This window comes from Cyprinodon tularosa, unplaced genomic scaffold (assembly GCF_016077235.1).
Source record: "Cyprinodon tularosa strain WSP-4 unplaced genomic scaffold, ASM1607723v1 ctg232, whole genome shotgun sequence".
NCBI lineage: Eukaryota > Metazoa > Chordata > Actinopteri > Cyprinodontiformes > Cyprinodontidae > Cyprinodon > Cyprinodon tularosa.
Window position 1 is genome coordinate 875,859 of NW_024038870.1, and position 288,358 is coordinate 1,164,216.

General features: G+C 39.2%; 11 protein-coding genes and 2 pseudogenes across 19 annotated transcripts; 10 read left to right on the forward strand and 3 right to left on the reverse strand.

Annotated features, from left to right (window-relative positions):
* The first annotated feature begins 1,287 nt into the window (after window positions 1–1,287).
* Window positions 1,288–16,975, forward strand: prmt7 (protein arginine methyltransferase 7). 2 transcript variants are annotated; one of them, XM_038286924.1, is made up of 17 exons: window positions 1,288–1,531; window positions 2,367–2,403; window positions 2,682–2,831; window positions 4,139–4,247; window positions 4,883–4,995; window positions 7,667–7,896; window positions 8,334–8,514; window positions 9,191–9,318; window positions 9,401–9,539; window positions 9,615–9,698; window positions 9,779–9,826; window positions 11,811–11,900; window positions 13,389–13,553; window positions 15,487–15,561; window positions 15,806–15,966; window positions 16,244–16,340; window positions 16,481–16,975. In XM_038286924.1, the coding sequence occupies exons 1-17, from the start codon at window positions 1,437–1,439 to the stop codon at window positions 16,637–16,639; spliced, it is 2,061 nt and encodes a 686-aa protein (XP_038142852.1). In that variant the 5' UTR covers window positions 1,288–1,436; the 3' UTR covers window positions 16,640–16,975. The 2 variants fall into 2 exon arrangements, with proteins under 2 accessions (XP_038142852.1, XP_038142853.1); XM_038286925.1 differs by having other exon boundaries at window positions 13,392–13,553.
* A 1,719-nt stretch (window positions 16,976–18,694) lies between these two features.
* Window positions 18,695–28,776, reverse strand: ciapin1 (cytokine induced apoptosis inhibitor 1). 2 transcript variants are annotated; one of them, XM_038286928.1, is made up of 9 exons: window positions 28,684–28,776; window positions 26,928–27,090; window positions 26,558–26,701; window positions 25,518–25,597; window positions 25,055–25,217; window positions 23,556–23,626; window positions 20,921–21,042; window positions 19,369–19,450; window positions 18,695–19,279 (listed from the first exon to the last, which is right to left on the reverse strand). In XM_038286928.1, the coding sequence occupies exons 2-9, from the start codon at window positions 27,082–27,084 to the stop codon at window positions 19,169–19,171; spliced, it is 930 nt and encodes a 309-aa protein (XP_038142856.1). In that variant the 5' UTR covers window positions 27,085–27,090; window positions 28,684–28,776; the 3' UTR covers window positions 18,695–19,168. The 2 variants fall into 2 exon arrangements, with proteins under 2 accessions (XP_038142856.1, XP_038142855.1); XM_038286927.1 differs by having other exon boundaries at window positions 23,556–23,629.
* A 194-nt stretch (window positions 28,777–28,970) lies between these two features.
* Window positions 28,971–38,898, forward strand: coq9 (coenzyme Q9 homolog (S. cerevisiae)). Of its 2 annotated transcripts, none has more exons than XM_038286952.1 (9): window positions 28,971–29,075; window positions 31,590–31,803; window positions 31,883–32,006; window positions 33,084–33,226; window positions 35,162–35,246; window positions 35,319–35,525; window positions 35,733–35,888; window positions 36,017–36,070; window positions 38,538–38,898. In XM_038286952.1, exons 1-9 carry the CDS (start codon window positions 29,018–29,020, stop codon window positions 38,571–38,573), a joined length of 1,077 nt encoding a protein of 358 aa, XP_038142880.1. In that variant the 5' UTR covers window positions 28,971–29,017; the 3' UTR covers window positions 38,574–38,898. The 2 variants fall into 2 exon arrangements, with proteins under 2 accessions (XP_038142880.1, XP_038142881.1); XM_038286953.1 differs by having other exon boundaries at window positions 35,319–35,423.
* Window positions 38,899–39,321: 423 nt separating this feature from the next.
* On the forward strand, window positions 39,322–47,757 carry polr2c (RNA polymerase II subunit C). The gene is made up of 9 exons (XM_038286896.1): window positions 39,322–39,498; window positions 40,880–40,929; window positions 42,729–42,797; window positions 42,889–42,941; window positions 43,302–43,430; window positions 43,501–43,552; window positions 43,663–43,831; window positions 43,906–43,980; window positions 47,298–47,757. The coding sequence occupies exons 1-9, from the start codon at window positions 39,413–39,415 to the stop codon at window positions 47,440–47,442; spliced, it is 828 nt and encodes a 275-aa protein (XP_038142824.1). The 5' UTR covers window positions 39,322–39,412; the 3' UTR covers window positions 47,443–47,757.
* Window positions 47,758–50,973: 3,216 nt separating this feature from the next.
* Window positions 50,974–131,649, forward strand: wwp2 (WW domain containing E3 ubiquitin protein ligase 2). Of its 4 annotated transcripts, none has more exons than XM_038286919.1 (24): window positions 50,974–51,065; window positions 56,867–56,948; window positions 69,464–69,620; window positions 69,887–70,008; window positions 73,756–73,893; window positions 85,143–85,221; window positions 89,149–89,306; window positions 89,455–89,695; window positions 91,152–91,241; window positions 104,260–104,434; window positions 112,613–112,667; window positions 115,152–115,233; window positions 116,776–116,904; window positions 117,920–117,998; window positions 118,837–118,908; window positions 119,752–119,840; window positions 122,959–123,118; window positions 125,631–125,764; window positions 127,620–127,760; window positions 127,857–127,977; window positions 129,072–129,176; window positions 129,298–129,394; window positions 129,953–130,025; window positions 131,044–131,649. In XM_038286919.1, the coding sequence occupies exons 2-24, from the start codon at window positions 56,879–56,881 to the stop codon at window positions 131,141–131,143; spliced, it is 2,667 nt and encodes an 888-aa protein (XP_038142847.1). In that variant the 5' UTR covers window positions 50,974–51,065; window positions 56,867–56,878; the 3' UTR covers window positions 131,144–131,649. The 4 variants fall into 4 exon arrangements, with proteins under 4 accessions (XP_038142847.1, XP_038142849.1, XP_038142848.1 ...); XM_038286920.1 differs by lacking the exon at window positions 50,974–51,065 and adding an exon at window positions 52,884–53,105; XM_038286921.1 differs by lacking the exon at window positions 116,776–116,904.
* Window positions 131,650–137,335: 5,686 nt separating this feature from the next.
* On the forward strand, window positions 137,336–150,738 carry adat1 (adenosine deaminase tRNA specific 1). The gene is made up of 9 exons (XM_038286893.1): window positions 137,336–137,608; window positions 139,915–139,983; window positions 140,073–140,127; window positions 140,203–140,333; window positions 143,087–143,690; window positions 145,617–145,762; window positions 146,453–146,552; window positions 146,633–146,719; window positions 150,078–150,738. Exons 1-9 carry the CDS (start codon window positions 137,467–137,469, stop codon window positions 150,208–150,210), a joined length of 1,467 nt encoding a protein of 488 aa, XP_038142821.1. The 5' UTR covers window positions 137,336–137,466; the 3' UTR covers window positions 150,211–150,738.
* Window positions 150,739–152,789: 2,051 nt separating this feature from the next.
* On the reverse strand, window positions 152,790–166,812 carry gabarapl2 (GABA(A) receptor-associated protein like 2). 2 transcript variants are annotated; one of them, XM_038286895.1, is made up of 5 exons: window positions 166,608–166,812; window positions 163,141–163,196; window positions 158,636–158,808; window positions 157,634–157,717; window positions 152,790–153,008 (listed from the first exon to the last, which is right to left on the reverse strand). In XM_038286895.1, exons 1-5 carry the CDS (start codon window positions 166,639–166,641, stop codon window positions 153,005–153,007), a joined length of 351 nt encoding a protein of 116 aa, XP_038142823.1. In that variant the 5' UTR covers window positions 166,642–166,812; the 3' UTR covers window positions 152,790–153,004. The 2 variants fall into 2 exon arrangements, with proteins under 2 accessions (XP_038142823.1, XP_038142822.1); XM_038286894.1 differs by lacking the exon at window positions 152,790–153,008 and having other exon boundaries at window positions 154,431–157,717.
* A 565-nt stretch (window positions 166,813–167,377) lies between these two features.
* tmem231 (transmembrane protein 231) lies at window positions 167,378–176,813 on the forward strand. The gene is made up of 7 exons (XM_038286902.1): window positions 167,378–167,749; window positions 168,281–168,447; window positions 171,578–171,706; window positions 171,916–172,059; window positions 172,993–173,074; window positions 173,165–173,270; window positions 175,769–176,813. The coding sequence occupies exons 1-7, from the start codon at window positions 167,611–167,613 to the stop codon at window positions 175,929–175,931; spliced, it is 930 nt and encodes a 309-aa protein (XP_038142830.1). The 5' UTR covers window positions 167,378–167,610; the 3' UTR covers window positions 175,932–176,813.
* A 4,871-nt stretch (window positions 176,814–181,684) lies between these two features.
* On the forward strand, window positions 181,685–185,245 carry LOC119784708. 2 transcript variants are annotated; one of them, XM_038286904.1, is made up of 2 exons: window positions 181,685–184,496; window positions 184,542–185,245. In XM_038286904.1, exons 1-2 carry the CDS (start codon window positions 183,059–183,061, stop codon window positions 184,751–184,753), a joined length of 1,650 nt encoding a protein of 549 aa, XP_038142832.1. In that variant the 5' UTR covers window positions 181,685–183,058; the 3' UTR covers window positions 184,754–185,245. The 2 variants fall into 2 exon arrangements, with proteins under 2 accessions (XP_038142832.1, XP_038142831.1); XM_038286903.1 differs by having other exon boundaries at window positions 181,685–182,604; window positions 182,780–185,245.
* A 2,524-nt stretch (window positions 185,246–187,769) lies between these two features.
* On the forward strand, window positions 187,770–212,934 carry LOC119784709 (carbohydrate sulfotransferase 6-like). The gene is made up of 2 exons (XM_038286905.1): window positions 187,770–188,034; window positions 211,643–212,934. Exon 2 carries the CDS (start codon window positions 211,700–211,702, stop codon window positions 212,897–212,899), a length of 1,200 nt encoding a protein of 399 aa, XP_038142833.1. The 5' UTR covers window positions 187,770–188,034; window positions 211,643–211,699; the 3' UTR covers window positions 212,900–212,934.
* Window positions 212,935–221,329: 8,395 nt separating this feature from the next.
* LOC119784716 (carbohydrate sulfotransferase 5-like) lies at window positions 221,330–232,438 on the forward strand. Its single transcript, XM_038286913.1, is given in 3 exon segments — window positions 221,330–221,427; window positions 228,764–229,720; window positions 229,723–232,438. Coding segments are annotated over 2 exon segments (1,206 nt in total). The 5' UTR covers window positions 221,330–221,427; window positions 228,764–228,942; the 3' UTR covers window positions 230,151–232,438.
* A 21,136-nt stretch (window positions 232,439–253,574) lies between these two features.
* LOC119784717 lies at window positions 253,575–268,274 on the forward strand (annotated as a pseudogene).
* Window positions 268,275–282,169: 13,895 nt separating this feature from the next.
* Window positions 282,170–286,978, reverse strand: LOC119784714 (annotated as a pseudogene).
* Between the last annotated feature and the right edge of the window lie 1,380 nt (window positions 286,979–288,358).

The window sequence follows — 288,358 nt, forward strand, 5'->3', positions numbered from 1 at the left end:
CAGCTGTAAAAGGCGGCCCCGTCCAGGAAACACACAGCCAGGCAGACGAGCTCCAAGGCAGCTCCCATGCCAGAGGACGAAGAGAGCACATCCACTCAGTCACCGTCAGAGAAACAGGACCACACTGGAAAACCGGCCGATCTCCAACATCTATAAACAAGGGTGTTGATGGAAGCAGCACAGCTGATGTTTCTTTCCAGGATGACGTCACAGCCAAACAGGAACAGACGAGGCAAAGCTACTCTGAGGAAAAGCAGAGAGAGCAGAAGGTTAGAGATTGAACTAACAGATTCTGCAGAATAGGAGAATAATAATAACAATAACCTGTTTTTACTGGTTATTGAACAGATATTACAATATTTTCGATTATATTTGAAGATTTACATACCCAGCGGTATATTTCTGGTTACCGTAGTATATTAGCCCACATTATCACATAATATAAATGCATTTAAGTAGGTTTATTTTGCATCAGGTAACATTTGGCGTCACATGTATTTTTTTTAACAAGTGTGAAAACGAATCTCTGCTGCAAACCAAGAGGTGGATCAGTGTACCCAAATAAAACGATACTTTATTCTATGTTTACTCCAGGGGAAAAAAAATGTTGGTAAAAAGACCATCTAAGTAATAAGTAACATATCTACTTGCTGTTCATCTTCATAATTTGTTAGAAGTTTTAGAAAAAAATACCTTTTTCTAACACCAAAAAAAAAAAAAAAAAAATAAAATCCCTGATCTCAAGGATGTTGCAAGGTAGGATTTATTTTCCAGTTTCATGGTAGTGATTAAATTTTTTTTTCCATTTGGTATTTCTAGCTTATTTTTAAAATGAATACATTATTAACACATTTAATTCGTTTTTTTATATTTTTAAGGTAGTTTTACGAAAAATTATTGTTTATTTATTTGTCTATGTATTTATGTTTCCCCTATTATTTCAGGATATTTCTATTTCAAATAAATACTTTATTTTATTTATTTATTTATTTATTTTACAAATTTTACATTTTAAATAAATATATAATGTATTTGTTTATTTATGTTTCCTATTTTAATTTACTTTTTTTATTTTTCGTTGTTCACTGTTTTATTTTAGAACATTATTTTAATAAAATTATTAAAATGAATAAATTATTCATTCTTTTTGCGCAAATAAACTATACACAATTATACTTTTGCAGATCTAAATACATTGGCCAACCGCCAATAAACTCAAGAAGAAGAATTTTGGCGACGTTAAAAACAAACGCTGCTTGACGTTATTCTTTGGTCATGTGACCAAAATAGATCATGACGTTTCATGCCAATATGGCGGCGCTCATGTGAGCAACGCTGGGTTAATTGTCTTGACAAGCTTTAGCTTTGTGGTGAATAATCCGTTAAAATCAGCTTTTCTTCTATGTCAAGCGCCGCGAACAAGAGTTGCGGAAGACATGAAGCCCTTTTGTGGCAGAGCGAACCCGACCACCGGAGCTCTGGACTGGGTGGAGGAGAGCGAGGAGTATGATTACCACCAGGAGATAGCCAGGTGGGTCCGAGCCGACCAGGAGGGAGGCTGACGGGAGGAAAACAGTAGCGAAGGGTCGCTGCGTGCAGTTCTGTGGTCTGACAATACACTGGTTTAAAAGCTTGGATATGGATAAAAAAAATCTATTTCTGATTTGAAAAAAAAAGCATCTCAGGATATATTTTTATTGTCTGATTTATTAAAAAAATATAAAAGTAAGAAAATAAAGTTTAAAGCTGTTATGTTAATGCCGAAGTTTAACCCATCAACTGCAAGTAAAATTAAAGCTTCCAGCAGGTCATTTTGTTAAAAATAGAAAAAAGAAACTTAATTAAACCGGAATAAAAAAGAATTACGAGAGTAAACCATAATATGTTCTATGATGCGAGTAGAGGTGAAAGCAGCATTATCATCCGCAGTATTTGATATGTAAGGGTATATATCTCTAGGTGGATGTAGGGATATATATTTAGGTATAAGTTTGTCTAAAAAGTAGACATTTTCAATTAGAAAATTGATTAAACCTAATTTCAGTGTATGTACAGACCCCTTAGATGTATGTGTCCAAACCGATTCATGTATGTTTTATTGTGGATAGAAATAGCATTGACCAAGAGAGTGAAATACAGCTAATTTTATTTTTTTATGATGCCTAATAGTATGGGTCCATTTGAGAGCATAGAAGTTTCTTAATTCTGCTTTCCTAACATGCCATCCTCTGCCCTTGAGATTTTTTAAAATATGTCTGTGAAGTTTTATTCTTCTTTCATGTTTGATTTTTCTTTTTATTAAATTGAAATGTGCTCCTTGAACTAACAGGAAATTTAATGTGATGGTGTTTCTGTTGCTGTTTCAGGTCATGTTATGCCGACATGCTGCACGATCACGACAGGGTGAGAACTGCACGAACATCTCTGCTCCCCAGCTGCATTCAACCATCATAAATTCATTCATTTTAGGCATAAATGGTTTTCACAATAGACATAAATTGATTCTCCTTATGCCTCATTATTGTCATCCATTAGAACTCATCAACGACTGACTGTATTACTGCCCAGCAATTTACAACCAAAACTCAGTGTTTTATATAATTAAAAAAGGGTATTAACATCTTATATCTAGCTTTGTTAATGTTTGAACAGTTTATTTGAATATTTTTACTCTCTTTTAGAACAAAAAGTACTATGAGGGCATCCGGGCTGCTGTTTCCAGAATAAAGGCTAGAGGTGAAAGAGTGGTCGTCCTGGACATCGGGACTGGAACGGGCCTCCTGTCCATGATGGCCGTCACCGCTGGAGCCGACTTCTGTTATGCTGTGGAGGTGCAGGAATATTGTCCGTTTGTCCTCTAACATTTCATTAAAACAGCAGAATTTTATAGATGATTCTAGAGTTCAAAAATCAACAAACAATTCCTTTGTGATCAATGTGGTAGGAAAAAAATTAATATCACGATATATTTGGGCTATAATAACGATACAAGATATGTATCACCATATGTTTTAATTTCCTTCAAAAACAATGGAGTGCATAAAAATGCACTGATATACTCATTCAAACTTTTGGTTTCAAATTTAAAACATTTTATTTTAACCAGTTCAAATCTTTTCTGCCACATTATGTCTTCGGGTCTCAGTATTAGTCCTTTAACAAGATCCCAGCACCAAAGAGGAAACAAGGCAAACACACAATACTAAATACAATGTAAAATAAAAAAGGGCTCTTTTGTGTTTAATAAAAAAATCAACTTCAAACTATTTGCATTGATCTTTATGGGCTGGGAATTTCAAAGAAGCGCAAAAAGTTGTAAAAGTGAGATCATTGGCAAGTTTAGAAAACGCCTGCAAAACCTCTGAACAAGACCACATCACATCACAGGTATTAGAGCATCTAAAAAACATTTAAAATAACATAATAAATAGCGTCTATGATTTCCCTCCATCTCGTTATTTTGCTCTCGTATGGGATCGCTTTTTCAAAGGACAAGGCCAACGTCATCGGCTTCACAGTTGATTTATTTAATGTTTTAAATAAAGTGGTGTACGGGCAGATGCTGACATGCAGGGTTTACAACATTCTTCATTTTGCAGCGGATAACTTTTTAGGTGGTGGAATAAATTTGTTCTCCTACCTTTTACGTCTTACAAATGACGGCCTTTTGTTCGACGTCCTCGGCGTGAAATCCAAACCACTGCCATATATCGCTTTTCTGAAACACAACACCTGCTCTCACCATATTTCGTTTGCCGTTTGCTGCAGTGTGCAAGAAAATAATCCTATTTGGAGTAGGGTTTTATGATGCGTTCTAACTGTGTGAAAAAAATGAAATTCAGTGAAACAGATGCAGAAGGCTTAATGTTGTATTGGGAATTTTTACTTAAATGTTTGCAATAGACTTATTCTAACTATTGTTTAGCTTACACACCGCTGGACTGCATCACTTTGTTTACGAGGATAATTTACTTAAGGATGTTTGTTGAATCTGGTGTAGTGCATTCGTATCAGCCCATGGTAGATGAAGAATATGTTGCTGTTCAGCACTTGATCAGGTGTCAACAAGAACCTCAGAGTGCTTGGCAAATAATTTTTTTATGTGTAAATCGGTTCATTAAAGGTGGATTTTCTGCAGGTCTTTAAGCCCATGGCAGAAGCGGCTCAGTGCATCGTGAAGAAAAACAACTTCTCTGACAAGATCAAGATTATCAACAAACACTCATCGGATGTGACAGTGGGACCAGGTCAGAGAGAAGACAGTCATCCGAAATTCTAAAACAAACCTGTCAAATCTGCATGTTGTTCATCAGCCTCTGATTTTTAACCGGGATGGATTTTCATATTTTGAATTAAAACCTTTCATGTTGTTGAATGTGATAGGAAGGACCAGCATTGAAGTTAGTACTTTAATTGATTTAAAAAACAGAGCAGTACAACTAGTTTTCTCATACATTTACAGTTAAAGTTTTTTCTCAGACTATGTTGCATCATCTAACTCATTTATGATAAGTTAAACTGACAAAGACTGTATATATGGGTCTCCATTTAATAATAATATTTGTTTACTAGTTTAGTTATATTTATATTATTGCTGTTTTATTTCATTATATTATTATTTCTCTCTCAAGTCTTAACAGAGCTGAGCTCTGGTTGATTTGTTTTCTTTGACTGTATTTTTCTTCATCTGATCAAAGATAAAAAGCTAAAGCAGAAAGTATATCCACAACGTCTAAATGTTTTTTCAAAGCTGTTTCTTAGATAAGAAAGTTTTTTCATTAGACGAGTTAATCTTTCACCTGGAGATGACATTTCAGTTACTAGGTGTAGCTAGTCTTGCTGAATTCATTTAGTAAATGTTATATTTGCTTTTTTTTTATAGAGGGAGACATGCATGAGAAGGCCAACCTGCTGATCACTGAGCTGTTCGACACGGAGCTCATTGGGGAGGGAGCTCTACCCAGCTATGAGCATGCTCACCAAAATCTAGTCATGGTTTGCTTTTTAGATTTCATTTGCTGTTTTTTTCTCATAACTGTTTATTTTTAAGATAGAAGAGCTGAGAGCACAGTCGGTGCATTTAGGCTTTACTCTCTCACAAATACCCTGTACTAGGAAGGAATCTGACCACTAACTGTGAATCTTCCTCTCCAAGTGATGAGGACATCTTCTTCAGTGCCATCTCTGATTTTATGATTATAATCTAAAGCAGGGTTGCTCAAGCCCAGTCCTCAAGAGCTACCATCCTTTAACTTTTAGATCCATCTCCTCTCTAGCACACCTGAATCTAAAGCCTTAATCCCCTCTGGTAACGAGCCACTCAATTAATTCAGGTGTGTTAAAAATGGTTGCATCAAAAAGTTGCAGGATAGCAGCTCTTGAGGACTGGACTTGAGCACCCCTCATATAAAGCATATCAGAGGGGGCTGCTCTAAAAGTCACATTTAAACTTAGTTAATGCGGGCAGCTAGCTACAAGCTAAACTCCTCCCAGCCAGTAAGGGGCGCACTCGTTCTAACTGGCCCTGATTCCCTACTGTTTGCTAGACAGTTGCCTGTGTCACTACCCAATAAATACCATCGTCTCATTTGCACATGCGCCACCAGATATTTATCCAGTTCGCCATTTGTATTTTAATTATGGTACTAAAAGTATGTCAGTTTAGCATGCTTACTATTTTTGAGGAGGGAAAAATGTAATTTAGGTATGTTTTTACAAACTCAAATCCAGGGCGACCCAGCTATATATCTGGTTGCACTTTTGCAAATGAGCTGAAGTTACGGATCGTGCTTAGGTGACGGATCGGGTAGAGACTATAGACGTATATATCAGAGTAGACCCCGCATTGACTGACGCGGCGCCGTCTTGGGGAGGTCGCCCTGCTCCCCTTAAAGGAATAGTACACCCAAAACATGATTAGCCTTCATTTTCTACTCACCCCCATGCTGAACAACACTCTGGAGTACTTTTTTGATATCTCAAATGCATCTGGAGATCTGGGAGGCTTCTTGCTGTCTGCTGACATTCAAATAATGGAGGTCTATGGCGCCCGAGACAGAAAGGTCCATAAAAGTCCACAAAAACGTGTCAATATTCCTCCATACTGCTCGTCCAATGTGTTCCAAGTGTCCTGAGTGGGTAGCATCCAGAATTTACTCGAAACGAAGTCATTTAGAATGTTTTTAGAGCATAAACAGTAGTGTATAGGATTTCCTAATAGCGCCCCCATGCGCGCTCACGATTCTACGGAAGCCGGCAGACCAAACCGGAAGAAAGTGCGCATTCAGCGTCTGGTCTGCCGATAATGCAAGCTTAGAAGAAGAAATGTGCTGTTTACCTGTGCAAAGAAAGAAACAACGAAAGAAAAATGTCTGAGGACTTCAGTGTTGAGGAAGAGCATGAGTTCTTTGCCGAGCTGAATGCGCTGGTTTGGTCTGCCGGCTTCCGTAGAATCGTGAGCGCGCATGGGGGCGCTATTAGGAAATCCTATACACTACTGTTTAGGCTCTAAAACGTTCTAAATGACTTCGTTTCGAGTAAATTCTGGATGCTACCCACTCAGGACACTTGGAATACATTGGACGAGCAGTATGGAGGAATATTGACAAGTTTTTGTGGACTTTTGTGGACCTTTCTGTCTCGGGCGCCATAGACCTCCATTATTTGAATGTCAGCAGACAGCAAGAAGCCTCCCAGATCTCCAGATGCATTTGAGATATCAAAAAAGTACTCCAGAGTGTTGTTCAGCATGGGGGTGAGTAGAAAATGAAGGCTAATCATGTTTTGGGTGTACTATTCCTTTAACCTGCTGGTTTAAGCAGAACCGAAGAAGGATGCCTCTGCACTGTGTGGTGTATTCTAGTTTGAATTGACAGATTGTTGGCATCAGGGCTTAAGGAATAATTTTGTGAAGAAATCAGAGACATTAATAAATTAACAGCATGGTGTTACAGCAGGAAAATAGTACAGCAAAAGAGGTCACACAAAGGTCGACCCTTAAAAGTGTATGAAAATAAAAGAATAAGTGATAGTTAAAAAAATATAAAAAAAATTAAATAATACTGTACTGAACAGTGTTTTTACAAACATAGATATCGAAGAACATATAATCAATATACAGCTGTGGACATTTTTACAGCATTTTTACAGTAAATTTATATCTATATAGAAAGATATAGAGTTGTTGAATGGATGTTTTTTTTAACAAAATAATTTATTAAAATATTAAAGTTCATAACAAAGTAATTTGTTATGATGAATAAGTAGCTCTGACCTTTAAAACAGTTTCAATAAAATCGTTAAATACTTTCATTGATACACTTGATGAGCATTTTCATTTTAAATAAATCTCAAACAATTTCTAAAAGTCTTCTCTTTTTTTTTTTTTTATTATGTTTGCAATTATACATTTGGGCCCATAGTTATACACACCTGGCAATTTTTGACTTAAAGTTACTTTTATTTAAGCATAAAGTTTTCTGTTGCTTTTAAATAACACTGGCATCTCCAAGGAAACCTTAAGCTGATGTATAAGTGGAACTTTTTTGCAGACCTTAATAATTTTAACTTTTATTTGCATGTGAATAAAAAGTGCCATGTCCAGAGATATTTATAAACCTTTCAAAAATCGTTTATCAAGCCTTTATCGGCTGTCACTGATTTGCAGGCAGGCTGTGAGGCGGTGCCTCACCGGGCCACCGTCTATGCCCAGCTGGTGGAGTCAGAGCTGCTATGGAGCTGGGCCCAGCTGCAGCCCGTGGAGGTAGAGGGGCTCGGTCTGGTCCCACCGCCCGCCGTGGGCCGTTGTGCTGGTGCTCACTCGGTTTGTGACATCCAGCTGAGCCAGGTCTCCCCCTCCAGCTTTACCCCGCTGAGTCCTCTCTGCACCATGTTCAGGTAAAATAAGATGAACAGGTACTTTTACTTTTTATTTCTAGCATTTTATTGTCATTACACTGTCACAAGTACAGAGCAACAAAGTGAACTCTCTGCCTTTAACCCATCTCCTTGGGGAGCAGTGGGCTGCCATTGTGCGGCACTCAAGGAGCAGAGTGGGTTAAGGATCTTGCTCTGGGACCCAGAGTAGCTGCCTGTGGGAGTGTCGCTCGAACTCAGCACCTCAGGATTCCAAGCGCAATGCCCTAACCACTAGGCCGCCACTCACCAAAGCAAGCATTAGCATGAAGGGTCTTGCCTTAGAGCCCACACTGGCAGCTCATTCCACCCAGCTTGGATACGAACCCAGGCTTCCTGTTTGCAGGATGGGTGACTTACCGCTTGAGCTTTTCTCTAAGGGGTTTCCTGGTTCTCACTCCTGTCTGCTTCCTTCACAGTGTGGATTTCAGCAGACCAGTCAGCAGTACCTTCCAGTCCCACTCCACCAGGTTTGTGGTTCAGACTGGTGGGCGGGCTCAGGTGGTGCTGTCCTGGTGGGACCTGGAAATGGATCGCAGTGGAACCATTGTGTGCAGCATGGCTCCTAGCTGGATGTACCCACAGCCAGCGATGGCCCCTGTGAGTAACTTATCTGTTTTTCAGGAAGCAGAAGATTTCACTGATGGAACAGCAGAAAGTTCAAGGTTTTTGCACTGAATTGGGCTGAGTTCTGCTTCTGATGGTCTATGCCAGGCGTCTAAAACCTGTGGCTCTGTAGCAACTTGTGGATCTTTGGAACCTCTACAATGGCTATTAATAGTGGTTAAAATGATATAAAGAAATATGGAATCTACTAAAATAACAATCCTGGAAGCTTTAGCGGTTTTTATAAGAATATTTGAATTGAATTTTCAAAACAGAATGACTTTAAAAGAACCAAAAATATGTTTTTATAGCTATTTTCCTTTTATTTAACTGGGAAATTATGGTTTATTTTCGATTTTTTTTTTATTTATTTTTTTATACATCAAATAATCCTATAGGAAAAAAAAAAATCCTTGCTTCATCTTTTTGAATCGTTTTTTTTTTTCTAATTTCAAAAGCTAAAAAAATACAAAAAAAACATACCGGTATGTTGTTTAAGATAGCAACAGATTTCTTATGGCAGATATTTAACAAAAATAATAGATTTTGTTTAATTAAAAAGCAATATTATATTTTGTGGGTCTAGATAATTTTAACTTGGCCTGACTGAGATAAAATGGCTGAAGGTTGCAGACCTCTGGTCCCTGCTGATCACAGCTGTGTGTTACAGTGGCGGGATCACTGGATGCAGAGTGTTTACTTCCTGCCAGAGGAAAGCCGGGTGACGGAGCAGGAGGAGCTCAGTCTGACGGTCTGCCATGACGACTACAGTCTGTGGTACAGCCTCCAGTCCCACAGGTCAGTTTGGAAAAGTTCTTTTTGTCTTCAGCGCTATAGAGGCCGCTCTGGCGGCAGATGTTTTACTAATTGATTGTTTTAGCCTCCAGGACGCCCCGGCTAAGGCCCCTCCGTCTCGGCCGTGTTGCACATGTCAGGCTCACCTGGTTTGGACTCGGTCCCGTTTCGGCGAACTCAACGACAGACGGCGTACCGGAAGCTACATCGCAGCTCTTCGGAGCGTACGTGAATCTTATCTTCATCACTGTGTGTGCATGGCTGTGGTTACTGCTTTTAATTAGCACTGATACGTCCAGGTCCTGAGCGAGGACAGTGTGTGTCTCTCTGTCAGCGATGGAAGTCTGCTTCCTGTCTTCGCTCACATGCTGGGAGCCAAGAAGGTAAGCTAGCTGTGCAAACCCACTCCAACATCCCTGCTCGGATTCTTTTACTGACGTTTGTGCTCCTGTTTTTGACTCAGGTTTTCAGTTTGGAGAACTCCAGAATGTCCAGACAAGTTATTGAGGAGGTAAAGCAAGGAACGGTGAACCCATAACATCTCCACTAATCTCCATTAATATTCTGACTGCATATCTGCTGAACATATGCAGTTAGAGTTCACCCAGCTGGCATTGAAAAGCACAAACCTCCCAGAAATTCAGAGTGAGCATTTAACCCAAGAGTTATGTTGTAAACTGTGGGTGGATGCGCAAAGATAAGCCATGCTTCCACAGGGAAAACATACACAGGAAAACTGTGCAAAATTCATTTAGAAAAAAAACAGGGCACAAATAAAACCCAGTGCACATAAAACACAGGTATTCTCCACAAATAGCCTTTTTATCATGCTTAAAAACATATCTTATCGCTCCATCATTTCAGGCCAAAGTTATTTATAGCCACTGTGGAGGGCCTTATGAGCCAGACGTGACTCTGAATGTGTTGCTTCAGAAGAAATCCTCTTGCTGACTGTTTGACACAGAGGAAACCATCTGGCCAGAGACGGAGAGGTCAGAGCTGTTTATATAGCTCTAATTCACAACACATGTCGTCTCAAGGCACTTCACAGAGACAATTCAACCAGATCATGCAGTCAAATTGATTCAAAGTTTTCTATCATCGACTCAAAGGCAATCCCTCACACCGAGCATGCTTGTAGCGACAGTGGAGAGGAAATATTCCCTTTTTAAATTGTAAATGGCCTGTATTTATATAGCGCTTTTTCAAGTCAGGACACTTGACCAAAGCGCTTTACACTACATTCAGTTCACACACTGATGGTGGCAAGCCACACTGTAGCCACAGCTGCCCTGGGGCTCACTGACAGAAGCGAGGCTGCCGTACACTCTTGTACACGCGTGAAGTCTCTTGCCCAAGGACACAACGAGACTGAAAGCTGGAGCCGAGGCTTGAACCGTCAATCCTTCTATTTCACAGCAAACTCCTATACCCAACGACACTGTCACCCCAGTGTGTAAAACAGGAAGAAACCTCCAGCAGAACCAGACTCAATGTGAGCGGCCATCTGCCAAGGTCCACTGGGGTTCAAGGAGACAGAAGCAGACATAGAAAAAGAAGCAGAGATACAAAAGGCAGCCAGCTCCACAGACAACCAGTCCAGGAAACACACACCCAGGCAGACGAGCGCCGAGTCAGCACCTGTTTCAGAGGATGAAGAGAGCACATACAGTTAGTCACAGTGAGAGAAACAGGACTACACTGAAAAACAGGCTGATCTCCAACATCTATAAACAAAGGTGTTGATGGCAGCAGCACAGCTGATATTTCTCTCGAGGATGATGTCACAGCCAATCAAGACCAGACCAGATGAAGCTACTATGAAAAAAAAAGCAGAGAGCATAACATTAGAGATTGAACTAACAAATACTGCAGAATGATGAAAAAGGGTCCCTAAATCCTCCAACACTCTAAGCCTATAGCAGCATAACTACAGAGATAGCCTGAGCCACTCTAACTATAAGCTTTATAAAAATTGAAAGCTTTAAGCCTTGCCTTAAAAGTAGACAGGGTGTCTGCCTCAGACTGGAAAACTGGTCGTTTTTTTTACAGGTTCTGTCTCATGCTAACCCCTGTTTAAGGCCGTTTCTCATCCAAAGAAGTGGGCTTGATCGCAATTCCGCCAGAATTGTTATACACTGCCACAAAAAAAGCAGGATTAAAATGCTCTTCAAGGACAATCCGAGCTTTTGTGGGAATTATTAGTGTATTTCCAGCTGGATGGGTTCTGCTGTGCAAAAAGGAAAAGGTAATCTTAAAGATCAAAAGCACCTTAAAGATCAGAACACTAGAATATTTGTGCTATGACAAATTACTTTACAGCAAGAAACCAACAGGCTACCTTCAACTCAGCACTAAAGTAAAGATTTAGATTTTAAGATTCAGTATATTTTTCATGCTTTCACTTGACCTGAAGTCAGCCCCAATCCCAGGTTTGATGCATACTAGGTAGGAAATTGGAGAAATCAAAGCCATTAGTGTGTTTTTCTCTGCAGGTGTTGGAAGCCAACTCTGTAAAAGGAGGAGTTGAACTGCTGGAGATCCGACCCGAGCAGCTCACCAGTCAGGATCTGAGAGGAGAACAGGTACCGCCTTCATGGTTACTGTCTGCCTGAAAAAGCAGAGATGTTACATATTTAACACAGGATTAGCTTCACAGAAGCACCTGAGCTTAATGATGAGGATTTAACTTTCAACCATTAAACCATTTAAAAACAAAGCAAAATAAGAAAAATTAAAAGAAAAATTTGATTTAAAAGATTCAGTAGAAAAACAATAAACCAACAATGTAGTATTATGTGTTTTGTTGAAGTTTTTGAAGTTTTGATTAAAAATCTCAAATGTTTGTCACAGTTTTTAACCTGATAAATTTGTATTTCCTTTAGTTCCTGCTGGTTTTAGAGCTGCTGGGACCTGCAGAACTTTATCAAAAACTGCCATCCACTAAGAAAAACCCGATTGTTGTTTTCTGTTTGCATGTTTTCTGTCCTTTTTGAAACAAACTTGAAAACAATAACTTTTTGAATATTTTCGGAAAAGGTCTCTTTACAAGTTCACCCATTTAGGCCTAAAACGCCTGGAAAAAACACCTTAAAAACCTATGGCCGATTTTAAAAAATACCCCTAAAACCTGAAGTTTTTCTGTAAATTCAGCAACTGTGTCAACGCCTTAATTATTGATATCTCAGCTTCTGTAGCAGATAGAACTCAAAATATATTTTATCTTTGAAATTCTTCCAAAAAAAAAATGTGAAAAGCAGTAATCAAAAAAAAAAAAATTCAACCTTTTATTTTTTCCATATGTGATCATGTCTTCATTGAGAATGTGCAATATAAAACGTTTTCAAAATAAAGAACAAACATTACATAAATAACTATCTGATGATTACTTATTAACAGTATTATTATGCATAATAATGCATATGTCTGTGTTATAAATTGCATACAACTTACCTCCAGATGGCCACAAATCTGTCCCGGGACATATTTTGGCGGAACTGCGTCCTGAAGAGAGGTTTACTCTGTCGCCAATAATCTCTTCGTACTGGCAACACAAGAAGTCCTATGCCCATACACAGCCCAATAAATGTCTTCATCTCCGTCACAGTCACGGGTGACCACTTTGCCATCTTTGCTCTTGTTGGAGTTTGGTTTGTTTGGTCACTGTACCTATTCGTCTCGGTAACTAGATGCATCCAAAGTTCTTCATTAAAAATATGCTCAAATGCCTGCAGCGGTGTGGCGTCTGCAGGCAAATCAACTTTCACTCCAGGTGTGCGGTTGAAAACACTCTGTGCATTGCGGTGGTAGTTCGATTGGTTCAGCGCGTTCAAAGTCATCATTTCATCTATACCGTCATCAAAGCCGACACACTCCTCAAAATCACTGCCTTCCGACAACTCTTCTCTGTCAAACTCCTCCATGTTTGCTTGAAAAAAACTTCTTTCTTCTTGCTTGACTTATATGCTCTCCCGGCGTCAATGGTAGAATGACGCAACAGCACCCCCGGCTTGAATGGTAGAAATGCGGTAATGCTTTCCCGGCCTAAATGGGTTAATGACAGATTTGTTCAGCAGATTTCGGTCCTGATGGGCGAGCCGTACTTCAGCACCAGTCTCCTGCCGTGGCACTCCTTGTTCTTCTGGTACTGTCGGACCGCTTTGGCGGGCATCCTGCGGCCCAGCGCCACCATCCTGCCCAGCTCTGCCTCACTGCATATGATGGCTGTGGAGTTCCAGGTCAGATATTCAGACCAAACCTTTTTTAAAATGCTTAAATTGAGAACTCTCCTCTCACAGCTTTCATAATCCTGACCGCTTTCTCAATCCTCCTCTGCTAAACCGGCCACAGACTTATGTTTAATTCAAACACTAGCTACGTTTACATTCCCAAAATGTTCCAGTTGGACAGAAATGTATTCAGGTAAAAATGTAATAATAATAATCTGAATCCAAGTTTAAATGCACACTCAGGTCAGCTTGCCTCATTTAGAATGACGTGATCCTGTCAAGTATTTACAAGCGTGTTGATCGGATGGTTGGTCCCTGTCCATAAAACTCCTGTCACACCTTGCCGATTTGGCCAGCATATGCCTGACGTCCCAGAATCTCCTAAAACGCTGGCATACACTGAACTTTTAAAGGAATAGTACACCCAAAACATGATTAGCCTTCATTTTCTACTCACCCCCATGCTGAACAACACTCTGGAGTACTTTTTTGATATCTCAAATGCATCTGGAGATCTGGGAGGCTTCTTGCTGTCTGCTGACATTCAAATAATGGAGGTCTATGGCGCCCGAGGCAGAAAGGTCCATAAAAGTCCACAAAAAACGTGTCAATATTCCTCCATACTGCTCGTCCAATGTAGAGTGCGCATTCAGCGTCTGCTCTTCCAATAATGCAAGCGTAGAAGAAGAAATGTGCCGTTTACCTGTGCAAAGAAAGAAACAACGAAAGAAAAATGTCTGAGGACTTCAGTGTTGAGGAAGAGCATGAGTTCTTTGCCGAGCTGAATGCGCACTTTCATCTGGTTTGGTCTGCCGGCTTCCGTAGCGTCAGGAACGTGCATGTGCGCGCTTTCAGGAAATCCTATACACTACTGTTTATGCTCTAAAAACATTCTAAATGACTTTGTTTCGAGTAAATTCTGGATGCTACCCACTCAGGAAACTTGGAATACATTGGACGAGCAGTATGGAGGAAGATTGACACGTTTTTTGTGGACTTTTATGGACCTTTCTGTCTCGGGCACCATAGACCTCCATTATTTGAATGTCAGCAGACGGCAAGAAGCCTCCCAGATCTCCAGATGCATTTGAGATATCAAAAAAGTACTCCAGAGTGTTGTTCAGCATGGGGGTGAGTAGAAAATGAAGGCTAATCATGTTTTGGGTGTACTATTCCTTTAATGTCACTTTCAATTCAGTGTAACATCCATTAGTTTGTTGGTCATGGGCGTGAATGCAGGGAGGATCCATCACACTCATCTTCTCGCTCACCCTATGATGGGGATGAAGTCTGGAGGAGAACTACGGTTTGCTCCTGTGAACGCTGCCAGTATACAGTAGCTGTAAGTTAGAATCACGTTCAGCGGTCGTCTGGAAAACGTCAAATACGTTGAAATGCATTGGAGATAAGTTATGCACAAGCTACTCATATGTTTTGGATAAGCTAGACGCCAGGACTTATGAGTAACTTACACTTAACGTATGTCAGCGATCAAATAACTTACCTGTAATCTAGGCTCCATGTATGGCATACGCGACATACGTGGGGAAATGACGTACTTGCCGTATGTCGACGTGCTTCAGCTTGCTCATCACTTATACAAATCTGACCCATAACTTATAACGTATGCCAGCGTTTTTGCCGGATTTTTCGTACATCAGGCATACGCTGGCTAAATCGTGAAGGTGTGACAGGGGCTTAAGCTGTCCATAATGATTTAAACTATGTCAACGTTTTGTAAATAAATCATAAATCACAATTCTAGAAAATGCAAACACTAATTGAAGGATTTTTATCCTCTATAATTTAAATACTGTCATTTTGACCTGATGTATAATTTTACTTTAAAAACATTTATTATTTTCCTGCTGAAAAAAAACATTTAAATCAGATCGTTCAAGATTTCCAAATAACCCTTAATGGCCTGTTCCTTTCCTGTTAGGATTTGTGGAGGATAAGAGCACCGTGTGGAACATGTGAAGGCTTTGATGTCTCACCCATGGATGAAATGATCCAGGTAAAGTTTAAAATCTGATTCAGCCTAAAACTAAACTGTTTAGTTAATCTTAGGCCGTTAATTCTTAAAAATTAACATTTTAGTAGTTTGAAAACTGGCCAATCTCTTCAGGTTTAATGTAACTAATTGGTTTTGGGCTTCTCAAACAAGATTTAAAAAAGGATGACTACACCTCCCAAAGCTAAGCTCAGTCCCAGAAGGTGGATTCAGGTTCTGTGTGCCTGAAAGGTTTGTGTTTCCACAGCGGTCTCTGGATTTCCGTGAGTCCCGTGAAGCTGAGCCCCACCCCCTGTGGGAGTACCCATGTCGAGCTCTAACTCAGTCCACTGCTGTCATGACCTTTGATTTCACCCAGTGTGTCCCTAAACAGCCAATCAGCAGCCAGGGATCGCTGCCTCTTATAAGGTAGAATCACCTTCATTACAACGCAGAAATGTTTCTGTAGTTATTCTATATATTTTTTTTATTTCAACAAATTTATTTTTTATATTCTTTATGAATAGCTCTCTAATAACAGACTAAAAGGGCCTCATCTATAATGTAATTAAAGAGCTCAGTGTTGCTGTATCATTTAAAATGCTTATTTTGTTGCTTAATTACGTCAGATTTTAGAGCTTGTGTTTTTAGGTGTTTAAGAGGCACTAACTGTTTTTAAAATAAAAATAAAAAAAATGTGTCTTAGGAGTGGGCGATGTCACGGTGTTGCCTTATGGATGGAATACCAGCTGACTGATGATGTCATAGTCAGCGGGGGTCTAACTCAGCCAATCAATGAGCAGGTGAGTTTACTTCTGGCTCCTCTGACATGCGTGCAGCTAATTAAGAGGTTTTGTAACCTTGAAGTGTTTTGTTAATGTATCCACTTCAATAGATTTCCTCTGTTTTAGATTTTAAACATTGAATTTTGTCTTTGCTGCAGGGCACCTGTGAGTGGAGTCGACACAGGAGGCAGGGGGTTTATTTCCTGAGGTCAGCGTGGGACAGTTCGGGTGACGGCAGGGCTGCAGTGTCCTACAGCTTCACGTTTGAGCCCAGCTTAGGAGACATTAAGATGGACTTCAGCATCATAACTCAGTGATGCGACTCCAAGGTTTTATCACTACTCTGTGTTAAAGCATATTTAACAGTGTGTTTCCTATTGCTATAATGACTGAAGTTACCGTTTGCCTTTTTAATGATACATCAGTATCTGAGGAGCTCTCAGGGCCTAACAGGCTTTGGTGTTTCCACAACTAAAGTCTTAAATTATCCTATATTAACAGACCAACTGTTGAACAAACCCAAATGTCTTGTTTTTGTTTTTTATATTTTTTTGGATTGCTGTTGCTTTGTGTTTGTAGTTGAGGGCAGGCATGGACCTGTCAGAAGAAGAGTTAAAAGTTTGTATCACAAAATAAAACCAAACTACCATCTTTGTCGTCTGAGGGACTGTTTTTCTTATAAAACATGTTTCAAAATTGTAACCATCTTAGAAAACCTGACAGCTGAACACATCATGTACAGGTGCTGGTCATAAAATTAGAATATCATGAAAAAGTAGATTGATTTCAGTAATTCCATTTAAAAAGTGAAACTTGTATATTATATTCATACATTACATACAAACTCATATATTTCAGATGTTTATTTTGTTTAATTTTGATGATTACAAATGACAACAAATGAAAATCTCAAATTCATCATATCAGAAAATTAGAATATTGTGAAAAGGTTCAAAATTGATGGCCCCTGGTGCCACACTCTAATCAGCTAATTAACTCAAACCACCTGCAAAAGCCTTTAAATGGTCTTTCAGTCTAGTTCTATAGGCTACACAATCATGGGGAAGACTGCTGACTTGACAGTTGTCCAAAAGACGACCATCGACACCTTGCACAAGGAGGGCAAGACACAAAAGGTCATCGCTAAAGAGGCTGGCTGTTCACAGAGCTCAGTGTCCAAGCACATTAATAGAGAGGCGAAGGGAAGGAAAAGATGTGGTCGAAAAAAGTGTACAAGCAAGAGAGATAACCGCACCCTGGAGAGGATTGTGAAACAAAACCCATTCAAAAATGTGGGGGAGATTCACAAAGAGTGGACTGCAGCTGGAGTGAGTGCTTCAAGAACCACCACACCCAGACGTATGAAAGACATGGGTTTCTGCTGTCGCATTCCTTGTGTCAAGCCACTCTTGAACCACAGACAGCGTCAGAAGCGTCTTGCCTGGGCTAAAGAGAAACAGGACTGGACTGCTGGTGAGTGGTCCAAAGTCATGTTCTCTGATGAAAGTAAATTTTGCATTTCCTTTGGAAATCAAGGTCCCAGAGTCTGGAGGAAAAGAAGAGAGGCACTTCATCCACGTTGCTTGAAGTCCAGTGTAAAGTTTCCACAGTCAGTGATGGTTTGGGGTGCCACGTCATCTGCTGGTGTTGGTCCATTGTGTTTTCTGAGGTCCAGGGTCAACGCAGCCACATACCAGGAAGTTTTAGAGCACTTCATGCTTCCTGCAGCTGACCAACTTTTTGGAGATGCAGATTTCATTTTCCAACAGGACTTGGCACCTGCACACAGTGCCAAAGCTACCAGTACCTGGTTGAAGGACCATGGTATCCCTGTTCTTAATTGGCCAGCAAACTCTCCTGACCTTAACCCCATAGAAAATCTATGGGGTATTGTGAAGAAGAAGATGCAATACACCAGACCCAACAATTCAGAAGAGCTAAAAGCCACTATTAGAGCAACCTGGGCTATCATAACACCTGAGCAGTGCCACAGACTGATCGACTCCATGCCACGCCGCATTGCTGCAGTAATACAGGCCAAAGGAGGCCCAACTAAATACTGAGTGCTGTACATGCTCATACTTTTCATGTTCATACTTTTCAGTTGGCCAACATTTCTATAAATCCTTTGTTTTTATTGGTCTTCAGTAATATTCTAATTTTCTGATATGATGAATTTGAGATTTTCATTTGTTGTCATTTGTAATCATCAAAATTAAACAAAATAAACATCTGAAATATATGAGTTTGTATGTAATGTATGAATATAATATACAAGTTTCACTTTTTAAATGGAATTACTGAAATCAATCTACTTTTTCATGATATTCTAATTTTATGACCAGCACCTGTAAATGAAATGAAAACATCACTTTACTTTTAAACTTTTCACCTTAGTTTATTTGTATTAAATGATGACTTCATTAACATAAATACGCTTCAGTTGACCAGTTTCAATGCAGCTTTCTGTCCCATTTTTAATAATTGGTTACAATAATGAAACGTGACTGAAAACAAAAACCCACACCTAAATCCGATGGTTTCGTCACTGTATCATCTGAACATATGCTAGTTATCACTTGCATGAATCCATTTGACAAATGAAAAATCCGGTATCCTCTGATGCTGCAGGTATCAAATCACAGTGAGCAACAAATATCGAAACGTTCTCCTTTAACTTCAATCTTCATTCCTGCTTTTTAATAAATGTGAATTCTCCTGTGCAGTTGTCCAGATATTTTATTGGGATCCATATCAGCAGTTATGCATGCTGAAAACCTCAGAGGGTGAATGGAGAACAAAGGAATGTTAAAGTCCTGAAGCCTGAGCTGCAGAATCTTTCAGCTTCAAGCGTCAGTCAGCGTGTTGTTGTCAAGGACTATCTTCTCTCCTGGTTTGAACGCTGGCATTCCCAGGTACGGGCAGCTGGCACAGCGGAAGGCATCCCCAAGGTAACACTGAACACACAAAATAACACAATCTTTGTGAAAGATGATAAAAAAAATCTTTCACAGGAAAACGGGAGGATTGAAGCCAATTTACTCACACTTCCACATGCAGATTTTGGAAGGTTGGATTTCTGTTTTTCTTTATTCTCCTGATCCAGTTCTTCGGCAAGCCCACATGTGCTGCACAGTGACAGTAGAGAATAAGTTATATTATTATTACAAGTCTAGAAAGATTGCACAATTATATCAGATGAAGAAACGTTTGGACCTTAACTCAGACATGGGACACGTTTAGGTTTCGAACAGAAATGTCAAATACTCTTTGTGTGTAAATTGGTGTTTGTTAACTAGTCTCTTTTGTGTGTATTTTGTTCATTCATTTGTTGTTGTTGTTTATTCTTACTTGTAAAAAAAAAAAAAAAAAAAAGGTCTGAAATAAATTCCTATTCATTTATTCACTCACTCTACCGAGTAATATCTCAGCTCTGTCGCAATCTTGCCAAATGCTTCAAATAGAAACAGTATTATTTTGTGACCTCAACATCTCAGCATCAGGTTCACTTCAGATCACTGCATTCTGAAAATTAAATAAAACTTTATTTATATCCATTTATTCCCAAAGTTAAATTCAACAGCAGAGCAAAGGCCGGGTTATACTCCTGCAGCAGTGTGTTGCAATGAGCTTGTCCCAGATATTTTTTTATTTATGCCCAATATTGAAGGGTGGTCTGTGCTATGTTTATTCTACACCACAACGCAAGAGGGAAAATCACGAACTAGCTGTGGGTCTCGATACGGCCGAGGCTGTAAGGAAGTGGGGGCAAGTTTGTGCGACAACGGAGGGACATGAGGGCGAAAAAGAGCGGGGATCCAGGTGGAAAAAAGGTCCAAGCGTTCTCACCCACAAGTCATTTTCTGCAATGGCAGTCATACAAACAAAACAAGCCGGTAAGGTACCAAACAGGAAATACGCATAGTGTAGAGTGGTTGTAGATTTGACCAATCAGAGGCCTCCTGTCTGCAGCACCGTCTGCGGTCACCTACAATTTCGGAGTGTCTGCGGAAAGGCAGGGGAACCTTTGCGTTCACTGCGACACAGACGAACTGGTTTCTGAGCATAAATCAGTCTTAAGGCAGGCATGTTTGTAGAGATTAAAACACAATTAAATCACCATTTTACATTACTAAAAGGCTGAAATAGAAGAAAATATTTCATCCAACTGGAGGATCAGCCAGTTAGGCTGCTCTGCTTCCACCTTTCAGTGTTAGCTGCTCCTGTTTTTGTTTTGTCGTATCATTTCATCAAACGCCTAACAGCATTCGCTAAATTGGATAAAAGTTTCAACCCTTTGTACCAGATTCTTGAGGTATTCAGAGCATTAACTGACAGGTGATTTCACCAATTCTGTTATTTTAAAGCAGGCATCCCTAAAGTTGGTACTCGAGGACGCTGTCCTGCAGGTTTTAGAGGTATCCCTGCTCCAACACAGCTGATTTACACCAAGAGTTGATTAACAGTCTTTTGCTGAACTGCAATCACCAGAATCATACTAAAGCAAGAGAAACCGCTAAAATCTGCAGGACAGCGGCCATCGAGGACCGACTTCAGGGATGCCTGTTTTAAAGTGTTCCTCTGTGTTGTGAACATACCAGTTCTTGCAAGCTTTTTTCTTCTTGCTGGCTCCTTCTCCACAGCTTGTTGCTTTAAGAGAAGCTGGGTCTGGCTTCTTTAGGTCATCTTCATCAAGCAGAGCATCAGAGTCCAACAGATCCTGGAATAATGACGATATTAGTAAAGGCTATTTGTGAGAAAACTAGTGATGTGTTAGTAAAAATAAACTTCATATTTTCCACTCCACTCTCCAGTTTGAACTTTTTATTAGAAGGAAGAGTCCCTCCTGATTCAATCACATGGAGTTAAGACTTCCTTGGAACAGGTTGGATTTTAAAATTAAATGGAGATTCTGAACAGAGCTTACATCAATAACAATTAACACCAAAACTCGTCTTTAAAGTCTTGGATAACAAGCCTGTGGTCTCATTTCTTTATTATAATATAAGCCTTTCACGTCTGTTACTACATCATATCAAAGTTTAGTAATTGTGTTCAACTGACCAATTCATTTTTTCTTCAAATTGGATCCGATTCCATTACTTGAATTTTGATGTCTGCAGATCTTTTCCAATAACATACCTAAGAATAATTTAATGTCATCACTACGAGTAACTACAAAACGTATGAATTTACACTTGTTCTTAGTATGAAGATAAGAAAAGGAAGCCATAAAAACAGAAAACGATGTTAACAGGGAAAAAAAAAACACCCTGAAAGCAGCTGTGAGTGTTAAAACTAGTGTTGCGCCGATGCCATTTTTTGGCCCCGATACCGATACCCGATACCTGGGTGTGCAGTATCGGCCGATACCGATACCATAATAATGTAAAATAATTGCCATTATGGCTTTGTCAAGCTGCTGCCTACCTTTGTGAAGCAGGAAAAAAATCTAATACAAAGTGAAACCAGTAGAACTTTTTATTGCCTACCTGGAATGGGTGACAATAGTTGAATAAACTTATGGCTCTCAAAATGGTATCGGTGCCCTATTTGTTGGTACTCGCCGATACCGATACCACCATTTTAGGGCAGTATCGGGGCCCCGTCCGATACTGGTATCGGTGCAACACTAGTTAAAACTGGCTGTATTTATTAAATAAAATAAAGACACCCATGAAGGGGTAAACCTCTCAGTTATTCAAGAGACTTTTTAAAAAGTCTGTCAGGATTAGGGGTGAGTATTGGCATGGGTGTTGCGATACGATGCTTGTCACGATACTCTGGTCACGATACGATATTATCACTTTATTGCATTATATCATATATTGCGATTTTTTTTCCTGCTATCAAAATTAAATGCATAGATAAAAAAGCAACCTCTTTAGATGTTCATCAGATGATATTGATGGTTGAGTTATTTTGTTATCCATGTTGTTTGGGGTTTAAGTGCGTCCATGTCTTCCACTGTGAACGCCTCAACAATAAATAATATGCTTCACCGCACAGCAAAAGGGTGCCACAGCGCCATCTGCCAGAGTGGAGGAACAAAGGTAGCCCATTTTCCCTCAGTTTTAGGTAAAAAAATTTTCCTTTAAAAAAATCGATACTAGGAACTAAAAGATCGATATCATATCAGGCAGCCAAAAATCGCGATATATTGCCAAAATGATTTTTTTCCCACACCCCTAGTCAGGATCAATTTTTTTTTTTAGCTTTTACCCATGTTATAATGGTAATAGGTCAAAATCTGGTACAAAGTAGTGTTTCGCTTGATTCATGAATCCAAGTAATCATCAAGAATTGTGCTGTCTGAGCAGCAGCCCCTCCCTGACAGATGGAGAATATCTTTAAGTGCGCCCCCTCCAGGAAACACCTGCTTTAACCGCGCCATACCGCCACTATAAGCAAACACCCACTTTCTCCCATCATGGAGGGATTCTGTGAGGCAGAGCGCCACGACTCTGGCTCTGAGTAAAGACTAAGTGGCTCTTTTAGCAGCTGATATGGCGACTTTTAAATAGTTGAAATCAGTTTTCTCTGGTCTCAGCCTCGTTCAGCCTTCACAAATGGTGTGATACGGAACCATTTTGAAATTGGAGGCACCCAGATAGAGCAGTTGCTTCACTTTGACGGTAACTTAATTTAAATTCATTATCGAAACAGACTGAATACATCTGTCCCTACCGATCGGCCCTATTTTCACAGTAAGCCAATCCAGAAATGTCTTTAGTTTAGATATGGATGTTCATATGGGATTGTTGTGTCTCTGTTCTGGTTCACCATTTTCTGCTTGTAAACAACAAAATAAGTCTGAAACTGAAGTCCACAGACATAGTAACTTAATTTTCTTTTTGAGAGCAACAAGTCCAGGCTGTTAATTACAATACTGGATTTTCTGAGGATATTTCAGTGTTTATATAGGCAGGTTTTTCTCTTCTTAGCTCTGCAGCTGAAATTTACAGCCACAAATCAGTATAACTACCATTAATTTGTTGTAAATCATGAACACCAATTAATTATGTGTAGGGCTAAACCTGAGTGCTACACATTATTAATCTGCCAGGTTAGCGTTAAATCTCCTGAGAAACAAAACTTAACTCTAAGATCCTATAAAATCTAAATAAAATAAACACCCAGAGACGTCCTCATTTTCAGCTCTGTTAAATTAAACCAGCTAAAATCAGAATTATCAAAAATCTAAATCCTTTTTTATCATGAAAGTGAACTCACCACATCATCATCGATGTCGTTGGCTGAAAGCATCCACATTTTCTTTGTGCTGGGATCCAATGCAGGTTTCTCTGCTTAAAAAAAACAAAAAACAAAAAAAAAAACAGCTGATTATTATAGATATTAGCTAAAATTAAACTGTTTTCGATATAAAAAGAACCAAAAGAGTAAAATATGGTTAAAAAAGTATTCACAGATCTGTAATATGTGAGATGGGAAAAACCTAACATTCTTTATTTCACACTGCAGGTCTTGCTGCTTAATTTAGAGTTTTTTTTCTCACTGCCATGCACATGTGATCACTGTCAGCAGGGCCGTCACTGAAACTGTGCGTTGAATTCAACTGTCAATAGAAATGCCCAATAAAGCTTTATTGAAAAAAAAAAATAAATTTCTTTGTAGTGAATGCTGGTGTCTCCATGGTAAACTTAAGCAACAGCATCATGATCACATCACTAACAAAGAAAGAAGACAAACAGCACAACTATTACCAACAGGGGTTTGCAAAGCTATTAGTGATGCTGCTGCTGTTGTTCTGTCAGTTGAGCATACCCGGTCAGACCAGCATACGAAAAATAAACTTTAAACTACCTCAACGGGCGTGTAGTCATTGAGTCATGTACAAAAAAACTATTTAATGACCTACTTTTTGGTGTGTTTTGAAGCATATGGCAATCTGACCATAAGTAGATTTTTTTTGTACATGACTTAAGGGATAGACGCCCGTTGAGGTAGTTTAAAGTCTGTTTTTCGTACAAAACTAAAGGGATAAATGCAAATTTGAATTCTTGCACATGTATATTGACTATGAGTATGCTGGTCTGGACTGATATGCTCATCTGACAGAATACTGTCACCGTGGATGTGTAGCAGGAAATCTGAATGAGGGGAAAGTTGGATAAAACATAGTATGACCGTTCAAACTACAGATGCTTTAAAATGTATCTATCATTAAGTTCTACGTATGATAGTGGCTCAAATTGGATAAAAAAACTTTTTTGGGAGGATGAAAATCTGAGAAATGAGTCATTCAAACAACAATGAAAAAGTGGGAAATTAGTAGTTATGGGTAAAAAGATCAGATTTAGGTTAATTTGCCTGCAGTGTTAGTGTAAACAAAGTGCTGCGATTTCTGATAGGGTCGCCATTTTTTTACCTTGTTTAGTTATTTAATTCTTAAATAAAATCAAATGGATATTAAAATTAACAAATGTAAGTCAGGCTGCCGTCTTATATGACCAATTTAGTTTATAATGCAGGTTAAGGACACAACATTCGTTTAATCTTTTTATTTCAATTTAATTACCATTGGCTATACGATTATGGATAAACAAATTATAATCAGAGGGATTAATCAATTAGTAAGATAATTATTACTATAAAAGGATTTATGACATCTAAGAGTGAAGACAACAAAATGTAAAATTAAATCCAAGTTGTGAACCAAATCAGCAGACAAGCAATCTGGAACCATCCAACAGTTTGATCTGTAAACTTACCAGGCGTCTTTTTTCCAAAGGACAGTTTTATCTGGCTGGACGATCCCACCTCATAGTTTGGTTTGGAGGCAGATATGCGCACTCTAGACAGAGTGTTTCCTTGGTAACCAGTGCTTCCTTTGACGGAGTTCAGTGCCTCAGGACTAAGTTCTGTTTTACTTATCTGAATGAATAGAGAACAGAAGGATCAGCCGATTTTAGGGGGAACTTTTTTCAGCACATTTTTTTTTTTTTACCAGTTTTATTAATAATATAAAAACAGCAAAAGTGCAAAGAGAGAGATCATGCAAAATTTAATAAGTATTCAGACACTCATGGTAGAAGTTTCCCAAATTACTATTTTTACCCACAGCTTGATATTCTGATTTAAACTGTTTTTTTAGTACTGATTGTTTCATTTGACTGATAATTCTCCCAATAAACTGACCCTTGCTTTTCAGCAGGAATCCCCCCAGTGACTCACCTCTGTCACTGACATAAAGCCAGACAACTTCAGAGCGGACACGAGTTTCTCTGCAGTCCTGATACTTTCTGCTTCTTTGCCTGTAAAACAGCAGAATTAAGTCAGATTCAAACACATCAAGATAACTTTACAAGCTCAGGTTTTTGAGCAGGTCTGTATCTGTGTTTAACAACGCCATGCTGTACTTTTAGTTTTCAAACATAAAGTTGACATTAAAGGATTCATTTCTGAGAAAAGAGAGTAAAACTGTTAATGTGACATAGTCCAGATGTATACCGTGTAAAATTAAATTGAAATACCAGTATCCATCTGGAAAGCTGCCTGTTAAATGCGTTGGCATTTTAAAAAAAATGACGCATTAAAAAAATCCCCATCAGCATCAAACATGTTCAGTTTCTGCCCAAATATTTTCTTTTTGTTGTAGATTTTTTTAACAGGGATAACTAGGATCATACAAAACTGCCCTTTTAAGAACTTTGTTCTCTAATCTCAAACTCGGCATCTTTTCATCCATTCCTGCAATAAGAAGTTTCTTTTGACTGGATATGATTAAACTTTTAAGCTCCTCGGTATAAAATAAATATTTTGATGGAGATGAGGAATCTGCTTTCTGGTCTGTTGAAGTACCAATAGTTTGCATCCAATCTTTTAAATGAACGGTGTTAGTTTTTAGGAATATATAAGAATTATGCTATGATTTCTAGTTACCGGTCTGTCGTAAACCTTCTTTTTCCTGTTTGGTGTGATTGCAATTGCGGATCTTGACCTGCCTGAACCAGAGCGGAACAAAAAATAGCTCTGCTCCGTATTTTGACGGTGACGGATGGAGAAGACGTACGTGGACGGTGATGTATGGAGGAGTAGCGGTTTATGTGGAACAGCTCTCATTGATTAACATGACAGACAAATATTCTGCACAACGTATGTGAGCGGGGCGGAGCGCTGACAGAGTATTTGGAATCTGGGGGTTAGGCAGCTGCCACAGCAGCCCAAACCCTGATGCTACTGAAAAACCATCTGAAAGCAATGATTTGTCTTACTTGCAACTGGTTCATCCAGAACCAACTTCCCACCAGGTTTCAGCACTTTGACCATTTCAGCTAAGCAGTCTGAACTGTGGATGGAGGAGCTGTCGGTCAGAAGAGACGACAGCACCCAGTCAAAGGAAGAAGCTGTGTGGGAGGCTGTGACAAAGACAGGAAATAGAGAAACTACTGTAAGACTATTAATGCTTAATATATGTCAGTTCCTTACTTAAAATTCTAAATAACTGCAGGATAAATGTTACTTTAAAAACTTACCATTAACTCTATATGTTGTGAAATTAAGAATCATTTTAAGTAACATTAAAATCTGTGTTTCACCAACTAAATTAGATTGTTTGATTAAGTCGGAGGGAATTGAACTCACAAAGTGACAGCCTCTCCATGTTCTCCACAGACACTTTTCCGTCAGCGCCCACAGCTGCCCCCAGTTCCTCAGCATATTGTTTCAAGGCTTCCGGTGTCGACGGCTGAGCCCACACCAGCAACACTCTTTCTCCTGCTTTGATGCCAAGGTCTGCCATGATTTCCTGGTAAAAAGATTAGGGAAAGTTGTTTCCATTTTAAAATCAATTGAGAAGTTGACTGCTCATTAAATCAGTGCAATGGAAACAAAAAGCAATTAGGGTAAATTCCAGAAAACAATCATTACATTTAGGGCTTAATCTAAACAAGCACCAGATTGGGTTTTATTTGAAAAAAAGAAACATCACTGCTGGTGGTCCTGAGGTCTTTTATTCTTTCCAGCTGCACTTTTAATTATAACGTTCAGGCAACAGAGAAAATTGCAGCCAGTATTTATATAGCAGCAACGCAAATGCTGGGAGAGTTAAATAACAGCTTACTGTCCTGATCCTCAGTCTGTCAACAAAGCAATTCAACGTCACCCATCAATTTTACATCACACAGGTCTTTAGGTTCAGACCAAACTCCCATGGAGAAAAACGACAAGGGCTTCCCATAATATCAGATAATTGAATCAGTTTAAACATATTTTCTATCTCTCTGCTTCTCGAACTTTGGTCAGAAGATTTTCAGTGACCCTTCAAAAAAAAAGACCAGATCTAAATCAGAATCTTATTTGGCTCTGGATTCATTTTCAGATTTCTGAGCATCAATCTGATAAAAACCCTTTGTCCTATTTTTGTTTAAGAAAGTACATTTTCTAATTACATAAAAAAGCTGAAGTGTGTACATTTTTTTAAACTGCTCTCAGCTTGCATATTTAACATAAAAATTTACTTTGGAAACTCTGCAGTCCTCTTTCTAAAAGTAGTGAAATATATTTCTTAAAGTACATATAAAAGTAGATTAAATTTTTCTTCCCCACACCTATTCAGATCATAATAACGCTGACGAAAAAAACAGTTTTTAACACTATAGAAATCCTTATGTGTCTTTATATTTTCCCAATATTAATAAATAATATTAGTTATTTACTTCTTCATTACCGGTAATGTTTAAACAATTCACTCCTACTGCTAAGTATTTAGTCTAATTCCATACAATTTATCAGCAACCTTAGTACGAGTAGACAGACGATAGTAAAAACACTTAGGCCTATAAGAAAAAAAACAAATACTGTAAAGTAAAAAAAAAAAAAACAGAATATTGATGTAAGAGGGGTATCTAAGAAAAAAAAGTCCAGTTAAATACAGTGGATATGGAGGTCCAATTAGAAACAAATGCATCGGTTTAAATAATGTCTCAATATTATCAAGTTATATAAACCCTTAACCTTAAAGCCTTAATTTAATCCAGACTTGTATACGTCTGATCTTCATCGACCTTCGCTGACAGACTATCTAAAATGTTCTGTTAAACTATATGCTATGAAACAAATCTATTACTTAAAGATCAGAGTATATGGAAAATGGGTTTAGTACCAATAATGATAAAACTAACTTATCAAAAGTAAGAAATCTTCGTCACAGTGACGCAGTTTGTAACCGTTAGTGACACTTTTTAGGGTTTAACGCGCTATTCACGCACTAAGAGGCTGGTTCTACGTTATAAACCGGAAAAAAATTAATTAGCTTTTTAATTACAGATGAAAAATCCCACTAAGTACTATAATTACCACACTAAAAAATAAAATAAAATGATTTTCCTCAATGACTCACCTGCTCTCCTGACTGCAGTTACAAAAAATGTCGCTTGAGCAAACCGATAATAAGTGTTTCCTGTCTTAAATTTTCAAAACACATGTATTTTTAAAAGGTCTCTTTTGTAGTATTTAATGTAAGTAAAGAGATTGTAGTCTTATATGATTAATATTTAATTAAAAGTTATCTATTGCGCAAAATAGCTTCTAATATGAAGCAGATTGTGAAATATTGGTTTAAATTATTTAGTTTATTTGTGGTCTAGTTTTATTTTGAAAACCCAACTTCCGTTTTATGATCGCTGTCGCGGTAAAATGACGTAGCTGTGAACCTCCCAGTTGTGCAGCTTGTTATGGCGGCGCTTCTGAGAGGACTGCGGGCTGGAAGGCTCCTCCGCGGGCTGTCCGGCGGTAAGACAGGCTTAGTGCTTCCCTCTCGCTTTGATTCAACGCTGAACAGCCGACAGAACAAAAACACACCTACATATCTCAATGTTTTAGTTTGATATTTGGGGAATAAACCAGAGCTGACGTTAGCTACCCGAAGGTGATCATGAAGGACAGTAAACAACTTACATTACGGGTCTCAAACTACCAGTAGTTTTATTGGAGCATAAAAGTTGTATTTAAATCAATAAAATCAACCATATGTCATTGTTTTATTGAATTAGTCTCTATAGTTTCTGCAAGCAGGATTATATAAGCCGGCTATTTATAGCTACGTTTACTTTATTTGTTTTTACTTCTGAACAAGATCTGCTCAGCATGGAGTCAAAGATATAAACATTAATATATAGGTATTCATAATTGAGTTCAGTTCGGTCTATTTGTTTAGCTTAAGTTTAAAACAATAGGGGACCATGCGGAAATGTAAATAAACCTACAGTGTCTATCTTAAATATTTACCCCCTTGGATGTTTCACCATTTTATTGCTTTCATAAAACAGTCATGAAATTTAAATTTGGCTTCTTTTTTTTTTCCACACAATTTTTTTATTTTTTATTTTTTTACAAAAATACAACTTTTATTTGATTTATGTAAACTAATTTCAATGAATAAACAATTCTGTAAAGAAATATAATTGTTTAAATAATTATTAACCCCCTTCTAAAGTGAATGGTCTAATTCCTTTTTTCCCCAGTCTTTTATTGTCATTACATTGTAACAAGTACAGAGCAAAGAGATTAAGTCTCTGTATTTAACCCATACCCTTGGCAGAGGTGTCAAGTAACAAAGTACAAATACTTGGTTAGTGTACTTAAGTACACTTTTTAGGTATCTATACTTTACTCCATTACTTATTTTTTCCCCTGCTTCTGATTTCTAATCATTACATTTTCATACAAGTATCTGTATTTTCTATTCCTTACATTTTTAAAACAAATGTTACTTGTTACTCTTGGCTTCGGTTTAATGTTTATAAAGACACTGGAAAAAAATCGAAATCTAGATAAGTAATTTTATCTTAAAATAAGTGCATTTGTTCTTGGATTGAGGAGGTAAAAGACACATTTTGCTAATGGAACAAGACAATTTACATTTAAAATAAGAAAACACAATTGCATTGTCTATTTCTTATTTTAGGAGTACAAATACTCATTCCATTGGCAAACTATCTCATTTACCTACTCAAATTAAGGGTAAATACACTTAATATCAGACATTTTTACTTATTTATAAACATACAAACATAATTACACCATGTTTGTAATTATTTGTATTTACTGTTTTTCCAGTGTATTTATTTACGCCATCCAATGCAGATCATTTGCGACATCCACTTCTAGTGAAAACTAGTGTAATTGGATGAGTCATATAACGCAAACACTCATTGGTTAGCTAAAGGAAATCATCAGAAGCAAGCAGGTGTTCTTCAAACTGCAAACGTGAATTGTCTATGCCATGCTACAATGCTGGATTCAGAAATAGATAATGAAAGATCTGAAAGGTCAGACACAGGTGAGAGCGTGTCGGGAGATGGAGACCAACAAGACCTCCCTCATCTTTGGTCCTATCTCAAAGAATTTTACAAAATAGTCGAAAAATTGACCTTTCAATTCATATAGTGACATCTGGCTGTTTTGTTTTTTTGTTTTTTTTTCTTTTAGTCGTTTTTGGAGCTCATATTTTTTCACTTTCCTTAGGTCAAGTTGATGCTTCAACTTTTACCAGAGTGTTTTTAAACTGCACTTTCTATTCTTCTACTTAAGTAAAAAATGTGTGTACTTTTGACACCACTTCCCCTTGTGGAGCAGTTGACTGCCATTGTGCGGGGCCCGGGGAGCAGTGTGGGGTAAAGGGTCTTTGCTCAGGGACCCAGAGTGGCAGTCTGTGGGAATGGGACTTGAACTCAGAACCTCTGGATTTCAAGCGTAATGCTTGGGGTGGTGGGGGGGTCTGAAGTGATCGAGAGATATAAATCACTTTACTTTAGGGGTCCGGCTGAGGCTCATCCACATAGACTCAATATTGCTAAATGCTTTTTTTTGTTGACTTGAAGGGGATGAATACTTATGGAAACAATAATTTTTCTTTCTATACTTTTGTTTCATTGACATAACTTTGCGGGAATTTGTTTTGACTTTTACATTAAGGAGTTTTTTGGTGTTATTAACTGAACAGCATGTTACTATATTAAAAAGACATATTGTAAAATAGTCTGTCTACTTTTTTTTGAAAGGAAGGCAGACATTATGCCCAGCAATAAAAGAAAATGTTATGAATCTTCTACCTGAATTCACCCTACATTAATAATAAACACTGGCCCCAGTTCTTTGCGGCAAATTTTCATGTCATATTTGAAGGTTGTCTGCATGTCATCTTCTCTGATGTTTTAAGTGTTGAACCAGAAGGGATCATATGCCTTAAACAATCTTCTACCCATTCACTTTCTGTTATCACTTGATGTTCTCTCCCTCCTTCAGTGGTCACTGCTCCAACATCAACAGTCCCTCAGTGCCGCAGCCTGAGACGAGGCTTCCACCGCGCAGCACTCAGGCTGCAGGACGAGTCCAAATCTGATAAAAGCTCCTCATCTTCCTCATCATCCACCTCCACCCACCGGGAGCAGTACCAGGCTCACTCAGCTGAACAGGATACAGAAGCAGCTTCCCAGCAGGATTCTGATCCAAACAGCAGGTCAGTTGTTACACCCACAGAATAGTTTTTTTTTTTTTTTTGTGTCCAACATGCACTTTTGCTCTGTGTTTACACAAAGTGAGCAGGATCAGGATGAGGAGTATGAAACGGAAGAACAGCTGCAGGCTCGCATTCTGACGGCGGCTCTGGAGTTTGTCCAATTACACGGCTGGTCCATGGAAGCCATCGCTGCTGGTGCTGAAGTGAGATTAAAACAAATACTAAAATGTTTTTGTTAAGTGCCCTACTAAGTGATTTTAACCTTTTATTGACATTTCTACAAGTTAAAAGCTGTCCAGTCTTTCTTTATTGTTATATTTAATATAACCAGTTCAGCTTAAGACCATTAGAGTAAAATTTTTTTAATTTAAGTGGATGCAGATTAACCCCGAAATCCCACATCCTCCCTAACCGCCCCGCTCAGTTCCAGACGCGAAGGCTGTAACCTTTGCTTTGGGCAGGTGCACAAAGCACAGGTTACAGCCTTCGCGGTTCCTCCCATCTTGCTCCGCTCCGACTTCCCTGGAGCTCAAGGAGAGCATGCGCAATATAATTATTAATTAATTTCACAGGAGGAAAATATGCGGAAGTTAACTCTTAATTTAATATGACATAATCAAAATTCACCATCAGCATCAATCACACAAGCAGTTTGCCCAATCATTTTCCTTCATTGTGGGTCTTTCTAATAGGAAAAATAATACAAAATTGGTTTGTTCTCTACTTCCAAACTCAGCATCTCTTCATCCAATCCTGCGATAAAAAGTTTGTTTTGAAGTTGTGAGAGGTGCTCTTGGAAGTTGTTGTGGCTGGATTTGATGAAACCTTTAAGCCTATCAGTACTAAATCATTTTTTTTGAACGAGATGAGAAATTTGCTTCCGGGTATGTTGAAGTACCAATAGTTTGCATCCAATAATTTAATGAAACGGTCTTAGTTTTGGGGAATATATACGAATTGCTCTAATTAGTAGGTACCGATCTGTCGTAACCATATTTTAATTTAACAAACTGGATCTTTTTGACATTCTTTTTCCTGTTTGGTGCAACTGAAATTGCGGATCTTGACCTGGTGAAGGACAGAGAAGATGTATGTAGACGGTGACGTGCGGAGGAATAGTGGTGGATGTGTTCTCATTTATGAACATGACTGCACATAGTCCTCCACACGACGTACTTGAGCAGAGCGGTCACAGAGGATGTGAAATCTGGGGTTTAGTGTTAGCATGGGCTTCAGAATATCTTTAGAGTCAACTAATGTTTATGTTGTGCTGCTGCCAGTCTCTGGGTTTGTCCTCTGCTTCAACTGGGATGTTCTACAATGGAGCCGGAGACCTGGTCCTACATTTCATCTCCCAGTGCAACGCCAAGCTGACAGAAATCCTGGCTGAACAACATAATCAGGTCCAGTTGGGCCAGGCAGAGTATGTATTTTATGGATGTTTTCCATAGACATCAGATTTATGTCTAAGTGCTCAATGTTTGTAAATGAAATTAATGAGGACAGACTGGAGTTCCTTACTAAAATAATTAAATACCTGTTTTTATGTGTAAAGATAAAAAAGAAACCTATGGGGATTCTCTTTTTTTAATTTTTGAGAAAGGGTAAAAGCAAGCTATAACAAAGTAAGGAAAATTTCCCGATAAATCAGCAACTGTAGGATGGGAGGAATTAAAAGCTTTCGGAATATAGAAATATGTAAAGAAAATCAGTATTATTGGCTCAGGCGATCTGCTTACATGTGGCAGAGTTGAAGTGGTAACATGATGCAGTAAAATTAATCTTTTCTCTGCTTCTCCTAATGGTGGATCCTAAAGGCTGAGCTTCAGCCGCGCTTTAAGCTCCTGAACAGGCCTGCACAGCTGGAGTAAGAACCAGGCATTTATGCTTAATGTAGATGCTAGAACAGTATTCTCTGAAGATACAGGGTGCCTTACACTAGTAATGGCAAAATGAAAGCTTCTAACCCAATGTTTTGCCTAAAGGATCATTACTTGATGCTTCATCTGCTGCAGCAATGTTACTATGACAGCCTTCATATTGACAGATCTCCAGCTTAGATAAACCGGCCCATAAGCCTGATGCTGCAGACACCGCTGCCCCTCATACCCTTTTCAGCAGTGCAGCATAAAAATCAGCTGCAATAGATTACATATTACATAAAAATAAACTACAAAAATGTCGTTTAAATCATAAAATTAAAACTTCGCAAGTGTTATTATTTTAATTCTGTTTTTTATATGTGTGACAGAATTTAACAGCTATCAATTTATCTGTAAGATGGAGCTTAAGCCGACTGAATCTACTTGCTAAGGATGAGTTTGAATGTGGTTGTTTATTCTGACCGTAGCCTAAACTGGTTATAGGAAGGAGGGAACACTTCTACAACCTCATTATTTAACTTTTTTCCCTCTGAAGCTTTTAGCTTATTTTCCAATTGAGTCCTATTAAATGTAGAAAAATATCTCAGTGTTTTATTTGTCCACTCAAATATTCAAGACTTTTAACTAGGTTATATATAATCCTCCACTTTAATATTCCTCTAGAATAGAATAGACTTCAACTTTATTGTCAATAAACTTTCGCTGTCACATACAAGATATAAATGGTTATTTACATGTGCACAGAGACTATGTATGTGTATGCTATAAATGGTATATAAACAGAGAGGAGGCTATTAAATAAATAAATGTGGAAGCTATATACACATTATACAGGAAAGTTATACAGTCCCTATATTTGGTTTCAGGAGTGTGACAGCTGTGGGGAAGAAGCTGTTCAGGTGCCTGGTGGTTCTAGTCCGTAGGCTTCTGTATCGCCTCCCAGAGGGCAGGAGTGAGAAGAGTATGCTCTTAAAAGAGAAAATCAGGGGCTACTCTCTAATCTTAGAGGGAAACAGCACACGTGGAAGAAGGTTCAGGAGAGGTTGGCAGAAATGGCACTGTATTTCAGTTTTTTAAAAATTACTTTGATCCACACTGCAAAATACAATGGCGACAGCATCATGTGAGGATTAGTCAGGTTTGATGGGAAGAGCAATGCAGCTGAAAACCTTTTATAGGCTGTAGCAGACTGAGTAGAGGTTCACCTCCAGCAAGATGATCACAAGCATACAGACAGAGCTATGAAGGAGGGACCCTATCAGAGCCAGGGCCCTTAAATCTAGTTTATAACTCTTGTTAAGACTTAAATTAATCTTTAGACACCGATCATCCTGTGCTGTTTTGTATAAAGTGGGCAAATATTGGAGAGCTGAAAAAATTAGGTTTGCGATTTGATTGGGAGATAGTGTATTTGAATAAATATTTCTAAGTGCCTTTAAATAAACTAACAGAGCTGAACTCTTTGTGCGTGGCAGACGAAAGAAGACTGCTGACTTCCTAAGAGATGCAGTAGAGACCAGGCTGCGGATGTACATCCCCTACATCGAAACCTGGCCACAGGTAAACAGAAAACTGACTCTGGAGGCACTGCAGAAACGGCAAACTCTACATCTCCTTCTGTTGTGAACTCAGGCCATGAGCATCCTGCTCCTTCCTCACAACATCCCCGACAGCCTGAAGCATCTCTCCACCATGGTGGACGACATCTGGTACTACGCCGGGGACCGATCAACAGACGTGAGTGGATCTTCTCACCCTCGATCCCCCTTTTCTGCTGCTCATACCTTCCTGTCCCCTTTTCATCACCATCCTCACCATATCCGGCCTGCTACCTCTCAGGTTATCCCACCCATCACCTTTCATATCTATTTGCTCCTTTTTTCCCTTTTAATTTGTCAAACTTGCTCTCCTGCACATTATTTTTTATTCCATGCATGTATTTTCTTGATAAACAATGCATTTTAGATTCATATGTGACAGTAAAGTGCCCTTTGTCTTCAACAAAATATAAAAGCTAACTCTGTGTCTGTCGGTTGTTATTTGAAGATGAACTGGTACACAAAGCGGGCGGTGCTGACTGGTCTCTACAACACGACAGAGCTGGTGATGCTGCAGGATTCCTCTCCGGACTTCCAGGACACCTGGACCTTCCTTGATAACCGCATTCAGGATGTAGTCAACATGGCCACCACAGCAAAGCAGGTGCAGAGGAGTTGGAACAAAAACAAATGTGATAAAATATGTAATAACCAGCTGGTTTATCTACTAAAGTAGAAAGTGGAAAAAAAAAAAAAAAAGAATCATTGTTAGAATTTCTTCTTTCTCTTTAGATGCAGTCAACTGGGGAAGCCGTAGCACAGGGGCTAATGGGAGCTGCAGTTACGGTGAGTTAAAAACCTTACCTGTCATAGCATCGGATACATCCATCAGACTTTATCACTACTTGATCGGAAGTACGATCGGTATATCAGCTTACTTGCGCATGTGCAACCAGATATTAATCCGGGTCTCCATACATGATGTACCATATTTTCCGTACTGTAGAGCGCACCTCACTAAAAAACTGGAAATGTACATACATATGCCGCAACAGGCTATAAGCCGCTGATATCAACTGAACTGTCCCCCCACCAAACCTGTAGGAGGAGCTCTATATATAGACCCTGGATTAGGGATAAAGAAGAATGCTATAACCTATTAGCTTGTTAGCTCGCAGCAGTAGCAGCTTCTACTGAAACATGGGTCTTCATTGGCTCTTTATTTCAGCTCTGCAGGAGCTGAGCCCAGTCTCTTCATTGGTTCAGCAAATAAATGGCAATACGTGTGAATTGGGGACATTTGTTCTCCATTGTGCCTGCTGCTAACATGTTCTTATGCTAAATCTCTATATTCCCCTATGCAACTTTTCCTCCTTTTGGCAACTTCTTCTTTTTGACCATTGAGCCGACGTAACAAGTACATTTCTCCACTATAAGTTGATAAAGTCAATCAGTAAATCAATCAAATGAAAATTAGCCCCTTTTTCTTTAATTTCCAACACTGACTTACTTAAACAACATCCTATAGAAACGAGGAATGATTTTATGAGAGAATTGGATGTGTTTTACATTCTCTCCATTAAATTGTCTGATCATCATCAGACATGCTCAGAGCAGTCTGGTAAACTCTATTTACAATGTTTATCTGTATTTTAGTTGTGTCTTTTCTAAGATTATGCGCTATATACTATAAAAGTGCCACGAGATGCAAACATCAAACTTCAAATTACTACTATTAGTGTTGCACTGATACCGATACCAGTATTGGACAGGGCCCTGATACTGAACAAATGATGGTATCAATATCTGTGAGTACTGTCAAATACGGCACCGATACCATTTTGAGATCCAAAAGTTTATTCAACTATTGTCCCCCATTCCAGGTAGGCAATAAAAAGTTCTTCTGGATTCACTTTGTATGAGTCTTTTTCCTGCTTCACAAAAGTAGGCAGCACATGACAAAGCCATGATGGCAATTATTTTACATCCCAGTAGTATGCAGTTCTTCATGTATACACACACACACATCAGTTTTAAACAGATAGTATCAGTATGGTATCAGTATCGGCCCATACTGCACAGCCAGGTATCGGGGCCAAAAAATGGCATCGGCCCAACACTAACTACAATGTTTTACAGATTCACAGCTGGTAAAAGTAGCTGCTGGAGGTGGGGTAGGATTGCATTTCTGGGACAGATCAGGGACAGATGACTGCTAAAACAGAGAGATGTAAACACATTTATTCTCTCAGAAAAATCATCATTAACCTTTCACAAATTGTACTTTGTTATGCCTTTTATAATTAGGGAGAGGAAAATTTATTTTTTTGACCGATAGTGACGTGAATGTCTTATGATTGTACAAACGAGCTCCAGATTGGACTGGTATGAATCACAGCAAAGAAGTAGTGAAAGAAATCACTAAAAGGAATCTTTCACATTTGTCATTGTTGCTTTCATCAGTAGCTTAGAAGGCCAGTGGCAGTCATGGTCATGATACTGGTCATAGGAGTGGAAGGGAGGAGGTGATGGAAGAATTAGAACAGTTAATCAGGAACCTCTAAAACATAATAGTGGCAGCTAGAGTCCAGTTTGCAGGGTTAAGCCAGCCGTAGGTCTTTGCTACTTCCAACACAGAATTATATATTTATCTCTAAAGGTTATAGTACAAAATTTGGCTTTTTTCTATAATATAAAACAGGCCAAAAATGATGAATTTGTGATTTAGCTTGTATTTTAGGATATAGTTTTGGTTTTATTCGTAAATATTTACTATGGTTTTTATAATAAGTTTAGTAAACTGAAAATAGTTTTATTAAATGCACACATTGAGTTTAAGCTACTAAAAATGTTGTTATACTGCAGATAAATTATTTGTGTTAAAATTAGGTTCAATTTGAATCTACAGTGAGATGGGTAAAAGGTCTCTCCCAACCAAGCTCTGGGATGGGATTAACAGCTAAAACGCCTAGACAGTAAAGTGCTAGAGATTAAGAAAAGGGTGAAAACAAAGACAGAAAAAAAAGACAAATGGAGAGTAAAAATACATGAAATACAGCAGAGAGATGATGAATAAGGATCTTTTTAGTTTAATTTTTCATTTTCAAACATGTTTTATCCACACTAATTATTTGATATAAAGTTGATCAAGTTTTGTGTTGGATTATATTTAATTCTTCAGTTATTCTGTTATTTTTGACAGTTTGCTTTAGCCTAGGACACATTAAAGTATGTTAATCAGTTTTTAATAATGATACATAATCTGACCTTGAAGATTTGTACTAAAATAAATATTTTTTTGTTTGTTTTTCAGCTGAAGAACCTCACAGGACTGAACCAAAGGCGATGATATGAACACCTGAGGCACACAGTGCCCGACCAGCCGGATGATCTCATGGACTGAAGATGCCGTATGCTTTTGGAGGCTGGGGCGTCTGCTGTTACTTATTCAGTTGTATGGCGCTGAAGGAATTTAGTTTTAGTCTTTAACAACACAGAAACATCCCGTTTGTCGATCCCGTTTGTCGAGGACACCCTGTATCTTTCTGTTCATCTGCAGAATAAGGGGATATTCTTTCTTTAAGTTTTTTTTTCAAGTTTTTCTATGTATTCAAGAACAGTTTCAATTTGGTCTGTGAGCCCTAAGCCAAATAAAGTGGTGTATATACAATCTATTTCTGCTGTTGGTTTTCTTGTATCAAAAAGAATTTTCTTCAATTCAGTTTTATGGGGTTTTTTTTGTAAATGCAAGTTCACCAGTTAAAATCAAGGCAGGTTAGTGGCTGAATTCAAGGCATTTCACCAGGTATACATAATATCCATGTATGTTATGAGGTTGCAAAGAAAAGGTGAAAATGAGAGTTTTCCCTTTTTAGCAATAAGAGAGTGAAAAAATAAATAATTGTCTTTTTTTTAATTATAAAATAAATTTGGATCATATAAAGTGCTTTACTTTGAAAAATCCCCAACGACTGCTAAACCCGGTTGTGAATGCGGAAGTCCCGCCTCCAAACTGGCTTTCCAACCAATCACTGCTCGACTTTTCAATTCCAACCAATCACTGCTCGTCTTGTCAATTTCTAGCCAATAAAATCTCAGTAAATATATCCGTGAAGGCCTCCGATCCGTAGCAGCGGTGTGGTTAAGAAAGACAATTCTCGCGTTTTTTAGGCTAAATAACCTTTAATAATGCCGTATGCCAACCAGCCGACGGTTAAAATAACAGAACTGACGGACGAAAATGTCAAGTTTGTTATAGAAAACACGGATTTGGCGTGAGTATTTATGCACAGTTTACTTACTAAATAGTTTATATTGAGAACATGCTAGCCATTACCTTCCTGCACCTTAAAACAATTACGAGGCAAAACAAAAAGGAAAAGGGTGCTATTTGGCTTCAAATACTGGTTAAATTCAGCTCAATTTAGTAAGCAGTATTCGATGCGGTTTTACATTTTTGCTTATATTAGCATAAATATATTTCGTTATGAACAGCATGGTTTTTAGTGAAAAACAAAACAAACTTGTGCTAAATAAGCCCAATGAACCACAAGTCTTCTGAAGGAATGTACTTCTGCTTGACCACATTACCCAGCCTAAATAAAAACACACTATACAACACGAGCTTCTCATGTCAGCTGGCAGGCACAGTGTTGGAAGGGTGATGCTTTAGGCTATTGAAGCTACATGAGTTCACAGTAACCGCATCTTTATACTGAGGTAAAACAGATTCTGTTGTGAGATGATCAGTCCGATCTTGAAACGAAATTGGACAATGACAGAAACACTTTCTCAAATACAGCAGCAAGTTTAGAAGAAATGCTGTGAAAGATTATGATCTGTGGTCCATTTAAAGTTCAGATGATTGTAATGCTCTGGGAGGTAAACAGAGCTGTGCAAATGACTTAAACTGTGCATAAATGATGTTTGAGACAATACAGTCGGACCAAACAGCTGAGAATCCATTCACTCCTATTGTTTAATATTGAACATGTGACACTGGATGCATTAAGATAACTCTGATGAAGATCAGGTCTTTTTTTATGAAGTCCTGATATTGAAGTGGTCTCCTTTTTTTTCTCCCTTTAACTGTGGCTACATTTCCATTACTTCTTAGTAATAGTAATAATGTTACGCCCCCAAGGTCTAAGGGTTCTGGAGAGGTAACATAAAAATGTGTCCAGAGAAAATAAGTGGAATGTAAAATTATTTATTACAAAAGATGGTTTCACAGACCCAAAACACAATACAACTTAACCCAATTAAAACAAAAGAAAAGGGCGAACAAATTCAAGAATGGTTAAGTGAAAATAGAATTACAAAATGTCCAAACCAGTCAGTCTAAATTTAACTCAAAACAACCCAAAGGGAGCACCAAACCTAAATTCTAGCTTGAACAAAGACAGATTCAGAAAAATATACAACAAGCTAGGTTGGGCTATTTAACCGCCAGGAGTTCCCGATTCCCCACATCATATTGGCGCTCAGCCTGTGACAATGAAGTGAATCTGACCATCTGAGGTCCTCTGGCTCAGTACCGCACCTACCCCAGTGCTAGAGGCACCAACCTCCACAATGAATAAAAGGGAGAACAGTCATGTTTCTGAATCATTTATTGCTGCAGTGCTTCTAAAATATCTTTTCGTTTGTTTTCAGGGTTGCAAACTCTCTCCGCCGTGTCTTCATGTCAGAGGTTCCCACAATAGGTAGAGTATAACTCATTTTAGTCCATATACAGGTACTGGTCATAAAATTAGAATATCATGAAAAAGTAGATTGATTTCAGTAATTCCATTTAAAAAGTGAAACTTGTATATTATATTCATACATTACATACAAACTCATATATTTCAGATGTTTATTTTGTTTAATTTTGATGATTACAAATGACAACAAATGAAAATCTCAAATTCATCATATCAGAAAATTAGAATATTGTGAAAAGGTTCAAAATTGATGGCCCCTGGTGCCACACTCTAATCAGCTAATTAACTCAAACCACCTGCAAAAGCCTTTAAATGGTCTTTCAGTCTAGTTCTATAGGCTACACAATCATGGGGAAGACTGCTGACTTGACAGTTGTCCAAAAGACGACCATCGACACCTTGCACAAGGAGGGCAAGACACAAAAGGTCATCGCTAAAGAGGCTGGCTGTTCACAGAGCTCAGTGTCCAAGCACATTAATAGAGAGGCGAAGGGAAGGAAAAGATGTGGTCGAAAAAAGTGTACAAGCAAGAGAGATAACCGCACCCTGGAGAGGATTGTGAAACAAAACCCCTTCAAAAATGTGGGGGAGATTCACAAAGAGTGGACTGCAGCTGGAGTGAGTGCTTCAAGAACCACCACACACAGACGTATGAAAGACATGGGTTTCTGCTGTCGCATTCCTTGTGTCAAGCCACTCTTGAACCACAGACAGCGTCAGAAGCGTCTTGCCTGGGCTAAAGAGAAACAGGACTGGACTGCTGGTGAGTGGTCCAAAGTCATCTTCTCTGATGAAAGTAAATTTTGCATTTCCTTTGGAAATCAAGGTCCCAGAGTCTGGAGGAAAAGAAGAGAGGCACTTCATCCACGTTGCTTGAAGTCCAGTGTAAAGTTTCCACAGTCAGTGATGGTTTGGGGTGCCATGTCATCTGCTGGTGTTGGTCCATTGTGTTTTCTGAGGTCCAGGGTCAACGCAGCCACATACCAGGAAGTTTTAGAGCACTTCATGCTTCCTGCAGCTGACCAACTTTTTGGAGATGCAGATTTCATTTTCCAACAGGACTTGGCACCTGCACACAGTGCCAAAGCTACCAGTACCTGGTTGAAGGACCATGGTATCCCTGTTCTTAATTGGCCAGCAAACTCTCCTGACCTTAACCCCATAGAAAATCTATGGGGCCACGCCGCATTGCTGCAGTAATACAGGCCAAAGGAGGCCCAACTAAATACTGAGTGCTGTACATGCTCATACTTTTCATGTTCATACTTTTCAGTTGGCCAACATTTCTATAAATCCTTTGTTTTTATTGGTCTTCAGTAATATTCTAATTTTCTGATATGATGAATTTGAGATTTTCATTTGTTGTCATTTGTAATCATCAAAATTAAACAAAATAAACATCTGAAATATATGAGTTTGTATGTAATGTATGAATATAATATACAAGTTTCACTTTTTAAATGGAATTACTGAAATCAATCTACTTTTTCATGATATTCTAATTTTATGACCAGCACCTGTACATTTATCTAGCATACTTTTTTTGCTGCAGATCTTTTCTTGAAAAAGATAAAGACGATTTGAATGCAAAGAAAAAATCTGCTTTATTATTGTGTGAATTTAAGCTTTCACCCTGCGGCAACTTATTCGACAGAGATTATCGCAAGCCTTTTGAAGTCGTAGGATAAATAAAGTTTGGTGAAAAGTAATTTATCAAAAGGGATTTGTAGCTCCAGCATCGCTTTACCTTTGAAAATCCCTCAAAGGGTCAATTTAAAGTTGCAACGCTGCATTTTCAGCCATCGACTGGATCCAAATCGATGCCAATTCATCCGTGCTGCACGATGAGTTCATCGCACACAGAGTCGGTACGCATCTCCTGTTGATTGCAGTGCAAATCGGCCATTTTATGAGCAGTGAGACCTGAATGCTAATCTGCTTGCTTTCCTGTCTCACCAGGCCTCATTCCCCTCACCAGCGACGACATAGTGGATAAAATGCAGTATTCAAGGGTGAGTCGGTCGTTGCATCAGGAATTCCTGTAGCTCAAAGCAGTTCTTGGGATAGTTTGGGGGAAAACATCCCTCAGAGTGTTGCTGAACCCCTAAAAGACAGAAAAACTTTAACAAGAGCTGACTGTAGTTAGATCACCCTACAAGTTCAGTCCTCAGACTGACAAGAAAAAAGATTAATTCTCTTTTAATTAATTCTCTTCTTTTTTTTGTGCTTAAATAAAGAAGTTGTATTTCTAATACCTCAACACAAATAAATAAAAACAGAAATACAGAAAATGGTAGCATACCATATCAGTATATAAAGAGTTGGAGGTTTGTAGTGGAAGCAGATGTTCATGTCGCTGCCTGCTCCTGCAGGACTGCACCTGTGATGACTTCTGTCCAGAGTGCTCTGTGGAGCTGACTTTGGACGTGCGATGCACAGAGGACCAAACGCGTCACGTCACCTCCCGCGATCTGCTCTCCAACAACCCCAGAGTCATCCCTGTGAGTCTTTGTTCAGGCGCTGCTGTAGGCTGTGGAGCAGAGAAGGAATCTGATGGTGTTTGTATTCCAGGTCACCTCCAGAAGCAGAGACAACGATCCAAACGACTACGTTGAGCAGGATGGTAACCGTCTTATAAGGCAGTTTAAACTTTTTTAAGCGATTTCTTCTGTTTTTAATTTAAATCCTGGGTGCTTTTTCCACTTCCTCTCCTGAAATTTCCAAACTCCACAGACATTTTGCTTGTGAAGCTACGTAAAGGTCAAGAGCTGCGGCTCAGAGCGTACGCCAAGAAGGGCTTTGGTAAGGAGCACGCCAAGTGGAACCCGACTGCGGGGGTGTCCTTCGAGTATGACCCGGACAACGCGCTGCGGCACACAGTATATCCACGCCCCGAGGAGTGGTATGTGTTTCAGTACAGCTCCCCTTAAAGTAGGATTGTCGATTAGTTGATGGATGGTGTCATTCTTTTCTCAGGCCAAAGAGCGAGTACTCTGAGATTGAGGAGGATGAAGTTCAGGCCCCTTATGACCCAAACGGCAAGCCAGAAAGGTGAGAAAATCCTCTTCTTAAACATTTTAGGACCTAGAACCAAAGTTTATATAGTTTTAGATTAGATTGTATTAGTTTTTCTTTTAGTTTTAGTGTTTTATTCTGGAGCAAGACCGAAAGATAAATAATTAAATGATGGAAATGAAATCCCAGATAAGGACAGATCTGTACAAATGACATGATTGCTGTAAATGCCATCTGGTGGTATAATGTGGTACAGCGAAAAAAGGCAGAAACGGTAATCAGAAACTTCATCTATATATAATGCATTATGATAAAGACACAAAGGAAAACTAAGCACTGTCTTTGAGAGGAGGATCAGAGTTGGGACTCTAATGTCGGTCGAAATGGTTTGGTGCTGAACAAGTGCTTTGACGGAGGCTGGGTAATTGGATGGAACAAAGTGGCAAGTGAGGTGGATGAGGAAGGCGGTTTCAAATAAGAAAGAGAGATGGAGGAGGTAAAGGGGGTGAAAGGTGGTTTGAGAATCAAGGAAATACACAGGAATTAGACAAAAGCAGTTCAGATGAAGAAAGAGCTGCGCAAAGGATGGTTGTCAAAGAGGAAATAAAAATAATACTTAGATTCAGTGCTGAAGATGAACAGAGTCATTTGAGCCCCATTTTGATTTCAAGAGAAATAAATAAGAAAATTGGGGAAGTTGAGTTAGTGAAGAAATTGAGAGATGGAAACTTGCTGGTAATTTGCAATGAGGAGTAAAAAATCAAAGCATTGGATGTTGAACACTTAGGGGGAAAAAGGGTCATTAATCAAAATGCGGATAAGAACACAGAATGGAGGAGCGCAGGGAAGAAGCTGAAGAAAGGTGCTGCCACTGTGGAGGCCAGCACAGAGTTAACTATGGAGGATATGAGGGGAGAAAGAAAGCATTGCAGAGACTACACGTTAAAACAACAAAAAATATAAGCTATGCTGAGGCAGTGAAGAGAGTTCAATAACAAAGGAAAGAAGAAATGAATGAAGCTCAGAATCTGGTAAAAAAAAAGAAAAGAAGCAAAATAAAGTAGAAAGAGAACATCATTATATAGAAACTAATTTTATTAATAGAATATCTCATTAACTGCACAGACCAAGCCTAGCATAAAACAGAAAATCAGAATCATTGCCAGATAACCTGAAAGGATTTTGGAGCTCTAAGAAGTTTGTTGGGAAAGAATTGTTACACGGTTGGAGATGGAGGGAAGAACAGGAGCATCTGGAGCATAAAAGTTGAATATATTATTAATAATAAAAAGTAATTATATTAGATAAAGATATAGGATATTGGGTTGTTATATTATGGATATAAAGTAAAGTAGATACATTTATTGGTTAGAATACTGTCATTTTGTTCCACTATACATATTGGTAGGTGGCGCTATTGCCCTTTCAAACTGTTTGCCAACCACCATTAACGTTCACAAAAGAAGGAAAACTTCACATTCTTTTTGAAAATGTAGTCTTAATTGGTTTTGTAAACTCTCTTTCTATGGTTTGTTAGTTTTTTTTGTTTTTATTTTTATTTCATTTAATGTTTTCTTTATTCATAAATATATCTTCATTATTGCGAGGTGCTACGTTAAGCTGGCAGATTCGCTAACATGGGCAACAGTTCCATTAATTCATAAATCCTGTGTCATTTCAAGTTTAGCTGTCAGAAGATATCGGCTACAACACGCCTGTTGTTCACTAAAAGCAACACTAACATACAAATCTTAGCGCTTATTTTTGCTTTTATTTTGAAATATTTACCCAAAACTACCATCTGTGCACCTGTCTTAGTATTTCAAGTCCATACAGTGCAAGTGCCGCTTGCACTGTATGGACTTGTATGGACTGTTATGATCCAACTGTTGCTGTCTAACCAATGGGAAAGCTGCTTACATTAACAGAAGCTATGATTTGTTTAATTGTGTGTTCACTGTGCTTAAGGACCAGAAGAGTCAGGGAAAAGGTGAACGGTTAATGCCAAAAGAAAATGCTATTTCAAAAAGGATTTGAAAATAAAAAAGAAAATGGAATAACAATTTTAAATGTGTTATTAGTAAGATATTTAGTAACAGATTTATGAATTTGGTATTTAGATCATCATTTAGAGATAGGATTTAAATTCCAGTATTTAATAACAGATTATTAAATACAATTTACAATTCCACTTTAATAATACAAGTAAGAGGCATTGTGCAAGCCTCCATACTGTGCGCATAACCCATGTACGGAGGCCCTAGTCCTCAATGTGGCCGAACCGGGATCGAATCCAACCTGTGGTCCTTTGCCCCCTTCTCTCGAAACCCCCTTTCCTGTCAGCCCACCGTACAAAAAGCGAGCCACTAGTGCTGTAAAAAGAGAGAAAAAAGAAATTTATTTTAAAATGTGCAATTGCATGATTTAAATGTTAAATTCGAAATGGCTGTTTTTGTTATTCAGTGACTTTCTAGGTCCTCCATAGAAACCTTTCACTCAATTAATCCCAAAATTGACTAATTTCTTGTAAAACCTGCTTCCATTTTTATTAGAAGCGTCTATTTTATTATCCTTTAGATTTTAGTTGACTGTTTTAATTGTCTCTATTGTTGGTACGTTTTTTTTTTTCCATAACAGATCCCTCCTATAACAGGGTTTCCGCGGGTCATTAAAAATCATTAAAAGTCATTAAAATATTTTTTAAATTAAGGCCTTAATTGGCATTAAAATTCATTGACTATGTTTATTGTTGCATTTAAAATGCTTTAAATATTTTTTTTGTAAAAACTATTTGGTCAGACAAATTACATCACAATATATTTGCGTGGAACTGCTTCCGGTTGATCGCAAAGACGTATGTTCGGAAAAGAAGCTTGAGTCGGAGAAATAGCTAGAGAATGGGGAAGAATACCAATTTCAACAAAAGTGGTTGGAAAACGAGGAATTCAGGGCTTGGCTGCAGCCTGTCGACGGGTACCTGTTGGTGGCATTAAAATTATTTCTAAGAGCATTAAAAGAGCATTAAAAAGCATTAAATTAGAGTTATTCATTCCTGTATAAACCCTGTATAAATGAAATTGTTGATCTTGATGCGACAACCTGTATAGCTAAAGGTTTAATAAAAAACTGCTATAGGTCTGCTAAATGTTTTAAAACACTGAGTGTGATGTGTCAAGTACGTACTTGCAGAGAAATATGAGGGGGGGAATGTTGATTAAAATTAATCAGGACTACAAAAGTTTCAGTATCAAAACAATGAAATGACAATTGTCATTTGTAAGTGCTAGATGGGACTTTATTACCAGCAGCCAAAAGGCTTGAATGCAGCTCATGTGTGATGCGACTCTGTCTAGGTTTTACTTCAACGTAGAGTCCTGCGGCTCCCTCCGGCCGGAGACCATCGTTCTGTCAGCGTTGGCCGTCCTGAAGAGAAAACTGAGCGACCTGCAGACACAGCTGAGCCACGAGATCCAGAGCGACGTCCTCACCATCAACTAAAGGCTGCAGCATAAGCTGCATTAATGCTTTGATGTCACCTAGAAATCAACATTAAACCGCATCCTCTCTGCAGATTCAACCCTGGTCTGTGGGATCAGATTATCAGGAAATGAAGTGTTTATATGAGGAGTGGAGTTTTAGCAGCACTGACTGGAACAGAAGCTGTTTTTGAAAAATGTGACTTAAGGTCATCGTTTCAGAGGAGCTTCTCTGTATTGACACAAAGTGTGATTTGTTGCTTTAAGGGTAACTTTTCTGTGTGTTAGATAAATATATTTGTTATCTCTTTTTTTAAAATAAATCAGTTTTGTTGTATTTTGTATGGTTTTTTTTTCAACCCTTCTTTTTTAAAGAAGTAGCTTCGCTTTCTTACACTTGTTTCTTACAAAGGCTTGTAAAAACAACTTTAAAAGAAAATAACTTATTTTTACAACTGATGTTATACAGCAGTTTTATGAAATACATTTGTTGTATTCAGAATAAATAACAGTGTCTGGTCATGAAATTAAAATTGGGTTTATTGAAAGAAAATAAAAATCACAAATCGTTAGGATTACCGTTTTCTCCAAAGCTGTTTTTCTTAAGAGCAAAAAAAAAAATTATTAAAATTAAAAATATTTCACGTATTTTCATTGTTTTAAGTTGGATGAGACACTGAAAATTATACAGAAAAATTATTATTGGTCAAATTTAATTACAGTTAAATTTATTTTTGTATGCAATAGATGTTCTTGTGCTCTGAGAATGCAAGCAGTGCGCTGCTTGGAAAGAACGCTGCTAAGAAGTTTATTTTTTTTTTATGAACTACAGGTGCTGGTCATAAAATTAGAATATCATGAAAAAGTAGATTGATTTCAGTAATTCCATTTAAAAAGTGAAACTTGTATATTATATTCATACATTACATACAAACTCATATATTTCAGATGTTTATTTTGTTTAATTTTGATGATTACAAATGACAACAAATGAAAATCTCAAATTCATCATATCAGAAAATTAGAATATTACTGAAGACCAATAAAAACAAAGGATTTATAGAAATGTTGGCCAACTGAAAAGTATGAACATGAAAAGTATGAGTATGTACAGCACTCAGTATTTAGTTGGGCCTCCTTTGGCCTGTATTACTGCAGCAATGCGGCGTGGCATGGAGTCGATCAGTCTGTGGCACTGCTCAGGTGTTATGATAGCCCAGGTTGCTCTAATAGTGGCTTTTAGCTCTTCTGAATTGTTGGGTCTGGTGTATTGCATCTTCTTCTTCACAATACCCCATAGATTTTCTATGGGGTTAAGGTCAGGAGAGTTTGCTGGCCAATTAAGAACAGGGATACCATGGTCCTTCAACCAGGTACTGGTAGCTTTGGCACTGTGTGCAGGTGCCAAGTCCTGTTGGAAAATGAAATCTGCATCTCCAAAAAGTTGGTCAGCTGCAGGAAGCATGAAGTGCTCTAAAACTTCCTGGTATGTGGCTGCGTTGACCCTGGACCTCAGAAAACACAATGGACCAACACCAGCAGATGACATGGCACCCCAAACCATCACTGACTGTGGAAACTTTACACTGGACTTCAAGCAACGTGGATGAAGTGCCTCTCTTCTTTTCCTCCAGACTCTGTGACCTTGATTTCCAAAGGAAATGCAAAATTTACTTTCATCAGAGAACATGACTTTGGACCACTCACCAGCAGTCCAGTCCTGTTTCTCTTTAGCCCAGGCAAGACGCTTCTGACGCTGTCTGTGGTTCAAGAGTGGCTTGACACAAGGAATGCGACAGCAGAAACCCATGTCTTTCATACGTCTGTGTGTGGTGGTTCTTGAAGCACTCACTCCAGCTGCAGTCCACTCTTTGTGAATCTCCTCCACATTTTTGAATGGGTTTTGTTTCACAATCCTCTCCAGGGTGCGGTTATCTCTCTTGCTTGTACACTTTTTTTCGACCACATCTTTTCCTTCCCTTCGCCTCTCTATTAATGTGCTTGGACACTGAGCTCTGTGAACAGCCAGCCTCTTTAGCGATGACCTTTTGTGTCTTGCCCTCCTTGTGCAAGGTGTCGATGGTCGTCTTTTGGACAACTGTCAAGTCAGCAGTCTTCCCCATGATTGTGTAGCCTATAGAACTAGACTGAAAGACCATTTAAAGGCTTTTGCAGGTGGTTTGAGTTAATTAGCTGATTAGAGTGTGGCACCAGGGGCCATCAATTTTGAACCTTTTCACAATATTCTAATTTTCTGATATGATGAATTTGAGATTTTCATTTGTTGTCATTTGTAATCATCAAAATTAAACAAAATAAACATCTGAAATATATGAGTTTGTATGTAATGTATGAATATAATATACAAGTTTCACTTTTTAAATGGAATTACTGAAATCAATCTACTTTTTCATGATATTCTAATTTTATGACCAGCACCTGTATTTAAACAAAATACAAACAAGTAAGGCAATAGTGACAATACCATTCTGTAGAAGGCATAGTAGAGGCAGATCTTAAAATGGAAATACAAAGTAACTGATAAGGAAAAAAAAAGAATGATAATGAAACTATTAACATGTTATGATTTATGTACATAGGTGGGCAATCCCATTAGTTTTGCAGTCAGGTATTCCTATGATTCAATACATTTAAGAGATTTCAAATAAAACTGTAATTCAAATTAAAAAAAATTCAAAGACGGGATGATCTCAACACTTTTTGTTTATGAATAAAACATTTTGCTAAACACAAAGTTAGGTTATAACAGAGTTCTATTGTTTTGTTTTTTAATAGTATCCCAAAAGTTACCATATCACTAGAGATAGATTCAGGAAGTGCAATCTTTCTAAGCAATTCCAAAATGTTTTGGTTTGATTGCCTCCATAGAAGAAATGGTCATTCGTTTCTACACCACTTTCATATTAAGACGAAGTAGTCATAGTTATTTTGAGGGGAAAATTGCATTTAAAATTTTAAAGTGTGTTTCTTTAGCTTTTGGTTGTATGGGGAGTTTTGAATAAACTCTAATAAGTTTTTTTTTATTTGTAAAGAATTTCTTTTATTTTTTAAATTATAACCATCATATGCAACAGACATGGTATCGGCATCAGATGTATATAAACCTAAAAAGCCCACCCAGCTTGCTTCCATATTTACAGAAAGGACAAATAGAACATAAGCAGCAAAAACAACAACAACAGAAAAACATACACACACATTAGGGGCGTCTCATCAGTTCTAAATTGTTTATCATATAAAGTTCTGCATCTTGTTCTTTGACCATGAATTTGAGATATGAAGAGGTGGCAGAGTTCCTTGTGAAAAGTGGTGAAAGATGGTTTGACTTTAAGAAAAGGACATTTGTTTGTGAAAAACTTGCCCATGATGATTATTGCATTTAGTAGTCTTTCAATTTAATTTATTTTCTCAGCTTCAAAAATAATGTCTCTCTTAGAGAATTCAGGTAAGTTTGGAATTTGGAAACCTTTGCAATAATTTGTTCGTTTTCTCTGTTTTCTCATCACCACGGACATCCCACAATCCTTTGCGCAATTACAACAAGGTTGCGTTGGTCACGTGGTTTTGTTGCTGAGACGGAAATGAAAGTTCACTAACGACAACGGCAGAGCACAGCTGAAAAGGGTATGTTAATTATCACAACATTGCTTCAATTTCCGGCTTGTCAATCCGCTGCTCGTCTGTTGAAGCGAGATACGCAGCTGTTAGTGCGGGTTCGCCCCCCCCTCTGGTACATAAAACTAGATCTGCTGGGGTGTCCTTTGTGAAATCCAGCTACGAAGCAGTTAGCAGTTAGCCTCCTTAACATCAAGTTTGCGAAACTTCAGTCTGTCGGACCGGATGTATCAAAAATTACCCTTCAAATTTAAGGATGTATATATATTGTGATTAATATGCTTGTAATGATTGTGTTTATCGATTATTCGAACTTAGGGTAACATTCTCTGCTATTTTTTCTCTCTGTGAGAGTTTAATGAATACGGAAGAGTATTAGGGCCACTGGAAAAAGAAAGTTATTTGATTTTTAAATTTTATTTCAGTGGGGGGAAAAAGTCAGAATTACGACCTTAATCTCAGAATTTTGACCCTACTCTCAGAATTCCGACCTTACACTCAGAATCCTGACCTTAAACTCAGAATTCCGACCTTAATCTCAGAATTCTGACTTTAACATCAGAATCCTGACCTTAAACTCAGAATTCCCACCTTAGTCTCAGAATTCTGACTTAATCTCAGAATCCTGACCTTAACCTCTTGGACACTAGGCCTGTTTTCGAGAAATATGCTTGAAAATAAACCAAAATGAATTGAATATATCTCAAGAACTACAGAGTTTATTTTAATTGTTTTGGTATCAAAATAAAGGCAAGACCCCAGATAATATGTTATAGGTCTAAAAACCATCTTGGGGTGAGTGCTGGGGACCCAAATTTGGGTCCTCATGTTATGAAAAGGTTAAACTCAGAATTCCAACCTTAATCTCAGAATTTTGACCTTAAACTCAGAATTCCGACCTTAATCTTAGAATTTTGACCTTTCTCTCAGAGTTCCCACCTTCCTCTCAGAATTCTGACTTTAATCTCAGAATTCTGACTTTAATCTCAGAATTTTTTATCTTAATGTAGATGGTCACCATGAAGGAAGAGATGTGGGAGCACTCAGCTTAACTGACATGGTGTGAGTTGTTTGAGAGGGCCAGTGACACATTGGTGGAAATGATGGAATTAGGCGACTTTGTACATGCCTGAGGGTTCCCCAGTGATGCTATTTCATTAATGGAAGAGCAGAAGGTCATTAAAAAATAGAGCTAATCTCTAAAACAGACATGGCTATGGCTTGATGCTAACATGTTTGTTAGCTGTCAGAATTCAGCCAGATAAAGGCAGAATTCTGAAATTAAAGTCAGAATTCTGCAAGTAAGGTCAGAATTCTGACTTTTTTCCCATATTCAACTGAAATAATATTTAAAAATCAGTTACCTTTTTTATTTTTTAAGTGGCCTTAATCCTCTTCTGTAAATGAACACTTTAACTTTTTTGTGAGAAAATATGGGTACTGCATTGCTCATATTTCACTAATGATTTACTGGGACATCATCTTTATTTTTAAAACTTCTTTTATAATCCTTTAGTACAGTTAAGGTTTCTCTCAATCAAGAGGATTTGTTTAAAAAATGGGGTTTCCTTCACTGTACTTATTCCAAACTATAATCCAATTTTTATTCCTGTTTTTAATCAACATTTTCAATATTTCATCACGGAATTTTTCCTTAGTTATTTAGTGATACACGAACTGGTTTGACTCTATTTACTTTACAAACAGACCTCGTTATGATCCTGGTTCGTAGATGGAGGTTTTACTTTCGTGTCTTATTTTGAAAATACGCGCCGGAAGCTGTTACGGTTTCCTTGTGTTCTTTATGTGAGCGAGCCTCAATCATCTTCCGTGTTTGTGTTTTGTACACCGCTGCCATGGGTATTTAATAGGCTGACCATAAATATGTTTATCACCAACAAATAGTCAGCAGTTAGGTTAAGCTAAAATGGCTCCGGAGCCGTTAGGTTAACATTATTATTCTGGTCAGTCGGGTTTACAAGGTGATGTTGTCCTCTTTTGTTGCGATAAATCCCATCGGATCATCTGCGTCTTTAACCCCAACATAAGGTTTGCTTGTTCTTGTTTTCCTGTTGTTAAATGACCCAGTTATTTGCTTGTTTTACTACCAGAAATCATCAAGCTTTGCAGATATAGTGTTCTGTGGTTTCAGGCTGGGATGCCAGCTGCAGTCACCTTGGAGCAGCAGCAGATTACTGAACTGGACTAAACTAAACTCACTCTCTGGCTTATTTCCAACATGACACATACATTCAGTTTTGACTCTGAGTAAAAAAAACTGGATAATAACTCTTTATAGCTGTATTTAAAACAATAGGAAGGAAAACTCTTGCCTATGACACAGTCTACATTGTAAATTAAAAAGTAAGGCCATGACAGCTTAATAACAAAGATACTGATCATTATTTTAAGCTATATCACCACACTGACTTCACTAGGATTTATTTTTCATAATAATAAATTGCTTTTTTTTAATCCAATATTCAGATTGGACTGAAAATTAAACTGATTTAGAACAGTGTTTGCAGATAAATAAATAAAAAATGTTTTTACTAAAGCTGATGAAAGTTCGACGCAGTTTTACTACAAATAAAGTAGAATCTTTAAAATTATAAAGAAACGGCAGGTATGACTAAAACAAAAATATTACAGCATATCTTCACTAAACATTCAATTCAGATTCAAGTTTCCAATCCTGCCATTATTGGGTTTTATGGCTGTTACAGATTAAGGTTTATCCTTGTTCTGTCATGGTCTATATTTGATTTAATTAGGGCAGTGTTAAAGGGAGCTACTGTAACACAGCTCAGCCGCTTTAGAATATTCTACTATAATTTAAAACAATGACTAAACTGTTCATAGGTTTTATTTTGAATCTGTTTTCAGCACCTTTGCGATGAGCTCATTATCTGTTATTATTACCAAGACCTCTCAGTGTATCCCGCATTATGTTAATAAAACTATACTGATTTTGCAAAACAGCCAACATGAGCTATTCTAGGATGGTCCATGGATAGAACTGGACAAAGACAATCCTGATAATGGAGAACTGAGAACAAATTACACAGAATAATGTGGTTAAACAACCTGATAGAGCCAAGTTATGATGCATTCGCTGGTTAGAGAAAAAAAGTATATTTTTAGTTTTTAACTAAAAAATCAGGGCTGGATAAGCGGAAGATTGGCTGGGCGAGGTCATTAGCCAGTTCCTTGTTAAAACTAATTTAATGACTTCATAAAAAAAAAAGAATTTCCAGTTATACCTGACTCATCTGAATGGCACAAGCAATAAGGTTGGAAAGCATTTGATGTTTCAGTTTTAAAGACTTTAATCAATTTTATGAATATAGCGTTTATCCTGATATATGCCAGAGATGTGTGGATAAACAATTAGTCTCAGTATAAAGTCATCTCAGGGTCTCCTGCCAAGAAATTCAAAGCCCTCAAGACAAATTTTATGCTTGAGCCTTAAAAAGCTTTTAGATTCAGATTTTATTTATTATTTTATTATTTGCTAAACCTGATTAGTTCTGCAACTGAAAAGAGTCGTAGTCAAAGTTGACATTCAGTTTCTGAGTTACAGTCAGAAACCTGTTAAAATGGTGACATTTTGATTTATCTCCAGGTTTACAGCCAGTCACACATTGATGCAACTGAAAGCGTTTTTAGGCCTGGACAATTTTATGACAACATACATTTTCAAACAATTTTTGAACCTTTCCCTGTCTGCAGTAATTGTGATTGAGGCTGGATTCCTCCCTCCTGGTCTGCTGGACCACAAAGCCTGGCAGGTGAATTTCACCTTTAGGGTCTATGAGGATCTAAATGAGTGTTTTAGTTCCCAGATTCTGTATCCTTTGAGACGATCGAGGCCAGGAAGACTCTATGCAGCTGACCAACATCATTTAAAGGCTGAACTCATCCAAGCAGACCTTACTTATTGTGATATTGTACTTATTTATGTTGGAATAATAATAAGGATTGGATCTTGTAATATATACGTTAAGGCCTTGACCTGCTGCTAATTTCTATATGGTTTTGAATCAGATCTATTCTGCTCTGGCTTTCCAGAGTGGGAAAATTTGCTGCTTGTGTCTGAAATAATCACCCAGTAATGCTGGAAACCATTTGTTTCACTTGCATAAAGCGGTGATAGAATTGCAAAGTTGAATGAGGCATAAAAATGGGTTTTTTTGGTTGTTGTTGAGGCTGTTGTTTTGTTGTCGAGGTTGTTTTGAAATCCGGCTCTTAAGACAAGCTGCAGTCCAGGATTAGTAAGCAACACCCAGAGGAGTGATTTCTACACAGACTTCACCTTTACCTTTCCCTTTGAGCTGGTAGATCGGGGTCAAAGGGCTGAGATCTTCAGCGATTGCACTGCTGTTTTACGTTGCAGTTTTCTTTTCATGAAATGCTGCAGAGCTTATATCTGACTTTGCTGAAGGTGAAGCTGCTGGTTCTCTCAGCCTCTGAGTAGAATACACCTCTGCGGTGGGTGACATTAGTATATTGCTGCTCAGCAGCACTATACTAATTTCTTAACAGTGGTTTTAATGTAGTGATATCCACTTCATTTAAAAGGTTTTCTATATTATGCTGCATAATAAAAATGTATCTTTGCAGCTCTCTCCAGAGGAAAGCGCAGCCCCAGAAGCAAATAGAACAAGATCCAGATAATGCAATTTGAAAAGAAGGCAATTTGGAAAACTCATTCTGAAAAATAGAAAGGTCAACATTTTAAAAAGAAAAAAAAAATACTTTTGAAATATGTGAGAAAACAGCTAATTTACTCTTAAACCTTTTTTTTTATTTTTTATTTATAGCTTTCCAAAGTAATTTCTGGATAGCATTTCTTTCAGATTTTCACTTACAGAAAGTGTTTTTGATTTTAAAACATAATGGAAGAAAGTTCATCCCATATCTGTTAGTTATTGCTGTAACACTGTACACAAAAAGCAACACTTGGAGCTGCAGCGAATATTTGAAAATATTTGAAAAATTTTGGGCTACCATCCATGCATTCAGATGCTCAGTACCTGATAGCAGGTGTTTAATGCTGAAAACTAATGTTGTTGAGATGGAAATAATGAATTATATGAAGTACATGGAGTAATTTGAGCCCATATTTTGTTGCTTACTCCACAAGAGCAGCTGCCAAACTTGTAAACAAAACACACTTACAAAAGAGAACACAACAGCAACACAAGGGCAGAGGTGACATCTTTAATTGATAAGGAGGAGGAGAGCAAAATAATTTTTACACATCCTACAGATTTAGATTCTCTGGTTGCCTCAGACAGCGGATCCAACCCAGCAACGCTCATCCAAATCCTCACACAGCCGTTCTCAGACATACTGGGGGAAAAAAGCTCTGCCAAGATTAGAGATCTATTGATGTGCATATGCATGTGTGGATATATGCTGGATGGTACCATTTTATGAAAACAGAGGGGTGGAGTTTGTTTCTGTTTGTGTTCTGGTTCTTTTTGGTGTATTTGTTTGCAGTTATTTATTTATTTTTTGTCTTAAAGTATTAAATAGAATATCATAAAAAAAGAAAGGATGTGTTTCGTACCAAGAAAAAACAAACTTTGGGAAAAGTGTAAAGCTTGTCAAAAAATCTAAATGCAAAATGATTTATTAACATGCAAAACATTCATATTTAACAGCAGGCTAATTACAGAGCAGACTCTAATATAATTGACAAATGTGTCTCTGAGGCTGTTTGACGATGTTATGGAAACTCCCCCACGATGAAGATGGGGACGATTTATTCAATATTGTTTGTTTTTTTTGCGGTTGTGTTTCAGAGCTGTGATGTCATGGCAGCTGCCAGCGTGACCAGACCTGGCAGTGCCCAGACCACCGAAAAGTCTCAGCTAACCCTGAAAGGTAATAATCTAATAAGACTGTATGGAAAACGCCGCTCTAGTGATTCATGTTTTTATCTATTCAATGCGCACAAAGTATATAAATGAATGGCATCCAGATGATGAACCAAAGCTACTTTTACAGCGAACCAACCAGTCTGACAATAAGGACATCTGTTTGTAGCTAGACATGCTTGGCTGTCAGTGACCTAGACTCTGGGGGTTAATGCTGCTGTTGCCTAAAATGAGTTACTGGAAATAAACGGTAATCCAGCATCTATAATCACATCTTCACCTTCTATGCACAGCATAGAAGTTGACGACGCTTCCCCTGCATGCAGCGTGACTAAATGGAAGCTATTTAGGTTAAACAGGAAGATAATTCAGGGTTTCTATTTACAAACAGAAGTTTATTCAGCCTCAGTGGCCTTTTCCGAACCTAAATCCCTCAACTGCTTTATACTTAGAACAGATACTATGAAGTTGACTTTATAGTGAACTCAGAAAACTGACCATTAGGACAGACTGCTTCTCACTCCTTGTCGGTCATGTGACTCTGCACTGTGCCTGCGCCATCTTTTTTATTAGTCGCCGCTCTGATAGCAAATCCCATAATGCTTTGCGAGGACAGCTCTCCTCGCAAAGCATGGGGTATATATAGGGGATATATCTGCTCGTATAGTGAACAAGAATGATCTACTTTTCAAGGTGCATTGTGGGAAATTTCAAGTCCACTACTTCTTCATCCACTAGACGTTCGTAAATTTATCTAAAATGGCGTAACCACTATATAGGTTTCTGTTATAGCCTCTGTTCGATTTATGGGCTGCATCCTCCAAGGACGCGGTCTACCTAGACTGGATCCTTCGAAGTCCGTGACAATAAGGAGACCGGAAGAGTTTTGGCTGTGAATTCGAACAGGTCTACCCATCGGCGGGTTTTACCGCCGTAGGCTGTGTTGCTTAGCAACCGTGTCAGTTGACACACAAAGCAGGAAAAGAATGAATATCGAAGTTTTCAAAACTGTTTGTTTATTTATTTCTTTTTTATTGAGTGGAATAAAGGTGCCAACCACTGGGAGCAGGGAAAAATCAAATCAAATGTAATGATAGAAACCTTAGTCTGTTAAATAACCTGCTGCTGTCATTCTGCACATCTCTGATGTTGCTGCTATTTTCAAATATCCATTACTGTAAAAATGTCCATAGCTGCATATTGGTTATTTATTCTCCAGGTGCACAGTATTTATATTGTTAAAACACTTTATAGTATTTTATGGTTTATATTTTAACTCTTCCCTATTATATTATTCTTATACATTTTTCTAAGGTCCACATTTGTGTGACCATTTTCAGTAATCTTTCTGTGCTATAAATTTGCCCATTGTTGGACAATAAAGGGATTTTCTATTCTATAAAAGGGGTAGAAATATATAAGCAAATCTAAACAATGTATATAAAAAATATAGCTGCAAAATCTCTAATATTCAACAAAAAAATTCTTAGTGAAGAATATTGTGCAAAACAGCAATAAAAAGATTAAAATCCTATCAGATTTATAGTCCCCACCCTGCAGATATATAAGAATCTGTCCTTAAATTACAGCCAAAATTATTTACACAGTAACAGATTAAAACCTTTAGATAAACCAAACATTACCGCCACATCTGACTCTATAACCATTAAAACAACAATTTTCATTCATTTCAGACGGAACTATTCACACACTTGTATTATATTAAACTGAACTTCCAATTTTCACCACTGCTCGGCACCAAGTAACCTTTCCTCTGATCACGGAGCAGCCGCCTTGCTTGGTCTCGCAATGAATCCTGGGTTAACCAAGAATAGCGAGGATACATCGGACCCATCCTTCAAAAAGGGCAAACAGAAGGGCGCATTTTAAGGACGCATAACGAGGACTCTTGGAATCCGACCAGACCTCGGCGCCGCGCTATGACGTCATTGTCCTTCCAGTCTGGCCTTCTAAAGAATTGTCCCATGAATTCGAACAGAGCAATAGTATGCCTCTGCTTTGGAATTACTTCTCTTGCAAATGCCAGTGAGGCTCCAACTTTTAGTGGACGAGGGTAACATTACAACTGTGAAATAAATTCCTTCCTAGCAGATGTTATCAATGAATTGGACAGCACAAAGTTCTGGATACACTCTTAAAGCCATCCTTGATGATAAATGTCCCTCTTCGATGAAGGTCTGTTCTTAAAAGAAATTGCAATGAAGACCTGGTGACCCTAAAAATCCCACTTTTTATTAGTTTTGTTTCGATTGACCTTCAAAATTGGGTAATTATATTTACACAAGTAAATTTAACCAAAAATCATGATTTTTGATACAAAGTTTCTGTGCTAGGATGAGGTGGCTTTTCGGCCATATCCGAATTGGTGTTTCAAACTAAAAACTACGGTTGAAATTCTTTTTGATTTTTTTATTTAACAACCGGATGTTACTACTGTGGAAAAAGATGAAGAGGAAGACAGGAAATAATAGGAGGAGGATGTTTCTTAGTAAGTCATCACATGAACCAACATTTGTGCATTATTTACGCATCTGTAAAGGAAACAGACTGTAGGAAAACAAACTGTTTTCCTACCACAGACTTTTTCATCCATGCTTTAAGGAAAGATTGCAAGATTGACCTATAAGAAATTATCTTTAGACTCTTTGCTTTTTTTAATGACTAATAAAAAGTTCCTGAAAACTCAACTCTGCTTAAACGAGTTAACTGCTCGTTAAAAAGTGCATCATTTAAAGGTAGTGTGGATGCCAGTGGCAGTGGAGGACGCCGTGTCTGCCTGCCAGGAAACTTGGTGTTCACTCCTTTTCCACCTGCCAAATTGTTCAGAGAGAGAGAGTTGGTGCTGTTTGGCAGAAAAGGTGTAGCTCACCCATGGCTTTTTCAAGTTTCTAAAAAAATAAACTGAAGTGTCAGAAGAAATCTGAGGTGTTTTTCTTTAGAAAGACAGGTGTGCTGGATCTGAAATAGAAAAATCATCGTTTTTAAAGTTGTACACATCGAAAACGGCTACTTTCTAGTAGTGTTAGCATTATGTTAGCACCACATGCTGCTTATCAATTGACATCCACAATATCTATTTCATTGCACATATATAAACAGTAACTTAAACTTGGTCTGTAGGTATGATCATTAGGAAAAAATCACATCACAATGATAATTAATCTTTATTACAGGCTGGGTTATTTTCTAGATAGTTATTAACCACGGATAGGGGAAATTTACCTGCTCTGTAGCAAAGGTAAAAAATATATAAAATAGTATAAAAAAAACATAAAATTAGATTGAAAAATAAATTAAAAAGTCAGTCCTTCAAGAGGCATTAAACTGTCTCATGGTGGCCGGGAAAAAAGATCTTATGCAGAGAAAATAATTATGAAGCTGAAATAAAGTACAGAATAAGAAAAGAGATTAGGAGAAATAATAATTCATAAAATAAAAATTGAGCTTAAACTGAGTTAAAGTGAAATACATTGTAATTAAAAGCTATTTTAGGTGAGGTTTAAATTGAATATTTTGGTTATTTAGATATTTTTTTATACTGGTTTAGAAAAGCGGATGGATTGGTAGTTGAGTTGAACGCTCGTATCGTTTTTAATTTGTTGAAGGTATTTTAAGGAAAAGTTGCCAAACTGTCCAGATATTCTAACATGTTTTGTTTTTCCACTAAATAATGTAAATTAAAGGGTGCATTGTGTGAGATCCTGCTGCTGCAAACATGTCCATTTATCTCAGGCTTTTTCCATCTTTTTACCGGGAATAATGTTATATCATTATGTTTTAAGTGCAATGCAGATGTTTGGAAGGTAATTCCAAGGTACAGTTAATTCCAATTCTTTAAAATAAACCCGATGCATGAGGAAAGAGTTGTGCTGCCAGCTCTTTGGTCATGGGAAAGTGTGTTTAAAGAGGCTTCATTTGTTTTATTAGATATAAGCTAAATGGACCTTTTTCAGCTGAAGGTGACTGAAAAAAAGCAGAAACGAAAGTTACTACCGTAACTACGGTTCTATGAATCCCGGATGACCGCCAGAGGCGGTGCTTCAAGCACTGAATGATCATTCTTGCGCATGCGCAGGTCGAGTATTAATGACAACAAAGTCAGCTGTGACCTGCCGGGGACCCACGTGACTCTATATAGTCACGTGGCACCCGGCAATCAATCCCTCAATCTTCTCGCGAAAGCAGAGATTCCGAGGGACCAAGCACTCTGGCGGTCATCCGGGATTCATAGAACCGTAGTTACGGTAGTAACTTTCGTTCTATTTCATCCCTACTGACCGCCAGAGGCGGTGCTTCAAGCACTGGATGACTCATATCAACAAGGTCACGAGGAATCAGCAACATTCAAGGAACAACGACTACACCACCCACCTAATGTGATGTAGAGGCATGCTGCTCGAGGATTCCCTGAAGCGGATGGGGCGCAGCCACATTCACCCTGTAGAACCGAGTAAAGGTACTAGGTGACTTCCAGGAGGCCGCACGACATATAACATCCAATGGCACCCCAGTCATAGCAGCAAACGATGTCGACATGCCCCTTGTAGAGTGGCATTTCACTCCCGCCGGCAGTGGCCGGTCCTGCAAGGCATAAGCCTTGGAGATCAAATCCACAACCCAGTGTGCAAGTCGCTGCTTAAGTGCCTGACCTTTCCGTGAGCCAGCGTAGCAAACAAAAAGGCTATTTGTCTTTCGGAAGGATGCCGTGGCATTGATGTATGTCTCAAGGGCACGGACAGGACACAGTGGTTCAGAGGGACTTCCGGAGTCAAACCGGGCAAGATGGAGAGGCTGGGTGCTGCCTGCTGGCAGTGATACCTTAGGAATAAATGCTACATCAGCCCACAGTGTAACGCCTGAGCCATCAGGATTCCACCGGCAGCAGGGTTCGGCTATCGAGAGAGCCTGTAACTCCCCTACACGTTTTGCGGAAACCATAGCTAAAAGGAACGCAGTCTTCAGTGAGAGCCATTTGAGGTCCGCCGACGCCAGGGGCTCAAATGGGAGGGACCGAAGAGCCTCAAGCACAAGAGAAAGGTCCCACGCCGGTGCCACAGGGCGGTTGGGTGGGTGCAAACGCCGAGCACCTCTTAAAAACAGTACAACATCCTTGTCTCGGCCCACAGAACAACCATTCAGCCCAACATGCCAACAGGAAATGGCAGCCACATACACCTTTAAGGTAGATGGGGACCGTCCTTGATCCAGCAATGCCTGCAGGAAGGTCAGTATGTCAGAAACTGAGCACTGCACCGGGTCCTGCCCTCTATCACGGCACCAGGTCGCAAAGACCGTCCACTTGTTAGCATAGACAGCTCGCGTGGACGGCGCCCATGCATTAGCCATTGTATGCCCTATGGACCCAGTGTATCTTGAGAAGGTGGACCCCGGCCTTGCAGGGGCCAAATCCAGAGCTGGAGCCGGTCCGGTTCGGGGTGCAAGATCTGACCCCCCATCTGGGAAAGAAGGTCTCTCCTGGAGGGGAGACGCATTGGCGAGCCGGAGCTGAGCTCGCACAGTAGAGGAAACCAAGTCCTCGCAGGCCAGTAGGGGGCCACCAGCAGGACCCTGTGCCCCTCCTGACGTACCCTGAGGAGAGTCTGAAAAAGTAGGCTGAATGGCGGAAAGGCATAAAGGAGGGTCCTGGGCCAGTCGTGTGCCAGAGCATCGTGGCCCAGAGGGCTGCTGTTGTCCAACGAGAACCAAAGGGGACAGTGAAATGCGTCCCTTGAGGCAAAGAGGTCCACGTCCGCCCTGCCAAAGACCTTCCAGATGCACTCCACCACCTCTTGGTGAAGCTTCCACTCCCCTGGAAGCGGCTTCTGACGGGATAGAAAATCTGCTGGCACGTTCTCCGGCCCTGGGATGTAGGCTGCTCTGAGGCTGGCTATGCGTGGAGCTGCCCAGTTCAGAAGCCGTTGAGTCAAGCACAACAGTTTCCTTGACCTCGTGCCCCCCTGGTGGTTGATGTGAAAGACCACTGTGGTGTTGTCTGACCTCACCAGCACGTGCTTCCCCCGCAAGCCTGGAAGAAAGCTCTGAAGAGCCAGAAGCACAGCCTGTAACTCCAGGACATTGATGTGTTCCCTGCCCTGCCGCTGGGACCATGTCCCCTGTGCCATTTGACCCCGCCAGGTTGCACCCCAGCCCGTGGAGGATGCATCTGTAAACACAACTTCCCGACGACACGGGAGGGAACCGAGCGGGACCCCTGTGGTCATAAACAACCTCACCCTCCATTGGGACAGAGACTGAAGACACTGAGGCCCCACCCGAAGTCTTCGGAGACGATGAGTGTTCCGTGTGGGATCCAGATTCAAGCTGTTCAACCACATCTGGAGGGGCCGCAATGACAGCAGCCCAAAGGGGACTACGGCGGACGCAGCTGTAAGCATGCCCAAGAGTCGAAGATACCGCACAAGAGGCAGCGCCATGCCGCGCCCGAATTCCGGGAGCACGCTCAATATACTGTCCACCCGCTGGGGTGACGGGCAAGCAGTCATTGAGATGGAATCCATGGCAATGCCCAGGAAGACAGTCTCCTGTGAGGGGGTCAGACTGCTTTTCTCCATGTTCACCTGCAAGCCCAAGCATCCCACATGATGGAGCACTAACCGAGTATCTCGAACCGCCTGGTCCCACGTCGCGGCACAAATGAGCCAGTCGTCCAGATATGGGAGGATCCTCAATCCCTGTGCCTGCAGAGGAGAGAGGGCCGCTGCAACACATCGGGTGAACACCCTGGGGGACAGTGAAAGTCCGAACGGGAGGACCCTGAACTGGAAATGCCTCCCTTGAAAAGCAAAACGAAGAAACCGCCAATGGGGCGGAGCGATCGGAACGTGAAAATAAGCATCCCTGAGATCTATGGAAGTGAACCAATCGCCCGGGGAAATCGCCTGCAACACTTCCTTGGTGGTCAGCATATGAAAGGGCATGGCCTTCAAGTACACATTCAGGCCTCTGAGGTCCAAGACTGGACGCAGGCCCCCGGTCTTCTTCGGAACCAGAAAATACGTGGAATAAAAGCCCCCTGGATCCAGCAGGGGGTCCACAGGCACTATAGCACCCTTGGCCAGCAAGGTGCAGATTTCTTGGTTCAGTGCCTGTGCCTTCACCGGGTCGTGGATCACAGTCATCCTGACCCGGCCAGGGATAGGTGGCCGGCGGCGGAATTGAAGACGGTACCCCCGGGACAGGGTGGACAACACCCACAAGTCCGGGGTGTGGGCAGCCCAGAAGCTGAGCTGTCCCGGGGAAAAATAACCGACCGCCGGCCCTAAGGCATCATCTGCGGGTCCCCCGGCCCTTTGAAGGCCCGGGAGGACGCCGGCCAGACTGCGCGGCTCGAAAGGGATGAAAGGACCTCGTCCCAGCCTGGTCTCGAGCTCTGTTCCTCCGATCTAGAGCAGGTCCCCGGACCGATCTCTGACCTGGTAACAGACCCTGGGGCTCAGTGGGAGAAGGAGAAGGCACTAAGGACCTCCGTGAAGGACCCGCAGCTGCCCAGGTGCTTACTGGCTGGCGATCACGTCTGTGAAGCCCTGCCAGCTGTTGCCTCGTTCTAGAGGCCTGAGCCGTACGGTCCAAGGCGTCCAGTGCCGCTGAACCAAAAAGCTCCCCCGGGACCACAGGCAGGGCCCGGAGGGTCCTCCTACAAGGCTCAGTTAGTGGTGACTGCGCCAACCAGACCTGGCGGCGAGCATGAACCAGTGTGGAGAGTGTGCGTCCAAGTTCCCTCGTCATAAGAGCAAAGGCCTGCAGAGATGCATCAACCAGGCCTTGCGTGGCATGATCCAGCGGAACAGATTCCAAGGAGGAAGACAGGGCCAGCATAAGATGGGAGAGAGAGTTCCCAATCCGGCCCATGCGGGCCCCAGAGTCATAGGCCTTACAGAGAAGGTCGTCGGTAATACGGCACTGAGGACGCGGACAACGGGCATTGGGCCGCAAGGCCTCATCAGGCGGGATTATAAGAGAGGCAATGCCCGGTTCCACCGCTGGCATCTGCCCCAAGCCAACCTTGGGTGCCTCCTGCATAGCTGCCAGGACCCTGCCATCCGTCGTCAGACGTGAAAACGCCTTGGTGTCTGACCAGCAAGCATGCAGTTCCCGCACATACTCCGCCGAGGGAGGAACCACAAAGGCAGTCTCTGACCTACTGCGCCTAAAGAAGGCGCTGGAAGCCGCAGGCTGGGCCTGAGGAACACTAATCTGTAAACGGGCAAGAGCCGTTCGAATAGCGGATGTCACAGACTCCCCCGTATCCTCCTGGGAGGCAATGGAGTCCGACCCAGAGGCCCCGGAGCCCAGCTCCGGAAGGTCCTCACAGAAATGGGTGCCAGAGGCCGCCACAGAAACAGCATCGTCGTCATTGACTGACGTTTCATCCTGCTCGGTAGGGAGAGCCGTGCCGCGATCACCAGCAATCTGAAAGGACTGGAGGAGGGCTTTCATTTGGGCCAGCTCAGTAGTGAGATGATCCACTCTGGTGGACAACCTCCCTGCATCGGTCCGTCTAGCACGCTTCGTCGGTACCGAAGGTGCAGCCACAGTAGATCGTTTGCACACCGCTTTCTCCATCGGCAAACGAGCACGCGGCGAAGCGCTCGCCCAGTCGGTAGGCTGCTCCAGTGCAGCCAACCGATCCAGTCTGACCGACCGGGGCATGACGCGACAGTTGGGGCAAGCGTCATCTGACAGCGCCTCCCGGAGATGTTCCACACCGAGGCAGGAGGGACACAAGTCATGCCCGTCATCCGGCTGAAGTGGAGCCAGACAGGTCGAGCAACATAAATTATCCAGCATCATACTGCTGAAAGGCGTGATCAGCCTGCTACCAAGGACAAGTCAACACGAGCAGGAAACGCTACTGGCGACTCGTTGTAGGAAAACCCCCGCAGAGATTCCAAACTCAGCGTGAGCAGAAACGCCACTAGCAAATCGATTATTAACTAAAGATGAACTCAGCACGAGCAGAGACGCCACTGGTGAGTTTAGGCAAACAAACTATAGAAGAACCCAACGCGAGCAGAAACGCTACTGGTGGGCTTAGGCAAACAAACTGAAAACAACTCAGCGCGAGCAGAAACGCCACTGGTGAGTGTAGATAAACAAACTATAGAAGAACCCAACGCGGGCAGAAACGCTACTGGTGGGCTTAGGCAAACAAACTGAAAACAACTCAGCGCGAGCAGAAACGCCACTGGTGAGTGTAGATAAACAAACTATAGAAGAACCCAACGCGAGCAGAAACGCTACTGGTGGGCTTAGGCAAACAAACTGAAAACAACTCAGCGCGAGCAGAAACGCTACCGTGAGTCAAAAGAGCCACAAAATTAACGTGGCAAATCAAAGCGAACAGTAAACTACTGCTGAGAAAAGAACGAAAACTTACCAGTCACCGCAGATCTGGTAAGGTGAAAGCAGCTTGTGCAGCCCCTGGAGGGCGAGACTTACCCGCAGCTCCGACCAAACCCGGTCACGGGGCTACCAGCAACAAGCAGCCAGGAAACTAGTGGTATACACAGAAGCAACCAGCTTCACACGACCACACTCCGGTACTCAACACACCTGCGCGCGAGAAGAACAAAAGGGATTGATTGCCGGGTGCCACGTGACTATATAGAGTCACGTGGGTCCCCGGCAGGTCACAGCTGACTTTGTTGTCATTAATACTCGACCTGCGCATGCGCAAGAATGATCATTCAGTGCTTGAAGCACCACCTCTGGCGGTCAGTAGGGATGAAATAGAACTCCACATAATGAAGACTTTTTAAAAAGGTTCTTTTGTATATGAAATGTTTACATTTGGTTTTAACTAAAAAAGATAAATAAATTAATAATTATTTTTTTTTTATTTAGTTGCAAAGTGTTTCTTCACCCCAGCATCTTACAGCCAGAGTGGTCGGTGAATCTCTGCAGAATTAAAACCTGCTTTTCAAAAACAAAAAGCAGTTTATTTGCTCGACACATTCATTTTTTTGTAGTTGATTGTATGCACAGAGGGCTGACCAGTGGAACAGAGGGTAGCACTGCTGCCTTGTAGCAAGAAGGTTCCGGGTTTGATTCCCATCTGCATGGAGTTTGTACGTTACCCCTGTGCATGTGTGGGTTCTCTCCAGGTACTCTGGCATCCTCCCACAGTCCAAAAACATCACTGTTAGGTTAATTGGCTTCTCTAAATGCTCCTTAGGTGTGAGGGAATGGTTGTTTGTCTCTGTGTTGCCCTGCGATGGACTGGTGACCTGTCCAGAGTGTACCCCGCCTTTTGCCCCTTAGACAGCTGGAGATAGGCTTGGGATAAGCGTATCAAAAAATGGATGGATGCATGTATGCCATCCATCTTTTGAAAACCAAAAGCTGACTTTCGCTTACTTAATGTTCAAATATTAAACTTTAGGTATGAGGTTCATAAACATTTTGAATGGAGTAAGCCCTCTGCAGCTGTTTAGTAATTAAAACGATCCTGGTATATGCTTAGATTTAGCTAAAGATGCTTCAGCGCAGACTCTCAGCCAGTAATTACCTACAGTTTACCTTCGGTGGAGCTGCTCTATTGAAAGAGGAGCGTTAATTGTTTCTTTTTTCTCCAACTTCCTCCTTCATTACTGTTTTCCACAGTGAGTCATATTTTGTTTTGCCAGAGCTCAGGCATTATCAACATGTCTCAGCCAGAGTAGATCTGCTCACCTCTCGTCTGTGATTATTTATTTGTCATGAGCCGTTTGCAGGTTTCTCAGCATTCTGGCCTGTTGGGGTAAAACGCTTCTGAACTTGTAGGACTGAAGCAAGCCCTGACAAGACTCTCAGAACATGTAATAAAATTCAAACCATCACCAGAGCTCTCTGTATCTCTGAAAATTTGTTAAATTCACAGAATGCACAAAGTGTTAAAATCAAAACATATCAACTACGATTTTGTTGGAGAGAGAGGATTAATAGAAGTTCTTGGTATTTATTTCGGTTTGTGTTCGTCATCTGAGAACATTGTGATCATTGCATTACTTCCTCAAGATGCCACAGATTGCTGCAGAGACCTGTTAATCTTGGTCAGGTTTGTGACGACAGAGACACGCCTGAACACAGGTCAGAAACCTTTACAACCAGAAGAGGCGTTTTACTGTTCAGTCCCTCTAAATAAAATGAGTTTGGAGCCACAAATGTAGCATGATTGATTGAAACAACTTATTTTTATTATATATATGCTGTAGATTTGTTACTGTTACTACGCAATTTTTGTTTTTGTGGGGTTTTAGACTTAGATTTATTTTGTCATTTTGTTTACAAAAGTGTAAACAAAAAGACATTTTATTTTGAACAGCTCTCTAGACAATTTCATTTTTTTAAAGTGCAGCCTTGATGAGATAAGTAGAAGTGATTAATAAACAAAAAAACCTTTGTTATATTAAGTCACTATATCTAGTTATGGAGTGCGCCTCATTCATTTAACTTTAATAGATATGTTTTTATTGGGCAGTTTTATTAAAAATTAAGACAAAAAGACAGATCTTTTACAACCCAGTGACAAAAAAAGAATTTTCCTCAAAGTATGTTGTTCTTTGTGGAAATATTGTGCAAAATTATCTGTTTAACTTGCTTACTTTAAATATTGTTTAATTCTTAAGCATTTCTGGTCAGTTATTTACAGACCCAGTAAAGGTTGCAAAGGTTACAGACCCCTGATCTAGAACCAAAGGTTGGTAGTACAACTACTTACATTTACTCAGTTATATTTACTTGAGTAACTTTTTTTAACCAACTGTACCTTCATGAGAAGTTGTGCTGATCCTTTTTTTTGGCCACTAGAGGGCAATGTTTGTATTCTGGCATGTCCTTCCAGCTCATTCTGCATCTGATGTGCCACACAGTTCATAAGTAAATTATTGGAAGTAGTTCAAGTAAAGATCTTAAAGCATTTTTTAGTTTCATATATGACCTTATTGGGTTTTTTGATTTGAATGTAAAGCAATTTCTTTATTAAAAAGGAAAGACAAGCAATTTATGATTTAAAAACAAAATTCATGTTAAAAATGCATTTTTAAGATGCTCATGTATTTACTATGGAATTATGATTAAGCTTTTAACTTTTTTTACAGTCTTGAAATCAAAGAATAAAATCTCAGTTCTGTGAAAGGTTCTATTTCTTGAGATTGTGGCATCTTTTATCCTTAAACATACATTTAGGGCCGGACGATTGATGGAAGGAAGCTGGAATGTTTGCAGCAAACAGGCTCTTACTAATTCCATTGAAAAAAGTTTTGCAAGTCAAATCTTTCATTGAAAAGCCTCTACCTTTATACGGGAAAGTAACCGAACCAAACCGTGCTCAGAAAAACAGCAACAATTACATTTTTAAAGAACTGGTTAAGCTGTGCTAAATTTGTGGTATTTTTTTAATAATGCATTTTGTGAAAACCTTTAAATTAAATAAGAAAAGGGATCTTCTCTCTTTAGATGGTGTTCTCCTTTGCAGCTTAAACGTTGTTTGTTTGTACGCAGTGGTGTCAGCAAAGCCCCAGTCTCCAAAGCTGCCGAACCGTCACTCTCGGCTCAGCTCCTTCGTCGAGGTGACTGCCGACGGGCTGACCAGTGAAACCAAAAAAACAGGCAAACGCACCGGGCACCTGGAGCTGCAGTGGAATGAAGACCTCACCCTGTGAGACAAACCCTCATAGATTCACACTGATTTTATCAAAGCCAGAATTTTCTTCTTCATAATGCATTGCAAGCTTTATGCACTCTTCATGGAAGAATTTTTTTTTTTAACTTTAAATAAAATCTCCTTTTTTGTGCGTAAACTGAACTTTCTTCAGCTCAATTAAAGAGTTGATATGAACTTGTACTTGATGTCATTTTAGAAATCAGATAAACTGTAAATGGTCTAAGTGTTATCACCTTGACACGTTGTCCTGTGTGCTGCAGTAATGTGACGCCTGAAAGCCATCTGGATCTGAAGCTGTGGAGCTGCCATACCTTAAGAAAGGAGCTTCTGGGCAGCGCTACCATAGACCTTCTGGATACACTGCGCACACATGATGGCAAAAGTAAGAACATGCAGAAAAAAAAGCATTCTGTATAGTTTCGGTCAAATATACCCTCCCTTCATTTCTGCATTACCTACCTTGTACTTACATTTGAGTTTTCAGGGTTTAATGAATTAGCAAATACTGATCCGATTTTAATTCATTGCAAACATAGAATACAGATATTGAGGAGTGTAACGAGATAAAGAAAAAACAACAACATGGAGAACACATTTTATTCATAAAAATCTTCTTCTGGCTACATCTGCTACCCTGGAGAAAAAACATCTTAACTGAAGCTTCATAAAAGCTTTACTCCAACATCGCAATCCTTTGGTTTAATCATTTTGGCTTCAATAAAACCAAACGTGAGCAGATATATCATTGACACAGAGCAAAGTGACGGTTGAGGCCTCCCAGAGGGGCACGAGATACAAATAGAGGAGTCATGAGCTGGTTTTCACGATCATTGATATGTGATCCCTGAGATAAACGGAGGGCCAAAATATAAGATTAAATATATAAATGTGACTGTCTCTTAAAATGAATAAATTCACCATGGAATGAATAGATCTAACATGGATTATTTGTCTAATGCATGACTCAAATATCAGTTGTAAAATGGACACATTAAATTATCCAAAATGCTTTTAAAATGATAATTATATAATAAAAAGTCATTAAAAAATTAGAAATAAATATAATTAATTCATTTTATATGTGTAAATAAATGTGGGGTCAAGTAATTGTATGCATTTTAAGGTGGGAATTAAAGTTCTGTTGCATGTCTATGGATAAATATTTATATTTTTACATCAGTATTGTTTACATCAATACTTTGTCAATTGTTAATTCTTTGGCCTTAATCTGCTACTTAATCTGATCCAAGATGAAATAGGGGGAAAGTTTAAAAATCTTTATTTACCAGGTTAAAAACTCATCGGAATAAAATCTCTCTTTCAAGAGTGACCTGCGTGACAGCACATCATACATACAATAAGTACCGGTAATAAAAATAGTGCCTTTTACAGGATCTGAAGAAACCATAACGTTAGCATTTTCGTTCTTTTTATTGCCGGATAAAGCACAATAAAAAACAGTTTACAATAGTAAACTGGTTTCAGGATGAAGTCGAAAGTAATTTAAGATCTGGGGACACGCTACGGGTTATTTTTAGATCATTGAACTGTCAACCAAAGATGTTCTGGCATTTATTTTTAAAAAGTCAACTTGTGAGTGGAAAGTAAAAAGTAACCCCCAATCTACCCGTCATCCAGCTCAGCTGTGTTGCTAAGCCTAGAGGAGCTCTAAGTAGCGTAAGCAGATTGTTCCATTAAAGCCAGTGATAAACGTCAGACCAAAACAGCTCATCCAATGATTTTTACAAAAGTTCAAATGACTGTTTTCCTTTGATAAATACACTCAGTGCAGAAAATATATAATTATTGCTTATTTAATATTAAATTGATAAGTTTGGATTACCTAAGTTAAAGCAGAACTGTGCAACTATGAACCCAAATATTAGCTTTATTAAATATTAGACGGTTTTTATGGTCAGTACACACCACACTTGTCACTGAATGAGTCATGTGAGCCAGATTTGTGGTTCTCTGATGGAGAATATAATCTAGAGGGATGGATATGGCCTTAAATTAAGGAGGAACTCCATAACTTCTCAATCTGCTGGTCCAAAGTTGTCTGCAGTTAGTTTTCAAATCACAGAGGGAGGCTGGTTTATTTTGTTGCCATTTGTTTTCAAGGGCATTATCTGGAATTTACAAGTATAGCGCCCCTAGTGGTGAAAGTTGCACAGTGGTTCTTTAAAGGAAATGTCCGGTCAGCAAGGAATAACCAATGGGTCATCATCTATACCTAAAACTAAGACGATTGCGGTGATTAAATTAATTTAGCATTAATCAGTAAAAAAATACAAACAATATTTTTCATAGCGATCACAGAGCCTGGGAACGGCCATTTTTGCCCAAATATAGTAACACCTCCCTCCTGACATCTTCCGGCAGTGACTTCATGGTGCGGTAAGCCCAGTGCCATTCTTCCTGCTTTACAAGCAACATCAATGGGAACTACTTGACTAACCTGCAATCAAAACCATCATTTAAGATTTTTAGAGGACTTCACCACTGAAATTCACGAGAGCTATAGTTAAACCGACAATGCCCACGTGCATGGCAGTTGGATGTTGTAATACATCAGGTAAAAGTGTGGGGGGGGATGAAGTTATTTCACCTTTTCAATTCATGATCCACCACGGGTTCGTCGTTGGATTGCCAACTTCAAGAGGGAGGATTTACCATTGAATTTCTGGCCAGAGAAAAAACAAGTCATTAATCCATTAATCTCTAATTAATCTAATCTCTTCACTGGTTGTCACGCATTGGGACTTACTCAACAGCCGATACCGCACTGTGACGTCACAAACTGGCAGGTGGCAGTAGTGTTCTATGACAAACATGGATGTCTCCAGTAAAGCACATTCAAATGAAAATTACTCTTAATCTCTTAATTAAAACACTTATTTATTGAACAGTATGTAATAATCTCAAACTCAAAGTACTTTCAGAAGCTTATATTCTGAATGTGACCGGATGTTTAATAAACATTACCCAGATATCAATCTTCCGTATGCAACTAATAATTGCCATATTTATAAACATGCTCTTGAACTGTTCGGGTTTCGAAGTAAAATTGGTGATTTATTTTGAAAATCCGGAGGCTGGGATTTTTCCATTTCCTGTTGAAGCAATGTGATTGCTGTATTGACTGCTGCATTGGGAGACGAATCAAATTAGAAAGTTGCCATACAGAGGCTGTGTATATGCTCTCATTTAGTATAATGGCTGCAGAATTACTGCAGAGATCACAGCTGAGCGGAGCACAGCCTCAAGCTGTGTAAATTGGGGATAACTCACCTTGTCACTGCAGCATATTTTAGATCTAACGGCTTTCATTCCAACACTCAGACACAGTGAGTGTGGATGTCGTACAGAACCGAATACTTAGCTAAATACACCTTTTTTTCATCACATGAAACTCAGGTTAAACCAGAAAAATAAGAAACCATTTTGGAGCATCTTTAACCTTTGTAAATTTAGCTGATTTGATTTCAGTAAAAGACTTGAGTAACATTTGACTCTAATCCTTAAAAGTTTGCATTTGATACTTTTGTTTATTATCTTGGAGGGTTTTAACCTTCTTAACCCAACATGTTTAATCAGTCTCCCTTTGTCCAGTTGTTTGATGCAGTCCCTCATAAAAAGAGTGTTACAGGAGGTCTGTTCTGACCCTGATGTTTAAACAGCTACTCACTCTTTCACTTTGGGTTGTATAACTTTCCTCCTGCTGAAATGAGGCACTGTGGTGCTTTAACAAAGATGGATTCTCACTTGTTTGCTTAATTGGCTCCAGGTGATGTTTTTTTTTTCTATTTCCTCTGGGAATGTAGTTCACCTTGCCCAGCTGTTACTGCAGAGCTCTGCAGCTGGAACCAGCCTAGGCTGAGGTGGCCTCACAAGCATAATGTTAACTGCTGTTAAAGGCAGTAATTATCTATCTGTATGCATACACTCCACCTCCATGAAAGGAGACAATGCCTCAAGCCTGAGTGAGTTCTCTGTGTTTTCCCATTTTAAAGCAGCAACGAGGGATGTCCTATTCCACCCTTCCACCTCCTCTCACTTTATACCACCTTTTTTCCCTCTTTTACCGCAACTCTCTCCTCTTCTAATCGCTCATCCTTTCTTCCTATAGTGGAGAACGTCCAGCTGAGTCTGGTGCTGCAGACGGAGAACAAAGGCTCGGTTGTGGCAGGAGGGGAGCTCAACGTCTGTCTGGACGGCATGGTTGTTGATCTGGGCTCTCTGCCCAATGGCAGCACAGCGGCAGACAGTAAGCCCTGCATTTTAACACACACCCACACACACTCCCCCAGCCTCATTTAGTTAGGAAGGTGTGGGTAGGGACAGGAATGAAAGGAGGAACACCACAGACATGTAGCTCAGGCTGGTTATCATCATGTTTTATGTATTTTAGTGAATAAGTTTGGGATAAAAAAAAACACACATTTAATGAATGAATTCAGATAACTAATGTTTTAGATTTCGAAGACCAAGGAAATTCCTACGATACAGCTGCCACTCTTTTATATGAACTGGTGCTCTGTTTACCCACATTCAAGCAGCTTGATTCAGCAGAATAGACCAAAGCTATGAAACCATTTCTCCTCTTCCTAATTGATCCCTTCCTCTTTTTCTTAACATTTAGCAATTCTGCATCAGAAACCACACAAACCTGTAGTAAATATAAATGTTAAGACTCTGGTATCTGTTTTACCACCTTTCCCCATACTTTAGTCAATTTTTGACTAAAAAAACTGATGTTTAAGCATTTTGTACGAAATCCGGGTCCTCGATAACAGATCAAGATCCTGGATTGAAACGATTGAAATGAGCTTTCTCCAGCGGGTGGCTGGGCTCTCCCTCAGAGATGGGGCAGGAGCTCAGTCACCAGTGAGAGACTCATAGAGCTGCCTCTCCTCCACATCCAGAGGAGTCAGCTGAGGTGGCTCAGGTGACTTTATCAGATGCCCCCATGACGCCTCCCTTTGGAGGTGTTCCAGGATCGTCCCACCAGGAGGAGGCCAAGGGGACGACCCAGGACACAATGGAGGGAAACTGTTTCTCAGGTGGACTGGGAGACAGTCCAGGGTCGTCAGGAATCTAAAAACACCTCCTCCACCAGTGCGAGTATTTGTCAGACTTTTAAATCATTGAATACTATAAAGCACTGTGTGAAAGGCTAAATGTATAGTGGAGAATGTTCTTATTCTGGGTGGATAATCAAAATAAGTGGTCCTCCTAATTGTCAATCATTCCGTAGATATGTTTACATAAGGCTGTCCCCATTTTCACTTACCGATAATGAGTGACAAAAATTGCAGATCTTCTCTTGTAAAGTAAGCTTGTATGAGCGATTCAAACAGCAACATTTAAACAGAGCGTGCACGAAGAGAAATGGGCTTGTGCACGCTCTCGCATGCGTTTAATAGACGGTCATTCTCGGGAGCAGGTACAGGGTTGTGCATGTGCTTTTTTTTAAGTGAAGAGGGCGGGTCTTTTCAAAAAATGTGAGAAAATCCTCCACTATACCTTTAAGTGTGATTAAAAATCTTCAAAAATGCTAAATGTTTTAATTCAACTTAACTGGAGATATTTCTTATCTCTATATGCAGGTCATATAAGTGTCCTATATAGAAATGGTTATTTTTCTAGTGTCAAACAGCAACATTTACCTAAGGAAGGCTGCATTATTAGGCTACATCCTTCAACAAATCTGCCTTTGTCATGAATTTTATTCATTTTAGTCTATGTCTCCTTAATCTGTTCGGTGGAACATGAAGTAGTAGTATTTATAGTAGTGATATTCGTTTAAAAGGCTTTCAGACACCCGTTTAAAGGGATACGTATATGCAATAGGGTATGCAGCTTTCATTTTCTTTGAAAATCAAATTTTCTTTCATGCTCTTTCAAATATATATATTTTTAAACGAAGTTAGATTTCCTGAAGTTTTAATCTCAAAAAAGGTGTCACCCACGCTTGTCTCTCATAGCATCTCTGGTCTGAAAAATTCATGTTTGACTGGATGTTTTATGTTTAACCTCTAGACAGAACAGCACAGTCCTGGTTATTGTGTCCTGTTTGTAATTTTGTTGAACCTTGTAAAATTTACGTAGTCGACATAAGTAGACGGTTTGCTTGCAGAGACTTAGTCTGCAGCTTAAGTTTCTCCGCTGCAGACTCACACCTGCCAACAGTTAAGGTTGGCCTATATGTGTGTTTATCCATTTCAGCAAAGCCTGGGTTTTAGTGAAGAGTTTGGTTGAAGTTTAAATTGCATGTCAGGAGTTCTTCTGCTGTGCCAACAACAACATGTCAAGTATACTGTTAGACCTAAAGGAACTTGATACCGACAGAATATACTGACTGTGTTCAGCAGCAGTATTTCTTCCACAGAGCTTTAAGATCAGCCTGAGAGAACACTTGATCTCCACATTAATGTGCTCTTCCTGCACCAATTGCTCCTAGGAGGAGAGTTTTCAAAGGCCTCACATTCAATCAACAGCATTTTCCCCTTCCAGGTACTGCACTAACATTTTACCTTCCTCTCTGGTTTTGGAAGCAGACTAAGAGTCTTTTTTTTTTTTTACTAATACGCTGTTCTCTAACCGCTCCCTCTACCTCAGCCAAGTCCATGCAGCACACACAGCTTTTTATTTAGCGGTACACAGAGACCGCAGTGTGTCCTGCTAAATGAACACAGGAACAGCAGTCAGGGTCTGCCATGAACACATGAACGTGTCTCCTTGTGAGTGTTTAGTTGTGAGGTTAAATGAAGCAAACCTGTGCATTTTTGTTTGTGTTTGCTCGCTGCTGCACCACAGGGGCGGCGAGGTGGGAAAAAAAATCTAAAAACATCGGATACAGAGGCTTTTATTGAGGTTTTATGGATGCGTTAAGGAATAAATTGGGAAAGGATCATCATGTGGCAGTTTTTGATGTCAAGTTTTTGTACTGGAGATGGCAACCATGTGGAATTTAGTTCTGCTAGCTAAAATAGAGAAGGTGTTCTGAGGTCAGTGAAACTAAAAGTTTAAGGAAAAAAGCTACGGTTTTTAATCTTTCCCAGATTTCAGAAGTGGAGGGCAATACGTTCTCTGTTGTTACTCCTTGTGTTGTGCTATTAAATAAAAGCAAGACATTTCTCACTGAAATCCCAATGATTTATTTGCTCTCTAAGCTTTACAAACTCCCAGACAAACAATCCACAAATCTGGTTTGCAAAATTGACTTTAGGAGCACCGCCATTACTATTCCCATGCATGCCTTTTGCTGTCAAAGTCAAATCAACAGTGGGTCTTGGTAACCTCGGAGAGATGTTGTCTGGTTTTTTGGTTGTTGTTTTTTTTTGGATTACGGGATTCTGCTGAATGAAATGTGGTCAGTGTAAGTCCAAGTCAGAAACGACGGTTCTCAACGCGTAAAAAGGTTGGCTGCTCCCCGCTGGTCTGAGCTCAGTGTCCACCTCAGTCAGAGCTGTTTAGTGTTTCTATAGTGGTCTTGTAGATAACTAGCGTATGTGAGCGTTATAGGGTCCTTGGATTTGATAAACAGTTAAACAACTGAACCTCTCTTCTGACGTTCAGACTCATGCTTTTCTGTTGAATTTTGTGATTAAAAGAGTAAATAAAATTATTCTCACTATTCTTTCATTAGCTGTATGTTCCTATCACTTTCTGCACACTTTAGAACCTCACTCACTAAATTAATCACAACCCTGGAAGATTTTAATTTCAAATATCTGTTTCTGATCAGAACAGAAAATGAAATACATTTTAATTAAAAATAAGAAATACTCCTTTTACTAATGTATGGAGAATAATTTTATTTGCCATTACAGTGATTAACCCTGTCCTGTAATTGCAGATAAGCAGAGGGTTTCTATTATTTTTGAGAAAATAATTTTGGTGATAAACTTCAAGTCTTTGAGGCTGGAAGGCTCTTTGCCATAACCCTAGATGTTGTCTTCCTCTACAGATTCCCTCTGAGGACTCAGTCTGGGCCATTCCAACGGACATTTTGGTTTTAGACAGAAATTGAACTATGGCTCTAAATCAGTAAATTTTTTATTTTTTTTTTTACTTACTTTGTATTATTTGTTTGCATCAGGGGGAGAATAAGGCCTTTCAGTAGGTTGGATAAATTGCTGGCATGTTGGACAGAGAGCATCCATGACCTGTAACCTAGGTGACCTGAACTCAAGGGATGGATGGATTGTTGTCTTTTGATGTTTTTGCAGCAGAAAACCTTGTTAAAGTGCTAACACTAACGTTAGTTCATGTTTTGTCAGATCTGTTTTTTTGTTGAAGAGTAAAAAGAAACATCTCTGAGCAATTTCAGCTCTTTATGTTTAAAGCAAGGCCATTATTTAAACCTAATCAGATACTTTAAAGCAAATCTGTCTCTAGATCAGCCTTATTCATCCATCTTCAGGTTTAATTCTCAAATGCCAAACTTTTTTTTTCTTTAAAAAAGGAAACCCTGACCCCTGAAGTAAGGAAACTCCCATTGTAAGAAGCTGTCAGAAAGAAGTTCAGCAAAGCTGCGGCTGTGGTTCCAGCGTGTGTGCAGGTCAAAGGTTACCATTTAATGAACAAAACCCTCCCTTTTTCCAGTTTCCTTTTTACGTCCTGTTATTTGGAGTCCCTCCACAGGCATAATCACAGACATCAGGAGCGCCTTTGTCTAATTTGTTTCTGAGAATTGCGTAATTGAACCTTATTGCTTGCAGCTCTGAAGCACAATTGCCTCCTGTGATCCTGAAGCTTTGTGCAGGGGGATGGAGTGGGTTCTTTCCCCGACTTGCAGGGTTGGGGATGACAGAGGTCATGAATACATGTGTGTGTGTTTGTGTGTACCTATGGTGGTGTGATGGTTTTAGTGCAAACAAAGAGATTAGGAGTTATGGTTATGTCTATGCTTTAAGATTTTGTAGATTCAGACATGAAAATGCATTGCGTTTACTGAGGTGTGTTTGTGTTTCTGACCTATGGGGCCGGGGCGAATATAAGTTTATAAAGGTAGGAGTGTGTTGCCTTCTGCTGGCGTGAAGGCGCTCTGTGTTCCTGCTTTGAACGTTGCTCTGTTGGTTACCAAATGTTCCTTATTTTTTTTGTGGCAGCGTCTCTGAGGCACACCAACGAACGTATGCACGTGGCGGCCCTTCTAAACAAATGCCTACATTCAAAGATGGTGAGAAACAGAATCCAGAGCAGAGAGTTTAAAAGCTCCGGAAATATTGGCTAACTTTGTGAATGCATGACTGTCACTTATTCAGACCTCCTTTTCCACAGAACTTAGGCACAGGCAGACTATGAGTAACAGTAATTATCCTCCCCTATATTGCATCAAGCTCTTTGACTCAGTATGATAAACCTCCCAGTAATTTACATATAGATGAGTGGATAAAAAGAAAGGTTGTGTAAAAAAGTTCTTGAAAGTTTTTTTTTTTTTTTTTATCTGGTATTGACCCTCATAACCAGTACTTTTACATAGTAGACACCTGTGGGCAATGGGTTTTAATTCCTCTTAATTTTTTTTTTTTTTTCTACCTGGATCATTGAGATCCGTCTAATCAAAATCAACATACAACAAACAGACAAACAAAGAAAACGAATTTAATATAGTTCTGTTGATCATTAAAAGGTCATGCTGTTTCACTTAGCTTGATTTTTATTTTGTATTTGTATATTTAATATGTGGTTCTTGGTAAAGTGACTTTGGAAAAGTATCTTTATTGGTTATAAGTTGCCTATAATGTAAATGACTTGCTACAAAACAATAGAGCAGGGCATCTGTAGTGGTTTATAATTGCAGCTAAAGCTCCATACAAAGTGACACAATGGTAACGGCTGCATGAAAAAGCCTTTCTGGAATTATTTCCAAAAAAACTTCAACCCTGAAGTATGAGTTTATATTATGTTATATATAGATTTAAACACATCTTGGTTACATTTTCTTTGCCTCTCCTTTTCTATTGGAAAATAATAGAGCGTCTAGAGGATCAGTGATTAGGAATCTCTGTTATGTTTTTCTCAAAGGGCCCTGGGAACTTAAGCTTACTATATGGAAAACCTAATATGGAAAATCTACTAAAAAAGCTTTAAATAAAAAATGAAAGTACTGCACTTATATTTATAAAAGGAGAAGGCTACGAGTAAAAGTCCTTCTAGCCAGTAGGTGGCACACTAATGCTTGCCTGCTCTCGTTCTATTCTTCCATTATACTATTTGCCAGCGCTTTGCCAGCTCCATCAATGCTAACCCTACTTACCAATAGCAAACGTTTAATTTGCATGTCCAGAAGTGGCAACGAAGACTTCTGACTCCCTGCGCCTCTTCAAACCAACGCTGCATAACTTTTCTTACTTCATAAAATATTTTCAGAACTTTTGTTATACGTCGACTTACAACTAGTTGAATGACACCTCTGTGTTGGCCTAAAAGGATCTGTATCGCTTTCACCGGCACTAGGCAACTTTGAGGAGGGTAGTACCCTGCCACACAAAACTACAAATGTGCAGACTGCTTTACAGCATATGTAAAGAATCCCCACTTTTCTCATTCGCTGTAAAAACTGAAGTCGATGCAACAAAATTTCCCTTAGAGGCTATTTCATGCAGCGGTTCCCTGTTTATTCGTTCAAATTGTGCTGGGTTGATATCCAGGCAATGCTGCACTTTCCTGTTGGCCTCTATACTTTTGTTTAGTGGGAAATTAGAAAACATCCATCTTCTCCGCTTAGTCCTTGCAGCCCATTAGAAAACATAGCATTATATTGATCTGTTTCAAGGTACTTGTGAGTACATCAGTTGCTGACTAGTCTGATGAGTTGGTTGGCGGTGCAGGAATACAGTGCAAAACCAAGGTTAAATGTTTCTTATTTTCAACATCGTCATATGACATTTTCACCATTCATAAACTCATCGCTATTCATCTTCATCACAAAGCCACTGGAAAAAGAAAAGTAATTCTGTCCAACTGTAGGCGATCGGGAGATCAGGATTTGACCACACTATGAGCTGGTCCTCATGGGAAATGCTCTTCCTTCAGGAAACGATACAGCTTTTGTTTTCTGGGGGAGCCAAAATTGACCAAAACTGAAACTTCTTTAGCACTGCTTTAAGTGGACATCCTCTCTTAAAAACTTGACCGATGTTCACCTTCTTTTTGCGTCATTTTGGTCTGCTTACAAAATGAAAATAATAACAAAAAGATCAAAATAAAATATTCATTTACAATGTAAGTTTCAATAAAATTAGAAAATATTGTCTGCACCACTCGATATGTCCCTCTGACCAATGCATGTCCCTCTGACCAAAGCATGTCTCTCTGACCAAAGCATGTCCCTCTGACCAAATGAAGTCCGTCTGACCAAAGGATGTCCGTCTGACCAAAATATGTCCGTCTGACCAAAGGAAATCCCACTGACCAAAGGATGTCCCTCTGACCAAATGATATGCCTCTGACCAAAGGATGTCCCTCTGACCAAATTATATGCCACTGACATCATCAAATGATGTCCCTCTGACCAAATGATATGCCACAGACCAAATGATGTCCCTCTGACCTAAGGATGTCCCCCTGACCAAATGATATGCCACTGACCAAATGATGTCCCTCTGACCAAATGATGTCCCACTGATCAAAGCATGTCCCACTGACCAATGATCTCCCACTGAACAAAGGATGTCCTTCTGACCTAACCATGTCCCACTGACCAAATGATCTTCACCTGAACAAAGGATGTCCCACTGAACAAAGCATCTCCCACTGACCAAATGATGTCCCATTGACCAAATCATATTCCGCTGACCAAAGCATCTCCCACTGACCAAATGATGTCCAATTGACCAAATCATATTCCGCTGACCAAAGGATATCCAGCTGACCAAAGGGTGTCCAAACATGATCTAAAATCCTGTTAAGATTTTATTAGTTCTAAAAACCATTCTTATGAAATAGACATTTCTACTGATTGACAAACAAAGGCCTATCGGATAGTTGTTTTTGCCTGTCTCATTTAAGTAGCTTCAAGTTATACACATATGTGTTTCATATTATACATTTGATTATATAGTGTATTTATATTGCACAAGGAAGAAAGACAGACAGGGGTGTTAAAATGTGGGACAGAACTACTACTCAGTGCTGTCCTAGGTGGTGAAGAAGGACGATGAAGGGCATATGAGGGCGGGGGCCTGGGGTTTAAACTGAGTCCAACAGTCTCATAGCATAAGGAATAAAGGTGTGGAGGATGCTTGCCGTCTTGCTCCACAGACCGTGTAGTTTCTTCCCTGACCTAAGAGGGAAAACGGTTCATGGTTCTGTTGGAGATGTTATTAATGAGCCTCTGGTCATGTAGCATCTGTTTTTCTGCCTCTTATTTGATCAGCAATGACCTGTATACATTTAAATTTACAAATCTTTATTATTTAGAGTGTTAATTTCGTTCAGCAGATAAGCCAAATGTACTAAGAGAGAAAGTATACCAAAATTACTCGGGTTTTGGTGGACTGAGTGTTTTAACAGAGTGTTAAAACATTGCTAGCCCAGATGAAACAGATGCACCAGAAAAAATTGTAAGGTGTGTTAAATTCTGTTATTTTATGGGTATATTCAAGTTTGTTTTTATTATTATTATTCATTCCATCATTATATCTCTACAGATATATTTTTGTATATGTTTTTGGAGAAGTGCAGTTCAGATCTGTCATCATATATTATATAGTAATACATGTTATTCCACAATGAAATCCTAAACTGCACAATTAAAGATTTGTTTTCTTTGCCTCAAGTAAAAAAATAAATACAAAGTTTAATTGTGCCTTTTGCAAAAACTTTACTCAGAAATTAACTTCTATTTACTGTTAGAACTTCCCCTCTGTTCAAGGAGTTTGGTTTTTGGGATCTTTCTGCACTTAAAAACTCTTTAGCTTTTCTAAAGACTCACAGCAGACTAGAAATAAGACCCATGCCACTCTGTGGGGGTGGGGGGGCTGCTCTGTTAGCAGGCTATGACACAATGGTTTCTCCTCAAGACCACTGTTTATTTTTCTGTATGTCCGAAGGGGCTGCACACAAGAAGCTCTTTCATTGCCACAAAACAGAACTGTGTTTCTCTGCGGTCTGTAAGAGCTTAGCTGTTTGCCGTACTTTATATAGCAGGACGTACTGTAGGCGTGCAAACAGGGGCAGCGTTTGAGGCGCTCGTGCCTCCAGTGTGTCATTTGAAGACGGTGGATGTGTGTGCGCAAAGGAGAAAGTGAGTGTTAATGAAAAGCATGTTACAGCCCCGTGGTTTTCAATCACAGTTGGGAACGCAATTCTCACATTCCCTCACACCACCAAAACCACACATGACTATGCTCAGATCAGCGCAGACTGCATGGCACACACGGGGATGAGTGGTCCATGTCAAATCACTAACTTCTCTTCTACTGCCGCATGTCCAAGAGCTGCATTGATTTCATTAATGGGTCTTAGCCTCTCTAAAATGAATGTCTTATGCTTTAGAGCTGAAAGGAGGAGTGTCTGCCTCTGTAATGTTCAAAGAGGCAATAAATCACCTAATGCTAGATTTAAACATCAGAATTTCTTTCTGGTAGCCTCTGCCAGTGTTGTTAGACAGCTTTATTTATTAGGATTTTTCTTTCCTACATTTGAAGTGAATTAGAATAGATGTTTAGATAGATAAGCACCACATCTACAAAGGAGAAATGGCAGGCATTGATGGAGAAGAGGGTGCTAATTAGATTGCCTGTAAGGTGTGTTAGAATATAAATATGCTTGATGTCTGTTTAAGATTAAATTTAATCTCTGTAGATCAGAATTTAAAGTTTGGTGGCTCATGTCTGCAATTTTGAGCTCACAATGTTTTTCTTGAATTCCTTTCAAATTTTTTATTATTTGGAATTTAAAATTGAAATTGCCTGAAGTTTTGGTGCTCCAAGGGCCACTAGGAGGTTGGATAATTACTTGTGGAATTACTTAGGAAGTATCTCATGGTTTGACGAACTGAATGAATCTTCATTGGAGTCTGCGAAGCATAGCATGAGCTGCATTGAGTCACATTTGCATTTATTCTGGAGCATTGTTGCATCTTTCCGCTTTTAATGGCGTCTAGAAGCTGTGGTACGCTTGTTGAGCAATTTTCCAAGATGTAACTATGGTCACATGGTGATCTAAACAGTTGTTAAAATTGCTGTTGTGTACAGAGATTCTTGAACGTTATTGACCTAAAATACATCTTCTTTTTCTACACAATAAAAACTGAAAGCAGCTGCACAATGCTGTGCTGGGGTTTTAGCATTAAGCTATGATAGGATAGCATCTGTAAATCTCGTTAACTATTTCCAGTGAAGAGTTTTAAGCCCGTCATTTTCCAAAGAGTCTGAGAACAAAGGGCTGAAATCATAAAACAGAGAAACTTTGCTGTAATATGTTCAGCTGTCCTGGGGGTTGCTAAAGTGCAACAAATAACAAAAACTTAAGAGCCAACATGGCTTTGTGGAATATTTGTTTAAATAAACTTTTTTTATGTTGTTGTGTTCAACTTACACCTCTAGGAGAGCTCAGATTCTGGACAAGGCTAGCGACAGGGAGTCTTGAGTGGACCATGTATTGGACCTTTACTATCAATGCAGCTGCTTATAGATGTGGCTGAAAGGTCTGCAGTGCCTTTGGTAGTGGTAACCGCCAAACCTGGTGGTGGATGCTAACAATAAAGGATACAATCAAGCTGAAGAAGGAGTCCTATCTAGCCTGATTGGCTTGTTAGACTCCTGAGGCACCTAGCAGGTATCATTGTCCGTACGGTCACAGAGGCAGATGCCTAAGAGAAGTTAAGAGAGTCCATGTAGAAAGAGTATTGGTTAGCCTCAAAGCGATTCTGGCAATTAATCAGTCACCCCCGGAGGCTGTTTTTAGTGGGGAGTTTAGTGGGGAGCTGCTGTCCTTTACTGAAAACATTGCCAGACCATAGACGGAATATTTTGAAGATCTGAATATCTTAGGTGTCTGGATGTTGTACGGATGTTGAAGCCGGAGGGGGTCCACAGTAGTATTGGATCAGTATTTGATCTTTTGGTGTCTGATTGGATCTGAAAAACATGGATCAGTTCATCTAATTTCAAATTGAGTTGTTGTGAATCTTTGATAAGAATGAAAAAGCTCTGGTAAATGCTGGTTAAAGGGAAAATCTATTTAACCAGTATTAATCTAATTACAATTTACATAACCTACTTAATTATCCATTTCTTTTTCTATGCAACTCAGAACCAGATAAGGACTAACTTAGTCTCCAGTTCATCTGTTGCTACTCAGCTTTTGAACATGTTTTTGGTTGTTAGCAAACAGTAGCTTTACATTGTTCATTAATTTTGACAAAAAACAGTAATATCCACTTAAAAGAATTCAAGCTTGCTTTTCTTTTTTTTTTCTCTCTACAGGACTAACACACACTGACTGACTGGAAAATAACTGTGTTGGAACCATAATGATGTGTTGCTGTTTGTCTTGCAGAGATCCTTCAGCCTGACAGAGCCAACCTGAGGAGGACACAGAGTGAGGGGACGCCCACTTCAGTCAGCTCAAACAGCAGGTCAGAACAAACATAAAAACACAGGATCATAGCGCTGCATCCAGCTTAACAGAACTGGCTACAGCAGTGTTTGAAATTTAAAATCTTCATGGAGACACTAACAAATAGCAGGTAGATTAGTTGATATATTAGGAAGAAAAAACATACCGATAGTTTCACATATTCATTTATTTAATTTTGCTTTGTCCATCTGTGGCCATGTTGCACTTGATATTGTTTGGCCTGGGGCATTTTGGACAATACATTATCGACCAATCTATGAAAAATTGTTCACACACTAGTTTTTAGGGGCATGTGTACTTTGCTGGTGAAGATTCTCAGTCATCCAGGTCATAGTCATTCCAAAAAAGTAAAAAAACAAAAAACAACTATCATCTCAATCCTCATCCCCATGCACGGGACCTAATTATCTCACCTGGTCAGCCAGGGCAATAATGCCCGAAACACCCCCTTTCTAGAGGCATGGGACAGTATCTGGTTCTGCAGACTAACAGCGACCTCAACGACTCCCCATTACAATTTTTTTTGGTTCAATTTGCATGTTTTCTAAGCCATTACAAAGCTTTTGTTTGTGCCACTCTATAAACCTGAACTCAAACCCTACTCCAGTCATTTTGATTTGAAAAAGCTTCCTGGATTGGAAGCGAAACGTCTTCAAACTTGAAAAACAAAGTCCAGTGGTTTGTTATTTAACTTTTGCTAACTTTGTTGGAATGCATGTGTAAAGTCATCTACAAGAGGGGACAGAGTAGACTGTACTTAAGGAGGCGCAAGTCCTTCAGTTTTTATAGCAAGATGCTACATATCTTCGATACATCTGTTGTTAAGCGTGTGATCTCTTCTGCCATTTTTTGCTGGGGTAGCAGCATCTGAGCAAGTAACTTAAGGAAGCTTAAAAGCTGATAAAAAAGAATTCCTTATGAAATGAAGAACATAATGGAGAACAGTGAGCATCTCTTTAGTCAGAGGCTTCTCCAAACTCATAAGACACGCCGCTATAGGAGATCCTTCCTGTTTAAAGCCATCAGTATCTATAACAATTTTTTTTTTTTTACTACCGTAAGTCTTGCAACTTTTAATTTCCCTTTGGGGTTATTAAAGTGTTTTACGTGTGTGTGAAAGTCATTTGAGTTGTCAGTATAGAGCAGAGAACTACTCAGTATACGTCAGTTCACCATTCGGCCGTATACCATATAGCATGAAATTATGCTTCCGTTATAAAAGATAAAACACCTTGCGCTTTTATTTTTATCCATTAATACTTAAATGTTTAATTGATTAAATAAAAAATAAGTTTTATTTTTGTTTAGAGATCAGTAACTTTGCATTTTTTATACTACACAAAGAATAAATAGTAACAAGGCTTAAGATTTGTTTCAGTCTGCATCTGAATCCATGGCTCATGCAAAAATCTATCAGCTTGTTAATTTTGCAAACCTTAGATAGACCCGTATATCAGCCGGCTGATATTTTGGACTGATAGAAATGTTTTTTTCTTGTAATGGTAGTGAAACATGCATGAGCTCAATGATTCATTAGTGCATTCAGCAGTCATGTGGTGGAGGGGAATTGCATGCATTGCTGTTCCCTCCATTTGATTTTCATTGTTAATGTTTTGTTTGGTTTGTCAGTAAATGTTTCTTTTCTTTATTTCAACTTGTGTAGTGTCTGTTATCATTGTAAATGCGGGTACATCGTAGGAAATAGAGACGGTCAACTCATTGCAGAAATACCACATTTTCACCATGATGTCTTTGCTATAAGCAACAACAATCTTTTTATTTCTTTGTGTGTCTTGTTGACCTTCAGTCAAAGCCAACAGCTTTAATAATCAGCTTCAGCTGAAAAGGCTCATCAACACTTAATAAAGATATAAGACAACCACTCATATTGATCCGTCTAAATTTTAAACCAGATATGAGCCCATCTCATAATGATCTCACATAAGTTCACCTTTCATTAACAAACCTGATTAATACAGCCAGTTTTCATTTTTTGTAATCATTCATTAAAAACAGATTTGTGTTGGCTGCCAAACATGACGAAAAATATATACTTTTCTAATATTAAGTATTATAAAACGCATCTAATATCGCCCTTACAATAGAAGGTTGTCATGGTAAAGTTCACATCACAGGAAAAAAGACACATTCTCATTGAAGATTTAAGGAGATATCTATAATATTAATTTTTGGTATCATTTATTTTAATACTTACTGGACAATTTTGAAATAGAAATAGTATCGGCCTCTGCAGATGGCCGCTCACACTGAGCCTGGTTCTTCTAGAGGTTTCTTCCTGTTAAAAGGGAGTTTTTCCTCTCCACTATCGCTACAAGCATGCTTAGTGTGAGGGATTGCCTTCTAATCAATAAGTTGATGCAATCAACTGGTTTTCCTTAGATAGAAAACTTTGAATCAACTTGACTGTGTGAACTGGTGAATTATAAAGTGCTTGGAAATGACGTGTGTTGTGAATTGGTGCTATATAAATACACTGAATTGAACCCATCCCCTTGGGAAGCAGTGTGGGTTTAAGGGTTTTGCTCAGAGACCCAGAGTGGAGGCTGTGGGGATCGAACCGGGTACTTGCAACCTTCTCAGAGCACAAGCACACTGCTCTAACCTCTAGGCCAACACTCCATCTAAGTGTGATTTTTAAATGTTTGTTAAATGTCTTATATGATTTTAAATAAATGAAATTACAAACAAAATATGTGGACAAAAAAAGCAGTAGAATCTAGTTGAAATGGTATGTTTAAAAATCACTTGGAGACGTGAGGGTTTTGGGTTTTATCATTATAATATAACAAGACACCAAGGAGAGACCATAAATCATAGTCAGTTTTATGACTATAAAATAGGGCAAAAGGAGAAAAAAAAAGGTTTTCTGGGATCAGAATCCATAAATGTTCCCAATATTGCTGGTTTCAAATCCCTGCAGACCTCGTGGTTAGATAATAAGAATAATAGCAAAATAATAATAAAGCTGTGAAACCGTTTTCTTAAATAAAGTTTGCAAAGTGCTTATATATATATATATATATATATATATATATATATATATATATATATATATATATATATATATATATATATATATATATAAATAAAAAAAATCCGGACACCAAATCATAACAGTTTTTTCAAATAAATGGAGGAAAGAATGGGACTGAATAAATGGGTTTGGTGCCAGTTTGGTCGACTGGAGCATGATGCAGCGTGCCAGCATCTTATTCCCCTCTGGCTGTGGGTTCAGTTGCGGCTCTCATCGGCTGCGATAGTACCCGGGATAATAAATAGCAGGCAGGCTGCAGTTTTTTCAAAGCTTTGCGGCGAGATTGAGAGAGGTTTGATGGTGTTTCCTTCCAAACATCGTGTGGGGCCATTAGGCACAGTTCAGCCAAGAGCTCAGACCACGGCTCCATGGAGGAGCAGTCAGCGTCTTTCTACATTCACAGCTGCATGTTTCCCCCAAAACAAGCTAAAATCCCCACTCCAAAATGAAATTTTGAAAATGGGTTTCCCTTCTTCCATCTTTTTTCGCCTTTGTTTGTTGATGTATAGCAACTGATGAAGTAGTGATTATGATTTTCTGTATCTCTCCCCAAATTTAACCTCAGTTTTCTTCCATCCAGGATAGTGAAGAGAAACATGTTTGTTGATCATATGAAAGAAATGCAAAGAGAAATTTAGCTCTAGAAAAAATATCTAGAAAGGTAATCTGCACCTCATTGGGTGTTTGTGTGTGTTGATTCAGCTGTGACTGAAGCTGCACCTGTGCCAGATCTAAATCAGGAAAAAACAATAGGTGAGATGGGAAAACACAGAGGCAGGGTTTAATGTTACATTTATTTATTGTCTTTTTTGTGTTAATCGCCATCATTTCCATTTCATCTTCTAATCTGCTTTCTCCCGCTGTTTGCAGGAGCAACAGACGCTCAGTGGGAGGTCCGCAGGGGGAGTCCCCCGGCAGCTCCAGGGAGAGGTCTCTGCCTAACGGGGAGCTGACCGAGGAGCAGAATCATGACCCATCTGATCACCAACAGCCATCAAAGAACAATGGGAGCCCTCATAACAGTGCAGGTGAATGTTTGCTTTAATTGCTGATTTTGCTGACAGTAAATGTTAGATTGGAATTTTATTTTTTAGTATTAATTATATTATCCAGCAGTAAAAACCAGTTGTCCTTGGAAACCTGCCATGATCTTCTGTCCTCCATATCTTTCAACAGACAAAGTTGATTTGACATCCAACGGGTTGGACAGCATCCTTGGTGTCGTGGTCCCTCAGGCACCTCCTCCATCCTCTCCATCAGGCCAATCCCTAGCTCCAAGCAGCAGCAGTAGCCCCTGTCCAGGCCAGACCGCCGGGGGTCTGGCCGCCCCGTCAGAACCTGATCCCACCATCTCCTCCAACACAGAGCAGGCCAACAGCAACACAACCGAGTCGACCACAGACTCACTCCCGGCGGGGTAAGAACCAGCACATCCTCATTACTCTTGGGTCAGCAGCAAAAACAAACGTCACAGTAGAAACAGGGTTCTGGAAGATTCTGGAATTAAAATATTTTTCAGGTCTTGATAAAGAAAATAAAAATACAGACCTCCGGAGAGGTCTGCCCAGATTTTAAACCACAGAGGGAGGTTGGTTCATTTTGCAATGTATCACCCCAGTGGCTTAAAGTTACACAATGTTGTTTTATGTATTTTGAAGGTACAAATAAAAGTTTTGCTTTAAAACAGAAGATTCTACAACCTGCCATTAATTAGTGATCATCAGTATTAATTAAATACTCAAAAAAGTACTGAAAATTCATGAGCATGAATTTAGAAAAGTAAATAAAAAAATGTGTGTGCCATAAATCAGTGGCTTCTCAAATAATGCAGTGAACCATTTGGACGTTTGAAGGATTGATTGATTCATTTTATCAAGAAAGTATAAGCAGACATACCCCATTTGAAATCTGCCCACTCACCCATAAAGTGAATCACAGGGAATTTAGCTTTACATCAAAGGGAATTATGTCATGTCCAAATATAAAGTTATCGGGTGAAATGGATTGTTTTAAAATAAGTTGATTTAATTTCTATTCAAACTTATTACCATACCAGTATACCCCCTAACTTGTTTAATTTGTGAAAATGCTATAAACAATACTATTACTAATACTAAACTATACGGTTTTTTGTGTGTTTTTTTTTTTTTCAATTTTCTACCCTTTGTTTTCATGTTTCTTTCAATAAAAATTTACAAGAGTAGGCTGCTTTTACCAGCATGTCTTTATCCATATAATATATATATTTTTTTATCTTTTATTAATAATAATTTATAAAAAAATGTTTTATAAATTATAATAATTTTTTCACATACATTTCCAGACATAAAACCATTAGGTTTTTTTGTCTTCTTTTTTACATGGCTGTACATGAAATTGTCGTTTTTATTAAAGCTGGCATTTCACCTGATAACTCTGTTACTTCAGATTTCCGGCTAAATGCAAAACAGTAAACCTGTAATTAATGCAAATACAGGAACTCATCGAAAAACAACTTTAATCATCTATTTCCTCTCTGTAACCTCAAATCATCTCATATTGGGATATCAGCAGGAATCATAGTTATCGCAATACAGAAAATACTAGTGTAGAAGCCTTAGCTGATGGGATGGATTTAGTAAACTCAGTGATTAGAGGTAACTAGGACAGATTTAGAGGCATGAAGTCTTGGTTCCTCTAAATGTATCAATGCTGCTCTCTGTCGCTGCAAATGTACCATCGTTAGCTAACGAGCAGCTACTGAGGGACACTCCCTATCCTCTCAAAATAACATTCAGATGCATTTGGGGAAAAATCCTACCAAATACCTCCTTTATGTTTGTTTTCTGCGTCGGAGTAAATGTGTATTTTTGTGTGTTTGTCTGTCCGTGCAGCTGGGAGCAGCGGGTTTTACCTCACGGCAGGGTGTATTACGTCGACCACAACACCAAAACCACAACTTGGGAGAGACCACTGCCAGCAGGGTACGGCTGTTCCTTCTTTATACCTGTTTTTTTCCTGTTGGCAGACCAGGTGTCTTACGCCCTTCGAGGGTGGAAAAGACTGAGCAACACAGGTTAACGCTAGGCTTTAAAAATCAGTCAGTCGTGTCTTTTATGTTGTTCCAGATTCAGGAAGTTGTCGCCTCAGCAGGGTTAAGAAAAACAGATGAGATTTCCAAGAAGTTCAGAGCTAATATTTACCTGTTTATGGAGATTCATTAGATTTGCTTTGGAAAGTAGATGCATCTCCCCAGAAAAGAAGTTCTGGGTAAAATGTAGGGGTTTGGCCTGGTTAGTTTACTTTAGCTGGTTTGTTCAACAGTGAGGTTAATTATAGATCCCACACAGGGGAAATGTTTAATGCAATAGTTTACTGATGGTGCCTTCATTACAGTTTGCCATCTAGGAGCTAAAGAAGTTTGCATGAATAATCCATCCTTTTATCTATCTGCCCCTTCATCCAAATATCCTTTCTTTTATTCACTGAATCTGAATCTCCATCTGTCCTGTTGTTTATCTGTCTTTTTTTCTAACTATAAAGCTTTTTTAAGTTTGGGGTTTTAAAAAATGCAAATGTTAGCAGTAAAATCCATCCATCAGTCTATTTATCTATCCCACTTTTCATCTCTCTAGTCAGTTCTTATGTCTTATTTTAGGTGGAACTTGATCAAATGTCTGCAGGAAAGCGCTCCGGACATTTGTGTTTATGCTTCTAAAACTGCAATATAAACAAACTGAGATGACCGAGGAACTGGTTCTGGTGAAAAAAGGAGTTTAGACTCAAAATAAATGTACATAAACTTTCAATGTTTATCTCTATAGACCCAGAGGGGTGCCAAACTAAGAAATGCCTACGGGTTTTTGCAAAGAATTAGTCACTCATGATGTATAAAGGATGGATATAGCCACTGTACATTTTTACCAGTTGCTTTACACATTGGCTTCTCAAGGCTTATAGTTCATTTTTAGTATTTCAAATTTGCCAGCATTGGTTTCTTGTGTCAGATGTCAAAATTGAAAGATCACTGTGTTGGCAGTAAATCATATATATATGCACAATAAAATGAGATGCAACCCTTAGAGTAAACAGAGGGTATGTTGGCGTATGATTTTGTGTTTAAATATTACATCTCAACCATTATGCTTAACTTGGACACGTTTTCCTTTTTATAGACACCCCGTCCTTTAAAGCATTTTAACAACATTGGAGTTATTAATAAAGACATGTTACCATCCAGAAAAGCTATTTAAACTTGCATGGACCAATGCAACGGTGAATAAATAGATGTTATTCTTAGAAGTACAGAGATGGAAAAAAGTTAAATGGAAAGCTGCTTAATAGAAACCAGAGGTGGACTGGAAACCCTCGACTTTGGGTCCTGTTTAGGATTATTATTTGTGTTTGGAAAACAACATTTACCGAATGTTAAAAAGAGAAATTAAGAGGTAAAAGATTGAAAAAAAAATTTAGTGGAAGGGGGGACAAATCACCCTTTGTTTTAAAGTGGAAATAAATTCATTCTGATCTTTTTGCGTTTTATCTTCAAAACTGAGTCAGAAGTCAGTTAACCTGACAACAGCCAGATGCATGTCTCACTCCGCCTAGCTCCTCTCACATACATCTGGGACATCGCTCATTGAAAGTGATTTCCCCAACCGAATTTATGGTCTGTCCAATCAGGACGCAGGGCGGGTGTGTCCTGGAGTGGAGAAGCGACCGTGAGATTCCAACAACAATGGCGGCTCGCATTGAGGAAGCAAGCGTTAGCATTGATGCTGCTATTTCTTCTGTGTTGTCCAATCTATCTGATATTGTTTCATCAAAAGAACATCAGAGAATGGCTTTGAAGGCTTTTGTTGGTGGAAACGATGTTTTCGCCCTTCTCCCGACCGGATTTGGCAAGAGCTTGATCTACCAAATGGCTCCTCCTCTCACAGCGTCACGGGTTAGCTTCGGTGTGAGTGGTTGAAATAGCACGTCAATAATGATGACAGACAAGTGGCTTATCCAATCATATGCAAGGAGTTTTGATAAGGCCCAGCCTTCAGTAAAGGCAATTCCTATGGCGGGTTCCCAGATGTATGTGAGTGGAGCTGGGCGGAGCGAGACATGCATCTGGCTGTTGTCAGGTTAATGACCTGTGTCATAATTCAGTCAAAAAATCTAAAAAAATCATGATATTAAAAATAGGGGTGTGAGTAATAATCATTTTGGCGATATATCGTGATATTCGGCTGCCCAATATAATATCGATCTTTCACTTCTTAGTATCGATTTAAAAAAAAAAAAAGTTACATAAAACATTGATGGGAAAATGGGCTACCTCTGCACCACCACTCTGGCAGAAAGCGCTGTGGAGCCCTTTAACTGTGCGTGCAGGACCAAATCTGTATTTGAGGCAGTCACAGTGGAAGAAAACCCCAAACAACATGGATAATAGTACCTAATCAATATTTTCTGATGAAAATATACAGCACTTGCTGTTTTATCTAATCATTTGATTTTGATAGCTGGGGAAAATATTGCAATATATAGTGATACTGCAATATCGTGATAATATCGTATCGTGACCCAAGTATCGCGACATGTATCGAATCCCAACACTCATGCCAATACTCACCTCTAATTAAAAATGTGAAGAACATTAAAGGGGTCATAGTAGGGCTGGACGATATAGAAAAAAAGCTTATCAATTAAAAAAAATGCATATTGATCGATATCGATAATTATTGAAAAGATTTGAAACCATATTTTATGTGCAGCTCTGCCTGGACTTTTTATGATATTGCTTAATGATTTAACTTTAATAAGGAACACAAACACAGACTTCCAATTAAACTTCCAATTATTTAACCAACTTTCTTAACCATAACAGAATTGTTTTAAAGAAAAATAACTTAAGAGACCTGAGTTATGATATTAAATACTGACAAAGAATAAAGTGACCAGAAAAGTGACCAAAATAAATATAACAAATACATAAATAGAATACCCTATTTGGGTGGGAATAGTACACCACCAGCTTGTGGTAATTTAAAGATTGTAGGACTAGGCTACCATGTAAACAAACTCCACTCAACAAGGACAAAAACCCAAATCAACTCACCCTTTAGCCTAGCATTTCTGTGGGGTATTTTTTCTCACCCCTATTCTTCTAGAGGTGCTGCTGGCACCTCTTTTATGGTTCAGCTTAGTTTCCTGCTTTAACCTGAGTTATTAATTTGAAGTTGCTGGCCCCTCAGCATTTTTCTCTCAATTGTTAGAACTACGTGGGAAACTGCCCAGAACTGAATATATATATAAATATATATAATATAAATTTTTTTTCCCCCGAAATTCCGCGGAGGACGATGCAGGTGCACACTGGGGCCTACACAGCTCGTACTCCTGCGGATGTGAGCGGCTGACATGATAAAAAAAAAGTTGGTTGTGTTGTCAGACTTTGTTTTCACTGGTTCCCTACACATTTTACAGATGACTGTGGCTTGTTTTTTGTCCGACTTGCCATGACCGTGATACTGTCAAACTGGTGAACTACAAAAACCCTTCTTTGGAACAATTTCCTCCGCCTCTCCTTGCTGCGACATCTTCATGTGCTCTGTGTTGTGGTTTGACAGGGTGGGTCTTTATGATGGCGTTCCTGGGTCCGCGATTGCGATTGGTTGGGAGAAAGTAGTGACTAGCATAAACCTACATGATAGGCTACAATGAGAAGGAAGGAAAACTGTGTTTCTTTATCGAACTTTTATCAACCCTCTTTTTTTCTATTGCGCCACACGTCTATCGATCGATATATATCGTTATTGAATTATCGCCCAGCCCTAGGTCATAGAATGATTATATAAACACTGTAGCATTAGTTGGGCTGAAAATGGCATATTTGCTGTTCTATGCGCCATAATTCAAGCCTGGTTAAAAGCCCCAGAATGAAACAACAGGTTTTCTTCCTTTTATGGTATGCTCATGAATATTTAGATGAGCTGTGCGCTGATTGGTTGGTTTACAATGAGCAAAGCTGCTGAGCAAAGACGCATCATAGCAACAAGCACTCACTCAATGAAACATCAAATTGTTGATATGGTAGAGTGACCAGACGGCCTCTTTTTCTTGGACATGACCTACTTTTCATACCTAAAAGAAAGTCCTGGGGGAATATAAAAATCGTTCAGGATTTTAGTCGACTACAGTGCAGCAGAACCGAGTTGTGAACTCCGGGGCTGGACCAGGAACCCCGGATGGACGGGGGCAGCAGCCAGGGGGGCGACCGAATCCGACCCAGTGATGGTAGCCTGGACACAGGCGCCCCCATGCCACAGGGGGCCCCCAAGGAGATGTCGATGGAGTTTGAACTTCTCTGTACGTCCATTTCACCCACTGAACTATCGTTATTCATATATGACATGTAAACTCTGTTTTGCATTCTATGACCTCTTTAAAGAAACTGGCACATGGAGCTCAACTAGGGATGCAAATTACAGATTAATAAATTAATCTAAGGTTGATTAATATTATTGATGGACTAATTATATTAATAAGCGGCTTTTTAAAACAACAACTAATGTATTCTCTTGTATCAAGAGGATCTTTCCGTAACATGAAGGGGCAAATATAAAATATTTACAATATGCTAAATAAAAACAGTACATCATTAAATTTTAGCTATTTGCTATGCCAGATATATTAAATGCTTACTGAAAACACAGTAAAATTTTATGTTACACGTTATTAATAAATGTATAAAATATAATAAAAGAGGCTGCTGAATAAAAAAGATAAACAATATTAAAACATGATTTCCGACATACAAAATCTACCATTTGGTGCTGGAGGAGATGTACTGTTAGCATAGCTTTTAGACATGTGGCTCTACTTTGTCTCAGAGGATTATTAAAACTTAGCTGTATGAAATGCATTGGTTTACAAAATCCTCTCCCATCTACCATGATAAATTCTAAAATTGTTTTTTCCTATCATGTTGCAAATATTTTTTTGTAATGCCCTCCAATTTTCTGTTGGAACAGAGCTGCATTAAGGTCATTTTGCATCCTCGTCGCCATTGAACATGTAATTAATACCAGCCTGGATTCTGAATTGTTGACTCTTTATCTTCTCTAGCAAATAATAGTAAGGCTTTTCTTAAAAACAAAAAACAAAAAAAAACAGATGCCCTCTAGTGGATGGATTTAACATTACAACTACAAAAGAAAATGCTTTTGAGCTAAGGTCAATAATCAGATGAAACTAATTCTACTCTAATTTACAATCAATGGCGGTCAATATTTTTTTTTATCCCCATCAGGTCTACCTCTGTTTGGTTTGACCATCTGTTATTCTACCCCTGCATTTAAAAATAAATGACAAATGATAACATAGATATCACACTGTTTGAGGGGCTCAAAATCAGATAATCTAACCATGACATTTGTTAACATGCGCAAGTTGTCACTTTTCGCTAAACCAACAAGAGAAGTAATTTCTTTGAAGAAAGAAAAAAGAAAAAGACAATCTGAAGTGTTATGGTTCTGAATGTTAGTGCCCAAAATGGACCAGCAGCAGGTTTTGAAAGTGGTTGAGGTGTCAGTACTCTACATAGTTAAACCACAGGTTTTACATGGCACCAGTCCAGTTGTTTCCCCTCGGATAATAATTTTTTCCAGTAAAGATTGAAACGCTGCACATTAACGTACGACATGCATGATTAGTCAGGGCAATTCCCGCAATGAGAATGAGAGCAACTACAAATATGTACCATGAAGATTTTCAGACTGAGACTGAGCTTATATCAACTCCTTTCTTTCAAAGAACAATTTAATTTCAATGGAGCCGAATCCAATCACAATCTTATTTAATTCCGATCAACAGTTTGTTCTGAATACTCTTGCCCATGTAAATATATCTATTGATATTGATGCAGTGTGTTTAACTGAAGCATACAAGCACCGTCATCAGTGTGGTCGGGTTTTGGTCAAAACTATCAGTATATTGTAGAAGATCTTTGTTGGCTACAGCAGTTCTTGTTTATATTTTTGCTTTTTTGCAGCATAACCTTGAATTATCATGCGATCCAGTATAAGTGTGTGCTTACCCTGCCATCCTCTCTCCGCTCCCGTTTTAATCAGCTTTTCTTGTCAGAGATCAACTGTTTTCATGACATTTTTACGGGGCTCTTTTTTATTTATTGATTTTCACAGTGTGTGTGACTGAGCTACAGAGAGAAAAAGAGTCTGTTTTAAGTAAAGGTCACCCCCCCTCCTCCTCCTCCATTCCAAACTTCTGCCCCCCACGTCAGTTTTTCCATGCGAGGAACAAGACTTTTGGGGCCCAGAGAACAAAAGTCCTTTCTTAGAGCCACATGTACCTCCATGCGCTGCTGTGCTGGCTGCCTTGGCCTGTCAGAGGATCAATTAGCAGGCTAATAGTGGGCCAGCGCTCCAGATGTACGCACAGGGAACTGTTTAGAGGCTGAGGGAAGGCAGATTGGGGGTAGCTGAGCAGTCGGAGGCTGGAAGCAGAAATAATGAAAGCCATCCGAAGCTAGACTGGGGAGAGTTTATGAGTCACACTGTTTTTATCAAATATTCTGTTGAGTTTTGAAGCCAGCATTGCATCACAAACACTGCAACCTTTGTTTTTTTGCGTTGCGTCTTGTTCTCTACTTCCTAAACAAAGTTAAAGTCAGGTTTACACAGAGTTATCTTTGCACGGTGCCAGCATTGCAGCTTTATCATGTATCGGATTTAAGATAAAGAAAGAAAACCCTGAAACTGCACTTTGTGGTTCAAAACATCTACAACTGGCTTTTTAACTAAACATTTTTTTAGTTTCAAGCAACAAAAATGAAGTCTAGAGACCAAACACTTCTGCCAAATCAAAGTAAAGCAGCGACTTCTGCTTCCAAGGATAAATGAGCGCAGTGAAGAAAAAGCTATTGCATGTGTACAATGCAATCAAAGCTGTGATCAGTAATCAAGGCTGCAGTTTTAATGTGGCTGCATTTTTGTACAACAGTCCTTGCTATCACAAAAAATGGTGCCGGAAGAGCAAACTCATGTTCTGGTAATCAGTGCTGTCACGACTCAGTCTCTAACTTTTCAGTACTAGCTTAATTTCAGCCTTTTCTGTGGTCCACAGTGTCTTTCTCCCCAAAACAATCCAATTTGCAGTATAGTTATTCACTTTATCTGGCATAAACTTGTGTGTTATGTCGCCCTTTAATCAGTGTAGTCATACCTGTTACTGCTTACTGATGATAAAAATAGCTTTTTTGTTTAACTTCATATAAAATTAAATCTATAAAAACAAACAATTAGGAAAAAATTATAAAAAACATGGCATATCGAAGACTATCGCACAAAATTGGTTAGAGGAAAACAGCGATTTTATTTGGAAAACAAGGGAAAAGAAGCGCACCCTTTCTGTGGCAGATGTTCTGTTGGCCAGTCTAAGAGCAAAAAAATATCCACTAGCAGAGCTAACGGGTTTGCGAGCGTGTCGCTGACTCAAGCAGAGATTGGTTTGCGTGCGAGAATAAGTAAACAAGAGGAGAAAATATCTGTTCAAGAAGCATGTGATCTGAGAACAGAAAAAAAGATTTAATGGTGAAGAGAATGAATTTGAGAGAAAGCTGAAATTTTGAGTCCCAAGTAGAGGAAATCCTGCTCCCACAAAGAAAATGGCTGTGTCCGAACGTCCGTCCTAACCCCTAAATCCCTCAATCACTATATAGAGTGGGGACTATATGGTTGACTTTATAGTGAACTCGGTTAACAGACCTTTGGTACAGATGATAACTACCTTACTCCCTGTTGCTCACGTAACTCCATCTCCCCACACAGGGCCTGTGCCATCTTTGCTATCACCGCTGTCAGGTAGCGGCTGGGTCCGCTGTGACAGTAAATCCCATAATACTTTGAGAGGAGAGCTCTCAGCGCAAAGCATTCTGGGATATATCTGCTCGTCTAGTGACCATGGATGATCACTACTTTTCAAGGTGCATTGTGGGATATTTCGAGTCCACTACTTTTTGATCTACTAGACATTCATACACTCATCTAACATGGCTTAACCACTATCTAGTGCCCTTAAAGTGACTAGGGCGAACATTCGGACACAGCCAATGTGTGCTCTTGGTTATTAGCAGTAAAAATCCTCCATACAACTAGGAAAAAATTGGTCAGAGAGCAAAGCTTATAATTAAATGTTTAATGGTTAAAAGATTTAAAAATAAAAAAATTGTTGTATGTATAAATAGTTTTGACATAAAAACACTGCTTTTATGCAGAGAATGGTTGACTTTTTTATACTTTTCAAACATAAAAGTATAATGACTAAATTAATTCAAAATGCATGTATTGTTGTAGTTTTAATGTAATTTTCACCTTTTTCGTAAAATGTTCATTTGCATTTAAGTTTTTCTATTTTGTCTGATTTATATGTTCTTTCTTTCTTGGGCTTAATCTACTTCAAAGCTTAAAACACAAATAAAATCATAGCTGGTAATGAAGAACTGATGAGTAATGAATGGTCCACCCAAAACAGGATTATGGATATACTCCAGGCAGGGTTTGGTTTTGCTAGAACTGGTACAAAGAGACATAATCAGATAAATAACTATGTAGAAACTCAACTAACCACTGTGGGTTTGAAGGGATTTTCCCTGTCTCCAGTAAATGAGTAGCTACTGTTGATAATACCAGAAAAAGGACGGGTACTGCTGTTTATATGGCATAGCGGTCGACCAAATAACTCTATTTGTAATCATTTTAACTGCTGAAGGCTCTTTGGCAACATCTTACAGCTAACCACCCGTGAGGGCACTGCTAAGAATTGTTCTGAAATTAAATCTTTAAAATCTCACCTTAAGCTACTTGCTTAAATTAATTTATATTTATATATATATCATATTCCATGATCTTCTTCACCTTATGGAGAATTCTTCTTTGTGAAATCATTTCCAGAAGTTCTAGAGGAGATTCTAGGAAAGATCTGGCCTACTTTTTCAGGTTGTTGAGCTTTTTTAATATAGTTGCTCTGATACTGTTACCCCAGCAGATGATTGAGGAAGAGATCATACTCTTCACAACAGACATAGAAGATATGTAGCATCTTTCAGGTTCCCGCAGATCCTTAAAAAGTGTTAAAATTCTGAATTCTTCAATATAAAACTAAGCCTTAATTGGTATTGAAATGTCTTAAATCAGTCTTTCATAGGTCTTAAATTGTTACCACGGCATAAATAGGATTGTATTTTTGTAATTGTACTTTTTTACATTTACAGAACAGCTCACTGTAACCATTATTAGTTCTGTCCCGATAGCGGAATCAATAGAAACAATGTTGTGGCCGTACCTTTGGATGATGGGGAAGTGTAAATTCATTGAGAATTGGTTATATCCAGCCAAGAGTTTTCTGGCTAAGACCAGTAGCAGGGATTGTAAGTTTTGTTGCTTTAAAAAATTGATACATAATTTTTCTTCTATCAAATTAATTTTGTAACATATTTTTAAAACTTCGAACAGTTTCTACTTTTAGCATAGTTATAAATAGGGGTGTAAATCACATCCATCATGGTGATTCGATTCAGTATTGATTTCCTGACCCAACGATTCGATTATTTTCGATACTCAAGAATACACCACGATACGTTTCTATTCGATTAATTGTTTTCTTTTTTTTTCTTTTTTTTACACCTAGACAATGTTTCAAATTTGAAATAAATCATTGAAAGCGGTAATATCGTTAGCCATTTTTTTGAGAAACAACAGCAAATAACAGAAGTAGAAAAGTTGCACTCCACCTATTCCTATTAAAACCTCATTCACTGAAAAATATTAATGCCTCTGCGTTATAGATTCTGAAAGGCCTTGCATCAAAAAATATTGCAAAACATCAGTGCAATGAGTGCAATTCAATACCTCAGCTCCAGACGTCCCCGCCCCCTCCACAGACGCTTCACTGCACCTCTCACAAATTGTAGCTGACCGCAAACAGTGCCGCAGACAGGAGGCCGGCTTGTTTTGTTTTTATGACCGAAATTGTGGAAAACAACTCCTGAAGTTTGACCCGCTAGAAGAGTGAGGTGCGCTGGGACCCTTTTTCCACCTGGATCTCCGCCCTTTTTGGCCCTCATGTCCCTCTGTCATCGAACTAAACTCGCCCCCACTTCCTCACCACCTCGGCCGTATCTAGACCCACAGCGTATAGCATAGGCCACGCTTCAATACTGGGCATAAATCAAAAATGTCTGTGTCAAGCTTACTGCAACACACTGCTGTAAGAGTATAACCAGGAAGCGAGGTAGGAGGGCAAAATAGGTTTAGGGCCACCACAGCACGGGAGGGAGAATTGCGTACAGGAGCAAATGGATATAAATATACCAGAGGGAAAGAAAGCATGAATCGATACTCTTGCGGACGTATCGATGCATCAGATCGTCGGCTGTTGCATCGATGCATCGATACAAAACGATTATTATTTACACCCCTAGTTATAAAAGATAAAATGCCCTAAACCATAAAGGTCGATGCAATATTTAAGGATGAACCGAAATCAATCTGTGTGTTGGCGTGTGTTCGCATTACGTAGTTTTAGCTGTGGGACGCCATGCAAGCTAAAAGTGAGGGAGTTCATGCTCAGATAGGGTCCAGTGCTGTGCTTTTCCTAACACGCACTCAGCTGTATGCACCCAGTTTATCTTTTGTGGTTATAAGACCTAAAGAAATGTAGGTGACAGTGAAACACCCATCTTGTTCCACAAGGGAATTTATTTGTTTTTGCACTTGAGTTTTGGAAGTGTGTTGGAAGTCCAGTCAGTGTTTCCGCAATCAAAAGGAAGTCGATTCTTATTTCTCTTCCAAATTCTGTGGCGCTTTGGTCAGAGATATGAGAATAGCAGCAGACATGCAGTCAGTCCTTTTCCTGGCATGAGGTTCATTCCTGTGTCCTTTATAAGACTGTCCTTTGTGTGTGCATGTGTTTGTGTTTCTGTGGGTTGCTACTATCTCCGCTCCTGTCCAGACCTCCTGCCCCAAGGGAGAACTTGAATATACATTCACCTCTGAGTAATGCCATTGGCAATCATTTGGCAAACACACACTGTTGTGTCATGCAAACTTTTTATCAACAAGAAACCTTTGCTTCATTGTTTTCGCTCATTTTCATAATCGGAAGCAGGCCTTTGCTGGATGTTCTACATTTATTATGGCAATTTCATAATAAGTATATTTGCTTCTTGATAAAAGAAAATTAAACTTCAAGAAAAGACAACTGGCAAAAACGGCAGAGCTCAGAATAAATAAAAACCAAAGAATACTTCCCCATCATGATCACACATTTAAAATTAAAATCTGATTTCATTTGCTGTAAGCCAGAAGTTTACAGAAATAATCCATTGAAACTAATTCCTTCATCTGCAATGATAAACGTTCAGCTTATTGAATGGAATGACTGAAATAGTTAACACAGAAACTACATAAAAAACTGATCAGAAACAGAAAATGTTGTCCATTTCCCATTTGTCCTTTATTAGGCTGTGTTTAAAAAAAATTTTTTTCTTACTAAATTCTGATATTAATTGCTAATCATCACCTCAAAAAAACGAAAATTGATTCGGGCTTCTTACCAGCGCGCTGGTCCTATTCAGTTCATATCAGCGCAACCACTGACTACACTAAAATTTGTCAAAGTCTAATAAGCTCAGTTTTAACGAGTTTAACGTAGGGGTGGGCAGTTCCAGTTCCTGAGAGCTGGTATCCTGCAACTTTTGCATCCATCCTTGGTCCAACACACCTGAATCAAATGGTTGAGTTGCCTCCTCAGTATGCAGTCAGTCCTCCAGAGTACTCTCATTCATCTAATTACTTGATTCTGATGTGTTGAACCAAGCCACATATAAAAGTTACAGGATACAAGCCCTAAGGAACTGGAATGCCTCCCCTGGTGTAACGTCATGGCTGGGTTTTCACATTTCTACTTTATACATGAGCCGCATCATTTTTAAAAGATATAAATATAAAAAATATATCCGTGGATGTCTGGGGGACAGTGATTTGCCTACATGTTATGAATGCTGGCGTACCATAAATAATACATTATGAACAGTTTAGTTTGAGCCTTCAAGTTGTTGCCCATAGGAAGACGTTACTTGGATATAACCGATAACGGAATATCTTCAGAACGGCTCCAAATGACACAAAACTAATATTGGTGAGTAGAACATGATGTAATAACGTAAAATCAAGGGCCCAATGTAAAAAAAAAAAAAAAAAACGGCTTTTCCTTTAAAGGAGAGGGCTTAATTGACAAAGAGGCAAAAATAAGAAAGATATGGGTGCAAGAGAGGATTAAAAAATAAAAATTTGCTTCCCCCAGTGAGAACCCTGCGATTAGAACAATATCCATTTCACAATGTTTCAGCAGTGATTTACTACCATTGCTTTATTCATTTGCTGATAAATGTTAATGTAACACCAGTATCAATGCCAGAGATCCAATCTGAGATCAGACCAGATTCAAAAGAATCTCTTCTAGATCTTTAGAATCAGAATTTAATCTATTCTTGGCATTTGAATCGACACCAAACCCAATTCTTTCTAATATAGTTTGTCTTAGAAATGGACACAGAGGCAATAACCTTTGCATAAAGATTACTTTAACTATTGCTTTTTTGTGAATAGACAGCAGAAATACATTTTTGGGTATTTTTTCATAAGGTAATCTATAAAGGTCTGCTTTCACTATTTTAAAAGCATGTTCTCTCCTTCTCTTTCAGATGGTATCTTTGGATTTGTTTTTTCTCTTTCTCAGCCATCGTTCGCTCATCGCCTCCTTTTACTATTTTCCTTCCTTTTCTTGTCTTTGTTTCTTTTCCCTCGCCTTTAGAAACGCTGAGCAACATTCTGAAACATCCATCCACTCTCAACTTGTCAAACAAAAATGTTTTTGAAAGCTGCAGTCTGTCTCAACCCTACTTTGTCATTTCCCACTTATTTCCGCTTTAAGCTGGGAGAAACGAGTGGACCAGAGAGGCAGGTTCTACTATGTGGACCACAACACCAGAACCACCACATGGCAGAGGCCCACGGCCGAGTCTGTACGCAACTACCAGCAGTGGCAGAGCCAGCGCAGCCAGCTGCAGGGCGCCATGCACCAGTTCAGCCAGCGCTTCCTTTACCAGGTACCCACAACCCTTACTGGTTCACACACCAGGATTGCAAATGTTTTGTCTCTCCTAATTAAAGGCACTTGTTTTTGTTTTTACTTTAAGATGCATTTAGCTGCTTTTCTTAGAGTTCAAACCTCAACCCCTTGGTTTCCAAGATTAAAAAACCTATATCCTCTAAAAGTCCTGGAATTTAAATAGCGGGGAATTTTTGTAAGTGGGAACGTTGATTCCCAGGTACAGAATTTTGTTTTTCTCTTATCTAATAGGCCACAGAAAATGTATCTAAACAAAGTTATACAGAAAACTGACCTACAGTACACCTCCAATTCAGCAGGTGGCAGTAATAAGGAACTTAGGCCCAAAAAACAAGGCAAACAAAAAACCAAAAACAAACAGAGCCCAAATGCATAAGGATGTGATGCAGATAAATATGTATTTTTTGGTGAAAAATTACTAAGGCAATTATTTTTGGAAGTTGATGATATATTTGTATTTTCACTTGGTCACAGTAAAGATTTGCTGCACAGTTAAGCCCTGTATTTGATACACTGCTGGTTGTGGCGAGAACCTTTATGGGAATATTTAAGCAGAATCAGTTTAAGTTCGGCCCTTAGGTCTGTTTCATTGCGAAGCAACCAAGCTCAGCCTGCCGCCAGAGTTCAAAAACCTTATTGGTTATAACAGCAGAGCTTCTTCATGCGCCATCAGTTAAACCGTTAAAATGGATAGATGCTCCAATTAAATCCACCCCACCCTTTTGCTTTTGTGTTTTGCTTTTATAAAACTTTTGGTCCTTTTTTTCATATCTTTATATTTTCTAGTATCTCTTTGGTCTTGGTTTCCATGTACTTCTGGGTGTGGGCTTTTTTGCAGCCCAGATTTTGTTTGTGAATGGAAGTACAAGAATAGAATAGAATAGATAGAATAGATTTACTTTATTTATCCCAAGCTGGGAAATTGTAGTGTAGCAGCAGCTTTACACATAGTGACAGTCACAACACAATAAGGTAAAGAAAAAGTAAAAAAATCACATAACATCCACACGTATTTACATTATAAAAGTACAGTGAACAGTCCTAAGGTGCAGTGAACAAATTATAAATAATGTATTAAAAACATGAAGTGCAGTACAGTACAGTGCTGGTTACTATATGCTGAAACAAGAGGTTATTTTTTATTGTACAGAAGTAGATTTCTAAAGTGCATTTCCAAAACACTTAAAGTTTTCAATGGATTTTATTGAGGTTTTATCAGCAGACCAACATCTAAGTTTGATGGACATTTTGTTAGCCATCAAGATAAGTGTCCCACTGACGTGTTGAAAGTGTAGGGGTGGGCAGAAAATATAGTGTTTACTTATGTGCATAAGGAGTAAGAGGAGAAATAATTGGATACACACTGAAAATGCAGTCAAAAAAACTGAATTTTTTTTATTAAATTTTTTTATGATCGAATTAGTCATAAATACAATAATCCAGTTTTGCACTTTGGGTCATTTGGATTAATTGTTCGAAATAGACCTCTTCAATAAAAAAGGGGTCATAGTTTCATGTTAATTACTAGAGATCTGAAATTTTACACAGTTGTTGTTCACAATATGAGAAAGTGTAGAGAGTTGGGAGAGGTCAACTGTAAATTACCCAAGATATAGAATATTAAGAACTGCATTTTATTTATGCAAGAGAGAAAAATATCCTTTTGGACATGTGTGAAGCTATATAGCTCAGGTCGAGTTAAACTTACAGAGGTTGTACACATCTTCAGAAACTAGAAGATCTTAACTTTCAAATGAAACACAACATGCAGAGATTTATTTTATTGTGCTGGCCAATGGCATTTGTGTATGCAATTCGTTTGTGCGAAAGCTATAAAAAGGGGTTAATGGCAAGAAACCTCCAGCAGAACCAGCTCAGTGTCGCCATCCTTCTGAGTATAGAAACAGGACTGAGAAACAGGCACAACTTACACTGCAAGAAAAGAAATTTAAATAAGTCAGCTTTTATTGAAAGATTCCGTAAAAATTCAAAAAATATCCACTGGACTTGGGTTTCCAAGATTTGAAGACATTTCAAGAGGTGGCGAAACGTCTTCAAATCTTTGAAACCAAGTCCAGTGGATATTTTTTTAACTTTTACGGAATGACTATGACTTGGATGACTGAGAATCTTCATCAGTTTATTGAAAGATGTGTATCTTTTCTTTAGTTGGAGAGGTAAGATAGTTTGCCAATAGAAAAAGATTGTGTTCATTTAAAATAGAAAATAAAACCACTCCATTTTCTTATTTCATGCAACTACACTTTTTTAATTATGTTTAGATCAGTTGTAGTCCATCTGTAATTAAAGTTGTTGAAAGCAGTTGCCCAGCTAATATTTCCCTCCAGGATGATGTCACAGCTAAACAGATTTAGCTATCATTAGAAAAAGCAGAAAGAACAAAAAATTGACAAATTATGCAGAATTGGGTAATAGAAATAGAATGGAGCATCAGGTGTATAAGTAGTCCTCATGCCCTCCAGCAGCCTAAGGCTATAGTAGCATAGCTATAGAGGTCGCACAGAATAACATGAGTCACTAAAGCTTATTCAAAAACGTGCGTTTTAAGCCTAGTCTTAAAATCAGGATAAGCAAATCAAAGTCGATGCCAATATATAACGCAGATTTTATTTTTGGGGGGATGGAATCAACTTCTCTTCGGCTGTTCTTTCCTTCCCTCATTCCCTCCCTCCTTTACCCAGTGTGTGTGAGAAAAGCCAAGAGGCAGGTCTTGTTGATAGTACACTGCTATGTCTTGGAATGCCCAAACTGCTGATAGCGCTGACTATTTATGGCCCTAGTGTATGTGAACAAGGAAACTGCTCACAAAAGGGCTCATAGCTTAACTGTGAACACAGCCACACAATCTGCTGTCAGGCTGGAGCTCTCAGCCCCCCCGCCCAGCTTTCACTGCTTTTTCTACTGGTTAGAAGGACAGTCTTCAAAAAAGCAATCATTTAGCATTTTTGGTTTTATAGAAATAAACGAAGATAACCTGATTAGCTATAGAATATTGTAACTCGATTCTATTTCTAAATTCTAGGATCATGTGCTCCTTCAGCTTCGGTGTGAGTTGGAGTTCATTTGTTCACAGGATTGTAATGTTGAGCTCAGGTGCAACATTTTTCTGTGCTGCACATGACAACTAAAGAGGGTCAAATGGCCTTTCTTCTTAATTCAACGATGGTGCTCTAAGGGGCATGCACATTTTCACACAACTATATGGACACACTGTGCAAAGGTTTGTCTGCACAAACCAATCAGCTCAAGAACTAAAGCAGCTTTTCATTTACACTACTCTGCAAAAGTGCCGGGGTCTTTTTAATCTTTATATTTGCTTCCAAGAGGTCAGACTTTGTCATCAGAATTTTAAAGCTGACCTACTCAGTAGTTCCTCAGACTTTCTGGAAGTCTTGCAGGAATTTTCAATGGACTTAATAGTCCAGTTCCTGACCATTTTTATAGATAGTTTCGTCTGGCTCCTGCTTACCCTCCTGACCCCATTACAGAAACATAATCGGCTCTAATTATTTTCAGCGTGTTTATAAAAAAAATAGCATTTTTCATCCAATTATTGTGATTTTAGCATAAACAAAAGCTAAAATAAAAGCTTTTTGGCTTACAATGTTGCATGCAGAGCATCCCTCAGACCCTCTATTAGAACATTACTTTGTTCTTCTCTTGTCACATTTCCTTAATTTTGTTAACATAAAACCCAATACGGTAAACTGTGTATTCAATAATATACATGATCAAATAAAAACTGTGAAGATGCTTTTAAAGCCTAAGGAAAATCTAATTAATTACAAACCAGCTGTTATTTTTATTTAAATCATTCTATAAGTAAATATTGGGGTTTTTAGCTGTCAATTAAACGTTAGATTAAACTCTCCAGTGTTTTTATTTGTTTGTTTGTTTGTTTTTTGGCTGTTTTTCCGACGAGCAAAAGACGTAGTCATGAAAGCAATCGCAACCTGAATCAGCAGTAAAAACATGAGCTGCTGTTGCATCCATCCATGCAAATATAGAAGTACAGGCGAGTGTTTGCAGAGTAATTGAAGCTTGTTAGAGGGGCGGCCTCGTGGTCATTAACTGCTGTTTCCAGCTCACCCCCGTCCCTGCCCCTCTGCCAGCCGTCTCTCTCTCGTTACTTACAGCTGTAACCCTCCTCATCGTTCTATGGCTTTTATCAAACTCATTTTTGTGTCCATAATTTTCATTCTCTGCGTCTACACATCTTTTTTATTTGGCCTCATTTGAGACATGTTTCATCTTCCCTTGATTTGCTTCTGTCAGACCAGTCTCCTTCCTACCAGTGGCCCCCTCCTCCCCTCCTTCAGTTATAACCTCCAGTCCCTTTTTCTTAGAACAAGGCTCCTTAACAGCGACACCTGAATCAACCCTGTGTTTTATCACTCACAGCACAGAAAACTAACACACTGCCCCTACTAACACTTTAACTTATGTTTACACACGAACCGTCAGCACTCATATTCCCATAGACGACATTTTTACCATGAAAGGACAAAGAACAGAACAGGTTTAAGCTGCTCTATTTAACCTAGTTCGTACAGACGTGGACTTTTAATTTTATTTGTATTATTATTGGGCTAAAAAACTGTTTTAAACATGTATCTTATCATTTTTTGAAACAGAAATACAAATAAATAATGAATCCCAATTTTTTTTGGGGGGGGGGGGTAAAAACAATTTAAACATGACATGCTACCTTTCTGGATAGAAATGAAAAAAGGTTTTTATTTTTCTGTTAATTGGACTAAATTGAATCTTGGAGGTAAGGGAATTCCATTTTGTGAAACATTTAACACTTCTTTTCATAGTTTGTAATAAAAAAAAAATAATGAAAATTTCATGTGGAAAACCAAAGGCTTGTGTGTTGCACTCTTTTTGAAAAAAAAAAAAAAAAAAACACTGGGAAATCTCCAGTGTCTTTTCAAATAAAACAGAATCATCTCTGTTTTGTTTTGACACTACTTGCTGTTGCTTTTCTCTTTGTTTTTATTCTTGGTGTTGATATAACTTGTAGCTGCAATTAGAGCTAATCAATTCTACCAAAAATCAAAATACAGATTTTTTTTCTTTAAATTAAAATTGTGATTTCATTTTGATTTTCTTTTTTACTGACCTTATACATGTCCATGTTTCACTCCAGATTTTCGTTTTTTTCCATCATCTCAATGCTTGCTTGACCTATTTTCACACGACTGTTACTGTTGTATAAGTGTTTATTTCAACTCGCAGGCATGAATCTCCACACTAAATTTGACCCTGATTTCCTGTCGTGTGACAGGAAACCCTCTATAAGTGTATTACTGCCACCTAAAGGATTGGAGTGACAATGTCAAAATTTATCTAACGTCACCAAAATTGAGTGTCTGTGTCTGTGCAGAGACACATTACAATAGTTGTTATATTGCAAATGTGGTTAATTGTCCAGCCCTATTTGCGATAAAGCATATTTCTGTTTTGATACAGAAAGTTGAAAATAAGGATTTCAGTTTTTAAGTTTCTTTATTTCTGACTGATCTACTAAATGTTTGAGCTGTTTCCAGAGATCCAATCTTTAACAGTCTGAAGTTGTATTGATGGTTTACAAACTCTGAATAATCATAGGAAATCAAATGTAGGAGATATTTTTGCTGTTTTATCATCTAATGGGATAGATATCAGAATTTTAAAAAATGCATCCTTGTTAAAATTCTGATATCCATCTTTCAGTCTTTCAGTTTAGTCTTCCACTAATCAATCTTTTCAGCCATTCGTTTGTCCATGCATCCATCATAATCAGTATAATTAACTAATCTTTTCAATTTTATTATATGTATCTATTACAATTATTATTTATGCTAATTGCTATTAAATTAAGTCATTTAATGCCTTATATAGCGCTTCAACTACATTTTATACCATAATTAACAATAAAATAGCTGTCAGTTCAGGTATAATGATGATTGTCTTTCTACTGAACCTCATCTACCTATATTTCTTATGTTTTCTTAAAGTATTTCTGTATTTTATTTCTAGGTGTTTATATTTTTTGTATCCAAATAGACTGGATTGCAGTTTGTTTGTCTTTTTGGCTGCTCTAATATTCGGTTTGCCACAGGAAATCTTAACAGGTGTTTTTTCAAGTTGATGAGCCATATTGCAATCAGCGACTTCCAGCTACTTCATGACGACCCATTTCCAGTGATTAACGTTATTATTCAGTCAGCCAATTAACCGATCCTTTCATTGGTCAGTTAATCTATCAGTCAATCTGTCCATCCATCAGTTTCACAGTTTATCCATCCATCCGTCTGTCAGTCAATCCATAGCTGCTGTTCATTTAATCGTTAAGTTTCACTACTGCAGATTTTTCCACCATGAACTTTATTAAAATAGTTAAAACAGGACTAAAGCTGAAATCTTGGACGGAAAACTGAGTGTGGAAAGAAGAAAATATTGAAAATGAAAATTTGAAGGAGCTGTTCTTTTTTTTTTTTTTTTTGCTACATCTAATGGTTCCTCAGATGAACTCTGTGACTTTTTGTCACAGGAGAAAAACTCCTTGCTGTACGGGCAAATTAAAAATATTTTTTCCTTATGAGTCCAAAACTTCAAAGTAAAATTTCACCTGCTGTGTCTTTAGTTCTTCCTCTGCCCATAACACCCAATCCTTATTTCACAGGTTTGTGCTTAAAAGATCCTTTTTTTCTCATTTTCCCAGCTTCCTTTTCTTTTGCTCCCGCCAGCTTTGCTCTGTCTGGAAGCCACAGAGGAGCTGAATGGTCAGAGTCAGGATGAAGTCATCATGTCTTTATATCATTATATTCTCCTTTTACCTTTTTTAGTCACAGAAAACCCAAACGGGTGGGGCTCGGGGCATAGATTGGCTGTCGATGGGAGCGAAACACACACACACCCTTTAACCCTGTTTTTTGCCCAGGCTCGGTCCTTACGCAGGCCCAGTCCTTTCCATCCAGACTCCCTCAGAGTTTCCATGACAGAGCCGCTTTTAAAGAAGTGCTGCTCAGAAGTGACGTTGGCATTAGATGGATAACACTCCACTCTATGTCCTGTCAGGAAAGCATCAGGATGTCAGAGGGGCCTTTGAAGCAGCACCAAGTTTCTTTTGGAGAGATTCTGGGTTAGCTTGCATTTCTCGTCTCCAAAGATAAATCTGAAGCTGCTAAAATTTATGATTTATAATTTGTCTGAATAGACAATTAAGTTCCCTGTAGTGGCATGCGGTCTGAGTTTGTAACATCAACTTGAAAAATGACAAACAAGCGAACGTTTGAGCTAGTTTCCCAGTTGAATTAATATATTCCTGTGTGGGTTTATCCTTATATGAAAGCATACACATTGACTGAGTCTTAGTCACTTACAAATTTTCCACTTTTTTTTTTACTTACTCACCTTTTTTTTTTTTTAAATGTGTGTGCGTATAGTGCAGGCTGTGTAAACCCCACAGTGGTTTCCAAGCCCACGGTGAATAAAGGTGCCTTTTGTGAGAGTTATGGTGGGTGGGGCTGGAGAGGAGGTGGGGTATCCAGTCTGGAACAAGCATGAATGTTCCCTCAGTTCACTCAGACATCACACTTCCCTGCCTAGTTTCACAGCAGCGTTAGAAGAGGGCAGGAGAAAGGAGGAGGCGGAGGAGGGTCTGAGGGTGGGGTTGGGAGGGGTGCCTCGTGGTGGTGGATGAGGATGAGGAGGGGTGTATTTGAGGAGGTGAGCGGGAAGCTGAGGGGAGGTGGGGCTTGCATCCAGCCAGTGAGCTCATTGGAACAGCGTTGTTGTTTTATCCTCCTACCGAGCGTGTAGCTTTAGGAAAGCATCGGAGCCGCAGGCCGGTCAGCTCCCTCAGTCGCCCTTCTCTGCTGCTGCAGAGCGGAACCCCCCCACCACTGCCCGCCAGCCCCTGTTTGTCTTAAATACTCCATATCAGGAGGAAACATCTGCTTTTGGGAGAACGTAGGTTGCTTTCTCCATAATCTTTCAGTATCTTTTAAATATTTTATTTTTTTTTTGCATCAGGAAACTAGAAAAGCCGACAGTCTTGCAAGGCGAACGCTGAGAAGAACGTAACGTGTGAGAGAAGAGAGACGGGTTCATGTCCTAACCGGATTTGTTTTTTGTCTCCCTGCAGCCGTCCGGCGCTCCAGTGGAAAATGACCCCCTGGGCCCGCTGCCTCCTGGATGGGGTAAGTTTGCCCAACATGCTGCTTGTTCTCCTGCTCTCTACATCTTTATCTGCATAGACACCACAGAATATATTCAGACTGCTTCTTCAGTCTTATGAAAAAAGTACAATTAATGTTTTAAATTATCCTAGTTTGGATATTATTTTTAATCAAGAATAAAAATGCTCCTGAGTTTATTCCTGATTCCATTGACTGTTGATTATTGTATTATATCGAAAGTCGTTTGACAAATTAAAATGGGCCTTTTTCTCCCAACTAATTTACTTAAAATATGTGCAAAGTTATTTAAAACATGGAGAGGGACCAATTTCACTCTTTTATTTTTGGCGTTAGAAATATTTCAATGTTAGAACTGTTGAAATATTCCCTCATCACCACTAGATAAGAAGATTGACCTTTCACTATCTTTTTAAATTGTTTTAAAAAATGGGCAAATTAAGTCTTAACAATGGGACCTTTGCAGGCGTAAATGGTTCTTTGAATGTCAAATTAGGTTGGATCTTATCTTTCATGCATTAAAATTCTGCTCCACAATGTTTTATTTCCCAATTCAAATGGACCTTTGCTTGCCTTTTACATCCCCATCTGATCCAGATCTTAGAAACTGGACTCAAAGTGACCAAGACATGATGATGTGTGAAAAGAGGAAGAAAAGTGATCAAATCATCAGTTTTAAATTTACAATGTCATGATTTCTCTACATTGTGCAAATAGATTTTTTTTTCCTGAGGTTTTATAAAATGAAAAACAAGCTATAGTGATCTGGCTTGTTCAGAAGTCAACAGGTCAAAATGTCTTTTTATTGCTAATTAATAGTTTTGAGATGTGACTTTATTTGGCACTTTCAGCTGTAAAGCAAAGGTTTGGTTAAGAGCAGCAGGAAATCATGACGCTGCAGTAAAGATACTGAAATGACCCAAAAAATTGGCTTCTTTTTTCTTTTATTTCACCAACATCCTAAAGCTGTTTCTGAACTTTAGGACATAAATCACTAGCATATCAGGTACAGGCATAAAGAAAATTATAAATCAATACAAACTCATCATAAGTTAGCCAATTTTTTTAATTCTTACTGTGTCCCACTGAATCTATCCTCTCAGCAGATTAGCACATATTAACATCACCATATTTTTTACAGAGTGTATGGCACAGCTATACTAAATATATATATATATTTTTTTTTTTGTTAAAAGCATTTTTAATTAGTTTTGGGTCTTCACGGATTAACTTAATTACATCCCTGCTGTTTATTGTGCTGACGAACATAATTCATCGTCATTAATTCCTATTTTTCTCCTTCTTTTGTATCCTCATATTGTCTCTGTCTGTGATTATTGACATCAGGGTCTTGGTCTCTCAGATGTGTGTTGGCTGTGGCAAAGTTTTATTTCTAATTCATTATATCCCAGCAGTATTTTGCGGCTGTGGTTCCATAAATGGCGCTGCTTTTTTAGCCCTTTTTTAGTGGTATTAGGCCTTTTATGAAACAGCAAAAAGAATTGGGATTATCCTCCTGTTTGCAGATCACCCGTTAATCTGCAGATTTGTGTCTCCAGTCGTTCTGATATCTTCTCTTTTTTAAGGAAAATATGGATTAATTCTGCACTGGTTTCTATTTGTTGCTCCCCTCGTTTATCACTGTAAGAACTCCCTTTACTCTGAAGTCCACAAATTACAGGGAGCGCGTTATTGATGGGACCCTTCATCATCCGACATTTTCCCGACGGGGTAATGTAACAGGATCCACGCAGGATCCCGTCACACACGTTCAATCAGAAACGACCTCCGCTGGCAGCTCCCGTTCCGCCAACGCTTTCACAGCCGCGTCCTCTCCAGAAAGGCTCCCTCTCTGCCCATGATGCCTTTTCAACATGTTGCGGTACATCTAGACTAAAACCTCAATTATATCATTGGCTCAGCTTCGCCTCTCTGGCGCGCTTTTTTTTTTTCTTTGGACTTCTGTGGTCTCTTCCCTCCAATTTTTCTTCTTCTTTTGTTTGAGGCTCAGAAAGGATGGGAGAAATGATTGAAGGATGAAGAGGAAAAAGTCAAGCTCTGACTGGATAGTAAAGGGGGTGGAGAGAGAAAGCAAGTAGGAGCTGCAATGTGAGCACTACTGTTTCTGGGCCCTCCACTCAATCCTGCTAATGAGAAAAAGATGTCAGAGCAACGGAGGGAGGAGGATGGGGCACCAGCTAAACTTTTGTGGTGCCGTTTGATAGAAAAAAAAAAATCAGCTTTATGAAGAGTTTACATCTAAAAACTTAATTTGCTCCCAGAACCTCACACAGTTTCCCTCAGATCAAGTCGTGGTGAAACACCACACAGACCTGCAGGTTTTTACCCACGGTGGGGAAAATGTTCTTATCCTCCTCAGCTCAGCAGATGATCCCTCTCATTCCTCCAATCCTCCTATCCTCTTTCAACAGTTATAATATCTCTAATAATTCCAACATGCCGCTTCTGTCCTCTTTGTTTTCGCAGAGAAGCGTCAGGACAATGGCCGAGTGTACTTCGTCAACCACAACACGAGGACCACTCAGTGGGACGATCCTCGGACCCAAGGGTGAGACCAGGACCCAGGAGCAAATCTAACCTGTGTGTTTGTCTGAGCATGTGTCTGCCTGCTTGTGGGTGGCGCCTTGCTTTGGCTGTTTGCTCATACAGAACAATATAACCATCAAAACGCTGCATGACAGCAGACCTGCTCATCCAAACGTGTGTCCAGAGATCAGGATGGCACCATGAGAAGATTATTTAATTCATTCAACACGTTACGAGTCTTTGTAAAAGTGTTAGATAAAACTACAGACGGTCATAAATGTTGACTGGGACATTTTAAGACCCTAAAACGACAAAAAAAATTAGGCCTTTTTTTTTTTTTTTTTTATACGTTTCTTTCATTCTCATGTCACTCATAAATCTAGTTCAGGAAATTTGCTATCTTGGATCACTTAATGCTAATAACCATACAGTATATAGAGAAAAAACACAACAAAAATAGTTTCTTAATCCTTCCGAGTCAGTGTGCATTATTTAGAAATAAAGCAATTACTGTTTTCATTTATAGAGTTGGATAGAGAGTTTTTTGGATGGAGAGTTTTGAATCAAATAATTTCCTTTTTTCATCCCTTGTCTTCCAAATTGTGAGGAAAAGCTAAGAGAAACAAGGTGCTAAGGTGCCAGAATTTCCCAAAACCTTTTTATTTCCCAAAACCAAATGAATAAATGATCCACTATGGCTGACAGTGCCTCCCTCCTGCTGATCTGGGGACCAAGATCCTCAGCCATTTATTAAAGATGTTTCATATGTGTCAGGGCAGCTTTAATTACGCAACATGTAGCTTTCATTTAAACTTAAAATGTATGATATATAATACTTAGGATGTGTGAATCCTCTGATCTGTATATTGTTACATAAACTCTGTTGAACTTAAATTACCAGAGCCTGTTACTCCTTTTTTCCGATTAAAGTCAACAGGCAATATGAATGTAGAGTCAGAAACGTTTATCAGACATTTGTCTCAAAGCTGTAGTTTATATTTAAGGGTTTATTCAGAAGGTAGTGTCCCTCACCAGGACTGATAGGCTACTTCCTTCAGGGGAAACTAGTGGAAAGAAGTCAACTTACCTGGTTCTTGTTAAAAAGTCCCGCAGAGGAAAAGTATCTAATAATAGGTTTTATGTTATAAATGAAGTATGAATGAAGCAATGAAATGAAGTCCTGCTTCCCTGCAGCGCAGACATGATCAGGATCAACTTAAAAATGTAAATTAGAAATTTGTAAAAAAAAAAACTATTATTTGGATTTCTATTGATTAGATATGGACTTTTCAGGGTTGCAGTAAGCGCCGATCTACCATATATATTGTTTACATTTATTTTAGGTTTCTAATTCCTCTAAATAAATGTACTCAACATCAATTATCTCTTTCTTAATTGTTCAGTCAGGTTTTTGCTATTGCAAAATATTTTTTTATTGACTTTTTTGCCTTTTTAGAAGGTGCGTTTTGTTTGATTAAGCTAGTTGGTTAGGAAGCTACACCCCCCCTTGGTAGGGCACCCCCTCCCTCTTGGGACCGTGCTCACTGCCCTCTCCCTGTTGCAGGATGATCAAGGAGCACCCCCTGCCCCCTGGCTGGGAGATGAAGTACACCGCAGAGGGAGTACGTTATTTTGTGGACCACAACTCTCGCACCACCACCTTTAAAGACCCCAGACCCGGGTTTGAGTCAGGGTAAATATGGTCTCTCCCCCTCAGACCTGCCACAAGCTGAGGCAGAGAGTCTTTTTAAAGAACCAGTCATTCAAACCAACGATTTAAATGCTTTTTGTTTTCAAACACAGCGATGTCACCTTGGTTTGGCAAATCTGTTCATTTAAACAACATAATTGTTTGCTGAAAACTTTAACCACATGACAGGATAAAATATTTCTAAATACAAACTACATCTGATTCTTTGTTTTGGTTTTTATCAGCATGTTTTCTTGACACCATTCCTTTCAGTTCTAACATTCCTTTAGCTGTAGATGTCTAATTAACACACTCATTCCTTCTAAGCTTGTTTTACGTCTTCCTCGCAGCAGTTTGAAAACTCGGACTGCAGCTGTGCAGCAGCAGATTCACCGCAGACTGCCCTGGCATCTGTGTGGGTGTTTTGCGCTTTTCTGTGTTTGCATATGTGGCCGCCGCTGTATACGGCGCGTGTTTGTGGAGAAAGCTGCATGAATCTGCTCCTCCTGGTGATGTTTGCTCTTATTTTTAGTCCGTCAGCCTTTGAGCGTTCCAGAGACACATTTATTGATTGTTTTTCCTCTGGGTCCTGCTGCAGCGTGGGTCCGCGGACAGTCGCTGCGGTCTCCATTTCCGAAGCCAAACTGAGAAGTGCCTGGCAGCTTAGCAAGCCCCACACATTTCTTCTCATCCTCCTCCCATCCTTCAAATCTTTTTTGCTTTCTTTCTCTCTACATCTCAGTCTCTTTTTTTTTTGCTGCTGCTGACGAAGCACAAATCCAGCGTGTGAGTAGAGAGCTGGTGGTGCTTAGACTAACACAGCTGCAGCCCTAAGCTCACCTTTGTCTTCCAAACACAGACGTTGATCTACAGCAAAATGGAGGCTGTATAAAAATGACCTGCTGTCTGGGACATCAGAGTTTCTTAATTATTAATTTATTATTATTATTATTATTGACTTTTCTTGCAACATTATAAACAAAACACAAATTTTGTTCTGTTTTCATTCTGTGCTCAGGTCACGGCAGGGAGGCTCGCCTGGAGCTTATGATCGGAGCTTCAGATGGAAATACAGCCAGTTCCGCTTCCTGTGTCATGTAAGTGTTAGATGGAGGCTGAAGGTACATAAAACCTTCAGCTTTATCCGCTCATATCTCCTTAGATCCATTAAACCCTCCAGTGGAGCCCATGTTCTCCAGCTTTAGATGTCTCTATCATTTAACACACCCTGCTCTAATATATTGGTTTATTTTCAGAGCTCTGTAGAGCTTTGCTGCTGCTAGTGAGGCAGTTCATCCATTTGATTCAGGTGTGTTGTGCAAGGGATACATATAAGAGCCGTTGGACACCTGTTGAGTTTGAGACACTATCTAAAAGAAAGAAAACTATCTACTGAATCTTCCAGAGGCCTCTATGCAGCCTGCGAGTGATTCGAGTAATTACAGGTCTGAAGAAGTAGGGAGAAATCGGAACAAAGATTCAAATCCATCCATCCAGTTAATTCACGGCAACACTTGCTGGTTTAACGTTTCAATTGGCTAAAAAAACCAACACATTATCTGTTCCACAAAAATTATATCATGGTCTGTGTGAATACTTGATTCTGATTAGCTGCAGAGGGTCCCATATAAAGTGTTTTACGCTAGCTCAAACTCTATTTAGTAATGGTAAGACTGTAAAAAAAAAAACTGAGGGATTTTATAGTTTACCTGTAGCTTCAGAGCTTGTTACCTTGGCAACATGACCAAAGACAGATATTTAATGGTCGACTGAGCCTCTTCTTGTGAAAAACTTGTGTGACCGTGGTATGAACAGGATAACCAAGATAGTGAAGAATAAGTGTGACAATAATGTGTGTGTATATTCATTATTTAGAACCTGATCAAATTCAAAAAACAAATGTCCTTATATTCCTGATGTTTGTCGTCTCTGCAGTCCAACGCTTTGCCCAGCCACGTGAAGATCTCCGTATCCAGGCAAACTCTGTTTGAAGATTCGTTTCAGCAGGTCAGACCCTCTCGCCATTCACACCTATTTGCTTTTTCAGAATAAATCTTATTCAGATCTCATGAGAAATGAAGAATCAGAAAAAGAACGCATCAATTTCTTAGATTTTCCAAACTGAAGGGATGCAGTCTTAAACTGATTTTAAAACCCTTCAATCCAACCTCCACATACAAATTACTACGAATGAAACTTATCGATGAAACTTATTCTACTTTGTGAAAAATGAGTGATTAGACAGAAGCCAGGTTAATCTTTGCTTCTTCCTTTGATTTGAAAGGGAGCTTCTGCTGATTAAAAGTGTTTTATCAGTAGAAAACACCAAATGTAGGGAGTTTTGTGGCTTGATTGCACAGGATCAGCAAGAAAATGCACCAGCAATGGCATGAGGAGAGGGAGCTGTTTGTGCCCACCGATCTGGAAAAGTTTATCAGGCATTTTTAACAGTTTGAAGTGGGAACCATTACTATTAAGGCAGAACCTTTAACACAACTATTGGTATTCTTAGTTCAACAGAAAATGAGAGAGCTCAAAGTCAGGCTCTACAGGCCTTAGCAGAATGTTAGATGTAAGTTTATGACTAAACATGTGGCAAAGAAAAACTTTTTTATTGGAAGTTTCTAGAAGTTTTATAACATGTTATGTTAAACATTATGTTAAATCAACAAAACTAAATCTGAGCAAAAAGAGACCCGATCAGAGATGTTTGGACACTTTTGTTTTGTTTGTTTTTCTCAGTGGATTCTACAAATTCAAAGCTTTTAACTCACCTTAGTCTCCAGCTCTGGGATAAAAATGAGCTCAATGTGAACTTTTGCTAGTAGTTAATAAATTATTCTTCATCAGATTATGAACGTGAAGCCGTATGACCTCCGGCGCCGGCTCTACATCATCATGAGAGGAGAGGAGGGTCTGGATTACGGCGGCGTCGCCAGGTGAGGCCGAAACCTCGGCTCCAGCTTCCTGTTGTTGTCTGTTTGGTGCATCTGTTTGTCCTCAGGCTTCTTAATCAACCTGTTCTTTTTTTTTTATGCATTATTAATGTCTCCGATGGAGTTTCTTTTTATTTCTAACTGTTCCCACTGTTTTACAATCTGATCCAATAACGATCACAGATGATTTTAACAGATCTGTTAACAAAATGAGTCACAACAGATTCTCCAAACATCCCAAATCAGGGATCTGAATCACTCGTCTCATGTATATGTCCCTTTACTCCCTCTAGAAGTTCTGGGCCCAACTGTTTTTGTTCTGGAATAATAAAGGAGTTTAAAATGTAAAGGATTTAGAATTTAAAAAGCTGATTGAATTCAAAATTATGTTTAATCCATAAAATCTATATGAGTGTTTGGTTTTTCCCTCATTTCCTCTGAAATCCATCAGTCACCTCTTTCTGCATTTCTTGAATAGAGTTACAAGGGATGTTGACATTTTACTGCACCCTCATTCACCATCAGATACATCCGTAAATATATCTGTTTGTATTTTTGCCATGGTAGGACAAAGCTTTTGATTGCTGATTTAAACCGTGTTTCCTATAAAACTGCTGTCCTGTGTAAGTGTGATACAGTGTGATACAGTTGATGTTTAGGTTAAGGACAGTAAACTTGGAAAGAACTGACCAGGCGTGGCTGGGTTGTTGTATATGTGACACTGTATGGCACGGTGGTGGAGGAGTGATGTTTGTTCAAGAGATGATCATGATCTTTTTTTTTTGTTATAAACAACTAAGGATAATTCATTGAATGGTTGCCTCCAAATTTAAATCTATATTTAATCCCATTAGTTTATTAACTATATTTGATTCATGAAAACTGACATAGAGACATAATAGTTTCATTCCAAATTCCATTTGTCCTGAAGAGCTTTTCTAACATTATCAGTTCAAAACATCCTCCTCCAACATGTCTGTCCTCCCCTCGCCACCCCCCACCTCCCTCTGCTGTCCTCCAAGCCTCTGTATTTGTTGGTATTTTTTCTGTTTTCATTGTATTTAATTAATTTTGTTCTGTTGGCTTCGCATTCTGTCTCTGTCTCCGGTGTCACGTCAGTGGTTTTACCCTATGGTAGGTGACATCATGCTGTTCTACCACAGGGTAGAACCACGGACGGGATGTTGGGAGGTGTCTGCGTCCGTCAGTCAGTCCATCCGTCCCTCAGTTCATACGCCTTCTCCTGATGTGTGCTTAACCGGGTGAACCATGGGAGCACTTGGTGCCGCCGCTGGTGGAGGGCGTTCATTTTCTCTAACATGCATCCTTCCTCATCTGCCTGTGTTTTTTTGTTTTTTTTATTCCAACATGTTTGGTGTTGAGTGTTCTGTCACAAATCACATGATCGTTTTTTTTTTATTTTTTATATATGTTCTAACAGCAGAGTAAATTTGTCTCTAATTGCTCAAAATTCAATTGCTGTTAGAATAAATCAAGAAACAATGATTTTATGTTTTCTTTGCCTTAAAGGGACATAGTCACATTATCTGCCAATGTAAAAAAAAAAAAACATTTTATATTGTTAACATAAGGAAATATACACCAAGTGTTCATCCTAATGTTTAGATCTGGGCCTAAATTGAATTTAAGCAAGGACACATTGAGCATACTGAAACAGATGTGCTGCCATCTGCTGGTAGCTCAGCAGAACTACCAGAAAGTGAGATTGCGGCAATTCAGTTGCATGATATTCTAGTCAAACCTCCTCAGAGCATCAAGGAGGAAGACAATCCCTGTTCCTAACAATCCCAAAGAGGGACACAGCATCACAGTAAAAAATATATCTCAATCAAAGAAAAATCTGAGCAGCTTTAGTTTCTCTTCAGTGAAAGCTAATGTTGAGTCTTCTTCTTCTTGGGTTTTATTAAACTGGATCTTGGACTTCATTTCAATATTTTCACACTTCCCTGTGAGGTGCTAACCGGCTTAGCCACATTAGGCTACGTCCTTGATTAGCCACTGCACACATGAGCAGTATCCATATCCCTTCACGTCGTGTTTTTATAATAAATATACACAAAAGGGCTTTATTTACATTGAGCAAAAAAGAAGCGTAAAACATAAAAAGAAATGTCATCAGAACAGTGGAATCTTTTAGAAAAACATCCTATGCAACTAATGGTGTATAAATTTAAAAATGCAATATCTAACATGACTATCCACCTTATAAGCAATGAATGTCTAGAGTAACTGCTATTATGAGATGTTCTCAAACTATCTATTCCTATAGTTATAATCCTGTTTGTATCATTGATACATTTGTTTTTTTATTTGAAGTGATGCACCAATTCTGCATGAGACCAGTGTTTGGTTTTCTGTGAGGTCCAGCCAGTCGAATTTAACTGTTTACAAATAATTATTATAGTTTTGTATTATTTTAAGAACTTAAACTTAAAAAGGCAAAAAAGAGGAAGATTTGCTCCCCCCCCCCATCATACATCATCTTATGAAGGACAGTCGGACTCCACAGAAACGTATCGGTGGAAGTCCTTACATTTTATGAATAAAAAACAAAAATGGCACCAATTTTTGTTTTTTGGTATTGGTAAGGTAAATGAGGAAAAATCAGCACATGACTTGAGCATCTCATTTTATTTTTTGTTATTTTTATTTCATTGAACAAATAGTCTTTTGGTCTAAATAAAACAAAGTGAGCAGATTAAACCTTTGCTGTTGGGGTTCAGTTGTTTGCAGTGAAACTGGAAGCCCGACCATCAGGTGTTAACCAGTTTATCCAGTTGTTTTAATTCCTTTTAATTCTATTTAATCTCAGGCAGGGTTTCTCTTTATGATGTTCAGTCTTCGTTTCTAAACAGTGTTGCATTGAAAGGAGTCACAAGCAGAAATTCTCAAACAGAAAAAGCTAATTTTCTTAGTTTTTATCTGCTTTTTTTTTTTTTTTTTTTTTTTTTACTGTTCTGGGTTGGTTTAAATCTGGTGTTCTGATGTTTGATTTCTGAGTGGCTTGATTTCTCTGTGATACATTTAGCTTGGAACAAAACAATGTTGTCACGTTAAACCCCTGACCTGCTTTAATGCCCACTGTCCTCTCGTTCTGCAGGGAGTGGTTCTTCCTGCTGTCCCATGAAGTCCTCAACCCCATGTACTGCCTGTTTGAATACGCAGGGAAGAACAACTACTGCCTCCAGATAAACCCAGCCTCCTCCATCAACCCCGACCACCTCACGTACTTCCGCTTCATCGGTCGCTTCATCGCCATGGTAAGCATTGCCTCAGGGTAATAAGCCGAATGTCTTCAACTTTAGTGGCTTATAAATATTCTTGCAACCGTTTTTGCACCTTTGTTCTCGAGTTTTAGTACCGTTAAGAACTAAAGAGAGACGTTATCAGCCACACACTTCCAAACGTAAGCCCCGCCCCTAAACGCACTCCCATTCATTCATTGTGTTGCTGTAGGATTTAAGCATCGTTTACACTACCCCTCTGAAACTGATCTGTGCCGAGTTCGGACCGAGCTTGGACAAACAATAGTCTATTCAGGGCTTACAAATGCAGGAAACAACGATAGGAGTTCAGGTTCATCACACTGCTAAGCAGAATCGTCACTGGAAATCCAGTGGCACTGTAGCGAAGCTAGTATTTTTATGAATGTCTGAAATTTCATCATTACAGAGGCTGGATATAAGGAGATGAAGCAGCCTGCTCATGCGCTCTTTATCTGTGAACTGAACCACGCCGAGCCCAACTTAAGCGTGATTCAATTGTGTCTGTCACAGTCCGGCTCAGTTTTACGTGCTGTTTACACTCAACAGTTATCTCTGTGAGCGTGCTCGGCACAGTTTCAAAAAGGTCATTTAAATGGGGCTTTAGACACATTTTCTTTACTTCTTGAACTTGTTTTGATTTGGGCTCGTCTGCCGAGACAAACAGAACCCCCCCCTGCACCACATTATGCTCCTGACCGACCCCGCCCACAGGGCATTAGGAACACAATTGGTCCATCCTAAAACTGTCCCCATAAAAGTCAGGAGCTTGAAAATGTGTCGGTAAGCTGAAGCATTAAGGGTTCCTCCCTATTTAAGCATCTAAGGGGCCCCATAAGGTTTGAAGGTCTGTAGCTGCTGCGTCTGCAGACAGTTTACTCCGTTGCACCGCAGCATCTTTGTGTTTTTGCAAAACCTACCACTATATGACTGAGTGGCTGCTCGCCTCCGCTTTATAACACCATTTAGCAGAGAGGAAGGTGGTACGCTTGATCCCAGCAGACTTATAGTCTCTGAGCTCCTCACATCAATCTGTTAGGTTTCAGATGTTTGTAGAAGCTGCTTCCCTCAGAGCTGGGTTTTATACAGCTGTGGTCATGAAAGTGATTAAAACACCTGGACTTAATGGTTTGGATGAGGGAACCGATACTTATGGCAGTATAATGCATCTGCAATAAATAGCTTCATTAAGAAAATCGCTGCGTGGGGGCACAATAGACGGGGTCTCCTTTAAATCCGTTGCACCCTAAGAGTTCACCCAATTATTCTGCTCCTAGGTTTGAACATGTGAAGCACAGTTTGTGGTTTTTAAATGCTTCAGTTGATTTGTGAAAACAAACCCAGCAAAGCTGACTGGTCTCATGTATCGTGTCGTCACAGCCCTGGTTTTAACATCTCCTCAGTCCAGTGGTCTTCAGCTTTCACAGCCTACAGTCAAATTTGAGGGTTTCTCTTTTTGGGACGCACTCCAAACGCCTAAGACTCCCAAAGCCTCCACCCTCCCCGCCAGCTCTCGCCCACACCATGAGCTCACTGCTCAAACCAGCCTCCACCCGCCACCAGCTGCCTATATTTAGTGCTAGAAATTCACTTTGCTTTCTCCCAAAGGCCCTTTTTCACCATCTACCTAACTGATGGCGTCCTCCCTTTTATTTTGTAAGTTTCCACAGCTACCCTCTGTGTGAAATCCCTCCGCTGCGAGACAAGCGGATGCCAGGTCCGCCCAGAGAGACGGAGCAGACTGGGACTGAGTCAGTCCTTGGACGTCTGTGTTGTTGTTGGCACGTCGAGGCTCTCAACCCTCTGCAGTTTCTCTGACATTACGCAGCTCTGTCTGGATGATTTTCTGCAAACACACACCCCTAAACAAGATTAGGATAGGTTTAACGCTCTTTAGGTTCTCTTATTTACATCCAAGTCCAGGAAAATTATACGTTTTACTTTTTTTTCTTTTTTTTTCCTAACCAAAAAAAGTCAGAATAAAGCAGGAGTTTAACGTTTTCTGCTTGGGTCAGACACACTTTATGCAAACGATTTGAATAAATGGCTGCTCTGATTATAGAAATAAAAGAGCCATTAATGCTTCCTGTAAAAAGATGAATTAATACGTTGGCTGTTTAACGGCTTCTGACACCCAACAGCCCCCCTTCCTCCCTCCCCCCCGTGAGTCACCGGCAAAAACACTTAACACTTACTGTAAAAACTTGTGTCCATGAAATAACCATGAATTATCCCAGAACAGTGAGAGGGCATAGATGTCGTCATCTTCTGCCTTGTTTTCATTCATGTTGCTGTGTAACATGAAGCTGTTAAAATCATTGGGTTAATGTTGCTTGTTTTTTGGGGGATATTTTTTTACACAATTAAAAGCTTCATTGGTGACACAACAACTCAAACCCAACGTATCACCTGGTTCTTTGAGTTGCAGACAAATTGTAATGTTTTTATTTGAGCCGTGATCTGCAGGCGACCTTATTCCGGTATATAATCTAACATGTCCTCCCTGCAGGCTCTGTACCATGGAAAGTTTATCGACACCGGCTTCACGCTGCCGTTCTACAAGCGCATGCTGGACAAGAAGCCAACTCTGAAAGACCTGGAGTCCATTGATCCTGAGTTTTATAACTCCATCATGTGGGTTAAGTAAGTAAAGCAACAATAAGTCATTTCTTGTTCAGTTTTATCCTTTGAACAGAAGAAAATCAGGATGTTATTCCAAATGAAAAAGTCTATCCTGCAGGATTTTGCAGGATAGACTTGCAGGAAAATAAAGATTTCATCTTAAATCTGCAGCCAATTAAAGCTTCATTGTGCATAATGCTGCTGTAGAGGACCTAATATTATAAAACAGTAATGGTAATTAAGGACTAATAATGTTATAAAGGGGGAAATTAATATAGTAGGACTTGTATTTATAGCTAAAGATGTTTTTTATTTTTATATTGTAATTGTAGACGTTTAGCTTTCGAGTAGCTCCTGCTGCTGGATCTATTCTTTAAACCAAACTTTTTTTCTTTTTTTTTGTTTCGGGTGTTTTATATCAAATTCCGCATAAATATTTTTTAGGTTTTTTTGAAATTTATTTTGGAAAAAAACACTTAGATTAATCCAAAGTATTAGTTGTGTCAAATACATATGATATCTCCTGGTTCCTTCTATGATTTCTCAACACTTGAATTAGAGATCCGCTATATAAAGTTGACTTTTTTAAGATGTTTGTGGTGTTTATTGTCTTAATAATAAAAGTGACAGTAAGAAATTAAAGACATTTTTTCACTCTAAGAGCTTCACAAATATCACTTCATGAATTAAACTATTATTATTATTGATTATTAAATCATTAATTTCTATTCATTATTATAATTAACCAAGCTGTACCATTAAACAGCCCATAATAATATTTCACTATATATTAAAATATATTTGGTTAAAAAGCAAAAAGGAGAAACTGTTTTAAAGGTTTGCACATTTTTTCAAAATTTTTAGAAGAGTTCAAATCATGCCTGTTTTGCCCCGCCCACAAATAAATTGGGCGGGGCAAAAGAGTACCTAAAAAGACAGAGTTATTTTTACGTTCTCTATGGTTTCTATATTTGTTGTAGAAAAAAAAACACAACTGTAAATTTCTTTAGCTTGGGATTATACATTTAGATTTATATTCACCAAATATTCAAAACTTTTATTCCCTTAGCCCTTTAAACCTGGATAAACTTCCAACAGGTTAAAACCTTAAAACACTGAGTTAAAACTTCGTAGACGTTCCGCTTCGTTTTCTGGGCTAACACTGACCCTACCGACTCTGTTGCACCTGATTGCTCTGCCTTTTATAACTGCTTTTTTTGAGGAATACACACAACAAATATTATATATGCCTTTTAAAGTTGTTCATGTGCAGCATCACCTCTTCATGATGGAGTGCTGGTTGTTGCACTGCAAAATGTATATCTAAGCAAGTCAATTTTTCTTGGATTATAACATTATAAAATCATGTTTGAAATGGAAAATGCCAATTCCAAAGTTCTTCTTATTTTCCTACACAATTTAAGGACAAAAACTCCTATTTTAATAAATTATTATTTTTTTTTAACCACTTTTTTGCAGTGTACAACTGTCACTATTACAGTCTGTTCAAACTGCCATTGGGTTTGATTTAATGTAGTACTGGAAAGATAAAGAAATCTCCATGGTTTCCTACGTGTTAACGCTCGTATTATTTGTTATTCATAAATCACAGCTGCTATGACTAAATGCCATGTTATCTGGGATTTAGTGCATTTAAAGGTGTTGAAACATTTTATGCTTAGATTGTGAACAAATTACTTAGTCTTACATAATAAAGAGCTGCTGCATTCAAAGATTGTGATGACGATCCATTTAATGGTTTAGCTCTAATAACATATAGTCACTGTTTATCATAAACAAATAAATTTCTTTACATTTTTTGTTTTGATTTTCTCTTTTTAAGCTATAATAAGTTTGTTTCTTTTTTTTTTTCTAGGGATAACAACTTGCAAGAATGTGGCGTTGAGCTGTATTTTGCACAGGACATGGAAATCCTGGGGAAGGTTTCCAGTCACCCGCTGAAGGAGGGCGGAGAGGACGAGCTGGTCACTGAAGAAAACAAGGAGGAGTACATCAGGTGAGCGAGCAGAGGAAGCTAAAATGAACAATCAAGTAGATCACTGAGAAATGGAGAAACCAAACCTTGAAGGTGAAATATGGTTTGTTCCTGCAGCCTGCTAACAGACTGGAGGTTCACCCGCGGGGTGGAGGAGCAGACCAAAGCCTTCCTGGACGGCTTTAATGAGGTGGTTCCTCTGGAGTGGCTCCGCTACTTCGATGAAAAGGAGCTGGAGGTGAGAAGGACGCGAATCAGGGTGGCAAACCTGACTTGTTTTAGAGCAGGGGTTCCCAAAGGGGGGCTCTGGACCTCCGGGGGGGTCGCTGTAAACTGCACCATTAAATCATTACATTAAATTATAAAAACTCAATTTTAAATAATAAACTGAATAATTAAAATTAATTAAAAATATATATTTTTTATTCATAATTTATTGTATTAAATCAATAATTGAATGAATTTTTATTTTCTCTATGCACAGTGAGATTAAAGTCAAAAGTACAGGAAAGTGTGAGAAATACAACATAAATACGGTATAAGATAAATACATTGATATTTGCAATATATGCACACAAACATAACCATAATAAAAAAAAAAGGTGAGTGACGGAGTAAAGTCATGACGTCTTTTTAGGGGTCGACTGTCTGTTGCTGTTATTTTTGGGTCACAGGCTGACATGTTTGGGAAGCAAAAACAGTTTCTTATCATGTTAAACCTCAACATGTAAAAAGTCTTGTTCTATCATCTGTTCTCTCAAATAAAGAAATAACTGTATGAAATGGCTCATGAATACATTTATGTAAAATATAGTAGGAAGGTAACTTTATAATCTGAAGGTCAGAGGGAGTAATGGAGCCTTTACTTTCTCTCATCCCAACCAAAGAATCATTTCCAGCTCATTTTCAGAGCACTGTCCTTATTAAAATACTTCACAGGCTTTTTTACACAATTTCCAGTTATTTTTAAAAGTTTCCAGACTGTCAGTTGTATTTCTTTAGCTTTTATTACAAATGTTTACACACAGAAAAGCGATAAAAAAAAAAGTTTGTATTAATCTTTTCTTTTCTTTATAATTTTAATATTTTGAGGAGCAAGAAAAAACCTAAATATTTGCTTCAGGGTGAAAACGAAAAACCTTTTGTTTCCTTATTTTTTCTTATTTAAAAAGAAGGAAAATTGTTCGCTCCTAGCGGAATAGTTTAATCAGTAAGATTTGTGACAAGTTTGACTTGAATCTAATGTAAAAACAACAGAGTGATCATAAAATGATTATGATCCTCTGTAACTGTTGAGTCGTCATGCCTCTGACGTTGTTTTGTTGCTTTCAGCTGATGCTCTGTGGCATGCAGGAGATCGATCTGGCCGACTGGCAGAAGAACACTATCTACAGACATTACACAAAGAACAGCAAGCAGATTCACTGGTTCTGGCAGGTAATGATGTGCAAACTGAACGGCCCAGCCGCACACAGACTCAGACTCTGCATTGGAGCACGGCTCTCAGGGAGGAAACTTACTAACCATAAAACTGTGTCTACGTGTGACCCACCTGCAGGTTGTGAAAGAGATGGACAATGAGAAGAGAATCCGTCTGCTGCAGTTCGTAACAGGAACCTGTCGGCTGCCGGTCGGAGGATTCACGGAGCTCATAGGTACGCAGGACGCTTTGCTGGGATATAAGGGGGATGAGGTGCGGATGGAGCGCAGGCGACCATCTTCTGTCTGGTGGAGAGCAATATAACCCACTCCTCTTTTTAACATTTATTTCTGTTTGAAGTTTAGGTCTGGATTTTACAGCAACACCTTTATTTTTTATTTTCTTATTTCAAGATGCTCTGGTTCCTTTTTCTGTGAAGCAAACCCAGATCACCACCCCTCCACTATCATGCTTGATAGGTTTTTATGCTCATGTTATGTTTTAGTTAATCCAAATTTTATGAGCAGAATCGAACATGTTTTCCACACACGTTTTTCTTCCTATTTATATAATGAACTTCGAGCCTTCCATCTGCTGTTTTAGCACCAAACAATGTCTTCTAACACATAAGATGCAAGGACTAGAAAAGGTTTCCTATTTGGATGTTTTGAAAACATTTTTTATTCAAAAACAGATTCATGGATGAATGGGACGCTTCCTGTCTTATAAATGAACCATTACTTGATGAAAGTAAAATGACTCCTGTTTCTTTCTATTTCCTCCCTCCCTGCAGGAAGTAACGGTCCCCAGAAGTTCTGCATAGACAAAGTGGGGAAGGAGACTTGGCTTCCAAGAAGCCACACATGGTGAGAAACAACCTCATTGGCTGTTCAGCAAAAAAAAAAAAAAACGTTGTTCCTTTAAGGAAGGACTTTAAAAAAAACAGGATTCCTCCCCAGTGTCAGCTAAAAGGAGAGACTTACTGATGAGGAGCTGCTTTTGTTTTGCTTTTATAAATTGACATTAGAAAATGTTGGATCGTATATAAACCGTTCATAGCTACAATTATTTAACCCCCAGAGAACAAAATTATAAATAAAAACTGATCAACCAGGAAGAATTTATGTGGCTCAAACGGTTTCTATGACAAATATCTCTATTAAAGCTTCTTTTTGCTCCTATAAACCTAGAAATCCAGAACTTTAATAGAGTTCTAGTTTGGCAGCATTGATGGCCACAATTTTATCTTGCAGGATTCCTTCTGAAAGACAATGAGACTTGTTTGGTATCCTTGTCCGGTCTCAAGGTTCAATCTTTCCTCACAGATGGAGTAACTTTTTCCCCATGCATGTTCTGTTTGATTAAATCCATGTTGCCTTCTGTAGGCTGCAGGTTTATGGTGTGAGAGGAGGAACCACATCTGGCTGTAGTCAAGGGTGGTTCAGAGCCTATCAGTGTTTTTTTCCTGTGGCAACTGAAACCTCACTTCCTGCTGCCACCAAGTCCTGCTGCAGGACTTTGGTCGTCAGTCGAGATATTTTCCAGCTTAGGAATCCGGTGGCCACCACTGATGGCTGCTCAGCATCTGAAGTTTATGAATTATGCTTCAGACTGTCCTATGCCCTGTTTGTGCCTAGGGAGCCAAGTGTTTTTCTAGCAGGCAATAAAGTGTTGCAGTAAACAAGCAACTGATGCAACTGATCAGGATTCATTTAAATAGGATTTACAGATTAATCAGGAAGTATAACATTTGCTGCATTAAAACCTATTTTTCTGTATTATGTAACAAACTCCAGATTTTTTTGTCAATTCAGTGAAGCGTCTGCAGCTGTACCTGAAATTGATGGATAACTTCGCTTCTTTGCGTTTTTCCGCTCATTCCAGTTTCAACCGTCTGGATCTGCCGCCTTACAGGAGCCTTGAGCAGCTCAGAGAGAAACTGCTGTTTGCCATCGAGGAGACGGAGGGATTCGGACAGGAATGAACCCACGGGATAGTTTATTTTCTTTCTGTTATCGATCTCAATTTGCAATTGTTAATCACAGGGCTGCAATCTCACCAAGCCGCTCACCTGCAAGAAGAAAAAGTTAGAATAAATGATGTTGGAGCGCACAGGTGGAGACAGTTGATTCTAGTGTGAATGGATACTTGTGTGAATGATCACTTTATTGTAATTGTTTGACTGGGAGCTGCGTACGTCACAGAAAGCACCAATCTCGGCTTATAAACCGCACCGAACCAGACGGCATTAAAGCCTTAATGTCGCTCCACGATCACAGCACAGCTAGCCGCCAATGCAGTATAACATATCTACCAGAGAAACACTTTTAGCGTTTTAAAAAGGACCCAAGAGCTGATCAGGAACGAGCACACCTCTGTTTCAGAGGTCAGAGAAACCAGATGTGATTTTATTTTTATTTTCTGTTAATTGTGAATGTGAGCATTTTCTCTTGTACAGACCCCCAAAATAAACCAGATTTCAATCTTAAAGTGTTATTTATTCATCCTTTGCACATTTACATGATGTGATTATGCTTGTAAAAAAACAGTCTTAAGTTCTGCTTAATGTTATATTGTTTTATTTAAAATTTAATACCCTGGATAAAAAATTGGGAGTTAATGGCCAGAGTGGCCGATTTACAGAAAGGAAAACAGATTAATGGCTGATTTTGGAACCACAAGAAATATCTATGGGATTTACTTAGTGTGAGGGGAAGTTAGTGACAGCATGAACACATCCCTGACCTTGAATGATGTGACAATAGATGCTGTGCTGTCAAGAAGCAGCATAGAAGGATGCAAACATCTCTGTGCTTGAAGGCATGGGCTAAGCAGCGCAGCAGGAATTATCTTCTTTCTTTTTTCAGTAATTACCTTTAGAAATTACATTTTAATCATTTCCAGACTGATAAGTCTCCATGACTGTCTTTCATGCCAGCATATAATCCTAAACCAGCTTTAAATACCTCCTGAACTTCATCCCCGACATGTCTGCTTTCTCCCTTGAACAACATATTGGTTCTTCACCTTTATACTGAGATTAAATGACGCATATTTCTGTGATTTCTGAGGGCTAGTAGTAGCACTGGTTTTATTGAGTGGAGTTTGACTAGAAGAGGCTGAATACATATACTTACCACCTTTTTTGCAACATTTGTAAGTATACTTGTGTGCATATCTGTATTTTTACTGATGGTATGCACTTATATATAATGTTTCTCTTGTCCAGGGACTGCAGTTAAAAATAGCATTTTTGTTTACTTTTATAGTAATGTAATTTATTTAGTTTCTTTCTAGTGTACCTATTCTAATTTAGTTTTAGTCTATTTTGCAAAGAGAAAATAAAAACTTATCTCCATGTTTATCATGTAAAGTCATTAAACACACAGTTTTTGGCTTTAATGAAGTTTTTGGCTTCAATGCAACTAAATGGGAATAAATTGTGTTGTTAAGGTTTAGTTGCAAAGACCCTGAAGATAACCTTCTCCTTAGTTTTTAGGTTTCGGTCAGTAGAATAAAAATTTATACAATGATTTTAAGGGGCTTCTACTGCCTGGATATTATATTGACCAGTGTTAGGTGGCTTGGTCAAGGAAAACGACTATTTTGCTGGAATTAAGATTCTAAAAAAAAGATTGAAAAATTGGGGGATTGCTTTCGGCCCAATGAGTCAATGCAATCAGCTGGTTTTCCTTTGAACTAATCTGACTGTATGATCTGATTGAATTGTCTCTATTAAGTCCCTTAAGATGACATGTGCTGTGAATTGGTGCTATATAGATTAAAAAAAACATTTAAAAGTCGACTCATCATGGCCAATTTATAATCTTACACCTGAAATGTAGCAGCTTGGCATTAAAATGTCTAAAGGCTTTCTATACAGTTATATTTAACTACTTGTTTTGGAAATGTACGCTGAAGACCCCTGATAATCCATCTGCTAGTGCTGCTTTGCATCCCTTCCAGCCAAGCCTGTTTTCAACAATATCTGATGTCATTTTTAACCAGTTTATTTTATTTCACCACCAACAAATGTTAATATCAACCAATTCCTTTTTCATTTTTAAGCATGTATAATGATTTCTATATAAATATAGTAAACAATTCATATACTTTCATGACAAAATTATGCATTTTATTATCAAAATATCTTTAACCAAATAGAATTATTACCTTACACGATAAACATTACTGTTTTGGAACCAAATTAAAACAGAGTCGAGTGTAAAATTCTCATAGACAAACGTATTGTTGGAGAACAATGATAAGTTTGACATTTTGTTTATTTGCTATATCAGATTTTGTCCAAAAAAAAAATAATTTTCTTTATCAAAGCAATTTTATTTGTTATTCTTACACTGCAGGTTATTTTTGCATATTGCTGTTTGAACCAAAAGTATAAATCACATAAAATCTGTACTGTAAATAGATCACCTACTACTTTATTTTATTATTGTTAGTAACTCTAGATGATGCAAATCAAAAAGAGATTGCGAAACAGAGTAAATATCTGCAGATAAAATTTTGCTTGGGGCCCCATGGAAGCTTCTGACAGCAAGTTTTACTCCCTTATTGACAGAAAGGTCCACCACTTGCTTTATAGCAAGTAAATCACAAATATAAACCCTTCACTTTAGATCACTCTAGTATTTTTTTCTTTGCAACATTTAAACACAACTTGATTTTTAAATCGTTGGGCATCAAAGAGAAACATGAACAATGTCGGCCATAATTGAACCCAGTGCCTCTGAATCCACGAACTTAAAGTATTTGGAGTGATTGCTGATGCAGATAGAGCTGTGCCGGAGCCGGCAGCATTTTCCACTCATCAGGACGCAGTTTGTGGTTTGGCCGGCGGGCTCTGGGTAATTGGAAGTAGATGCTGGGATGTAGCCACACAAACAAACTGTTGTCATGTCTTCCCCACTGTTGGCATCCTGCAGCCAACAGTGGTTCCAGTCTGAATGTGTGTCTGCGAGGAGCGACCCAGAATTCTGCAGTGGAAGCCGTGGAAATGTTCCAGGAAACATGAGAGGATTGCTGTAAATCCTGCCGAGAAATGATGCAAACTGGCCCAGAGGATGGAGGATCCATGGTGCAGTGTCTTTAACTACACCTGGTTTTAAAAATACCTAAGCGATGCAGTATTACATCCAACATATACCTTACAGATAAAAGTAGACATCTAGCCTCCATGGTTTCTCATATTCTGTAAAGATAACATCCTGTACGCCCGGCCAATGGATATATCTGGGGGTTTTTCACATGGCAATTGCCATAATGGTGCAACATAAGATCATATTAGCAGGCCTGTTTAAATAAAGAAAAAGTATAATATGGCAGCTGTTTTATGTGGATTTCCTGAAGGTTCAGTTCTTGGGCTGTTTTTCATTATCAAATCACTGCTTATCTTTTCACTGTATGCAGATGACTGTCAGATTTATTTTCTTTTAAAACCAAACTATCCATCCTCCTTCCAACCTCCTTGATGACTTAAAATTAGGAAATGAAAAGAAAACACATTTGTTATTTCAGTCATCCTATCAGTAATTCCAGACTTTTGTCAAACCTTGATCTGAACTTAAACTTGTCAAAACATGACCAGCAGGGGCGTCTCTAGGTTTAAGAGACAAGGGTGGCTTAGCCCCTAGAAGATAATGCGCGCACTATGCGCGCGCCGAATTTTTTCAGTGCACCTGCTAAGGCGTTGTCTAAGACAAGGGTGTAACTTTGTGTTGAAAGTTGCTGGGGACGGCTCATAAGGAAAGGGAGCTACCTGCGCGACGCCTTTTTTTTTTTTGTTGGAAAGGATAAAGCCAAAAAAATGCGAATAACATTTATCAATTTAATGCTTACAGTTGAAAACATAACTGTTACAATATTCACTTATATATTTTGTGCAAAAAATATCACATAAATCTAAACAGACAGTACAAATCAAAGAAATCAAATAAATATTTTGTAGAACATTTATTGACAGTCAATTTTGGGTCACTTTTTAAAATTAATTTACTTTTAAACCAGGACTCGGACAAGATCTTATGGGACCTTAAGCAGAATATGATTAAGCAACTCCGTCTTTCTGTCAAGAACATCCACCAGCAGTGTCAATACTGATTTGATAGAATCTGGGAGAGCGGACTATGTTCAACCATCCATTTTCTTTAACCTTATCCCTCAGTGGGATCAGGAGGTGCTGGTGCATATCTCTAGCCACGTTCTGGGTGAGAGGTGGGATCACCCTGGACTGGTCACCAGTCTGTCGCAGTATGTTCAACCAGCTTAAAAGTAATCGGTAATCAGATTTATTATTTGCACTTTTACTAAGTGAACTTTCTAACTCCCTTAAATCTGAAATTCCAATGCCAAAATTGTTTAAAGCTTTTATCTTTGGACCCCCTGCAGAGTGACGTCACACCTGCAAGATCCTATCCTTACCTTCCTGCTAGATTGCAAAAAGCAGCTTGCTCATGAGTTGTCAACTTAACACGCTAAATCTTAAATGTACGTGTACATATAAAAGAAAAAGGGAAGCAGTGCTTGCTACTGAATGGCAACACTATCAAAGTCAGGAAAAAGTTTTAAGTAAAGCCGGGATTAAAACAGTAGCTACAAGAAGCTTCAAATAAAAGGTGTTCTTTATGTTCAACCTAAACACCAACTCCGATAGACCATCAGTAGAGCAGGTGTTTAAATTAATCAATCACTGCTGCGAAAGGTTATAGCAGTGAAAGCTAATATACCACAGCCATCACTTAATAAACGCAAAATAAACAACCCTCTAAAAACGGAAAAATGTAATGGACTGAAAGTCCTGTTTTTTATGTGGGAAATTATTTGCGTGTGTTTTAGTATAATTCTGATATATTGGCGCTGTTGTCTGTTTCTATGGCAACGATACTGAATGTAGTGTAGCCTAGAGACCTGCAGGGGTCGAGTTTTACCAACCCGCACCCGCCCGAACCCGTTAGGATGACTGCCGAACCCGACCCGTCACCCGCGGATATCTTCAATTCAAATGTTATGGGGAGAGGTTGGAGGGGGGTGATTGGGGAGAAAGCGAGAGGCAACAGATTATTTTTTCTGAGTTTTTTTGTCGGGGTTTGTGGACGGTGAGCAGCGGGGAGAACTTTTTTTATTTTCTTTCTGAGGAGCGGCATGAATGGGGTTTTAATCAGATATACACAGCACCGAAAGCAAAATACGTGTACAAAATATTGGTGGGGACATGTCCACACCAGTCCTTAAGGAAGTTACGCCTATGATTGTTCAGATTAACTTGTCTTCTTTATGGCTTTTATTCGGTGCTTTACTGCATTTGTTTTGGGAAAATATGAGGAAAAAATAAATACAGAAAAAAATATATATTTTTTAAAATCGCAAAATAATTATAGGGTGGCTAATGCCAAAGAAAGGGTGGCTGAAGCCACCCTTAAATAGGTCTAACGACGCTTATGATGACCAGCAAAGCATAGTTCAGGTTTTTAACATCACTCAATGTATTTTGTAGAAATTAGCTTTATTCTGGGATCGACCAGGTCTCTCTCCATGCTTTCAGCACATCCAGGATTCTGCTGCTAATTTTTTAACTGGTAAATGTAAACAAACAATCAGGCTGAAGCTCAGATAATTTGACCTTTTCAGTTTAGCTCATTAGTCATAAGAGTAGACAGGGCTTCTCTTTTTGCTTATTTAGGTTGTCTTTGAATAACTTTTTTTTTTCTCCAGTGGCTGTTCACATGATGTGAGTTGGATTGTTTTATATATATATATATATATATATATATATATATATATATATATATATATATATATATATATATATATATATATATATATATATATATATATATATATATATATATATATATATATTCTATTTAATGTATTTTACTACAGTAAAAAAATACTCTCATTATATTGAGTTAGTATCTCATTATAATGAGATAGTAACTCAATATAATGAGATAGTAACTCAATATAATGAGATAGCATCTCATTATATTGTGTTACTATTTCATTAAAATGAGATAATTTTTTTTTTGTTTTTTTTTTTTTTTACAGAGTGGCGGAAATGGGCTTCCATAAACAGCTGTGTTCGGAACAATATAACGTTTTACTATTAAATCGGTTTAATTAAGCTTTTATTGTGAAAGTACTTCCGGTCGTTCCCGGAAGTACTTCCCCTTGCTTTGGAAAAATGTTTCAAATCGTTTCACGCGCCTGAATAAAACTTCCTGCCTTAACAGTAAATATTTTGAAGCAAAACGTTTTATTATACCTAAATACTGATTTGATATTCTTGTCATGATAAACGCTGATGAAGTCGCTAAACTGTGTTACGAGCGTTTCCAACAGCTGCCCCGGAGAGGGAAGCCGGAGGCCGGCAGAGAGTGGAGCCTGTTGGCCGCTGTGCTCCGGGTCACCCGGAGCCTAAACACTGGATCAGGTTAGAGCAGAAAAAACAGCCATGTGATGTAAATGTGATTGACTTCGCTTTTATTTTCAAACAGTCTCTCTGTGCAAGAGTCTGCAACAATGTTATCTTGATTAAAATAATTTGGCGTTATGATTTTTTTTTTAATATATTTGGTTCCTTTGGAATGGCTCAGAATCTAAATGGAAAATAAGCCATGAAAATATCCACTAAAATGGACACTATGAAAGATTAGCAATCAGTGCAATAAATGTGCAATCACATATTATAACAGTGATTATTTTTCTGTAACAATTTTCAATAGAATACTCATTGATGTACATTCTCATTAAGAGCGAATGTGAAAAAAAAAATAAAATAAAATAAAAATATTTAAATAAATAAACAAAAAGGATTACAAAAAACTCCATCTCAGCAGGATGGGATAGTCATAAATAGAGAGGCTGCTTTTTGACAGTGTTTTGAGTTTTTCTCATAAGTGAAAAGTTTAGTGGAAGGTAAAAATGTGGTAAAAAAACAAAACATGCACAATTATCAGAAATAGCTGCAGCCTCCTAAAGACAAAGAAGTAAAGGCCACTCAGGAGTTTGTGCGGGATTCACACTGAGTGGAGACCCAGTGGCATCACACAGATGGATCCATTTACACTACCCTCCTGAAACCGTTCTGAGATCGGGCCGAGCTCAGAAACCAGGATTACTGTTGAGTGTAAATTGAACGCAACTGAACTGGACCGTGCCAGACACGACCTAAATCTAGTTCTAGTAGGTTTTCTTGTGTGTCCGGCTTTATCATTCACAGATGTCTTCATCTGTGAATGATATACAGGCACGTAAGTTCTTGAATGTTATGGGCGCCGCCCTTTTTGTTTGTCTAATTCCCACCTTGAGAGCTGCAGTATTGTGGACCAACAGGAGGCGAGGAACTGTTCCAGCCTGATGTGTAAATGGTCCTAAGGAAATAAGCTTGGCACGGTTAACTTATCCAAGCTCGGTCCAAACTCCGTCAATTTGATTTCAGAGGGGTAGCATTAATGATAAGCTCAGGGATGGACAAGATCCTATTTTCTCTACCATCAAACATAATTTAAAACACTAAATGGCTTATTTATCTAAGCAGACAAAGACAATGCAGAATGAAGGACTTGTAGCTATGGATCTGAGGCTGTTGGAAAATCACGCGCTCTACAACCTTAACAGTCTCGCTCTGAGGAACAATCAGAGGAAACAGATCGCCTCACAAATGTTGCAGAGAGTTTGATCTGCATCTCATTTAGTATAGACTCTCTGTCACAATAATTCAGTCAGCTCCAATAAAAGTAACAAACTCTACACCCATCTCTGGATGAGCCCCTACTGTTGCATTCATTGCATATAAGGAACGATGGATTAGGCGGAAACTCCGGTTTAAAGTGTACCTCAGTGGTTCTTTTCTGATTAAAGTCTGTATTTCTTTAAGAAATCAAGATCTCAAAGTCCGGAGGAAGAGTCGAGAAGACAGGAATCTACTTTGCACCAAGTGATAATTTTTTACAGATGATATAAAGCTTTAAAAAGCTTTCCAGCCATCCAACACTGTCAAAGGATACCAAAAGCTAGTGCAGTACTGTACTGTTATAGCCAGCTAATTGTCTTAAACCTTATAGAGTCTCTATTGAGTATTTTAGAGAGAAGGAGAAGGATGAGAGACAAGACAACCAGCAATGCCACACATCATAGCTCTATCTATGCTAAAGAAGCATCGATGGAATATTTAGGGTATAGAATTTAGTTCTCTAAAATATCAATTTCTACTGGTCTTATACTACTGGAGCTGTATTTATCCAAAAATAAAACAGATTTCTGAGCTGCTGATAATTGGTCATTGATGTGTTGTTTGTTTAGAGTGACTGAAGCCCTGCTGCAGGCTCTTTAAAATCAGCAGTAGAGTCGACTCCAGCAGAAAATTAAGGTATTAAAATTATATTCCAGTTTATTCCTTACTCTATTAGTTTTATTTAACATATAAAAGTCAACCAAAGTACATTTTTAATGCTTTTTTTTAGCCGAGCCATACTGGATGATCCTAGTTTTGGTGTGTTTAACTAAATAGTTGCCAAAAAACTGACATTTTTCAGTATCTTACAGGATCATAAAGTCTGGCCGTCTGATTTGGTGCATCTCAAGTTGAAACAAATCAAACCATAAAGAGCTGGTTTAAACTTTATCGCACTGAGGGGCTATCCCTTGTGGTTCAGTTCTATGCAGCCGGGAAATGAATGTGGATTTCTGAGACAGCAGGTAAACTGGGAAATAACTGAAATGATCTTCTTGTTCCAGTTGAGATGGAGGTCGTTTCTTTGGGAACTGGGACTAAATGTGTCGGAAAAGCAGCCATGAGTCCCGCCGGTCTGTGTGATCCTTCTAATGGTTGTTTTTATTTTTTCAGCCATATATTCATTCATATTTGCTCTGAAACCATTCCTTTGCTGAATCAGGGGACGTGCTCAACGACAGCCATGCAGAAGTCATCGCCAGAAGGGGCTGCATCAGGTGAATGTTTGGTCTCTTTTCTTATAGACCTTCATTCTTAGTGGTGGAGTTCACTGTGGAGGGGTTTCTGTGCAGGTATCTGATCCAGGAGCTGCACGGCGCCGTCAGCGGTCGCTGCAGCTCGCTGTTTCGCCCGGCGGATCAGAGAGGGAAGTGGAGGCTTCAGCCGGGAGTTTCCTTCCTCCTCTTTACCAGTCACACTCCATGTGAGTCCAACATGCTCCCAGCATGCTTTACAAGCTCTGAGTAAAGTAAGAGGAATCCATCTTTAGCCAAAAAGTCATTTTTTTGTACTATCTTGGATACTTTTTATAAATTCGGCGTTTCCACATCCTCAGACTGATACTTTGTTAAATCAACTGTTGGTCCAAGACATTTCCTCTCCTTTGGTGAAGTTCCTCTCTACATCAAAACTAACTTTGTCTTTTTTCATAACCTCCAATTTCCATCCAATCTAAAGTAATCCCAGAGCATTATTCTGTCATCACCGTGTCTAACTACCAGTGTGCTTCTTTTTTTTAGTTACTTTTTTGTTTGGATTACTCTTTATTTTTCCACTAGGGCCAAGACTTTTGACAAGTTAGTTTGAATTTATTAATTTTACAGATTTGATCGTGTTAACAAAATTAAGTTCATACTTCTTTTTACATACTAAGTTTCTGAGCTGAAGCTTTTGTGTTTCATGTTTCTTGTACACCAGTAAATGCGTCGAACAAGCAGCCACGCAACCTTTGGTCCACTGGGGGTTTTTAAGCTTAAAACCAAAAATCGTCCCCGTCCTTGTCATGTTAGCATAGTTGCTAATGTCAGCGTCTTAAGTTGCAGCCAGCCCACTTCAGATCAGATGATGAGCTTCAGAGCTAGCATGAGTACACGTAAAAAAACAACAACAAATAAAAACAATCAAAACAACTCCCTGATACAATGGAAATAAATTGTTTCTCTTCGTAACTGGTTTAAGGAGAAAAACTACCCTTAGAGTTTTGTTAGTTTGTTTTGATTCCACTAAATGTTGAAGTCACTGGGAATCCCCAGCAGCAGCTGCCTCAGGCCGGGTCGCCTCTTGGTTTTTCCCCCCCCCTAATGTTCGTGGGGGCTGGAAGAAGATGTTAGTGTTTTTCAGGGAAATGGTATAACCTGCAACAGGGTTTCCGCAGGTCATTAAAAATCATTAAAAGTCATTAAATGATACATTTTTAAATGAAGGCCTTAATTGGCATTAAAAATAGGGATGCACAATATTGGGATTTTGGCCGATATCCGATATGCCGATATTTTAAAACTCATGTAGCCGATAACCGATACCGATGTTAAAGCTGGACAAACATAAGTAGTCATTGAAAATAGCAGTTTTGTTATCTATTTCTGACACTTTGAAAAATAATATACTCAAATATATTTTCATATGCTGATATGAAATTGATTATTAAAAACGCGGTTGATCTATTTTACTTTCAAAATCTCGTGAAATTTCATCGTTCTGTTACAAACTCTCGTGATATTTTGCAAATTCTTGTGAGATTTTGTTAGTAAAATAAATCGATACCGCGTCAATATATCAACATATAAAAATATGGCAAAATTTCGTGAATTTTCGGGGGATTTCGTAGCATAACGATGACATATAGCAATATTTCATTGGTAAAAGAGATTGATATGGTGTTTTTAAATGGCAATATATCAGCATATGAAGATATTGTGATATTTTAATGTATCAATATTTTTTCCCTCGTCTTTAGAAGTTTTTAAGTCGGTAAAAAAGAAGTTTTTGAGGAAGAAGAAGAAGTAGTATTTTTTATTTTTTTTTTAGACTTTAGAAACTCAGAAGCTGATCAAATATCGGGTTAAATATCGGTGGGGTGGCCGATATCCGATATTCAGTTTTAAGGCCGATACAGGCCGATACCGATAGGGGGCCGATTATATCGTGCATCCCTAATTAAAAGTCATTAAATTTGATAACTGTGGCATTAAAATGGCTTCGGAAAAGAAGCTTGAGGTGTAGAAAAGGCTAGAGAATGGGGAAAAATGTAAATTTGAACCAAAATGGCGGGAAAACGAGGAACTTGGGACATGGCTGCAGCCTGTCCACGGTGAAGATGACGAAGGATTTTGCTGTATGTATATATATATATATATATATATATATATATATATATATATATATATATATATATATATATATATATATATATTGGGTACTTGTTGATGGCATGAAGATAATTTCTAAGAGCATTAAAAGAACATTAAAAAGCATTAAATAAGAGTTGCTCATTCATGTACAAACCCTATGCAAGCACCAGAGTAATAAAAGTGAACAAATTTTGCTGGCAGTTTCAACATTTTAATCTAATTTTGGCTTTAATAAACTGTTTCAGTGGAGTGATCAGAGCTTGCTGCAATAGCAGCACCATCTATCTCCATGACAGCTTCTCTGATCGGTGTGTCATTTTTCAAACTCCTGTGACTTAGATGGTCAGAAGCAGATATGCTGCTTCTGCTGCTCGAGACGCGCTGCAGGACCTTTAGAAGAAACTTGATGCGCATCAACCATTGACTTTGCATTTAAACCTGCTTCTGCTGCTTAAATCGTGTCCGGGGCAAATGTAGCTTGGGGTACGGTGGCGGCTGCATCATGATGTGGGAGTGGAAAACCCAGATTCTGGAAATCAAGGTTTTTGGGCGTTTGTGCTATTCTCCAAGCTTTTCACGGCGTTAAGAAAAATGAACGTGAGGGATTTTCTTACATCGTCTCCAGTGCTGCTGATTAAGAATGATAAAAAATGACACCTGGCATCTTCTAGAGCTAGTGGAAAAAATTATTCCATGAATGAAAAGTCATTCCCTTTCCGACGCTTCAGTTCCTCCAATCAATCTTAAGGTTACATTTCATTTAATATTTCGTAGCTTTAAAAACTCATTAACCTGAATCTTTCTGAGGATAACGTTTCATCGCCAGGTGGTGACGCTTCCATTATTCCCATGACTGACTCCCAGTCCCAGCCCTGCCCTCCTGTTACATCGGCGAACCGCCGTCCAGAGCAGGATGGAGGGGGGAACCTGAAGAGGAAAGCTGAGGAACCCAGAGACGGAGGGAACATTAAGCTACCTCGTCTCCAAGAGAAAGAGACAAAAGAAGAGGAAACGGGCTGGACTGAATCCAGGACTTGTTCCACTAAAGCACCTGATCCAGACGAGTCTGCTCCAGCAACAGCAGAGGAGCCTAAACCAGACGGCCCTGCAGAGCCGCATCACCCAGCCTGTTCACGTCCACAGGTCACAGATGTTCACAGGACGGGTGCCAAGTGTGTCCCTGGAGGCCAGGCGGACCCTCTGCACCCTGGGGCGGGCTACCACAGCACTGGGGTCCTCCGTGTAAAGCCAGGTCGGGGAGAGCCCACCCTGTCCCTGTCCTGCAGTGACAAACTGGCCCGTTGGGGGGTGCTGGGCTTCCAGGGGGCGCTGCTGTCCCACTACCTGGAGGAGGCTCTGTACTTCAGCACCATCGTGGTGGGAAAGTGTCCATACAGCCAGGAAGTCATGCAGAGAGCCTTGGTGACGAGGTGGGGGCTGTGAGGGGATTTACTGTCATGTTTTTCCACACTGGCTTGATTTTTTTTTATATATATACATATAAAATGGTGTCTGCTGTTAAGCATGGGGGTGGAAGCATCCTGCTGAGGACCTGTTGTGTTTTCATAGGTACAGATTAATGAAACATGGGCACAGAGCAGGTGTCTCTGTTTATAAAGCTGTTGTAAGCCGCTTTCCAGGCAAATGTTGTGATCTATAGACAAACTAACGTGAGAATGTGCATTACCTCATGGAAACTCTGACCCATCTGACGGTTATGCACAATTTTAAGGTGGAGGAATCTGGTTCAGGGGGGGAATTGAAGCCAGATTGCATCATAATTCTTCTTGGACATTTCAATTCACTTCCTTTGAAACTTTAATCGTATTTTGAATCCAAAACCACATTATAGTATATCTTTGACCTGCTGAATCACAGCTATACATGAGGAAGTAATAAAAAGCTCATTAGGGGGTTTAAATTCTAAAGCAAGGTCGACACAATATTAAAATGTTTCCTCACCATCACATTCCTCTTCCTGATGATCAAGAGCGTGGTTCGTACCACAGGTCACTACGTAAATGATGAGAGGCAACTTAGTTTAACCCCTTAGTTCCAGTGAGTAGCTTTTTGTATATTTGCACAAAAAATATGAATTTAAAATCATGAAATGTTAACATGCACTTAATTGTGAAACAACACCCTCTTCTGTAGTGTATAATGCTCACTGTTGCTGCACTACTCGGCTCTCTAGTGAAGGAAAAACTGGAGACAACAGTCCAGTGTTGCCAACTTAGGGACTTTGTTGCTATATTTGGGGAGTTGAAGACCTCTAGCAACTTTTTTTATTTTCCATTTAACATTGACTAAAGAAAAATTGTGACTTTTCTCTGTGTTTTTTTTATGAGATTAGTGACTTCTGGTGAAAGCAGCAACTGTTTTACTGTTACCGTTTATCAGCTGAGTCACTAATTCCCTAAGCGCTGTCTCACAGGCAGAAAGCCCCACATGCAGTCAGAGCACAGAGAGAAGCTGCCTATATACATTTGAGGTATATAGTATGGATTCAGGCATTGTCTAACAGTTCATACACTATTTCATAAATCATATGCTTAAGACGGCATCCCTGTTGATCACAGGTGTTAAACAGGACGAGGTCAGTGAGCTTAACTGATTGAAGAATATGTCTATGTAGAGATTAGGACACATCTAAATATAAGAACCTGTAGCCATTTTTTATGGACATATAAATTATATTGGTGCTACAGAGAGATTCTAACGCAGAGTTTTGGGTTTCTGGTGACAGATTCTCATTTTAAGACACTTTCTGTGAAAGAATCCTTAGATCTGAGACGTCCAGCACTAACTCCTTTTCTTTTTTATGCCTCCTATCTGATGTTCCATTGGTAACCATGAACTTACAATGATCTGCAGACTAATTTTAATGCACATCAACATTCATGAGGATCATTTATGGTTTAGTGTCTGGGTGTATAGAGCTAAACATAAGGTGGAGCATTTAATGGGAACTGAAGTACAGCTAAAGGAAAACTTAAGATGTCCACTTTTTTTGTCATGCAGCCTGGCGCAGCACCCCAACTGTGTGAAATGTCAGTTTTGGGAAATATAACACTTCCAAGGCTTATGTCATTTTCATATATTTGCCACATCTCTCTGTTTAGTAGGAATCCTCTGCAGTGTTTTAAAAATGAGACCTCAGTTCTGGATTTATAAAAATTAAGCTAACTTCTCTGAGTGTCCTATTCAAAGCCCCGACTTTAACCCTGTTGAAAGATTCTGTGCTGTTTGAAAGTTGGGTCTGTAGCAGTAAACCAGCCAGTTAAGGCGAGGCCAACCGATCGTCCCCAGAACAGGTTCAGAGACTTCCTTTGTGTCTAACTGTCCTTCACTCGCAGGAGCTCCCACGTGTCAGATCTTCCAGATGGTTTCTCCATTTGTTCACCACTGCTCCTTCAGTCCAGTCTGGAGTTCCCGTTCAGCCAGAACCAAACCGAGCTCCAACACCGGAGCGAACAGGGACGCATCTCGCCGTGTGGAGCAGGTCAGTTTGTCCTACTTCCAGGAAATACTTTGTTGCATAGATGAAACCAAGTTCACATCGAGGAATTTGGAGATCTGATTTACGAGGCCATGAAGGATGCGCTGAAATGAGGTCCAAACAACTCAGTGTGGAATAAACGCATAGATAGAGCTACAATGAAAACATTCAGATAGAAGTGCAGAGAAAGTCCTAGTCAAAGTCCAAGCAGGAATTTCGGGAAAATTGATGTTTCCAGAAGCCGATTATCCAATCTGAATTTTGCTATTAAGGAGCACAATTCCAGTCTTTAGAGAGGAATCCCAGCTGACCACAAATAAATACTTAAAAGTATTTATTTTTACTTTAAACATTTCGAAAACCATTTAACATGTTATTGAAATTTGATGATGATGAATACATGAAGGTCTTTTGGTTTTAAGTAAATATGATTAAAAAATGCCATTAAATATTATTACTGAAGAACTGGTTTAAATTGGAAATCAGCTTCAAGAATCAGTACAGCTCTCACTGCAGCTCTCACTGCTTTTGGTGATCATTTACTGATGGTTTATAAATTGTGAGTTTGAGTTATAGTTGTTATTTATAAAAGCAAAAACAAGTAGAAGATTGTAGTGTTTAAAACAACATGTACATTTGATTTAGGTTTGCTTTTTCTTACGATCATTAACTTCCCTGTCAATCATCTTCCAGCCATCAGCTGGTGTAATGTACCACATCAGCCACTAGATGTCACTGCCAACGGCTACAAACATGGAGTCACCAAGAAAGTCCTGGGAACACCTAAAGCCAGGTACAGCAGGTATAGAGTGTGGAAGTAATGGTCTGTTTCCCTTCTTTGGGTCATTAAAGTCTTGCTAATGTCTCCCTCAGGTCGCTTCTCTGCAAACTGGAGCTTTTTCATTCGTTCCTGTCACTCGTAGCGGCAACTGACCCTTCATCTCTGCCTGACTCTCTCTGGTAACAGACTCTGTCCAGTGGAAGGATGTTTTTTATTTATTTTGTGGATTAACTTTATTCGTAGAGAGTTTAATAGTCACTTCTTTAATGTTGAAAACATAACTACCAGGACAATCCAGCATTGGATGACCTCAGACATCAGGAAATGTGTTTAAGGAAAAAGACATTTTATTCATGTTAATTCCTGCATTATAACTTCTTATGAGTTATAATTGAATAGCTCGAACTAGAGCTGAAAAAATTGATTAATTAATTATTGAAGCTATGGTTAACTTATTTGGTAATGGATTGATTAACTGGAGATGTACAGACTTGAACATATGCTACATGCTGAAAGGGGAACCCTCCTAGAGCAGTAATTATAGTTAAACTGTAAAAAATACATCAACTCTTTACATTTAGGATTAAAAAATCTTTTTTTGTGGATGAATTAGCTCCATCCAAAACTCCTCTAGTAGCAGAGCTTTACTTCACTTAGTTCAGTATAAAATCTTCTTAAAGGCACATTTTTCTATCTGATTATTTATTTAAAAATATATATTTTGATCTCATTGCCAGTTTTACAGTCAGTTAATTCTAGACTTTACTTTGACTTTAATCATCTTATTGTTGCTTTAAATGTATGTTTGAATTTGCAGCAGAGCTTAAAACCTAAAACAAAACAAAATGACGACTGTAATTTGGCTGTGAAATGCAGTATTTACTGTTTAGATTTGATCTGATCCACTCCTACAGGTTTTCCTTTCACTTATGATCATATCTGAGTCAGGAGGTCCTTCAAATAATATCCCAGAATACCCAAAGTGTTTTCTTTAATTAAGAAAGAAAGCTTTCAAAGAGAAAATTAATTTTATGGTTTCCTTACTTCTTTGAATCCATCTTTGGATCAGCAGTGGTTTAAATCAATAATGCGTCCCCTGAACTGATGGAAACACCAGATCTAGGATGGTGTGCATATTCTGAATGGGTGTCTGGGCTCTGATTGTTAGCTCTGTAAAGCAGAAACAGAGCTCCTTCTGTTCCTCAGCGGTTCAGCAGTTAACCCGATCCACCTCTTCCTTTGCACATGTTACACATCACTCCCCACCTGAAAACCAAACTGCAGTTTCCAGTAGCACTGTTAGCAAACCAAAGAGTCACCAAGAAGACTTTATAGAACGTTTAGACAAAGTTTCAGACTAATGATTAATCTGATGATTTAGATCCAAACTGGTCAGCAGCATTATAATCACTGAAGGACTAATAAAAACTGCTGACTTACATCTGCATCTCAGTGAATTAGAATATGATTAAAAAGTTAATCTATCTCAGGTATCCAATCTAAATAGTGAAATATATATGACACAATAATCTGAAAAAGCTTTATTACCAAATATTGTTTTACACGTACAAGAATTAACTTTGATAAGGTTCCACATGCAGACAATCAAACAATGCAACTTTTTGCAGAGAACTACTACTACTACTTACATTAGTAATGTTCTGGATACATCTGCAGGGTTCCCGCAGGTCCTTAAAGGAATAGTACACCCAAAACATGATTAGCCTTCATTTTCTACTCTCCCCCATGCTGAACAACACTCTGGAGTACTTTTTTGATATCTCAAATGCATCTGGAGATCTGGGAGGCTTCTTGCTGTCTGCTGACATTCAAATAATGGAGGTCTGTGGTGCCCGAGGCAGAAAGGTCCATAAAAGTCCACAAAAAACGTGTCAATATTCCTCCATACTGCTCGTCCAATGTATTCCAAGTGTCCTGAGTGGGTAGCATCCAGAATTTACTCGAAACGAAGTCATTTAGAATGTTTTTAGAGCATGAACAGTAGTGTATAGGATTTCCTGAAAGCGCGCACATGCGCGATCACGACGCTACTGAAGCCGGCAGACCAAACCAGATGAAAGTGCGCATTCAGCGTCTGCTCTGCCAATAATGCAAGCGTAGAAGAAGAAATGTGCTGTTTACCTGTGCAAAGAAAGAAACAACGAAAGAAAAATGTCTGAGGACTTCAGTGTTGAGGAAGAGCATGAGTTCTTTGCTGAGCTGAATGCGCTGGTTTGGTCTGCCGGCTTCCGTAGCGTCGTGAACGCGCATGTGCGCGCTTTCAGGAAATCCTATACACTACTGTTTATGCTCTAAAAACATTCTAAATGACTTCGTTTCGAGTAAATTCTGGATGCTACCCACTCAGGACACTTGGAATACATTGGACGAGCAGTATGGAGGAATATTGACACGTTTTTTGTGGACTTTAATGGACCTTTCTGTCTCGGGCGCCATAGACCTCCATTATTTGAATGTCAGCAGACAGCAAGAAGCCTCCCAGATCTCCAGATGCATTTGAGATATCAAAAAAGTACTCCAGAGTGTTGTTCAGCATGGGGGTGAGTAGAAAATGAAGGCTAATCATGTTTTGGGTGTACTATTCCTTTAAAAAGTCTTAAAAGGCATTGAATTCTTCAAAATAAAACTAAGGCCTTAATTGGTATTAAAATGTCTTAAATCAGTCTTTCGTAGGTCTTAATTTTTAAAACATCATAAATAGGATTATTTTTATTATGATTTATTTTTGTAATCTAAATAAAACATTAAAATTGACCTTTTAAAAAAAAAGAATAATAATAATAACGGCTCGCCATTATTGGTTCCGTCCCGATAGCAGAACCAATAAAAGCGTTGTTGCGGCCGGGACATTTGGGAGATGCACCATTAACTTTTTGTCTGGAAAATATGAGCAAGTGTAAATGTAACGAAAACTGGTTTCAGCCAAGAGTTTTCTCCATGGCTAAAACCAGGGAACATACATGAGGCACAGTGGATTTTGTGCAAGAAGTCATTCAAGCTCGGAACGATGGGAATTAAGGCAGTGGAGTCACACATGTGAAGCACGAAACACAAAGCGTCCAAATGGAGTTACAGAGAAACAGCCGGTATTTCTCAGTTTAGTTCCACCCTTGTCTCTGCAACGCCTCCACTTATCACCAAATCAAACATACTAAGAAAACGATGCAAAGAAAAATAGCTGCAAAAAAGACTTAGCACTGGTTATGTTGTGGCTTTAAAACTGATTTTTGTTCCCTGCTAAAACAAAGTTTTTGAATTCAGTTAAATACACAGGACAACTTTTTTATGATGACTATGACCTGGATGACTAGGAATCTTCACCAGCATCATTTACATTATCTGTAATCATACTGATAAGACAAATCGTATTGTTTTAACGTGTTACTGTGGGGGTTTGTGACTTTATAAAATACATTTTTTTGTGATTATTAAGTTAAATTGGATTGAAATGTGATGCCCTTTTTTGTTGCAGCTTTAGGGGTGATACAGTCCAACCTTTCTTCTATGTCTGTTCAGGTCAGGCGAGCTGCACACGTATTGGGACTATAAGCAGGCCTCCCAGCCGTACCAGCAGGCCTGGCAGCAGCTGCGTCAGCAGGCCTTCCCTCTGTGGCCGCGCAGCGACAGAAACCTCCTCCTGTTTCACTGAAAACCGACTCCGCAGCAGGAATGTCCTCGATGAAAAAAACGACTTTGTTGCAGTGGGGACTCTGAGGTCCCGTGCAGAAACATCCGCTGACCGGCAGAAAACTCTGATTTCAAGCCGAGTACAGCAGAATGATTGGTTTCTCATCACACCCTGTCTGTTAGCTCAGCTGCTCTGCAGCTCGGGGCGAGCAGTGGGACGCCCCGCGCTGCCCTGCTGCTCAAAGACTGATGTCTGCATGTCGCTGCTTTACAGAGCACTCTGAAAACACAGCTGGGATGTACCTGCTGGATTAGTTCAGCTTTCTGCTTCACAGTGATCTGTCAGGTTTTACTTCACCTGATGGAGATTCTTAGACTGTTGGTTTATTGTTGCTTTTTAAAATCTCAACCTGTTTTATGTTGTCAAGCAGCTTCTAACGGAGCAATATCTTGATTCTACAGGTCGGTTATTATCTGAATGGGGAAGCTGAACCAGAATAGTGTTGATTATTACCATATAATAAGATGGGGGTATTTTTATTTTTAGGCCATGTTTGAATGAAATATAGTCTCAATTACTTGCTTTATTGTCCAGACCCCATAATTTAAAAACATTCAGTCTACATAGAAAACTTTATTTAGATTTCAGCTTGGATTAGGAATTCATCTACATTTATTTCTGATGAATAAAAAGTTTTGCCTTGTTTGCTTTATGTGCAACAATCCACCATAAGTAAAATCATTGGCTTCATTATCACCGTGTCGCATTAGTTCTGATGGAGTACTGCTTCTTTTTATGAAAACGTCTGAAGTTGGTGAAATGATGTTTGCTTATCAGGATACTAGCAAACCAGTTGACCTAGAATGTTTTTTGTGTTTCTTACGCATCTTAAAAAACCAGAGAGAAAATGTGCAAAGTGTAGATAAGTTAACCATAAAGGACACAACGATCTAAACTACCAAATATGAGGGCCTTGTCTTGCATGATTATTTCAATTCTAGTATAAAACGAAGAACACAAACTGTTCCCTCTTACATTGTAGGCTTTTATTTATCAGAACATAATAAAACAATCTACTAAGTGTATATATTTAACAAAAAGGAAGCCGTTTCCATAGGATTTTAAGATATTAGGAGCAGCTAGGACCTGCTGCTTCATCTCTGTAGATTTAACGATCATCCTTTACCCCCCCTAATGTTCTCTCACCGTCCCAGGATGGAAAGACATCAGCAGTGACTTTAAAGAAGCATAGATGCTGAATCACAAAGGAAACATTTAACAGTAATTAAAATGATTCCTGGCATAGAGTGTATTAACTGAAGCAGCTGGGTTGCAGACTTTGCAGGCCTCAGCAGGTCCAGTTTTGGAGTTTAGGACTAAATACCAAAAATAATTGTAAGGAATCTTTAACAAACATATAGAGTAAATTTTGTTTCATTTTTGTGGCAAGATAAGAACAGGTTTTATAAACGGCAATGTAGAAAAATTAACATTTGGAAAAAATAACTTTAGAACTAAAAGAAAAGATTTAATCATCAGGTTTTCCCAGATTTTTTTTTTATTTTTTACAGAATTTATATTAAAATGTTTTTAATAAAAATGTTTTTTTATTATTTTTAAAGATTGCATATTTCTTGTTTTTTCCCCAAAGATTTTCCTTTGCAGATTGAGTTTTACAAATTGCATAATTTTTATAATAGCATTTTACAGATCCCATTCTCCTCACTTCTCAGGGCGGTGAGGAGCAAAGACACATTTCTATTGGTCTGCATGAGGTTACCGTAGTGACAAGGATTTTATTGGTCAATGTGTGAAGAGAACGTGATCTGTAAAACGCTGTTTGATAATGATGCAATCTATAAAACTAAACCTGAAAACAAAAAGAAATCTAATCATTTAAAATCTAAAAACAAAAATGAGAAGAAAATAACAAAATATCTGTAAAAACAAAAAAAAAAAACGAAATAAAATTTGAGAAAATAAACATTTCCAACCGGTCAGTCTCCTCACATATCATAATGTCAGCTTGCTTTATACCTTCTAAAAAACATTTATTTATATTAAAATTTTCAAAATGTGTTAAACACGGTGGTGGAGGGTTAATGATGCAGATTTGTTTAGCAGCCCTCTGCTCATTTAATCAAACATGATTTCCTCCATACCAGGGGTTCTAAAAGTGGGGGTCGGGACCCCTTACAGGGTCTGAGATGGTTTTCACAATCGGTTTGATGTGATCTTTCAGGTACATAGGGGCTAAAATAGATCAATAAATACATTAATGCGAATATATCCATAACATTTTGTCCAATATGTGAAAAATATAAATTTAACTTTTAGGGTCACAGGCTGAAATGTGGGAACTCCTGATCTGTAGCACATAATCAATCCATCAGACAGCTGCAGCTTGGTCCAAACTGGGTCATCAACCCGAACAATAATCCCAAAATACTGAAGCAACTACACAACAGAACTGCTTAGAAGGAAAGGACTAAAGCTTAGAACGGTTTAGTCAAAGCCCAGACCGCAACAGATCATTTCCTCAGGAGAAGATCATGACATCCTGACAGTCATATTTCAAATAAGGAAGACAAACTTTCAAATCGGTTTCCTGTTGTTTTTATTGATCACATTATTCAGCTACATACATTTTACAAATATTGAAAATCCTTTCATAATTTGAACATATAGTCATACAATGTAGAGAACTATGGATGACATTCCTTATCCATCTTCACGTTCCATCAATATTTTCACTTCAGCAGGGCAGGCTGTTAAAATCTGGTTTCATCTTTAAGGGGATCAGGTATGAACTTTGTTATCTGGTCAAACAAAGAGTGAAAAAAATGATTCAGCACCATAAAACTACAGCTGTAGTCAAAATGTCAGCTTCGTCTGAGAGAAAGGAGGTAAATGAATCCTACGAGCAGTGCTGTTAATGCTACATGTGAGCAGGCTTGTTAAATTAGTCCTCTGTTCCTTCATGATGGTTAATTCTAATGTTAGTCTTCAAGTGCTGCACAGTATGTCAGTCCTGATGTGATAAATCCCATTTTTATGACATGCATTGACAGAATAAAACAATATTAAATGTCACATTTCTGCTGCTTTTTTATACCAAGCATTGTTCCAAAATAATCCGAAGATATGTGATAATAAGGGTGCCATTTATTCTTTACTAACAGAAATACAAAGGAGTGTTTAATGACTGATAAATAACTAATAACTTCAATAACTAAAGCTCAGAGTATTTTTCATCAGTTCTATCTTTAAACACCTCATTCATGGTCGGAAGATGCTCATTTAGATGGCTTAGAACCCAGAACTTTTCATTTTTACTCAAAATGAAGATTTCCCATGATGACTGCAACCTTCTGCATAAAGAAATGTTTTTGTTTTACCATCTTTTCCTGAGCGGTTCCCTGTTTTTATTTGCTCCAGAGTCATATAAGGCCATAGTTATCAAATTGTGACAAACCCGGTGCCACTGATGGCCCTTAGGTTGACTCTAGAGGAAGAGAAAATGTTATGGTGTCAAATATTCTCAAGTCTGAAGTCACGAAGCCAATGAACTTAGCTGATGGCGACTCATAGATATTAAATTAATGGGGAAATGGATATTTATTTTAGTTATTTAAGTTCAAAAGGTCATTAAGATTCATTACCGATGGATAGATTCAATTAAGTGTTAAGCCATTTAAGCAGAAATTTCACATAAAAGAAATTTTTTAGCAAAGATGTTACCCTACGCATGACTGCTGACAGCTGTCCAGCAGAGAGTCGGTAAAGACGCGGACTGTAAGTTTTATGCCATTTCAAACATCTAGGTGAGATTATCCATGTGCACCACAGCTGCAGTCAGAGCCGCCAGAGAACAAAATATCAGGTGTTTTGACGACATCAGAATATTTTACAGCACTTTATGCTGACATGCTTTGTGGAAAAGCTGGATTGATTTACTCATGGGATATGGCACCTGCCAACATTTTCAGAATTATTATTATTACTTTTTTCGGTTTTGTGTTATTTGAATTACTGGTGTGAATTTATTATTTTCTTTAATAGGAGGGTATGTAAACTTTTAAGCACAACTGCATGTAAATTTCCCTTTTATTTTCAATACTGAAACAAACTAAATATTCTATGATTTCAAAATGTATCCATAGGCCCTTTATTTACAGAATCCTCTGAATATGAATGTAGAAAATACTTGAAAACCAACAAAACCATGTTTCCTTTTTTTAATGTATCTATCCAAATAAAAAAGTTACATGTTTACTGATAGGATGCCAAAGGTGCAACGAAACTGTTACTCTGGCAGCCATTGCTGTTGTTTAAACAGATTGCAGCCATATTGGATTTTGAGGCTGCTGTTGGTCAGAAAGCTCTGTTATTTTCTTCCTTTCTATCCAGACATAAAGGGAGTGTCCTGTTTTTTTTTTTTCCAATTAAAACTTTAGAGCATGCCCCAATAACCCAGATTTAATATGAAATATCTTTATTTTAGCAGCAGTATGTTTGCTATAATATATTTATTTAGGATAGTGTAGATGTTTTTAAACTAGATATTTGAGTGTTTTGTGCAGATTATTTAAAGTGACAAATCATTTTGGATGGTTTTCATGTTTGGCTTATTTTATTTATGTATTTTATTGAATACTTGGTGTCTCACAACAACAAAAAAATAGCCTTACAGTGCTGACCAGGACTGAACATCCCCTCATGGGACATTAATGTCCTCTGATTCTTATTTTTTTTTATGGTGCAGTTAAAATGTCTAAAATGATCATAACAGGGTCTGTTCATGTTGGTGATTTTCTCTAATTATGCATACAAGCTCAAATACATGCATACACCCCCATACTGCAAAGATGTATCTAAAGAAAAACATTTATTGAAAAGGGTTTATTTAAGCAAATAAGTATAACAAATAAAATTTGTATTTTGGCCCTAAAATAAGCTAATTATACATACCCTCACTTGAAATAGGTTAACAATATTTTTTTCTTATTGAATTTGGAAAACAATCTTATTCCATCGACAGATTATTTAAATTGCCTACTAAAATCAAATACAAATACACCAATTATAAGACATTTTTACTTACTTTTAGTTCTTTTTGCAGTGGTATTTTTTAAATATCCTTTTAGCATTTTGCAGATAAATCTAATAATTTTATTCACAGAACTTAAACTTTGGCCATATTCTTTTTTTAAAATCCCTTCTTTCAGTAGACAACATAAAAACATTTTCAACCGGTCAGTCTCCTCGCATATCATCAAGCCCATAATGTCAGCTTGCTTTATACCTTCTAACACCAGTTTTGTGTGTTTGGGTTCTTTGTCCTGTTGGAACAACAAGCTGTGTCCAGCTTTCTCTCTTCTGACGCAGTCTGAACGACTGGCTTAGGATGTACGAGAATCAACCGGTACCCATCAGAAATTAAAACCTGATGCAGTATCATCATTATCTACAGTGACATGATCAGGGCCAAAAGACGAGAGCTCCACACTTCATTTAAAATGTGTAGCTGAACACCTGAACAAAGCAACTGCTTTCTAAAGAAACGTTTTGTAGTTGGATCAGGTGTCAAGGTGTCGATGAAGGGAAAGCTTCGGAGCCTGTAAAGCATCTAATAAGCTCAACACTTTATTATCTTCCAATGGGAAATTTTGGTTTCAATAAATAAAGTTTACAGACATTTGTTTAGGATGGATAGCTTTACCCTCTTTACGACTCTAGATCTATCTATATAAATCCATATAGTTTTGCTGCACATCCTAACCATCAGGCTCTGGGTCTGTTTTGATTTTGATAATTAAGGCATAGATTTGCTTCCAAACTGATGTTTTGTCTCAAATCAATAAATTGCAAATTCAAAAAATTACACCCAGTAACACAAAGATCCCAAACACTCTGCAAAACCAGTTTCTGAAGAAATAAAACAGACTGGTAATGCGCTACTAGAATGACCCAGACTTGGTAGAAATGAATCAACTTTATTGACTTAAAATAAAATCTACAATTTCTGATGAGATGTGTGCTAAATTAGTCAATCAACTTTATTGAGGTCTACTAGAAAAAAAAAAATTCTGACTTGCAAATGGATAATCTAATGCTAAATAGAGGAACATATAAACACATGTTTTGGGACTGCAAGTTTATTTCTGACCCAATCAAGATTACAGAAAAAAATAGAATAAATTGAAATTGTTGCCCTCAAATTTCTGTTTTAACAAGTACTTAAAAATGATTTAAAGCATGAAATAGATGCTAATAATGAGCGGATGCAAACTTCTGACCTACAGTCTGTTTTCACTAAAAGATGCAGCCAGCAAAAGACTTCTTAGTTTTCACATTTTCCAAATATTCTACATTAATTCATCCATTTAAAACTAAAACAGTACAAACAGAAACAATCAATGTGTAGAGCAAACAACTTAAAGTGCCTTACAACTAATAAGATGCAGAAAAACAACAAAACTGTCAAAATACAGGAAACATCAAATACAAAAAAAAAATAAAATAAAATTCTAACATTTAATAAAAGAAAACTGACTCATTTCAAATTATTCTGCATATTCTGTGATACTTTATGGAAATTATTCCAAAGAAATTATGGATGTTTCAACATAATGTTGCTGAAACATCCAATGATTATCTGCAGAAGCGTGCATTCAAAGCAAATAATAGCTAAGCTCTTCCTTAAAGGTAAAATTTATCAGCTATTTCTTCACTTTTCTGTTACATCTTAAATTGTTGAGAGTTTGCAGTATAATTTCTGAGAATAAACTTTAGCTTTTGCCTCCCAGCAGATAAACATCACAGTTCAGCTCAGGTAACTTCAAGTAAAGTCTTAATGCTCATGCCTTCTCTGGTTCCTGAATCAGCAGCTATGATGCGCAGCGATGAACCAGCCAAACTGAGGAAGACCTGGAAACTGATGCACTAAACCCCAGAGCCGCACTCTGCCTTTAAGATTTAACACTAAAGATCACGGCGTTTCTTTCTCACTTTGGATTAATGCAAAGAAGAGAAACAAAGAAAAAATGGGAGGATGGAGGCTTTTTCCCCCTGAATTTAAATATTTTTTCCTCTTTTAGGCTCATACTCATGAGTCTGTTTTTATCGGATTTAACGGCAGTGTTTCAGATTTTTCTCCCAATGACTGTCCTTTAACATGTTTGAGCATTTTTCTTTCTCCATTTCTCATCATCTAAACTACCAATAAAGCTTCTTCACAGGAGCATTTGGGGAATTTTAACCCAATAAATTGATATATTTCAGTATCAAAAACTGAGGTGTGTGTAAGCATTACTAATGTACCATATGTGAAGGCCAGTGTTGCCACCGGGCCTTAATGTTTTGGGGTGTGTCTGTGTGTGTTCAGGGGGGGTCTGGATTCTCAGTGAAGCGTTAACCCTGTGCTGCGCAGACGGCTTCGCACCCAAACGTGTTTTCTCCGCTGTAGGCCACGTACAGGAAGCCGTCCTCGTCCTTCTCCTTGTCGTACAGCTGGCCCATTGTCAGACTGCGGCACAAAGCAGAGACACCACCAGAGGTTATCGCTACGCTCCTAAACACTGTTGAAAGCTTAATTCTAACATCGCATGAGACTGACCCTGGAGCTTTGGGTCAAATTAAACCTGTAGGGTCCACATGTTTGGTAAAAAAAAAAAACATGGATCCAGAACTAAGATAAACTGATATTTTTTTTTTAGAGATTTTAAAACTTAAAATGAAGAGACCGATGTCTAAAGGATGGTTAAGGGCTGGTTGTTTCACAAAACAGTTTTCACAAAACATCAAACCTCCAAGATGCTTTCAGTAAATGTCAGAAAGGACTTTTCACTGCTGTTGGTCAGCAGTGGTTTTCACTTTGGAACTCTAAAGGGACTCGAACATATTTGCTTAAATATTTTAGATGCAAATTAAAAACTAGATTTCCCAGACAACAGCTGGACTATCATCACCTTTAAGGGAAGGAGGAGGAGTGGAGCTGTCAGTTATAAGAGATTATCAGTGTGATGCAAATACAGGAAGAGGAGAAATTATCCGCATCACTGTTTTAAAATGAGATTAGTTTAGGATTACAGTGTTTGAAACTGAAGGTTTGGCCTAATCCTCTCACACAAAGGAAACTGGTCAGCGAAGTCGGACCTTCCCGCTCTTTAGTTAAACATCCGGGTGGATAAAGTCTCTGCAAACAGGACAGATGGATGCAAAAGGTAAACCTCTGGTTTATTCCTCTGACAGCAGGATTACCAGCCCTAATAAGGAAATAATTTAGCAGACATAAAAACCTGCATTCATTTGTTTATCTTGTTACTTTACCACTATCTACTATGGGGCAATATCTGATCACTCGTTTAGTGAAAACATGTCGCCATCAGTGGCAGCAGATGTTCAGGTGTCTTGATCACAGCGGGGTTGGCAGTGTGGACCTCACCTGGACTGGGGGACAGTTTTGTCAACGAACAGGAAGATGGCTTTCTCTGAGGGCAGCTGAATGCGTTTGCGGATGATCCACATAAACTGGGCCACCGTGATGTCCGAAGGCACCAGGTACTTCCTCTTATCGATGTCGACGATCTGAGAACCGGAGACCTTCTCCACGATCACCTGGAGGCCAAAGCAGGACAGAGGTTACGAACATGCTGACAGCTTCAGCACGCTTCAATGCACCATAGGTAAAGAAAGCATTTGTTCTGTTGGCTGTCAGGGAAAGTTCAGGAGTAAAGTCCTGAGCAAAGCTTTACCAGTTAATCCTTATGGAAACTGAAAGGATCTCCACCTAAAATGTCAAGAAGACTTAATAGTCGAAACCAGATCAACTTTCAGGACACGCACCTGATACTGTACACTGTATACTTTATAAAAGATTACACAAAATCACTATTACACTATATTGCCAAAAGTATTTGCTCACCTGCCTTGACTCACATATGAGCTTAAGTGACATCCCGTTCCTAATCCATAGGGTTCAATATGACGTCGGTCCACCCTTTGCAGCTAGAACAGCTTCAACTCTTCTGGGAAGGCTGTCCACAAGGTTTAGGAGTGTGTTTATGGGAATTTTTGACCATTCTTCCAGAAGCGCATTTTTGAGGTCGCACACTGATGTTGGACGAGAAGGCCTGGCTCTCAGTCTCCGCTCTAATTCATCCCAAAGGTGTTCTATCGGGTTGAGGTCAGGACTCTGTGCAGGCCAGTCAAGTTCATCCACACCAGACTCTGTCATCCATGTCTTTATGGACCTTGCTTTGTGCACTGGTGCACAGTCATGTTGGAAGAGGAAGGGGCCAGCTCCAAACTGTTCCCACAAAGTTGGGAGCATGGAATTGTCCAAAATGTCTTGGTATGCTGAAGCATTCAGAGTTCCTTTCACTGGAACTAAGGGGCCAAGCCCAGCTCCTGAAAAACAACCTCACACCATAATCCCCCCTCCACCAAACTTTACACTTGGCACAATGCAGTCAGACAAGTACTGTTCTCCTGGCAACCGCCAAACCCAGACCCGTCCATCAGATTGCCAGATGGAGAAGCGCGATTCGTCACTCCAGAGAACGCGTCTCCACTGCTCTAGAGTCCAGTGGCGGCGTGCTTTACACCACCGCATCCGACGCTTTGCATTGCACTTGGTGATGTATGGCTTGGATGCAGCTGCTCGACCATGGAAACCCATTCCATGAAGCTCTCTGCGCACTGTTCTTGAGCTAATCTGAAGGCCACATGAAGTTTGGAGGTCTGTAGTGATTGACTCTGCAGAAAGTTGGCGACCTCTTCGCACTATGCGCGTCAGCATCCGCTGACCCCGCTCCGTCAGTTTACGTGGCCTACCACTTCGTGGCTGAGTTGCTGTCGTTCCCAAACACTTCCATTTTCTTATAATACAGCTGACAGTTGACTGTGGAATATTTAGGAGCGAGGAAATTTCACGACTGGATTTGTTGCACAGGTGGCATCCTATCACAGTTCCACGCTGGAATTCACTGAGCTCCTGAGAGCGACCCATTCTTTCACAAATGTTTGTAAAAACAGTCTGCATGCCTAGGTGCTTGAATTTATACACCTGTGGCCATGGAAGTGATTGGAACACCTGATTCCAATAATTTGGATGGGTGAGCAAATACTTTTGGCAATATAGTGTATAATCCAATGAACTGAACAGTAATCATTGGTTTCATGGGTGTAGTTGGTTGGCATCACACCAGCTGTTCATTAAAAACCTGTTTCTGAGCTGAAGGTCAAAAGCTCTTAAACCTTAATTAAAGGTATAGTGGAATTTTTGAAATTACCCGCCCTCTCCACTTGAAAAAAAAATTCACATGCACAACTCTGTACCCGCTCCTGAGATGGAACGCCTATTAAAAGCGTGCAAGAGTGTGCACAAGCCCATTTCTTATCGTGCACGCTCTGTTTTAAAGTTAATGTTTGCATTCATTGCTGAGCTTAAAAAATGACAATAATGACAATAATATCCTCACCTGCGGCCAGATGATTAACACCAAATAGATACGTTGATCCACTACCATTTAAGAAATATACCTGTCATACGTAAAACTCAAAGATGTAAAGAGGATTTATTTAACATTTACACATGCTGACTGATTTAAATACACAAAAAAGAGCTGGCTATCCATTTACAGTGATTAAATAGATGAACTGTTGAAATATCTGAATAGTGACTAATGACCTCAAGCAGAGATGCTGCAGACTGAAAAAAAGATCAACATGGATCATTTTATTAGATATTTGTTAAAGTTAATAAATGTAAAAGATAAACTAAGTGTTTGAAGGTTTTACTAATGATAGCAACAGAAAAAACGTTTTATCATGAAGGACAAAATGAAGCCGGTATTCTGCAGCATGTTAACAGTAGCCGGATGGAAATTTGGAAGGAAATTTGTTTTTTGCAGCATTTAAGTAAGAGACCTAAAATTTCACAATTCAACACATATAAGATGTATATAGATATTTATATTAAGTATATTAGATAAAAATATATTAGATGTTAATCACAAAAATTATTACATTTGCAAAAAATAAATGTGAAAAAATAAATCAAATACTACTCTATACATGGTAAAAGTATGCATGATTTGCATTTATTTCATTTTACCAGCTCTAACTCCTGTGTTGTTGCATCTGTAGGGGTCACTGGGCCAGGCTCACTGTGCTATTTAGCCATTTCATGATAGACTGTAGCATAGAAAATATAAAATATTAAAATACTTACATGTGATTATCCAACAGAGTTTAGTTTTAATAAGTAATTTTAACATTTAATTACCACTTATTATAGATAGTGATCATTAACTAATGTTATTATTACTCTGATTAAGGTCTTAAAGATTTAATGCATTTTTTTAATCTTTTCATTCCATGACTTCCAGCCCTTCATAGAGAAATGTGGGCAGCAGAATTTAATTGTTTCTGTGGGAACCAAACTTTATTTTATTAAATATTAGAAGAAATCTCAGTATTTGTTTCATTTATTGAGAGTCAGCACATAGGTAGCGCTTTTCAGTGATTCCTGCTCTGCATAAAAACAAACATAAACAGCCATTATCTTGTTAGCTATCTGCTGCAGTGATGGCTGTCCATCAGTTCTTTGGCTTTAGTGAGCACAGAGGGGAAAGATCTCCTTTTATAGCAGCTTTTGAATGCGGTTAAAGGCACATGATCCATTTTTTTTTTCTAACTAAGACCCTTTTCATTGTCTTGCTGTTATACTCTGGAACACAAGACCAAATTTCAATGTCAGATATTTCCATCTCTGCTTTTATTTTTAGATATCGACATCATAAACCCGCCACAAGCAGCTTATATGGAGGAAGATCTGATACGAAGAAATCCTGACCTGTTTTTTTCCACAGGTTCTGAGTCAAAAAACTAAAGGAATGAGAAATTTTGAAACTGACAGCAGGAGTGACACCTTCTACGTTGACCCCCGGTGAGCTCTCTGAGCTGACACTCTGCTGATTCATGGCCAGAGGAGCTGTCAGGACTGTTTCTGCAGCTCAGCTGGGAGATTTCCCATGTACGGAGGAGATGCTGGGACAGATCGTGTCACACTGAAAGGATTATCTCCTCTTTCAGTGCTGGAAACACCTCAGGATCATATCTGCTTTACACCTGATACCATGAAGATTTTTATACATTCAAATCATTACGGACACATTTAAGATGCATAAGCAGCAAACGCTGGTTCATGCATTTGACATCCTTAATTCAGATTTGATATTTTAATCCATCAGAATATAGTTTGGTATAAATTAAGATAAATAAAAGCACTGAAGGCATTATGAATTAATTTGAATAATAATTAAACCAAAAGCTGCTCAAAATTGCAGTTATGGTATAAAAATATAAAAGTGCTGGTATTAAAAGCAGTCAGCTGATAAGTTACATCATTAATACAAAGAAAAAGTGTAAGAGTATTGTGTCTTACACCCACTGATGCAGATCTGACTACAGTTCATATAAAGGATCTGCTGCATTGTAAATAACGGGCCTCAGTTTGATATTACAAATCTGTTATTCTATTAATGCACCTTTGTTCTATGTAATAATCTGACAAAAATCCATGCATCATAACTAAAAAGAAACTTTTTTTTTAAATAAAGCTCAAAATTGGAAGAATGTAAATTATTGACCCAAAACAATTTTTACTTGCAATATAACATTCATGACACTGAAAATCAATCTTTTTAATTTTATAAAGTTTTGTGACATTACCATCAGACATTTTTATTGGCTTTTACCAAACAGAAAGTTTTGTAAAACCCAAACCATTCTTTAGCAGAAATATGTTAAAGACAACGAGGCAATTTTCGAGTGATAAGTTTGGCTTGTCTTTGGCATGCCCTCATTTTTATCTGTCGGCTCTCTGTCCTTCTATCTCAACCACAGCTGCCTAAAATAAAAGAGCACCCCTCCCCCACAACTCACCGGTACTCTGTCCGGGTATTTGTTGCGTATTTTGGCTGACTCCACACATCGGTGCTCTGAGGGAGAGACAGCAAACAAACAGGAAGTCAGAGATTAAAGGGATGAGTGAGGCCTCTTGGGATTCTCTGGCTGCTGCCTTGCAGCCAGGCCTGGTTCAGTACAGAGCTCAACAACAAAACACAAAACAAAGCAGTCAGAAAAGCTGATGGATGTGATGCAAAATGCAAATTTCCCATTATGAATTTCTCATGCTTTCTAAGGTATAGCTAGACATATACATTGTTGTTACAGAGCACAAAAGCTGCTGCAGCAGGCAGAACAAGTGCAGTGCAGAGGTCAGGGAGGGGAAGGTGATAAAATGTGGAGAACTCATTTAGTTTCAGGCTCACATTAGCCTAGATAGAGGGCCTAATTTTAGGTGTTTCTCTAAAAAAGGAGACTGGAGGTAATCTGAAGACTTTCAAAATAAAACTGATTTAAGAAATATATTACTCAAATATAGAATATTATAATAAAATATCAGACATCAGATAAAATAATAAAATAATAGAAGAGAAATTCCTGAAGCCCTATTTTGTGTCTAGTTTAGGCTTGTCCCGATCCGATACGTGGATCGGATCGGGACGCCGATATTGGCAAAAAAATGCGTATCGGCAAAGCATGTAAAATGCCGATCCAGACTGCCGATCCAGTTTTTTAAAAAAAATCTGGTCCATATTTTCCAGTTTCGCCGATTGAAACGATCCATTCCACTATTTTGAGCCAGTGTTTCCCTGTTTTGCATTTTTATTAAAACTTACAGTAATACTTGCACCTTTAACCGTTTACGGTTTTACTGTTCACTGTGCAATTTCAGATTGCTATTCATAATTTTGTCCAGTTTGTGTTTATCTCTTAATAAACAGGAAAGTTTGTTGTTACCAAGCATTGTGTTTTATTCAATCTCACCTAATTTAGCTGGCTAGATGTTATCAAGAGTACTAAAACCCTTTTCAACATGAGTCTTACAACTAAGGCTAAATACTTTAACTTAAACTCAAATACATGCTCGGATAGGCTGGTATCGGCCAGTATCGGTATCGGATCGGAAGTCCAAAAACAATATCGGTATCGGATCGGAAGTGCAAAAACCTGGATCGGGACATCTCTAGTCTAGTTACAGATAAATGTAGATTTATAATGGATTAAATAGCCTTCCAGTAAAGTGTTAATAAGTTAAATCCTGATTGTTCTCAGTATTTCGACAAGATTATAGAAATAAAAGGTGTATTGTGTATTGTATTGTAGTATCAGTGGTTTATGGGTGCTGAGCATAATAAATTTCAATGTTTTCTAATTACATTTTCTACATTTTAGAAACTTGCTCAGGGCATTTTCCCCAATACTGAGTCCATTATTCACTAATGCATTGTATCTGAACACTTTGGCAAAATATCCCAACCAGTAAAGCAAAAAGCAGCCTTTCTAGCAAAATGGGTAACAGAACATTTCTAATTGTTTAGGACCCGAAGTCCTATCCCCTAAATCCAAATTCAGATTTTAATATCCTTTGGCTCGCTGGCTGGTATGCCGCTCCCCCCTCTTCTCTTTCACTTGTCTGATCAGTCTTATCTCGCTCATTTTTGTTCTTCTCCTCCTTATATAGTGCAATTAAGCAAGTATTAAACCACAAAGATGATTAGGAACATGTAATACAGATGTCTTTTTTTAGACAGATTTTTACTAATGTTATATGTATGGGCGCTTCTGGAAAACATTTAATATGGGGCGATCACATACTGAATGGAAAGTTTTTCTATGTCAGCTTAACAACTGCTTTTGTTTTTGCTGAGCCTGTGCTTTTCACACACCTTGCTCATCTCCTTCCCCATGTAAATCTCCCTCTTTGGACTGGCAATCATAAAAATGATTTTATTTAACCAGATGAATACGTATATTTGCGCTTGAATGTTTAGATACGCCCCTACTAAAGAAAAAGCTAAATCCAAACAGTAATTCAAATAACAAGAAACTGAAAAATATAAATAAAAAACAATTAAATTATGATTTAATAGATTATTATTTTAATAGAATATTATTTATTATTTCCATGTTTTTTTTTTTTACCAAACATGTGGATTATTTAGATTATTATTATTTATTATTTAGATTTATTATTATTAACTGTAATTATTATAGTTTAAGAAATAATATTATATTATGATTAATATTATTAAATCTTACTTGATTAAATGTTAAATGTTAATGAGCATCCACCTTGGCTTTTACAAACACATGTATATTCCATTCAATTCAGTTTATTTATATAGCGCCAATTCACAACACATCATTTCAAGCACTTTACAGTTCACCAGATCATACAGTCAAATTGATTCAAAGTTTTCAATCTAAGGAAAACCAGTTGATTGCATCGACTCATTGACTTGCATGTAATCTCTCACACTAAGCATGCTTGTAGCGACAGTGGAGAGGAAAAACTCCCTTTAAACAGGAAGAAACCTCCAGTAGAACTAGGCTCAGTGTGAGCAGCCATCTGCAGAGGCCGACTGGATTTCAAGGAGACAGAAGCAGAGATACAAAAAGCAGCTGTAAAAGGCGGCCATATCCAGGAAACACACAGCCAGGCAGACGAGCCCCGAGCCAACTCCCATGTCAGAGGATAAAGAGAGCACATCCAGCCAGTCACAGTCAGAGAAACAGGACTACACTGAAAAACAGGCGGTCTTGAAACAAAGGTGTGGATAACAGCGGCTAGCTGTGCATGCACAGGGATGAGAGTGGTCCTGAACACCTGTAAGGTTAGATAAATCCTACCAACACATAAAGAGTAATCCAAATTAGTGTTGGAATTAAGTATTAGTTAATCATTGTACAACACTTTCGGTTTAAAGCCAGACAGTCGCACTACTGTCATGGGTCATTCTGCAGAGAGCTGCCTCCCTCCCCTAGTAAAGGAAGGCAGAATGATGGATCAAACCATTTCGGAGGCGGGGGTGGCGTAAAATATTACTTTTTAAACAGGGTACTGTATAGTTTTTACACTTTTATAGTTTTTGCGTTTTGTTGTGTTTTTTTATATATAAAAAAACCGCATAGAGTATTAAAAACAATCAGGTTTTAGGCGTGTTTTGAATCAATTTAGTGCTGCTTCAACGCCCCCAAAATGGGCAAAATGCATATACATTGAACTAAATTGCTTTCCTAAACGTAATCAGCTCTTAAATGGCAGTCAATTCGTGTTATTTAAGGTTTCTCTTGCCATTAAGGTCAAGCCATTGTTGATTTAGAGCATTAATCTGCAGGTTGCAACGAAAACAAAAAACAAACGTGCAATGATGCACCGATGAGGAAAAACGGGGGGGGAAAACTAAATGTGGAGGGTAAATAAGAGAAAGGAAATAAGAAATGAAGATGCGTGACACGACAAAATTAACCCCGTTTCATAACAATCCAACCCCCTTCTTTACCGAGGGAATGGTCCTCTTTAAACATCCATTTCATCTTTGCTGGATCCCCGAACCGAGGCGTGGCGGTGAAATCTTTAGGATCCGCTGGGAATGTGGGTAAAACGTCAAAGGGAATCCAAACAAACGCGATCAAAACAAAACGTCAACAAGAAGTCTGCCTTTCAGCTGTCCGTCCAACACAGAGTGACGTCATTTTCTGACAGCGCCACGGTGCCTTCAGGTGCACCTCTAGACAGTCAGTACATCCGGAATTTACACCGCCATCGTAGTAAATTAGAACACTGTGCTGAATTAAACTCATATACCATTGAATCCATTACACACAGTGACACACAGTACTTCATATGGGGCCCACCCAGAAAATGTTGCTTACGGGCCTATTGTTGTGTCGTTACGCCATTGATAACATCTATATGATATAGAAACTCTCATAGATTTGTAAGCAAATGTGCCCTAACAATGTAAGCCAGAGATAAAGAAAAGAGAAAGGTAAAAAAAAGAAGACAGAAATAAACGAAAAAGAAATGTAAAAATAAAGGCTACAGAACCAGAACAACCTAAAAAAATGATCTAAAATTTGTAGAAAGCTGTCAGGAAGGAAATGACAAGCACATATATATTCACGTATGATGTCTCCAAAACGCTTGAATATAAACGATACAATATTGCAAGTAGGCGTACTTCCATAATGCAAAGTTTTATTCATTTTAACCATTGCAGATGATTTTGTAACGAAACTCCAACGGGACTTGAACGCACCTTGAGCGCTAACCCTGGCAGCCATGGAAACGTGTGGACGCTTGCTAGCTAATGCGCTACAAACTAGCTACCGCAGCTAATACCTGTAAACGACCATAACTGCCAACCCAACGCGACGCTAGATGCATCTAGATGGACGTTACTCAGCAGAGCATAACTTTATTAACTTTACAGTTTGTTGTGTGAATGTTTGATTATTTTTAGAGCAGTTGATAGCATCCGCGCTAGCGTTAGCATCCCACCGATGGCTTTCTATGAAGTGTACTCTCATCCTGCTGTGATTCGCTACAGAACAAGCGTTTGTACAAAGGCCACCCTGTTCATGCTGGTTGTCCTGTGCCTCACATACATCGCACCTCTGCTGGTCGCTTACAGAAGCCAAGGTACTGGAATGTTTATCACTCTCATATTAAAAACATGGGAAAGAAATAGCTCATAATGCCAAAGTATCTAACCGTGGCATCAGTTTGCTAAAGATATAAAATTAGAAAGATCTGTTTTCATAATAAATTCTTGCATTTGTATTTTTTATACAGATAAATCATGTGTGATTGTCCGTCTCTAGAGGAAATCAATGCAAATTTACCCTATGATGAGACAGAGAGATTGCAAACAACCAAAAGCTCCATCTTGAAGGGTGCTAGGCGCAGTAAGCTTGCTAAATATTTGTAACTTTGATAGTATTTCTAGGAAAACAGACAGATCCACCATTAATCCTGAAAAAAAAAGTAGGATAAAATTCTCCTCTCTTTTCAAAAATAAATGGGGGTATAACATGAGATTACTGCCCCAATGATGTCTGGACAGAGGGCAGATAAGACTAATGTTAAGAGAGGAACACATCATTCCACCCAAATGCCAGCTGTCTGGTACAGCAGTGGTGGGCTGATGATTTGGGTTTCTTTCTGTTTCAGGTTTCTGGATTAAAAGAAAGACTTATGAAGAACAGCCTGTGGTGAGATTTCAGTACCAAACCCTGCTGCTTGTAGCCACCAGCTTACAAGGAGACTATGTTGCCTGGAGCACGTTCCCTCATCTGAACAACATGCTTGAAGCCAACCTGAGGATTCCTGCTGTCTCCGTAAGAACAAAATAATGCACCTTTAAAAAAAACACACACACTAATGTAATATTTAAGCATTAATCTTCAAGCAGACAAAACTATCGCAGAATATATAAAACATGTTTATTATTTTATCAGTGCTGGACTGACAAGGTGAACTTGGATCAAAGTATTTTATTTACTGAAAAACCGTATAACTAACAGGAAATTCACCACCTTCTTCTCTACTGTCATGTCCATGAAACTCTTCTTTAAAAAATATTTATAGATCTTTTGTGAAATTTCTTAAGCACACTGAAGTTTAATGATTGACATAAACCCAGCAGATTGCATTGAGTCAGTGAGCTGCAGAATTAACTTTATCTTTAGGGATGGTGGGCAGTTGTTTTTTTAATAATTAAACTGTATTAATCTCACATTGGAGAAATTAAACTCTGCTTTTAACCCATCCTCTTGGGAAGCAGTGGGCTGCCATCGTGGGGCGCCCGGGGAGCAATCGGGGGTTAAGGGTCTTGCTCAGAGACCCAGAGTGGCAGTGTGCTGGAGTGTGGCTCAAACTCAGAACCTCAGGATTCCAAGCTCTATACCTTCACCGCCACTGCCTAGGCCGCCACTCCCTTTAGGAGTGTTGTTGACTTTGCAGCAAACCTTCATCATGAACATTTGTATAGTGAAAAGACAAATGTAAAGGTCCTATGTCCTGTTTTTTTAAGCTCTACAAAGTCACCTGTTGGCAAATGTATGACGAAATAATGCCTTTACTACTAAGTGAGTATTAATTAACTCTGCCAAGGAGGTTATGTTTGTTAGATGGTTTGTTAAGAGGATAACTTTGGATTACATTTTTACCAAAGGTGCACCTCATGCTGAGTAAGAATCCATAAAATTTTGGTAATGATTGTTGACAGAAACAAAATGTCTAAGTCTTATTTAACAAGAAATTGAGATCCGGTGTTTCTTGTTCCATCCAGCATTTATTAACATTTTGCAAGGGAAAAAAAAGCAAGATACATTTGCGAATATTCCCGCCTGTTCTGAATCACACAGGTTTTCACTAAATACTTAAGAAGCACAGGGAGAGATTCTCACAGACACAATAGACCCTTTCTTACATAGATAGTTTCTCACAAAATAAAGCATTTGTTGAAATAACCTTGAGTCTGAAGGAGTCTAGCCTTCTGAGGCCTCAGTAAGATGAGATCCACATTCAGCCTTGTCTGGAAGGCTCTCTGTTAGAGCAAACACTTTTAAAAGTAAAGAAAAATCCGCACTCATGATTAACAGGAGAAAGGATGTGATAGTAAACAGATTTTTTCTGACAACAGTTCTACCATTTCGATTCTAAAAAAAGATGCTATCCTTTATGTGATCAACAAATAAAAAGGACAAAATAATAAATAAATGTAAGGGGGAAAATTATTAAATAAAAGGGAGAATTAATGAATAAATAAATGAGACAAAAAATGCAAGTAGTTATTCCACTCCCAAACCAAATGATCATAAAACCGAACATACACATATATATATATATATATTTATTTTTTATTCATTTTTCCAGCTTTTATAGTCATTACAGTCAAACACAGAGCAACAAAATTAACTCTCTGCATTTAACGCACCCCTTTTGGTAGCAGTGGGCTGCCATATATATATATATATATATATATATATATATATATATATATATATATATATATATATATATATATATATATATATATATATATATATATACATATGGCATTTTGAAATCAATAAAAAATTTTCATTTTTGTCTAGTATAAGTACCTTTCTACAGAGAGAGTTTTAAGGTAAACAGAAAACAAAGGCATTGATTTTATTCTATTTTTTATTTAATCCTCTTTTTTTACACAGTAAAATCTCACAGTCTTCTTTACAACAAAGATGTGTTATCTACATTAACAGCAGTAATATAAAAACAGAAATAATATAATACTATCGACTAAAGATCAGTACCTTATGACCCAAGCTAAAGAAACAAGTACAAGGATGACGAGACAAATTTACTAATCCTTTTATTAAAATGTTCAACTTCCTGTCTCACTACTGCACTTTATGAAATGAAAATGTTAATTTTAACGCCAAGCTGCTGCTCATTTACTGTCTGGAAGCTGTACAAACCGGAATTTTGTTTTGTATTCACTATGTTTATACAAAATGACAATAAAAGTTGTCTAGGTCTAAGCGTGACAAAACTGGAGAGCTTCAGCTTCTCTCTGCAGTGTGTTGACAGTGGAAGAACCAGAGTAGGAGAATGCTTTTTTTTTTTTGCCAAGTTCAGTAAAAATTGATGCAACACTAAATGTAATAAATTCCTCAGAACAAAGGTTGTAGTATCAGTTTTCATGAGATGTAACATGACCAGTATAATGAAACATGATCGATATTGGATTAGTTAATTAATGTTTACCAATGTTAGAGTCTGGAGGTGTATAGAGAGGGCCATCTAACTACTAATAATAATCTAACTTCATTGATCTCACATTGGAGAAATTGACCTCTGCATTTAACCCATCCCCTTAGGGAGCAGTGGGCTGCCATCGTGCGGCATTCAGGGAGCAATCGGGGGTTAAGAGTCTTGCTCAGAGACCCAGAGTGGCCGTCCTTGGCAGCGGGGCTCATACTCAGAACCTCAGGATTCCAAGCTCTATGCCCTAACACTAGGTTACCACTCACCTAACTACAGAGTATTAGATGAAATGGTGGCTGAGGGGTCACTCCACAGTAGTGATTCAGGCATGCTTTCTATGTGGGAGAAAAGTGAAATGTTAAAAACTCCTCTAGTGGCTTTATCAAGGAGAGAAAAACAGACGACTGTCATTGACAAGTTAATCTTGGAAGTTGGAGAGAGCAGAGTCAGAGCAGTGCATGTAGAAAGTGTTAAGTTAGTCCGCTCTCTCTAATTCTTGTCAACAGGCCAGCACATCAAGGCCTCACCTTACTGCATGTGCAGAAACACTAAAACCTGCCTGCTGCTATTTCTGAGCAGCCTCTGCACGGGTTGCAGTTGTGATTCATTTAGTCTCCAATCTCCTGACCATCTGTACCAATTAATCCTCTTCAGGCTGGCAAACATCATCATATTTGAGTAAAAACCCTTTTATTTTTCTCTGTACGGACTTCATAGGTGAGAGAAGAAGACCAGAACCAAGACGGAAAGTTGGACCTTTTGAAATTTCAGCTGCAGCTACCTCTGAAACCTGAGGAACAAGTATACAGCGTTCAGTTGCTGCTCACCTTCAGCTATCAGCTGTTTGTATGTATTGTCCGTCTGTCCTGTCACAGAGAAAGTTTTGTACTGCTGTTGTGATTAAATTATTCATTCATTTCCCATTTAGTTTGGTCTTGTGGTACGAATTTAAAAACACAAACCCTTTTGTCTCTGTTTGACTGTGGCATGTGGAAACAGCAAGCTAAAAAAAATGTCTGAATGCTGCAGTTATCTGGAGTTTATTCCTTTCCCAGCGGATGTCCACAGTGGTGATGCAGAGTCTGGCGTTTGTGCAGCACTCGTCTCCTGTGCCTGGAGCGAAGCTGTTCATTAGTGGAGACCTGAGGCTGCAGCAGCGGACTCCTCTGCCCCACCGGGGGCTCTACAACATTTACAACGTAACAGAACACACACTTCTAAAACACTTTATATACAGCTATCAGCGTTTTGAACAGACAGACTCACAGATTGTACAGGTTAATGAAACATGAGCAAAATAAAAAGTCCTTTACTAGGGAATCTATTCCTGGGGGAATAAGATAATCAGGAGACAAATGCACGAGATAATAGAAATATTACAGTACATATAGAGGGTTCAATGGGCTCTATGCACAGCTCCACTACTTCCTGAATTTAATGCAGCTCCTTTGTTTCCTGTCTTTCATTACTGGACGAACTGATTAATCCAGGTGTGTCTGGCCAGTTACTTAGGTCATACACACCTGGATTAATCAGTGCATCCAATCATGAAAGACAGGAAACAAAGGAGCTGCATTAAATTCAGGAAGTAGTGGAGCTGTGCATAGAGCCTATTAACTTTCCACTGGAACTCTAATCAGAACTTAGTAAAGTTAGTCTTCCAAGTTTTGGCTCCATGATTTATTAATTCAGTGTGGATGTAATTTGATACCAATGCAGACCAATGATGAGTCTGTAAACAATAGAGTGGGAATGAGTGATGACACTCCAAACTGTTTTAAGTTTGGCAAACACGGAAAAAACCTGATTACCCGCACCTATCTACAGGGGAATCTTTGTCGGTTTGCATCATTCTGGAGGATCATATCCTCCAATTATCAGACTCTGCCACCACTGGTGCAGAGTTAGGCCGGCTGGTGGCCTGCAAATTTGACATCACTGCTTTGCATTGATATTCTCCAATAACCCAGTAACATCCAATGCTCAACAGTTTTTTTTTTTCAGGGAATATGGTACAAATACATTTAACATCCTTCGCCCTAAAATAATCATCATCCATGTTCATGTTTACAGTGTTTTCAGATGTTAGTTTGGATGTTATTCTGTCTCTTTCTTTGTTTTTTGATGCAAAGGTGTCGGTGATCGACAGCTCCAGCCATTTTGCAAGCGCGTACGACCTGACCACTATTATGAGGAGCTACCAGGAAAGAAACCGTAAGAGACTTCTTCTTTGTTTCGCTTGCCTACTCTCCTGCTTTGCGATTGAAATGTTTTCTTTTGTTGTCTGCGTTCTTCTTTTATAAGTAACGACGGTGCTGTCCTGCCCAACACCTGTCTGGATTGTAGGCCGAGCTGCTGGGTCCCCCTTTGAGCTAAATGCTGAAATCCGTTATCCACTGGAGATCATCAGATATCCTTAATAGAGAAAAAGGAAGTGGTTTAGTTTCTAACTGATTAAGTTTGGATTCATTTTATTTGAAATATTAAGGCTAAAACTTAATAGAAGTCCACAAATGAATGGAAATGCACCAATGTTGATGGAAATCAACTGATTTTTAGCAGGTTAAACGGCTCTGACAGGGGATTAGCATGTCAAAAGCTTATAAATCCTATCTTTTTTAAATCAGTAAATGCACCATGCTAAGAGCTACCAGCCCCACAGAAAACACAGAGGTAAGAATAATTAAAGGGAGCTAATAATCTATGAGCTACGAGTCCGGAAGTGTGGGGAGGCAAAGGGATAGAGCGGCTATAAACTACATTTTTTTAATTCAAGCCCTGTTTTCAGTCATTTAGGTTGAGGCCCCGTCCACACGAAGTCAAACCCTGGCCTAAACGCACAAATTTTTCACCAAACCAGCCTCTCATCCATACGAAGCCGGCGTTTCGGGGATCTGTAAACGATCATTTTTTTATTAAGCCTTCAGAGCGGGAAGATATTGAAACGCCGTTTTCGCATTTCCATCTTTAAGCTCTAACCGCATTTTTTTTCTTACACGCATGCGTCATAGCGTCACCTCTAAACATGCATGCGCGACACAGTATCACAACAACAATGGCGCCATACTGTGTTGAGTGGTTGCTGCTAATGCTACTCATCCTGCTGTCAGGCTTACAACAGAATCTTCTTCTTCTGGAATATCTCCAGGAAGAACAGAGCAATATCGACGACATAGTTCAGCACCTGAATTTGACTGAACCACGAAAATGGACCCGCAGGGCAACCATGTATAAATATTACTGCGCATGCCCAACATTTCGTTGCCTGTTTTTGCCTACTTTTGCTTTGGCACCACAGCGCCACTTACAGGCATGGCATACATTTTGCAGCGTTTTCATGCATTCGTGTGGACGATCACATTTATTTTACGTCTCCGTCTTTACGACAAACGTTCTGGAAAATATTAGCGTTTGGTGTTCGTTTTGACTTCGTGTGGACGGGGCCTGAGAGAGAGCAAGACTTTTAGCAGATACCAGGAAGGTGGAATATAGCAAACATCTTTACTGGTGTACTCATACTTTGTTTGAAGCAGCGGGTAAAGTGTTTGCAAAATCACTCCCGGTTTATTTCCATTAAGTGCAGAGAATAATCTTCTGATAAAAACAAATGGAAATTCCAGAAAAATGGAAATTGGAGCATTAAAAAAGGAGATGATATGCCACCATTGTCTGATTTACAGTACATAACCTTAGTTACTCTTTTATACATACAGAGCAGATTTTTAACAAAGGAGCAAAGTGATTTGTTTTTGCATTTCAGCAGACAGCATAACCAACCTCTTTTTGTGTTTCTGTGCCTTCTTCAATATGCAGATCATGTCCTAATGACCAAACCATGCAAAATTCTGGGTGGAGGATATACAAATGAAAACATTTACCACATGCAATGCAATTTTCCGAATCTGAAGCAACTGCAGACACAGTTTTTGTGTATTTTTTTAGCACTTCCTAAAGTCAGATGCAGACAACCTTTATACAATTAAATCACAGCCAAAGACTGTAAGGAGAAATGCAATCAGCAGACAAAGACAACTTTCTCATGTTCTATATTTAACTTTTTTAGTTATCCCTATCTTTAGTTATCTTTATCATTTTTATTTGTTTACTTTAAGAAGTGCAATATAAATATTCATTCTTTTTTACTATTTAAATAATTATTGTCATTATTACCTCTAGCTCAATGGCTCAGAACATCATCTCTATTTCACAGCCTCTCTTAAAGTGTCAGCAGAACATGCAATCTGATCAGTTTAATGGGGCAGAACCAAATCAGTTTCACGCCCTAAAATAAATATAATAATATTAATAACTGTATGTGCAATCCAGCTCCCCGTATTTGAAGTCAGTAAAGATCAGGCCCTAAATCTTTTTTTTGTTTGTTTTTTCTTACTGTTTTCTTCTTTCTAATTACATCGAAGGTCTGCATATGATAGTTTAAAACTAGAGAACAACAGACACTTTGCCGTTCTTAATTTTTCTTTTTACCAGAAAAAGTTGAATTTCTCCATGAGAAAAAATTCCTCAGATAGCTTTGATAACACCAATGAAAAATGTACAATAAACATAAATGTACTTAAGATCATTGCGACTAAATGTTCAGACGTTCTCTCCTAGGTCATATTAAACATTAATTGTAATCCATTTTGTCTTTGAATGAGAGGAAGTTAAACACTTTGTTTAACTTCCTCTCATGTGTTTATGTTTTTGTACACTTACTCATTTGTCGTTTGCTTATTGATTTGTTAAGTTATTTCTTCGTAGACGTCTTCCCATGTAGATTTACCTTCTCATTTTTAGCTAGCCTAGTTGAGAGCAGGTGAGTCAATAACTGGAACCTTTCAGGGCTCTGGACTGAAGAACATATGCAAAAAGATTCACAGTATTCCTGCCTTAACTGCCTCCATCCACCTATCATCCCGGCTTCTGGGAAACCATCAAGTTTGCATGGATCCAGTATGTCAGCATCCTCCTCATCTTCCTCTGGGTCTTTGAACGCATCCAGAGATTTGTTTTCCAGAACCAGGTTATCAGAACTGTACCAATACCTGTTGGAAAACCTCACCTCTCCTGATCCATGCTTAATATGTTTTCTACAAGTGAAGATGGACTAAAATAGGCCTGTTTTCACAAATAACTATATTTTTGATATTATTTTTGTTTTTGTTTTTCAACTTTATCTACGTGTTAGAGATCTTAACAAATAAAAAATAAAGAAAACTGTGCATCTTGATCAGGGAGGATGAGTTGGAAACCAAAAAGGAAGTTCTAGTAAGACAAGAAGTATATAGAGGATGTAACTTTATGTATTTGTGTCTCAAACTGCTGTTCTGTTTCTGGCCAACGCTCATACATGCAGTGTAAATCTGCTCTCATATTACTCAAAGGTATTATTTTTATATACGGTACAAGAAAAAGGTAAAAAATAAAATAGTGATTTTGTTATGATGCCCTGTTCCTCTTAGATCGCTCTAAAGGCCCTTAAATATATATTTTTCCCGTAGAAAAATGTGTGCCATTAATGAGTCACATACAATGGTACACCCTCTGTAGCAGTTTTGTCTTCACACTACACGATGAATGAACCGACTGGGTCTGGTAGATAAAAACCAAGGCAACAACATGTAGATAAGAAAATATAAAATTCTACTTTCGGCACCATTTGCTAATTAACCCTTAAGACTGATTTTTTTTTTTCTGTAACACAAATTTGACAAGAAAAGTTAAATTAATTATCTTGTAAATTAATTATCTCTAAAATTATCTTGTAGATTTCTAAAGTTTTGCTGTAATGATTAAATAATATTTAATATTCTCCCTTTTCTGTTGTTTTGAAGTTTTGAATTGCATAGATTGTGAATAAATGTTCAACCATCCTGCATTTTATATGTTTGTTACATGTTTTAAACCAGTTTGCAAAAAAACAAATAAAAAAGGTAAAACATTCCCCAATTCATTAGCTTGTCTTTGTGCAAGATTAGTATATTTACTTCTTCCCAACCTAAATCCTTCCACTGTCACTGACTCACTTCAACTTATCCTAAGTGTTCCCAAAGCATTCCTCTGGGTAGAGAGGAGATAGTCCCTTATGGATTTGTCCTTGAGCTTCTCTCTCAGTTGGATGTGCCTGCAAAACTTTTAAAGGTAGATGGTGAGGAGTAATCCGAACTGGATGCCCTAAACCTGTGCTTTTGAAACTGAGGGCCACCAGGCGGGCTTTTAAAACTTGGAATAAATGTAAGAACAAAAATATGCACACATTTTTTTTATTTAATTTGGTTATTTTATCATTATTATAATATGTTTTGAAATTATTGCAAATTACAACTTGTGATAATATATAATTTTCTCTTTAAATGCCGTGAGGATTTAAAACATCACCTTGAGACTCTTCCTTTCATTGTACGAACAGACCCTCCCATCTGACAGAGCATATAAATGTGTTTTTTTAGGTTTTTAATAGCTTACCGTGTGAGCCGTACTTTTTCACTCTACATGCCCTTCAGACAAAACTTGGAGAGCGTCTATATGGGAAAATTGTCAGGTTTGGCACTAAGACATTAAGACAATCCTTCTCGCTACAAACACATTACGTTTAAAAGTTTTTCGGACCTATAAAACAAAGTTAAAAACTTGTTAGGTAATGATATTATGCTAAATCACAATCAGAGTCAAAAATACTTTAATAATCCCAGAGGGACATGACTTTTGTTACACGCTCCAGATACAGTTTTATATACATATATACACAACAAACCACACAAGATAATAAAAATATAAACATATACACATATAACTCTTCTATATATATATATATATATATATATATATATATATATATATATATATATATATATATATATATATATATATATATATATATATATATATATATATATATATATATATGCACATTTATATATATGCATATGTATAACTATGAATCCAAGTAAAGTGATAGTGACATTGTGAAAAAATAGTGCAAGGAATGAATATATTTTAAAACATTCCTATGGTTCAGCTTTTTTGTGCATATTTTGTAGCATTTTCTGCTTGTTTTCAAACTGGTCCCCAGCTAAAGCCTAAAGCTGGAAGGGAGCGGCATGGAAAAGTTTGGGAATTCCTGCCCTAAGTAACTCCTTTCAGCATGGAGCAATAGCTCTACTCTCAGTTCCTCCCTGCTAACAGAGCTCCTAGCCCTTTCTCCACCATCTATCTACTTGCAGATTTTTATTTAATTCTTGATATAGAGGCTTTTTAATAAAATAAAAGATGAATTTCTTTAAACTATAAAAACCATCTTTAAAAATAACAGTTAGTTGCAGAAACAACATTGTTTTAATGTAGCTTTCAGGATTTTAAAGACAAACAGGCATTAGACAGTGAAATCAAACATAGTGGTGGCAGCATCATACCGTATGCTTCTCTGTAGTATTTTTATTGGCTCTGGCAACAATTAATCTTGATTAAGAAAAAACAGTAATACTTAAAGATATTAGTTAACTTCTGAAACATTAAAAAAGCTTTTTTCGCTTTTTCCTCTTTGATTAAAAAAAAAATCTTTACACTAATGGAAAAAAAATAACTTCTGAAACACTAAAAAATAAAGTTGAGAGGGGAAAAAATTTAGATTTGTTACTTCTTTTTTTGTAGTTTTACACAAACTGATGTCCTTCCCTTGTAAATCTCAGACTTCAGATTTATTTTCATATTCTTTATTTTTTTTCTGTTAACTTACTGTCAAACCTTGTTTAGTATGTGCACTAATGTATTTCTTTGTTTTCCCTTTTTTCTCATTGATTTAAAAAATGAAAATAAAGTTGAGAGGGGAAATAAAAAATTTGGGGGGAGAACCGATGGTGTCATTTCTAGCTACATTTTTTTTCACTTTACTTTTTACAAAAAGGTGCATCAGTTCCTTATACTTAAGCTGCAGAAAACCTCTAAAAGGTCAGTGTATTTGTTTTAAGCTAAAGTCCTCTCTTCAACTTGTGTCTGCCGATCTGTGCCAGAGGAATTTTGCCAGCACATGACTAGTTTGTTTTGCCTTGTTTGTGGCTTTTGGCCTGCGTCATCAATTAGCTCATCTGAACGATTCATTTCACTGGTTTGGGCTTTGAGGGAGTTACACAACACTTACACCCGCTGAGTTGCAGCTTTTGGTCATTTAAATACCATATATTTCCAAATGATTCAACAGACATAGTTAGTTTCTGTGATATTTCTCTGCTGTACAGCCATGTGTGAAAGTTTGTTAGATAAATAACATAAAAAAAAGCTTTTCTTTCTTAAAGCTATTAAATGGACCATCCAGCCTCTCTTTCCACACGCTTATCTTTCAGTTTCTAGCCATTTCTTAAGCATTTCTAATTGAACATTTACTGCGTCAGTAAATTTAGGCGCTTGGAAGAATTCAAGTCAGAAGAGGAAGAAAACAGGTCTTTATTTACTCATTTTGGAGGCGCCTGTGTGTGTCGAGTGGAACAGTGAAGTACTGTTTGCATACAATAGAGCATTGTCCTGCCTATTGCTGCAGGACAGTTCCTGTGTATTTATTGGGATGTTGAAAATGAGAGCAAAAGCAGGTAGATTTGTTACTTCTTTTATGTAGTTTTACACAAACTGATGTCCTTCCCTTGTAAATCTCAGACTTCAGATTTAATTTCTTATGTTAACTTACTGTCAAACCCTGTTTAGTATGTGCAGTAATGCATGTCTTTGTTTTCGCTTTTTCCTCATTGATTAAAAAAAAAGCTTTACACTTATAGACAAAAAGAAACTTAAATCAGTAATTGAAGTTTTACAAATACAAAATTAGAGTTCCCTAATCATCATAATCTTAGATTTATTAGTAAAAGTTTAAATGCTTAAGTGAGGAAATGCTAGAATATGAATTATATTAATTAAAAATAAGTAAAGTCAGTGATTTTGAAGCAGAGCTACCATTTTTTTTTCCTTCCAGACTTTATTTTAGTTTCCTTTAGATTTGGTAGCTTTTGCAATTATTGGACTGCTTTGCCACCCTTCAACAATATGTACTCAAACAGTCCAGTCTTCACTATATACCTCAGAGTCATAGTGAAACAGTCAAGGGTATCTGCACATTTTATAAGTGAAAACTATTCAGATATGAGGAAGAGATTAAAAATAGCCCGATACCCAAAAACAATGGCGCTGCCCTTCGTATCTACTGTTTGCATTACAAAGCAGTATTTGTTTTTCGGCATTTTACACGTCAGCATGACCTCCTGAAACTGATACAGATCTGTTCTTCAGGATAAGTTCACTGTCTCATCTCACAGTCTGGATTTGGATGCAGAGATGAGGACAGGATATGAGTTTTCTTTCTACAGGAACCAGATGCATCCTCTTGTCCTGTCACACAATATAATGTGTTTTGTTTTTGGAAGCATTCAGAGTGTTATGCCATTTGCCATGATCATACTTTTTGGACAGTGGGAACCAGTGTCCATATTTCATCCTGATAGGATGACCAGAGAAGAAAACGCAGCGTTGGTGAATAACAGCTGGGGGACTTCAGCAGCCCCCCTTTTTCAGCCAAAGCAGTCACATGGAAGTCACAGAGGTGTGAAAACCTACCCCCCTCTGTGAGGGCAGAACAAAACCACAGAGCACACAGGATTCTTTCTCTTTTGCCTTTTCTTTTTCTCCCTCGTCTGATCCAGCCTGCTTTTGCTCCTGCTCTCAAAGCTGGGGCCCACTGTGGCCCACAGTGGAGATGCAGGCCCCAGGGAAACCAGATCCCCAGAACCATCAAGGATGAGTCAGAACTCTTCAGAACCTAACTGCTGCAAACAGAACCTTTGCAACACATTTCTCATGAGTTTCAGAACTTACAGAGCCAAACTGGATGAGGAGCATGCCCTGGTGTGAGACTGAGGGGACCCCTGCTGTGAGACTGAGACAATGAGTCCCTGACTGCAGAGCTGCAAAACTGGATGAAACTCAAGCTTTCCAAACGGACATGGAAAAAGGTTTGCAGGTCTGGCATGATTAGGGACAGAACAAGCAATGTGTCTTTTGATGATGCTAATCATATCGTGTGTTTACTGCGGAGTAAAGACAATTGATGCTAAAGAATGGACTGCATGCTACGCTATGCTACAGGAATATGTGTTGAGCTGTTGCTAAAGCTTAGACAAGCTTTATTCACTAAGGATTTAAACACTGATGTAACATTAGTGTTCATGTGTTCCTCAGATGCTCATTACATTTCCAATACCAAGTCTGACCAAGAGTCATTTAGTGGAATCCTGATGTCTATTCGCTGCTAGCTATTTCAAAGAGGGTAAAGAATCATTTAGCTAAAGGTTATTGGTTCTTGATTAAGCAAATCATTCAATAGAACATTATTTGGCCAAATAATGTTTTATTCACCTCATGGATTTGCATTGTGAATTGGTCTGAAAACATTCCAATGTCCTTAAAATTAGTGAAAAGCTAATTTGATCACATCCCAAATTCTTCCAGATAAACTTTGGTTTCAAACACAGAATCCATCTTAAACTGTAATATGGTTTTCAACCGTCTTCCCCTTCCTCTTTGTACATAGTAGTTAGTTTAGTTTAGTTGAGTTTTACTAGTCTTAGTTGAGAGTGTTAAACTGAAATATGTTTGACGTGGAGCTGAATGATTTTTATTAATAAAATCTTATATTTTGAACAGAAGTTGTGGTGAATTTATTCCATGTATGTGCAGAAATAACTGTTTGACCATGATTAGTGCTCGAATCACTCTTTCATCTATTGTTCTAACACACAGTTAGTAGGACTGTGTGTCATAAACAGTATATAACAGCTGAAATAATATCTGATTAAATAAGATATTTTACCACCCCTACAGGGGAGGGCAATAAACATCTTAAAGTATCAGAAACATAAATTCCCAGCGGGCTGGGAATAGAATTTAACTATAGAATCACAACATAAATATGGCGTCCCTGATTGCTGGGCCCATTATTTGTAACATTTATTTAGCGTACCATGCTACTGGGCTCATTGAATGTAACATTTAATTGGTGTCTCAGTTTGGTGGTCATCGAATATAACAGTTATTCTGCACATATATGAGAATAAACTTAGAGCCATTATTGAAAACCGTGTGAAAGCATTAACATCAGCTCTCACCACTCAATAATGAAATCTTAAACTCACAACTTAACAATCCAATACTAAATGTCTTAGCTTATATGAGAAGAAAATATAACCTTTGACATTCTTGGAGAATCAAAATATAGAAATTTAACAACATCTAATAACTCCAAAATATCTCTTCAGCTAGTGATAACCAACTTTACTTCAAAGCAAAACTCAGATGATTCAAATCAATCTGATCACTTTGGTCCAACTAAAACTAAAAGATTTAACTACCAAGTTAGTCTTATCGTTCGACCAAAATTTATGCACATCTATAACTAGATGCTGCCATTTGTGGTTTCAATAACCACATCCCAAAAATGAAAACTCCCAAGTTATGCTATTTCAAAGTCACCTCCAGTCCAAAATAGGTTAGATGCCTCGAAATTTAACCTAAATCCCTTTGTCTATTAGTCTAATAAGACTCCTAAACACTTATTTTATATTGTGTAGAACAAGATTTGTTGCCAGATTTAACGTAAGTTAATCTGTAGTCCTACCCGACCAAAAGGGGGTGGATTCAAATTAAATTGCTTAAAATCCCTTAAAGAAAGGTGAATCATAAGCTAAATTGCTAGTAAAACCTTAAAGGTTAAGCTTTGCGCCAAACTGCTTATAAATCCTCCGAGACAGGTAAAGCATGCGCTAAAATAGCTCATAAATCCTAAAACAAGGTATAGCATTTTTAACACTGAAAGAAAAGTGTTTCTTTGATATCACAGAAAAAGGTGAAGCATAAGCAAAATTGCTTGTAAGTCCTTAAAAGGTAAGCTTTGCGCCAAACTGCTTATAAATCCTCAGAGACAGGTAAAGCATGCGCTAAAATAGCTGGTAAATCCTAAACAAGGTGTAGCATTTCTAACACTGAAAGAAAAGTGTTTCTTTGATATCACAGGTTTAAAGATAACCTGTGACCCGTTTCTACACACATAAAAATAAGTCCTTACAATATGTGTATGTAAATATACAAGTATAGTGGGTACTGACTGGATTGTGTTCTTTTGAAATTTCTTCATAACTTGTGTTTTTGTGCCATCAGCTGAAAATGGATCCAAACATCCTCAATTCTGGGCACATCATTGACTCCATAGGCATAGAGAAACAGAAACAAATTGTTGAAAAGCTTATCCACTTATCTTCAGAAAAGCAGGATAACCTAAACAATTTTAACCTCAGCCTATGTGAAGAAAAGATTCAAGAATTAAGTAACTTAATTCAAAACCCAAATGGAAACTTTCTGATAACAGATGTACTCTGTGAGCTCACGCTACTTTATCAGCTTAAATACCAAATAAAAGCTAAACAGTACTCTGAGTTAGAAGCCAAATATCAGATGATCTGCCACAGAGTAAGTGCTGCAAACATTTTATTGTCAGGAGCTGACAAGATCAAAGACCCATGCGGCCAGACTGACCATGCCTCAGAACAAAAGGTGACCCTCCTCTCTCAGGAGCTATGCAATAAACAAAGCAAGCAGACTTTGAATCAGCAGGAGGTCACCCCAGTCGAAGGGAGAACAGTTCCTGAAGCAGATACAAAGTCTCTAAACTCTGAGTTAACACTAAATAGATCTGAAGATGTTCAAAGTCAAAGTAGTGTTGCAGACAGAGAGAAACAAGTAGATCACTTGGTAAACTCAAGCAGTTTAAAATTTTGCAAAGGACAACCATGCAAACCAATCTCTGACTCACACTCCGCTGACCGAGCATCAAGTGCCAAAGTTCACACCTTGAAAAACTCTGAGGAGAACCAGTCTCCCTTGTGTCATCAAAGGTTAGCTCAAAACCCCCCACCACTTAATGAGCAGAACCAGCTTCCTGACGGGCCAGGTCCACCGAGTGACCATAGAATTCAACAACTTGAATCCTTGGCCAAAGACATTGATATTTTTGACCCAGAAAGTCAACACTCAAACATAGCTGATTATCTGCAAGAAGTTGAGCACTGTCTGAAAGACTTGCCATTTCCTTCTTCTCATGAGAAATTGAAGCTGATTTGGAAAACAACAGCTAGAAGCGTCCATGTTTTCATAAAATCTCTTCCTCCAAAAATCAGAGAAAGTTATTCAGCTCTTTGTCAAACCTTAAGAGAAGAATATTCTGGTTACAGAGATCCGGCGTTAGCAACGCTTGAGGCATCTTTAGTTCTCCAAGGAGAACATGAAACACCCAGAGAATATTACTTTCGCTTGAGACAGGTTTATTTTGAGGGCTGCAGTTCTCCAGATATTGACGAAGAAGATCCCACATTTAAAGCATTGTTCATCCAAAATCTACATGAAAATGTACGATATGATGTAGCAATGCATTGCAGGATAGAAAACCTTTCTATTCAGGAAACTCGCAGATATGCTCAGCTTGTTTGGGAAATACGTCTCAAATCAGATAGATTTCAAAGCAAGCTTAGAGTCTTTAACCTTCAAACAAAGAACAGGACCAGAAACAGACACAGATTCAGTTCCCCAGTGGTTCACCAAGATGAAGGAATTAATTACTTGAGAGAACGAAAACCTGAACCCCCAGATAAAGGTCATAAGCCTTCACATCACAATGCAAAACCAAAGGTTTACACTGGTAAAGGGGGGTATCAACAAGCTACAGAAACAACAACAAAAGAAAACTTAGAACTGATCTGCAAAACAGTTCTTACAGAGCTACTGGCTTCTCTGACCAATCACAAAGTACTACAATTCCAAGCTAATGGTAAAACTTATCATATCCAAGAATATGATAGTTCCTGATCATTTCTAACTTACTTTAACCTGTTTAATCCTTTCTTTCTTTTGTTTCACAACTTGAGAAATGATGAAGGTTGAACAACAGCATCATGAAGGTGTTAGGAAATTTTGTTTGGAATTTATATATTTGTGTATCAGGGTCAGACGTTCCTGCCAGACCTGCTTCAACCAGATGCAAAACCTCTGGAGAAAATGAACTGTTTTATGATAAGATAGGGTCAGCTTCTGCCAGACCTGCAACAAATCATCCAGGGACAAACACTGGAGAAGATATGAACCCTAAATGAACTTTCTTCCTGCCAACAGGAACCTGACTCATCACCGCTCCAGATATCATGGCTTTATGGACTTATTTGTTGATCTGAAAACAAAGAACTGCATCTTTTATTTCCAGATCAAAAAGGGGGAATGTTATGCCATTTGCCATGATCATACTTTTTGGACAGTGGGAACCAGTGTCCATATTTCATCCTGATAGGATGACTAGAGAAGAAAACGCAGCTTTGGTGAATAACAGCTGGGGGACTTCAGCAGCCCCCCTTTTTCAGCCAAAGCAGTCACATGGAAGTCACAGAGGTGTGAAAACCTACCCCCCTCTGTGAGGGCAGAACAAAACCACAGAGCACACAGGATTCTTTCTCTTTTGCCTTTTCTTTTTCTCCCTCGTCTGATCCAGCCTGCTTTTGCTCCTGCTCTCAAAGCTGGGGCCCACTGTGGCCCACAGTGGAGATGCAGGCCCCAGGGAAACCAGATCCCCAGAACCATCAAGGATGAGTCAGAACTCTTCAGAACCTAACTGCTGCAAACAGAACTTTTGCAACACATTTCTCATGAGTTTCAGAACTTACAGAGCCAAACTGGATGAGGAGCATGCCCTGGTGTGAGACTGAGGGGACCCCTGCTGTGAGACTGAGACAAAGAACCCCTGACTGCAGAGCTGCAAAACTGGATGAAACTCAAGCTTTCCAAACGGACATGGAAAAAGGTTTGCAGGTCTGGCATGATTAGGGACAGAACAAGCAATGTGTGTTTTGATGATGCTAATCATATCGCGTGTTTACTGCTGAGTAAAGACAACGCTAATTGATGCTAAAGAATGGACTGCATGCTACGCTATGCTACAGGAATATGTGTTGAGCTGTTGCTAAAGCTTAGACAAGCTTTATTCACTAAGGATTTAAACACTGATGTAACATTAGTGTTCATGTGTTCCTCAGATGCTCATTACATTTCCAATACCAAGTCTGACCAAGAGTCATTTAGTGGAATCCTGATGTCTATTCGCTGCTAGCTATTTCAAAGAGGGTAAAGAATCATTTAGCTAAAGGTTATTGGTTCTTGATTAAGCAAATCATTCAATAGAACATTATTTGGCCAAATAATGTTTTATTCACCTCATGGATTTGCATTGTGAATTGGTCTGAAAACATTCCAATGTCCTTAAAATTAGTGAAAAGCTAATTTGATCACATCCCAAATTCTTCCAGATAAACTTTGGTTTCAAACACAGAATCCATCTTAAACTGTAATATGGTTTTCAACCGTCTTCCCCTTCCTCTTTGTACATAGTAGTTAGTTTAGTTTAGTTGAGTTTTACTAGTCTTAGTTGAGAGTGTTAAACTGAAATATGTTTGACGTGGAGCTGAATGATTTTTGTTAATAAAATCTTATATTTTGAACAGAAGTTGTGGTGAATTTATTCCATGTATGTGCAGAAATAACTGTTTGACCATGATTAGTGCTCGAATCACTCTTTCATCTATTGTTCTAACACACAGTTAGTAGGACTGTGTGTCATAAACAGTATATAACAGCTGAAATAATATCTGATTAAATAAGATATTTTACCACCCCTACAGGGGAGGGCAATAAACATCTTAAAGTATCAGAAACATAAATTCCCAGCAGGCTGGGAATAGAATTTAACTATAGAATCACAACAAGAGATTTAAGAAGTCTTGCTTTCTTCCTCCTCATTCAGAGCCTATATTATATATCCTTAATATTGCATTTCTAGCAGAGAGGAAATAACTTGACATGTTTTTCCTCTTTCTCTCTCTATATAGTTGAAGAAATGTGTGACACTACCATGTTTGTACACTTCTGTCCAGTTTTTCTTGCACTTTTATGTGTTTTAAAAAAAATAATAACTGGATAAGCTCTGGGAGAAGCAAAGTTGCATTTGTTCAACTTGGAGTCAGTTTTTTTAAGACCCAAGGATAGACATGCTTACTAGTGAAAATATTTCAAACCCCCACCCAACTACAAACCCACAGAGAAAGCTAACGCCTTCACAGCTTGTGTACAGCATACTAAGCATGAATTTAGCACCAGTAAAAATATTAACTTGGACAAAAAAGAACAATCTAGGTAGCCACTTTCTTCAAGGACTGTTTTTTTTTTTTTTTTAACCCCTCGGCAGATGGCCGCTCACACTGAGCCTGGTTCTGCTGGAGGGTCTTCCTATTAAAAGGGAGTTTTTCCCTCCACTGTCGCTACAAGCATGCTTAGTGTGAGGGATTGCGTTCAAGTCAATGAGTCGATGCAATGAAGTGGTTTTCCTTAGATAGAAAACTTTGAATCAGTTTGACTGTATGATCTGGTGAACTGTAAAGTGCCTTGAGATGACCTGTTGTGAACTGGCGCTATATTAATAAACTGAATGGAATTGAAAAGAAAGTATATACAAACAAACCAAAAAAAAAATCTTCCACTTCACATTCAAGGTATAAGCATCATGTAAACAGCTAGTTTGATACTAGTGGAGACTGGTTTATATGGCCAGTTTGATTTAAAACTTCATAAGTTCATAAGGCAGCAACAGATAATTTCAAACCGTGGGGTTTATGGCCCACTGGACTATTTATTTTTTATTTTAAAAAAGTCAGAACTCTAAACAGCAAGAGGAATGTGCCTTATTATGTCTAGGCCCAGGTTACATGAGGCTCTTAACCAGCCTTGGTAGTCAAGGCTTTGGTTGCCTAGCAACCCTTGGTCGCTCGCATAGGCTGCAGTTTGAGCCCCTCCTGGAAGTTTTTCGGTTTTCCATTTCCCATCTTAGACTTAGGAGAAATTTCTCATGACCCGCCTCTCCCTTCCACCCATCAGCCCAAGTCCAGCCCCCTGCCCATTCGGTCCAGGGTCGCAGAACCTCTCGGACACGTCCCAGAGAGCTGCGTGCTTACTGCAGCGGAGAGCGGAGGAACACACCGCGGGGCGGAGGGATACAGAGAGCCGAGGGACGACCCCCGCAGAAAAACAGCGAGACGGGGAAACACTCCGAGGTAGGAACTTTTCTGCTCTTTCTTTTCTAAAACTGTATAAATCAATAAAAAAACTTTGCCATTGTTCTTGTCCTCAGTTCGGACGGATTTAAATTTTTTCTTAAGTTCTTTTTTTTCCTTTCAGACAAGAAAGAAAAAAAATATTCGCACATAAGTTAATTCATAGGGGCAAACAGTGTAAAAGAGAACTTCTGTTTTGCTTTTATTAACTATTTTTTTCATGATAGATTATATATGCATCCCCTCCCACAAAAAAAAAAAAAAAAAAAAAAATCATAAATGCGATGGAGTGTGTGAGACAATAGTCAAAAGCGTTACATAGACTTTTGTGGTCCTATCTGGAAATAAAGTTCAGGAAGGCTCAAATAAATTAGGATTAAACTCAAGTTTCGAACAGAAAGAGAGAAAAACTCACAACCTGTTTGTAATTACTGGTAATTAATCATTAAAGTCGGATCACACGTCTTTCATGTCTTGATTCATTAAACCCTTAAAAAATGTCATGAAAATGCATTTTATAACCTGGGAGCATCAAATACAGGCATGTGACAAAAAAATTAAATTACTTAAAATTAATAACGCTCACATTTTAAGAAAAAGGGGCTCAAGAGCTTTAAAGTTATACAAAGATTATTATTCTAAGATAGTTATTAATGAAGTAATCAAAATCTGAAGTCACAAAGTCAAGAACTAAAACTTTTCACCAGTTCACCAGTTTCACCAGTTATTCTTCAGAAATAATTATCATAGCTCATTGAAATTTTCAGGACTTAATAGTTGTATGATTTACTTTCTGAATTTCAAATGAAAAGTAAAAAACAATTCTTAATTAAATAATCAGCTATTTTAATTACTCATCGCCATCTACAGACAGAGTGGAATATACATATTCCATTTACATAACCTTTTGTGAACTAAACAATTATTATTATATATCTACAAAGTTAAACTAAACTTCTCCAGTGAAGTAATCAATACTTATTAACAATTAAAAGATCAGTTTTTAGAGGGTTATATTTGCTGAGGAAAATAAAAAAGTATACGTTTATATATATATATATATATATATATATATATATATATATATATATATATATATATATATATATAATTGTTCTACACGTAAATTGATGACACAGTTACTCTCCGAAGTTTCAATTAAATTGAGAATATGTTGTATTTTATTTAGTATTTTAGTTTAATATTATTACTGGCAGGCTTGATTATCAATTAATCACCTAGTCCCCACAAATGAGGTCTGCAGCTGAAGCAAATTTTGTCATATCAAAGTTCACTGCCTCATTTCAGACTAACAATGCAAGGAAACCAAATCATGCTCAAACGTCACATGAATAAACATAAATATATGGGCTTAAAGGAGTATATACTATTAAAGAAGAAGTTACTAACCTTTGATAACATTTCAGTGGCCAAAGTTGAGGTAAAACTTCGAAGATCTATAATGCCCTTGTAGTATTCGGACAACAGAACTTTGAGAAGGAGGAAGACGCTGTCTATGTCACTGAATACTGGGTACTACACTGCAACTTAAATTTAGAGAGTTAGCCATTTCAATCTGAATACAACCGACCACAATGTACAATATAGCGTCACTAGCAGTGTATTCTTCAAAGAATGATGCTGTCCAGTACAGCTACATCAGAACTCAACTGCAGGAATGGTGATGAAGTGCAGTGCAAAACAAGCTCATATCACGCTGTTTTTTAGGCTTTTAGAATTAAATTTAAGGTGCCGTCACAGAATTTTTTTGCCCCTTCAGACCCATCAGGACTGGAAAGGGTCTACTTCTTGTACTTGGTGTGAGAGTTGGAGCCCATGGTGAGGAGAACCGTTCTTGTTGTGGCCCTCAGCCTCCCTTAAGATCTGAGTGCAGGTCATAGTAGAGACTTAGCCTAACCGGTCTCCAATATGTGCTGCCCATATTTTTTGCTGTGATTCTTAAGAGCTGAAATAGCTCTTTCTTCCTCAGTTTACTTAATAAAAAGTTACATAATGATATATTTTACACTACTCTACATTTAAATAAAACACTTTTTTTTTTATTTTTTTTTTTTTTTACAAATTTTAACAATGGCTTTGCTAATGGAGGGGACAATGCATTGCTGCTGAATGGTCTAATGCAGGGGTCACCAACGTGGTGCCCGTGGGCACCAAGGGGCCCTCAAGGACAACATGGTGTCATGGTCTTGGTTCTATTGTTCTTTACTTTGCTCCTTGTTTTCTAGTTTTATTGGTTTAATTCCAGTTTTGTTGTAATTTCTAGATTTATGTTAGCTCTCATGTTTTTCTGTTCTCTATTGCCCTCTTGTGTGTGTGTGTATGTGTGTGTGTGTGTGTGTGTGTTCCTTTCCCCTTGGCTCCCTCGTTGTCTCCTCTCACACCTGCTCCTTGTCAGCTCGTTAGCCCTTCCTTTGTCTCTGTCTGCTATATATTCTCTCCCTCTGCTCTCACTCTTTGTTGGTTCCTTGTCTTTGCTGTCCTCCCATGCTGTTGTCCACGTTCCTTGTCTCTCCCTGGCTCCTCGTGTTTGGTTTTCCCTTGATGTCTCCATAGTTCTGGTTTGCTTTTCATTATTAGTTGGATTTTTGCATTCCTGCCTTTGTTTACCTAGTGATGGTGAGATGAAGCCTCACGAGGCATTGAACCGTTTGGCCAAATAGCTTCAACGATCCCCACAGTTCATGAGGCTTCATGTGAACATGTCACCACCTACTGGTGGAGAGCAGAACTACAGTTTGTAATAAAATCTATATTTCTTTTTTTCCCCTTTAAAGTTCCCTTGAAATTGTTAATGGTTGGTGTGTATGATAAAATCTTTTGTAATTTTTTAAGTGTAAAATTTCTTAGAACAATCATTTAAGGTGCACAGTTTTTCTGCCAGTTTAGTTAAATAAACTCAAGCAGACAGTGAAAGTGTTTGTGCAAATTGGGTAAAACTGGGCAATCAGAATCAGAAATACTTTAATAATCCCAGAGGGAATTTACTTTGATGAGCAATGATGAGAAAAATGAAAGGTGTTAGTCATTGTTATTCAAACATGATAGTTTTTCCACGATTTTTGGTTTTAATCAGGTTGGAAGTTGTGTTCAACCAATCTTTTGACTAAACCGACCTAATTTACCCAATCTATATTTTTACTCGGGCAAAACAATGCAAATTAGTCTCATCAGCCAGTTTAATCATAAATTTCAAAAGTTAAAGGCAGGTCTTGAACCATCAACTTCTACAGTGAGAGCCTGTCTCTTACAGCTGACGCCACCTATGCAGATGATCATAGCAGGGAGAAAATACTACTTAACAGCAACGTGTTAACACTGACTTTGTCCGGTGGTTTGCTCAAATTTTGATCATTACATTGTTTATTCTAACCAAATTAGTTTTAAGCAACTAGATTGGTTGGAAAAACAACCAATCTATTCTTAGAATCTATCCAAACTTTATCCAGCTGAGAGCAGCTCTCCTCCAAACTCCCACATCTTGACTGAACACTGAGGGTGTTTAGATGCCTGTCAAAATTCTTGCGCTTCCCGAACCACTTCCCGAAGCGGTCATGTGGTATCACGGTAGCGAGGCCTCAGACGTCATTAATTTTGGCCCCGCCTCTAAATGAATCACGCCTCGACACGCGCTTCGGGGAAACGCCCCCTCCATTACTCGACACACGCCTCGAAGCTCATCTCATAACATCACTATGTTTACCTTTTTGATTAAATCCACAAGAAATCACCTCAGCCTCTGCGTTTGGGTCCTCAAACCTCAACTAACCCTGACACATTGGGTGCCTTCAGCATCTTTTGAAAACAGAACAATTTACCAGTGGACTAATTCTGAAATGTTATTTTTTACTGAAGCTCTTATTTTGAAGCATTTATGAAGCATTTTATCATATCAATAAATTAGAACATTTGAGGATTTATATGGATTTCATAATGAGAATATCTAAAAGCAAATAAAAAATGAAAAGAAACAATAGAAATGTTTATTATCTATGAAGTTCAGGTGAACGCCGACTCCTCTAGTTCATAGGTCAGTATTGGTAGCCCGTCCTATGAGTCAGTACCCATAAAGTAGCCCTCAGCCTTAAAAAAGTTGGTGACCCCTGCTCTAATGCATCAGCCAACACATAGCCGATACTGATCTAAGAAAAAAAAAACAAATCAGCCAAAAATATCAGCCGACCAGTCTGAGTTCATATGTTCTTAAAACAATCAGAAGTCTTTAATGACATTATGTCACCATATTGACATTTTTCTAAAAGAGAGTGGCTCAAAATACACATAATAATAAACAGTCATTAGTTAATTATTTTCCACAAAGAGTGAACGTCACTAGAGTAAGTACTTAAAAAGCGTAAAAATGAGAACACATGCATACACTGAAAATGGCATACAGTAGTATCTACATGTAGTGCAGCTTATGCTGGAACAGTCTATGAAATGCGCTGGCGGTATATTGATTTTCAGCAGGGAGATATTTGGTTATAGAGCTTTGAGAAAGAAGTTGTTTCTAAATCTGAAAAACATAAGAAAAGCTACTAACTTTAGCTTTTATTGATTTTCTTCTCATGTGGTTAAAACCGTGGTAGTATTTAATGTCTTTTTTGCGTTGCATTTGTGCTCTTATTTCTATTCTAATTTTGCCTTTTCTATATCATATTTGGTATTAATCTTCTTGCTATTTATTCTGTTTTTTGTCTTTGTCTTTAACAACTGAATTTCCGCTTTGTGGCACTGTCTGTATTCACATTCTGCATTAACATTAACCTATGTGCGCACATGTATTTACCTTTTGTTTATGTAATGACTTCCTTTTTATACCTTTGCATTCTGGGGAAAAGGTCTCTGCATTGCCACTCTAAAGGTCATCTTCCTGAGACAAAAAGGAAGTCGGTTCTCACAGCAACTTTAATACAGATTCTAGTTTTCTCTATGAATATTTTTTGCACTTCTCCTGGCTTTCGGTACATCAGCTCTTTCACTAGGCTCTCTGATACAGTTTTTGATCTCATCATCTTTAAGACAATTTCAAATCCCTGACTGAGTTTATCTTTAGGGTCAGATTACTTTATTTATATGGAAATATAGATTTGCTTGGGGAATGAAGATGATTTTGTACACACACCCACCATAAAAACAAACACCCTAAAGGTACTTATCAGGGAAGCAAGTTACTGATTAATGAATTAATCTAAAGTTTTCTTTATCTTATCTATCAACTAACGATTCATTGTGTAATGGTCACTTTCTTTTGTATGGTCGATTTTCCTCTTCCTTCCAAAACATAAATGGCTAAAGATTTCTTAGAATATGCTACTAATAATTTATCAGGCAAGTTGTGTTAATACTGGCTAAATAAACAAAAATCTCTTATGCATTAAACTTATTTATAAGATAGAACAAGCATATTTATATGATATGATAAATAGAAACCTATTTGGGTTACTTAATAAAGAAATTAATAAAATATGTGAAATCTTTATGAATTGAAATTTGAAGGAATGTAAAAAAGCCATTCAAAGATGTTGCTCTGACATGCTGTTAGACAATTTTGTTCAATGAAATGGATGCTACTGTGTTAGCTCTATTTTTTCAGTGAAATCCAGCAATGTGCTTGAATAGACATTGTGCTGTTAGCAGCACTCCCTACCATTAGTTCATTTGTGCAACTACAATACATCTGCGTCTCCATCAAATGTACTGTACGAAAGAAGATCGAAAATACCTTTTTCTCTCTCCCTATTTATAAAAAGTGTGATAAACTACAATTTGAAAAAGTTAATATTTACTTTTCAGAGAGAATAAAAGCATGTAGATTAGTGATGCACCTAAAAGTCTGCCACCGAAAATGATTAAAACGTTTGGTTTTTGGACGCTAGAAATTTCACAGCGAAACAACATGGCCAAAACCCGGTATGACTCCACAAAATGCATATCCAGCATGGGGGGGAAAAGAATCACATGCAAACAGCTCAGCCAGCACGCAGAAATATTGTTGAGTGTGCAAAATAAAGCACTGAAGCATTGTGTAATTTAGATTTCTGTAATCCTATCTTTGAATTCATGTAGCCCATGGGCATTTTGCACTACTTTATTTTCCCAAATTAAGTAAAAAAAAAAAAAAAAGAGAAAGAAATCACATTGGCTGTGTCGTAACGTCCACCCTAACCCCTAAATCCCTCAATCATGATATATAGCGGGGACTATATAGTGGACTTTATGGTGAACTAAGTTAACTGACCGTTCAGACAGATGATCACTACTTTTCCCTCCCTCTTCATCACTGACTCCGCCTCCCCACACGGTGCATGCACCATCTTTGTTATCTGTTGCAGCAACAGCGGGTTGTTGTCACAATTAATCCCATAACGCTTTACAACGAGAGCTCTCGCGAAGCACCCCAGGATATATCTGCAAGTTGCATTGTGGGAAATTTCGAATGCACTACTTTTCATCCACTAGACATTTGGACACTCATTTAAAATGGTGTAACCACTATCTGGTTCTCTATATAGTGATTAGGGAGGATGTTTGGACACACCCAATGCCTCCGCTCTGGCATTACATCTATTGTAAAAACTACTAAGGCTCAGCTTACAAGTGAGCAGTGTCGCCCTCTAAGTGGCTAGTGGTAACATTACAGCACAGAAACAAATTATTTTTAGGTGGACATTATAGATTAATTGGATAAAACTAATTTTTATCTAGTAGACCATTAATCAACAATTAAGTGTAAGTAGTGTTTGTTCACATCCTTAGTCCTAATAATTAACGAGAGAAAAAAATTTAATCTGTGATTTAGGGAGTCATTTTGTGGCCTGATCTGGATATTCACTACTGGACAGTTCAGTTTCCTTCAGCTAAATCAGGATGTAAAATGCACACTCTTGCAGGAGGGGTGTGGGACAAAATCTATTTGGCAATATACCGGGATTTTCAGCTGCCCAAAAAATATAGATCTTTCAGTTCTTAATATTCATGTGTAAAAGGAAAAAATTATCTTAAAAAATAGGAGAAAATGGGCTCCCTCTGCATCGCCACTCTGGTAGATAGCGCCATGGAACCCTTTTTTCTCTGAGGTGCAGCGTCACTTTTGAAGCTGAGGCAGTCACAGTAGAAGACATAGACTGTCAACAGCTGGGTAGGTTTGCGGGAATAAATTGATTTGGCGATATATCATGATTTTTTGCTGCCTGATATAATATAGGTTTTTCAGTTCCTAATATTGATTTAAAAAAACTAAACATTTTAACCTAAAATAATGAGGGGCAAATGGACAACCGCTGCACTGCAGCCTGGCAGATAGAGCTGTGGAGCCCTTTTGCTGTGCGGCGCAGCACCATAACTGTAGTAGAGGTTGTCACAGTGGAAGACGTGGACTGACACAAACCCCAAACAACATGAACACCAAAATAACCACATTATCACTATCTTGTTCTGATGAACATATACAGCTCTTGTTTTTTATCTATACATTTCATTTTGATAGCTGGGTAAAAATATCACAATATATAGTGATAATATTGTATCTTGTAAATCCCTTTATCGTCCCACAATGGGGAAACTCACTATGCATTTGACCCAACCCCTTGGGGATTAGTAGGCTGCCATTGTGTGGCGCCCAGGGAGCAGTGTGGGGTTAAGGATTTCTCTCAGGAACCCAGAGTGCAGGCTGTGGGGATCGAACCTGGTATTTGCAACCTTCTCAGAGCACAAGTGAACTGCTCTAACCACTAGGCCAACACTCCCCCATGTATTGTGACATGTATCATATTGCAACAAACATGCCAATACTCACCCCTAACTTTCAGAGAGGGTTTGCTTCCAGCTGGTAATAAATCCTTCAGCTCAGGTCAGAAAGGCCTACAGGTTTTCAGGGCCTTGTTTTACCTCTTAGCTGTTGAAAAGCCTTTTTGAAGACCTAAAACAGGTTATTAAGTTTTTAAAAGGAAGCTATAGAAGCAATAATTCAGACTAGTACAAGTTTAGAGCTATTATGTCTCATACTTTATCATTTATTTCTGTTATAGTGCTTTTTATATATTGTCAAGGTTAGGTTGTTGCGAGTTTGCAAGTATGGTTTTGTTTTAAGATTATTTTTCATAGTTTTTCTAGCTTTGTTGGTGTTTTTTTAATTCTTGTTCTAAACTTTAAGGGTTTTATACATTTTATCCTTTTCGTTTTTTCCTTTTGCACATACACTATATTGCCAAAAGTATTTGCTCACCTGCCTTGACTCACATATGAGCTTAAGTGACATCCCGTTCCTAATCCATAGGGTTCAATATGACGTCGGTCCACCCTTTGCAGCTAGAACAGCTTCAACTCTTCTGGGAAGGCTGTCCACAAGGTTTAGGAGTGTGTTTATGGGAATTTTTGACCATTCTTCCAGAAGCGCATTTGTGAGGTCGCACACTGATGTTGGACGAGAAGGCCTGGCTCTCAGTCTCCGCTCTAATTCATCCCAAAGGTGTTCTATCGGGTTGAGGTCAGGACTCTGTGCAGGCCAGTCAAGTTCATCCACACCAGACTCTGTCATCCATGTCTTTATGGACCTTGCTTTGTGCACTGGTGCACAGTCATGTTGGAAGAGGAAGGGGCCAGCTCCAAACTGTTCCCACAAAGTTGGGAGCATGGAATTGTCCAAAATGTCTTGGTATGCTGAAGCATTCAGAGTTCCTTTCACTGGAACTAAGGGGCCAAGCCCAGCTCCTGAAAAACAACCTCACACCATAATCCCCCCTCCACCAAACTTTACACTTGGCACAATGCAGTCAGACAAGTACCGTTCTCCTGGCAACCGCCAAACCCAGACCCGTCCATCAGATTGCCAGATGGAGAAGCGCGATTCGTCACTCCAGAGAACGCGTCTCCACTGCTCTAGAGTCCAGTGGCGGCGTGCTTTACACCACCGCATCCGACGCTTTGCATTGCACTTGGTGATGTATGGCTTGGATGCAGCTGCTCGACCATGGAAACCCATTCCATGAAGCTCTCTGCGCACTGTTCTTGAGCTAATCTGAAGGCCACATGAAGTTTGGAGGTCTGTAGTGATTGACTCTGCAGAAAGTTGGCGACCTCTTCGCACTATGCGCGTCAGCATCCGCTGACCCCGCTCCGTCAGTTTACGTGGCCTACCACTTCGTGGCTGAGTTGCTGTCGTTCCCAAACACTTCCATTTTCTTATAATACAGCTGACAGTTGACTGTGGAATATTTAGGAGCGAGGAAATTTCACGACTGGATTTGTTGCACAGGTGGCATCCTATCACAGTTCCACGCTGGAATTCACTGAGCTCCTGAGAGCGACCCATTCTTTCACAAATGTTTGTAAAAACAGTCTGCATGCCTAGGTGCTTGAATTTATACACCTGTGGCCATGGAAGTGATTGGAACACCTGATTCCAATAATTTGGATGGGTGAGCAAATACTTTTGGCAATATAGTGTATCTGCAGTGTTTCCTTACTAAGTTAATGAAACGAATGTGTTTCTACAGTTCACTTAATTATATTCCTGCACAGTATATTGTTATTTGACTTATTCTAGAGGTGTTTCATACTGGGGCAGAATTAGCTTTATGGTTGAATTTTTTTATAGTGTAAAAAGGAACTAGGGGCAGGAATTATGACAGAATACACATGCATGTCCAGTTTTTTAATGTTAATGAGCAGGAGTGTCAAACTGGTTCCAGAAAGAAAACCAGCAACCGTTTGGCAGCTGGTTTTCTTTCCAACCAAGCAGTAGCACATCAGATTCCAGTCATCACATCAACTGAGTTCAGTACTTACCTGATGAGTTGATGATTGACTGGAGTCTGGTGTGCTACTGGCTTGGGGGGAACGAAAACCACCAGCCACAAGGCCCTTTCTGGAACCAGTTTGACACCAGTACTAATGAGTGCTGAACCCACGTATATCTGCATCGAATTAATTGGCTACATGCTGCAATTCCCACTGTCCTAGGAACATCAATTGATCAAGAGGAAGTCCCGATTGTTTCAGTAGTAGTATTAGAAGAAATGTCACTTAACATGGTTCTATTTGCTGTCATAAAATATGCATGTGGTAAACTGTCACGTGGTAAACTGCATTACAGCCTCACCTGTGCAGTGCTGTGAACATATTCTGTCCATGAAGCATTTCTGCGTGTTCACGTGCTGACTTGGCTGGTTACTGCAGTTAACAGCAGCACCAGTCGTGCACTTGTTAGTCTCATTTCATCATCCTGCCTCCTTTAAGGTAAGTATGAACAGTTGACATTTAAATAGATAAAAGTTTTCAATTTGAGAGACAGCATGTATCATATGTATGCCTAAAACCTCCCTTTCACACATTTGCTGCCTCCCCAACACGGCTTGTGTTGTTATTTGTTCCCCCTCTGTCTCTCTATAATAGTCCTGGCTCATCCAATCTGCTTCCTGGACGAGATATGGCCACCCGTGCTGTTATGCTTTTTAAAGTCAGCCGTGTAACAGGAGGAGTGTCTCATTGTTTCCTGTTCTGCAAACCTGCATGTGACACCAGGCAACCTGACCAACCATGGCCTAAGCTGCCAGGTCTTGAAACCTAAAAGAAAATCTGACAGCTTTCTTCTTTATGGCCCTGCCAAGGAAAACATACCAACATAGTGCCACCACCATGTTGTATCGAAGTTTGTTTTTGTCGTGCTTTACCTTCAGCATGACTGAAGACTTTGTTGTCATTTGAGCAGTGAGTTTCATCAATGCTTTTTCTGTGTTCTCTGCAAATAAGATTAAGTTAACATAAACATAGCTTTAGGTCGAAAATGATATTCTTTCAACCAAAACAGGGTTTTTTTTCTAAAGAAAAAGATATAATTTATTTAAATGTTTACATTTAAAATGACCCTTTACAGTCATACTGTAAGTTTAGAAAACCTTACTGGCAAAACAGGAAAAAATGCCTCTTGTCTTTACTAAAAAACTATCTCAATATTTCTGTTTGTGGAAAATTAATCTTAAGTGGTTATTTACAAGTTTTAGAGGTTGACTGGCCTCCTTGCCACCACCCTAATCTTAAGTTTATCAGTTTGAAGTCAGGCCTCAGGCTTGGCCCCTCCCAGATGTTAAAATTACTTCAAACCAAACCCCTTCAGCTGTATGAAAGATTTTGGGCTTTAGTCCTGCATAAATTCAGATATAGTTTTAACACTTGAATATGTTCTGCTGTAATAAAAAGATTTTAAAGATTTTTTTATATTTCAGAATTTAGCTTCTTATCTCCAAAACATGGATTAAAGGCAAACAAATTAAGAGCCAATATTCAGGTAAAATAATGTTATTTATTTTGTTTCAAGTAGGATCAATTTTCACTCAGAAAATGGTTAGTTTAACAATTGATGAACTGAAAAGAGTAACAGCGAAACTCGGTGTCTTGGTTTCTTTGAGTAAACCTTGAACTGAGTATTTTTTTTCACAAGATATCTTTGCATATGGGTTAACTGTAGCTACTATCGCAGATTATCCAAAAGGGAAAAGCAACGGTTCAAACTGTTTTTTTGTCTTTACTTTTTATGAAGACATTCTGCATTAGTGTTTAGCCAGGTTTAGTTTATGAAAATCTAATCTATAACTTGTGCAAAACTGGCTGCTCTTTATCTTTTACTCACATTTCATGGCTGATCTTGTAAAAGCTATGCACACATGAAAAATAATAAAGAAGGATTTTTTAAAGGTCAGAGGTGATGCAACAAAGGACTAAATGTAGCTCACCAAGTCAGCTGAGAACTTAAATATCTAACCCTGTAGCTGAATTGTCCTTTAATGTATTCCATTCCATTCTGTATGAAGGTAGATCTTTCATGTTTATCATCAGTGTCTCATTTGGACTTTTAAAGATTTCTCTTTCAATAAAATCTAGAAAAGTGAGGCGATTAATCATTACATTTTATGAGCGATGACCATCCATTGTTATGAGTTAAGGTATTCGTAAGTTTAAAAGTGGTTATTTAGCAGGTAAATACTTTATTGTGACGGTTTATCTATTTGAGAGAAGGGGCAGAACTAAGTATGGGTTAAGGAGAGGTGGAACATGTTAGAAAAGCTAAGAATTTGTTTTCAGATCTGAACAAGTCGACTGATACTTAAGTCCCTGTCCCAAGGTTTCATTATTCTTTAGTTGCATTAATGAACAGGCTAAAGAAATTAGTGACCTTCATGAAGTAATATGTTTCTAACAGTCAGGGGATTTCCAAAGAGGTCTTAGCTAATAAACTGATATATTTGGACATTTAATGTTTTCCAACAGTGCAAAAAAATGTTCCTACAGGAAATAAAACTTCAAAACCAGAAAAAACAAACAATAGAATTAAAACTAAAATTAACAATTTACACTCAGCTTATTTGATTACTTTTACTCAAATGTTATAAATAAATTGTATCCAATTTAGCCATACTAAATAGCTATACTCCATAGGGGTGAGTATTGGCACATGTGTTGCAATACGATCCGTCTCATGAAACTTGGACCAAAATCGATATTATCACAATATTGCAATATCACTATATATTGTCATATTTTAGCCAGCTATCAAAATGAATGGTATATATAAAATAACAAGTTCTGCATATGTTCAATGGAATCTGTGTTAATTGGGGTTTTAGTCATTCCATTTCTTCAACTGTGACTGCCTCAACTACAAAAACTACCAGACTGCTTGTGCAGAGGTAACCCATTTTCCCTCATTGTGTTGATATTTTTAGATATATTTTACATATATCCTCAGCCATTGATTGATTAAACATATATATATATATATATATATATATATATATATATATATATATAGAGAGATATATATATATATATATATAGAGAGAGAGATATATATATATATATATATTGGAATAATCGTTAACTTATTTAGTAATCAATTAATCATTAACTGGAGTAAAGACGTATAGAGAGTGTAAAATATTTTAGCTGACAGAGCAACCCATTTAGAGCAGTAATTATATTAAAATTCTAAAAAATATATAAACATGTTGCATTTAATATTAAAAAAAAATGTTTTTATCTGTCAGTATGCTCTATCCAGAAATCCTCAAATGCAAAAGTTTTAGTTTTTCCTGTTTTAATTTCATAAAAATTCTTCTTTAAGGAAACTTTGGCTATCCGATTACTAATCAATTAATCGAAAAAATAATCGACAGATCAATCGATTTGCAAAATATTTGTTAGTTTCAACCCTTATTATATTTGTTTATGTTTATCAAATTGATCTTATATTGCAAAATATAGAGCTATCTATATGTATAGATAGAAAACCTTAAGTCAGAGACTATAGTTAAATTGGCATTAACTGGGTGGTTTTAGCTCTAGCTTTAAGGAGAGCCTGCAAGTCTGGCACATTACAGACTGTGATTAAACTTTGAACAAAAAGAAACAACAAAAAAAGAAACATGCTAGGGACTTTTGCCATTGTTATAAAGACATACAGACAGTTTGTGTTCGCTGAGGCCTCTAACATTTGTTCTAAATAAATAATAATAATAATAATAATAATAATAATAATAATAATCATACTTTTTTATGTACAGGTTAGTAAAAAAGTCTGAAACACTCCAAGATCTGCTTTTATAAAACAGCTTGATGTCAATCTGTTATTCCCATCTGTATCTTCTTTGAGCAATGTTAACATTTCACCCACAGTTTAATTTAAAATTAAATTTTTACAACTTTAAATCTGCTGCTATATAGAATTGATAATCCCATTCAATAAATTTTCGTAGTATATTAAACTAGCAGCAGTAGAGGGCCACATTGTTCCAGCAGATAAAACACAGTGAAACAGGAAGACATGACAGTGATGTAGGATCTGGCCTAATGATAGCAAGACCATAGCTGCAGCAAAGTCAAATTTAGATTTTATTTTATGATCATTTTTTTATTTGCATTCTCTTTTTTTAAGTTCAGTCCATGTTACAACATGCACCCCTATTCTCAGTAGAGCACCGAAGACTCCTTAGTCATACATTTATGGCAGGATGCTGACAAATAGCTATCTCTATTGTTTTGTCTGTAGTTTTTGTTTTTCACTGATGCCTTATTTAAATATAAGAGGATGCCAAAAAACAATGAACGACCTTTCTAAAAATAAAGTTTAGGAGGCTTTTATAGTATGCTACACCCATAATCAGAGCTTATAACCTTCAAGAAAATAGTTCTTTCTGTGAGCTGGAGCCTGGTGGTTACAGTTAATGATTGGCTGTTAGGCAAGGCTGGTCTTTAAAACATATTCTTTTCACAAAGCATGAGTTGATCTACGGTCTTGAGTCTATTCTTTACATTCATTTCTCAGGAGTATATGGTTCCCGTAAACATTTACAAAGGGCTCAGCTAAAAGTTAGAGAATCAGTCTGAATTAGGATGTCCAGATGTCATCCCCCCCCCCCCCCCCCCCCCCCCCCCCCCCCCCCCCCGACATGTCCTACTTTTCATACCTAAAAAAATGTCCGGGGAGAATTTCAAAATTGGTCCATTTGCAATTGTTTCACAATATTTTTTATCGATTCATTAAATTCTCTTCAACTGCAACATCTTTCTTCAGCATTTCAGTCTCCACCATGGTCCAGCAGAACAACATTTGACAATTGTGGTGTGGGAAATATCACAACTGCAATACGCTGAAAGCAGTGCTTCATATAGAGCCAGTTCATGACAAATATCGTCTCAAGGAAAACTAGTATATCCTACCAAATCATACTGATTCTATGTCCATTACATTCTGAATTGATCTTGATGAATAAAAAATAAAGACCAGTTAAATGTATTATTAAAAGCATTACAAAGGTTTTCCATCTTAGCAAACCTTTAGCCACAGAATGCATGCAGGTCAGCTTAAACTCTTCATTTACAAAAAAAAAAGCTTTTTTAGGGGTTTTCAGAGCACCTCAGTTCTCTGAAATCCATTATTTCCATTGGCAAACTCCACCTAAGGATGCAATTAATGCACTGCGCCTAGCAAATCTAAAGGAGGTTCTACACACAATGTGGTCATAGTTCAAATATGCTGATACACAAGTCAATAGAAAGTGGCCAAGTGTCCTGTATAAAAGGCTCTTTAGATAGAAAAAAAGATAAGGCCCAGAAAATCTCCTATTAGTCTACTAAATCCAATTATTATTATTATATTTTGTCATGTTTGACAAATTGCATGTTTATTATTAAAAGAAGAAGTGTCAGATTTTATAGATTTGGATCAAAACCCCTTCTGCAGTTCAACAGTTTATAAAATCAACACTGGGCTATTGTTAATTCAGTTTTGTTTCCTCTTTCTTGGAAGCTTTCTTTGCATAAAGAATCAGAATCAGCTTTATTGGCTAACGATCAGTTTTTACTAGCTTACAGCAAACAGACTTTAAATATCAGTGTTTCAACTTTGGATGAGATTCCTGAAGTAAACACATCAAACATATTTTCTTATGCTCAATTATTTTTCTTTAAAAAAAAAAGTTTATGTGCAACTATGTTTAATATGATTCTGAGCAGAGCTGACTATGTCCACTGCAACTTGTTTATGGGGTTGTTTATGAGGGGATATATAGCCTGGGTTTTACAATTATTGATTTGCAGTGCTGACATGACGGTAAGCATCTTAACAGTTTATGACCAGGATGTGTAGGCTTTGTTGCAGAGATGTTATTGGTCTGTTTCTATGCTCTAATACAGAAGCGCAGAGATGGACCAATATATAGATAAACAGAAACTTCTCCTTGGAATGATTTACTTCACCACTAGACATTACTGTGAGCAGAGCACAACCTGAGCTTTTCGTCAGAAAAGGTTAAACTAAAGCAGTGGTTCTCAAACTTTTTCTGTCATTCCCCACTTTGGACAAGGGGGAATTTTCAAGCCCCGCCTGTCCCCATCGCCCCAACACAATGCTAATGAAATATTCAACAATCTTAAAATGTTCCAATTTTATTGAAGTAACAAGTAGTATCTAAATACAAATCTACATCAAATAACAGCAAGCTCAAAAATAAAGAAAATAAAAATGCAGCTGTGTCAAAATTTGTATCAAGCTCAAAGATAGAAAAAATTAAAGTGCCACTCTGCAATCTGTTAATAAAAGAAAAGAAGTGAAATCCATCTGGCAAGACAGGTCTATTTATCCCTGCATTAGTGGCTGCAATGAGCCTGTTTTGCATTGCAGTTTCTCAAAACGGGGTTGCAGGCTTGATACTGCCACTCTCAAGTCATGCTCAATGTTCAGCTGAGATCTGTATTTTGTTTTCATTGAAGCAGCAGCTGAAAAGCCCATCTCACAGAGATATGATGTGGCAAAGGGAAGAAGAATGCACACAGCTCTCTGCCCGATGAGTGGATACTCCCTCTCCACTCCTAACCAGAAACATGAACATGTGGCTGTGTGAATCAAACGCCGTTATTTATTTAAGATAAAATATTTCAAATTCAGTTATTTATGATCAACCTGCGCCGTCAATCCCGACGCATGCGCGCTTTATTTGCAGTCTGGACGCAAAAGTTAAACATGCTGTGTCTCTGCTCTGACTGCAGCGCTGATAGGGACTCCTGCAATAGCGGGGGAGAACGGGGTTGGGACGGGGGAGGCGCCCCACGGCAGCACCTGCCGCTGGAGGACAAGAAAAGGAACGATACGTGCTTTCACGTAAGAGTCTCCAAAAGGCGCTAGATTTGTTTTTTTGAAAAAGAATCGCTGGAGGGGTCTGAAATATAGCGACAAAGTCGCTGAGTTGGCAACACTGGGGCGCGAAAGTTTATTCTGTTACAAATAATATGCCGACGTCACGTCAATCATTATTTTGGCACTTCAGTTCCAGGGGAAATTTTTCTCATATCTAATGTTCTTTTAATTAGACTGCATGTAGGCTAGTAATGATTACTTTGTGGGTTTGATTGGTCTAAAAAGCGGCAACATACAGCTATAATGACAGTTTGCTCTCACACATTCTACATTTATAGTCACACACACACACACACACACACCGGAACTTGGCGCGCCCCACCTGTCACGTCTCAATTCCCCACCAGTGGGTCGCGCCACACACTTTGAGAACCGCGGAACTAAAGTAATGTGTATCTGACCATTACTGGAACGGTTCTTTTTATAAGACAGGTCAGTGCATTAGCACTGTTTTAGCATGTGACAGCATTTTGCAATCAGTGTCAGTAAAATTATATTTTAAAGGACTAGAAAAAATTGTTCCCCTTTGCATTAACTAAATGTAGGCCAAACTATGTAGTCTTCAGGCTACAAAACAAGATTGATCACCTATTTGAGGATGAAGTCTTGTTTCGAAAAGCATTATTAAGCAAAGTCATACGATCAGGTAAAGCTTGTTTAATATGTATGTTTTATCTGGAGAGGTGGCAATATTAACAAGAGTTATTATGCAGGATGCCATTATGCCAGAGTAATGATTAAACCTTGTCCAAGGACACGTATTTTGATAAAGCGAGGCCTGTTTACATGAATAACAGTAAATGAAACTGCATGGACATACTCTGGTTAATGTTTACTCTTTATACTGTTGTGCAAAAATAATGTCCTGCAGATAATGAATAGATGGTTAACTAGAACTGGAGTTATAGTTAATTATTATCCTATTCAACATCGAAGGCCAAAATCAATTTAGTGTTCTTAGGTGGATAATTATAGCCCTGAGTTATCTACTTACCGGTTGTTGATCCACAACTGGAGGGTTCCGGGATCGGCTGTTAAAATCCAGGTATCCACCAGTCTAGTGGCCCCGGTTAAGTTATCAGCAAAGCTATTAAATTATCAATAAAGAACCTTCTATCTCTGTTTATTCGCACTATTACCAAAAGGAATCGAGTTTACTCTGAGTGATAAACCCTCCGTTATATGAACGACCAAAACCACTACAGATTAACCAATGATGTCTTTATTCTAATAATTCAGGATTACAGAAATCTAACATCTATGCAAACACTACACACTACTAGAAAAATAAACACGAGGTAGATTAAATGACTAGTTCAAAAGAAAAATAAAAGAAAAATCGAAAATAAAGAATTAAACGAGATAGAAACAACGAAATAAACTATTCCTGGCGTCTGAAATTGTCCAAAATATGCCAGATGTTAATACATTCATTAATGTCCGCTAGCAGCAGGTATAGTACAATTGATCAGTGTAAACTAATACATCCAACTTAAAATCAGCAAATGATTAAATGCATTAACAAGCAGCAGGTGTAATGATAACAGTGCAATCGATCATGAACATTAATACATCCAGCTTAGTATTGGTAAATTATTGAACATGTATTAACAATAGCAGCGTTCAGCAAAAACCCCTTTTTGCCTGACAATGTAGTGATGTGTGTGTGTGAATGGTTGTGGCTAAATGGGGACCACCCCCCTTTATTCTCCACGCGGTGAGGGGAACAAAGAGAAATGGGGGGGCGACCTGTAATCAAGATGGCGGCGACCACGGGACCCCACGTGGCTGAATGTGATAACTTTATCTCTATCTCAAAGCAGAAACAACGAAGAGGACAGGAAAAGCCAAGAAAGAAAGTAAAAAGCACACACTTATTTTAACCAAATAAACAAACCCTTAATCAGCACAGATAAAAAAAAAAGAACATCAGCATTAATTCAAAACCCTAAACTGCCTTTCTCTCGCCTGAGCACAGCAATCCTGATGCATCAAAAGGAAAGTAAATTGATTTTACTGTGAGATGCGTCGTCCGAGGGAGGTTGGCGTTTCCACGGCAACCGCAGCTTGGTTTCTGTCGGGCAGAGGTTCTCTGCCACCGGTCCGCCCCTCGGGAAAGTTCAGTCAGCTCGGGCCGCAGCAGAGGGGTTGATCTGCTCACGAGTTGGAAAGGAGGGATTTCAGGAGGTGATCTTAGGAGGTGGTCGGCAAAAGAGCGTCCTCTCAGCCGATTCGTCCAAGAAAGGGGAGAATGAAACTCCGCGGTCAGCTTCAAAGGCTTTCTATCTCCCAGTCAGCGCGGTTGCTATGCACGATGGAACACTGCGATCCGTGACTTTCGATGAAGGAAAACGAAAGCTACTTCCAGTCAGCTTTCTTCTGATATTTCACGTGAAAGGGGCCTCTCCTGACGGGCTGCAAACCCATGGAAAAAGAGAAAGAGTCTTTTCGCGCTGCGCTTTTTAACCCATGGATGACGTGCGGGAACTTCCTGTCTGCGCATCGGCTGATTGGTCCGTGCTGTGAGTAACGTGGGGTAGTTCCATTGTGGACAAGAACAAAAGGGGTAGTTCAGGTGGCAACGGAGATGGTTCAGCCCACTGATTTAGTTCCATGTTGGTAATATATCTCAACAATACTATGGTTCCATGTTTGGTCAAGTGTTCTGGAAATGTTCTGGAATGTCTGGAAAAATGTGCAAATCTTCTTCCAAATATCTCATCTGATACACTGGTTGTTTTTTAAAATAATTGTAAACATTTTATGTTCCTTATTTTTTTATTATAAAAAACACAAAAACAAAGAAAAGGTTTTAAAAACTTAAAAACACTTTGGGTCTAAACTTTGCATGTCTTAAAACAGACGCAAGTGTGTGTTTGTAGGCACTGAGCAGATCTTCAAAGAAGGTGCACAGTGATTGGATTATAAATATAATTTGATATTATCATTTTATTGTTTTCAATAATAATAATTATTATTACTTTATTCTCCATGACTTTGAAACTTATCTTTGTTTTGCTCCCTCTCTCAAACTGACTGTAGAACATGTAAAATGCTTATTTTAATGGGTGGAGCTGAATCCGGTTTGCACATCTGCACAATTGCTTAGCAACCTTTGTTGATCAGCCACAACACACCCAATTTATTGTATGTACTAGAAAAAAAAATGCACTTGCAATTTAACACCCCTTATTTGGAATCTTTGAAGATAAGGCCCTTTGTGTTTTTGGGAATGTAGTTGATTTCAGTAGGTGACCTGTTTAAACACCATGCATGCCTATTCATCACAGGATAATTGATAATTTTGTATTCCATACTGTATAAAGTGCTTTTATATTGCTGTTATTTAGACTTAGTATTTGGATTCTCAGTAGTTTTTTTTACTAAAGAGGTTTTTGCTGTGGTCATCATTTCTATGTAGTGCCTATTCATTCACATTCATGTCAGCTCAAGGCACTTTACATAGACAATTTATAATACAGTAGGATTGGTAAAAGTTTCTATCAGGGGAAAACCAACTAACTGCATCCAGTCAGTGACTTTGTAAGATTTGCTCCTGGATGAGCATTTGGCGACAGCAAAACCTCTATTGCATTGTGTTACTGCCTCTGCAGCAATCTCTCACATACACGCAGCGAAGGTGGAGAAGAAAAGCATATTCAGTAAAAATAATACATATGAAAATGGCTTACCACGGTCTGTTGTGACCACAATAACATTAGGCTATGGGTTTATTTGGTATCTTTTTAGGTGAAATCATCTGTAAGTGGGTGAAGATTAAGTCTGAAAAGGTTCTAATAGATGGAATATGTTCATCATCTCATCATCATATCTTCCTCATTTGGATCATGTCTTCTACTATACCAACATATTCTCATTATCAGTTCGTATGAAATCTTACGAAAAGTGATGCACACTATTTCGTATGTTTTGGACATTTTTCCTCAAAAAACCACATCAGTGCGCATGCGCTGGCAGACAGAAAAAAAAAGCAGATCCGTGGACGGACGTAAAACTGAGAAAAACAGTGCAATCATCACTTATTCATGTCTCTAACTACATTGCTTGCTGTTTTATATCTTAGGGTTAGGGTCAGGGTTAGGGCTAATTGTAATTTATATTCTATATTCGGGAATTGTGCGTCAGATGCACATGTGCATACGACGAAAAAAACGTCCAAAACGTACGAAATTACGGTGCATAACTTTTCGTACGATTTCATACGAACTCATAATGAGAATACACTGACTATACAGTAAATACAATTGTTTTCAGCCTCTTCGGATGTTTTCATCACAATAAATGGTCATTATTAGCAATGATCAGTTCCATTGAATGGCTTTAGATTGTGCCAGTAGGCTCGGTAGATTGCTATCATGGAGTGAATCCTAATCCTAACCATACAGTAATTCCTTTTCCCCTCAGAGAATTAATGAATCTATGTTTGTTTAATCTGAAAATAATTTTAGTAACTCTTCATGTACTGTAAAAATGAATAAAAATAAAATTCTCTTATTAAACAAACCAATATGAATTAATCTCATATCCTGTCAACTGAGTTGTAGAATCCTCTTCCTATAAATATTTAACTCTCTGTAAAAAAGTGCCTATCATTCTTTAATAAGATCCTCATCAAACGGACATGCAATGTTTGCTATTAAAACTTAATGTGTGTAACGGACCTAGTGAATTATTTTTTCTTTTAATGCACAAAAATACGACAAAAGTGTGATAAAATCAGGAATCAAAACAACATGATTGGCTGTAGGAGGAGCGGAGACAGAGAACACTGAGTTTACTGAAGAAAACCTGCTCGTGACCAGGTTAACTCTGGGAAGAATGTTACTACCGTGACTGAAAGAGAGGTTTGGTAAACTTTCTTGCTGAAACAGAAAACTCAGAGTTTCCCATATTACAGGTTTAGAAAACGTAGTTTTCAGTAATGCATGAAAACTAAGGCCCCGTCCACACGAAGTCAAAACGAACACGAAACGCTGATATTTTCCAAAACGTTTGCCGTAAAGACGGAGACGTAAAATAAATGTGATCGTCCACACGAATGCATGAAAACGCTGCAAAATGTATGCCAGGCCTGTAAGTGGCGCTGTGGTGCCAAAGCAAAAATAAGCGACGAAATGTTGTGCATGCGCACTTATATTTATACATGTTTGCCCTGCGGGTCCATTTTCATGGTTAAGTCAAATTCAGGTGCTGAACTATGTCGTCGATACTGCTCTGTTCTTCCTGGAGATATTCCAGAAGAAGAAGATTCTGCTGTAAGCCCGACAGCAGGGTGAGTAGCATTAGCAGCAACGGCACCATTGTTGTTTTGATACTGTGTCGCGCATGCGTGTTTAGAGGCGACGCTATGACGCATGCGTGTAAAAAAAAAAAAAGCGGTTAGAGCGTAAAGATGGAAACGCGAAAACGGCGTTTCGAAATCTTCCCACTCTGAAGGCTGAATAAAAAAAAGATCGTTTACAGACCCCCGAAACGCCGGCGTCGTATGGATGAGAGGCTGGTTTGGTATAAAATCTGTGCGTTTAGGCCAGGGTTCGTCTTCGTGTGGACGGGGCCTGAAATTCTCTGGGACTTCTACTGTTAAGCTTCTTTAAATTTGCAACTTCAGTGTACTTTCCTTTGTTATTCTTAAGTTCTGTTTATGTAGAGCATTTTGAATTTAATTACATTAATTGTGCTATTCAAATAATCTTCCCTTGACATACTCTATATCAGAATTGTAAAACTGTTGTTAAACTTTTTCCTTAGCTCTGCAAATATTTGAATATGAGCTTTAAATTTATTTTCTGACTTGGTGCCAGTTTTTTTGGCTGTAGTTTTACAATCTGGTTAAGCTGCATTGTGTTAGTCAAAGAGGCGTGTCTCCCAGCCTTTTTTAAATATATATTTTTGCTATAGTGCTGTTTAGTTTTTCAGATACAGAACTTTCAGGGGATGTTTATTGCTGTACGTCCTGGTCTAAAGCAAACACATTTAGACAACTGTGGGATCAGGATGACTCGGTGGATCACTTTCTATGTGAGACTGATTAATCGATGATGTTACAGAAAACTTCCCAAAATGCATCATAAAAGAAAAGGAGGTGTTAATAATCCACCCTTCGTGCTGTGAGTAAAATACATCCTGTAATGTTTTAATATGACACTGCATTGCTCTATGGAGCTGTTACGGATCAGAACTACAACTTGTGGGTTCAGAACTATAAATCCCATATCAGAGCACCAAATTATGGATGTGTTTTGGCTAGGGGTGTAGAAGAAAAGACAACCTGGTTTCTGAGTATAAATTAGCCTTAAGACAAATAATCGATTTACAGAGGTGTTCTTATTTTATTATTACTGATCTTATTCATTTATCCTTATTTTGGAACATTGAATATGTTTAAAAACTTAATTTCCATCACACTTTCCAAAATTAATTGCTCCGCATTTGAATTGTCACTGTAAAGTATTCAGTTCATATAATCTAAAATGAACTAGGGCCATGAGAGTTTTCAGGATGGTTTGGTGTTTATTGGTCTTTTTTCATTCAATCAGAATCACAATTACTTTATAAAATTCTTTAAATGAGATATAAGAATAAAATAAGATCACAGTATGTACGATCAGCAGGATTTATGATTTACAATGCTGGTCAGAACTAAATGACAATTACTGCACATGACTGCGTTATTTTGCATAGTGAAGTAATGACATAAATAAAATACAAATAATGAAATTAAAGTAAATGGACCTTTGATAGGTAAAAGAAAAATCTGTCATATTTCTAAAAAAAAAAAAATACAAGCAAAGAAATCATTGTTTTTTGTTTGTTTTTATGAACTACCCCATCATAAAATCGGTGTTCCTCTCTCTTTTTCTTGTGTTTCTTGTTTTGCAGAGAAGAGCAAAAAATCTGATGGTCTTCTGCACCTGAAACCTGCAGTGATCTCCAGCCATGAGTCCCCACTGCAGAGTTAACTTCAACACTATGATTCTCCTGGTTGTCCTGCAAGGGGCAGCAGTGGTAATGTTCTGCAACTGGTACATCCAGTTAAGCCCCTGTGACTCTGTTCCCCCTAAAGGCAAAATTCATGTGTTGCTGCTGTCGTCATGGCGATCAGGTTCATCCTTCCTGGGTCAGGCTTTCAGTCAGCACCCATCTGTTTTCTATCTCATGGAGCCCGGTTGGCACGTGTGGACCAAACTGCAGAAACCTGGTGCACGAGTTCTTCGTATGGCTGTGAGGGATCTGATGCGGAGCTTGTACCAGTGTGACTTCTCAGTAATGGATGCCTACATGCCGGAAAACTACAATGTTTCCACCTTGTTCATGTGGTACCAGAGTCGGGCGCTGTGCTCGCCCCCAGCCTGCCCCCTCACACCACGCACACAGATAAGCAATGAGACTCAGTGCCAAAAAAAATGTGATTCTTCAGGTTTTCAGAAGGTGGAGGAGGCATGTCACACTTACAGTCATGTGGTTCTAAAAGAAACTAGATTTTTTGAGCTGGAGTCTCTTTATCCTCTTCTGCAAGATCCCAACCTGGACCTCCGCATCATTCACCTCATTAGAGACCCCCGGGCCGTGATGAGGTCGAGAGAGGAATCAGCCAAAGCCTTTGACCGAGATAACGCCATTGTCCTGGAGCAGAGAAACGTTCCAGCAGCCAACGTGCAGTATGAAGTCATGCAGGAGATTTGCAGGAGCCATGTTCGGATCAATGAAAGGGCGATGCAGAAGCCTCCTCCGTTTCTGAAGGGTCGCTACAAAATGATCCGGTATGAAGACGTTGCACGCAACCCTTTGAAGGAGATCAATGATATTTATGACTTTGTAGGTTTAGAGATGACCGGTGAGATGGAGGAATGGATCTACAGAGTAACCCACGGAAAGGGGAAAGGCAGCAGGAAAGAGGCTTTTCAGATCACCTCTAGGAATGCTGCTGATGTCTCCCAGGCATGGCGCACCTCGCTTCCCTATAACAAGGTCAAACGCGTTCAGGAGATTTGTAAAGGGGCCATGTCACGCCTCGGTTATAGGACTGTTGACAGCGATAAAGAGCAGAAGAGACTGGACATAGATCTGCTGGTTCCACAGGAACCATATGAGTTCAGCTGGGTTCCTGCTAAAACTCAACTCTCAGGAAACAGCTAGAGTCTGTCAGTTAGATCATTGCCAGACTAGTTAACAGATCTAACAGAGCAACAGAGGCCACAAACTTGAAAGAGGGAACAGACTGATCGAGCAGCAAACACTGCTGTCACAATCACCGTTAAAGCAGGACTTTGTGGAATGCTGACCTTTCAGAATGTAGAGAACCTAAAGCTATAATGCATGACAGTATAGTTTGTGTGAGTGTGTCAGTGGAGATAGCCAGCAGCAGTTTTGTCTTGCTCCTGGAAACCTCTATAAACACTCAATTAGCTCTATAGGATTTACAATATATCTCATTTTACAGAACTTATGGGACGATGTTATCATCACTCATAGATTCTCTTCATTTGCCTTGAAAAGTCACAATTAATCTTTCAGACAGCCCAGATGGAGACATGAAGCAGACAGAGCTTATTTACATTAGTCTTCATTTCTTTTATACAATTTAAAGTCTGATGAATTAATCTCTCCCCAGTGTTCTTTAACAGCAAGTGGAGATTAAGCTTTAGCATTTTTTTTTTTAATAAGGGACCTACAAAGATGTAAAAATAGAAACATGGCCCATACATTATATTTTTTATTTGTCCATTAAATATTTTTTTTCTCAATTCCCGGGGGTTTTCTGTGATGGAAAACATGAAATACCTCAGAACTTTTAAGTGAAGGGAAAGTGATGCAGGATTTGCAGCATTTATTTGATGGGAGGGTTGTTGTAGATGTTGATAGCTGTAGGCAGGAAGGATATTCTGTTCCAGATCTGGAGAAGCCTCTAATGAAGACAAGTTGATGTTATTTAAAAATCTTCTGAAGAGGATGCTCCTTGTTGTTCATATTTTTCTTCCTTTTATGAAGAATTCTTCTTTGTGAAGTAATCTCCTGAGTTTCTATGGAAGTAAATCTATGTCGCTGGGATTTGAATTAAAAATGCCACTGAAATTTAAATGTTGTAAATAGTAATGTGAATTTTTAGCTTGAAGAGAAAATAACAAATGAAATTTCAACTGTGTAGAAATAATGACAATGAATTTTTTTTAGGTCAAGAATGTGTTCTGAATATATTTTAACACTTAAACAGTAAGTACAAACATACGACATTTAAATTTCAGTAGCATTTTTAATTCAAATCCCAGCGACACAGATTTACTTCCATAAGTTTCCAGGGGAGTTCCTCGACTCAACAAGCTATATATCAGCTTTTTGAGTTATTTAATTCATTTGCCCTGATGCTGTTACCCCAGTAGATGATGGCAGAGGAGATCACACTCTCTACAACAGACATTGAGGATATGTAGCATCTTGCTGCAGACACTGAAGGACATAAGCTTCCTAAGGAAGCACATTCTGCTCTGTCCCTTCTTGTAGAGGGCTTCACAGTTATGTCTCCAGTCTAGTTTGTTGTCCAGGTAAACGTCACAGTATTTATACTCCTCTCCCACCTCCACTTTGTTCTCCATGGTGTTAATATGATTCAACTTGTTCTTGTTTCTTCTGAAATCTACAGTAATCTCCCTTGTTTTGTTAATATTCAGGATAACAAGACTGTTTCCACTCCATGCCACAAAACGGTTCACCAGCTCTCTGTACTCAGTTTCTTGTCTATCTTGATGCACCCAATGCCTGCAGAGACATCTGACTATTTCTGCAGATGACAGGACTCTGTCTGGTACTGGAAGTCAGATGTGTACAGAGTGAAAAGGAATGGAGAGAGTACTGTCCCCTGTGGTGCTCCTACCCTGCTGACTACTTGATTATACAGCTGGACCTTCAGTCTAACATACCGTGGTCTGTTTTTCGGCTGATCAATTATGCCTTCACATGAGACTTTTGGAGTTTCTCACAAAGTTATTGCTCTTTAAATGCAAACTGCTGTTGTACTCAGCTCTGATTTAATGATCTGCAGAAAACACAATTTGCCATAGATTCTGGTTCTCATAGATATGTATTTTATCAGACATGTATATATGTCTTGATCCAAAAGCATTTCCTTTTAGCTCTGGCTGATTATTGTCCCATTTGAAGGTAAAGCTCTGACCAAGCATTTAGTCCCATCCATCATCCTTGTTTTGCTAAAAAAAAAAAAAAAAAAGATCTACTAGCATATTTCACTAGACATTTAGCAGTTTGCATGTAAACCAGAGCAGCTTTCTCCTCACATTAGCTGTACCAAGTATAAAGGACACAATTTAAAATCTTAGAAACCAGAAACCATAGAAACCAGATTTTTCAGAGATCAACCTCGGTGGAAGGACACGTCTTGTTAGCATAGTAGTTGGTGCTGCAGCTCTCTAGAATGTTTAGATTATTTGTTTTATAGCCTAACCCAGCTTTAAACTTCTCCTCAACCTTTTTGTAGAGCTGTCTGCAGCTGTAACTAACACCCTCCCAAGCTATTTTCCAAAAGACCACCTGGAGGTTTATTTAATTTATTTATTTTTTGTCGTATTCTTATAACAGGGGTTACATACAAAGGCACATTGTAGTTTTCTGATACTCTTTTTTTATGAGTGAAAACTGTTTCAAAGCTTTGCTACATTTGTATTTCACTTCACAGTTTTGTGTTACCTTGTGTTTTTTCTACAACAAAACATTCCAATAAAATCCACTGAAGTTGGTGTTGAGACGAGAAAAAATTTGAAATAAATTAAATAGTTCTGAAAACATCTGCAACTAATTCTATTCAGGGTATTTCTACATATGCTGTTTAACATGTAGAGTTTATTTGTGTTGCTTTTGATTGAATCTGTGATCCGTATTTGGCCCAGTGACTTCTGGATTCTCTTCTTCTTTAGTGGAGAAACTTGAAGTATTTTAAACCATAGGGACACATTAAGCGGAATGAACAACATTCAGATTTACCAACACTTAAATACCTTACCATGGTTTAGAAACACCCAGTCTCACATTAAATGTGTCCAGTGCAAGGGCAGGTGTATTTTCTAAAAACTATAATCTGTGTTCCTGAGAAACTTGAACTAAGCACAGCTTGTGATGAAAAACAAGAAACAAATAGACCGACTGCCTGGATGCTGTAAACTGAACTTTAGCTTCTTACTGCATAATAGAATTATTATTTCCCAGTGCAGACAGGATTTGGTTGCCTATTATGTATGTGATGCACAGAGTTAGGCTGCAGCATTCATTTCTGCAGTAGAAATACAGAATATTGCACAACAAAACAGCATGAGTTGTTTGAGAAATACTGCTATGCGGCTTAAGAGACTTATCAGAAAATGTGAGCTTAGTGTGCAAGTCTGAAGACATATCCAAGGTACTTTTTTAGTACTGACATATTATATCATATAAGTATGATATGTCAGTTGTGATACAATATGTAAATAAGTGAATGCATAAGTCTTGAAAGAAATATGTCTTCAGAAATATCTGAATGCATATATTATATTAGTAAACAATGCAATAAAAAGAAACTTCATTGCCCTTATGATAGCGCCTTTCTGTTCCACACTTTTTCTTATTAAAATTCTTAAAAATTCAACTTTCTCAGATTTGCAGCTCTAAAATACTATCGATTTTCCCTTAAATGAGCTGCTCTCCAGTTAAAATTTCCTATTAAAAAATTTTTTTTTTTTTGCTTTTTAAAAAAAGTTCAAAAAATAAACATGAATGACAAAGAAATATCAGTACACAATAAAAGGGAAGGTAACAAGTAATAGGGGTCAGCTGGATTACTTAGATAGCAAATGAATTGTTTTTTGTTGAGGGTGTCATTTACAGCTCAGTCTGTCTGAGTTTAATGAAGTCTACAACAAGGTTTATTCTTTTTCATTTGGTAAATCATAACAAAAAAGTATATAGTTCAGCTCAGCCTAAGTTTCACCTTGGTTTGAAGTGCATTGTTGAAAACAAACAGGTCAGAACAAAGGCTTTCCTGTAGGTGGTACAGCATCTTTGCTTCTGCGTTGACTTCCTGCATGCATCAGCAGATATCTGAGCTCTTACACACAAAGAGATTGTTTTGGTGATACTGAAACAATGCCAACCATTTATAGCATCAGAATTCTTCCCTTATCTTCCAGCTTTATTAAGGGTACTAATCTGTCCTCAGCAAAAACAGAATGAAGGGAGCTGAACAGGATCATTAGAAGCTGGATGAAATGTCATTGTGATCAAAAACTGGATTTATTTTAGCAAATAATAAAAAAAACAAACTCGTATATTACAAGGAGCCCATACTGGGAGAAAATGTCATTGGTATTTACTTGTTTAAATTGTTTTTATAGTTTAAGGTACACTTATCCAAAAATCCACTTTATCTGAAAACTTTAATAGAGATCGACAGAGAGACGTATCTTTTCTGCACAAATGTGGGGAAAGTATTGCTGTTATAATGTCATCCTCAACCAACCTCTAATGGCTGTGCTTATATGTTTTGCCTGCAAGCCTTTCTCTAACACACTTTTTCCTTCCACTTAACTTTTTTATTAATATCCCTATACAACACTTTTTACATTTAGCTTTGTCTCCAATAGCCTTTAATTCCTCACCCACCCTGTGGAGTGACTCCCCTGTGGACAAGTGTCATGTCAGCAGTCTTTTCATGTTTGTGTAGACCCAAAACACAACTTTTGTTTTTAGACATAATAACCTCATTGCTTTAAGGTAAAACTCAAATTTACCAAGAAACAGTTTTTGTGATAAGCCATCAGCGAGATAATGAAAAAGAACCAATATAAACCTCTACAGTCGATCACCTTCCATTTTTGCCTTGAATGAGTGGATAATTCAACATTTTTTAAAATTTGAATTTGCTGAGATGCTCATTGGGGATTTTTTTATTGGAGGGAACAACTAAAAACTAAAGTTTTATATTGATATTTTCATCAAAGTTATAAGTACTTAGATATCCAAACTGCTCATTAGGTGCAAGGCTTATATTTTGATTGTACAGCAGTATAGCCTCCTAACTCTTAACTGTTTACTTTAGAGGATCAGCATCAGTCATTAAATCATTTTAATTTAATCACTCAAACATATAGATTAGCTGTGGGATGCTATTAGTTATGTGGAGTAAGTTCTTAAAGTGAAGTTGATGAGATAGAGCTTCAAAGTATCAAAGCATGAAAAATATCAGCATTCATTTTAATTCTCACATGCAAGGCGAAATATGCAAAAAGAAATGAAATATACTGTTACAGTAAAACTAATGTACAGAATGTCTACTGTGACCAAACAGAATGTGGGTGTAAAGCAATGTCTCTGTTATACAAACATAATGTGGCACTAATAAATGTATGTAAGGAGTATTTTTATTTAATGTTTATTAATTTATAAGAACAGACTGACCCCTTTTGGAATATTTACATCTTTTTCTCTTTCATCTAGTAATGTTTTACCTGTTTCATCTCTAAGTGTGTTTAAATCTGCTTATTTTTTATTTATTTATGTTCTGTTTTTTTCTGTTTCTGTTGATTTTATATAAGTTTGGTTTCTATGGTGTTTTTTTTTTGTTTTTTTTTTGCAGATGCTCTGACTCTAGTTGTTTTCCTTGTTTTTAAAGTTTCTTTGCTCTGCTTTCTAATTATGTTCTTGAACATTTTTGGGTCACAAACTCATTTGTTTCTAATCAGTTTCTTTAAGATTTCTTTTAAAATTCTTAAGTTTGTACGCTCACTATTTATGTCACCTGACTTTGTCCTGCCCCAGAGGCTCCTTCATCTGGTACAGATAAACTGTCATCCATCCATGCATCCATATCTTTTTTTTATTTTTTTCCAAAACAGTTCAGAATATATTTATAGAAATAGATTGATGTGAGTTGCTGTATGATGATTAAATATATGTTGGAAAGCAGAGTTGTGTTTATTTTATACTGATGGTTTCCATAAACTTTTCTGGATAAAACACGGTTAAACAGCATATATGCGTGAGAATAGAATAATTAAAAAACAAAATCAGTTTAATGTTTTCTATTATGGCACATATAAAAACTGTAAGAAGAAAGAAATGAGTAATTTGTGCCACACCTTGTGGCAGCAGCAGTTACAGTGAGCACCTTTCCTGTGACTATTCCTGAATAAATCAATAAAGCAGGTTTCATCTGTGGTGTCTCTCACACTGCAGCTTTAAATCTTTTTTATTGGTATAAAATGTTGGCACTTTGATAAGTAACAATATTTCATTGTCCTGGAACTTAGGTGAGGCTTTCAGGAACTCAGCCATCTGTTTGTGTCCAAGGTTTGACAATCTTTGTCAGTAAACCGGAACTAAGTACTATAAAACCTATAGCTTTAGGGACTGGATAAAAGGCAATTTCGTCAATTTTTTTTTTTTTGTCTTTGAAACCTTTTATGACACTTATCTCCTTTATAAGAACTGTAAAAACAGCAATTTTAAAAACATGAACAGCAGCACTCTATTCATTTTTTGTTATTTAACTAAATATAAAAATCAAGCTGAAGAACAATAATGTCATTGCCTTTTTGGTTAGTCTGTAATTGATTTTTACTGTTTATTTACACCCAAATGTCAAAATTTGCTATTTCATTTTTTGAAATGTAAGCATTAGGATCATTAAAAAGGGTCTTTAAATTACAAATTTAAAATGTTCTTCCTTAAATCCAATCTGGCTTCACCAACCTTTAAAATAATGTGAAAACTTTTCTCACTAGTGTTGTGCAATTTCACCACTTGATTATGAATACATTAAATAACTAGAACTGGAAGTTATATTTAATTAATAGGCCATTAAAATCAAGGATAAAACAGAAATATTGGTAACTTTGTATATATATATATATATATATATATATATATATATATATATATATATATATATATATATATATATATATATATATATATATATATATATATATATATATATATATATATGTATATATATACAGTAAATCACACACACACACATATATATACGTGTGATATATATCTATACACATATATATATATGTGTGATATACACATTCATATAGAAATCATGCAAAACACCATGTGAATGCTATTGTTTATTTACATGGATCAGTGGATAATTGTTGTTTCATGGTAACAAATTGAAACCGCAGGAAAACTACAAAGAAAATAGTGCTGTTTAAAAGATTCAGATATGTTGGTGAGTTAGGTGGAGAGGTGGATAAATGTGTTTAGTAGCCACAATAGTGGCGTGAAAAATCAACAGTTATATCTGCCAGCACAGGATACGCTTTGTTATCAGCCGGTTAATACAAAGCCTGGGCTTTAAATTTCCTTGTATCTAAACGGGCTTAATGATCCCTCAGAGGAACAATGTGCTCTGAGTAACTCTTTACCCTCCAGTTTAGCCTCCATAACTGAACTCATTTATTCATTTTTCTTTTTCTTTTCATTCATTTTTTCCACAACGTATCAATTGCTAACCATATATTTAATTTAAAGTCAGAACTATGATTTTCATTTATAATTGCTTGCTCTTCTTCATACTTTGAAAGTCATATTTTGGAGTATTGAATTTACTGTTTTTAATTTCAATATATTCATAGACTTATTCCAAATTTAAAGATCAAAATTTAGATTCAAATTAAAAACTATGAGATTGTGTTGGGAGATGTCTAATTGCTAAATTGTGGCATCTAGATCATCAAAGTGGTGCACAAATACACATATAACCTTAGATCTGTTAAAACCGTTTTTTTTCTTTTGTTCATATAAGACCACAGCTGTGTGGGTAAGGTAGACAGATAAGCCCACAGAAGTGGTGGAAAGCTGTGGACCATAAATACAGCTCAGCTCAAAAACAGGCTCAAAAGCATCTAATGAATTCAGTTGATGGGGGAGTGGGGACAGTTGCAACAGTGTTAATTTAACCAACGCAAATGTATCTAGACTGATAAGAGTCATACACCTACACTCATTTACCTCTTCCTTGTTTCAGCTAGACAGCAGACATAATGATATCTTCATGGAGTAATGAAAACATAGGTAAAAAGTAATATTTTTGATGATTGCTTTTTTTTTGTAGAGATTTTTTTTTCATAAAAAATATATATGAATATAGTAAAGTTTAAAACTAATTTTACCTTAACAATAGCATTGAATAAGTAAATGTATTCTTCTTAAATAGATTTTCTATTAAACTTAATAGTTTGAGTTAATAAATTCAAATGATTTAAGGCAACGGGTTTCTTGAAATCATTTCAGATCAAATAATTGATCAGGTTTCACATGACAGCGAGGGAAGGGGATCCTTCCGCTGACCGCAGGTAACCTCCCTGAAGGAATTGCTGAGGGTCAATTCCCACGAAACAAACTTACGGGTTTCTAAACGAATTAAACATTACATAAACAATTTAAACAAATTTATAACTTAAACTTAATACAAAAACTACTTCAGAATAAAATCAGACCATTTGAATTACCTCACGATGTCCTCCTGTTTGTAGATGTAAAGTAGGCCCCTCCTGCTGATCAGCGTTCGCGGCTCATCTGGTCCCGCTTCTGTCGCAGTTCATGTCCAGGGAACAGGAGGAGAGCTGTGCGCATCCTGGGAGCCATTATCACTGGTTAATAAACACACTAAGGTAGGAGTTCACAATTGTTACACTATATGGATATAAACCGAATAAACTTCTCTTTATTTCATTAAAGATACATTTATGTATTGTTCTTATTAAATCAGGCGCATTAGATGAGGGCAGGTCAAAGTCTGAGCTTCAGTCGCTTTATATGCTTTAGATCGATTGAGATATATTTTTATGTTGGATATTTGGCTAAAACAAATAAAGATGGACAAATTAAATACATATAGAAAAATTAACCTGCAAAGGCTACAGGTGGCCTATAATGATGTACAACCTGTTTTACGAAAGTTAATGTGTCAGTTTATATGTAGGTTAAATGCATCTGGAAAGGATATTATCTTGTCAATTATTGACACCAAACTTAGTGCAATCCTATATCAGTCTAAGCTGTGGTGACGCTGGTATTACTGTCTTCTTAAAGTTCCTGTTTAGTCGATAATGGTACTTTTATTGTGTTTTTTTTATTATTAACTATTTTTATTTTATGTATGTATTTATTGGACCATGAGTCCGGAATAAAGTTCTCTTTCTTTCTTTCTTTCTTTCTTTCTTTCTTTCTTTCTTTCTTTCTTTCTTTCTTTCTTTCTTTCTTTCTTTCTTTCTTTCTTTCTTTCTTTCTTTCTTTCTTTCTTTCTTTCTTTCTTTCTTCTTCTTCCTTCCTTCCTTCCTTCCTTCCTTCCTTCCTTCCTTCCTTCCTTCCTTCCTTCCTTCCTTCCTTCCTTCCTTCCTTCCTTCCTTCCTTCCTTCCTTCCTTCCTTCCTATCTATCTATCTATCTATCTATCTATCTATCTATCTATCTATCTATCTATCTATCTATCTATCTATCTATCTATCTATCTAAAGGAATAAACCACAAAATATAAAAAGAAGTAGTTAGTTTTTACATTTCATTCCGTTACATTCATTAGGTTTTAAAAGTGAACATTGTATCTCCATTACAAGTATCTTATTAAAGAATGATGGGCTATTCTTCACGGGGAATTAAATATGTATAGGTAGAAGATTCTACAACTCATTTGACAGGACATGAGGTTACTTGTTTTTGGTTTGTTTAATATGAGCCAGATGCGGATCATTTCATTTTTATTTAGTTATTACAGTACACGAAGAACTCCTGAGATTATTTTCAGATTAGATTCATCTATTCTGCGAGGAAAAATAAATTACTTGGTTCCAGGTACTTAGAGATTCACTTCCAGAAAGCCCATATTCTTATCTTCAGGTAACACAGAGTACATGTCAGATTAAATAATACCACTTATACTTCAGCGATAGTATGTAGTTGTTACATTATTGTATGTCTCATACCATGTCCGTTGGTTGTGCTGTTCTTTTTACATCTCTTTGCAGGTGATGAAGCAGACTGAAAATTTTTTATCATTATCTCCCTTTTATCTCCTATTTTTTTCATCTTTTCTCTTTTTTCTGTTTTTCCTTTACTGTTCCACCTACATTGCAGTGTCCATATAATCTGTAAAACTCCCTGCATAATTATAATAAAGCAATCTATATGCATAAATTTTTCTTATTGCCACATCACCAGACAGGACACTGTGAAAAAAAGGAAAAAAAAAAGAAAAAGATATTCCTTTAGGGATGGTAAAAAATATCGGTAAGCTGAGACAGCAGTTGCTTATGGCCCACAACCTCTTAAGCCCGGTGTACACTGTGTGATTTTTTGTCCTTTTCGGGGTGATTTTCCAGTGGTGCGAGAAATTTCCGATCGGGCCGACTTTCAGCCTGATCATGCACTGGAAAAACCATCTTGAAATAAGTTAAAATTTCCTAAATTAAGTGTATTTTCCCTTAATTTTAGTAAGTAAATTAGATAGTTTGCCAATGGAATGAGTATTTTTACTCTTAAAATTAGATATTTAGATAATTTGCACTTGAAATAAGACAATGCAATTGTGTTTTCTGATTTTAAGTGGAAGTTGTCTTGTTCCAGTGGCAAAATGTCTCTTTTTCTTCCTCAATCCAAGAATAAATGCACTTATTTTAAGAAAAAAATGACTTATCTAGATTTCAATTTTTCCCAGTGTGCATTGTGAGTCGTGTAGTGTACAGGGGGTAACGGGGGGCGATCAGCCTCTCACGACCAGCTCCCGATCAGGAATCGTTAGGTCAGCAGAAAATCAAACACGTTTGATTTTCTCCCAACCGTCGTCGGCAAATCACTCAGTGCAAACAAGGATTCTCCTTCTGCTTCTTCCTCTCAGATGAAAACCCAGAAGCATGGCGGGGGTGCGAGTGAAATGGAATTCTTTCTGTAAAATTGACAGACCGTGGTAACTGGAATTTCTCTGCCATGTCTTTGTACAAATACGTTGTCGCCTTTTCTTTTTAGGGCTTGCAACACAAAATGCACAAATTGCCAAGGCAGCGCATTTCTCTCTAGTGAGCTTCATAATCCCCTTCTGTTTGTTTGGCTTCCGGATTGACGAGTCACAGCAGCTCCATCTCACTGCGGGGCTGAGTCCGACATGGTTTTTAGATGTACAGTGTGAGCAGGTAGATCGCATGAGAGATTCGTGCTGCACATACATTGTGAGCTTTGAACTCACACTGTACGACTAAACCCTGCGGTTTAGTCCCTCTCAGTCAGTGTGGATTTCCTTTATGAGGCTGATTGGTAACACCAGGTCCTTGTCAGCACTGCTCATGGGCGCGCTTACATGGCAACACCTGACCAGGTAACCTCAAAGAAAAGAGGGTTTAGGTATGGTTTGTTTGGTTTGGGTGCTGGTGTTTTGTTTAAATTGAGACACTGCCCTATTTTGCTCTTCCACTGGTGGTGGTGTGGAGTGGAAAAGTATAAAGGTGAGAGGGCAGAAAGGGTTTTGGTGGCAGGAGGTCATACTGTCTTTACCGCTTTCTTTGGCATACAATAGCCTTTATCCTATGGTTAAGCTCTGTCATATCCACACTCTCCCTAATTACCTGTCCATCTTACTTGCTTTAAAAGACTGCCACTCCAACAGATTACTCATTTACAAACTGACCTCAATAAATGGGAATGCCCATAACTCATCTCCCGGTCTGGACATCATCTTGTAAGCTCTTTAATACCAAAATTCCAAGCACCCAGAAGCGATTAAAAGGTGATTGATAGTTGCTACAGGCCTTAAATTAAATTTAGACTCTTCATGCATGAATTTAGCACCTACATCACTTTATTCTACATGTTTTCCAGTATCAGAAATGTTTAATAATTTTTTTTCCTTCATATTCCATTAAAGCTGCTATTGTTTATGGCAAATAGCCAACAGGGGCGCAAAAAGCGTGTTGAAAAAAGAAGTCGCGAAATAACTTCCCATGAATTGAGAAGGATCCAGCGTGAAGGTGCCAGAAATCTATTAGCCACCAGAAGTGCCATATTTCAGATCTGCAACATATCTGGAGTGCCGAGAATCACAAGGTGCTCAATACTCAGGGACCTGGCCAAGGTAAGGAAAGCCGAAAAAAGGCCACCTTTGAACAAGACACACAAGACAAAACATCAACATTGGGCCAAGAAATATCTAAAGATTGATTTCTCCAAGGTGATTTGGTCTGATTAAATGAGAGTGAGTCTTTATGGGCCAGCTGGATGGGCATGAGGCTGGATCAGTAAAAGGCAGCAAGTTCCTTATCGACTCAGACGGCAGCAAGGTGGAGGTGGGGTACTGGTATGGGCTGGTATCATCAAAGATGAGCTTGTGGGACCTTTTCTGGTTGATGATGGAGTCAAGGTCAACTCCCAGACCTACTGCCAGTTTCTGGAAGATACCTTCTTCAAACAGTGGTACAAGAAGAAGTCGCCATCATTCAAGAAAAACATGATATTCATGATGGGCAAAGCTCCATCACACGCATCAAAATACACCACAGCGTGGCTGGAGAAAAAATAATGACATGGCCCCCTTGTTCACCTGATCTGAACCCCATTAAAAAACCTGTTGTCCTTCATGAAATGTGAGAACTACAGGGAGGGAAAACAGTCCACCTCTCTGAACAGTGTCTGGGAGGCTGGTGTGGCTGCTGCACGCAATGTGGATCGCAAACAGATCAAGACACTAACAGAATCTATGGATGGAAGGCTTTTGAGCGTCATGGTGAAGAAAGGCGGCTATATTGGTCACTGATTTGTTATTGCGTCACAAATGTCACAAAAGCTTATTTCTGAATTTGAGCTGTTATATTGGTTTACCTGGTGAAAATAAACAAGTGAGATGGGTATATATTTGTTTTTTATTACGTTGCCTAATAATTCTGCACAATAATATTTACCTGCACACACAGACATCCTCATAAAATGGCCAAATAAAAAAAAAAAAACACATCAACTTCCAAAAATATGAAATTTTGATATTAAGGAGTCTTTTGGGTTGATTGAGAACACAATTGTGGCCCAATAATAGAAATAATCCTCAAAACGTAAATATCACATGATGATAAAAAAACTTAAACTTTTAAAATGCAGTCAGAAATTGCAAAATCTCAATTGGGTGTGATTTGCACTCTCACCACCAGATGGCAGAAAAGTGATTCCAGTACGATTGTATCTGAAGAGCATGAACAGCAACTAAGCTGCATTAAAATGAGAGGAAGTTGTGTAGAGGGGGAAAAATATACAAGACAGAACTAGCTACAGTTTGGATCACATTCTGTCAGTAAGAACTGAAAGATATCATAGACAATCTGTTATTATTAGGCTTTTTGTTGTGATGTGTGTAAAAACCAAACTGAAACACTAAGAAAGGATAAAATTATAGGGTCACCTTTAGGGATGGGAATCGAAAACCGGTTCCTGTTCAGAACCGGTTCCGTATTTTCCGATTCCATGGCATCGTTTGGCAGCTCTCTGAACGATTCTTTTTTCGATTCCCGCAGCACCAGAGCATAGAGCGCCGGCTCTGGGGAGCACGACTTACGTCACGTTTTTTACGTAAGTTACGCAAGTTGGAAGAACTATTCGAGGAGGAAGACAACGAGCTGCGGTCACTTTGTGAATCAAAGCCCCGTCTTTCCTTAGCCCAGAGGGTAGATCAGGAAATCCAGCTCTATAAAAGCTTGCCCTCCATCCCCTGCAGGGATAGCGCCACACTGTGGTGGTGGAACAAGCAAGATACGCTGCCCTTGCTATCTGGACTGGCTGAAAACTACCTCTGTGTGCAGGCTTCCTCCACCCCATCTGAGAGGGTGTTCTCCACGGCTGGAGACACCATAAGCCCTGAAAGATCCCGTATCCTTCCAGAAAAAGCAGATATGCTCATCTTTCTGCAAAAGAACTGTTAATTTTCCCTACTACTGTTTTATAACTAGTATTTTTTGTTATTTAAAATAGGTTATTATCCCATCATTTGTTATTAGACATTGTTGGTTATTAAGTTTGTTCTTGTATTCATTTTTTATTTAAACACGGATGTTACTCCAGTTTCACATTTCCTGTGGACATCTTGATCTTGTTGATTTTGTAAGATTGTGCAATAGTTAAGTAAACAAAGTTGATGCTGATAATCAAACTGTTTGTTCTCCTTTTTCCCCCAAATTGGAATCGAAAAAAGAATCGATAAAGAATCGAATCGTTTCATAGAATCGAAAAGGGAATCGGAATCGTGAAAATCTTTTCAATTCCCAACCCTAGTCACCTTGGTGCTATAATAACAACAATATCTATTCACACATTCCTTCAAAAATATTCTATATATCGATCAAGCAAAGGTGGCTGTACTGGAAATACCAAACAGAAAGTAAAAACAAAAAGGTTACAGTAAATACAAATTCATTTTAAAATAAATATGTTTCCAGCTTCATTAATTTGATCAATCTCTTCAGAAGATGAGCGTAGCTGAGAAGGTTTTGAGTGAGCAAACAACTTTGTGGAGACCAAGGATCACAGCTGGCAGATCAGGGATACAGTTGTGGAGTCTAGATAAAGTTATCATAAATTACGTTGTAATTATGGTTCTGTGAATTCCTGGATGACTGCCAGTGGCAGTCAGCAAAGTGGATATGTCTCCTTGCGCTCTATGCAGGTCGAGATAAAATGTAAACAAAGTCACTCATGGGACATCTAGCTCATCTGGGCTTGCATCTAATTGCTTATGAATCAGAAGTGGAAGCAATTCATCAAACCAACAACATTATCTAATTACCTAAAAGTTAAACAGTATTTTTTTTACAGAATTACACATAGGCTGCCATGACTTATACTTATAAATCCTCCTCCTCTGTTGCAGTATTGAAGGATGTAATCAGTTTAATACACACCAATCATCTCGTCACGAGAAAATGGATTTCTAAAGAGAAAATTATCATCTCGTTATCCCAAAAAAAGGGATTTCGTTATGTTTAGATAATGAGCTCTCGGCTTCCGTACAAAATAAATGGACAGCATGTGAGTTAAATATGAGCGTCCCAGCTTATGACTATTTGATATTTCAGTTTTTCTTTTTTAATAAATTTGCAAAAAATTCTACAGTTCTGTTATTTTTTCTTTCTAGATGGGGTGCTGAGTGTACATCAGTGAGAAATAAAATTAACTTTTTGATTCTAGCAAATGGCTGCAATGAAACAAAGAGAGAAAAATTTAAAGGGGTTTAAATACTTTCAGTACCCACTATATAAAGATGTATTTAATCTAAGATACTTGAGTGGCACAACGTTCAATATTGATATAAATCTCCATTGTTACCGTTTCTGACCATTGCAAGTTTAAGGTTTTTAATGCTTGTGCAAAAGCTTAAAAGATAAACTTCAAATGTGAGCTTTTGTATTGAGTTTTTTCTCTGAGGACTGCACTTCCTCTACAACTTCTACTTGTTTTATTTTAATATTTGCCCATTTGATCACCAGTGTCATCTGCTGTTTAAAATATAAACTGCAGTAAAATCTTTCACTTTAGTTGAGGGTATGATGATCAGAGGTAAGTTCTTAAAGTTGAAATTCTAGACTTTGAGTCTGCAAATTAAAAAAACACATTCATAGGTTTAGATTCCAGTATTAGGCCCAAGCAACATTAAAACTGTAAAGGTTAACTGGAAATCAAATGGTTCTTATTCGGCTCTTAAAAAAAGATGGATCAAAGCATTTGAAAGGCAAAAATATATATAAAATCAGCATCAGCAGTGCACTAAATCAATGTTTTTGGGCAAAAGGGCTTTAAGGCACTCTATACAAACCCATATTATTGTTGAGATTTGACCTGGTTTTGGACCAGGTCTTAGAGCAGGAGAGCTGTCCACTCTTTGTCAAGCAGGAGGTATGCTCAAGTTTTTAATGATAGTTGTTCATAAGTATTTCAGTACATAATACTAATATATGTCTTCTCTCTTTGACTTATTTCCCCACAGAAACAACATATGTCTGTCTCCTTGCAAGAAGAAAAGGCAGATCTACTGAAATCCATGAGGCTGATAAACATTCCTGACCTTTAGAGTTAACCTTAGCCTAAAGCAGATCAATTTAACACCTTGAAGCAGAAACAGAGCTGTTGTTCTCCTTCACCAAAAACTGACAGTTACCTTCAGCTATGAGATTTTGCAACAGAATTAATTTCAAAACTTTGATTTTCCTCATGCTCCTGCAGGGGGCAGCATTGTTGCTGTTCTGCAACTGGTACTACCAGCTTGGCTCAGCAGACTCTGCCCCTCCAGACCGTAAAGTTCACGTTTTGCTCCTTTCATCATGGCGATCTGGTTCATCCTTCATGGGTCAAGTGTTCAGTCAGCACCCTTCAGTTTTCTATCTCATGGAGCCTGCATGGCATGTTTGGAGCCAAATCAGAAAATCTGGTTCAAGGACTCTACGAATGGCTGTTAGGGATCTAATGCGGAGCTTGTACCAGTGTGACTTCTCTGTGATGGATGCCTACATGTCAGATAAGCGCAAAGCTTCCTCCTTTTTTTTGTGGTACCAGAGTCGGGCTCTGTGCTCGCCTCCTGTCTGTGGCCTCACACCATTTGGTCAGATAAGCAATACGGATCAGTGCCAAAAGGAATGTAATGGTCGACCTTTTGAGATGGTGGAGAAAGCCTGCAAAATCTACAGCCATGTGGTCTTCAAAGAGACTCGATTTTTTGAACTGGAATCCCTTCACCCTCTTCTTAAAGACCCCAACCTTGATCTTCGAATTATTCATCTTATCCGGGATCCTCGGGCTGTGTATCGGTCAAGAGAGCGGTCAGCCCTAGACCTCAAGATGGATAATGCCATCGTCTTGGAGCACAAAAGCGTAACAGCAGCGGAGGAAAATTATGAAGTCATGCAAGAAATCTGCCAAAGCCACATCCGAATCAATCAAAGTGCCACCAGAACCCTCCTCCGTTTCTAAGAGGTCGATACAAACTGGTCCGTTATGAAGACGTAACACGCAATCCGCTTCAGGAGATCCACGATATTTATGAATTTGTAGGTTTAGAGATGACTGATGAGATGGCAGCTTGGATAAATAATATGACCCGGCCAAAAGGAAAAGTCAAGGTACAAAGTGCTTTCCAGATTAACTCCAGAGATGCTGTTCAAGTGTCCCAAGCTTGGCGCACAACGCTCCCCCACAACAAGGTCAAACGTGTTCAGGAGGTGTGTAAAGAAGCCATGTCATTGCTTCACTACAAGACAGTCGACAGTGAGAAAGAACAGAAGAGACTAGATATTGATCTGTACAGGTTAGGAAAGCCAAAAGGGTTTGCTTGGGCCCTGCTAATCCCCCAGATAAAGGGAGCAAGTAAAACATATTAAGTCATAACAAGAACATATGAACATAGTAAAACACTGATGCTGTAATCAATTCTTTGACAAAAACACCTTTCTCTGTTCATTTCTTTAGATCTAAGTGATGAGTCAGAGAACAAATGTATTACATGACAGTTCTTTTTTTATTTGTATGACAGTATCGAAAAAAGTTAAATGAATGCAATAGCCGGGATACCAACATAGAAGATGAACTCGTCACAACTTTGCTTAAACTTACTGAAAACTTTAAGTAGATTTTACAAAAGCTCAACTTAATTTGGAAGGAAAATTCTTTGCAACACATGTTTATTGTCTTGTCCTTAGTACATGTTCATGTAACCATCCTAAGCAATGTTATGGAAGAGGAACAGGGGTGAGGTGAGTGATTTCATTGAATTAAGGTGTTTGATTGTGTTACAGATCTATAAGAACTGGTTCTGGATCAATTTGTCCATTTTCTAAGTTGTGCCACTATTGCCCCTTTGTATTATATCATACCTATTAACAAAGCCGTGTACCTACACCAAGGTGCATTTGGTAATTTTCAGTATGGTATGTTTTTAAAAATAAATTTCTGTCCATCATCTACTTATTCCGTCAGGGTAAACCCACACACCTAAGGGCAACTTATAGAAGCCAATTAACCGAACTGTCCGGTTTTAGACTGTGGAAGCAAGTGGAAGTGCCTGGACAGAATCCATGCATGCACAGGTAGAACATGCAGAAAGACCCTGGGCCAGGAATTGAACCTTGAACCTTCTTGCTACAAGACAGCAGGGCTACAAAGCAAAATGACATTCCAATATCTTTAAAAAATCCCAGCTGGATTATTGTAAGTCTCTTAACAGGCCCAATCACTCTATTCCCTCTTTATCTTGCTCAAAATGCAGCAATGGAACTTTAACAAGAAAAAATAAGCAATGACACATCACTGAGGTGATGACCTCATTCCACTGGCTCCTATCTATTTTGGGATTAATTAAGGATTTTTTTTTTTAATTTCTTTTAAGTTCCTTATAGACCTTACACGTGTAAAATTCTTCACTCTGCTGTACACTAATCCCCATCTTATTCCCTCATGTAAGCTGACTAGATGCTATTGGTGGTTCCTAAATCTCAAATCGAATGGTAGTCTAGCGGTTTCTGTTGTGGCTCTAAAGCTCTGGAACCAGCATTTGACTGGAAATTTGAAAAATGTAAGTATGTTACCTTGCAGCAGGAAGGTCCCGGATTAACTCATGGCATAGGGTGTTTTTGCACAGAGTTTGCCTGTTTTCCCAATGTATGCATGGATTCCCTAGGCATACTCAGACCTGACCCGACAGTCCAACAACATGAATATTAGGTCAAACTGTGACTCTAAATTGGCCTTAGGTCTGAGTGTGTTCGTGCATAGTTGTATGCCTATGTGTTGCCCTGCGATGGACTGGTGACCTGTCAAGGGTGTACCCTGGCTTTGCCAATAGACTGCTGGTTATTCGTATCATCCATCCATCCATCCATCCATCCATCCATCCATCCATAGGTTTGTGATTTAATTGTCTCATGGCGATTCCGTATCTCTTAGATATTTTAAGCATGACCGCTAACAGGGGAGGACAAATAGGTCAATTGTCCCAGGACAGAGGGGGGCCCAAAATTGACACTTTGACCATTTGAAATACAGGCAGAGGTAATTTTTCAGAAAACATTCTTATGAAAATATTTATTATTACAGTAAATAAATATTCATATATATCTGCATTAGGTATATGTAATATGTTATCTTTAAATAAGGGGCCGTTAGAACTCCCCCCACCCAACATAATATGGTTTGACCAGGACAACGGTGGGCTGCAACTTTTAAAGTTGTTTCGCTGAAAATTAAAAATGTCAGGTTTTCAGGAGTCCAATGCACAGAAAAAAAGAGAAAAAGTGAGAATTGACACCAAAGGCTTGAGGGATTTTATGCTTAAATTAAAAAAGGAACCGGATGGACGAGTCAGGAATAGGTACAGGAACAGAAATGCAGAAGAATGATGCCCATTCAGAGCCAAGAAAGAAGCAATACGTATATCAATGTGATTTTAAAGTTTAGCATCCACTAGCTAGTGTGTGGGAGGAAAAACACCTTTTCTTTAACAGAAATCCTTGAGCTTGAGCTTAGCCCCAAAAGAGCAGAAAAATGGCAGAAGACTGTTGTCCCGGGCCCTAGCAAAGCTGCAAGCTGGCCTGATTTTAAGTCTCCAGTCTCTACTTTTATAGAGGTTATTTTATTTTTTTTCCATTTGTGTCAAAAATAAGCAGATGTAAAATGTCTAGATGTTGTGCTGTTGTTGCATATGTGTTTTCTGCATATGTCTCAGTTGCACATGTATTTGTTGCATATGTAGATTCTGCATATGTCGCATACATAGATGCTGCATATGTCTATAATGCATATGTCTATGTTGCATACGTAGATGCTGCATATTTAGATTCAGCATATGTCTATGTTGCATATGTAGATGCTGCATATGTAGATTCTGCATATGTCTATGTTGCATATGTAGATGCTGCATATGTAGATTCTGCATATGTCTATGTTGCATATGTAGATGCTGCATATGTAGATTCTGCATATGTCTATGTTGCATATGTAGATGCTGCATATGTAGATTCTGCATATGTCTATGTTGCATATGTAGATGCTGCATATGTAGATGCTGCATATGTCTATGTTGCATATGTAGATGCTGCATATCTAGATGCTGCATATGTCGATTCTGCATATGTCTATGTTGCATATGTAGATGCTGCATATGTAGATGCTGCATATGTCTATGTTGCATATGTAGATGCTGCATATGTAGATGCTGCATATGTCGATTCTGCATATGTCTATGTTGCATATGTAGATGCTGCATATGTAGATGCTGCATATGTAGATTCTGCATATGTCTATGTTGCATATGTAGATGCTGCATATGTAGATGCTGCATATGTCTATGTTGCATATGTAGATGCTGCATATGTAGATGCTGCATATGTCTATGTTGCATATGTAGATGCTGCATATGTAGATGCTGCATATGTCTATGTTGCATATGTAGATGCTGCATATGTAGATGCTGCATATGTCGATTCTGCATATGTAGTTGATGCAAGAGATAGGTAAATTTATAAGCTTAAAACTTTAAAATAACCCCAAGGGACCCCGCCTCTGTCCTGTGAATAAATGTGTGCTCACATTGGCAGAACTGAAAGTGCTTTAGATGGTATCTAGTGTCTGGATCACCAGGGTTTTCAATCGCCGCTCATCCAACCGAACAATTTTTCCGACACTAGGGGGCATAATAGGCCAATGGACGCTAATACATATCCTTGATGATTTTTCTTAATAAACTCTTATATATTGAATGGAAGTTTTGGTGAATTTATTCCAGCTCTGTGCATAATTATCTGTTTAACCATGATTTCTACTCGAATCACTCTTTCATTTATTGTTTCCCCTAACGGGGTGGGCAATAAGCATCTTAAAGTATCACAATATTATTGAGGCCTATTATTTGAGTTAACCCTTTTTATGAATTATGGGTGGCATTTTGATCATTTTAAATGTCCTCCAAGGATATGTATTATCAGCGTCCATTGGCCTATTACGCCCCCTAGTGTCGGAACAAGTGTTCGGTTGGATGAGCCGCGATTGAAAACCCCGGTGATCCAGACACTAGATACCCTATAAAGTAAAGCACTTTGAATTCTGCCAATGTGAACACACATTTATTCACAGGATAGATGCAGGGTCCCTTGGGGTTATTTTAAAGTTTTAAGCCTAAAGCCTGAAGTAAATAAGATTAAAAAAGATTCGCCGAAATCTAAACATTTTGGAGCTATCGATAATGAAAGGACAACCTTTCAGTAATTTCTAATAAGCACACAAAAAAATCTACTTCCATTTTTTGTAATGGCAAAGGAGAACAGGCATCAAAGACCAACGACAAGGACCAAAGACATGGACCAACGGCTGAGAGCAAAGGTATTAACCGATGCAGCGTCTACATATGCATTATAGACATATGCAGCATAGACATATGCAGCATAGACATATGCAGCATAGACATATGCAGCATCTACATGCATTATAGACATATGCAGCATCTATTGCAGCCTCTACATGTGCAACATAGACATATGCATTATGGACATATGCAGCATCTACATATGCAGCATAGAAATATGCAGCATCTACATATGCAGCATAGACAGATGCAGCATCTACATATGCAGAATCTACATATGCAGCATCTACATATGCAGCATCTACATATGCAGCATCTACATATGCAACATAGACATATGCAGAATCTACATATGCAGCATCTACATATGCAGCATAGACATATGCAGAATCGACATATGCAGCATCTACATATGCAACATAGACATATGCAGAATCTACATATGCAGCATCTACCTATGCAGCATAGACATATGCAGCATCTACGTATGCAACATAGACATATGCATTATAGACATATGCAGCATCTACATATGCAGTATCTACATATGCAACAAATACATGTGCAACTTAGACATATGCAGATAACACATATGCAACAACAGCACAACATCTAGACATTTTACATCTGCTTATTTTTGACACAAATAGAACCTTATAGAGGACTGAACTCTTTCTAATTTTTTTTAAATATATTTTTTTTTACAGACTTAGACTTACAGTTTGGTAGAATTAAATTTACCTTTGTATAAAATGTTTTTCTCATATCTCAGTGTATTTTTTGTGTCCTGTTTTAACTTAATAAAAGGAATCATCACTGAATGAGTTTTTACTGTTGCCTTATTGTTTGTAAAGTTTACTTCTCAGCAACAGTTTGAAAGTGTTTGGCATATCTTTTGTTTTTAAGTATTTTTTATTTATTTCTTTAGGATTTTTTTTTTATTTCATGCCTTCCGTGTCTTTCATCCTTTTCACTTTTAACTGGCCGCATTTCCAAAAGAATGTGGCACACCTACACAGTTACGTTGGTCACAGCAGTGCTCTATATGTGTGAGTAGTTTTCCATTACTCCATGTTTTTAAATGCATCACTGACTTGTCATGTTCGGATTAATGTGTCTAACCCACATGCAGAACACTCGGAGGCAGAAGAAAAGTTCAAAGATTTATTTACAATAAATGTACAAAATTTGATCCGATCCAAGTGGGGACTTGACTGGTCACGAGGGGGTTCAATAAATGTGCACAGTTTGATCAGATCCAAGAGGGGGCTCTACTGGTCACGAGTGGGTTCACTGCTGAGGAGGACAGAGAGATTAGTGGAGGTCCAGGTATTTTGCAGGTTGAGAGTGTTCAGGTCAGTACCTATTCTGGAGTGGAGCAGAGCTGCAGAAAGGGGGAACCTCTTTTAAAATTAATTTGCTGTCGATATCTTCTAGAACAGACCTAATAGCAGAATCTACTCACCTAAACTCTCCAGCGGCAGCCATTGTTGTTGTCACCTATGGGCGCTTTGGTCACGTGGTTGGTTACGTTACTGTTGATCATCTGTCCATCATCGTATAAAGCTCGACCTGACAATTTGATTGGATCGCCAGAGAGTGGGCGATCATACTCACGCTACTATGGAGCAATGCCAGACCGAACTTCCCGACCTCAAACGTTGTGGTCACTCACCAGACCCGGCGTGCTGCAATGGCATTAAAATTAGTTGCCAGGGTGAACCAAATAAGTTTGGACACCATTGATGCTGTGAAGCAGGAGTTTCCTAAACTTTTCAGAGGACTAGGACTGATGGAGGGCGAGTATAACATTGTTCTGTCACCTGATGCGCAGCCTTTCTCCCTCTCAACGCTGAGGCGGATATCCCTCCCCCTACTGCCGAAGGTTAAAGAGGAGCTCAACCGTATGCAGCAGGAAGGGGTCATCACCAAAGTGGAAGAGCCAACAGACTGGTGTGCACCTATGGTGGTTGTCCCTAAGAGCTCAGGCAAGGTGAGGATATGCATTGATCTCACAGAACTGAATAAATATGTCATGAGAGAAAAACACCCACTGCCATCAGTTGAGCACACGCTCGGACAGCTAGCAGGAGCAAAAGTGTTCTCCAAATTGGATGCCAATGCTGGATTTTGGCAGGTTCCACTGTCAAAGGAGTCTTCCCTGCTCACCACCTTCATTACACCTTTTGGGCGCTATTGCTACAATCGGCTCTGCTTTGGGATTTCATCAGCACCAGAGCACTTCCAGAAATGCATGACACGGATTCTAGAGGGCCTGGATGGAGTCCTTTGTCAGATGGATGATGTCCTCATCTGGGGGACGACACAGCAGGAGCACGATGAAAGACTGAGGAAGGCACTGTTTCGACTCCAGGAAGTAAAAGTAACACTGAATGACAAATGTGAGGTTTCTAAACGCAGCATAAAGTTCTTGGGACAAATTATTGATGCATCAGGAGTGAGTCCAGACCCTGATAAAGTAAGTGCTATAAGAGCCATGGAGGAGCCCAAAAATATAAGCGAGGTGAGACGCTTCCTGGGTATGGTGAACCATCTTGGGAAGTTCCTCCCACACCTGGCAGAGAAAACCCGACCGTTGAGAGATCTTCTGAAGAAGTCAAACATGTGGTTATGGGGTCTGCCACAGCAACGAGCTTTCGACGCCATTAAAACAGATCTGACGACACCACCAGGACTAGCGTTGTATGACCCGAATGCAGAGACATGCGTGTCAGCAGATGCATCATCGTATGGACTCGGTGCAGTTCTTCTCCAGAAACACCCTGATACAGGATGGAGGCCAGTGGCATATGCATCACGGTCTCTCAGCGAGACAGAGCAGAGGTATGCTCAGATTGAGAAAGAGGCTCTCGCTTCAACATGGGCCTGTGAGAGGTTCGCAGAGTTTCTGATCGGGAAGAGGTTCCACATTGAAACCGATCATAAGCCGTTAGTTCCGCTGCTGGGGTCGAAGAGTCTAAATGAGCTTCCTCCTCACATACAGCGACTGCGAATGAGACTAATGAGATTTTCTTACAGTATTTCCCATGTGGCTGGCAAAAATATCGCTACAGCTGATGTCTTGTCTAGAGCTCCAATCCTCAACGAGTTGGGAGGACTGTAAGAAGAGGAGGTCAACTTGTACGTTGACTCAGTCGTTGCATGTTTACCTGCCACGGAACCACGACTGAGGGAAATCCAGAGACATCAGGATGGCGACAGTGTACTCCAACAGCTGAAAAAGTTCTGTGTGGACGGATGGCCAGATACATACTCTATTGAAAAAGGTTTCCAGCCTTATCTGCCATTTTCAGGGGAACTTACTGACCAAAATGGTCTGCTTCTGTATGGTAGCAGAATAGTGATTCCAGCTTCTCTCAGGAAGGACATTCTATCGAAGCTGCATGAGGGTCACTTGGGGATAACTAAATGTAGAGAAAGGGCCAAACATTCAGTGTGGTGGCCAGGTCTTAGCAGTGAGCTGAATAAGCTGTTGGAGACCTGTGACACATGTTGTCGGGAGAGAACTAAACACAAAGAGCCACTACTGTCCACTGAATTTCCACAAAGACCATGGGTCATGGTGGGAGCTGATCTATTCCAGTTTAAGGACAAACAATACTTGATTGTTGTGGATTATTTCTCCAGATTCTTTGAAGTTGTAAAACTTACATCCACAACATCTGAGGGAGTGATCGAACACTGTAAGTCCATCTTTGCACGCCATGGCATGCCAGAACGTCTCCGTTCGGATAATCGGCCACAGTTTGCTTCGGATTCCTTCAGAAGATTTGCACAAGAATGGGGTTTCAGTCATGAAACATCCAGCCCAAATTTTCCTCAAAGCAACGGGGAGGCTGAGAGAGCTGTCAGAACTGTCAAGAATCTCCTTAAAAAGGCGGGGGATCCGTATCTAGCTCTTATGGCTTACCGTTCAGCTCCATTAGCGAATGGATTCAGTCCAACTGAGCTTCTCATGGGAAGGAGGATAAGGACAACTGTTCCTGTTACTCAGTCGCAGCTAACGCCAAAGACTATTGATGTGGAAAAGCTGAGGACTGCGGAGAACAACTACAGGCAGAAACAAACACAAAACTACAACCGGAGGCACCGGGCACGCAACATGTCACTCCTACGTCCAGGGGCGAATGTGTGGGTGACAAATCTGCAAACCAGAGGAACAGTGGTGTCTGGAGCAGGGTCGCCTCGATCCTACATCATCGAGACACCCAGAGGCATGAGTTGAGTTTCACTGAGGAACAGGAGACCTCCAGCCTATCTGGATGATTATATTTGTTCATAGGAACTGAGTGAGTTTTCTGCATGGGGCAGAATAATCCCCACACTCAGATAGAGGATTTGGGTAGTCCACCCCTCCCTCTTAGTAGCTAAAGTTAAATGTTAAATGTTATTTGTAAAGTGACCTTGAGTGTCAAGAAAGGCGCTGTTAAATAAAATGTATTATTATTATTATTATTATAGAGATTGCTCTAATGTTCTGAGATTGATCTATACCTTAGTTCTAATGCTGGGTCTGTGACCGGAAAGACATTTAAGTTTGTGCAATGTTAGTGTAAACTAAATAAGCAGTAATAAGTTAATGTTCTAGCACATTCTGCTGTGGAGAAGTATTAGTAAGATACTGAGTTAATCTTGGTTATTCCACAGGATGCATCTTTCTGGTGTGTAATTTAAGTTTACATTTCTACATGTTCTTACGTAGACCCTCATAACAAATCCTATTCAGAAAGGGGGATGTAGTATCAGGCTATCTGTGCATAGGAACCTTTGTACTGTATTGTGTTGGGCGGGGGAACAAATATAAAGTGTACCTGCTAAGTTGAAGACTGGTCACACGTGCTTCTGTGTCGCCTCAACATATTGTTTAAGATACATATCGGAGAACAGAACACTAACCTGGTCCAACAGCTCAAGATTGAGACTGTTCCCCTTAAGAAACCACTCAGGGTTTCTGCCATTGATGGAAAGAGGCTGCACCAAGTCACTCACCAGACCCGGCCGTTGGAGCTTCTGATTTCTGGTAACCACAGAGAGATCATAACTTTTTTTGTTTTTCCGTCTGCCTGTTCGCCTTTAGTGTTGGGATACGAGTGGTGGCCCACATCAATTGGGCTGAACACCACATCGAGTCTTGGTCTGCTTCCTGTCATGTCTCCTGCCTCCGTTCTGCAGCTCCTGCTATTCAGTCCCCTAGAGATGGGGGGGAAAAGGATCTTCCTGACCTTTCGTCCGTTCCACCCGAATATCACGACTTGGCTCCAGTTTTCAGCAAGGTCAGCGCAATGTCTCTCCCACCTCACAGGCCATATGATTGTGCCATCGACCTGTTACCAGGAGCTCCCCTTCCCAGCAGTAGACTGTTTAACATTTCCAAACCTGAGAGAGAAGCCATGGAAAAATACATTAATGAGTCTCTAGCTGCTGGTATCATACGGCCGTCTTCATCCCCTCTCGGTGCTGGCTTCTTTTTCGCGGGAAAAAAGGATGGTTCTCTTCGACCCTGTATAGACCACAGAGGTTTGAACCAAATAACCATCAAAAACAAGTATCGCTTACCATTGCTAGCATCAGGCTTTGAACCAGTCCAAGGTGTAACTGTGTTCACTAAACTTGACTTAAGAAATGCTTATCATCTCCTGAGAATAAGAGAGGGAGACGAATGGAAGACGGCATTTAAAACTCCATCCATCCATTTTCTTTACACGCTTGTCCCAAGTGGGGTCACGAGGGATGCTGGTGCCTATCTCCAGCAGTCAATGGGTGAGAGGCGGGGTACACCCTGGACAGGTCGCCAGTCCATCGCAGGGCAACACAGAGACACACAGGACAAACAACCATTCATGCACACACTCACACCTAAGGGCAATTTAGAGAAGCCAATTAACCTCACAGTCATGTTTTTGGACTGTGGGAGGAAGCCAGAGTACCCGGAGAGAACCCACGCATGCTCAGGGAGAACATGCAAACTCCATGCAGAAAGACCCCGGGCCAGGAATCGAACCCAGAACCTTCTTGCTGCAAGGCAGCAGTGCTACCCACCGTTCCACTGAGCACATTTAAAACTCCTATTGGCCAATTTGAATATTTGGTCATGCCTTTTGGGTTAACTAATGCTCCTGCCTGTTTTCAAGACCTTGTCAACGATGTTCTCAGAGATTTCCTCAACGTTTTTGTCTTTGTTTACATTGATGATCATCCTGATCTATTCCAAGAACCAATCTGAGCATAAGAAACATGTGCGTCTTGTCCTCCAGAGATTGCTTGAAAACAAACTTTTTGTAAAGACTGAGAAGTGTGAATTCCATCAATCATCTGTCACTTTCCTAGGGTTTGTGCTCGAGGGCGGGCAGGTGAAGCCATCGGAAGACAAAATAAGAGCAGTGGTGGACTGGCCCACCCCCGAGAATCTCAAACAGTTTCAACGATTCCTGGGGTTTGCTAACTTCTATCGTCGTTTCATCCGGAACTACAGTCAGACAGCTCAGCCTATCACAGCCCTGACTTCAGTCAAGAAATCTTTCCATTGGTCCCCAGAAGCCGATGCGGCTTTCAATAAACTCAAGGCTCTTTTTTCTAGTGCTCCTATTTTGATCCAACCTGACCCCTCTAAACAATTTATATTAGAGGTGGACGCATCTGATTCTGGCGTAGGAGCGGTTTTATCTCAACAATCTGATTCCGATCAAAGACTCGTCCCTGTCCTTTTTTTTTCTCGCAGACTTTCTCCAGCAGAGCAAAATTACGATGTTGGTGACAGAGAATTACTAGCCATAAAACTAGCGCTGGAGGAGTGGAGACATTGGCTCGAAGGAGCTTAACATCCTGTCCTGATCTGGACAGACCATAAAAACCTGCCGTACATCCAGTCTGCAAAGAGATCTAACCCACATCACTCTCGTTGGTCTTTGTTCTTCTCCAGGTTTAACCTGATAATTTCTTACAGACCCGGTTCCAAGAATATCAAGCCTGACTTACTTTCTCGCCTGTACTCGTCCGACAAACCTGAGATTCCTGAACCTGTTCTCCCAACCACCTGTACGGTAGGAGCCGTCTCTTGGGAGATAACTGATCTAATTAACTTAGCCTTGGTTAATGAACCCGACCCTGGAAATGGGCCACCTAACAAAACTTACGTCCCAACTTCAGTCAGATCTCGGCTCATTCGGTGGATGCATGCCTCGAAGTTTTCTGCCCATCCAGGTATCAGCAGGACGATCGCTTTGATTACCCGGCGGTTTTGGTGGCCGTCCCTTCACAGGGACGTGAAGGAGTACGTGTTGGCCTGCCCCACTTGTGCCAGAAATAAACCAGTCCATCAACCACCTTCTGGTCTTCTTCAACCTCTACCCGTTCCATCTCGCCTCTGGTCCCACATCGCAGTTGATTTCGTCACCGGTCTCCCAGTGTCCAAGGGTATGTCAACCATTTTCACTATAATTGACTGTTTTTCCAAGGCCTGTCATCTGATTCCTCTTAGGAAATTGCCCACTGCCTTCCAGACCGCCCAGCTCCTGGTGAAACACGTTTTCCGTTTGCATGGAATCCCGCAGGAAATCTTATCTGATCGTGGCCCCCAGTTCATTTCCCAGGTTTGGAAATCTTTTTGTTCTGCCCTTGACTCCAAAGCTTCTCTCAAATCTGGTTAACACCCACAGTCAAACGGTCAAACAGAGAGAATGAACCAGGAGCTGGAGGCCACTCTCCGTTGTCTCACCTCTACGAATCCGACTGACTGGAGTCAGTACCTGCCTTGGGTCGAATATGCCCACAACTCCCAGAGATCTTCTGCTACCGGTCTGTCACCCTTCCTTAGGTTATCAACCTCCACTGTTTCCCTCTGACGAGAAGGAGATCTCGGTCCAATCTATCAATCACCACATCCGCCGTTGCCGTAACATCTGGAACGAGACTAGAACCGCACTCAACAGAACCACCCAACAGAATAAGAGGTTTGCTGACCGAAGACGACGCCCCGCACCCGAGTACACCCCTGGTCAGGAGGTTTGGTTGTCTACATGCGATATTCCGCTAAAATCCATGTCCAGAAAACTGTCTCCCAGATTCATTGGTCCTTACAGGATTGCCCAGGTCATAAATCCATCTGCCGTCCGTCTCACCTTGCCTCCTACCCTCCGGATCCTCCCCACGTTCCATGTGTCCCAGATCAGACCTGTCCTTAGGAGTCCCTCGAGTGCCCTCCGTCCGACTCCCCTCCACCCGCCCGGGAAATTGATGGCCATCCAGCCTACGCTGTTCGCCGGATCGTAGACTCCCGCCGCCGGGGCCGCGGCTGGCAGTACCTGGTGGATTGGGAGGGCTACGGTCCAGAGGACCGCACTTGGGTTCCTGGGTCCTATATCTTGGACCAATCCCTCATCGAGGAGTTCAACGACTCCTGTCCGTCCACTTCCTCTGGACCGCCAGGAGGCGGTCGTTGAGGGGGGCGTACTGTTGGGATCTGGAGTTTTCTGCCATCTGTCTCCAGCAGAGAGCGCCCTAGGGTCTCCTGAGCAGGAGCTTCAGTCACACCTGAAGATCATCAGCCGATCAGGAGACCAGCTACTTAAGCAGCAGCCAGACGTGTCTTCAGCGCCAGAGTGTTGCCAAGTTATGGTTAGCAGAACCTGAGCCAAGCCTGCTAGTCTGATTCTACATGCCTCTGAACATTGCTGTGTTCTAATCTATTGATGAGCTCTTTGTTTCCTAGACCTGTCCGCCTGCCCTCACGAGCCAAACCTGAAGACACACTTCTGGATCTGTATTCCGTTCTCAGGAGTGAACCATGGCAAACCCTCAAGGTCTGTGAAACAAACTCTAGTCTGAAGACAAACGCTGCTGCTAAAAGCCCCTGCTGGATCCACAAGCTCTGGACCCAATTGGTTCCCCCTCTCGTCTAATCAGTCTGAATACCTCCAGGTATTGAACCAACTTCAAACTAAGTCAAGAAACTCCAGACATCTGGCTAACCAAACTTTCCCTTCTCTACAGAGAACCCTCAAGAAGTCTGTCCCGGGCTTATACCAGAACCGTGTTTACATGTTTGTGCAACTCTGAATAAACCTTTGAACTTTTTACCCCTGTGTCTGTGGTGTGTTCTGCATGTGGGTTAAGTCTGTGAAGCCCATCATGACACTGCTGGGTTAACTCAGATAAAAAAAATGCACGGAACGGGTTTATACAATAATCTGAACTTTACTGTCTTTTTGATTGATACTATCAATTCAAATATTATTGGGTTTAATTGACTTTTTTCAAATGCTTTGACATGTGTTTTCATTTTGTACTATTTTAATAAAGATCGAATAAATGAGAAATGTTGGTGTTAATACAGACATACATGTCTTATATCTTTCTTGTACATTCTAATAATTTTAACAAGGTTCTTTTTGGGAACACTGTTGTTTGATGTCTTTAAAGGGTCTGTAAAAAAACATTTTAAATGATCAAGTATTTAGCAGAATTAGGCTTCAGTCATGTTAAGATCTTTGTTGTGGTTTTCCCTTTCAAAAGAAAATCATATATGGCAAACATGGCTTAAACTCAGAGATACAGGTGAATTCAGAATGTCACTTTACTGTATAGCTTAAGTATTTATCTCCTGAAATTATTTTATTCAGACTGAACAGTTAGAAATTCATCCTAAATACCCTCTTACTATGGAGACGATGTGACGAGTGAATTTCTCCACTGTGAGATCATTAAAGTCTATCCTATCGTATCTTACCCTCTATCAATATTTCTTTAAGATTTTGCACGACATAACAATCCATTACTTTAGGAAGTCACTTGTATCTGTGGTGGATATGAATAGCTGAAGTAATCAGACTTTTTCTTACTGTTATTTGAGTAGTAAGATGTTACTGTTACAACAAATGCTTAATGTACAAACCGGATTCCAAAAAAGTTGGGACACTAAACAAATTGTGAATAAAAACTGAATGCAATTATGTGGAGGTGTCAAAAACAAATATTTTATTCAGAATAGAACACAAATCACAGATCAAAAGTTGAAACTGAGAGAATGTATCATTTTAAGGGAAGAATATGTTATTTCCAAATTTCATGGCGTCAACAAATTCCAAAAAAGTTGGGAAAAGGCCATTTTTACCACTGTGTGGCATCCCCCCTTCTTCTAACAACACTCAACAGACGTCTGGGGACAGAGGAGACCAGTTTCTCAAGTTTAGAAATAGGAATGCTCTCCCATTCATGTCTAATACAGGCCTCTAACTGTTCAATCGTCTTGGGCCTTCTTTGTTGCACCTTCCTCTTTATGATGCGCCAAATGTTCTCTATAGGTGAAAGATCTGGACTGCAGGCTGGCCATTTCAGGACCCGGATCCTTCTCCTACGTAGCCATGATGTTGTGATTGCTGCAGAATGTGGTCTGGCATTATCTTGTTGAAAAATGCAGGGTCTTCCCTGAAACAGATGATGTCTAGATGGAAGCATATGTTGTTCTAGAACCTGAACATAGGTCTCTGCATTTATGGTGCCTTTCCAGACATGCAAGCTGCCCATGCCACAAGCACTCATGCAACCCCATACCATCAGTGATGCAGGTTTCTGAACAGAGCGTTGATAACAGCTTGGGTTATCCTTGTCCTCTCTGGTCCGGATGACACGGCGTCCCAGTGTTCCATAAAGAACTTCAAATCGTGACTCATCTGACCACAGAACAGTCTTCCATTTTGCCTCACTCCATTTTAAATGATCCCTGGCCCAGTGCAAACGCCTGAGCTTGTGGAGCTTGCTTAGAAATGGCTTCCTCTTTGCACTGTAGAGTTTCAGCTGGCAACGGCGGAAGGCACGGCGGATTGTGTTCACTGACAATGCTTTCTGGAAGTATTCCCGAGCCCATTCTGTTATTTCTTTGACAGTAGCATTCCTGTTTGAGGTGCAGTGACGTTTAAGGGCCCGGAGATCACGAGCATCCAGTAAAGTTTTACGGCCTTGACCCTTACGCACAGCGATTGTTCCAGATTCTCTGAATCTTTTGATGATGTTATGCACGGTTGATGATGATAACTTAAAAGTCTTTGCTATTTTATGCTGGGCAACACCATTCTGGTATTGCTGCACTATCTTTCTGCGCAGCAATGGTGGAATAGGTGATCCTCTTACCATCTTGGCTTCAGAGAGACACTGACACTCTGAGAGGCTCTTTTTATACCCAGTCCTGTTGTCAATTGACCTAATTAGTGTTAGTTTGTCTTCCAGCTGTTCCTTATTTGCTCAATATCCTTTTCCCAGCCACTTATTGCTACTTGTCCCAACTTTTTTGGGATCTGTAGACACTGGGAAATTTTGAATCAACATATTTTTCCTTGAAAATGTTACATTTACTCAGATTAAACTTTTGAGCTGTCATCTTTGTTCTATTACGAATAAAATATGGATATTTGCCATCTTCACATCATTGCATTCAGTTTTTATTCACAATTTGTTTAGTGTCCCAACTTTTTTGGAATCCGGTTTGTACTCAGAAAATTACACCCCTTTATCAAATTATTTCTTGATTTGTAAAAAAATAAATAAATCAATTGAGATAAAAAAAAAAAATTGACAATGTTGTTCCACCAAGTTTAAAATATTTCTATTACATGTCTTAAGCCAATTTAGTAGTCAGTTGGTTTGTGGAAACATGAAACCTGCTTCCTCTATCAATTAAGCAGATGGTAGGAATTTGAGCAACACAAAAACTTGGACAATAGGCCTCGTCTTTGCCCCAAGGACAACGCTGGGGAACAACAGTCTGGAGAAGTGGGGGGAAGAAGGAGGAAAGAAGAATACAAAAGGAGAAAATTGCTAAATTAGTTTGAATCCTGCTTGGGACATGCATCAATTCATGCAAACTATAACAAACTGCTGCAAATCTATCAAATATAGCTTTAAAACTGATACAAATACAATTATCAAGTATAATAATACAATTTGAGAATGTATTACAAATCCCAGGCCTGGTTTTAATTATTTTACAAGTAGTTTAGAATAATCTTTTCAGGATTTGGTTTAAGGGTTTTTAATTGGACCCAAAAGCAAAGCTGAGAGGCAGAGGTGAGTTCTTGTAGGGTTTAATGAGAGATCAGGCTAACAAAAAGCAGGTATCCAAAAACCCAACTTAAAAATGTTAAACAAAAACAGGAATCCAAAAATCCAATGTAAAAATCAAACACTAACCAGAACCATGGAGACATCAAGGGAAAACCATCAAGGAGCCAGGGTGAGGAAAGGTAAGACGAGGAACCAGCAAAGAGGGACTGCAGAGGGAGTGTATTTATGGCTGACTGAACAAAGGTAGAGCTAATGAGCTGATAGGGAACAGGTGTGATTAGAGCTGACGAGGAAGCCAAGGGAAAAGAACACAAGGAGGCAGCAGAGGACAGACAGAAAAACCTAAGCAACTTAAATGAATCCAGACACACCAAAAAAGCTGGAAAACAATGAAAAACCTGGCTAAACTTGAAACAGAAAACTTAAAGAAAAACAACAGAACCAAAATCTATAAAATCTAGTCCAGGTTAGATGTGTCTAAGTGTTGTAGTTTTTTAATTAGAGTGGATAAAAGATGCTGAAGGTTGGGAAAATTAAAGTGGAATCGCCCTTTACTCATTTCCTGAACCAGAAGCTGCAATCGGAAGCAAACTTCAGCTTCGTGGAAGAAATGAGGTCCAGGATCAATATGCGCCGCATCAGCCTCCTCCTACGCCTTCGTTCCACACCCCTTGGGTCCAGAAATGATAAGAGATGTCTCACTGTATTCTGAGTCCCAGCATATCCATGTTGAACACATTTAAGGTGGTGAAACGTATATCCGTGCAGGCTTCCGTATCTCTCCAGCTGGTCAACGAGGAAGGCCTCCGCATCTAGAGGATCTTTTCTTCCATAGAGTCCCATTCTGTGGAGGATTCTTCTCAATGTGTTCATGCTAATACTGATCTCCTCCAGTGTGCAGCAGAGTCAGGATCTCTCCTGTCTTAGACCAACAATAAAGTAAAACTTGATCAACTCCAGTAAACTCACCTCTGTGCTGCAGACTAGAAGACATGCAGAGTGAATTATCACGTTTATACAATATAACTATCACGTTTATACAATATAACTATCACGTTTATACAATATAACTATCACGTTTATACAATATAACTATCACGTTTATACAATATAACTATCACGTTTATACAATATAACTATCACGTTTATACAATATAACTATCACGTTTATACAATATAACTATCACATTTATACAATATAATTATCATGTTTATACAATATAACTATCACGTTTATAAAATATAATTATCACGTTTATACAATATAACTATCACGTTTATAAAATATAATTATCACGTTTATACAATATAACTATCACGTTTATACAATATAATGAGCAAAAAATCTTTTTTTCAAGTGACAGCAATACGCTTCCATAGTTAACTATAAAAGGGTAGGGAAAAAGTAACTGGCCCTAGCTCAATTACTTAGAATGGATAACAAATGCAGCAATATGGAAAAATAAAAAGGTTTTACATCAAAATTGTAAATCAGACAAAAAAATAATGAAGAGATGTTTAATGTTCATATCTAATCTGTAAATCATGCGCACAATGTTCATTTGTTGAGCTGTGAAGATTTATTGGAATAATTCTTTGTAGTCTGTCTGAATTTAAGTCAAGGCTTCAATGATGTTTATTTATTTTCATTTAGTAAATCATAACAAAAAAGTATATAGTTCAGCTGAACTTAAGTTTCACCTCGGTTTGAAGTGCATTGTTAAAAACAAACAGGTCAGAACAAAGGCTTGCCTCTAGGTGATACAGCATCTTTGCTTCTGCGTTGACTTCCTGCACGCATCAGCAGATATCTGAGCTCTTACACACAAAGAGAGTGTTTTGGTAACACTGAAACAATGCCAACCATTTATAGCATCAGAATTCTTCCCTTATCTCCATTGCTAACCGGTCTTCCAGCTTTATTTAGGGTACTACTCTGTCCTCCGCAAAAAGAGAATGAAGGGAGTTGAACCGGATCATTAGAAGCTAGATAAAACCACAGCTAAAAAAAAGCCAAGCGTGATCAAAAACTGGATTTATTTTAGCAAATAATTAAAAAACAAACTAGTATATTAAAAGGAGCCCTTACAGGGAGAAAATGTCATTGGTATTTACTTGTTTAAATTGTTTTTATAGGTTAAGGTACACTTATCCAAATCCACTTTGTCGGACAACTTTAATAGAGATCGACAGAGAGACGTATCTTTTTCTGCACAAATGTGGGGAAAGTATTGCTGTTATAATGTCATCCTCAACCAACCTCTAATGGTTATATGTTTTGCCTGCAAGCCTTTCCCTAACACACTTTTTCCTTCCACCTAACATTTTAATAAAATTACTAACACTTTCTACATTTAGTTTTGTCTCCAATGGCCTTTAGTTCCTCACCCACCTTGTGTAGGGTCTCAGTTACTCCCCTGTGGAAAAAGTGTCATGTCAGCAGTCTTTTAATGTTTGTGTAGACCCAAAACACAATTTTTGTTTAAAAAAAATACTAACTCTGTTGCTCTAAGGTAAAACTCATATTTCCCAAGAAACAGATTTTGGATTTTGGGATTAGCCATCAGCGAGATAATGAAAAAGAACCAATATAAACCTCTACAGTCGATCACTTTCCATTTTTGACTTGAATGAGTGGATAATAATTTTTTTTTTTTTTGAATTTGCTGAGATGCTAATTGGAGATTTCTTTCTTGGAGGAAACAACTAAAAACTAAAGTTTTATATTGATATTATTTCGAGTTATAAGTAATTAGATATCCAAACCACTCAACTGGAGATGTATTACTATATTAGGTGCAAGGCTTTTATTTTGGTTGTACAGCAGTATAATCTCTTAAAGTAGAAATTATTGCTTCCCTAACTGTTTACATTAGTGGCTATGGAGGATCAGAATCAGTCATAAAATCATTTTAATTTAAATATTCAAACATGTTGATAAGCTGTAAGATGCTATTATTTATGTGGAGTAAATTCTTAAAGTGAAGGTGTTGATGAGATAGAGCTTCAAAGTATCAAAGCATGAAAAATATCAGCATTCATTTTAATTCTCACATGCAAGGAGAAATATGCAAAAAGAAATGAAATATACTGTTACAGTAAAACTAATGTACAGAATGTCTACTGTGACCAAACAGATGTGGGTGTAAAGCAATGTCTCTGTTATAAAAACATAATGTGGCACTAATAAATGTATGTAAGGAGTATTTTTATTTAATGTTTATTAATTTATAAGAACAGACTGACCCCATTTGGAATATTTACATCTTTTTCTGTTTCATTTTACCTGTTTGATCTCTAAATGCGTTTAATCAGCACTGGGTGAAAGATGTAGGGTGACATTTTTCCTGAGGTATAACTGCCTGGCAAATCACCAGCATGAGAACATAAGAAAATGAAGGAAATCTGGACCTTTGTATGAAGATATTTTAGGACTCTTTCTGCTTATTTTTATTATTTATGTTCTGATTTTCTCTGTTTCTGTTACAATTTTGATCAGTTTGGTTTTTATTTGTTTTTGCAGATGCACTGGTTCCAGTTTGTTTTCCTTGTTTTTGATGTTTCTTTGCTCTGCTTTCTAATTATGTTCTTGAACATTTTTGGGTCACAAACTAATTTGTTTCCAGTCAGTCTGTTTAGGATTTCTTCTAAAACTCTTAAGTTTATATGCTCACTATTTATGTCATCTGGTTTTGTTCACCCTCCACTACGATCTCTGCCACAGAGGCTCCTTCATCTGGTACAGATAAACTGTCATCCATCCATGCATCCACATCTTTTTTTTTTCCCAAAATGGTTCAGAGTATATTTATAGAAATAGATTGATGTAAGTTGCTGTATGATGATTAAATATATGTTGGAAAGCAGAGTTGTGTTTATTTTATACTGCAGGGTTTTCATACTTTTTTCTGGATAAAACACGGTTAAACAGCTGATGTACGTGAGAATAGAATAAATAAAAAACAAAATCAGTTTAATTTTTTCTATTATGGCACATACAAGTACTATAAAAACATATTGCTTAAGGGACTAGATAAAAGGCAATTTTGTCTAATTTGTTTTGTCTTTGAAACCTTTTATGACGTTTATCACAATAGTTGAGTGAGAAATCAACAGCTTCTTCTGCCAGCACAGGGTCCACTTTGTTATTAGCCGGGTAATACAAAGCCTGGGGCTCTCAGTGGAAAACTGGCTTGATATTTCATATTTTCTTTTATCTAGACGTGCTTAACATGCACTCAGAGGAACGATGTGTTGTAACTCTCCACCCTCCAGTTCAGCCTGAACTCATGAGATTGAAAAGAGTTTTGATTTATTCATATTTTCCACAAAGTATCAATTGCTGTCCATAAGTGTCGTATATATTCAATTTAAAGTCATAACTTTGAATTCAAGTTCTAATTGCATGATCTAGGTTCCCCCTCTGACTTTGAAAGTCATGTGTTTGACAGTGAAATTTTATTTTTATTCCAAATTTCAAGATCACAATTTAGATTCGAATTAAAAATGATAAGATTATGTTGGGAGATGTCTAATTGCTAAATTCGAGTAAAAAATGATAAAAGCTTTAAAAATGAGATGGATATCCATCCATCTTTTGCTTGTCTATCATTGTCTTAGAGGACTAATGCCTGCCTTCTGGAGGACACCCTGCACAGGTCACCAGTCCAGCACAGGGGAACACAGAGAAATAAAACCAAGCACGCAGACTAAGGTTTAGAAATCTGAATAAGTCAGAGGACGCATGCATGGGAATAGCATGTTAAACTCATCCACCTTCTTGCTGTAAGGCAACAGAACATGCTATGTTTTGAAAATGATAATTCTTTAATTAGTAAAATGATATTTAGTCATGATTTTTTTATTTCTAAAGTCACATTGTGACAGCCCATTCTGGATTTATTGCATAAACGGGCTTCCATAGAGAGTGGCTTCTAGATCATAAAAGTGGTGCACAAATACCCATATACCTTCAGATCTGTTAGAGGCATTTTTGTTGTTCTCATAAGATCAGACGCTGGAGAGAAGGGGAGGTCAAAGCGAACACAGCTGCGTGGGTAAGGTAGATGGATAAGCCCACAGAAGTGGTGCAGAGCTCCTGATGGACGTGTCATTAATAGAGCTTAACTCAAAAAAGGGCTCAAAGGGGGAGTGAGAATCTGTGTATGGTTCGTTCATTGTTTTTTTTCGTTTCAAAACAAAAACGAAAAAAACAAAACAAGCATGTGGTTTTTTGTTTTTCCATTTTTAAAACGAAATTAGAAAAACGGCATTTGCAAAAATTAAAAAAAGATATGTTTTGGGATTTTTTTTTAACTGCAATGGTTAAACCAAAGACAAACTTTTATTTTGTTGTTAATTCAATGGACCTTATGGCAGAACCGGAAATGAAGACCTGAACTCCCAACACATAACTTTTTTAGTTACCAGTAGGTGGCGGTAATGTACGTCGTCAATTTCTTGCCAACCGCCATCATAATCCACAAGAAGAACTTTTTCAGTTAGCACTACCAAAATGAAAATGTTTGTGTTATTTAGAGGGAATCGGTGCATTTCATCGAGAGCTAATGATCTGTCTCCGTCTGACACATTGTTGTGTCTTCGCAAGTTGTGCTCCATACAAAACCTTCTGACACTCATTACCGAGTAATGTGGAGCTCCATTGCGGCTCAAAGCATCACTGATTTCAGAGTGTGTTTTTCCTCTCTCAAAAACTTTGATAATCAATGCAGAAAACGGTTCAAGTGCAGCCATTGCCTTTTGTTTAGAAATGGTTTGTTTTGATGCTGTCTTCATCCACTGTAAATTATTTTTCTGTGGCGACTTACTTCATTACGGTACCGCTACATATTAAAACAACAACCGTATTTTATTTTCATTTAGATGGCAAAACAAAACTCAAACGCTATTAATTTTCTATTAATTCGATTTTTCATTTTATCGATTTATGTTTTAAAAATAGAAAAACCACATGCTTGTTTTGATTTTTCGTTTTTGTTTTTAAACGAAAAAACCAAAGCACGAACCATACACGGATTAGTGAGGACAGTTGCAGCAGTTTTTATTTTAACCAATGTACATTTAAGTAAATGGGGGGGGGGTGGCTACCTGTGGCTCCGGAGTCGCATGCGGCTCTTTAGCGTCCCCCTTGCGGCTCCCTGGGGCTTTTTCAAAAATGTGTGAAAATCGACTTTTATGGTTTGTTTGTTTGTTTTAATATGGTATGCAGGAGGTCAAAGAAAAATGTATTATGTCTTCTACTGCTGTAAACATTTGCATAATAAATACATAAATCACACCAAGGAACACTGGTGACGGAGGATTTGGAATTTCAAGGTTAGAGAGTCAGTTCCTGCTTGGTTCATCATGACTCAATCAACTCCTCCCAACAGAAACACGTCCAAAATAGAAAGATTCCTTTATCGTTTTTATCATTTCATCAATGCAACAAAAACCTAAACCGTGCGGTGAAGGGCGGTGAAACAGGGCGCGGTGAGAGCGTTCACTGCTCCTCCCTCACCTCATGCTGCTATGTGACATTTGCTCCAGGATAAAAAGTTAATCATGAATGCTTATTAAATATTTAAGCCCACATAGTCCTTTTCTATAGTGGGATAATACACTTAGAGTCTGAGTTCCTATACAAGACTTACATTTTTGCGGCTCCAGACAGATTCATTTTTTTGGTTCAATATGGCTCTTTGAGCAGTTTGGGTGGCCGACCCCTGATCTAGACTGATGAGAATCATACACCAATACTAAGCTACCTCTTCCTTGTTCCAACTATCAGGGAGAAATGTAATATAGGTAAACAGTAATATTTTAATGGTTTGCTTTTTTGTAGAAAATGTTTTTTCCATGTTAAAAAATGCTTTTTTTAAAAAATAAAATATATATGCATAGTAAAGTTACTGGTCTTAAATTCAGTTTACGGAATAGCTAATAATTCAATTGTTAACACCCATGTTACCTTAACAAAAACACTGAATAATTAAATGTAGCCTTCTTCTTTTCTATCTATTTTATTATTTTGAGTTAATAAATTCAAATGGTTTAAGGCAAATGGTTTCTTGAAATCCTTTCAGTTCAAATTACTCATCACGTTTCACATTAAAGAGAGGGCGGGAAGGGAAGTGGCACTTTGACCGCAAATGACCTCCATGAAGGAATTGCTGAGGGTCAATTCCCACGAAACAAACTTTCCGGTTTCTAAACGAATCAAACATGCAAAAAGTTTGAACTAATGCAAACACTAGAGCTGAAGGATAAAATCAGATCAGGATGTCCTCCTGTTTGTAGGTGTAAAGTAGGCAGCCCCTGCAGCAGCGCGCGCTCATCCACCGCCTGCCCCGCCTGCTGATCAGCGCGCGCGGCTCATCTGGTCCCGCTGCTGTCGCACTTCATCCAGCCCAGGGGACAGGAGAGAGGAGGAGAGCTGTGCGCATCCTGGGAGCCATTATCACCGGTTAATAAACACACTCAGGTAGGAGTTCACTGTTGTTAGAATAAATGGATATAAACCGAATAAACTTGTTTTTATTTGATTAAAGATGCATTTATGTATTGTTCTTATTAAATCAGTAGATGAGGGCGGGTCAAAGTCTGAGTCAGTCGCTTTATATGCTTTAGATCGATTGAGATATGTTTTTAAGTTTGATATTTGGCTAAAACAAATAAAGGAATAAACAGCAAAAAATTAAATTAAGTAGTTATGTTTTTTTCCATTCAAAGGAGTTGATTTTAAGCTAAATTTGCTTTTAAATTGTGTCCCACTGTTTTTAAACAATGCTTAAAAACTATATAAAATTTTACAGAGTTAAAATATAACATATTTATCATAAAATTATGTATACACAGACGACAAGAGGTCTTACTTAAAAAAGAAAACTATTTCACTGCATAGCTGGAAAAAAGGGAAATAGTTTCATATCATAAACAAGTTAAATGAAACCCCTGTCAGGGAAAGTTTGGGAAGATCTGATATGACTGATATGTGAAAATTGTATTTGCATAGGTCCAATTTGTTTTGATAACAATCTTATACATCTGGTTATATATCTCTTTGTGTTCTTTACTGACGTCTGTCATGATTCTGTTCTTTGAGAACTTTTTGTTCTGTTTAATATGGTCGCATTATAAGATTATTATTAACTTGAGCAGCAATCTTCTCCTTTGCCATGATCCACTCCTTTGCAGGTGCAGGGCTGTTTCGCTGTCTTTTAAACACATTCTGCTTTCTTTTTCATTATGGCTTTCCATACTTACGCATTTGCTAAAGTCTGAGTGGTTCTACTTAGAGTTGATTGAACTGATTCATAGCAGCCGTTGAGAAACCCAATACTCAGAGTTCCTAACCTTAGGCTAGATAGATTTAGGGTTAGAGATTTGAGTCTGAGTTTGTTAAAACTGCTTTGTGAAACAGACCCCTCTGCAGTTCCTCATTGCTGGATCCTCGTCGTTCTTTAGGTTTATTCCTCCCAAGTGTCTGTCCTAGTTTTTTTGTTCTTAAGTTTTCTTGCCGATCCATTTGTAACTACGGATTTAGTTTTTTTTTTATTTCTTAATAAAATTAATTTTGCAAAAAAAAAAAAAATTCGTTTCTGCAATTGAGTCCACTAAAACATCCACAAACCCCAAAAACTGCATGTTTAGGAAGGGCGCTTATGTAGCTAGTATCAGTGTTGCCTCTGGAACCGTCTTGTTTATTATTGTTTCTATGATCTGAAAGTGAAACTGCTTTTCACAAGAGCAGATTCTTCTTCAGATTTATGGATCAAATTCAAGAATCTACATACACCTGCACATCTACATTAGTAAGATCATCTCTGACTGATGCATCTATTTTAGCAATTCCCCATAAATAAGTAAATAAAGCAGCGGATCACCAAACACAAGCATCATTAAATATTTCTCTTTATAGCAATCAGTCATTAAAAAACAAACAGTCATATTCATTTAATTTTGAAACAGCTTTTAGACTTAAATTAGTAATTTATAAATGAGTTATTCTGTACAGAACTAACTATAGAGACAAACAAATAGAGGTTTTAGTCTTTGGCTTACAAAATAGATAAGCAGATAAACACAGAAATAAAACAGAATAGCAACGATGTATTAACCTCTTACACCCTAAGGGGGTATAAATAAATTTCTGCCTGACAAAAACAAACAAAAGTCAATAACTTATAGCCTCACAGCTATTGGATTTAAGAAGAAACTTTTGGTATGTCTGTAAAGGTAAGATGTCATAGAATGGTTTTCTGGTGTCAGAAAGCCATTCTAAGATGTTTTTTACATCAATACTGGGGGTTTGTTAAAATTACGAGGTCACGTAGCAGCTGGACCCACCGGTGGGTCCGTAGGGTTCTAGGGGTTAAGGGAAAGGTTTAGATGAACTGAGGTTAGGTGAGGACTTTCAACAAATGGAGTAAGAGTTAATAATTACATTAATAGCTAAAATAGGCTTTACCACTACACCCCACTGGAGCTAGAAAAAAGTAAGAATGTTTTTAAAAGACAAAGAAGCTGCAAGCAGAAGAAGGTTGCTGCTCGAGTTAATGCATAAGTTTATATGAAGTGGGTTAGCCGTTTTTACATGTATTAAAAGCACTCTACTCTCTGTTGTTCCATTTGTAGAACACTAAGATAATATTCTTCCTGATCAAAATCAAACTCCTAGACTAAACTGTAATTATATCTTTTTTATTATTTAACAATAACATTTTTGCAACAGAAACTGAATGTTAGAGAGTAAAAAAAAAAAAACGGTACCAGTGAGAGTTAAGTTTTATTCATCTAGAAGTCTGTTTTGACATTTATCAGCTTGACTTAATGTGTTTTTATGATATCTGAAATATATTTCTTCATAGTCAAAATATATAAATAATACAAATAAGGACCTGTATAATGAGGATGCCCCCACCCATCCTCACGACCTTCTACAGAAGCACCATAGAGAGTGTTCTAACCAGGTGTCTCACTGTGTGGTGTGGAGGCTACAGCGCCTCAGAATGAGAGAACATGAGAAGAGTAGTGAGAACAGCAGAGAATATCATCGGGGCTCCTCTTCCCTCCTTAAAAGACATTTAATCTTTGCTTTTTATGTATAATTTGGAGTTCCTAAATAGCTGCTTTAAATCCTAGGAGTCATTAGTGACAGCGCAGAGGAAGCTCCTGAGGTTTGACATTGAATTGAGTAAACAGCTTAAATCCCCTTGTTGCTCAAAATAATTTATAACAGCATAACATGCTTAACATTTATTTGTATTATCAGAAATGTTTAATATGTTATTTTCTTCATATCCCATTGAGGCTGCTGTTGCCTCACACAATTTAGAAATTTAATTACAACAAAGGTTTCTGTAATATCAACCCTATTCTTAATTACTGTCATGATGGGTTACTGAGAGGCCCAAGATGCAGAACACCACGGAGACAGAATAAAAGTTTAACAGGTTTATTGTTTCACAATGCACATGGAAATAACACTGGTACTGGTTCAGGACTGGGGGGCTGGTTCACTGGAGTCTGTGTGGGAGACAGTTCAGTTAGCGTTGGCTCAGTTGAGTTTGAGTTTTAAGGTTTTCAGGTTTGTACCTTGAGGAGTCCTGATAAAGCCTTGAGGGAGGAACTGTTGGGGTCCAGAGAATGTTTTTTTCAGCAGAGTCCGATAACTGCTTCAGCGTCTTACTTCTAGCGTGAAGGCAGACCTTGGTTCTGAGTTTCCAGCTCTTAGTCCAGAGCTGCATTGGAATCCAGAGAAGAGTCTTCAGGTTTGGCTCAGAGGGCAGGCTCGGCAGGTTAAGCTCTTCCAGAGCTTCACAGGAGAAAGACAGGTTTCCTGAAAGCAGAGACAAAGGGTTAGAATCTAGTCTGGATTCAATGGCAACAAAGGTTCTCAGAAGATACTAGGCTTAGGTGCTAACCAACTGGATTTAACACTGCGGCGTCGAGGCAAGGTCTGAAGACAGCTTATATACTGTGGATCCACTGATGATGAGATGCGCCTCAGGTGTGTCGAAGGCTCAGCTCAGGAGGATCCATCGCGGACTCTGCTGGAGAGAGATGGAACTTCTCCAGCTCCCAACAGTACCCCCCCCTCAACGACCGCCTCTTGGCGGTCCGGAAAATGTCGATGGGAGGGAGCGCTCATACTCCTCGATCAGCGATGGGTCGAGGATGTAGGAACCAGGAACCCACTGGCGATCCTCCGGACCGTAGCCCTCCCAATCGACGAGGTACTGCCAACCGCGACCTCGCCGACGGGAGTCCACGATCCGGCGGACGGTGAAAGCAGGATGTCCATCGACTTCCAGGGCGGGTGGAGGGGAGTCGAATGGAGGGCACAAAGGACTTGAGATGACAGGTTTGACCTGAGAGACGTGGAACGTGGGGTGGATGCGAAGAGTCGGGGGAAGTTGCAGGCGTGTGGCTGATGGGTTGATGACCTGGATAATCTTGTATGGACCGATGAATTTTGGTGAAAGTTTACGAGACATCACCTTGAGGGGGATGTCCCGGGTGGACAGCCATACCTCCTGTCCAACCGAGTACTTTGGGGCAGGACGTCTTCTTGAGTCGGCGAAGCGTTTGGTCGTTTCCGTGGAGCGATTGAGAGTGGCGATGGTGTCTCTCCAGATGCGTTGGCATCGACGGATGTGCTGATTTACTGATTGGACCGAAATCTCTCTCTCGTCTGCGGGAAAAAGTGGAGGTTGACTGACCTGAAATGGTGACTGACCTGTGGAAGCTGACTTGAGAGAGTTGTGGGCGTACTCGATCCATGTGATGTACTGGCTCCAGTCGGTGGGATTATTGGAGGTTAAACATCGAAGGGTGGACTCGAGCTGCTGATTCATCCTCTCGGTTTGACCGTTGGACTGAGGGTGATAACCGGAGGTTAGTGAAGACTTACAGTTTAGGGCAGAACAGAACGCCTTCCAGACTTGGGAAATGAACTGGGGCCCACGATCTGAGAGTATTTCCTGTGGGATTCCATGTAGACGAAAAACGTGTTTAATCAGGAGCTGAGCAGTTTGAAAAGCCGTGGGAAGTTTCCTGAGGGGGATCAGATGACAGGACTTTGAAAATCGATCAACGATGGTAAAAATTGTGGACATACCTCGGGAGATGGGGAGACCAGTGACGAAGTTGATAGCGATGTGAGACCATGGACGTGTGGGGACTGGGAGAGGATGCAACAGACCAGAGGGTGGTTGGTGAGAAGCCTTATTTCTGGCGCAGGTAGAGCAGGCCAAAACATGTTCTTTGACATCCTTGTGAAGGGTAGGCCACCAGAAACGTCTAGAGATTAAGGCAACGGTTCTGCTCACCCCCGGATGAGCGGAAAACTTGGCAGAATGCATCCATTGTATCAGGCGAGATCTAACAGAAGAAGGGACATAAGTTCGGTTTGGAGGACCGTTACCTGGGTCAGGTTCAGAAGCCAGGGCAGAGTTAATAAGATCGGTGATCTCCCAGGTGACCACTCCAACAGTGCAGGATGCGGGAAGGACAGGTTCAGGCGTCTCGGATTGATCAACGGAGTAAAGACGAGAGAGAGAATCGGGTTTGACGTTCTTGGATCCGGGTCTGTAAGAAATTATGAGGTTGAAACGAGAGAAAAATAGGGACCACCTTGACTGACGGGGGTTGGCCTGTTTAGCAGACTGGATGTAGGCTAAGTTCTTGTGATCTGTCCAAACAAGAACCGGGTGCTCAGCTCCCTCCAGCCAGTGTCTCCATTCTTCCAATGCCAACTTGATAGCCAAGAGTTCAAGGTCTCCAACGTCGTAGTTCTGCTCTGCGGGGGAAAGTCTACGAGAGAAGAAGGCACATGGATGAACTCTTTGATCCGAGTCGAGTCTTTGAGATAAGACTGCCCCCACACCAGAATCGGAGGCGTCTACTTCGAGGATGAATTGTTTAGATGGATCAGGCTGGATCAGCACAGGAGCTCTGGAAAACAAAGTCTTAAGTTTATCGAATGCTGTTTGTGCCTCGGGGGTCCATTGGAAGGTTCTTTTGATTGAAGTTAGAGAAGTTAGTGGAAGAGCTGTTTGACTATAGTTCCTGATGAATCTTCGATAAAAATTGGCGAAACCAAGGAATCTCTGCAGCTGCTTACGGTTTTCAGGAACCGGCCACTCCAAAACTGCCTTCATTTTATCTTCAAAAGGCTTAACCTGCCCGCCCTCGAGCACAAACCCCAAAAAGGTGACTGAAGACTGATGAAACTCGCATTTCTCGGCTTTGACAAAAAGTTTGTTCTCTAGTAATCTTTGTAACACCAGGCGAACATGTTTCTTATGCTCAAAAAGGTCTTTAGAATAAATGAGTATGTCATCAATGTAGACGAACACGAACACATTCAAAAAGTCTCTGAGAACGTCATTCACTAAGGCTTGGAAACATGCAGGGGCATTAGTTAGACCAAAAGGCATAACCAAATATTCAAACTGGCCCACTCATCTCCATCTCGAATCCTGAGGAGGTGGTAAGCGTTCCTTAAATCAAGTTTGGTGAATACAGTAGCCCCTTGGACAGGTTCAAATGCAGAAGCGAGTAGTGGGAGAGGGTACTTATTTTTAATAGTTATTTGGTTCAGGCCTCTGTAATCAATACAGGGTCTTAGTGAACCGTCCTTCTTGCCAACGAAAAAGAACCCTGCACCCAACGGAGAAGAAGATGGGCGAATTATTCCGGCAGCTAAAGACTCATTAATATATTTTTCCATGGTTTCTCGTTCAGGTTTGGAAATATTATAAAGTCTGCTGCTGGGAAGGGGTGCTCCAGGTAATAGCTCAATCGCACAGTCATATGGTCTGTGTGGTGGAAGGGACGTAGCACTGACCTTACTGAAGACAGGAGCCAAATCATGGTACTCGGAAGGGACAGAAGTAAGGTCAGGAGAGTCCATCTCCCCCCCACCTCTAGGGGACCCTACAGCGGGAGATGCCGAACGGAGGCATGTTTCATAACAAAGAGTTGACCATGATTCCACATGACGATCAGTCCAGTTAATATGGGGATTATGTTTTTCCAACCATTCAAAACCAAGCACCAGAGGGGAACATGCGGAGGGAAAAACGAAAAATGTTAAGGTTTCAGGATGATTACCTGAGATTAGTAGCTCGAGAGGTTGGTTTGATGGGTGACCTGGTGGAGTTTCTTCCCGTCAATAGCAGAGACACGAAGAGGCTGGGTTAGAGGAACGGTTTCAATTTGAAGCTGCTGGACAACATTTAAGTCAATTACATTTCGTTCACAGCCTGAATCAATGAAAGCAGAAAAAGAGAGGTTCTGATCTGAGAAGAATAAAGTGGCAGGGAGCATCAGACGAGGAGATTTTTCAGAGTTAACATGGCCCGCCATACTCCTCAAAACCTCTGACGGGCCCCGGCTTTTGATTTAGCTGGGCATGAAGCGATGAAATGACCACTCTCACCACAGTAGATACACAGTTTGCTCAGAAAACGTCTTTGTCTTTCCTCAGGAGTCAGCCTAGTATGTCCAACCTGCATGGGTTCGATTTCCGTCTCTCCAGTATGAGAGGCCTGAACAGGCAAAGGGAGAGACTGGGTTTTAGGTCTCGGTTTGGACAAATGTTCTGTGGGAGCAGAAAAAACAGTCATATTATTAGAAGCAGGGGCTGAGGCAAAGGAACCCTGATTCCTATATTTGGAGCTGTTTCTAGCTCGGATTCTGTTATCCAGCTTAATTGTCAGGCGGATTAATTCTTCGAGTGTTGCAGGTTCGTCGAGGGTTGCTAGTTCATCCTTGATGCTTTCGTTAAGAGCCATAAAATAAGCCCCCTTTAAAGCACTTTGATTCCATCCGGAAGCAGCAGCTTTTACCCGGAAGTTAATGGAGAACTCCGCCACAGAAGAACTTCCCTGTTTAAGGTTAAAAAGAGCACGAGAGTCAATGGTTTGATCAGTTTCTTGGTTGAATAAATTCAGAGACAAAATCGGTGTATTGACAATTGAGGCTTTCGTCAGAGGCAAACCTTGCCTGAGCCCATTCCAGGGCTCTTCCTGTCAATTGGGACAGAATGAAAGTTATCTTTTTATAATCCTTGGGAAAACTGCCAGGAGAGTTTTGAAAAATTAAACGACATTGAAACAAAAATCCTTTGCAGTCCTTCATATTACCAGAAAATTTCTCCGGTAGACTTGGGCGGAACTCAGGTGATGACGTCACTGCCGGTGACCTCGGAGGCGGAAGTGGACCCGGAAATGGTTGCACTGTCGACGTGGCATTAGCACTGCTCATGTAGTTAGCATAACTCTGAAGCATATGATTATGAGAATCAACCACACGGTATAACTCACGGAGGGTTTGAGTTTGTCCCTGGATTTGAGTGTCCTGCTCCTCCAATCGACGGCGGAGGTGATCTGCTGGGCCTTGTGTTTGGCCGCAGTGTTCTGTCATGATGGGTTACTGAGAGGCCCAAGATGCAGAACACCACGCAGACAGAATAAAAGTTTAACAGGTTTATTGTTTCACAATGCACATGGAAATAACACTGGTACTGGTTCAGGCCTGGAGGGCTGGTTCACTGGAGTCTGTGTGGGAGACAGTTCAGTTAGCGTTGGCTCAGTTGAGTTTGAGTTTTAAGGTTTTCAGGTTTGTACCTTGAGGAGTCCTGATAAAGCCTTAAGAGAGGAACTGTTGGGGTCCAGAGATTGTTTTGTTCAGCAGAGTCCGATAACTGCTTCAGCGTCTTACTTCTAGCGAGAAGGCAGACCTTGGTTCTGAGTTTCCAGCTCTTAGTCCAGAGCTGCATGGGAATCCAGAGAAGAGTCTTCAGGTTTGGCTCAGAGGGCAGGCTCGGCAGGTTAAGCTCTTCCAGAGCTTCACAGGAGAAAGACAGGTTTCCTGAAAGCAGAGACAAAGGGTTAGAATCCAGTCTGGATTCAATGGCAACAAAGGTTCTCAGAAGATACTAGGCTTAGGTGCTAACCAACTGGATTTAACACTGCGGAGTCGAGGCAAGGTCTGAAGAAAGCTTATATACTGTGGATCCACTGATGATGAGATGCGCCTCAGGTGTGTCGAAGGCTCAGCTCAGGAGGATCCATGGCGGACTCTGCTGGAGAGAGATGGAACTTCTCCAGCTCCCAACAATTACTTTCACTGCTTGTTTCATAACAATTTAATGCCTATTGTCTTTTTTTATTTTGAATGTTGTTTCTGTTGAATCGCCATTGGTTTTGGGTAAATACCGCATGATGATAAATAACCTAAAACGTTTAAGATGCAGTCAAAAATTGTAGTGTCCCACCTAGGTGTCATTTGTAGTCTCGCCACCAGATGGAAGAAAAGTGATTCCGATAGGATAGATTGTATCTGAAGAGCATTAACAGCACCTGAGTTGCATTAACATGAGAAGAAGTTGTGTAGAAGGGGATAAATATACAAGACAGGGCTAGCTACAGTTTGGTAGTAGTAGTAAAAACTAAAATATATCATAGACAATCTGTTATTGTTAGGCTATTTATTGTGATTACTGTAGAAACCAAAATGAAACATAAAGAAATAAGAAAAAATCTAGGGTCAGCTTGGAGCTATAATAACAAAATAAAATCTATTTAGACTTTCCTGCAACAAATATTCTAATCATCTGTCAATGGTCTGTGTTAAAATGGACCACAATTTTTCTGACTCTACAGAGGTCAGATAGCACAAACAATTATCAAGTAAAGGTGGCTGTTCTGGAAATACTAAACAGAAAGTAAAAAACAAAAAAGATACGGTAAATTAAAAATATATTCTAAAATATAGATGTTTCCAACTTCATTAATTAATTATTAAGTATTTCCTTAGTTTAATCGGTCTCTTCAGAAAATGAGAGGAATTGAGAAGGTTGTGAGTTAGCAAACAGCTTCATGGAGACCAAGGATCAAAGCTGGACGATACAGGGATACAGCTGTGGAGTTAAGACAAAGTTATCTACATTTAAGGTGGCGTTCTGTAAGGAAATCCCTTAAAGCAACGGTTGTGAAATTAAATGTAAAAAAGATCAAGAGGAACAATTTTCAAGGTAGTAACTATGTGAAACGAAAATGCAAAAATGTGTTTCGATTAACCAGTGAATTAACCAGGCAATGCAAAGCGAAATGTCATGAAATATTTAAGCTTTGGTTAGCAGTAATAAACAAAAATTAGAGGTCGCCAGCTATCGCTGACCACAAGTCAATTATGAATCAAAGTTTTAATGGCTGTGTTGCAATTGAGTAAGATGTGCGTTCTTTATCATGTCAGCTGATATTAGTGATGGTTCAAGCCATTTAAAGATGTTGAAAGATGTTTCTAAAGTTTTCATGCAAAGAGATTTAAAGAGACTTTATTTGTCACCTAGCCTGGGGCGGCACTCAAGCAGGTCGAAATGTTCTGTTTTGGTACAGCCCATCCAAGAAAGGACAAAACACACAGAAAGAAAATACACAGACATGGGGGGACGAGGTGTCAGACGCCTTGCTGCCCTAAAACTTATTATTTGTATTGTAAACCAGTGGTTCCCAACCTTTATTTCTTGAAGCCCCCTCCTGCTGAAGTCCAAGACAAGCCCAGCCCCCCAAGCCTTACACAGGCCCGCGCAAACGTATCAAAAGATTAAAGTGATTTGTAATGAACATTTATTTATTTGAAAAATAAAGAATAAATGGCAGCTATGTCATTTTTTTCATATTATTTTTGATTAATAATGTATTTTTATGTCAACGGGTGTACAGTGCACAGAGATTAACTACAAATTCCAAAAAAGAGAGCTAACATATAAACTTTATACCTAAGCTTAACTTTCATCAGCATGTCCACATTTTCAATATATTTTCCAGTTCTAATTTACAAACATGCATAAAGTAAAAAAAAACAAAAAAAAACAGTCCCATATGATCATACACACACAACTACTTTCAGAAACCAGTACTAATCTTGTAACTTTTTTTTTACTTCTTATTTGTTCAGTTACCGTATTTTCACGACCATAAGGCGCACCGTACTAAAAGGCGCAGTCTCAGTTATGTGTGCCATTACTGTATTTAATAGGGATGCACGATATAATCGGCCCCCTATCGGCCTATATCGGCCTTAAAACTGAATATCGGACATCGGCCACCCCACCGATATTTAACCCGATATTTGATCAGCTTCTGAGTTTCTAAAGTCTAAAAAAAAAAAATACTACTTCTTCTTCCTCAAAAACTCCTTTTTTACAGACTTAAAAACTTCTAAAGACGAGGGAAAAAATATTGATACATTAAAATATCACAATATCTTCATATGCGGATATATTGCCATTTAAAAACACCATATCAATCTCTTTTACTAATGAAATATTGGTATATGTCATCGTTATGCTACGAAATCCCCCAAAAATTCATGAAATATTGCCATATTTTTATATGTTGATATATTGACGCGGTATCGATCTATTTTACTAACAAAATCTCACAAGAATTTGCAAAATATCACGAGAGTTTGTAACAGAACGATGAAATTTCACCAGATTTTGAAAGTAAAATAGATCGATCTTGCGTTTTTAAAAATCAATTTGATATCAGCATATGAAAATATATTTGAGTATATTATTTTTCAAAGTGTCAGAAATGGATAACAAAACTGCTTTTTTCAATGACTACTTATTTTTGTCCAGCTTTAACATCGGTAACGATATCGGTTATCGGCTACATGAGTTTTAAAATATCGGCATATCGGATATACTACTTCAGCAGTTTAAGTTTTCTAATGCTTGTGCAAAACCCTAAAAGCTACACGTCAAATCTCAGCTTTTGCATTGAGTTTTCTTTTCTCTGAGGACTGCACTTCCTCTTTAAATTCCTCTTCTGCCGTTTTTTTTTTTTTTTATATGTGCACATTTGATCAGCAGTGAAATCAGCTGTTCAAAATGGAAACTGCAGTAAAAGCTGTCCCCTAAGTTAAGGGTATGATGATTAGAGCTAAGTTCTGTAATTTGGAATTCTTGACTTTTAGCGTGCAAATAAAAAAAAATGCACAGTTTTAGATTCCATTATTAGGCCCAAGCAGCATTAACCAGAGATGGCAAAAGTACTCACTTTTCGTACTTGAGTAAAAGTACAGATACTTGTGTTAAAAAATACTCTGGTAAAAGTGGAAGTACTGATTAAACTTCTTTACTCAAGTAAAAGTAACAAAGTACAGGCTTGTAAATTTACTTAAAGTATAAAATTAAAAGTAGAAACCACTTTTTTCATGCCGTTGCCTACATTTTAAGTGGATGTCTGCCAATAGGACTAGATCTCCGTTGTGTTCATTTTCAATCATCTCGTCGTCCATACTACTATGCTAACGCCACCTCCACCAAACTGCAATGATTTGCCGCAAATGAATACCGCCGAATCTGTCGATTCATCTTGTAGTGGTGCGTCAAATGCAACGTAGATTGCCGTCCATTTAGATTGTATTTGGTATTGATGACGTGAAAAAATATAATGGTAACTCCATTGAAATGATTCAAAACTAAAGTAACGAGCCAATTTTTTAAAATGTAAGGAGTAGAAAGTACAGATATTTGTGTAAAAATGTAAGGAGTAGAAGTAAAAAGTCGCCATAAAAATAAGTAGTAAAGTAAAGTAAAAATATCTGAAAAATCTACTTGAGTACAGTAACAAAGTATTTTTACTTCGTTACTTTCCATCTCTGGCATTAACATTGTAAAGGCTCATTGGAAATCAAATGTTTTTCATTTGCCTAAAAAAACATTGAAGTAGTGAAGTATTTTTAAGGCAGAAAAATGTATGAAATAACCAATAGTATTGTGCTAAATCTATTTTCTTTTTTTTTTTTGCTAAAGGGCTTTGCTTTTCCATTTGATCCCATATTGTTGTTGAGATTTCATCTGGTTTTGGACCTAAAGAGCAGGAGAGTTGTCCACTCTTTGTCAAGTAGGTGGTATGATTAGTTTTTAATGATAGATGTTCATAAGTATTTCAGCCTATAATACTAATATATCTCATCTATCTTTGACTTATTTCCGACAGATGTCTGTCCCCTTGCAAGAAGAAAAGGCAGATCTACTGAAATCCCGGGGGCTGATAAACATTCATGACCTTTAGAGTTAACTTCAACCTAAAGCAGATCAATTTAACACCTTGAAGCAGAAAAAGAGTTGTTGTTCTCCTTCACCAAAAACTGACAGTAACCTTGAGCTATGGTATTTCGCAACAGAGCTATGAGATTTTGCTACAGAATTAATTTCAAAACTTGGATTTTCCTCATGCTCCTGCAGGGGGCAGCATTGTTGCTGTTCTGCAACTGGTACTACCAGCTTGGCTCAGCAGACTCTGCCCCTCCAGACCGTAAAGTTCACGTTTTGCTCCTTTCATCATGGCGATCTGGTTCATCCTTCATGGGTCAAGTGTTCAGTCAGCACCCTTCAGTTTTCTATCTCATGGAGCCTGCATGGCATGTTTGGAGCCAAATCAGAAAATCTGGTTCAAGGACTCTACGAATGGCTGTTAGGGATCTAATGCGGAGCTTGTACCAGTGTGACTTCTCTGTGATGGATGCCTACATGTCAGATAAGAGAAAAGCGTCCTCCTTTTTTTTGTGGTACCAGAGTCGGGCTCTGTGCTCGCCTCCTCTCTGTGGCTTCACTCCATTTGGTCAGATAAGCAATACGGATCAGTGCCAAAAGGAATGTAATGGTCGACCTTTTGAGATGGTGGAGAAAGCCTGCAAAATCTACAGCCATGTGGTCTTCAAAGAGACTCGATTTTTTGAACTGGAATCCCTTCACCCTCTTCTTAAAGACCCCAACCTTGACCTTCGAATTATTCATCTTATCCGGGATCCTCGGGCTGTGTATCGGTCAAGAGAGCAGTCAGCCCTAGACCTCAAGATGGATAATGCCATCGTCTTGGAGCACAAAAACGTAACAGCAGCGGAGGAAAATTATGAAGTCATGCAAGAAATCTGCCGAAGCCACATCCGAATCAATCAAAGTGCCACCCAGAACCCTCCTCCGTTTCTAAGAGGTAGATACAAATTGGTCCGTTATTAAGACGTAACACGCAATCCGCTTCAGGAGATCCACGATATTTATGAATTTGTAGGTTTAGAGATGACTGATGAGATGGCAGCATGGATAAATAATATGACCCGTGCAAAGCGAAAAGTTAAGGTACAAAGTGCTTTTCAGATTAACTCCAGAGATACTGTTCAAGTGTCCCAAGCTTGGCGCACAACGCTCCCCCACAACAAGGTCAAACATGTTCAGGAGGTGTGTAAAGAGGCCATGTCATTGCTTCACTACAAGACAGTTGGCAGTGAGGAAGAACAGAAGAGACTAGATATTGATCTGTACAGGCCAGGAAAGCCAAAAGGGTTTGCTTGGGCACCTGCTAAACCCCCAGATAAAGGGAGCAACTAAAACATATTAAGTCATAAAAAGACAACTTTAAAGAACTGTGTTCTGTGTCAGATCCAACTGGAAGCTACACCTTAGACGGTTCAACAAAGACCTTTTGAACTTTACTATGAACATAGCAATACACTGATGCTGTAATTAATTCTATAAGAAAAATCTCTCTGTTCATTTGTTAAGAAGATCTAAGTGAGGAGTAGGAGACATGTCTGTTTGTATTTGTATGTCGGTGATTAGGAGATATAAGTGAAGAGATAGACAATTAAGGTATTACATGACAGTTCTTTTTGTATTTGTATGATGGTGTGGAAAAAAGAAAAGTTAATGCAAAAGCTAGGATACAAACAAAGAAGGTAAACTCAGCTGCAGCTTTGCTAAAACTTAGTGAAGTCTTTTCAAAAGTGGGGTATTAGTTTTAAAAAAAGCCAAACATAATTTGGAAGAAACATTCTTTGCAGCGCATGTTTATTGTCTTGTCCTTTTGTACATGTTCATGTAACCATCCTAAGCAACGTTATGGAAGAGAAACAGTGGTGAGGTGAGTGATTTTATTGAATTAAGGTGTTTGATTGTGTCACAGATCTATAAGAACTGGTTCTGGATCAATTTTGCCATTTTCTAAGTTGTGCCACTATTGCCCCTTTGTATTATATCATACCTATTAACAAAGCCTACACCAAGGTGTATATGGTAATTTTCAGTATGGTATGTTTTTAAAAATAAATTTCTGTCCATCATCTTCTTATTCCGTCAAAGGACACCCTCACACCTAAGGACAATTTATAGAAGCCAATTAACAAAACTGTCAGTATTTAGACTGTGGGAGGAAGCAGAAGTGCCTGGAGAGAATCAACGCATGCACAGGGAGAACACTGAAACTCCATTCAGAAAGACCCTGTGCCAGGAAATGAACCTGGAACCTTCTTGCTGCAAGACAGCAGGGCGACAAAGCAAAATTAAGTTCCAATGTCTTTAAAACATCCCAGCTAGATTATTGTGAGTCTCTTAACAGGCCCGATCGCTATTGCCTCTTTATCTTGTTCAAAATCCAGCAAAGGAACTTTTAACAGGAATAAATAAGCAATGATACATCACATTAGGAGATAACGTTATTACACCTGCTCCTATCTATTTTGGGATTAATTAAGGAGGTTTTCTCATTTGTTTTAAGTTCCTTGAAGACCTTACTCCTGTACATTTCTGCACTCTGCTGTACACTATTCCCCATCTTATTCCCTCATGTAAGCTGACTAGATGCTATTGGTGGTTCCTAAATCTCAAATCGAGTGGTAGTCTAGCGCTTTCTGTTGTGGCTCTAAAGCTCTGCAACCAGCATTTGACTGCGAATATGGAAAATGTTAGTTTGTTACCTTGCAGCAGGAAGGTCCTGAGATTAACTTGTAACATAACCACTATAATGTTTTCTTGTATAAGTACATTACATTGTAGAGATAACAAGCTGTTTGGTAGAAAAGTTATTATTTCATTAGTAATATTATTTCGAATTCCAGCTGGTTAAAACTGATGTTGGGTATTAAAGTGCATGGGTTTTTTTGGTGTGGAGAAAATTAGTTAATAAAAGGTGGTGTGCGTCGGCACGCCCAGCTTGACGGGAGAGGAGGTTTGTTTGCAAAGTTTACTTCTTAGCAACAATTTGAAGGTGTTTGGTGTTTAACATGTTGATATATCTTTTGTTTTGGTATTTTTTTTATGTAACTTTTGGATTGTTTTTCTTTATGGCTTCTGTGTCTTTCATCCTTTTCACTATTAAATGGCCACATTTCCAAAAGAATGTGGCACACCTACACAGTTACGTTGGTAACAGCCTTCTACCATTTATCAAAAAGATCATTGAAATCAAAGGTTGCCTTTATACTTCTGCAGCACACCTTTAATGACTTGAAGAAGCTCAATATAAAAACAAGTTTCTACACTGGTGATTTACAGTACCAGTAAACCAGTGGTGGCCGGTCAGGGCCTTCAAAGCCTTCACTGCTGGCCTAAAATGTATTTGAATATTAATCAATGCTGCTTCATGGTTAACAATGGACACCGCAGGAAAATAGCAAAGAAAATTGTGCTGTTTAACCAATGCAGATGTGTCTGTGAGTGAGGTGAAGAGTTGTATAAATATGTTTGGTAGCCGCAATAGTGGCGTCACAAATCAACATCCATATCTGCCAGAGCAGATATAGCTTTCTAAAGAAATTAATTGAAATTTAATGTTTCCTTTACACATCTGCAGCACACTTCTAATGTCTTGACGTGGCCCAATATAAAAATAAGTTTCTACACTTGTGATTTACAGTACCAGTGAACCAGTGATGGGCCAAGTTAAGATAGTGACAATCTGCATTTTCGATTTGCTTTTGTTAAAAGGTTTCTGGCCTCAATGGCTGATATTAAATGGAGATACTGAGATTTCCTGCACAAAAAGGGAAGGATATATGTTGTTTAAAAATAATTAGGATCTCTGTTGAGTGTGATATATTTGATTTCAGTGCTTTCTACCCCGTTTTATCTGCATGTGCATTTCCTCAGTGCCAGTTATTACACATACAGTGAACAGGAACCTTTGGCAAAATCCCTTTATTGTCCCACAATGGGGAATTTCTGGTACGTTGTTATGTTATTATGTTATTTTATGTTACTTTATGTAAAGGGAAACGCCTGCCAATACAGCAAACAGTAATAGATAATTAGCAATCCTATATAGGTGTTCATAGATAGCTAGTTAAAAGGGAAAATAAATGACCAGATTCTTGTATTGTAAATCAGCTTGTATGGACTCTAAGAATAGATTGGGTGGAGAAACCATAGATAATATTGTGGTGGCTTTCAACGGTAGAATGTCAAAAAAATCAGGACACCTTCAGTCGATCATCTGATTGCCCCAGGACGGGAGAAGAAGCATTTATTTCAAAGATCAAATTGACATGCTGTCCACTTATCGAGCGCTGAACATTCCAACAGAACACATCTGGCTTTTCTCAACTCTCATTCAAATCTGGGCGTTTATATAGTTTCAACATTGCACTGTGTGGATGCACGCGCACGACTGGACGCTCTGAAGAACCTTCTGGAAGTTCTTGTCCTGTGACCCGATTGCATGCGCGTGGGCCTTAAGACCCTGCTTTGTCAAGACTTGTGACTTCTAGCTTGTAAACATCCTGTTATTGCCCAGATTGGTGCATGACTTCCAGCTCGTAAACATCTTGTCATTGCCAAGATTGGTGCATGACTTCCAGCCTGCTTGCTCTGTGTTATCAAGTGAGCTTAAGGTCACAATAACATAAGGCAACACAATTTGCTTCTATAATATATGTAGACATCTCATTGGATGCTGTCAGCAGCAAGGCCGATGTGCCTACAGGGCAGCCATCTTGGATCAGACCACCATTCAGACAGCTACTGTCAGAATGAATAGAAGACGTCTTAAATCTCATTTTAATCACATGAAATATGAGTCAAAGATAATCTCAACATTAATCTCTTACATGTAACAACCACTTAAGAGACAAAAAAAATTTGAATTACCTTTCAGTTAGATTAAACACATTTATTCCAGTTGAAAACCATTTAAACTAGACTCAAACTGGATGAGATATAAGAAAAGTTATAGATTTTGCAAATAAATATCAATTTAATAAACACAGATTTGTATATTAATATAAGATTATTGTAGCTGCACTCCAGCTCCTTCAGTTTCTTCTGTACCGCATGAAAAAATAGTCTTACAACAAGTGTTGAAATGCGAGCAAGACCGAATAATATTCTTTAACTTTTTCATGATGGGTTTCAAAGTTTGCCCACATGCAGAAACAACTCAGAGGCAGGGTTAAAGATAAACAGTTTATTGTATGGTGTGGAACTCAGAGGGACAAAACAAAGGGGAATCTCAGCATGGGGAATATCCAGCGGTCAGGTGAACCAGAACCTGAAACTCTAGAGGGAGGTCAGAGTGGTGAGTTCAAGGTCCATAGGAAAATAAGCCAATGCAGATGAATAGCAGAAATGGACTCACAGTAATAGTTTGTGGAAGCTCCTTGGTTCCTGTTTGTGGGAAAGGTTGTCTAGATATGGAGACAACTTGCTGGAGGGCAGACAGGCAGACTTATTGTGGTCTAGAGGAGAAGCGGAGCGGACTGTCACAAGCTTTCATAAAGAGGTCTGTGAACTGGTCAGGTGAATGTTTTCCATTTTCTCAGTGAGACGAATTGATTCCTTCCAAGACTTGAAGGACCAGGCTTATCCAGAGGACCAGGTGATAATCCCAATACTGGCAAACACTCTGGCTTCGAGGTGGTGACAGTCCGCTGCTCATATACTCCTCTGATGGTAATGACCCAATGAGCCGCAGGTGTGGGTGGTTGACACCAGGAAGAGGCCCTCCAGATCAACAGAGAAACAAGGGCACCATCTAGTGGATGGATGGAGACACTAAAAGAGAACACAAAACAACCCCCACAAACTGGAACCCTTACAAGCTTGTGATGTTTGATAAAAGAAAAGAAAAATAAGACAATATCCACATTTTCCTAATATAAACTTGGTCAAAAACTGTGTTGCTTCCAGCATATCTGTTTTCCACTCTGTTCTTACTTACAGCATATACAAGCAAACAAAAACAAAAAACACGTACAGAATTAAAGCATGCAGGAAGCCCAAAAATATGCATTTCAAATTGCAGTTCTATATTCTATGCTTTTAATATTAGAGTTTTTAAAATTAAATTATAATCTTAACAACAAAAATGTATCAATCTTCTATTTTAACCTTTTTACAACTGTAAATGAATTAGTCTCAAATTGGCTCCTGCGATTATGTTTTACAAATATTACATATTTATGTTTTTTCTTGCTTGTACAACAAATCCAATGATGCTTTGTGAGGAGAGATGTGGCAAAGTATTCTGGGAAATATCTGCTGGTCTTTTAACCATTGATGTAAGCTACTTTTCAAGGTGGATTGTGGGAAATTTTAAGCCTACTTTTTCATCCACAGGACATCCGGACACTCATATAAAATGACGTAACCACTATATGGTGCTCTATATAGGGGTTGATATGGGGTTGAGCCACGTGTGGTTTCACCGGTTCCAAGATGAGAAGATGCATTTGCTTTATTTGTTGGGATCTGGAGATTTCACCACCTTTCTCCAGCAGAGTGCGCTGTGGGTCTCCTGGGCTGGAGCCCTCCAGCACACCTGACGCTCATCAGCCCATCAGGAGACCTTCCTACATAAGCAGCAGCCAGACCTTCCTTCAACGCCGCAGTGTTGACCAAGTTTGGTTAGCGAACCTGAGCCTCTGTTATCCTGATTGAATCTTAGTTGTCTCTAGAGAGAAACCTGATTCTAATCTGCCTTTGTCTTCTTGCTCACAGGAAACCCGTCTAAACCTAAAGCTCTGGATGAGCTTTGCCTGTAAACCTGCCTGCCTGCCTAAGGGAGCCAAACCTGAAGATCTCAATCTGGACTCCTCCTGCTGCTCTCAAGGAAGAGCTGGAATCTCAAACCAAGGTCTGCCACTCACAAGTCAGAAGCTAGACGCTGCTGCTGCTGAGCACTCTGCTGAACCAACAGTCTCTGAACCCAACCGGTTCCCTCTCTCACAAAGATCTGTCTGGACCTCTTCAAGGTATATTCTGAATAATCTAAATTCAACAAACCATCTGACTGCCTGGCTAATCAAACTATCCGTCTCTGCAGACATCAGTGAATCCAGTCCTGGACCAGTGCCCGACCCAGTTCATGTTCTTTGTGTGAAAACCATCAATAAACTCTATTAAACTTTTACTCTGCTTCCAGTGGTGTTCTGCATGTGTGTTAAGTCTCTTAAGCCAATCATGACAGAACACTGCGGCCAAACACAAAACCCAGCAGATCACCTCCGGAGGAGGCTTGAGGTGCAAGCTGCCCAAATCCAAGGACATGCGCACACCCTCCGTGAATTAAACACTCATATTGAACACCAGAATCAAGTTTTGCAGGAATACGTTGGCTACATGAGGAATGCTAATGCCACGCCAGCAGTACTTCCTGTTCCGGAACCAGTTCTGCCTCAAAGGTCACCGACAGTCATGTCATTTCCGGAGTTCCGTCCGAGCCCTCCTGAAAGATTTTCAGGTAACCAAAAGGACTGTAAAGGATTTTTGTTTCAGTGTCGTTTGCTTTTTGAGCACTCTCCCGTCAGTTTTCCGAATGATAGGAAGAAAATCTCCTTCATTCTCTCTCAACTTACTGGACGAGCCCTTGAATGGGCGGAGGCAAGGTTCTCTTCTGAGTCCAGCTTTTCATGTACCTTTTCTGAGTTTATATCTGAGTTTTCTCAAGTTTTCAACCATGACTCAGATAAAACTATTGATTCCCGAGCCCTGCTGAGTTTAAAGCAGGGAAATTCGACAGTGACTGAGTTCTCCATTGACTTCCGGGTTAAAGCTGCAGCCTCAGGCTGGAACGAGTGCGCACTTAAGAGTGCTTATTTTAAGGCTTTAAATGATAACATCAAAGACGAACTCGCCACAATCGACGAACCTGCTAGTCTGGAGGATTTAATCCGATTAACCATCAGATTGAATAATGGACTTCGGACTAGAAATAACTCTAGGCCACGAAGCCTGAATTTTTCTGTTTCTGCTCCTGCATTTAACAATGCTTCTGTTTTTTCTGGATCCCCAGAACCCTGTACCAGGCCAAAGACTAAGAATCAGACTCTTCCAACGCCTGTCCAAATCTCTCACTTCTCTTCTTTAGAAGGAACGGAGATCGAACCCATGCAAATTGGACACACAAGGCTATCCCCTGAAGAAAGACTACGGAGATTTAGAGGAAATCTTTGTCTGTACTGTGGTGAGACTGGCCATTTCATTGCGTTGTGTCCTGCTAAGTCAAAAGCCAGGGCCCGTCAGAGGAATTGAGGAGTCTGACGGGCCATCTAAGATCTGAGAAAACTCCTCATTTATTGTTGCCCGCAACCTTTTTTTTTCCAACCAGAATCTCACATTATCAGCATTCATCGACTCTGGGTGTGAGAGAAATCTCATTGATTCAGATCTGGTCCAGCAATTAAAGATTGAGACTGTTCCATTAACAAAGCCTCTCAGAGTATCTGCCATTGATGGAAAGAAGCTTCATCAAGTCACTCATCAGACACAACCTTTAGAACTTCTTACCTCTGGGAATCACCGTGAAATGCTAACATTTTTTGTTTTTCCCTCAGCCTGCTCTCCTCATGTGCTTGGATTCGAGTGTCTGGAACGTCACAACCCCCATATCAACTGGGCTGAACGCCACATTGAGTCTTGGTCCACTTCCTGTCACGAGTCATGCCTTCGTTCTGCGGCTCCTACTATTCAGTCCCCTAGAGGTAGGGGGGAGATGGACTCTCCTGACCTTACTTCTGTTCCTCCCGAGTATCATGATCTGGCACCAGTCTTCAGTAAGGTCAGTGCGACGTCTCTTCCACCTCACAGACCATATGACTGCGCCATTGATTTACTACCAGGAGCCCCCCTTCCCAGCAGTAGACTGTTTAACATCTCCAAACCAGAACGTGAAACTATGGAGAAGTATATCAACGAGTCTCTAGCCGCTGGAATAATTCGTCCATCTTCATCTCCTCTCGGTGCTGGTTTCTTTTTTGTGGGAAAAAAGGATGGTTCCCTCCGGCCCTGTATTGACTACAGAGGTTTGAATCAGATAACCGTCAAAAATAAGTATCCCCTACCATTACTGGTATCAGCTTTTGAACCTGTTCAAGGTGCGACAGTGTTCACCAAACTCGATTTAAGAAACGCCTATCATCTCCTTAGAATAAGAGAAGGGGATGAATGGAAAACAGCCTTTAAGACCCCCATAGGCCAATTTGAATACCTGGTGATGCCTTTTGGTCTTACAAACGCTCCTGCCTGCTTCCAAGCTCTAGTCAACGACGTCCTCAGAGATTTTTTGAATGTTTTTGTTTTTGTATACATCAATGATATTTTGATCTACTCTACGAACCTCTCAGACCACAAGAAACACGTTCTTCTAGTTCTTCAGAGACTACTGGAAAACAAACTTTTTGTGAAAGCCGAAAAATGTGAATTTCACCAACCATCTGTCACTTTTCTAGGGTTTTTGCTCGAAGGCGGGCAGGTGAAGCCATCCGAAGACAAAATTAAGGCAGTTCTGGACTGGCCAACACCTGAAAACCGTAAGCAGCTTCAGAGGTTCCTAGGGTTTGCAAATTTCTGCAGACGCTTCATAAGAAATTATAGTCAGACAGCTCTACCCCTCACAGCTCTGACTTCTGTGAAGAAGACATTCCAATGGACACCTGAAGCCGAAAATGCTTTTAATAAACTGAAGAATCTGTTTTCCAGGGCACCCATCCTTATCCAGCCCGATCCCTCTAAGCAGTTCGTCCTAGAGGTGGACGCATCTGACTCCGGTATTGGAGCAGTGTTATCTCAACAGTCAGATTCTGATCAGAAAACTCACCCCTGTGCATTTTTTTCACGCAGACTCTCTCCGGCAGAACAAAATTATGATGTCGGAGGCCAAGAACTTCTTGCCATTAAACTCGCCCCGGAAGAATGGAGACATTGGCTCGAGGGTGCCGAGCATCCAGTATTGGTTTGGACAGACCACAAAAACCTGGCTTATCTCCAATCGGCTAAAAGATCCAACCCACGTCATTCTAGATGGTCTTTGTTTTTTTCTCGCTTCAATCTCATCATCTCTTACAGACCTGGTTCCAAGAACGTCAAGCCCGACTCTCTCTCGTCTGTACTCCACTGATCAACCTGAGACACCCGAACCTGTTCTCCCTGCCTCATTCACTATTGGAGCCGTTTCCTGGGAGATCACTGATCTCATCAACTTAGCCCTGGCCTCTGAACCTGACCCAGGTAACGGCCCTCCAAACAAAACTTATGTTCCATCTTCTGTCAGATCCCGTCTCATCCATTGGATGCACGCAGCAAAATTCTCTGCCCATCCTGGAGTGAGCAGAACTATTGCTCTCATCACAAGACGTTTTTGGTGGCCGTCCCTTCACAAAGACGTAAAGGAGTACGTTCTGGCTTGTCCCATCTGCGGCAGAAACAAGACCTCTCACCAACCACCTTCTGGCCTGCTGCATCCTCTACCTGTCCCAACCCGTCCATGGTCCCATATCGCTATTGATTTTGTCACCGGTCTCCCGATTTCCAGAGGTATGTCCACTATCCTAACCATTGTCGACCGTTTTTCCAAGGCCTGTCATTTAATTCCCCTCAGGAAACTACCCACTGCATTCCAGACTGGCCAACTTCTCGTGAAGCATGTTTTCCGTCTCTATGGAATACCTCAAGAGATCCTCTCAGATCGTGGTCCCCAGTTCAGCTCGCAGGTCTGGAAAGCCTTCTGTTCAGCTCTAAATTGCAAGTCCTCCCTCACCTCTGGTTATCACCCTCAGACTAATGGGCAGACAGAGAGGATGAACCAACAACTCGAGTCCACTCTCTGCTGCCTAACCTCAAACAATCCGACTGACTGGAGTCAGTTTCTGACATGGATCGAATACGCACACAATTCTCAGAGATCTGCTTCTACCGGTTTATCCCCTTTCCAAGTCTCCATAGGTTATCAGCCTCCACTCTTCCCTGCAGACGAGAGAGAGATAACGGTTAGATCAGTCCACCACCACATCCGCCGCTGTCAGCGTATTTGGAAAGACACCATCACCACCCTCAACCGCTCATCTGCCTCGTCTAAGAGATTCGCTGATTCCAAACGGCGTCCTGCCCCTAACTATACCCCAGGACAACAGGTATGGTTGTCAACACGTGACATTCCTCTCAAGGCCATGTCTAAGAAGCTCTCACCTCGATTCATCGGTCCTTACAAGATTGCCCAGATTATTAATCCCTCTGCTGTCCGCCTGCACCTGCCACCGTCTCTACGCATCCACCCAACCTTTCATGTATCTCAGATCAAACCTGTCGTCACAAGCTCTTTGTGCCCACCTTCCGACTCCCCTCTGCCCGCCCTGGACATCGATGGACATCCGGCCTTCACAGTTCGCCGGATCGTGGACTCCTGTTGGCAAGGTCGCGGCTGGCAGTACCTCTTCGACTGGGAGGGCTACGGTCCGGAGGACCGCACCTGGGTTCCTGGCTCATTTATCCTTGATCCGTCCCTGATAGAGGATTATGAGAAGTCCCTCCCGTCCACATCCTCGGTCGTTGAGAGGGGGGTACTGTTGGGATCTGGAGATGTACCACCGCTGTTTCTCCAGCAGAGTGCGCTGTGTGTCTCCTTGGCTGGAGCCCTCCAGCACACCTGAAGCTCATCAGCCCATCAGGAGACCTTCCTATATAAGCAGCAGCCAGACCTTCCTTCAACACCGCAGTGTTGACCAAGTTTGGTTAGCGAACCTGAGCCTCTGTTAATCTGATAGAATCTTTGTTGTCTCTAGAGAGAAACCTGATTCTAACCTGCCTTTGTCTTCTTGATCACAGGAAACCCGTCTAAGCCTAGAAGCTCTGGATGAGCTTTGCATGAAACCTGCCTGCCTGCCTAAGGGAGCCAAACCTGAAGATCTCAATCCGGACTCCCCCTACTGCTCTCAAGGAAGAGCTGGAATCTCAAACCAAGGTCTGCCACTCACAAGTCAGAAGCTAGACGCTGCTGCTGCTGAGCACTCTGCTGAACCAACAGTCTCTGGACCCAACCGGTTCCCTCTCTCACACAGAACAGTCTGGACCTCTTCAAGGTATATTCTGAATAAACTCAACTCGACAAATCAAACTATCTGGCTAATCAAACTATCCGTCTCTGCAGACATCAGTGAATCCAGTCCCGGACCAGTGGCTGAACCAGTTGATGTTCATTGTATGAAAACCTTCAATAAACTCTGTTAAACTTTTACTCTGCTTCCAGTGGTGTTCTGCATGTGGGTTAAGTCTCTTAAGCCAATCATGACATTATTGTTTGCTTCAGCTGATGCTTCTTCCTGCTTTTTCTGTTCTCTATTGTCAGAACGGAAAAGACCAGGCTTATGAGGGTTGTAAATAAAAAATAAATAATGAATATATTGAACTTTATTGATCTCACAATGGAGAAATTCCCTCTCTGCATTTAACCTATCCCCCTGGGGAGCAGTGGGCTGCCATTATGTGGCGCTCGGGGAGCAGTGTGAGGTTAAGGGTCCTGCTCACAGAGCCAGAGTGCCTACTTGCAACCCTCTCAGAGCACATGCGCACTACTCTAAGCACTAGGCCATCACTCCCCCAATATTGTAGGGAAGGATTAGCTTCTCCAAAAGTTTGGGCATATGGTGCTACCTTGTATGTGTATCCTCCTCTGATGGCATTCCTTTAGCAGTCAATAAACCAGCTTAAAGGACCTTTGTTTAATAAGTCGATTATTTTTGCCTTTTTGCTGATTAATTGACCACTGTCGAGCTTTTATCAGATAGCACACAATATCGATAGATTTACTTCCTAACTGAATGATGATGGTGAAACTGTGATGCATTCTGATTATAGAATAAAGGGCATTCTATCATCAGTAACTACTGTACCACTATTTAATTTGGGTGCTGAATGAAAATTGAGATTGAATTGTAATAAAACACCTTCAAATTAAAAGCTCAAACTTCATAGCAAAGGAAAAAAATACATGAACATATGAATGCCTTGAGAATTAACAATGCCATAAAGGCAGAACAGACTGATGGAAGGCCCAGTGGGGGCATGCTGCCCTTATCAATCACACACTGTGAGTAGGGCACCAAGTGCCTTGGGGGGCACCAAAAAAATCAGGCTCATGAAATTATTTTTAGCATATTAGCAAATACACTATATTGCCAAAAGTATTTGCTCACCTGCCTTGACTCACATATGAGCTTAAGTGACATCCCGTTCCTAATCCATAGGGTTCAATATGACGTCGGTCCACCCTTTGCAGCTAGAACAGCTTCAACTCTTCTGGGAAGGCTGTCCACAAGGTTTAGGAGTGTGTTTATGGGAATTTTTGACCATTCTTCCAGAAGCGCATTTGTGAGGTCGCACACTGATGTTGGACGAGAAGGCCTGGCTCTCAGTCTCCGCTCTAATTCATCCCAAAGGTGTTCTATCGGGTTGAGGTCAGGACTCTGTGCAGGCCAGTCAAGTTCATCCACACCAGACTCTGTCATCCATGTCTTTATGGACCTTGCTTTGTGCACTGGTGCACAGTCATGTTGGAAGAGGAAGGGGCCAGCTCCAAACTGTTCCCACAAAGTTGGGAGCATGGAATTGTCCAAAATGTCTTGGTATGCTGAAGCATTCAGAGTTCCTTTCACTGGAACTAAGGGGCCAAGCCCAGCTCCTGAAAAACAACCTCACACCATAATCCCCCCTCCACCAAACTTTACACTTGGCACAATGCAGTCAGACAAGTACCGTTCTCCTGGCAACCGCCAAACCCAGACCCGTCCATCAGATTGCCAGATGGAGAAGCGCGATTCGTCACTCCAGAGAACGCGTCTCCACTGCTCTAGAGTCCAGTGGCGGCGTGCTTTACACCACCGCATCCGACGCTTTGCATTGCACTTGGTGATGTATGGCTTGGATGCAGCTGCTCGACCATGGAAACCCATTCCATGAAGCTCTCTGCGCACTGTTCTTGAGCTAATCTGAAGGCCACATGAAGTTTGGAGGTCTGTAGTGATTGACTCTGCAGAAAGTTGGCGACCTCTTCGCACTATGCGCGTCAGCATCCGCTGACCCCGCTCCGTCAGTTTACGTGGCCTACCACTTCGTGGCTGAGTTGCTGTCGTTCCCAAACACTTCCATTTTCTTATAATACAGCTGACAGTTGACTGTGGAATATTTAGGAGCGAGGAAATTTCACGACTGGATTTGTTGCACAGGTGGCATCCTATCACAGTTCCACGCTGGAATTCACTGAGCTCCTGAGAGCGACCCATTCTTTCACAAATGTTTGTAAAAACAGTCTGCATGCCTAGGTGCTTGAATTTATACACCTGTGGCCATGGAAGTTATTGGAACACCTGATTCCAATAATTTGGATGGGTGAGCAAATACTTTTGGCAATATAGTGTATAATAAAGACTTTTTCAAAAAGGGAAATCTTATATAAGCAATGCAACACATTTGAATGGTTTGCCAGCCAGCCAGCCTAACAAACAACAGAAACAGTATAACGTTGGGTTACTTAACGTAATCCCTGGTTCTTTGATAACAGAGTGAGGTGTTTCACTATGGGAATCGCCTTGGCGTGACCAACTACGGAAGCTCCAATGACATCACGTCTGTCTGAGACAGACAGGTTGAGCCGTGTCCGTGGCTCCACCCACCAGCTAGATCACGGCCAACCTACCCGCCTCAACTCATTCTAGGCAGGTTTCTTTCCGTGCCCATGCAAGAAGGGATGTGTTGGTGAAACACCTCACTCTGTTATCAAAGAACCAGGGATTACGTTAAGTAACCCAACGTTCTTTTTCTAACTTCGCTCGGTGTTTCACTATGGGAGATATGGCCCACTCCCGGATTGCATGATGATCCCGAAAGCCATATATGATAGGAATCACAACCCAGGTCTCAGTTGGACCCTAACATCCCTACTCCAAGCACTGAGTGTGCTAGCGATGGCCGGGCCACATCCAGCCTGTAAAACCTCACAAATGTGTGCGGCGTAGCCCAACTGGCTGCAGCACAGATGTCCTGAACTGACACACCACGGAACAAAGCCCAAGAGGTGGCCATGCTTCTGGTAGAATGGGCCCTCACCCCTTTAGGGGGCTCTGATCCTGCGCACCTATATGCCAGAGATATAGCCTCCACAACCCAGTGTGCTAATCTTTGGCGGGAGACAGGTTTGCCCTTATGAGCAGTAGCCCAGGATACAAACAGAGGGTCAGCTCTTCTAAAACAGGCTGTCCTGTCCACATAAGCTCTTAAAGCTCTCACTGGACATAAGCAATGAAGCTTCTGCTCATCTGCTGAAGAGAAAGGGGGTGGATGGAATGCCAGCAATTCCACCATCGAACACCTATATGCTGAATCCAACACCTTCGGCACAAAAGCCGGGTTGGGTCTCAAGCACACCTTAGAGAGCCTGGGTGCCCACTGTAAACAGGCCGGACTAACTGAAAGTGCATGCAACTCACTCACCCTCTTAGCCGTAGCCAACGCTAAGAGCAGGGCAGTTTTCAATGAAAGGAACTTTAAGCCAACACCCTCCAAAGGTTCAAATGGGTGATGACAGAGGGCATCCAACACCAGAGAGAGATCCCATAATGGCACCAGAGGCTTAGAAACTGGTAACTTACGTCGGGCCCCTCTCATAAAACGACACACTAAGGGGTGCTTCCCCACAGGTTTATCACCCAACCCTACATGACAAGCAGAGATTGCGGCTAAATAAACCTTAATTGTTGAAAAAGCCTTACCCTTCTCCAACAAGCTCTGCAGAAAGCAGAGCACGTCCCCCACTGAACACTGAAAAGGAATGGTCTGTTTTTCCTCACACCATTCCTCAAACACTCGCCATTTACCACTGTAAAGATAGCGAGTAGATGAAGCCCTAGCATTCTGTATGGTGTCGATCACCTCTGGGGGGAGGCCTGTTGCATTTAAATTCCACCTTTCACGGGCCAGGCCCAGAGAGCCAGGTGATCTGGGTGTGGATGATAAATCTCCCCTTGAGCCTGAGACAGCAGGTCCCTTCGAACGGGGAGGGGCCATGGTTCGGCTGACAGGACTTGGATTATCTCTGCCACCCAGGGCTTCGATGGCCACCAGGGAGCCACCAGAATCAAAGACAGCCCCTGTTCCCTCACTCTGACTAGAGTTGGGGATATCAGGCTGAGAGGAGGGAAAGCATAAAGCAACGCGTCTGGACATGGGTGCGCCAGCGCGTCCATACCCAGTGGAGCGTCTGGGTCTGACAGGGAGAAAAACAGCGGGCAATGAGTGTTTTCCCATGAGGCGAAGAGATCTACGGCAGCCCGTCCGTATCTCTGCCAGATCTGCTCCACCACCTGTGGATGCAGCTTCCATTCCCCATAGAGAGGGTTCCCTCTGGATAAAAGATCGGCCCCTCTGTTCAGAATTCCCGCTACGTGCGTTGCTCTGAGCGACAGAACTCTGGTGCTGCTCCACATAATTATGTCCCTGGCCAGTCTGTGTAACTGCAGGGACCTGGTGCCGCCCTGACGGTTGATATACCGTATTTTCACGACTATAAGGCGCACTTAAACGTCTTTTTTTTCCCTCAAAATGTGCGGTGCGCCCTATGGTGCGGTGCGCCTTATGTGTGTTGTAACTGCGACTTTTGAGACCACCTCATTGAGGAGATGATGAAAGAGTGGCTGAATGTAAGGAGACCAGGTGTTTTTTTTCCACCCCTCACCATCGCTGTTAATATGTAACTCCATGCGTGCCCATCTCACAGCTGATGTGAAAAACATGGGGAAACAAATTAACGCTGCTCGACATCGGTGTGAACCGGACCCAGCAGGTGCAGCAGAAGCAGCGTGTTTACATGCAAAGTCAATGGTTGACGCGCATATAGGTGCAGCAAAAGGTCCCGCAGCGCATTTTGGTGCAGCACGTCGGGAGCATTTAAGCATCTGAAGCGCCGCCAACGCGCTGCTGCTGCTCAGATGGAAAAATTGAAGTTTTGCTGCTGGACGCGCCGCATCAACCAATCAGAGAAGCTGATCTGGGAGCTGCCAGCGAGACAGACAGCGCTCTGATGACATATGATATTAACGCAAATGGAAAAGGCTGGATGGATGCGTGGCTGAGGCAGGTGTATGTGAGAAGACTAGGTGGTTTTTTCCACGCATCACCATCGCTGCGTGCCCATCTCACAGCCGATGTGAAAAAAAGGTGAATCAAATGAACGCTGTGCTCGCCGTTATCCCGGGGGTCTGACAAAGGAGCTTCAACCGCTCGACATCGGTGTGAAGCAGCCGTTCGAAGTAAGGCTGCGAGCGGCGTGGGAGCGATGGATGACCGACGGAGACCACAGTTTCAGGATAAGAAGGCAGCGCCGGGCAGATTACGCCACAGTTTGCGGATGGATTGTAGATGCTTGGACTAAAGTGTCTGCTGGCTCTGTTGTTCAAGCTTTCGCAAAAGCCGGCATTATTTCTGAGGAGCTGCGCTGCACGGAAAGTGACTGACAGCGAAGAAGGGGAAACTGGCATGTCTGATTTAGCGCAGCTGTTTTATTCAGAAACAGAGGAAAATGACTTTGATGGGTTTGATTAATACTTTGTAATAAATACATGAATAAAGCACAATCATACTCAGTTTTGCTCCCGCTGTATTTTTCTACCTGAAAACTTAATTCAACAGCAGCCCCGGCGCATCTCCTCCTCTTCACCGCGGCTGCTGGCAGGTGTTTTTTCATCTAAATAATCTAAATCTTGCAGCTATATTTGCTGTGATCAGTGGGAATAAAGTAGTTTTAATATGTTTTTAAGTGAGAAAGTCCACCTGAAAACTTAATAATTGCAGTCAGTTCATCCAGATTATCTATTTCTGTCGGAGGCGCTCAGACCCCCACATACCAGCGGTGCGCCGACAGGAGAAATCCTTTCGTTCACCGCGGCTGCTGGCAGGTGTTTTTCATCTAAATAATCTAAATCTTGCAGCTATATTTGCTGTGATCAGTGGGAATAAAGTAGTTTTAATATGTTTTTAAGTGAGAAAGTCCACCTGAAAACTTAATAATTGCAGTCAGTTCATCCAGATTATCTATTTCTGTCGGAGGCGTTCAGACCCCCACATACCAGCGGTGCGCTGACAGCAGAAATCCTTTCATCAGCAGCCTCTAGGCTGGGCAGCATCCAGGTTCACCGCGGCTGCTGGCAGGTGTTTTTCATCTAAATAATTTTAGCTGCAGGCACCAGGATACCGGCAATAAAAGCGAACATATTCCGTCAGCAGGTTTCAGGATTTTAAGTTAATTTAGGAGTGACCACAGCGCTGTGTCATCTGCGATGTGTCTGTCTCACGGCCAGCTGCCAGGTTTGATTAATACTTTGTAATAAATACATGAATAAAGCACAGTCATACTCAGTTTTGCCCCCGCTGTATTTTTAAATACGCAGTAGAGGTATTTAAAGGTAGTAGAGGACTTGTACCTGTATATAAAAAACGCGCCCTATAGTCCGGTGCGCCTTATGTGTGTGTTAAATACAGAAATGGGACACATAACTGAGAGTGCGCCTTTTAGTCCGGTGCGCCTTATGGTCATGAAAATACGGTAAGCCACCACAGTGGAGTTGTCGGTCTTTACCAAGACGTGGCGACCCATCACATATGGCATGAAGTGCTTCAGAGCTAGGAACACTGCGTGCAGTTCCAGCATGTTGATGTGAAGCCGCCTCATTCTCGGCGACCATATGCCATTCACCGCTCTGCCCATCATAGTTGCGCCCCAACCTGTCAGGGAAGCATCGGTTGTCATGGTAACCCTGGATGCTACGGTCCCCAGCGGGACGCCCGACGTGAGAACCGTCGGGTCTCTCCAGGGCTGAAGAGCCGCCACGCATGTCTGTGTCACTTTTACTCTGCGGCACAGATGACGGCGGGGACAGAGTCGCAGCGAGGCGACCCACCGCTGAAAGTCCCTCATCATCAGAAGCCCCAGATGGACCACTGAAATCACGGATGCCATAAGACCGAGGAGCCGCAGGCATAGTCTGAATGTAACGACGTTTCCCAACTGAAAACGCGTCATGCACTGGGTGAATGACAGGATTCTCCCCTCTGATAGTGTGACACGATAAGAGAGGGAGTTTATTTTGAGACCCAAATACTTGCACGGGAGTCATGCGACTTTTGGCTTGATTTATCCTGAACCCGAGGTTGATGAGGTGGTTGATCACTGCCAGGGAGTCGCTGACTGCCTGCTCGCTTGACCGAGAGCAGATTAGATAATCGTCTATGTACGAAAATATTCTGATCCCGCGCGTCCTCAGAGGGGACAGCGCCGCCTCCACACACTTGCTGAACACCCTCGGGGCTAATGACAGCCCGAACGGGATGGTCTGAAACTCGTAGGCTGCGCTCTGATAAGCGAACCTGAGAAACTTTCTGTGTGGGGGGTAAATGGAGATGTGAAAATAGGCGTCCGCGAGGTCGATGGTTACAAACCAATCCCCCGGACGGATGGAACGGCACAGTGCTTTGTGTGTGAGCATCCTGAATGTATATCTGCGTAAGTGTCTGTTTAACACACGCAGATCCAGAATGGGGCGTAGTGATACGCCGTCTTTCTTTGGAATGAGAAAATAGCGCGAGTAGAAGCCCTGACGAACCTCCTCGTCCGGTACAACTCTGATCGCTTTTTTCTCTAACAGGGATGCTATTTCGTCTTTCAGGACGTGAGCTGAATCCCCGGTTGGCAACCGAGGAGAGCACTCCGTTGAATCTCGGAGGTCTCGTGGCAAACTGCAGTCTGTAACCCTTGGAGATTGTATGCAAAACCCATGGAGAGACAGCGCATGCGCGCCACTGATCTGCCCGAGCAGAGAGAGGAGAAGCGTCGCTGCTGAGTGACGTCATCCCCTCTGCACTGCTGCGCTCGGCTCTGTTGTAAAGAGCGCGAGCTCCCTCTGCTGGGCGCAGAGGGGAGTGGCAGAGAGCCATTTGTGTTAATTTTTTTCTTTTTTGTGGGGGGCTTTCTGCCCTTGGCAACATGCCTGGCTGCAGAAAAGCTGTATTTATTTTCTCTAATTCCCCCTGAACAACACTTTGTAACATGGGGCACAGCTGAGTGCTTGGTGACACTGATAACGTGCTGTGGAGTGTTTTGTGACACTGTGTCCTCCACCCCAAAATGTCTTCTCTCTGAACGTGAGAGGGAGAATTTAACATGCCTCCTGGTGAACTGGGAACTACAGGAGCATCTGAATCCTGGACAGAGAAGTTTGCCCTGGTGCCTGGAAACCTTCTCTTCAGAGGGGAGATGGTTAACAGTGGGGTTAGGTTGCCCGCTTTTTCTTGCTCTCCCCAGGGTGGGATGGACGATTTTTTGCAGCGGCCGCTGCAAAAGAGTGCTTCCCCCATGGTCTTGGGTTCTCCGCTTTGCTTTGCTGGGTGGATTGTGTGGCAGGTCTCCTTGAAGGCTTGGCTCCACCTTGCCGTACTCTCACTGCAGCAGCCGCAAACCCAGGTCTGGGTCCCTGTGGGGGGGTTTGGCTGGGCTTACGAGGCAAACAAAGGTTAAAAGCCTCTCCCTCCTGTTTTCTGAGGTTACTCGTCTCCCTCATCTTCTCCAAGGAGGGGCCAAATAGACCTTTTGTCGGGTCATAGGGCGCATCCATGATCTCGGCCTTCTGGGAATCACTCAGGCCTGACAGGTTTAACCATAGGCCTCTTTCCCCTGAGACAGCCAGACCCATGACCCGGCCACAACCTTGAACAGCACCTCTAGAGGAGCGCAAGATGAGATCGTTCACCACACAGATCTCATCCCATAGACTGGGGTTAGGTGTCCCCGAGTCCAGTTGGCGCCCCATCTCCTCCAAGATTTCACCTTGGTACGCAGACAGCAGTGTAACCGCGTTAAGTGAGCACACTGACTGACCCGCATATCTGTACATCCTTTGGTAAATGGAGGCTGTGAGGCGGTCCATTTTACCTGGGAGCGAGATGTTTGAGGATGCTGAAACCGATCTGCGGTTAGGGTGGAGGTGGTAAGCCACTGAAGGCTCTACAGCTGGGGGTTCGGCCAGCCCCAGCTCACCCATGCCCTGTATCTCCAGCTTAGAGAAGCCCTTGGTGGGAAGCTTACTCTTAAATGGGCTGGACCAGAAACGGCTCATTTCTCTCATGCAAGCGGGAACGGCTGGTAAAAGTTGCTTTGCTGGTGGTAAAGCTGGTGGAAGCCTTTTACCGTCGTACAGGTCCCGTTCTGCTCCTTCTGAATCCTGCGCTGCAGGCCAGGGGATGTTCAGCTTTAAAGCCGCCCGTCTGCACACATCGTACAGATCACTATCCCCCGGGGAGGTGACTTCTGCCCCGCTTGGAGGCCTGGAGTGATGACCCGGGAAGGTCGAGTCCTCCTCCTCCTCCTCCATGTCCTCCAGTTCCAGGAGGTCGGAGTTAGCGTCACCCTCCGTTTCGTCGATGTCTGCCTCGAGTTTCCCACTGTCCATAAGGCCCTCAAACAGAGGAGGCATGGACGGGTACTCCTCTTCCATCACGTCCGCCCAGCTCTTAGAGGCTAGCGGCGGATGGTTTTCACCCGTCGCCGCAACGGCTGCAGGTGAGGAGAAGCAAGGGTCCTGGCTGTTAGCGACAGCCACCCTAAGCCGCCTCTCCAGGATCCTTTCCGGCATCGACGCGCAGTGCTGGCATCCCTGAGGGTCCGCCAGTGATGCCTGAGCGTGCTTAGCGCTCATACATGCTATACACATCGGATGAGGGTCCCGCCCAGAGATAGATGCCCCGCATGACGCTGGACACGGGCGGGATACAACCTCTTTCGCCTTCGGTTCCGAACCTTTGGCAGGGGTAGGAGCCGCAGACATGACTGTGGTTAAACACGGAGCTCGTCGCTACACGTTAGCTCTTTACTGATATAAAGTCCGTTCGCCACAACCCGTTAACCGGACTCTTATGCTAGCGATACACTGCTAGCCAAAAACCAAGCCCACCTTTACGTGTTAGCTCGGCTGACACAAGCGCTCTCTATTCCGTTAATTAAAACGGAGTAGATACAGGGACAGCTCGCCTTTACGCGGTCACCGCTCCCA

Coding starts and splice junctions, on each gene's coding strand:
- polr2c (XM_038286896.1), top strand. CDS start 39,413: ATGCCGTATGCCAACCAGCCGACGGTTAAAATAACAGAACTGACGGAC. Junction 42,942..43,301: donor ATAAAATGCAGTATTCAAGG/GTGAGTCGGTCG, acceptor CTGCTCCTGCAG/GACTGCACCTGTGATGACTT. Junction 43,981..47,297: donor CCAAACGGCAAGCCAGAAAG/GTGAGAAAATCC, acceptor GACTCTGTCTAG/GTTTTACTTCAACGTAGAGT.
- prmt7 (XM_038286924.1), top strand. CDS start 1,437: ATGAAGCCCTTTTGTGGCAGAGCGAACCCGACCACCGGAGCTCTGGAC. Junction 11,901..13,388: donor AGGATCTGAGAGGAGAACAG/GTACCGCCTTCA, acceptor AGATTTGTTCAG/CAGATTTCGGTCCTGATGGG. Junction 15,967..16,243: donor GGATCGCTGCCTCTTATAAG/GTAGAATCACCT, acceptor AATGTGTCTTAG/GAGTGGGCGATGTCACGGTG.
- tmem231 (XM_038286902.1), top strand. CDS start 167,611: ATGGCTTTCTATGAAGTGTACTCTCATCCTGCTGTGATTCGCTACAGA. Junction 172,060..172,992: donor GGCTCTACAACATTTACAAC/GTAACAGAACAC, acceptor TTTGATGCAAAG/GTGTCGGTGATCGACAGCTC. Junction 173,075..173,164: donor GAGCTACCAGGAAAGAAACC/GTAAGAGACTTC, acceptor TTCTTTTATAAG/TAACGACGGTGCTGTCCTGC.
- LOC119784709 (XM_038286905.1), top strand. CDS start 211,700: ATGAGTCCCCACTGCAGAGTTAACTTCAACACTATGATTCTCCTGGTT.
- wwp2 (XM_038286919.1), top strand. CDS start 56,879: ATGGCAGCTGCCAGCGTGACCAGACCTGGCAGTGCCCAGACCACCGAA. Junction 73,894..85,142: donor TGGCAGCACAGCGGCAGACA/GTAAGCCCTGCA, acceptor TTTGTCTTGCAG/AGATCCTTCAGCCTGACAGA. Junction 129,395..129,952: donor AGGATTCACGGAGCTCATAG/GTACGCAGGACG, acceptor CCCTCCCTGCAG/GAAGTAACGGTCCCCAGAAG.
- gabarapl2 (XM_038286894.1), bottom strand. CDS start 166,641: ATGAAATGGATGTTTAAAGAGGACCATTCCCTCG. Junction 163,197..166,607: donor TAAAGAGGACCATTCCCTCG/GTAAAGAAGGGG, acceptor TCTCTCCCTCAG/AGCACCGATGTGTGGAGTCA. Junction 158,809..163,140: donor AATACCCGGACAGAGTACCG/GTGAGTTGTGGG, acceptor TTTGGCCTCCAG/GTGATCGTGGAGAAGGTCTC.
- coq9 (XM_038286952.1), top strand. CDS start 29,018: ATGGCGGCGCTTCTGAGAGGACTGCGGGCTGGAAGGCTCCTCCGCGGG. Junction 33,227..35,161: donor GTCCAGTTGGGCCAGGCAGA/GTATGTATTTTA, acceptor TGTGCGTGGCAG/ACGAAAGAAGACTGCTGACT. Junction 35,247..35,318: donor ACATCGAAACCTGGCCACAG/GTAAACAGAAAA, acceptor TTGTGAACTCAG/GCCATGAGCATCCTGCTCCT.
- ciapin1 (XM_038286927.1), bottom strand. CDS start 27,084: ATGGCAGACCTTGGCATCAAAGCAGGAGAAAGAGTGTTGCTGGTGTGG. Junction 26,702..26,927: donor CATGGAGAGGCTGTCACTTT/GTGAGTTCAATT, acceptor TCTTTGTCACAG/CCTCCCACACAGCTTCTTCC. Junction 23,630..25,054: donor CTTTGGAAAAAAGACGCCTG/GTAAGTTTACAG, acceptor GTTTTTTTTAAG/CAGAGAAACCTGCATTGGAT.
- LOC119784708 (XM_038286903.1), top strand. CDS start 183,059: ATGGATCCAAACATCCTCAATTCTGGGCACATCATTGACTCCATAGGC.
- adat1 (XM_038286893.1), top strand. CDS start 137,467: ATGATAAACGCTGATGAAGTCGCTAAACTGTGTTACGAGCGTTTCCAA. Junction 143,691..145,616: donor CAGAGAGCCTTGGTGACGAG/GTGGGGGCTGTG, acceptor CTTCACTCGCAG/GAGCTCCCACGTGTCAGATC. Junction 146,553..146,632: donor CTGGGAACACCTAAAGCCAG/GTACAGCAGGTA, acceptor TGTCTCCCTCAG/GTCGCTTCTCTGCAAACTGG.